The sequence below is a fragment of the Mustela nigripes genome, chromosome 1 (genome assembly GCF_022355385.1).
Source record: "Mustela nigripes isolate SB6536 chromosome 1, MUSNIG.SB6536, whole genome shotgun sequence".
Taxonomy (NCBI): domain Eukaryota; kingdom Metazoa; phylum Chordata; class Mammalia; order Carnivora; family Mustelidae; genus Mustela; species Mustela nigripes.
The window spans coordinates 181466622-181754979 of record NC_081557.1 but is presented as its reverse complement, the minus strand read 5'-3'; the positions used below and the strand labels follow the sequence as shown (position 1 = coordinate 181754979).

The window sequence follows — 288358 nt, the reverse complement described above, 5'->3', positions numbered from 1 at the left end:
GGCCATGTTGCCACAAAGGGTCAGCTGCCTGTCCCCAAGAGAAGGTCCAGCATGAGTAGGGCCACACCTTGCCACACCCCTTATTGGTGAGCTGTAGTGCTGAATTAATTCCTTCAACAGGAGTGATTTCTGTTGCATTTTGCAACACGTAATAGAACCTTCAAGTAAATGAGGGGTATTCCAATACTCTTGTGAAAAATTAAAAACAAAAGCTCCAGCTTCCTCTCTAGCCACAAAAGCTGAAAACAACTTCTCTTTTCCTTTGGATTTTGCATAATTTTACCACGAGTACTCCTGTGACATTTTTGGTTGACGTAACAGTATCTCAGGTACTCATTGACATATCTGGACTTCTCATTACTGGGCTGATTAATAAGAACATGTTTTAGGTAATTGACCTAACATGACTACAACCTTCCTATAGAAAGAAACAACAAGAGAAAAAGTTATATAAGCCCCCAGAAATTGAGAGAAAACTTTCATTTAAAATATTCTCCGTAGGGCACCTGGGTGGCTCCGTTGTCGGTTAAGTGTCTGCCTTTAGCTCAGGTCATGATTCCAGGGTCCTGGGATTGAGTCCCACGAGCAGGGAGCCCACTTCTCCCTCTCTCTCTCTGCCTGCTGCTCCCTCTGCTTGTGTTCTCTCTCTCTCTCTTTCTCTCTCTCTCTCTGTGTCAAATAAATGGATAAAATCTTTAAAAAAAAATTCTGCATAAGTTGAGCTGCATAAAAAGTCAATGATGATAAAGAATAATGTATTTCTACAGTGAGTCCTAAAGTCAAGGAAACGTTCACTTTTATAAGTGGAGAAAGTCTACAACAGCTTCTAAGTTCTTGAAGATCATCTTACTCTCCCAGATCTATGATGGACAGTTTAAGTGAAAGATTATTTTCCCATTAATCAGGGATCATGAGTATGTGCACTCACCAGAATCAGGGCAATGGAGAAGTCTGCGATCAGTACACTTCACCGAATTAAAGACTCCGTGTTTCCCCTCATGTGTTGCTGTTGATTGCTGGGAAAGCCAATATTTCCAGCCCATTTACTTCAAATTCATTCCACTCCAAGGTGTTATTTTGCATGGCCAGCACTCCCGTGTTACCCCTGGCACAGCTGTTGATTTCTCTGTAATTAAAATCCTTGTGGGGAGAGCAGAAAGCTGGCCTTCTACATCATTTTCTCATTAGTTTGGTTTTTCATTCCTCTTGGATCATTGTTTAGGCTTGTCACAGGGAAACTTTCATTAGGGTCTTTTGGCTGCAATGTTGTTTTAACAGAGCAAATGGAATTTAGAAACCCAAACAAATATCTCTTCATCATTTCCAATTGATAAAAGAAAGATGCTACTAAACAAAACAACCTTTAGGGGTGTTATTTCAGCTGTATTTCATACTCGATCTTCAAGTTTAGGTAGAGACTGTATTGTTTAAGAAGATTTTACAAATGTTAAGTCAAAATTCTAAGGGAGTCAGTTTTCTGGAAGGTATAAGATCTAAGTTCCAGAAACTCATGAATGTGGAAACTCCCTCTGTGCTGTTGACTTTCTTCTCTTCTCTTGGTTATGAGCATCAACCTTGATTTCAGACCAAAGATACAGTTACAAATTGCGGCTTTGGGGCATTGCATTTCTTATCATTTTTATTACTTTGGACCTCAGCCTTCTTTTTCCAAATTCAACTTCCCAGGGCATATTTGAATGCCTACTTAGGCATACATGCATTAATCTAGAAGATACTTATCTCTATATCTACCTCTAAATGTTCATCTGTTGTAGAAGCCCACTTCTAAATTGGCCAGATGTGTTATTGCTAGGTCAAACAGAACAGAGTAAAGATAGTTGCTTCCCATCATAATTCTGCTCTGGACTGACCTTTATCGCCAAGGCATTTAGGGAAGCCTGGTACCAGGCTTTCACACATAGCTAGATTATACCAAGGAGCCATAAATAAACTCAAGGTTGCTGACACCATTGCAGACATCAGGATCAAAAGAGAAAATTGCATTGAAACTCAACGTTAGCCTTCAGATTTTTTCTTTGTGCTGACGTTACTTCTGCTAAAGTTTCCTCTCACACTTCCTTTGCCTACTTATAAAGCAGAAAGGGGTCCCCAGAAAATACAGCTAGTAAAGTCTCAGAACACACTTGTATTTTGAAACTGTAAAAATCCAATGACTTCCCATTGCCTCTATCACAAAACGACTGTGGAAAATGAATCCTTTCGACAAAAGAAGACAAATTGTGTGTTAATAATAACCTATACATGGGGACGTGGCCAACCCTACCATTTAATGTACTATGCAAACATTACACTTTACCAAGGGCCACCTAAAAATGACTATTTGCAATAGGGGGTAAATGCCCCTCTTTGGGGTCTGCTTAATGTTATGACTTGAGCTTCTGGGATTGGTTTTTTTAACACGTGCCTGTTCTGAGAAGCTTATGCAATGGTCCTGCTGTTTCAGTCCTAACTTATTAAAAACATTCTGTGACCCTCCACATTTGCAATATAGATAATGTGGGTGCCTTGAAACAAGGGCTGTAAATCTCCAGTGTTATGAAACAGATGGGCTCAAATGATGAGAAATGGACAATATACCTCATCAACAATTCAGAAACAGAATGGAAACAATCTCACCCCTCCACACGGAGTAATTTCTAGCAAGTCATAAAACAACAGAGATAGAGACGACTATAGATAATTCATCCTGAAAGAGTTCTTCTCAGCTAATCCAGTGGAACCTCTTCAATGGAGAGGAGAAGGGAGTTGGGGGAAATCGGAGAGGGAGACAAACCATGAGAGACTGTGGACTCTGAGAAACAAACTGAGGGTTTTGGAGAGGAGGGAGGGTCAGAGGTTGGGTGAGCCTGGTGGTGGGTATTACGGAGGGAACGTATTGCATGGAGCACTGGGTGTGGTGCATAAACACTGAATTCTGGAACACTGAAATAATGTAAAATGAAATGAAAGAAAAAAAAAGTCAAAGAAATAGTCTCAGAGGGTTAAGCAGGTTGCCCACCGTCACACAGGAAGTTACAGTGGCTGTTCCTTGATTCCTACTCAAAGGCCTTTTTTTCACTACAATATTTCCTTTGTTTGGCTCCTCCATTCACCACACAGTTTAAAAATGAGTTAGTAGACTTTAACCTGATAGTCATCATTCATTTTCAGAAGGATGTTTAACCATTAAAACTCCATGCAAGAATAAACTTCAGGGTTAGGTAAGAAAAGTGATGGTCAGGAGTATCTACTATACTCCTCTCCGTGTTTCCTAACGAGCAATAACATCCAGCATTCAGAATACTCCCAGTGGAGCTTTACTATAGTAATAGCATTTACCAGTGTTCCACAAAAACATCAAAAGGTAAGATTGGCCTGTAAATCAGTTCCCCTCTTAGCCACACTTCAGCTGCATTCCATGCCTAACCAAAGTCTATTTTCTTTTGGCAAACAAGTCCTGACCAGCTCGTACTGCCCAGTATGCTGGGGAAACATCGTCAGTACTAACAACTGTGTGAGACTTAAGAGGTACCAGTTGTTTGCTTGCCTCTGGGTGGAACTAAAAGCGCTGCCTGTCGGAGCCCAAGGCAGCGCGGACCAGTAAATGCCTGCCCCGGCTGGTGCAGAACAGAGACAAACAGCCCCAAAATAAGGGTGGCCTCAGCGGGCAGTGGTGAGGAGGCTGCTGCTGGGTTTTGTCACATGGTAACTAATGCAGACACTTTAGACCCCTGTCCTAGCAGCCCTTTCGGAGCAGGAAGAGTCGGGGTAGGGAGGCGGGGGGGAGGGGGGACCCTCATAGGGTCTTCTGTGTGTCTCGGAGTCTGAACGCTGGTTTCGGACACCAGTGGGGAGCACCGCTGGAAGCTTTTGTTGTTGGCTTTGTTTGTTTTTCCTGTCTCTAAGATATAGATTTGGGGGATTTCAAGTAAGACCAGTGGGTGAAATTAGAATCTTAGCAATAACTCATGGCATGGGCTGCTTTAAAAATAAGTATAAAAAGCTTACACTACAAAAGATAGCCTCTTGTTTCCTTCTAAACGAAGCTATAAATCTAACCCGAAAGGAGAAGTTGAGCGGGAAATGTTTTATTGCTCTGCTCTCGAATTCCAGGGCCCGATTGTTGGAAGGGAACCGTGCAATGCTGGACAGTTATATACATGCACATATACATACATACATATGCCTAATACATCCTATCATAATTACAAAGTACAACATAAAACTAAAATCTGGGACCTGGCTGGTGGAGTCAGTTAGCAAATTATAAAACCTTTAGCAAATTAGGCAGAATTAGGAAATGCGTTTTAGCAGTGGTCAAAAAGCTGATGGCTTTCCTAGATAATAAAAACTTTGGCTAAAGATTCTTTCATGTTTCTAGTCTTAAGTAATAAAAGAGATCTTAGCTATTTTAAAATCCACTTTATTCATGCTGTATAACTAAAGATACAACTTTACATTCAGAAAGCTGTTCACACTACTAAGCAAGTCCAATAAAAAAGGATTTAAACATTGCCCTGTTTAGTACTTCCTGTAGACACATTTTGTCATAAAAATAATTTGACAGTATTTTTTTTTTGAAAGATTTTATTTATTTATTTGACAGACAGAGATCACAGTAGGCAGAGAGAGAGGAGGAAGCAGGCTCCCCGCTGAGCAGAGAGCCTGATGTGGAGCTCCATTCCAGGACTCTGATATCATGACCTGAGCCAAAGGTAGAGGCTTTAACCCACTGAACCACCCAGGTGCACTGAGCCACCCAGGTGCCCCGACAGTATTATTTTTAACTGGTGCAATTGTGGAAGGCACCACACTAGTCACACCTTACATATTGGTACAGTGATTTACATTTTAGAACCCTCACATACCCAGTATTCTATCCAGTCCTCACAGCAACCTTGTTAGGTTTTATCCCTATGTTTTAGTTGGGGATCCTGGGGCCCAGAGATGTTAAGTGACTTCCTGAGGGTCACACAGCTGCAAGTAGCAAAGCAAAGACTGTGCCAACAATTCTATCCTCAAATTGAGGTCTGCTTCTCTTTTAATTTGTAATAGAGTGCTATTGTCTTTAGATGTGAGCTCCACAGGGCAGGAAGTTTTGTCTCTTGCCAACATCCCAATTCTTAATGCCCAGATCAGAGCCTAGCCAGTAGGAATTCCCACCAGATTTTGTTGAATGGATTATTGATTACGTTATGATAAAATCAGTACATACTTGTCATGGACATTTTTGAAAACATAATAGGAGTTAAAAAAAAAAACAATATCCAACCATTCAAACATAAGTGCTGTTGCATTTCTGACAATTTTTTTTCATTCTCTGCACACATTTATTCAAATTTTAGGTGATTTTTTAAAAAATTAATTATTTATTTATTTTAAAAAGGAAGAAGAGAAGGAGAGATAATCACAAGCAGACTCTGCGCTGAACACAGAGCCTGACACTGGGCCTAATCTCAGAACCTTGAGATCACAACCTGAGCCAAAATCAACAGTCAAATACTTAACTGACTCCACCAGCCAGGTCCCAGATTTTAGTTTTATGTTGTACTTTGTAATTATGATAGGATGTATTAGGCATATGTATGTATGTATATGTGCATGTATATAACTGTTTTAGTTGTTCTATCATCTCTTCTGAGAAATTTCACTATTCTTAATTCATAGAGTTTAGCTGAGTTCATTTTTCTGTCAGAGCATTTAGTCTTTGAATGGTTCAATAATTATTTAGAAAAACAGCAATAACAATAGCTAATATTTATTCAGTGTTTACTGTGATCCAGGAATCCTAATACAACATGTATTAATAGTTTGCATGTATCATCTCACTTAGTCATATAAATTAGTGATTATTTTTATTCCATGTCTTAAAATGAGGAAACTGAAACAGAGAAATATAGAAGCTTCACAAATCACACAGCTGGTAAATGGGAGAGTCAGGATTTAAATTTGGGGAGTGTGCCTGCAGAGCCACTCTAGGCGATGTGGGAAGAGCCTGCCTGAGAGTAAACCCAAGAAGGAAGCCTGGGATGGACAGAGAAGTTGGCTCTGCCAGCATTTGTCTTCCCCACATCCAGCTATTTCTGAAGACATTGCTATTTCTAGATAGACTAGTTCATGAGGTATGAAATATTCAAGGGTATTTATGGCTTCATTATCTTAATAGCAAAAGACCAGAAACAGGCCAAATTTGGCCATCACTGGAAAAAAAAAAAGGAAAAACCAATCAGTCGACTGTATAATTTAGGAACCTTCTAGATCAGTTACCAAAAGGCATGTAGGACTTTTTAAGGTTAGGTGGACATTGTAGGCACAGAATGCTAAATTCTGCTGAGATCACTCAACATTTTCTGGGAAAACAAACACGATTACACCTTTTTTAAACTAAGGAAATTTCCCCAACAACCCCCAATCTCACATACGTATATTACATATATTACATAATTGTTACAAACTCTTCATTCTTTTTGCCATAAGTGTCCTGGGCAAGCATTGGGATATTGACTCAACTGCAAGTAAACAATCAGGAAGACATTGCTTATTTCGGTCTGTTGACCCATCTACTAGCAGAACTTGTGAATGTTTCAGCTGATTAGTTCTATTGTCTCCTCAAATATGATGACTCCCCGTAATGTGCCAGTAGTCAGTACTTCTCAGCTAGATACCTTACTAATATTCAAGGAAATATTGTTAGTTTCCCTTTTGAATCTCTCTATCCATAGCTATGGTCCCTGAAACCAGGAAAATCCCATGATGTTTTGACTTTTGCAGGATAACTTTTTTTTTTTGAAACTCTGTTAGATAATCCTGATTTAATTTTTATGGTATCTAAAAAATTTTTAAAAAGTGGAAAATGTTACACAGGTTATATTATCACAGATCAAACTTCACCATTAGAGTATGAGTTTCTACCAAAACTTCAGTCTGCCGAGTGGCTGAATGGATCACTCTCCTCTGAGATAGCCAAGTGACACAAGTTAAAGAGCAAATATTTATACCAATAGTAGGTAAGTGTATAGGATAGGCTGTGATGTAGGTAATGGTTCAGAATCAAAGAGGCTTCCTAAACTCTGCAGAAATAACTAAAATCATTGCACCCATACCCTTGAAAAAGAGAAAGTCTTGGAGAGATTCAAAGAGGTCATGCATTGCCAAAGGTAAGCCCCTGGTTCAGAAAAAAAGAAAAGAAAGAAACCTTGACAAAAATCAGAATATACAGGGGGAAAAAAAGGAAAAAAAAACATTGGCAAAAGTCAGAATATACACTGCTTAGAGGTCATTGTGGTGTTCACAAAACTGTTGTCTGATCATATAAAGTACTCTTCGTAGGTTTAGAAAAAATTGCTTCATTTTCTAAAGAGTATAGCCAAGGATGTTTCCATTATATGTCTTATTTGTCAGCAACAAAATCCCAGCAAGATGGGACATGGACAGGAATCACTGCTTCAAAGCTCTATTATATTCCTCCAGCCCTCTTCACCCCCACAAATGGGCAAAAAGTATCTTTTGGTCATCATTTTTTCTTCTCAGGATGCACTGAGGCTTTTTGGCACTGGAGAGGAAGTGGCAGTAAACAATCTGTTTGATATTTTTGTTTCTGATATGGGGAACTCCAACCCATCTTTCCAGGGAGAGGGCACACCTTTTACTGGGACTCTTATTTAATGAACTTTGCAAAACCTTGGCTTTTATTAACAAAAAATTCATCCTCAATCTTCAGGAAAAGTAGAATAAGTAAATAAAGTTCTAAAACTAAGATTAGCAAATGCTTTCAGGAATACTCAACTTCCCTTGGCCTAAGGCATTCCATTAGCTTTATTTTATTTATTTATATTTATGTATGTATGTATTTTAAGTAGGCTCCACAGCCAACCTGGGGCTTGTACTCATAACCCTGAGTTCAGGAGTCACATGTTCTACTGACTGAGACAGTCTAGGTGCCCCTCATTAACTCTAACAACAATGAAATAACTGCTTTCAGGATTCACCAGCTTTCACCTTATGCATTAGTAAGAGATCACCACAACAAAATTATTTCTAGGATTTCATCCAAATGAAACCATACAAGATACTCTCTTTAGTGTCAGGTTTCATTTGTTCAAGATCATGCTTTTGAGATCTATCTGTGTTGTTGCATGAATCGGTACATTGTTCCTTTGTGATTGCTGAGTAGTAACCCGTTATTGAATACGCTGCAAGTCTATTCGCCTCTTGATAGACATTTGGGTTGTTTCCAGTTTATGGCTATTATGAATAAAGCTGCTTTATGAATATTCATATTTAAGGTGTTTTGAGGACATGCTTCTTTTTCCCTTTCAGATAAAGACCTACAAAGAAAATTTCAAGATCATGGGGTAAGTGTATTATTTATAAGGAACTACCAAGAAGATTTCCCAAATGGTGCTATTATTTTATACATATACCTGCAATGTATAAGAAATCCAGTTGCTACCCTTATACATACTCACTGACAATTGGTATTGAGATTATTTATTATCTGTGAGCCTTTTGGTGGGTATGTAATGGTACCTCATTGGAACATCTTTCTTGTGCCAAGAGGCCATTTGGATATCACTTTTCTGAAGTTTCTGCATAAAAATCTGGTCTGTTTTGGAGAGCTTGGTTGTCTCAGTCAGTTAAGCATCTGACTCTTAATTTCAGCTCTGTCATGATTTCATGGTTGTGAGATCAGGCTTCGGGCTGGGCATGGAACCTGCTTAAGGTTCTTACTCTCCCTCTGCCTCTGCTACCCTCCTCCCCCAAAAGTCTGTTTTTATTGGATTGTTTATCTTCTCATATTATATTATAAAAAGACATTGCATTAAATATATATAGATAAAGACTTAAATATAAGACCTGAAATACAAAACTCCTAGAAGAAAACATAGGGGAAGAGCTTCAGGACTTTGAATTTGGCAACTGTCTCATGGCCATGACACCAAAAACATAGCCAACTAAAGCAAAAAGGGACTAACTTAAAAACTTACGTGCATCAAAGGAAACAATTGTAAGAATGAAATGTGAAAATACAGAATGTGAGGAAATATTTGCTCATCATATCAGATAAGGAGTTAATATCCAGAATATATCAGGACCTTCTACAATTCAACAACAATAAAATAATGTGATTTAAAAATGAACAAAGGACTAGACAAGCCTCCAGAGCAGATATATCAATGGTCAGCAAGCATATGGGAAGATGTTCAGCATCACTAATTATAAGGAAATGAAATTCAAAACCACAAGCAGATATCACTTCCCACACATCACGATGACCACAAGCAGAAAAGCAACAGAGCAAGTGTTGGTGAGGCTGCAGAGAAATCAGAAGCCAGGTACAACGGATGGGAAGGCACACTAGTGCACACGCATTTACTGCAGCATTAATCACAACAGCCAAGATGTGGAGGCAACTCAAAGGTCCACAGAGAGAAAAATAGATGAAAATAGATGAAAAACAGATGAAGAAAACATGCTATAGACATACGAGGGAAGACCGTGCAACCTTGAGAAACAAGGAAATCCTGTCACAAGCTACTAGGGGGACAAATCTTGAAACCATTATCCTAAGCAAAAGAAGCTGTCACAAAAGGACACATACTATATGAGTGCTCTCACACAAAGCATCTAAAGGAATTAGTCATATTAACAGAAAGTAGAAAAAGGGTTGCCAGAGCTGGGGGTGGGGCGGGACTGAGGGCTTACTGAGTATAAAGTTTCAGTTTTGCAAGATGAAAACATTCTAGAGATCTGTTGCACAACAATATGAATGTACTTAACACTACTGAATGTACACAAAAATGATCAAAACGGTAAATTTAATGTATTTTGTCATCTCAGTACAAAATTAAAAATAGAACAAGCAAAAACAGATGAAATTTTGTGCCCCACGTGAAAATATAATCACATTTTAATATAATCGCCAACCTCACAGGACATCCTGCTGGTCAGCTCTATTGATGATACTATTACAATAGGCCATCACAAGCAGGAAATAGCAGACATTCTAAACACCTTAGTAAAATAATTATGTACCCAAAAGATACATAACCTGGGAAAGTACAGTCTTTCTACCCCACCGATTTTTTTTTTCTGGAGTCTGAGACATAGCAGAGTATGATCTCTAGAATGAAAGCATGAAATATAAATTGTTGCACCTTGCCCTATCTCCACTACCACCAATAAGGAAAGACATAAAACTTGAAGGGCCTTTATAAAGAATTTAGGTTTTGAAAACGCATATATCACATTTGTGATGACTGTGTGTTTGCATATGTATACATACATGTGTGTATATATACATACACACATACATGCAAATATACATGTTTCTCTCTACCAGAGAAGTCATAAAGCTGCCAGCTTTAATTGGCCCTGGGCATGAGAAGTCTTTCCAGCTGGTTCAGTGTAAGCATTTTCAAAATCAATGGCTGCATACCATATGCTAGGAGGGATATTGTAAATAGAGCACATCTGGAGCAGCAATTACAGTTCGAGTCACCGCCTTATTAATTTCTTAGAAGTCCCCTTTTATTCTCCAAAACTAAAAACCAAGCTAAAAGGGAATTTGATAGGAAGCACCACCTCTACTTATTTCAAGTGTTTGAAGATGACACTAACATCTATAATCCTTCCAGAAAAGCGACACTGCGTTGGGTTAACAATCTGATGTGGAAGGATGGTTACAAATGCTTCCTCTTGGCATTTTCATTAGAATAGCCTTACGTCGTAAGCCAGTGTTATATTCTGCTAATTGCCAGTTATTCCTATTTAAAATCTACGTAAATAAAGGGAAGAGGAGCTGCCCAGTAGGCTGAGCTAGCCACTTGGTTTTGGCTCAGGTCATGATCTCTGGGTGGTGAGATCTAGCCCTGAGTCAGGCTCTGTACTCAGCGTGGAATCAACTTAATATTCTCTCCTTCTCTCTCCACCCCACCCTCCCCACCTTTTATCTCACTCTCTAAAATAAATAAATGAATCTTTAAAAAAAAATAAAATAAAGCCATTATGTCACTATGAGACAGTCTTAAGCCCTAATTCTTTGTATCACCTGAACTTCATGCACTGATTTCCAACCACCTGTGACTGGTAGAACACAGTGCTATTTAAGTGACAAGCCTTGGCATCAGAGTAAAGCCCAGCAATCTCTGAAAAAGTCTAGGTACACAGCAACTTCAGTAAATGGTCACAGGTCCCTTTAGTGATGTGCCGCATAAATATCTGCAAACCAAACTTTATTATCGGTGTGCCCTCTTCAGTGATGGGCCTCTGGAAATTGCATGAGAAATCATATCTATCTACTGTGATCATTCAAGTCACACTGTTGTGTTTGCTAGATGTTGGATATTCTAAAACCTTAGTTAGTTGCTTGCTTTTTTTTTTTTTTTCAGTTTGATGATGCCCCATTTATCCAGTAGCTATCACCAAAGTTCTCTAGAGGAAAGGTCAAAACCTTCTGATCACCGTTCTTACCCTCCCACCTACTTTGATAACCATACCTGTCTTTGCTCCAGTGATTGAGAGTGGCATTCAGCTATAAGCCCATTTCAATAGCAATATTTCCTACCTTCGTCTCTCAGGGAAAAGAGGCAAGTCACCTCTGTTCTTGACAAGCAATGTGCAGTCAAGCTTGGGCTCTGGGTGCTATGATTAATTTAAATCCCTGCAAATGTCTTCATTCCAATTCTCAGCTTCCCTCACTCCCAATCAACATTCCAAATTCCATATGAGAGACCAAGAAAACCTATGAATGAACTGCCCTTCAGTGAACTAAGAGTGTAAAACCCTGAAGTTTACAGTTCTTCCTTACATTTCTGTAGAATTTGGAAGAAACCATGTTGCCCTCACGTCCTTGTACTCCCCGCATAATAGCCCATCACAACAGCACCCAGCCTACCCAAGCCTTGCCTTCAAAAGCTTATAGGTGGCAGAGCTTTAAAAGATCTAGCACAGGGGTGCCTGGGTGGCTCAGTGGGTTGAGCCTCTGCCTTCAACTTGAGTCATGATCCCAGGGTCCTGGGATCGAGCCCCACATTGGGCTGTCTGCTCACTGGGGAGCCTGCTTCCTCCTCCTGCTTCCTGCCTCTCTGCCTACTTGTGATCTCTCTCTTTCTCTGTCAAATAAATAAATAAAATCTAAAAAAAAAGGGGGGGGGATCAAGCACCATACAGATCTGAGACCAAATGCATTCTCAGAAGGCAGTGATATCTCTTGATGATGGTCAAGAGGAGGCCTCTAGATGGGGAGAAGAGAGAAGGCAAAAGTCCTTCTGAATCAGATATGATGCAGGCTATCAGAAGAGGTATGATTACACAGATTAAAGAAAAAGTTTTTCACTCAAGCACAGTGATTTCCAACCCAGGGTTACTTGGGCAACATCAGGAGCCATTTTGGTTGTCACACTAGAAAACCTCCTGCAATGCACAGAACAATCCCACAAGAAAGAATTACCATGCCCCAAATGTCAATAGTTCCAAGGTTGAAAAACTCTGCTCAAGTTACAGAGAAGGAAGCTCTGAAGCTATGAATTTTAGAATGCTACCTTGGGTCACCTCTTCCTTCATTGGAACCTCCTACTAATGGCCTGGGAAAATCAAATAAATTCAAACATTTTTTGAAAGAAGCAGCACAGATCCTATGAATTATACTATAAAGGCAACTGAAGCAAAGAGGCTCAATTTTTTCCCATAGATAATGAAGATTCTCCTAAAAGTATTGTCACAAAACTGATGGACATTGTAACCCACTGTCCTACAGAAATTTTGAAAACTGATAGAAGACCACACAGAACATATATACCATAACTGAGGGAGGAGACAGACACATGAAGGCATTAGACTACAACTGAAGTGGACCTGGAGACTACAGGTGATTTAGAAAATGCAGGAACTCAAGAAACCACTAGAATGAAAACACAAAGTTTCTAAGACTTGATACTATATTTTTTACAAGAACAAAGAGGGTCGCTGAGGTGGCTCAGTTGGTAAAGTGTCCAACTCTTGATTTCAGCTCAGGTCATGATCTCAGGGTTGTGAAATTGAGCCCCATGGTGGGTTTTGCACTGGGCATGGAACCTACCCAAGATTCTCTCTCTACTTCTCCCTCTGCCCCTCTCCTTCCATTCTGTCTCTCCCCTCTCTCATTAATAAATAAATAAATAAATAAATAAGCAAAGAGTTCACATAGTGAAAAACATTTATTGACAGAGAAAGTAATACAAAACTAAGGGCACCTGGGTGGCTCAGTGGATTAAGCCTCTGCCCTCAGCTCAGGTCATGATCCCAGGGTCCTGGGGTCTAGCCCCTCATTGGGCTCTCTGCTCAGCAGGGAGCCTTCTTCCCCCTCTCTCTCTGCCTGCCTCTCTGCCCGCTTGTGATCTCTCTTTCTCTGTCACCTAAATAAACAAAATTTAACAAAAAAGACTAAGATGAGACATATAAGTATAAATGTTTATTCTCACTTTTTTTTTTAGTATTTAACAACTGATTTAGAAAAACTAAACAATATCAGCAAAGGTTAAAAAGGTAAATACAAATCAAAATAAATTAAGAGTTAAGATACTGTTATTTGAAGAAAGCTTTACAAGACTCTTGAAGGACACAAAGTAGATCTGAATAAGTGAAAAGACATGTGTTTTTGAGTAAGAAATTTTAATGGTATAAATATGTGATTTTTTCCTTTGGTTAATTTATAAAGTCAATGAAACCTCAATTAAGTTACAAATATTTGCAACCAAATAAGTTAATCCTGAAGTTATTCTGTAAGAATAAGTGAAAATATCTCAGAAAACTGAAAAATAAGTAAGTGTAACAAGAATGGACTAGACCTGTTAGTCATTTAAATGAAGTATAATGTCTTAATAAATAAAGTAACATGAGACTGGGGCCAAGATGGTGGAGGAGTGGCAGACTGAAATGATATCAGGTCCCAGAAGTTTAGCTAGATAGATATCAAACCATTCCAAACACCTACAAACTCAACAGGAGGTAGAAGAGAAGAAGAGCAGCAATTCCAGAAACAGAAAATCAATCACTTTCGGAGAAGGAACTCCGAAGTGAGCAAAGATAAACCAAGAGGGGAAAGAAAGTTTTTCTTTCTTTAAAATTTTGGGAGGTAGTCTCGTCTAAGAGACCAGAATACACCCAAAATCAAGTGGATGGCTCAGCTCTATTCATCAATCTAATACATATATTTTTTTAAATTTTATTTCTTTTTCCCCATTCTTCTACCCCTGTTTTGGGTCTCCTCTGAACTGGTTAGCACACATTGTTCTGGGGTCTTTGCACCCTTTAAGTATTTTATTCTTTCCTTCATATATTCTTATCTGGATAAAATGACAAAGCAGAAAAACTCACAAAAAAAAAAAAAAAGAACAAGAGGCAGTACCAATGGCGAGGGACCTAATCAATATGGACATTGATGTCAGAACTAGAGTTCAGAATGATGATTCTCAAGGTTCTAACTGGGCTTGGAAAAAGCATGGAAAATATGAGAGAATCCTTTTCTGGAGAAATAAAATCCCTTTCTAGAAAACCAAAAAAATGAAAATCTAACCACGTCAAAATAAAAAAAAGCTATTAATGAGGTTCAATAAAAAAATGGAGGCTCTTACTGATAGGATAAATGAGGTAAAAGAGAGAATTAGTGATATAGAAGACCAAATGATGGAGAATAAAGAAACTGAGCAAAAGAGAGACAAACAACTACTGGACCATGAGGGGAGAATTCGAGAGATAAGTGATACCATAAGACAAAACAATATTAGAATCATTGGGATTCCAGAAGAAGAAAAAAGAGAGAGAGGGGCAGAAGGTATACTGGAGTGAATTATAGTAGAGAATTTCCCTAATATGGCAAAGGGAACAAGCATCAAAATCCAGGAGGCCCAGAGAACCCCCCTCAAAATCAATAAAATATATCCACACCCCATCATCTAATAGTAATACTTACAAGTCTTAATGACAAAAAGAAAATCATGCAAGAAGCTTAGGATAGAAGTCTATAACATACAATGGTAGAAATATTAGATTGGCTGCAGACTTATCCACAGAGACCTGGAAGGCCAGAAAGAACTGGCCTGATATATTCAGAGCACTAAATGAGAAAAATATGCAGCCGTGAATACTATATCCAGCTAGGCTATCATTGAACATAGAAGGAGAGATAAAAAGCTTTCAGGACAAACAAAAACTGAGGGTTACTGGGGGGAGGGGTTATGGAGAGGGTGGTTGGGTTATGGTCATTGGGGAGGGTATGTGGTATGGTGAGTGCTGTGACATGTAAGCCTAACTATTCACAGATCTGTAACCCTGGGGCAAATAATGCATTATATGTTAATAAATGTAATTAACAATAAAATAAAATAATAAAGTAACATGACACTTGGGCAGGAACAGATGGACAGAACAATACTGCAAAGTAGAAAAACCCAAAATAGACTCAGATATGTACAGATGTTTAGGATGTGTCAAAGGACGTATCTTTAATTAATGGCATAAAGAGAGACATGGTTTGGAACAACTGGGTAACCATCTGAAAAAAAAAAAAAGCAAGATTTAATTTTCTTCATAGGATTCTATGGAATAAATTTCACATGGATTTTAAGCGTAAAATATGAAACTTGAAAGTATCCTATATAGTAAAAAATAGGAGAATTGGAGAGAACAGAGGAAAGGAGGGGAGGGGAGGGAAGAGGAGAGGAGAGACAGGAGAGAAAAGAGAGGAGTATGGTCACTTGCTTTTTACAGATATGGAAAGATTTCTAAGATATATTGTTAAGTGAAAAGAGTAAGATAAGGAACCGAGCACTAGTGTGCTACCTTTTGTACAGGAAAGAGGGAAAATAAGAATATATATGCACAACTACTAAAAGGATATATAGAACATATAAGTAACCAAAAATGATTAGCACTAGGGAATTATGTGAACTGAGAGCATGGAAGATAGACTTATCCACGTAAATCTTTTTATAGCATTCTGATTTTGAAACTTGTGAATATAGTATCTGTTCATAAAATAAATGAAAATTGTTAAAAGAATAGGGAAAACACTCATTGGTGTCATCTATAAAACACCAGGCTATACAAATCTTCCAAATTTACTCTAGATCCCAATTCATACAAAGAAGGAAAGAACTCATGGTCATTCTCTACAAATAGTCAGTGCTAGCCAGGAGGATTGTTTAAGTAATGTATATGCAAAGAAAACCAATATTTCAGGTGTCTGGGTGGCTCAGAGGGTTAAGCCTCTGCCTTTGGCTCAGGTCATGATCTCAGGGTCCTGGGATCAAGCCCCACATCAGGCTCTCTGCTAAGCGGGGAGCCTGCTTCTCCCTCTCTCTGCCTACTCATGTTTTCTGTCAAATAAATAAATAAAATCTTTCAAAAAAAAAAAAGAAAGAAAGAAAAAGAAATCCAATATTTCAAGAGAAAACAACCAAGTTGAATTTATTTTTTAAATACTTATTTATTTAGAAAGAGAACACAAGTGGGTGAGGGGCTGAGGGAGAGGGAGAGAGAGAATTTTAAGCAGACTCCATGCTTGCACTCCCAACAAGACGCTCAGTCTCACGACCCTGAGATTACCACCTGAGCTGAAATCAAGAGTCAGACACTTTGACCGACTGAGCCACCAAAGCAGCCCTCAAACTGAATTTTATAATTATGCCCTGAGGACCTGCTGTATGGAATTGTCTGTGGTGCATTGAAATAGAACTAAAGGTGTTCTCTTGGTGAGGAAGAAAATTTAATATACCGAAACATACATACCAAATCTCACCTCCCATAGAAAGGCAGCAAGGGGATTGAAGTATTATACCTACTGAACAGGAATAAAAATGGTAGGCAAATCAGTCCAAATCAACTTAGAGACAATCATAAGATAGTTTCATGATTAACTATGAAGGGAAGCTAGAGTCTATGGGTCACAGAAAACCCTGAGTTGGGAATCAGGCTTGAAGAGAAATTCACACTTAATCTACTTCACTCTTTTATATCTGAAGAATTTGTAAGTTAAATTTGACTGGAAAGAATGACTAATATTATCAATCTTAGAAGAGAAAGAGACCTCCAAAGAGGATGAGTCAGAAGGGCAGCCCCCCATCTAAGAAGGGTAGGAGACATAGACAAAGCTTTGTAAATGGGACACTTTATGTTTTACGTGCTGATTGCATGGACATCAGTCCCTAAGGTCTTCTGTTAACACCAGCTGCTTGATCACTTACTTTCTTCCCATGTAGTGTCCGGCTGGTTTCTATAGCAGCCTTGCTTCCCTTGTCTAGCAAAGAGTATATGACCCTGGGAAGTTGCCCCAATTTATCAAACCGTAAGCACAGAGCTATCTAAGTAAATCTTGAACCTTTCATGAACACCCTAAGAAGAAACTTGGCCTTCTGGGGCATACCCATTGTTTCTTCTCTAAGGAATGGGATAAAATATTAGCTGCAGCATTTTCAAAATGGTTTTATGTTCTTTATAAGTCAAAACAGCATCTTGTGTATCTCAGAAATTTGGATGCCATCAATGTATATGTGAAAATGTATCATTTTGCTGTGGGTATAGATGCCAGAGACATAATTTCCAAAGAGGGACCAGATTTCAGCATCAAGTAATTGGCTTTTGCTGAGATATGGTAGCTTCTTGGACACAATCTCACGTGAGAGGGCAGTAGAGAACCCAGGGATTAATACCATTAATGGTGAAATGATTTAAGATAACATTCCACCCTGATTTGGAAAGGGGATTGTGTACCTGTTTCACGTTTGTTTTAATTCTGATCTCCTCAAATGGACTTCCACAAAGGGGGACCTTCTGTTTTCCAGATCTTACAGCAAAGGAGATCTGGTGATCATCCTTCTTCTTCTCCTTCTTCTCCTTCTCCTCCTCCTCCTTCTACTAATAAAGATTGTTTAAAATAAACTATTTTGGCTGCAGTGCTAGGTCTGGCTGTGAAAGATTTTCAAAAACTGCAAATTAGCACCAATTTCCTAGCCCAAAGCCCAAAGGCATCTCACCTCTGAAAAACCTAAAAATTTATAGTCATTGCAGGGATGAGGCCCACTCAGCCTGGCACCATTGGGTTCTTCTATACTAGATCTGTTCTAGGTCCTTGGGAAGGTAATGTTCTTTCTGGGTGAGGAAGGGGATGAAACTTTATGTAGAGCCATCCAGAAGTAACTTTTCACAAAGGGCCATTCAAATGCCTATATATAATTAATTACATACATGTGTGAAGCAGGCCAAATGTGAGAGAAGAATGGTAACCATATGTATTTTAGAATGAGGAAGATAAGAAAGTGTTTCAGGCATGGACACAGCAATGTGATCAAAGATCCTGGGGTAGGAAAATCTTCAATTTAATGAAGGTGCTGAAAGAAGGCCAGTATGAGCTAGAGCAGGGATTGGCTAGGGAATGACTTTGCACTTTGACTGAAGAGTGAGCAATTGCAAAGGAGACTGTATGGCCTGGAAAGCCTAAAATATTTATTATCTGGCCCTTTAGAGAAAAAGCGTGCTGACTCTTGACATAGAGAATGGAGAGGCCATAGCTAGGACATGACTGGTGAACTAGAACCTGAATCTGAATTAAACTATTTGATTTTAGGCCATGGGAAGCCACTGATGTGTTTTAAACAGAGAGTACAATAACCAGGTAAATGTTTTCTTTTTCTTTTCTTTTCTTTTCTTTCTTTCTTTCTTTTTTTTTTTTTTTTTTTTTTTTCAGGTAAATATTTTCAAAAGAGCACACTGGCTCTTTTGGGAGAGGTAGACAGAGACAGAAATGGGAATGAGGAGACTGGCTAGGCAGCTTTTGTGGTAAGGCAGAGATGAGGGTACACTGGGCTGGGGTGGTATCAGTGGAATGTAGTCTAAGAATAACTAAAGGGGTGTCTGGGTGGCTCAGTCAGTCACACATCTGCCTTCAGCTCAGGTCATGATCTCAGGATCCTGGGATCAAACCCCATATCAGGTTCCCTGCTCAAGTGGAAGTCCACTTCTTCCTCTCTGTCTGCCCCTCCTCCCTCCACACCCCCTCCCATTTGTGCTTGCTCCTCTCTCTCAAAATAAATAAAATCTTGAGGAGGAAGAGGAGGAGGGGGAGGGGGAGGAGGAGGAACAACAACAACTAAGGGAACTCATACATACAGAGAACAAACTGGTGGGTGCCAGAGAGGAGGAGGATGGGACAACAGGTGGAATGGGTGAGGGGGATTAAAAGATACGAACTTCCAGTTACAAAATAAATGTTATGGAGATAAAAAGCACAGCACAGGGAATATAGTCAATAATATTGTAAAAGGTTGCATGGTGACAAATCATAACTACTCTTATCATGGTGAACATCTCATAATATATAGAAATGTCAATTCACTATGTTGTACACCTGAAAGTAATGTAACATCTTATGTTGACTATATTTCAAAATTTAAGAAGATGGGAGGGGCACCTGCCTGACTCAGTCGGAAGAGCATGCAACTCTTGATCTCATGGTTTTGAGTTCAATTCCCATTTTGAATGTAGAGATTACTTAAATAAATAAATAAACTTTAAAAAATAAAAGGTGGGAAGGAAAAAGTATTAAGGGGGTAGGATATCCAGAATTTAGGGATTTATTTGATGTGAGGATGGGGTTAGAAAGAGATATAAATTTTTTTTTCCTCTTCTCAGTTATCTTGCCTCAAGAATGTCAACTGAAATTAGGAAAAATGGAACTGCAGATCCTTGAGGTCTCGGTTCCAAATGTTCTACTTTTGAGGTGTTAGGTTTACACACTGCTAACTTTGTTAGTTCTGGTTATTATTATTATTTTGAACTTACAATTTAGGGTATGTTAAATATAATTATCAGTTTACAATTATACTCTTAGTCAAACATAAAATGAACATGTATCAAATATATTATTTAACTCATTAATAAATGAAGGACCAATAAAGAGTTGTTATTGGCTCAAAGGACATTTAAGAAATATCTATTTGAAATTTCACAAAGAAATGTTGGAAGAAAATTGCTACACTAGATACTCAACTGGTGATTATCTTACAGGGTAATTAATGTCTGTGGTTATCAGTTCCAGCAGACAGAAACTGTTTGTATCTCTAATGGACAAAAATCTGTAAATTCACCTTTGCTTCTACAGAGTTGTAATATACCCCAGACAATCAAACATATCAAGCCCAGTACTACAACAAAAGAACACTCAATAATCTCTTTTCAAGTCTCATATAACTTTTCTGTTATGTACATTATGTTGTTCATGGTGAAATAAATGGCATTGCTCCTTTCAACATAATTTAGATTCAGAATAATTCTACTTCTGCTCTGATTTCTGTCATATTCAGATCCAAGTAAAGGATAATCAAGACATCTTGACCATAAGAACAATAGCAGGTGAAAAGTGAGCTTTATGTAGAATGATGGTTAGAAGACTTCTTTCTGACTTTAAGTACAAGTTTTCCATTTCTGGGATCTTAAATCCAAGAGTCTAACTTCAAGTACATAAACTTGAATTTGTAGTAAGGAAAAAAAAAAAAAAAAAAAAAAAAACCAAAACCTTTATTTAAAAAAAAAAAAAAAAAAAAAAAAAAAAAAACACACCAAACCTCTTCTTAAAACTTAGAGCAAAATTAATGATAACTGATTGCAGCCAAAAACAAGATTTAAGGATATTTTCCTTACTTGTTTCATATGACCTTGGCTTGCCTCATTGGCAACTTCATAAATTGAACATGGCTGACTGTGAACCAAAAAACTGACCAGAGGTTTTTGAAGAGAAGATTATCAGGATTGCAGTTTCTAATACGTATATGGAAGCTTCCTGTTCTTCTCATCTAATACTTATGGAATGATTTTCCTTCATAGGACTAATTATGAAGCATATATAACTAAATGCTTTAGTACTCCTCCATATTTATTTTAATCCTGTATGTTTTCTCAAAGCAAATCTTTATGGACAGTAACTTGTATCATTATTCATCTCACTTGCCAGTGGGAAGTCTGAGCCATGAGAAGGAACCGTCATGCCTGTGATGTCCCACTAAACAATTTGGAGAAACTAAGAATGTGTTTTCCTGGGAAGTTGAAGGAATCAAATCATGAGGATTTAGAATTGGCCTGGAAATGTATTTTGAATGTCAAAAATAAAAATTCTTAGATGAATAATTTTATAGAGGAATTCTAAGAATCTTTGGCTTTTTAATAGGTGTTGTTCATGACTTATGAGGTGTTCTATTGTGAACTTGGATAAGGTAACTCCCAAAGGTGCTTTCATGCAATAAGGTGGGAAGGAGGCCATATCACTTGTAGGATCAGACTTGGGAAATGAAAATGGAATTGCTCCCAGGGCTAGGATTTGTCTGTCATTTAGTACTAAGTAAGCTCAAAGGCCCAATTCCCTTTCTATTCTTGGTAAAACTAATGCAAAAGGCAGGAGAAAATTAGCTGTGTCTTACTGAATTCAGACAGTTCTAGCAATAATCCAAATGGTCGTATGATTTCTTTAGCTTGTGGCATGCGTATCAGTTGCCTTCACAAGTTCATTCATTGGGTTATAGTCCTATGTCTTCCTCATTTTCCACTGGCCATTTAGGAAAACAAAATGGGGCTTTTTCACAAGTGCTTGGGAGACCAGGCAATTTGGAGCAATCCTATACTGACCAGGAGGATTCGTGCTGCTTTATATCTATCACAAAGGTAAAAAGTAGAGTTTTCAGTAAAAAGCATTTCCATTATCTAAAGCTAATTTAAATTCTTCATTCAAATGTAGAAGGTGCTGATTAAATAAATAAGACACCTTCAAAACAATTTGTTTTAAAATGCCATGGATTTTTTTCAAAGACTAGAGATACCTATGGAATTCAATTTCACATCTAAGGAGGAACTTCAAAAGCAACTTCACTTTCTTCAACAATATTCATACCACATATATGTAAATATTTCAGCATTAAGGCATGCATACTTTTAGACAACAGTCACACGTGTTAACTTGACTTCATTTTCCTGGATATATTTACTAGGGAAAGTTCTCTTTACTGTTCTGAGGGGTTAAGAGAATACATACTTGGATCTTTCCAAGTTTCCAAGATATACCACCTATTGTGATATAGTAAATTCCTACTTACTCCCATTTTCTTCATCTTAGACAGTTGTGAGGTCTTCTAAGAAGTGAATAGCAAATCTCAAAGAGAATGGAAACTTCCCTCAAAGGAGACAGAGGAATGACCAAATCTAACATGCTAAAATCTGCCTTGGAATTACTTTTTTCTACTTTGAGAAACCAGCAAAGATGATGATGATGATGATGATAAAATTAATAGTAGTAACAGCAACAGTGACTAAACTTAACCAGGTACAGTACTAAATACTAAGCATTACCTCATTTATTCTTAGCTGTCATCTCTCTGTGAGATCTGCCTACATAAAAGAACACTCAGGTAAGCACAAGTTATCAAACACAAAAACAAGTTATCAAAAACAAACAAACAAACAAACATGTTAGGGAGACTTACAGACATACTCCAAAGTGGTTCATTATGTTACAAAAAAATTTTTATGTCCTGTTTCATCATAATCATATAGGTTAATTTTACATTCTACTTCATAATATATATGCTTTTTTTTACTATTAAAGTAATACATTTTTAAAAGTTAACAATAGAAAATTTACATATGTAAGTATATATATAAATAGAAGATTTTTATATATATATATAACCTATAATCAATATTGCTTATTTGATATTTGAACCTCACTTTCTTTGAAGCAGTCTTGCTTCATGAAGTTAAATATCATCAGAGATTTTTTTTAATGATGTTACATCAGCTTAATAAGTTAGCCATTTTTGTTCAGACAACAGCAAATTAATTCACCTGATCCAAGATTTTTGTCCTTTTCTTCTACCCTTGAAGCTTTCCCCATTAGCTCAAAAACTTTTGATCAGTATTTTCCACAGCTGAATCAAGAGAGTAGCCCAAGGCTAACAAAGCAGCAAAGGATTTAAGGCCAGTTCTCCATCTTCTTCCAAGTACAGTTCTTCAGGTCATCTACTGTCTGAGTTCGTTTGGTTAATTCCTCTCTTAGGCCTTGCAAATAGAGTCATCCTGGACGCGAAATAATTTTGGTCATTCTGACATTCACCTTTTATTGCCCTCAATTTAGATGAGTGGAAGGAAAGTGAGACTGCAAGACAAAGGCTGTGCACATCCAATTTTAAAGTTCATTGTCTTCATTTATGTATTCACAAAAGTAAGTCTTCAGGTTCACGCCGCAGAGCCCAGGAAGGGAAAATATGTAGATGTGCTTGTACTAAAATTTCTTGGGAAGTCTCTAACATCAAAACAGTTTTTCTTCAAACCTTTCAATGAAAGTGACACTACAGAAGGATCTGGAATGTTCCATTGACTTCTAGTATCCCAGTGCATCGCTGCTGTGTCTTGAAGGTTCTAACATGCAAATTAAGAAGTCTTAGTCCAAATTCTGTTCAGAAAATTGTCAAAAACAGCTGCCAAGCCTGGGTCAGTTGGAAGGTAAGGATATGTAGTATTTAGCCTATGGCCATACCACCCTGAACGCACCCAATCTCGTCTGATCTCGAAAGCTAAGCATGGTCAAGCCTGGTTAGTACTCGGATGGGAGAATGTGTAGTATTTAAGAAAGGAAGGAAGGAAGGAAGGAAGGAAGGAAGGAAGGAAGGAAGGAAGAAAGAAAGAAAAAAAGAAAAGCAAAGAAAAGAAACAAAAGAAAAGAAAAGAAGAAGGTAAAGAAGGTACTTTAGGAGAATTCAATGGAATAAGAGCACTTACATTGTTGAACTATTTCTTCCTAGGACTTGGGACAAACTCAGCCACTTAACAAAGTGAGGACCTTAGAAATGGCCACCTTAAAGCCTTTCATCCTCTTGCAGCTGTTATGCTGTAGAGGACTATCAGAGGATCTTACACTATGTTGACTTGTTGTCATATGTGAACTTCCTGCCTTCAGAGACAGATCAGATAATAATTAGTGAGGTGACAGCCCCTGGAGTGCTTTGGAAAAAGTGATTCTAGTAAAGAAGAGTAGAAGGAAAGACAGAGTAGGGTGTCCTGTAAAAGACCCCTACATGATCAGTCAGGGTCAATGACCTCTCAGTCAGGTCACAGCAGAAGGAACCTATGTGAGATGAGAAACATTGCCATTCCATCAAGATGATTTTCCATTGTTTTGAAACATTCCTAGTCTTCTTGGTGGGTGAAAAATTTTCCCTGTTGTCATGGAAAGAGGGAGAAGAATGACCCAAGGGAAATAGAGGCAATGTGACTTTAAGCTGTGCTTGGTCCTTGATCAAGTTTGTGAGCAAAGCTAGAGCAGAATATAACTATTTCCCCAGTCTCTCCTTTCTCCTCACTCCTCCTCCCATTGACTGACAATTTTGAAGTCTGTGCTCCAAGCACATGGACCGGACATCCTGGTCAAAGGATTCATTACAACTAGTTTTGCTGGCATAATGCATCAGTCCCTGCCACTGTATGTTTGTTTTGTTACCTCTGTCTTTTGAACTTTATAAATAATGAATAAGACATGCACGAGATGGTTTAGAGGAAAATTGCAGAATAAATTTGTGTAGCCACAGGTTTTAAGGCACACCATCCCAGCTGAAGACGTATTCCATGCAGATCCAGAACAATGAAAAGCTGTCCTCAACCCTGTGCAACTGATAAGCTTCCTTTTCAGTTTCAATTCTTTTTAGAATTAACAACCACTGCAAGGTTGATATGGAGATATGTACTGTGTTTTCAAAGAATTTCATTTTGTCAGGATGCAGTAACTCTTACACTTCATCTATCATCAGGAGAAATCTGTCTTGGGGTCAATTTTGCATGATACTCTTCATCATGTATAGACAGGAATGCAAAGTTGTGAGGTAATTTTTTTTATATAGAGTACATCCTTGAAATATTTCTCCCAATGTACTGTTAGTTCTGAAAACACTCAGAATGTGTCCATTCTTCTGCCAGTAAGAATATTACCTCCCTGGCAATTACTGACTATAGTCTCTTAAGAGTTCTAGCTATCCTCTGTAGCTATCCATCAACATTCAAATATAATTTAATAAATGTTGTGTTGATTGAAATACTTAACACTTCACATCGAACATAGGTCAATTGGCAATTACCCATTAGGAAAGCTTTAGTTATAAGATCAACCCACTTCTCCGGGAAATTACCAGCATGGAATTTAAACTTCCATGTCCTGTTCAACAGCATTACAAAAACACTTATGAGTGTTAAAGCTCTTTCAAGAGCTCATAATTAATTTATTGTACAGTTATGCTGCTAAAAGTAGAGAGTTAATTGATAGACCAAAGTAGTCCCTACATCAGAACCTAATTTATAGAGTTTTGCAAAAGGACACTCCCTGCATAGGGGGAAATAAACCAAGGCTTCAAAGACACTGGAGCTACTTAATCACTTGGTTAACTCTCCTACACGGTGAATAACTTCTGTGACTTTCAAGATCGCATGAGCTCTTCTTGTGACTTTTATCCCCTTGCCTGCACCTGCACTTCTGTTGTGCTTGGATGACAGAGCGGACAGCTCTGATTCAAATCATCAAGAGCTCTGTGCAGTTTGGAGTTCTCTTGTTTTCTTTTCTACTCAGTTTTGTTTGGCCTCAGTGACCCAGATGTAAGGTAACACCAGATTTAACGTACTTTATTAAAATTCAGTTCAACTGAAAGAATAACCCTGCTAAGCTTGACTCCTACAGATGTATTAAGAATTTGAATAACCTCTGATCATTGCTCATCATCCTCAAAGTTATTGTATGGGAACTGTTCATTTTTAAAAATATTTTATTTATTTTTTTGACAAAGAGAGAGCACAGACAGAGGGAGAGGGAGAAGCAGGCTCCCCTGCTGAGCAGGGTCCCTGATGTGGGGCTCCATCCCAGGACCCTGGGATCATGACCTGAGCCGAAGGCAGATGCTTAACCCACTGAGCCACCCAGGCACGCCTATATGGGAACTATTAGAGCCTCTGTTAGAGCACTTGCTTTCAAATCTCATTCTAAAATACTATCCATCCATTTATCCCTCTATCCATCCATCATACATTGGTGAGGCATTGCTTCTGTTTAAGCCATGGTGTTAAGTGTTATGGGTTTTACTATAATGTGGAAGATAACCGAAGAGAGTATGAGTCTCAGTTCACAAACTCAAGTAAGCAAAATACAAAATTTTATTTCTTTATTTTCTTTAAAACCCTCATCCCGTCAAACTGGAAGATAATTCAGCTTCAGTCATTACTAGGTTCCCTGTGCAAAGGTCCTGGAGTTTTATAGATGCTCTGATATCTCAGAGAGGTCCTTTGGTTACAGCGGGTTATCTTTTCACACTGGTCACTGAGAAGACACTGACGGTTATGGCCTAAATAGACCCAAAAGGACTGCTCGTTCTGACGCTCCTATTCTACCCTTGGCCATGGACAGTCTAGTGGCTCAAAACTGACCTCTTTCAGCGTACCACGCACACATTGCTTTCAAGGGCTATGTCAGGGAGCAAGTGCTGTTCCCCCGTGCCCCATAGATCCCCATTTTCCTTCAGTCTAGAAGGATCACTTGCTCTACTCTCCACCTCTCCAAGACACTGTTTGTTGGCTTAGGCTTTAGGAAAGCGGAGCCACAAAAGGAAGCATGGAGTGGACATCTGTTTTTTTGCCTTATGACATCAATCACAGTCCCCAGGCAAGGAGAAATGCCAGAATCCCCAGAAATTTTCCTGACTTTTGTGCCGATGAGACCATCTTTGAAATAATCTCCAGAGTCAGGCAAATGTCCCACATTCAGCTGAACTGAACACAAGTTACCTGCTCTATGGCAAAAGAGATCAGGAATCAGCCTGATTGATTTAGAAATTAGGATTCACTGCTGGAATTTGAAGGTAAGCCCCTCCAAACTGAACATCTACTCCGTAGAGAAGTTGTGGAGGGTATCTTAATGTGTTTCATTACATGGTTTAACAAATTATTTTTATCCTCAAACTTCAGATTATTTTCTGGTGACTCTGTATATAGAACATTTAAATGTCAGTTTCAAATTTGGTAGTTATCCCAGGATACTGAATGAAGTGCAGGAGACAGCAGACCTAAAAATCAAACATCTGATTACCAACTGCTCCATTACTGACCATGCCCATTGCATTTATTCGCCATTCACTGGACACCCCACCGGTGCCATGTTCTGTGCTGGACAGAGAAAATAAAAAAATAAAATAAATAATCCCTGCCTTCAAAAAGCCCGAGGTTGTTTTCTTCTCACTGATGGCCTCATATTTAGCATACTGATTAAAAATATTCCCTACGTACCTCTCTCTGAGTCTCTTGCACTTGAAGCAAATAAAAATGTGAAAAGGGTAGTACAATTGAAGACTAGGAGGATATTTAAAAGCTTGCATAACATCCTTAACATAACTTCTGGCAAATGGATTTTCAAATCCCTTTATTCTCAGTGCTTAAAAGCACAGCATTGCAACAGTGCTGACCACTTATTAAAAGAATTCGAATGTCTGTTTCTCAGTCCTCATCTCTGATTCTTGTTAGGCATTTGGATCTTTGGACCACTTGGACTTTCTTGAAATTTTTCGTGCCTTGCCTTGGCTTCCAGTTCTCACCATCTGAATTTCTCCTTGTCATCATTCTTGGTCTTCTCTCCTCTTTACTGACACTTCCTCCCCACCGTTGCCAGCTCTGGTTCTGCCTCCCATCCTGGCTTTGTACCCTCTCATACCCGGAAACATATCTCCATCTTTCTGGAACCTCCCAAACTTGATGAGCTCAGCTAATTGCAGGGGTTCAACCATTATTTATTCACATAATTCCTAAATGAATATCACATTTCCTGTTCTTAGCCTATATTCCAGGTCCCTAGTTCCTGAGCACTGATGGGACATCTCTCCCGAATAGTTTCAGTATTGCCCGGACATCACCGCAGCCCGAGAGCTGACAACTACTCTTACCGTTTCATAATTTTGAATAGGTCATTCCACCTTCTAAGTCTCAGTATCCCTCCACTGCAGCCTGAGGAGGTTGGACCAGATGATCTCAAATGCTGCATGCAATTCCAAAGACATAATGCAAATTCATTTTTGAATCTCTATCTCAAATTGATCTCTACCTCAAAAAGCACATTTTTTTATCCCACTGTCTAGTTGCTGTCCATTTTACTTTTGAATTCTTTTCTGCCTTTCATATCAACTATCAACAACATTTTTCTCTCTTCAAAATGTGTCTTTCTTTTGACTCCTACTGTCCTCTCCTCTGCCACTTCAACTACGCTTTCATTTAGCCTTGTTTTTTTCCCCAAACTTCTTTAAGCCTTTCCTAAAACAATATTTTTTATAGATTTTACTTATTTATTTATTTGACAGAGAGAGAGAGAGAGAGCAAGAGTGAGGATGCACAAGCAGGAGGAGCAGCAGGCAGAGAGAGAGGGAGAAGCAGACTCCCAGCAGAGCAAGGAGCCTGATGCAGGACTGGATCCCAGGACCCCGGGATCATGACCTGAGCCGAAGGCAGATGCTTAACAACTGAACCACCCAAGAGCCCTTCCTAAAGCAGTATTTTTATCATGTCATTCCCTGTGCAAAAATCCTCAGTGCTTTTAGAGTCAATGTCCAGTTCCATAGATAAAAATAGTGTGTGCTTACCATTTACAAGAGATCTAAGCTCCAACTCTAAGCATTCTCTGCAAGTACAAAAATTCTTTTAAAATATTTTAAAGTGGATTTGTGGTTTACTTCATAATATTTCCACATAATAACCATGTATGACATAAGAATATTGTGTGTGGTGGTTGCTGCTGAAGGTGTCAAGTGTGTGGATTCTATAGAGAGACACACATTTAAATCCCACTCCACTTCTTACCAGCTGGGGGGCCTTGGACAGATGACAATCTCATTGCTTCTTGATTATCCCCATCTGCCAAATGGGGATAATAGCAATACCTATAATATAATCTTGTTCTGAGGATTAAGTAGTGAATGTAAGTGCTTGGTGTAGCTCCTGGCCCATGATGAACTGTCAGTTTTGTGTTTGAGCTCCACACTCAACAATTAGGATTAAATTCTGGTTCTGCTTCTTGCTAGCTCTGTGACTCTGTGCAAGTTTCTTCATCTTTCTGAATTCCCTCATCTGGAGGGAATGATAGTAGGACTGGCCTATAGATAAATAATCTGAGGTGGATTTACCATGAAACTAATGAAGCTTAAGCTTCAGAGCCTCTTATGTTCCCAGGTTCCTTCCAAAACCCTAATACTTTTTGCAGGGTACATAGGGGTTGGTGGGGAGGGTTGGTGGCTAGAAATCTACTTGTATGGTTATATGCTCTTATAAAATTTACAAAAATAAGATGTTGCATCCACACTTGGTTATGACTTGTGGTGCTTTCTACTTCAGCTTCACTTCCATCACAGTTCCCTTCTGGGTGGGTCAGGTTGGAGCCACCAATGGCATTTTGGGAATGTAGCCAAGGTAAAACTGAGTTGGGAATTCATTTAGTCTAGGTTTATGGGGATATTTTTGTTTGATTCACACAACTTCTTGTATAGTTAAGTTACTTCTAGTTAAGTTACTTCATGTAGACGTGATTTCTGGAAACACTGTTGACTCAACCTGTGGCATGACTAAACACTGTAGGGTCAGAGGTCATGGTCTGAGCATGCTCAACAGTGTCCAGTGCTGACGTGTGTGGATAATGGTGGAGAAACTAGATGCAAAATGCACAGAGCCAGGAACCGATGCTTACGTTTTGTTTCTGATGCCTATGGCATACTCAATGAAGTTCTAATATATCATTTTAGCTGTACGTTGGAAAGACACTTCAGAATATTTCAATAGAATAAGCAAAAAATTGTAGACTTTTGATTTTGTCATATCTTTTGTTGTCTTTAAATCTACTTATTAAGGAACTCAGTGAAAATTCTGTAAAAATTAATGAAATTCAAAGGGAAAGTATTAAGTTGAGTGATGAAATCAATGGAAATTATTTTGCTGTTAGAAGAAAATTATAATAAAAAACAGATTATTTCAAAGGCTGCAATTAAAAGGAAGAGACAAGGTTTGAAAACAACAATAAATAGGCTCTTGGATTGTTTGATAATCAGTTCATGAAGAGAAGTGAATCATTTCCATGCTAGAAAAAGATTTGTGTATTTTTTTTAAGATTTTATTTATTTATTTCAGAGAGAGAGAAAGAGAGAGCATGAGGAAGGGGGAGGGAGAGAGGGAGAAGCAGACTCCTCACCGAGCAGGGAGTCTGACACAGATCAATCCCAGGAACCCTGGGACCATGATGCTTGTGAAGGCAGTTGCTTAACCCACTGAGCCACCCAGGTGCCCCAATATTTGCATTTTTTCATGATTGCATGTTAAATAATGACAGTGACAGATATATATAAAACACTCATAACCACCGTGGCAACCAAAAATAGCAATTAAAAACTGACTATCAATTTAATGAGTGTGATCTCTCCCTGCATGCACACCCACCCCCACCACACGCATAGAATTTGAAATGCCCCAATGTCTTACAGTTTATTAAAAGAAAAAAAAATAGTAGGATCCTTTACTGAACTTGACAAAAATCTGGACTATTTCTGTAACTTTATCATTAATGATCTGTGAAGCTACAAAATGCTTTTGTAAACTGTTAGTAATAAAAATAAATCTTAAGTAGGGCTAAATTTAAATTAACTTCCTCTTCTCTATGGAAAATGATATCACTAAATCTTTATCATCGGAAATGCAATCAAAAGGAATACACCAAAAATGAGGCAACAAAGCTATTACAGAAGTGTGTCCAGCATATTATGTATTTCTCCCCTGGATTTTGGAATGGATTGTGGTTTCATTAGCTTTTCAAAATTTGTTTTGGGGTCTAATTTATATACTGCATAATGCACCTATCTGTTTCTCAGCTATTAAAAATTTATAATCTATTATGTATTTTTTTCATTCTAAGCAAATTTTCACTTTCATATTCAGTCTTGTGTCTTTTTATTCTTTTTCTTTCATGTATCACCAACCCCCACCCCTGCCAAAACACACACACAAACAACTGCCTAAGCTTGATATCCCACAAACCTGGATCCTCTTCTGGCATTTTTTGGAGGAGTGCCTGACAAAGAGGAAGTGCTCAGTCAGTGTTCACTGTGATTGCTGTCTCTCGTGTTTTTCCTTCTGAGCTTTGGGAGAAATCATACACTAAAGGATGGGGGCATTCAGGTTTGTGAGTGAAGTTTCACTTATCAAACTCAAATTCCTTTGCCCTATATTCAAAGCCTTCATCTCCTTGGTTCTAGACTATCTCTTATGAAAACATTTGCTATTGTCCTCAGGTTGTATCCTTGGTTCTATCATGATTATTTTGTGTTCATTAATGACACTTTGCTTTGCTTTAATTGAGGAAAAAATTAAGCTGACATGAAAATGTTGTGTATATACTGTATATTTTAGTGAAAAATCATTTTAAATCTCAACTCAAGCATACTTGTAACTGTGAAATGAAAGTAAATTTATGTACAGAAAACATACATCTACACACAATTATACTACTGGCTATCTCTGAGTTATATGTGGTTATTATTTTATTCTTTATATATTTCTGTAAATGCTGACTGTTCTATTATAAACATTTATTCAGAAAGACTTACTTAAAATGAAGTGAATGAAATAGATTTTATTCAGTTATTTTTAAAGGGAAGAAAGTGTCTTGAGTAAAATGTGCCTTTATTCAGACTTTTCAATAGGCCATTCTTATGAACGTGGTATTCTAATTGGAGCTTAAAGGCAGGAACCTGGCATTCCTGTGATCTACTCCCAGAAATGGTATTAACTTATTCAGTAGCCTTAAGCTCTTCACTTAACCTTTTAGTTTACCCCTTTATGAAGAGAGGATAATAGCCATTCTTGGCGAATTACAATGGCAAATTAGCTTAGGTTTGTAAAGAGTTTTAAAGACGAGTCTCTGTATTAAATTGCTTTGTAATTTTTGGAATTAGTCAAAGAAATAATGATGACGGTAATTAATTATCTTAAGTGTCTACGTTCCCATGGTAAAAGAAAACAGAAGTTTATAATAATGTATAGCGTAAAAGCTTGGGATGGAGGCAAAATGGCTTGCGGAATGAAAGCAGGCAGTCTGGACAATAAAAGTCAGGCGAAAGCATTAATGTGTGTCCTTTCTCCAGGACCCACAGAATTGGCTCTTTTTAAAATTTTATTTATTTATGTACCTTTGAGTCTGAGTGGTAATCAGGAAATCTGCGTCGAAAGACAAAATTCTTGGCAATATTATTTTGATATATGAATAGAATGGAGGGAAAAAAACTCTATAAATTTGAGAAATGAATTTAAAGAAAGCCTCTTCCATGTGAGGTAGAAAACTGAGAGCATAATGTCACTTTCCTAAGCTGCTTTCTGCTGATCAAAAATAAAATTCTTCAAAGCTTACTCAACCTAAACTTAACTTAGTGGGGGGTGATGATACTCCTGTAATTTCTGAGGTTTAAGAAATTAATGGACTAGATTGAAATACTGATTAAAGTCAAACGGTTTTGAAATAACTTATAGAGGCAAATGTTACCAATTTTTATCTTTATAAATCATTTGCTCATAACAATACGTTAGAGGAGAAAAAACATGTTTTTTTACAACATCGAAAGTGTAGGCAAAGAAAACAACATTACGGAATTGGGGAGGAGGAGGGGTAGCATTTTCCCTAAGGGTGGAAGGGCCTTCTTAAATACTGACAAAAGGCCTGTTTAATTGTTTAAGAAAGTAGATTATGTCTTTGATTTCTTTTGAGGAACACAAGTTTGAAATCAGTAGTGAACATGTGGTTTGTGTTGAGTTTATGTCAATGCGATTTGTTCCAGGTCTTATATCTCTAACTGTCCTGGTCCTATCAACACCAGACTGTGAAGGGAAAAAGGAGTCATGAGGCTAGATCTTTCAGAAGCAGAACGTAGTACAGGAGACATTATATGACCTTGCCCAATCCCCTGCAGTGAGACCACATCCTCGCCTTAATCCTTGTCCCTCCCACCAGTGTTGCAAGGGGAGGCCTCCCACCGCCCCCCACCCTCCCACTGGCCTGCCCTGTGCGAAGCTTTGCTGTGCAAGTACAAAAGCTGTCAAAGGCAATTTTTATAAAGTAAGGTGTCACCTTCCAGACCCGAATGCTAAGACCCAGCCAAAAACTGGCCCAGCCGTTTTCCATACTCTCAGCAGCACCCAAGGAAACTTGTCGCCTATTATAAAAGCTTAGTGGGGGTTGGTCTTCCAAGTTCTGGCTCTAAGTTTGTTCTTTTGAACATTATCTCAAACCTTCCAGGAGTTCCTTGCAGGTTTACAGTTTTCTGATTTTATTTGCTTTGCAGTTCTGACAAACATGAGTAAAAACCTAACTCAGCGCTGGTAAGTATTATTCATGGATTTGTTGAAGTCATTATTTACGTTGTTCTTTTAGGTGTCGGGAAAGAACAGTGTTTCAAAAGTCATGGACTTTTTGTTGTGTTGTGAAAGAAACACACATGTCCAAGGGTCTCTGCCCCTGTTTCAAGAATATGAATCAGATACTCCTTGTCTGATTTTCTGTCTGTAACGTCTCAATCACTAAAATAAAAGGAAAACGTAAGTATGGAAGAAAGGTTTGATTCTGAAATTTCTTATGGCTCCTGCCACTAAATGCTTTGTCTCTGGGGTAGATTTGTGGTGATTCAACAAAGAGTCATTATTATATAAGGAATATTAATAGTAGTAAAAGATTACATGTTGTAAGTTAAGATGTATATTTTAACAACCTAACATCTTCCACAGTTTGGCATTTACAGTAAAGATCTTCATCTGAGATTTTGATATTATCATTTTCAGAGTAATTTTTATTTGTTTTGCATAAACAAATAAATTTGAATAGCAATTTAAAATTGAAGTGAACTCTGGAAATGCTTCACAGTTTTCTTTCATCACTAATTTGCATTTACTAATAGACTCCCTAAGAATTGGTTGGGAAGTTAAGGAATTAGAATGATTCAGTTGCCCGAATAGAATTCAGCAAGAGAGGGCATCAAGAGCCCTTGGTTTTAACATGAACTTTCTCAGTTTACTTTTGAAGCAGGGGGGTTGGGTCTGACAACCCACGGGAGGGTCCCATAGGACCAGCTCAAGGGTCTTTGGCTTCTTGCAGGAAAGAAATCAAACATGAGCTGGAGAAAGTGAAAACAGAGTTTATTTAATAGCATGAGTGACAGACAGAATAGCAGGCAAAGTGCCTGGGAGACTCGGAAAGGAGAATGAGTCTCACCATCATTTGGGGCTAGGAGTGTATATTAGAAAGAGATCTAGGGTTTGTGTTCCTTCAGGAGTCCAGGGTAGGGTCCAATCACAAGTGAGTGTCCGGTGAACAGTGAATATTAATGCATAATTTACCCAAGGCAGGGATATTGATGAAAGCATCCGTTTTGTTTGAAGCTGAGTTTTGTTTGAGGCTAATGTCCTGGAATATGTTCAGAATCTGGCTCTTCTTAGGTGATAGCAGGTGTTTGAAGCCTAAAACAGAACTCAGAGAAGGATTAACTTTCTCACTCTCTTCTTGAAGTGGGAACACCGCTCCTTTGGCTTATTCAGGGGCAAACTATGGGACATGAGGAAATGGGGCCTAGCAGAAAAGCAATAGAGATGGAGCCCTTCTAAAATGAAGTCCTTTCGGCTTCCCCATCTCACTTTCCCTGGCTCGAAGATGCCATCTTGAGACTCTTCTCTGTACCTTATTAATTCCCATAATGTCATCGTCGCATATACATATAAATGCACTCCATTGACCATAGATCCTAAAAGGAGCAAGAAAGTTGAGATTCCAGAAGTTTTCATTTAATTCAGCTTCCAGAAACATCTTTTGAAGACAGACATTAAGTATTGTGCCTTACTGATCTGGAGCACACTTTTCAAAGTGTTGACCGCAAGTTTGGAGACCATATGCTTCTTCTAATTGTCTTCTGCAAAAGAGGGATCAGCATATACCCATCACACTTTCATCCACACCTAAGTCAAGCTGGACTTTCCAGGGGAAAATTACACATAGTTTTACATTTTTCATTTTGTTTCTTATTTACCTAGGTAGGGTATTAATGATTACCCATATCTCCGTTGAGCTCTAGCCAGTCACTCTCCTGTCCCCTTCCCTGTGTAACTTACAGTGGACAATGTAAGTAAAACAATGGGCCACTCATGATTAAAGTCCTTGAGATTTTTCTCAAGTAAATAATATAAATCACTTTTGAAAAGAGTACAATGCTGTCACAGTCATACATTCTTAGCTGAAATACAAATCTTGGCCATTGATTTGCCTTACCCAAGTGTTCCTTGGGTAACAGTATTTTAGGAAATAATAATAAATAGCATTTATCAACACTTAGTACACTTAGTACATACTAAGCTCTTCCTCTCTGTTTCATATTCGTCATCTCAAATGCTTTCTACCACAACCTCAATAAGTAAAACTTAGGTTAAACAGTTTAACATTCTACTTGAGAATCAGAGTTTACTATGAAGTAAAACAATAATATGGAAACTCCCAGCAATAACAAGATTTTAAGGCAAAATTTTGTATTTTATTACTATTTTGTACTTTATTAAATTGTAGATGTATGCGTATACCTTTAGAAGTGTTTAGATCATTCAGGTAGTGTTCTGGTTTAATTTTTTGTATCTGAAGAGCTTTTTCTAAGTAATCTAAAAGTTTCTTGCCTTCGTTAGGATTAATGAGAAAGTCCCTGTGGGAATTCAACCAGTGTTTTTCTATTAAGTGCTTCATAAATATTAGACTCTCTTGTTGCTGTTGTTTTGTTATTCATTCACAAACTTATTCAATAGTACTTAGGGAGGACTTTTATGTACCAAATACTGTTCTAAGCAGTAAGAGTACAACAGCAAGCAAAACAAACAAAAATTCCTGTCTGGCCATGAATAGTGAGAAAAAATTTTGTAAGATAGGACTAGGCTGGAACTGAGTTTTATAATAATAGCAACTTCTAAATAATGCTTATTGTTATTTCTTACTATTATATTCCTCTCCTGGGCATTGTGATAGTTACTGAGATGTCTGTAATTTTAGTCAATTTGACACTCCTTTTAAAATTTTTACTTTTTTAAAAAAAAATTCATTTGGCTATGGGTTCCTGGCTATGGGTTAAGCATCTGCCTTCTGCTCAGGCCATGATCCCAGGGTTCTAGGATCACCCCCTTGTCAGGCTCCCTGCTTGGCGGGAGTCTGCTTCTCCCTCTCCGACTCTCCCTACTTGTGCTCGCTCGCTCTCTCTCTCTCTCACTGTGTTTCTCTGTGTCAAATAAATAAATAAAATCTTTAAGATTTTATTTATTGTGCAGAGATCACAAATAGGAGAGAGGCAGGCAAAGGCGGGGTGGTGGCGGGGAGCAGGCTCCCTGCTGAGCAGAGAGCCCCATGTGGGGCTCCATCCCAGGACCCTGAGATCATGACCTGAGCCAAAGGCAGAGGCTTAACCCACTGAGCCACCCAGGTACCCCAATAAGTAAAATCTTTAAAAAATATATTCATTTGGCTATATTTATAGAGTGCCTCCTATGAGATAGCTATTCCTCTGAAAAGGTAACTAAGAGACATTTAGTACTGAAGTGCTAAAGTTTTGCATTCTCCATTCTTAAATACAAAAAAATCTTGCATAGACACACAAGTGAAATATTTAGTAAGGGGAAAGTATCCAAAATGTTAATACTAACAAGTAACCATCAAAGACAGAGATGGTGACAGCTTTTCACACTTGTCACCTATCGTGGGTGGGATAATAGCTTAGGTCAGGTATTTATCCATCCAGGAATTGTAAGGAGTTGAGCAGAACTCCTGGGGAATCTGTGGTGCTGCCTTCTTTTGGATCACTGAGCAATGCCTCTTGACCCCCATCCTTCTGTTCTTGAAGGAGTGAAGTTCAGAAAAGGCATCTTACAGATTTTGACAAAGACTCCGAGCCTAAATACCTTGATATCTCAGCAATTGTTTTGATATTAAAATAACTTGTGTGTAAGGAAGGGGATATGGTCTGATGAACTAAGGAAACTTCAAGGTTTGGACTGGCACAAAGAAATGGACAGATTGTTCCGGATGGATGGATTTAAATGAACAAGGACAAGAAGAAAAGAAGGAATACATACATGACCATAAGAAGATGGGTTTAAGAAAGACAAGAGAAGAAATGGCAAGTGGGTTGTTGAGAATCAATTATAGGAGGGCTATACCTTTTATCATATTAATGTATGAATCCTTCAAAGTATTAATATTTAATATTTATAATTACTGTTTGTAAGGGTTTAATTGAAGAAGGATGGATTGAGTACTCACCATTGATTGAATAAAAAGGTTCATATAACAGATGAATTCACTTTTGCAGTTAATTTTCTGCAAAATTCTTATACTCGACTATGGTGGAAGCTGTGCTCTCCTCAGGTTCTGGGAAGTTTATTGATATCACTGAGTATGAAAGCAATGTACAGTTCCAGAAGACCTGTGCTTCCTAGGGGAAGTAACCTAGAATGGTACACCATGATGTGAGCCTTAAGGAGTATCTTTGGGGTGAATGCTTAGACACACAGCCATTAAGTCCTGTATTTACTGAAATTGTTTCCTTTTGCCTGGAAGGAAAATGAGGAAGAATTTAGCTTTAAAATGATAATATCTTGTGTAAATCTAGTCTAAATGACCTAACCTAATGAGTAATTTATTTCTAAAAGAAGACCTTTTATATTTGCTCACTGTAAAATCAAATGTAACAAAAATTTAATCACTGCTTTTGTACATTACCAAGCAATATTTATTTTATTGAAGTAAATATAGAACAACACATATCTATAAACAGTTACTATAAACATATCTAGAAACAGTTACTCTCTGCAGTGTACCATTTCATCTAGGGGTGGGCAGTTTCTGTAGTTGAATAGTAAGAAAAAGTTGACTCTTGTGTTCTTCCGGAAGGGGAAGGTACAATTTTGTGTTTTACTACTTCTAGTAATAAGAAGAAAAGAAGTTTGAAGATGAGTAGAAGAGAAAGCGAGAAAAATTATGAGTAGATTTACATGTAATTAATAGAATTGGCAATCACATTTAAGTCCTCTCTTTACCAATGCAGAATGGAAATGAATTTTAAAACTGTTACGCATTATGTATTTTGCAAGGTTTTAATTAGCAAAGAAAATCAGCCTTAAACTTATCTTCAGCAAGTTAAGTGTATCATTAATTAACAACTTGAAAATAGATTTGGACAATGATCTTTAAAAGTCTAGTTGATACATCTCACGAATACTGAGATTTTTATAATTTAATATTAAAATAAAATACATTTGCTGGAAATACAGCAATTTGAAAAAAGCATATGTTTTGTTTTGTTTTATGATTTTATTTATTTATTTGACAGAGAGACAGAGAAAAAGCAACAAGCAGGGGGAGTGGCAGGCAAAGGGAGAAGCAGGCTTCCTGCTGAGCAGGGAGCCTGATGTGAGGCTTGATCTCAGGACCCTAGGATCAGGACCTGAGCAGAAGGCAGAGGCGTAACCGACTGAGCCTTCCAAATGCCGCAAAAGCCTATGCCTTTTTACATTTTTAGTTACTCCAAGTAATGGGTCACTTTTACACCATCTCAAAAGATCAATACATATTTAGATGTTTTATGAACATCTTTGAATCCAGGGAAAAATGATTTAATAAGGACAGCCTGAAGGAATACTGACATCTTGGCCAACCAGCGAGAGGATAGAGTTCTATCTAACTTGTGTGGAGTTTGACAAGAAAGCACCTCTTCGTTTTCTGTGGGAAAGTACAGAATGGGGGTGGGAGGTAGGTGGGGTGTGTGATGAGGGGCAGGATTCAAGGAAAGCGCAACCCTGAGTCACAGGTTAGACCATCGAGGTCTGGACCCATGCTAGTCCATATTTGTGGAACCCAGCAACCTCTCACTGGTCTTATCTAGTCTCTCTGGCACCTCAGAATTCCTGAGGAATTTTTAGAATTGGACTATTTGATTCAGAATGCAGATTCCGCCCCCCCTTAGGAAATACAGGCAAGCTGTGCAGGCTTCAGTAAGAGTTTCATGCCACTTCCTGAATTTGACATCAGAATGTGCCCGTGTTGTTACAAAGGTTGAGGGCTGTAGGAGCACTGGCAGACACCGGTATGAGTCTTGACTAGGTTTCTCTAGATTTAGAACTTAATGTGGATTTATTAAATCCGCCATCTCAGAGATAGGCTTGAATGATTTAGGAAGGAGATGAAAGACAGAAACCATAGTATTCTGACAATAAGTTTATTAAAAATCCATCAATGTTACATTTATTACATGAGAAATGTACTTTATATTTGGTTTAAACCCACTTTCCAATCTTCATCACCAGATTAGCTCCAAAAGATATTGCATTTTACAAATTCCAAGAGATTAAAAGGGGCCAATCAACTTGGAAAGAGAAATGCAATAACTTGACACTTGCTTTTCATAGAGGATCAGATTTTCAAAGGGATTTTGTTATTAAGTATCATGAGGGTTAGGCTTAATATCAGGATCCATATAACGAGCCCATGTTACATGCACATTATTATGGTCTGAAAGAGCCAATATGTTTTTGAAATGTTAATAGTTTTTCTCCTATTTATTGGTAGGGCCTGATAAATAGCCCCCAATGTGCTTTAAAATCTTTATTATATTGTTTTCATGACATTTTCTTGAGTCGAGAGATTACGTCCAACTGTCAATTATACTTAGGTGATAGAAGGCAAAGGTAGCAGAAAATTGTGGTACATTGTTATGTTAGCCCTACTGACTTAAATACAATGAGTAAAGAATATGAAATCAGGAAATAAAAACTTTCAGAGTCAGGTATCAATATTTAGAATTCAAAGGTATTTTAGAGATTCATGAGCCCAATTCCCTTGGTCTGCAACTGAAGAAATTGAGTTACAGAGAAAACTTTGTAGCTCCTAGAATGTGAATAAGACAGACTCCTTCCATAAGACCCCCATTCCTGGTCCTCTTCTCGCAATTGCTTGCTCTGCTTGGAGAGAAAGGACCTATAACCAAAGTCCAAAAAGCTGAAGGAAAAGAGACCACAGGGACGAGTGCGCCTGATGTTCAGATTACACAAACATCATTTCTTCTGAGACCATCAAGGAGGGTCTCAAAGAGGAGGTGAGGGATATATGTGTGCGTACCTGCCTGTAGTGTTGTCTGTGTTTTGTTTTAATTTTTAGGTTTGAAGGATAAACAAACTGGAAGGCAGGGCGGTGAATGGAGAAGTTGCAGTCAAAGCAAGTAGGCGCACCCTGGGTGTAGCATGAATTCAGTGGGTGTGTTTGGACAAGGTGAAGGATAAGTTTGATTGTTGGAATTCAAAAAAAAGTAGAACAAGGGCTCCTGTGGAGGTTTAGTAGCAAATAAAATTAGAAAGGTGGCAGAGGCCACGCAGCCAAGAGTCAGCATGGCGAAGGAAGGCCATTCTGTAGGGACAGTGACATTAGGCCTTGCTGGGTGAGGGAATTTGCTTTGATTCGGGGCCCAGGTGTCCCATCTGTCAGGATTCATTACTCTTCTCCCTGGCAGGAGGTCCTTGCCAATGGGTAATTCAGATCTGATTATAACAGCATCTGGAAACTACTATAATTTTCTTCCTGCTTTTGTTTCCTCAAACCTGGTCATTTGAGTAAATGCATGTGTGCTTTCTGTATATATGCACAATAGAGGGACCCCCAGTTGAAGCCCCAAACTATTACACATTTGTTCAAAAAGCAGCAGTCTATTCTAGCTGATCTCATGCTTCTTGGGCATTAGAATGCCATGAAAATCCCCACAAGAAAGTGAACCAAAGCCCTTAAGGCCATATGTATTTTGAGATAGAAGGTTTGTAACTTGCACTATTCTCAAGACGTAGAGTGTGTCTTGGGGGGGATTAAATCTATTTATCCCTGTACTTCTCTGAGGGGAAAAGTGTTAAAAGAAATTTTATATTGTGCAAATACTCATTAATTACCATTTTTATTACATATGTATTATGAATTCTTGCAATGTCAATGGACAAATTTGTATATTTAGTGTACTATTCTTGCAAACATTCCTTAAAAGCCATTTACATCATGTGCCAGTTACTGCAGAAAGATGGTACCTTATTTTTTCATTTGTATAGGTTGTCACAGGTGAAGTGTTAGTGACTTTATGATACCTTAAGTTGTTGTATAAGGCAAATGACTAATTCTTGAATCAAGGACAAAGCAAATTCAAGGTGATACAATAACACTTCATCTTTATAAGTAACACCACTATCCCGCTTCCTCCCTCTGACCCCAAATTGTTAAAGATTTTACAAATATCACCTTATGCTCATTCTTTTCAGACTATTATCCTTTTGTAAAAAAAAAATATACAGGTTGACTTAAACCATTTTTTTTTAAATCTTGCTACAGTAATTGCATTTGGACATACAGTTCTTAAGGTCAAGTATTTTTTTTAGACATATTATCACCATTGCTACTTGGGCACTGGCACATTATATTTTAAAGGTAGATTTTATTACTCTGTGGAATTAGGCACCTCTGTGCTTACATCTAATTCAACTTAAAATAGGTCACAAATAACTAAGAATCCATTTAGTCCCAAATGTTTATTTCTGAGTTACAGATGTTTTCTTTCTTCATTATTCTACATTAGGTGCATTAGATTCCTTTTTAACTTCATAAACGAAGTTAAATAAATAAATGTTTCCATTGGGAAAATTGGAGAAAAGAATTTCATCAGCTGCAAGCTTCATTGCATTGGTAAATTTATGTTTATTCTGTAGTAAAACAATAATGCATGGCCCTGGCCTGAATTCACAGCTAAAATTTAATCTGTTTAATTGGGTGAGTTCAGTCTGAGGTCCTTCTGTCCTTCATAAAACTGTACTCTGGCAGTTTACGATTCTAACAAACCTCGAAGAGTGAGTTACGGTTTGGTGCTCAAACTGGGAATATCCACAGGATTATTCGGAAAGTAATATCCCAATTGGGGGCACTTTATCTTTTTACAATGGGATATTTAATTTTACTGTGCCCAGAAATATTTGTCAAAGAGGCAAAAAAAAAAAAAAAAATTTTTTTTTTCAAAGACCTTTGGTTCTTTTCCCTCATTTTCTAAAGTAATTAGTGTAATAATGTTTTAGTTCCTTTGGGGAAAATAAAGTGTTTCAAAGCTGTCGAATGAGTTTTAAAAAGAAGTCAAGGCTGTATACAGGTTAATGAATCATGTGTGAATTTAGGGCTTGAGTTCTCTCCCAACCCCTTGGTCAAGTGTTTTTCAGATAGATTAAATATGGACTGTGAGCCCACAAATTAGGTGCACCCTTATGAAAAACTTTAGCACCATGTGTATGCTCCGTTGTCATTTAATGGAAAGAAAATTGGCATTTTTTTGAATACCGACTATAAACACAGTGCTCTGCATGTTATAAACATTAAATCATCCAATAGCCCTCATGCATATATCTCTATAGACTTTACATCTGTATCTATAGATATAGTAGTATCCCCTTTTAGTTAAAAAAGAAACTGATTTTCAGACATTATATAATTTTTCCACATGGACCTGGAAACTAAAGCATCATTTTTCAGTCTCCAAAGTGTATTCTCCTTTTAGCTTCATTTTTATTTTTGAAAATTAAGTATTTCAAAGATCAATTTTCTTTGTAAAAAACTAGAACACTGTGTTTAAAACTAAAATACCTTTAAAAACCACCTCTGATCCCAGTTTCCCCGACTCTGCTGAGACAAGCCATTTTATGCATTTGTAATGCGTGTTGTTAAGAACCTCAGTATCTTTTACTTACATATAAGTATCCGTAAAAATGTATAGCATAGCTTAGTATGTTGTTATTTTTATGTAAATAATACGGCATAAAAGTTATACAGGTTGCTTTTATTGCTGAAAATTATGTATTTGAGACCCACCCATCTTGAGACACACAGATCTAGCTGATTCACTGTAACTGCTCTGTGACTGTATCATATTTGAATTTATCATTGCAATTACAATGAATATTGTGACAACAGTCTTTTGCAACTCTCCCTGAACATATGGGCTAGTATTTCTGTAAGAGTGGGAACTTCCTTAGAAGTAGCATTGCTGAGTAACAGAGTATGCACATACTTAGGTTTAACACATACTACTCAATTTCTCCCCAAAGTGGATTTCACACTTTATCTTTGTACTGTGTGAGAGCACCCATTTCCCCACACCTTGCCAACTTTGGGGGCCTTGTTCAGCCTTTAGAGTTTTGCCTCACTGATGGGACTAAAAATATGATCTCACTGTGGCTTCAATTTGTCTTTCCCTGAGGACTATCGAAGTTCACCATCTTTTCAATGGCCATGTACATTTTCACTTGTATTTACTTTTTCATTTCTGCCCACTTTTCCTTTAGGTATTTGTCTTTTTCTGCCAGTATGTTGTGTTGCCTGTATTGCAAATGTTTTTCTGAGTCCACAGCCTTTGACTTTGAACATTATAATGGTTTCTTGAATGGTTCAGAAGTTTTACATTCTGATGTGCTCCATTGTTCCAGTGTTTTAAATTAAAAAAATATTCTTTCAGAAGTTTTCTCCACTTTAAAGTCATGGAGATAGTCTTCTATTTTTTCCTCTTGCAATGTTAATGTTTCCATTTTTATGCATAGTTATGTTAGATGATTAAAATCTATCCTGTCTCGCTGAGGGTTTCCAAGTAGTGTAAGGCTACATTGGAGACAGAGCTCTATGGAGAACAAAGTTACTAATTTCTCCAAGGTCAAGTTCAAAGGGATCCTTGGCAGAAGATTCCCAGTCTGACCCTAGATGCCAGTAAGGTTACCCTGCTTTGACAGTCTTTACCAATGAGAGAAACAAGGAATTTGGAAACAAAGGGTACTTGTTAGAAAGTGTTTCATATGCTTACAAGTCCACCATTCTGTTCTCATTCCTAAAGGTTGGGGATAATGAAAGGGATGTACATCTTTAGAAATGTAAGTGTGTGCTTAAACATAAAGATTAGAGCCAGATTTTTGTCTGAAGATTTCTGAAAAGGGGATAGCTATAGTAGTAACTCATCCTTGCTGGTCATGAGGGGACCAGAGTTAATCTGTATGAGTCCAAGGTTATATTCTAGAAAAGCCACACTAACACCCTATTTCCCTATAAGCCTTTGAGTATCTGGAAGAGGACTCCAGGCATTCCCTGTGACTTCACCTAGAAGAGCATGGAGAATAGCAAAGGGAAACTGAGGCCCTGGGACTGTCCAGCTGGTCCTTCAGCTGAGCTGTTGAGCATTACACCTGGGGATCTCTATTGGCATGTGAGAGCTGCAGGGCATAAAATTGCCCCTCAGTAGGGAGGGGTTTGTCTGCGATAGAGGTAACTCAGGTAAAGAAGAATTAGTCTTTGAAAAAACCAACCCCCAAACAGACAAATCAGAGTACAGACACATGGATGGAATTTCTGCTCTCTCCTCTCCTCATTTGCTATATGGAAAGAAGCTATTGTGAAAATTTAGAGTGAGGGTAGGGAGAAAAGAAGTGTATTCAACTAGAGAAAGAAAAGGGGAGAGTAAGGAAGATGATCACATCCATTGTTTACCTCCCTGATGTCCAAGATGCAAATCCAACGGCTAGGAAGTGGGGCTGTTGGGTTCAAATTCCAGTAGGCAGACTTCAACATTGACCTCTTCATGACTCTGCTAATGTTTCTTCTCAGGTATGGTATTTGCTCCTAATTTCTGGTTTATGTCCATTTTTAGATTCTGGACTTTTCTTTTGAATTCTAATTTGCCAATAATTTTCTTTTTAGAGATTAATAGATGGGACACCTGGGTGGCTTAGTCATTTAAGCAGCTGCTTTCAGTTCAGGTCATCATCCCAGGGTCCTGGGATCTAGCCCCACATGGGGTCCCTGCTCAGTGAGGAACCTGCTTCTCCCTCTGCCTCTGTTGCTCCCCCTGCTTGTGCTCTCTCTCTCTCTCTCTCTCTCCCCGACAGATAAATAAAATATTTTTTTTTAAGATTAATATATGTAAAACTATTTGAAAACTTCAGGCCAAGTGTTAAATTATTTTTCTGTTAACTTGATAATTTAGGGAATCAAAACAATAGGTTTTCTAATACTGAATCTGATCTAATACTGAATCACCCTTGCAGCCTATTTTAAATCTGGCATGTTTTTAGATATTTTCTTAGTACACTGTGGAATTTTATTTGCTAATGTATTAACATATCATGAAAGCCTTTTTAGTTCATGTTCAAAAGTGAAATAAAACTATTCTTTTCTTGTGGCATTATTTGTTCACTTTTTAATTCAGAGTATTATAGACTATAAGATTAGATGACTAGATTTAGACTTAGACTAAATTATGTATCTGTTCATGCAAATGAAGGATTGTGGGCTCCCTGATCTTAAATTTGTCTGGAGCCAGGTGCCTTTTGTAATTTATCTATTGAGCTTATGTTATTGTTGTTCTATTGGGTTTTCCATTATTTCCAGTTTAGGTGATTTATAGCTTCCCAGAAAAATGATCCAATCCATGTAGAGGATGTTCGAATTCGCTGGTGCAAGATTACTGATGGTAGTAACTACAATCTGGTAATTTTATAAAACTCTTTGAATCCCTAATGGTCCCTTTTATGGCCCAATTATTATTAGTTGCATCCTCACATCTTTCTTGATTATAATTGCCCTTAATTTGTCTTTTTTATTAGTTTTTTCAAATACCACTTTTTGTTTTAATCAATTTATTCATTCTTTTGTTGTTTTCTTTTTTATTAATTTATTGTTTTACTATAGTTGTATCTGTCCTTCCACTTCTTTGGACTTGTTTTGCTTTTTCCACCCCATTGTTTTTTGATTAAAAGATATAGTTCATTTATTTTTAATACTTCTTATTTTTTTTATATAGTCAAGGCTGTATATCTTTTCAGTTAAGTACCACTGTGTTTATACCCTGTGGGTTTTTGTTGTGTAGGGCTTTCTTTCTTGTTGGCAATTTCTAAATACTTGGTTATTACTCATTTTTAATTTTATTGTTCTATTCAGTATGTTTAGTCTTTGTGACATAATTTCAATTTTGTTTTTTTTTCTTAATTAGTATACATTCTAATCAACTTAGCTTGTGTGTCCTTGCAAGAGGGATTCTGGGAAGTTGTGCTGTAGAGGACTCTGCTTTGGATTTTACTTTTTGAGTCCAATCAGTGCCTTTATCTCATAGTTTTTTCTTCTTTTTAATAATTAAAAAAATTAATTGTGATAAAAACACGTAACATAAAGTTTACCATCTTAATTGTTTATAAATCTATAGTTCAGTAATGTTAAGAATATTTACATTATTGTACAACAAATCTGTTGAATTTTTTGGTTTTTGCAAAATGAAATCCTATACCTATTGAACAAAAACTCCCCATTTCTCCCTCCTCCTAGTCCCTGACAACTGTCTTCCATCTCTAGAATTCAATTATTTTAGTTAGGTCGTATGAGTAGAATCATATAGTATCAATCTTCCTGTGACTGGAGTATTTCATTTAACATAATGTCCTCAAGGTTCATCTATGTAGCAGTTGTCAGAATGCCTTTCCTTTTTAAGGCTGCATGGTATTCCATTTTATGTTTATACCACATTTTGTTTAAACATCATCTTTTGGACATCTGTGTTGCTTCCACATCTTACAGTTAATTTAAACCCATTTATATTGATGGTGATTATGTCTATGTTTTGACTTTTTCCTCTTATTTTGTGTTTTCTCCTTATTATTATTCTCTCCTTCTTTATTATTATTATTTTTTTACTTTATACTTCTTCAAAATATCCTGAAAATTTTAACACATTACTTAGCTTTTTCTCTGACAATATCTAGAGCCAATTAATCAAAATTAGGTCCAAACCTTAACATGCTGTCACTCACCTCTGCTTTCTTCTGCATTTTCCCCATGCCTATGTATACTTCTTATTTGCTGTGTCAACAATGTTGAGAATTATGGGTCTAGGTTGATATATTAACTGATTTTTGAAGTTTTATAGTCCAAAATGATGTAAATTTACTTATTTTTTGCTCATTACTATTAATTATATCATTGACTCCACTTATTTTCATTTCCCTTCTTGCTGGATCACATCTTTCAGAGTCTTTCAGTTTTGGAGGCAACCAATGTTGTGAATCCATCTGTATTTGAAAATGTTGTTATTTGCCTTTAGGTTTGAATGGCAACTTGGTTGGCTATACAATTCTAGGTTTGGTTCTCTTTTAATCTTTTCCTTCATTAGTTATATGTTTTAAGGTTTTGATCATTATTTTGCTGTGTGTGATATTAATAAGAGGACTCATGAGAATCTGATTCTTGTTCCTTCTTGAGCTTTGTATTCTGTTCCTTTTTTAGTATTATTTCTTCATTCACTTCCTTCTGAATTTAACTATGATTGATGGTTGCAGGTACTCAGAGGAGCCTTTTGATGTGAGATTCTGTGGCATTTACAAGATCATCCTGGTAGCTACTGACAAAATCAACTCTCTCAACTCAGCCGTATGCTTTTTCTAAGAGTCATATAAGGGTGGAGATCTTACAGATTTCATTTAAAAATTTTAGTTATCAGACAGGTACAATAATAAAAAATACTCACTAGTTTATAAATAAAGAATAATTAGATCCAAATTGTGTTTCAGGCAAATTAATTAAATTGAAATTACCTGCTCAGATGGCTAAAGCTTTTTACAGTATTTATGGAGACCTTGATTTTCCATTTATTTAGTTTCCAAATAGCCCTTTCCTCTTTTTCCCTTCCAATGTGAACCATCTCCCTAAAGTTTGCATTTCCTAGAGATGGTTCTCAAGTCCTAGAGAAGACAGTAGGGAATTTATTTCAAAGGCACAGAGAAAGGATGTCGTTTCCTCCAAAAAAGGAGTTTTGGGGCATATTAGCCCATTATCTGAGGTTTGGGTAATTACTATGTAAATTTTCCTTCTTTTTCTCACATGTTGGACAGTTCTATTTCCAGTGTCCCGTTCTTCTACAATATCTGCAGTCTGAATAATATCAAAGGACTGACTCACCCACTCAACTACATTTTCTTCAGTTTCCTTCTTTTATAAGGCCAAAGATTTCCAACTAAGATGGAAATCAAAAGATTCTTATTGTAGGGACCTATTTTATATTTTTATATTTTAGCAAGAAGCTTTCATTGAGGTTAAACAAAAAGCTTGTTGTTTAACCCTTAAACTGTCCCTGCTCCCCTTCCCCCTGGGGATTCACTTAAAAACAAGTCCCTGAAACAAGCCTCAGGTAACAAAGCCCAGATACAAGGGTGGGTCAGGCCAGGTGGAGACATCAATCAGTGGGGGGATGCATACTGTCTCCCTCTTTGGGAGCCTTTTGGGTGCCAATCCCAACCAAGGTGATAGGCTGGGTCAAATGTCTACTAGGGTAAATTGTAACTCAGTTGGTCACCTAGCATCACTGTGGAGTTTCAATCTCATTGGTCACCTGTGTGTGGCCACGCCCGACCGCATGGCCTTTACCCTTAAAAGCTAGACTGTGAAACAGAGAAGGGTCGCCCTCTCTTGTAAGAGGTGTGTCCCCGAACGTTTGGTTAGATTCTTGATGCTGGGCGTGAAACATATCTTTGCTTGACCTTCGCTTAGTATCAGTCTCGCTCCTTTAATCATGGACCTGTTATTGGGGCATAACACTTATGTTTTAGATTTAGAATTGCAAATTGCGTGTCTTTGAAATATTTCAATAAATCATTCCACAAGAACTTCAGACTGTTCTCTTTCCTTCAGTTTCATTTCCACTTGTAAGAGAAGCCCCCTTCCTACTTCCCCAAAAATTCCTATCAGGCTCTAGTTAGGCCAACTTCTAACCATAGAGCTTCTTATAAAAAATCCTTTCAAACATTTTATTATCAATAAATAGGGCCCCTGGGTGGCTCAATAGATCAAGCATCTGCCTTTGGCTCAGGATGTGATCTAGGGTCCTGGGATGGAGTCCCGTATCAGGCTCTCTGCTCAGCAGGGGGCCTGCTTCCCTCTCTCTGTGCCTGTCTCTCTGCCTACTTATGATTTCTGTCAAATAAATAAATAAAATCTTTTTAAAAAACAATAAATATTACTGATTAGCAAAGACCAACAATAAATATTCCTGATAGCACTGAACCCCTTTTGAAAGTTTTTTTTCCTTTTATCTTTTAAAACAGAACTCAAAATCAAAACCAATAATATTTTTTTTTAAGATTTTTTTTTTTTTTAATTTGTCAGAGAGAGAGTGAGCGAGAGCGAGCACAGGCAGACAGAGTGGAAGGCAGAGTCAGAGGGAGAAGCAGGCTCCCTGCAGAGCAAGGAGCCCGCTATGGGACTCGATCCCAGGACGCTGGGATCATGACCTGAGCCGAAGGCAGCTGCTTAACCAACTGAGCCACCCAGGTGTCCCAAAACCAATAATCTTTTTATGAATTAACCATGGATGCAAGAGGCCTTCCCAAAGAAGGTACAAAAGATGCAGTCCTCCCATGATCCAGTGCTACTCTCAAGGACAGCCAGAAGAAAGCAAAAAAAATTTCTGAGCTGGTAACAGTTGGGAGGACACAAACCTAGACAAACAGGAAACCAATAGCCATCCCTGGGAGAGAAAGGAGCAATAGCCACTGGTCACCCCAAAACCAAATTCAGAAGACTCACAATTCACAGAGCTAATTCTTACACATGTTTTTCTCCTGCTAATTAGAATTTGAAAAAGAAAATTCAAAATTAAATGTAACCTTTCTCTGGGGACAGCACCCTAAGACAGTGATCTCCAAGAGCTGACTTTGGTAAGAATTCTTATCCTTCAGGGACTTCTGCTCATTTCCCAGGATCGCATTGTTAAATTAGTTAAACAAGGAGATCATTAGACTTATGTGGCTCCAGTGCTGTGGTGGCCTCCATACAAACCAAACTCTAAGTCTGTAAATGCCTCAAGCTTATGAAGTCAAAACACCGAAGACAAGCAATCATGAATAGCCAAATGGGCTTTAAGCTATTGCCAATCAATGATTTCTTTACTTTGGATCCACCTTTTCTCCATAAAAAGTTTCTCTCCACCTCCCACCATTGAAGAGCTGCTCATTACTTCCCATTAGAGGCTGCCCAATTTGAATCGATTTTTGGCCAAATAATGTCTTAATAATTTTAGTATGTTTCAGTTTATTTTTAATACTATCTCAAGGCTTTGGAACAAGTGGGCTATACCCTTCCTTGTCACCAGAATTATAGTGGAGGAAAAATAATATTTTTCTGAGTTCTTGCTCTAGACTCCTCAGTAATAAAAGACAGGAAAGATTAATAAAAGAAAAATAAATAGAAGTTTATTAACATAGAAGTATCTCACATGTGCATGTGGCCCAAGCCACCGTCTTTTTATTTTTTAATTCTTTTTTATTTTTTCTATTTTTATTTTTTCCAAGCCACCATCTTAAATACCATCTTCAGCTTAAGACAGAATATGTTGAGGGAAGAGGGAAGAAGCCAGTTAAATGGGAGGTTAGCAGGAAAAGCACGTTAAAGAGTAAGGTTCCTTATATGGATTTTAGTCACTGCTTCTTCATAAATGAGCTTCCTGTGATTTAAAATTATCTTTGTCCTCCTGCACCTAAAAGGAGACATCTTACAAATGAAGATTTCCTTTATAAATGTCAATTTCCCTTGTAGAGAAGAACTTCTCTATTTTCAGATCTTCTTCTGGGTCTGCTGTTTCTCAAAAACTATCAGCTCTTAATAATCTTTTATGCCCAAAACATATATTTTGAGATTACTTATTCTGCTATTCCTCAATAGTAAGAAGTCAAAGGAGTCCATCAACTCTTGAGAAACTTTTGTTATAAAGAATTAGAGAAATGACACAAGAAAGGTAGAAAAACATGTGTAAAGCTTACGTATATTCTGTATACCCACCAGTTGTTGTTCATAGCCACGCAAGTTGCGCAAGACACAACCCCAAAGGGAGCCATTGTCACCGACTCTGCTCCAATCGAACCCCTTAGAGGCATGTCATGTATGATGTGGCTCCTCTTATGCTAGCACTACCTTTAAAGTGGGTGTGCCTGGGTGGGTGGTTCAGTTGGTTGGGCTTTGGCTCCTGTGGTGGTCCTGGAGTCCCAGGATTGAGCTCTGCATCCAGGCATCCAGCTCCCTGCTTGGTGGAGAGTCTGCTTCTCCCTCTCCCCTCTCATGCTCTCTCTCTCTTAAATAAATACATAAAAACCTTAAAGGAAAAATAAGTGGGATGCTAGACAAATAAGGATAGAAAATGTAAGACATGGTATCCCCCTTTGGAAAACTTAAAAAATTGGATTAGGTAGATATGAGAAAGAACCCCCCCCACACACACACACACCATACACACCTAACGATGTAAGATAGTGATTTTTAAATGCCAAATTGAAAATGAACAGACAGCAAAAACTATGGCTCTATAAAAGTAGGAGAGATCACTTCCAATCTGGGTGATCAGAGATGGTTTCATGGAGAAAATGAAACATAAATTGGACTGGGAAGGTTGGCTGAAGTTAAACAAGAAGTTTATAATGAAAGAACATTTCAGGCGATGGAAAAAAGGTAAGCACAGCATTGAGCTAGGGGTGATAAAATTTGAGGAAAGAGACAATAAGTGAAATTAATTGAATGAGGAGTCTAAAAGATTAATGGGAGTTCATGTTGGAAGGATGAGACAGAACAAGGCTGTGGACAACCTTTTGACTTCAGGATAAGGATTTTTGGAATATCCAGTTGGTATGTGGAACTATTCAAGTTATTGAAGAAAGAGAACGTCAAGATAATATTTAAGGAATATAGCAGTGATGTCTACAAGGCATTCAATCAAAGAGAGTAGCAAAATCAAATGTAGGGCTTTGAGGGTCTAAACTGTGGATAGTTCCAGCCCTATGGGAAGAGGCAAGACAAGAAAGAATGAAATGAATCTGAATCAAAAGCATGTGTTCATCAGGGAGTCAGTATTTCAAGTGCAGATGCTGGCAGAACTGCTTCCAGAGTAGGAAAATCAGTGATAAACATATTGAGGTCATGTCACTAAAGGTGTAAACCAAACAAGCAAGCAAACAAAAATAAAGCCAGTTTGTTTTGGTTATTTAGTTATTTTAGCTATGTACTGTTTGTCACTTTCTATTCTTCCAAGAACCAGTGTTTGACTCCTATGATTGCAACTAAATATCTTACATGGATCAAAAAGTTTCTTTCTTAATAAAGTCAGTACTTAGAAATTTTTCAGATTTTACATTGAAGCTAATTGTCATATGTAATATTATTGGGATAAGAAATATTTATTCTTTGAAAGAGGTGATGGTATGAATGAATTTCTTTTTAAAAGATTTTTAAAATTTATTTATTTGATAGACAGAGATCACAAGCAGGCAGAGAGACAAGCAGAGAGAGGGAGAAGCAGGCTCCCTGCCGAACAGAGAGCCTGATGTGGGGCTTGATCCCAGGACCCTGGGATCATGACCTGAGCCGAAGGCAGAGGCTTTATAATCCATTAAGCCACTCAGGTACCCCTGAATGAATATTTTTAAATGAATGAAAAAGCCCTCTTTATTCAGTGCGTTCTTTAAAATAAGTTAAAACTCTTCAAAGCTAGTTAAATTAACAATTTTCTTTTTCAAGTAGGCTCCACACCCAGCATAGAGCTCAATGCAGGACTTGAACACATGACCCTGAGATTGAGACCTGAGCTGAGATGGAGTCAGATACTTAAGCAACTGAGCCACCCAACAACTTATTAATTAAATTGCTGTATTATGCTATATTTTTAGTTAAATTTATTTAATTATATTATGCTATGTAGTTAATATAAAATTGCTATGTTTTAAATTAAATTTGTTGTATTATAGATTTTTAATGTCTTCCTTTTGGAAGTTCCACAGCTACTATATAACCATAAGCATAAGAAATATTGTACTTACCCTACAATCATTTTAAGTTTCCTGGGCCAAATTCTTCTTTCAGATGTACTTTTTATAACTCACCCTGAAGTGAGTGGAAATTTAGTTAGACTATCTGAGGGCAAAATTTGGAATCACATTTGCAAAGATATTGACTTTTCCTGATTCATGTTTTATTGAGAAATTGGACATTTAAATTGGCTAGGATTATCTGTAATAAAGTATTTGAACTTGATGCCTTTTAGACATATTGGGAAAAGAAGAAAAATAGTGTTTTACTGCAAGTTGCTACTTTTCAGATTTTGACTTTCATTTCCCATGAAAAAAAAAAATATAAAACTGGAGAATTAAACACCTCCATATTTTTCCCTACTGAGCTTGAAAGTTAGAAAGCATTGCAATTGCATGAGTAAAATATTTTTTATAGCATACAATAACACTGGAGCTGCAGGAGACTGTCAGGAAAAGGGAAAGGAAATAGAAGCGTGGAAGAGGAGCATACATGTGCAATATTGGACCCAGGAATCCAGATAAGTGAACCAAAGAGCTTTAAGATTAACTCATATTATTTCATCTCGTAGATGCTGGCAGAACTGCTTCCAGAGTAGTTCTCATTGTGCGATCATTACAAAAATCTCATATGGTTCCGGTTTTTTGGGTGTTGACCTTAATTATCTTGGCTAAATATTAGAGGGATGCAGTATACCCAGACAAAATCAGTCCCGTGTAGACAGAATTCTGCCAGGGACTGGCTTCTTGTGCCTTTGCCCACTCCGGGCACCAGACTTTTGAGGGCAAAGCACAGAGAGAAGTCATTCAGTTCTACCATTGATATTTAGTTAATTTGGGAGTAACTTTTTCAGTTCTTAATGAAAGATTTGTTTAAGATGATCATGATCATCCCTTTTATGGGAACAACCTGTAGTTTAGTCCTCACACCAATTTATAATTTGCTATGTGCACAGTTTACTACATGTACTCTCTGCATGTGTTGGGTGTCACTATTTGGGCTGTGTCTCTCCATTTCCCAACCTTGTGTGTAAAGAATCACTTCAGGCCTTGCAAATCCTCTTCTGTGTCTACCATATTTAATATGTCCCCACAATTGTTCTTCCAGGTTAAAAGGTCGTATCAAGTTGTACCTTCAGGAACCTTGATGCTGGGGTTCATATTCACTTATGCACTTCCTCAAACATTTTGTCCATAGATTATCAACTGTCATCAGATGATGTCTAGAAGAGGCTTTCTTTTCTCCCGTGAGCTCAGCAAGATGATTTGTGTGTTTGTGCAGGACCATAGCACTCTGTCTCTAAAGGGACTGCTTCATATCTCTGTTCCCTTCCTATTTGTAATATAGATGCTAGCATGACAGAAATACGATTAAGTCCTCCTTGTAAGAAATACTTCATTTTTTTTAAAAAAAAGAAAGAAATACTTAATTTCTCCACAAATTACACAGCCTCCAACTGGGCAAAAACACAGGTTGTATGGGACAACCTTCGAAATGCATTAAATAAGACTCCTTTTCTCTTCTTCCCATCCCAAAGTAGTAGTATTGGCTACTACATTATTTTCATGCGCTGCTGAGTTTTCAAAGTCCCATCGCTTCTACTGCTTATTCTTTGTGCTTGACACATCATGAGTTCTATAAACCCTTCTTGCCAGGAGTCTGTATTTTGAGTTAAAAATTGAAGACCTTCTACAAAGTTTTAAGTAAATGGGAAGTATAATCAAGGACTTCAAACTGATAAAATTAATTTCCTGTAACTTCTGGAAGGTTTATTTCCTCCCCTATTGGGAGACACAAGTGGTCTATGAGCCCAGAGAAGAACTGTTTCCTTCAAGTTCTCACTGGAAAATTTTAGTATCCTGCTTATCTCTATGGAAGTATCCTTGTCCTATAGTCAGCATCATGCAGACATTAAGGACACTCTTCTTGTCCTGGAAGGCTGATCGGGGGCTGCCACGTGCCATGGTGCAGATAATAGACTCACTTCTGGGTAATTAGAGCAAAGCCTAGAATGCTTGGTGAAAACACTAGAGTACAGCAATGAGACATAGTCCTAATCCAAGATAATAATAACAGTAACAATAATTTCTGTTGCTTTTGAACCTGTCGTGTGTCCAGGGTTCTGCAAACTTGGCAGTGTGATCCTCACTATAGTTGTAGAGTGACTACTAACCTTTCCTATGGTCTCATGTTAATATTTCTCAGCTCTGTGACTCAAACTCAAACTCTGATTCCCAGATCCTTACTGTTTTCATGACTCCCTACTACTCCAGCAGAGACTGGGAAGCACTCCTAACAGAAAGGAGTTCTCCATGGTAGAAACAAAGGAGGGAGACTATTTTGGCAGTTGTGTCTGGGGAAAAGACTTCCAGAAGCTATTTTTGTGGGTAGCCTATATAATTTACCACAGACTTTAATATGGTCTGTGGGATTTTTTTTTTTTTTAAACTCTTTTTGCTTCCTTCAGGCCTAAGATTTCTTATGGTGAAATTTTGCAGAAATATTCAGAACTGATGACTTGAAGAATCAGCATAATGCCATTTTTTTTTTTTTCCAAACTGCATAGTGACTTTCAATAAAGAGAGACTTATAATAACTGAATTCCTCAGGCGAAGAGAAGAGCAGGGCAAAGTCTGGCTGGATTATAATTCACAGAGGAAACATTGGACCCAATGGTATAAGAGGATGTGTTATTTTTGCCATATTATAGTTTTTTGGTATCTTCTCTCCAGAGAATATGTCTGTCACATAGCCAGAAGTCTTCCAATTTGGTTTTCCATATGTTGACAAGTTTCTTAAAACAATAGGTTTAAGTTACCTTCAGGGCAAGCAGTATTGGTAACTTTCAGAATAATATATTGTTTCTTATTTCTGTCATGTATACAACTTAAATACTTCTCAAATTAAGTTTGGATATAAAAGCTTAAGAGCTATAGACCCACTTTAGCACAGAAAATTTTGTTGGTGTTTTAGAAATAAGTGACATTAATATACTGTGGACTAATTACAAAGACTTTTTAAAACACAGGAAAATAATGTTAATGAACTCTACTGTCTTGAACTCACCTGTTGGGCTAAATAAAGAACAATATTCTTTGTCCACATGTAAAATATGTTAATATAGTCCTTGGTTACAATTAGAAACAACTGAAAATTTTTTTTTTTTAAGATTTGATTTATCTATCTGTCATAGAGAGAGAAGCAAGAGTGAGCACAGGCAGCCAGAGTGGCAGGCAGAGGCAGAGGGAGAAGCAGGCTCCCTGCCAAGCAAGGAGCCCAATGTGGGACTCGATCCCAGGACGGTGGGATCATGACCTGAGCCGAAGGCAGCCGCTTAACCAACTGAGCCACCCGGCATCCCTAAAGAAACTTTAATATTAGTGATAGCCAGTGTTACTTCGCTATGATTACACACTCAGCCAGAGAGGATGGAGTTAGATTACCTTTCTAATGATGAAATACTATGTGAAACTTCAAGCTGTTGAGCATGAGAAAGAAGCCGTAGAGAGGAGGCCAGATGGAGACCCCGATTCAGTGGGAATTACATCATTGGTTGTGTATGTGTCCCTTGTGATAGAGAGATCACCAAGATATTAGCACTCAACTGTGATGTTTATTTGAAATAACATTTTCTAAGGAAAAGGATGATTCATGCCTCTCTGTGATAAATAATTGGTAAGATATTACTACAATAATTATTGTTTCACTCTCTATATAGTTTCAGAGAGTTCATAGAAAATGATTACTTTAAGATTTCTCATGTCTCGTTTTGAATGGTATGCTATGAGGTGCCCCCTCGCAACAACCCACTGCCCCCTTCATAATACTTCAGCTCTGAAATCACCATGTTATTTCAATAAGGGAAAAGGGAAATCAGAACAAACTGTGAGGTTCTGACAAACATGGGAGCATTGGTATTGTTTTTTGGTAATTACTGATTCTTCTTAAAATTATCACTTCTGTGGATTAGAAATGTATGGATAAGCTAGGCTATGTTTTTAAATAGGCCAAGCCTCAAAATATGTATCAGGTTCAGGGAAACTTTCTTTAAAACCAGTCATTCTCTGCAGAAGAAATGTCCTTGGAGAATCACAGGACTTGATCTTCTCTTCAACACAGTTGATTGAACCCAACTGGAGCATCTGACAACAGAGTAAGTATTTTATGGACTTTGGCCAATCAGATTTTCTGCCCAGTTCTAAGGGAGGAGCTGGATGGGGCACTGGGGAGGTGGGGTGAGATGAAAGAGGGAAAGAGAGAGAGAGGTAAGTGGAGTGTTCCTTCTCTCCTAAAGCCTCATAGGAAGTGTAACTGGAAAGTGAACCCGACTGAATCAGCAGGAGGCAGAATCAAGGACATAGGAATCAGCCAGTCCTGGTTTTGAATTACCTCCAGCACTTCACGGATGTGTGAAATTGATTTATGATTGATCACTTCTCTGGGTTTCAGTTTCCTGGTGTGTAAAATGGGTCTAAGAAAATTTACTTTGCCAGACTGTTGACAGTAGGACTGTTAGGGCTTTAAAATAGTGGATACCAAGAACCTAGTCTCACTTCTGGCATATACTAAGCTCAATGCATGGAAACCATTATCCTTGGTTTCCTTGCCTTACTTTCCTTCTGCTTCCTTCTACCCTTCCACATGCCGCTCCATGAACAGCATTGACTTTTGAGGCTATGACCACTGATTTATCCTTTGGCTTACCTTTTTACAACATTACTCACTCTAGTCCCAATAGCTTCTAGGTTTTTCAGGGTTTTTGTTTTTTTTGTTGTTGTTTGTTGTTTGTTTCTTTTGTAAGCTCTACACCTATGTGGGGCTCAAACTCATGACCCTGAAATTAAGCATTGCATGCTGTACCGACTGAGCCAGCCAGATGCCCCTAGGTTTTTTCTGGTTAAAGGATTTTATGATGATGTTCTGGTACTGCATCCAAGTCTTTGCTATCATCACTTAAAACCAAGAGATTAAAGAAAATTAAATATGCAGACTTTTTCAAGTTTCAAGGTCATCTTTTCATGGTGCTGTTGCTATTGTAGAATCTAAGGATAAATGATTCTAGAGCAAGAATCCAACAACCACACTATAGATTTTATTTTCAGAATTATTTTTATTATTATTATTATTTTTGAGTCACACCAAGTAAATCTTTATTCTTTTCTTCTCAGGAAACTTGGCTTCATATTCGTTCACTACAAAATCCTTCTGACTCTAAAGAAACTAAAGACAAATAACCCTCAGTGATTTTTTTTTTTTTTCCTATCAGGCTTTTATTCTATGATGGTAGTTGGAAACGTCATTAATAACCAAGACACAATCAGAAGAATTCTGGTAAAATAATTAATTAATATGGAATCATCATTCAGGTCTTTCCTTGTAATAAAAAACAAAGCCTGCACCAGCACAGAAGTTTGAATTCAATAAGTAGAGTTTGCTTTAGGCATATCAATTAAAAGAATTTCCTCTAGAAGCAAATTTGAAAATAAGGAGAAATGTTTATAGAGTCATTTCTCTTGCATCAAAATAGTGCAAAATTTTCTGGAATAAGTAAATCAGGTGCATGGTAGTACTTTGATGTCAATATTTTGATTTTCTTACTTATTTTTTTTAAAGACTGGATTTAAACTCATGATATAAAGCAGACTTTTAATTTCCCGTTTTTCAAAGTTAATATTGAAAGGTCAACTTTCTAGCTTTTAAAGTTCTAAGAAGTGACTCATTGTACAACTACTGTCTTACAGGCTTCAAAATCAAATTTCCGGTCAGTATTATGCATTTTGATTTGGCAAACATGTATCCTTTTTTATGTGTTGTAATAGGGATTATTATTAAGAGCTTTTTATTACTGTTTTCCATCTTTTAGGCAGATCTTCTGAACATTCCCATCATATAGGTAAAAAGAACATTGTAGTCTTTGATGAAATCTACTGTTTGTGCCAGTTGTAACAAAACCCCTGACAGAGATTCATAAAAGATCTGGAAAGTTTCTCATTTTATTACTTTTAGACTTATCTTTACAAACTTTTTTTTAAAACTATTTATTAATAAAGATACGTACATTCAGAAAGATGAGCATTCTCAAGCTGACAACTTTGCTCCCCAGAAACATAACATGCAACAAAAAGGGAGATATGCCAAGGGAGATATGGTCATCAGTGAATGAGGGTTGTGTCAGACCAAAACCAGAAAACATTTCTTTTCTAATAATCAAAAGCTGTGGAAACTTCTGTGCCCAAACAGACATGGCAGAGCATTTGACTGAAAAGCCAGTGTGGCTTCAGGGCCAGAACTGAAAGGCTGTGTCTGACAAAGGACTGAGTGCTCTGGGGTAAACACCATGGTCACCCTCTGGATTGTGATCTGGTTCTATTTGCACTTAGGGGATCTGGTCTGGCTTGGGTATAGCACTGGCTTAAAGGACCCCAGGAAAACTGATTTAGTCCAGATTCTTTGGGGGCACTAGTGAAATTAAGGCATATCATTTAGTCAGTGGTTTGAAAACCTCAGATTAGCCTCAGAATTGACTTTTAATCAAGAAATATTTGCTGAACACCTATATTATGTAGATTTACATAGTACGTATTACATAGATGTTATGATTGAATGGAATTCCATTCAAATAAACTGTACTTATTACTTAGAAAATTGTATTTATTTATTTTAGAGACAGAGAGACACTGTGTGCATGCATGTGAGCAGGGGAGCAGCAAAGGGATAAGCAGACTCCACGCTGAGAATGGAGCCCAACAACAGGCTTGATTTCAAGACCATGAGATCACAAACTGAGCTGAAACTAAGAGTCTGATGCTTAACTGTTTGAGCCACCCAGGTGCCCCAAACTGTATTTATTGATTCATTTCTTCCCTATAGAAGGTTAAATAGTATTTTCAGTGATGGGTTAAAGCGATGGAAACTCCCAAGAATAATTAAGGCATCGTCTTGTCACACCTGACAAAGCTGCCCTTACATTTTCCAAAAAGAGAATAATTTATTCTATTCTTTGAAATCTCCAAATATTGTTATTATGTGATTTTAATAAAATTTTTCTACTTAAGAAACGAGGAGCTATTTTCATTCCAAGGCTTCTCTAAGTCAAGAAATAGAAATCATTTCCATGATGTGTGTGTGTTGCTGAAAGCAAGACAACAGGCTCAAAATGGAGTCACTTATGCTAAGCTCCATGTTACCAAACTGAGATTCAACTTAATTTCTTTTGGCTCTTGTTGAAATGTAAGTTTAAACCAGTCAATCAGAGTTGCCTGATGAGCACTAGACAGGTAATCTGCCAGATGGATACCTGCCATCCCCTAAAAGAAAGTAACCTTCAACAGCCAATCTGCTTTTTTGTCGAGTATAATTTCCTTGTTTCTGCTATTTTCTGCCCCAAAGTCTTTCATTTAGTGCAGCTCCTCAATGCTCTTTTCTCTTTGCCAGATTGAATGCTGCCCCATTCATGGATTGTTGAACGCAGCCAATAAAATCTTTAAAATTTATTTAGTTGAATTATATTTTTTAAGTATGGTCTTTAATGTTGTCAGAATTACTATTTTTTAATGGTTTATAAGGAACATCAAATGTTTATAGGACCATCAAATGAATTCCAAAAGACCTCAGAGTAGAAAATTATCAAGAATATCAGGAGACATGAATAGAAAGCTCCTAGCTTGTCTTAAAGGAGAAAACAGCCTTTTAAAATTTATTCTGAGCAGTACCAAACTTTATTAAAACGACTAAAACAAGACTTCTGTTGTTTCATTGCTGTGATAGAAGATTCTATTGTTCGGGCGTTCCCTCCCAACTCCCCCACCTCTCCTGCTTATGTCTGGTGATCTATGACAGGTCTGGTCATTTCCAAGCAAAAGAGAACTCAGAAATGGTGTTATCTTGGGAACTGTAAGATCTTTCCCTGGGTTACAGCACCATCCAAAACCTAGTTTCTGCTGGATTTAAATAATAAATTGTTCGCGACAAGTTTTGAATTAAAACGGATTAGTTGCAGACTGTGTACACCCCCTTTCACTGATTCCTATAAATTCAAATCCCTGAAACAAGCATTGTTAAACAAAAAAAAAACGCAGAACTTAGATGTGAGAAGCACCCAAAGTTCCGAAATCTCAGGGTTGGCTTTCAGTGGCGGGGCAATAAAAATACTTTCAGAGTCTGGAATTCCATAAGATTGTTTTGGAGGATGCCCCCAGCTATGTCATGGCCCATTTCGTTTTGCATCTAAAAAGAGTAAAATTCCCCGCCTAGGAATACTGCTGGTTTAGTGGGCCAAAACCCCAAGCGGGACTAGGGCGGGTTCGTAAGCTGCCGCGCGGAGCGCGGGGAGCAGGCGGGTCCTCTCCTCTCGCCGGCCTCTAGGTTTGAGGCTCCGAGGTCACTCCGCTCCCGGCACCGCGCCCGGCGCGGGTCCGAGCCGCCAACTTCGGGCCAATCAGAGCGCGGCGTCTCTGCGCCCGCAGCGCCCCGGCCCGCGCCCCCCGCGCCCCCGCGGCAGCAATGGCAGCAGCGGCCGCCGCGGCTCCGGGTTGAGCCAGACCCGGGACTAGGAGGGGCTGAGCCGCGGGGGATCCTGGAATCGCCGGGGAGGTGGGGATTCTGGGAGGAAAACTCCATTTCCTCCTTTCCCGCCGGCCTCTCCCCTCCACCCAGCACCCCAAATTTCGATGTGTCGCCGCCCGGGCGCAGGGAGCTGGTGCTGAGCAAGGCGGCGGCGGCCGCGGCGGGGAAAATGCTGGGCATGTACGTGCCGGACAGGTTCTCCCTGAAGTCCTCCCGGGTTCAGGACGGGATGGGGCTCTACACAGCCCGCAGAGTGAGAAAGGTGGGTGACCCGGTGGCAGCCTGCGCGCCCCTGCTCCTACCGCGCTCTGTGCGCCCCTGCTCCTACCGCGCTCTGTGCGCCTCCCGGGGTCGCCCTTCCGCCGGGCCGGGGGCTACGCGGGCGTCGCCCTTAGCCGGGGTTGGCCGGGGGTCCCGCGGGGAGGCCGGGGCTGGCGGGGCGGCCTTCGCCTGCCCGCGCCTCCCGAGCGGGCTGCGCCACGTAAGTGCCTGCGGGGCGCGCTCCGCTGCCGGCTGGTCCGGGGGCGGAACTGTCGCGGGCCGCCCTGCGGCAAGATGTCTTTCCTTTCCCCTGCAGGAAGTGAGTCCGGATGGAGCCTCCCTCTTCCTCGGTTCCGGGAGGGAGCTGCGTCTTTGCGTTGGCGGAGCCGCGTGGGCGGGTGTCTTCCTAGGCGTGCACGCAGCCCCGTCGCCGCTTTTCTTCCTTTAGGATGAGGAAATGTGGCCAGAAGCGCCTCGCTCTCCCTGTAGGGATTGGAGGCGGCGCCCGGAGCGCAGTTCTGCACAGGCCTTAGGATCTCATTCAGGCATGCAGAACTGCTTTCCCTCCTTTCAGAATGTGTTTTGTGGATTCTGGGAGGTGCCAACTAGACAATCTTAGACTCTCTAATCTTTTTTCTCTGCCATAGGATTTTCTCTTGCTAGATCGCTCCTTCCAGAAATTTAGCGGCAAATGAGCAAGGCAGGCACATTGCACTGTACATACGGAAAGGACCAGGAAATGTTGGATGTTGAAAGCAAAGGCCTAGGAGGAGAGATTGCTGGAAAATTCCAGACCTTTGGAGTTGATGAGACCTGTGTTACAGCTGCGTCACAGGATATGTAAAATTTGGAACCATGAAGGCAATGGTGAAATGCTCAGGGTAGTGAGAGCCACCGTTTATTGAGCAGATACTTTGGGCCAAGGTCAGTACTTGGAGCTTGACCTACATTAAGAAATGTCACCCCTGCAACTCCCTTGAGAACAGTAATCCTCCTGTAAGAGATGAAAAAACAGAAGTACTGCAAGGTTGAATATCCTGCCGAGTTAGTGAGTTAGGCTTCAAATCCATGGCTTCTGGTTCCAAAGCTCATGTTCTTTTCAGATCTATTTCTGCTGGGTACTCCCTCCTCGGGCCCTCCCCCGCCCTTTCCCGGCAACAGGGATTTTGAAAAATGGAAGTTTGGCGGCTAGAGCAGGCTTGTTTAGGAGAGGTATGCTAGCAAGAGGTTCACAATGCACTCAGAGACTCTAGGATGCCTTTCCTCTGTGTATAAATCTCCGTCCACCCCCTTACCTGAAGAGCAGAGGGAGGAAGATCGACAGGTGCTGCGGGACTATCTTGACAGCATGACTCACTCTAGGTTAAGAGTGGAAAAAGCAAACCCCGTATTTACCTTTTCAAATGGGAGTTTGGACGAATGCTCAAAGGTGAAAACAGGGAATAAACAATTTATCTGAATTTGAGGTAAACCTATGAATAGGTGTTTTGCCAAAGAAGTAAATGTCAAAGTCAACATTCCTTTAAAGTAGAAGTTGAAATTCTGCTACTCACAAAAGAGAAATCTTTTCTCACAGGATATGAAAACTCCCAGATGGGTTTTCTTGAAAGTCTCAGGTCTAAGTGTACTACTTAAAAAGCAAGCACAGTTCTTAAGCACAGTTCTTAATTTTTTTTATTGTTATTAATAGTTATAATTAAAAAGTTATACAGCTATTAGAATTATTACATAATCCCTAGTTTTGGTCTTATATTACTGTCAAGGTTTTTAGAAACAGCTGGCCAATGTACTTTCTTTTGATACGTTTATGAATTCAACTAATTTTTCCATGTACTTGTTTATTTGGAAGTTCTAAAATTATTTTAGGTATAGAATGAACTGCTTCCAAAATCACCCTATATTATTCTGTTTTATTATTGCAGTACTAAATAGACACTTATCTTTTCCTGGCTCTTGTAACTTCAACATATAGAACACATAGAGATTTTAATCCAGAATGCTTACTTATACTTAAGATGAATATGTAGATATTTGCATTGAATTCAGATGACACACTAGTAGTGACATAATTTAGTTATGATCACAGGATACTCAGTCATAAGGTTATTGATCATGGAGGTTCATTGATGCCAGAACGACTTGGGGTTAGGCTTTAGCTCCTTTGCCTTCCAAAGGCCAAGGTCCATGCTGAAGATGAGGAATAGATTTTACCTGAGTGTTCAGCCTGAAACTAAATGTACATGCATCCCTTACCTGTTTGCATGTAGTTTCTTGATTCTTAAATATTTTCCAAGTTACCTTTAATAGGCCTACTGGGATCAAGGGGGCTGAGAAGACAGTATTTCAGCAGTTAAAGACCTTACTTTAAAGTTTTCATATTTTCTATTCTAAATAATTTTGGAAAATATCATGTTATATATACACACACACACACACACACATTGGAATTACAAATTTTTGTCACACTTTAACACATAATCTCATATAACATTTCTGTTTTTTAAAAAATAATTGCAATGCAAATCATCTATTGATTTCAAATTCAGAGAATCTAATCCAGACTGGTACTGATCTTTCTAGATACTCCACTCCCACTATATTGATCAGGTCCATTTGAGATGTCCTTAACAACGGGACTCCTTAATTCTTTTTTTCATCCACGTCCTCCCCCTTTTTTTGCAGTGATTCCTAGAGTGGATTCCCTGCAGCAGAATCACCTAATGTCCTGGCTCCACCTCAGCCCTACTAGGTTTTTCTTTGGCCATTATCCTTTTTTTTTTGCAGGCCTGGTGCCTCTCTTGTGTTCTCTTTCTCTCTCTCTCTTTCTTCTTCTTCTTCTTTTTTTTTTTTTGGTAGAAAGTCTGCATAGTGACAATAAAGTGAAAAGGAAATGATCTCCTTTCCTTTTCTTGCCATTATAAAAATTAGAGGTTAGATGAGGAGAAGGTCCTTTGGTAGCGATTTCTGTGTAAGCCATGAACTGTCCTTGGAGAAAGAATGGATGAGACTGTTGGAAGGCCCTTGAGTAGAAGGACGCCTGAGTTTCTTCATGGTTGTATACATTGCGGTGCTAATGATGAGGATAGGGTGGACACTTGCCTGCCATGTGTCAGACCTGTTCTAAGTGTCTCCTATGTGTTATCTCATGAGCACAGTTTTTTTTTTTTTTATAATTTTTTTTAAAAGATTTTATTTATTTGTTTGACAGAGATTACAAGTAGACAGAGAGGCAGGCAGAGAGAGAGAGAGGAGGAAGCAGGCTCCCCGCTGAGCAGGGAGCCAGATGCTGGGCTCCATCCCAGGACCCTGGGACCAAGACCTGAGCCAAAGGCAGAGGCTTTAACCCACTGAGCCACCCAGGTGCCCCTCATGAGCACAGTTCTAATGCTTTAATGAAGATGTGGAATTTTAGATTATAAAGTACTATACAGATCAAAATTAATATTATTACTCAAAGGTAATACATTAAATATGCATACAAATAAATTAAGCAAATACCTTATGACATTACATTTTTTATATCATGACCATTATTTATTTCCCCTCATGGCTAATGAGATTAATCAGTGAGTGGTGGTGGTTGACATGCTTGGAACCCAAAATGTGGAAAGGTGAACCATCTGGTAGCTTCAAGCTCTCAAATTCTCTGGTTTTATGGAAAGGATTAAGGCAGGAAATACAGTACTGCCAGTCTTCCTTTCCTTTAGGTCTGTTGCAGGCAGCTGGTTTTTCTTCTCAGACTTAGCCCTTTAGCCATTCATATGTAGCAGGCACTCTGCTAGGCTCTGAGGGTACACAGGTGAGCAAGACAGACATGGTCGTCTTCTCCTTGTGCAGGGAGATAAGCAGTAAACAAGTAAAAAAGTACAAATTATCATGAAGATTATTGCGATAATTTTAGCCTGTTTCTCTGGATTGATTCTCCCAGACATTATATTAGGCAATGGAATTGCTCAATCAGAGTAGTTTTTAGTCTGGTCAAGGAGACAGTGAAGGAAATAGTTTCCATCCGATCTGGCGCTATGATAGTCAACCAAATGAGGCTTGAAACTCTGGGTAAGAGGTTCTGCAAAAGTTCAGAAGGACAGACCTACCCTGCCCTCCCCCCGCCTCCCCTTCCCCTGCCACTTCATCATTACAGTAAAGTGATCAGAAAATGCAGAGAGAATCAAAGAGGGCTTTATGGAGCGGTTGAATTTCTTGGAGTCAGTCAAATTATTATTGTTAAAATATCTGTATTACTGAGCATTTTAACTTCACACATCTGTTGCTGTGACTCCTCCAGTATTACCTGGGTGACACCAGACTAAGAGGTGGACCCATGATATACTGATTGCTGTGAGTCTGATCAGATTTTGTGCTCTTAATCCATTTGGATGCAGTTGAACAGTTTGTAGGTAGACTTGTTGGGAGTAAAACAGAAGTGGTGTGTTAAGGGCTAGTAACCCTTGTGACAGACTGTATTGCAGATGAAAGGAGTTGTTGAAACATTTCCACTGAAGTACCGTCTTGGAAACTGCAGCATCCTGAAAGGGTCGCACACAATCACCCCTTAGGAAGTCTGGGTTTTCTGTTCACTGTGTACTTGTATACGTTTTCTCATTTTATTGTACAGTGGTCTTCGAAGGTTTATTATTATCCCCATTTTGCAGATTAAATACTTGCTGGATCATTACTTTTTGTCAGAAAATTTGCATTTGTCTTTTAGGCTGACCTTTAAAAGTTTTTTTCCTTTCCAATTCATTCTTTACTAGCAGGCTTAAAGCCTTACCTGATTAGATGTGTAGTTATTTTCCCTTCTGTCTAGAAGTTCTTTAACTTGCCCAAGCTGAGCTGGGTTTGTATTTTTATTTTTTATTTATTTTTTATTTTTTAAATATTTTATTTATTTATTTGACAGAGATCACAAGTAGGCAGAGCGGCAGGCAGGGGTGGGGGGAGGGGAAGCAGGCCCCCTGCTGAGCAGAGAGCCCAGTGATGTGGGGCTTGATCCCCCAACCCTGGGATCACGACCTGAGCCGAAAGTAGAGGCCTTAACCCACTGAGCCACCCAGGTGCCCCTGGGTTTGTATTTTAAAAATAACCAAAGACTAGCAGGAACGCTGAAGCTGAAAAGGAAATAACTAAGTCTAAATGAAATAAAATTATGTCTCTCCCAGATTTTTGGTCCCCCAGTTCCAGAAGAAGCAGTAAAGAGCATTGCCGAGGCCTACTTCTACACCACCTGTAGTGAATTGGCCCCACTGGGGTAGTGCTATTCCTGGCCCCCTTCCCTCTCAGCCTTGTGCTTTATTGCCCAAGTGGCCCCTAAGAGGCATCCTGTGCCCATGAACCCTAGGGCAGTGTCCCACTCTACTTTGCCTTTCTCATGGACAAACGTAGGTTCCTAGTTCAAACTTTGTCCAGATGTCCTGGGATTTTATACACAGCTACTTGTCAGGGCAAAATTTATTAACAGTGCGGGTTATGAGTTTCTGTTACTACTGTGACAAATTATCACACACTTTGTGGCTTAAAGCAATACAAGTTTATTATCTTATGGTTCTGGAATATATAAATCTAAAATGAGTGGGCAGAGCTGATACCTCCTGGAGGCTCTAGAGTCTACCTCCTTGTCTTCTGCAGTTTTCCAGAGGCTGCCCACGTTCCTGTGCTCATTCCTTCACCCCATATCATTCTGACCTCTGGTTTTGTGGTCATATTTCCTTCTCTGACTCTGATGCTTCTTGCTTCTCTTATAAGGACCAAGTGGTTAGATCGGCAGACCCAGGTAATTCAGGGTAATCTCCCCATCTCAAGATGCCTAATGTAATTACATCTGCACAGTCTCTTTTTATCAGGTAAAGTACCATACAGATTCTGGGGATGAGGATGTAAACATTTTTGGTGAGCCATTTTTATCCAATCTGGGCTCCAAAGTATAATTGTTCCTTGCCTAGTTTATGTGGAACATTATATGATGGCTAGTGAATGGGTCCTTCCCCACATACTGGTCCTGATTGCAAATCTGCCACATTGATGAATATTCTGCTGCCTCTTTTCAGTATTGATTCTGGAGAAGATCTTTGGAATTGCCATTCTTGTAATAAAACCTGGATGAGTGGTTTTCTTATAAGGGGGAGGAAAAAGTATATTCATATTAGTAGAAAAGGAACTTCAGAAGTAATTAAATTTATCCATTCTTATTTTACAAATAATGACACCGGAGCCCAGAGAAGCTTTGCACGGAGGCTTGCAGCTAACAGCTTCCTCTCAAGCTCCTGTGCCTTCTGTAATGCCAACTCCCTCTCTTCCAAATGAAGGCAAACACCTTGCTTCTCTTTGAGGGATTTGCAGTAAAGACATTTAGTGAGGTCAAATCCCAAGTGAAAAATACCTGAAAAAAAGGTTCAAATCTGAGTTTATGAAAAGAAAATAAGCAGAAAAAAAAAAGTGCAAGTTGTGTAGAGTTAGAAAAACATATGGGAGAGAGGTACCAGAAAAACATATGGGAGAGAGGTACCCTGAAAAGAAAAATAAGTAAAAGCATAGGAAAAATCACCATGCATAAATGTTAATATAAAAAGACTGGATTTTGTGGAATAAAGTGTTTTGTTGATCAGCTTGGAAGGTGAATCTAGTGAAGAAACAATGGATCTTATTGCTAGGGCTAAAATTCTGCCAATGAACGTTTGCTTAGATTTCCTGGTGGCTGATGATAACTAATCTGGAAACATAATCAGTGGGAAAATCATCACCATTGATGCCTGCCATATGTGCTATCTCTTTTTTATGTTTGCACATTGACCCTCTAGGATAGTGACTCAGTGCAGCTTTGTATTCCCTGGTGTTATTATAGATTTTAAACTTTGTAACTAATCCACTTAAAATGTTTTTTTTTTTTCTCAGAAACTTCATATTTTGTTTTGTTGTATGTGATAATAATAGCAACTGTTAATTTTTTCAACAAATATTTATTGAGCATCTGAAGTTGTTAGGCATGGGCCTAGTTGCTAGTGACAGAAGGGAGAATGACTGACCCCACAGTCACTGAATGCGTCCCTTAGTTCATATGCAAGTCCTACAACAAGCCTGCAAAGTGGCCATTATTATCCTTGTTTTATAGTTGAGGGAATGGATTTTGAGAAAGGTTGTATCAATAATAAGTGCATTAATCAGAATTTGAACTCAGATCATTCCATATATCCTTCTCACTGAAAAAAAAAGTTTTTTTTCCCCTATACTGATAAACTTTGTCCATGCTCATAAAACACAATATGGACACACATCCACTTGTACACTTTCAAAAAATTACGTTTTTTACAAAATGAGGACATTTTTTGAGTTTTGAACAAAAATGAGAAAAGAGTAAACTAATTTCATCATGGAACATTTCCTGTCCAATAGTATCTTATGGGAGTCCCTTCAAATCATCTACTTTGGCTGTAATTTATTATTTTTAATGACTGAATATATTTTATGCTCACAATATGCCATAATTTCCATTTATGAAGATCGTATTTTATATAGTTAATTGTGATCAAAGTCTGTACTGGCCATTATGAGTACAGTAGTGGATAAAATAGAAATTATGGCTCTTGTGGAGCCTGCATTCTACTGAGAAGAGAAACTAAACAGTGAACATATTAGATGAATTTTATACTACGTTACAATGTGATAAGTGCTATGGAAAAAAGAAAAGGTAGGGCCAGGTATGGAAGACTTGGCAGAGTGCATGAATATGGGTTTGGGGATGTTAGTATGAATAGGTGGTCCAGTGAGTCCTCACTAAGCAAGGGAGGTTTGGTTAGTGACTTAGAGGATGGGAGAAAAGTAGACTTCTAGGGGAAGTGCATTCTAGGCAACAGCCAGAGCAAAGGCCTTGAGGTGGGATTTTGCTTGTTGACAAGGAGGCCAGTGAGGCCAATGAGGCTGGAAGGGAGTGAGCAGAGAGCACGTACTAGGGGGAGGTCAGAGAATTAGTGAAGGAAGGTATAATAAGCCACGTTTCTTTCTTTCAGCCATCATGACGATGTCAACTTTTCTTTGAGTGAAAACAGTGAGCCCCTGCAGACCTTTGAGCAGAGGAGTGACATGATCTGGCTTGAGTTTATCAGGAGTCCCTCTGACTGCTATGTTGAGAATAGCCGGCCACAGGGCAAGTGTGTACCTGCAAGACTTGCTAGGATTCTGCTGCAGTGATCTGGCTGAGAGAAGATGGTGGCTTAGACCAAGATAGTGCCTGTTCTGGGAGGGTAGTTTGAAGATAGCAGTGACAGAATATGCTGATGAGTGAGGGAGACAGAAAGGGCAAGATCGAAGATGAGTCTAAGAATTTTATTTTATTTCTTTTCAGCATAACAGAATTCATTGTGCTCCATGCAATACGTGCCCTCCCTAATACCAACCCCTTCCCACACCCCGCCCCTTCAAAACCCTCAGATTGTTTTTCAGAGTCCATAGTCTCTCATGGTTCACCTCCCCTTCCAATTTCCCTCAACTCCCTTCTCCTCTCCATCTCCCTATGTCCTCCATGTTATTTGTTATGCTCCGCAAATAAGTGAAACCATATGATACTTGACTTTCTCTCCTTGACGTATTTCACTCAGTATTATCCCTTCCAGTCCTGTCCACGTTGCTGCAAAAGTTGGGTATTCATCCTTTCTGATGGAGGCATTATACTCCATAGTGTATATGGACCACATCTTCCTTATCCATTCGTCTGTTGATGGGCATCTTGGTTCTTTCCACAGTTTGGCGACTGTGGCCATTGCTGCTATAAACATTGGAGTACAGATGGCCCTTCTTTTCACTACGTCTGTATCTTTGGGGTAAATACCCAGTAGTGCAATTGCAGGGTCATAGGGAAGCTCTATTTTTAATTTCTTGAGGAATCTCCACACTGTTCTTCAAAGTGGCTACACCAACTTGCATTCCCACCAACAGTGTATAAGGGTTCCCCTTTCTCTGCATCTTCTCCAAAACATTTTGTTTCCTGTCTTGCTAATTTTGGCCATTCTAACTGGTGTAAGGTGGTATCTCAATGTGGTTTTAATTTGAATCTCCCTGATGGCTAGTGATGATGAACATTTTTTCATGTGTCTGATAGCCATTTGTATGTCTTCATTGGAGAAGTGTCTGTTCATATCTTCTGCCCATTTTTTGATATGATTATCTGTTTTGTGTGTGTTGAGTTTGAGAAGTTCTTTATATATCCTGGAAATCAGCCTTTTGTCTGTACTGTCATTTGCAAATATCTTCTCCCATTCTGTGGGTTGCCTCTTTGTTTACTGCTTCCTTTGCTGTGCAGAAGATTTTGATCTTGATGAAGTCCCAAAAGTTCATTTTCGCTTTTGTTTCCTTTGCCTTTGGAGACATATCTTGAAAGAAGTTGCTGTGGCTGATATCGAAGAGGTTACTGCCTATGTTCTCCTCTAGGATTCTGATGGATTCCTGTCTCACGTTGAGTTCTTTTATCTATTTTGAGTTTATCTTTTTGTGTATGGTGTAAGAGAATGGTTGAGTTTCATTCTTCTACATAGAGCTGTCCAATTTTCCCAGCACCATTTATTGAAGAGACTGTCTTTTTTCCACTGTATATTTTTTCCTGCTTTGTTGAAGATTATTTGACCATAGCATTGAGGGTGCATATCTGGGCTCTCTACTCTGTTCCACTGGTCTATGTGTCTGTTTTTATGCCAGTACCATGCTGTCTTGGTGATTACAGCTTTGTAGTAAAGCTTGGAATCAGGTAACGTGATGCTGCCAGTTTTATTTTTGTTTTTCAACATTTCCTTAGCAACTCGGGGTCTCTTTTGATTCCATACAAATTTTAGGTTTATTTGCTCCAGCTCTTTGAAAAATGCTGGTGGAATTTTGATTGGAATGGCATTAAAAGTGTAGATTGCTCTACGCAGTATATAGACATTTTAACAATGTTTATTCTTCTGATCCAAGAGCATTGAATGGTCTTCCATCTTTTTTTGTCTTCTTCAATTTCTTTCATGAGTGTTCTGTAGTTCCTCGAGTACAGATCCTTTACCTCTTTGGTTAGGTTTATTCCCAGGTATCTTATGGTTTTTGGTGCTATAGTAAATGGAATCGATTCTCTCATTTCCCTTTCTGTATGTTCATTGTTAGTATATAAGAAAGCCACTGATTTTTGTACATTGACTTTGTATCCTGTCATGTTACTGAATTGCTGTATGAGTTCTAGTAGTTTGGGGGTGGAGTCTTTTGGGTTTTCCATAGAAGTATCCTGTCATTTGTGAAGAGAGAGAGTTTGACTTCTTCATTGCCAATTTGGATACCTTTTATTTCTCTTTGTTGTCTGTTTGCTGTTGCTAGGACTTCTAATACTATGTTGAACAAGAGTGGTGAGAGTGGGCATCCTTGTCGTGTTCCTGATCTCAACAGAAAGGCTGTGAGCTTTTTCCCATGGAGGATGATATTTGCTGTGGGTCTTTCATAGATAGATTTTATGAAGTTCAGGAATGTTCCCTCTATCCCTATACTTTGAAGCGTTTTAATCAGGAACGGATGCTGGATTTTGTCAAATGCTTTTTCTGCATCAATTGAGAGGACCATGTGGTTTTTCTCTCTTCTCTTATTGATCTGTTCTATCACAATGGTTGATTTGCGAATGTTGAACCATCCTTGTAACGCAGGGATGAATCCCATCTGGTCATGGTGGATAATCTTTTTAATGTGCTGTTGGATCCTGTTTGCTAGGATCTTGTTGAGAATCTTAGCATTCATATTCATCGGTGATATTGGTCTGAAATTCTCCTTTTTTGGTGTGGTGATCCCCTGGTTTGGGGATCAGGGTAATGCTGGCTTCATAAAAAGAGTCTGGAAGTTTTCCTTCTGCTTCAATTTTTTGAAACAGCTTCAGGAGAATGGGCCTTATTTCTTCTTTGAAAGTTTGGTAGAATTCCCCAGGGAATCCTTCAGGTCCTGGGATCTTGTGTTTTGGGAGGTTTTTGATCACTGCTTCAATCTCATTACTAGATATTGGTTATTGAGGTTGTCAGTTTCTTCCTTGTTCAATTTTGGGAGTTTATAGTTTTCCAGGAATGCATCCATTTCTTCTATATTGCTTAACTTATTTTCATATAACTGTTGATACTAACTTCTGGTGATTGTTTCTACTTCCTTGGTGTTAGATGTGATCTCTCCCTTTTCATTCATAATTTTATTAATTTGAGCTTTCTCTCTTTTCTTTTGGATTAGTGTGGCCAATCGTTTATCAATCTTATTCTTTGAAAAAACCGGCTTCTAGTTTCATTGATACGTTCTACTGTATCTCTGGTTTCTATCTCATTGATCTCTGCTCTAATCTTGATTATTTCTCTTATGTGTGGAGTTGGTTTAATTTGTTGTTGATTCTCCAGTTCTTTAAGGTGTAGAGACAGCTGGTGTATTCTGGCTTTTTCAATTTTTTTGAGGGAGGCTTGGATGACTATGTATTCCCCCCTTAGGACCGCCTTTGCAGTATCCACTTTGGACCAAAGTGACTTCATTCTCTTTGGTTTTCCTGAATTGTTTAAGTTCTTCTTTGATCTCCTGGTTGATCCAAGCATTCTTAAGCAAAGTGATCTTTAGTTTCCAGGTGTTTGAATTCCTTCTGAACTTTTCCTTGTGATTGAGCTCCAGTTTCAAAGCATTGTGATCTGAGAATATTCAGGGAATAATCTCAGTCTTTTGGTATGGGTTGAGTCCTGATTTTTGACCCAGTATGTGGTCTGTTCTGGAGAAGGTTCCATGTGTGCTTGAGAAGAATGAGTATTTTGTTGTTTTAGGGTGGAATGTTCTGTATATATCTATGAGGCCCATATGGTCCAATGTGTCATTCAATTCTCTTGTTTCTTTATTGATTTTCTGCTTGGATGATCTGTCTATTACTGAGAGAGGCATGTTAAGATCTACTATTAATGTATTCATATCAATATGACTCTTTGTCTTGATTAATAGTTTTCTTATATAATTGGCTGCTCCCATATTGGGGGCATACATATTTACAATCATTAGATCATCTTGGTGGATAGTCCCTTTAAGGATTATGTAGTGTCCTTCTGTATCTCTGATTACAGTCTTTAGTTTAAAATCTAATTTATCTGAGGGGCGCCTGGGTGGCTCAGTGGGTTAAGCCTCTGCCTTCAGCTCAGGTCATGATCCCAGAGTCCTGGGATTGAGCCCTGCATCGGGCTCTCTGCTCAGCGGGGAGCCTGCTTCCTTTTCTATCTCTCTCTCTCTCTCTTCCTACTTGTGATCTCTGTCTGTCAAATAAATAAATAAAATCTTTAAAAAAAAATCTAATTTATCTGATATTAGAATAGCTACCCTGGCCTTCTTTTGAGTCTCATTGGCATGAAAGATGCTCTCCATCCCTTCACTTTCAGTCTGGGTGTATCCTTAGGTTCAAAATGGGTCTCTTGTAGACAACATGTGGATGGGTCCTGTCGTTTTATCCAGTCTGCAACCCTGTGTCGTTTTATGGGCGCATTTAGGCTATTCACATTGAGAGTGATTATTGATAGATAAGTTTTTATTGACCTAGTGTTACCTTTGGAGTCTTTCTTTCTGTAGATTGTATCTATATTTCTGTTCAATGATATTCTTAGGATTTTTCCTCTTTTATGGACCCCCCCCCCCTTAATATTTCCTGCAGTGTCGGCTTGGTGGTAGCATACCCTTTTAAGCCTTGCCGGTCTTGGAAACTATCTCTCCATCTATTTTGAATGTCAGTCTTGCTGGATAAAGTATTCTTGGCTGAATGTTCTTCTCATGTAATGCCCTGAATATATCTCTCCAGCCCTTTCTGGCTTGCCAGGTTTCTGTGGACAGGTCTGATGTTATTCTGATGGGCTTTCCTCTGTATGTAAGGAGCTTCTTTGTCCTAGCTGCCTTCAGAAGGGCTTGTCTACAATTGTAATTCTTCATTCTTACTATTAGGTGTCTCGAGGACTTTTGAGAATCTATAATCTTGGGGGGAGACCGTTCTGCCTCTGGTACATGAACGTGGGTTCCATTCGTGAGATTGGGAAAATTTTCATGGAGAACTTGTTCTGCTATATCTTCTAGACTTCTTTCTTTCTCCTCCCTTTCAGGGATTCCAATAATTCTGACGTTGGAACGTTTCATGGCATCATTTATTTCCCTGATTCTGTTTTTGTGGATTCTAAGCTGTTTGTTCCAGGCTTCCTCCTGATCCTTTCTCTCTATCTGTTTGTTCTCCAGATCACTAATTCTATTTTCTGTCTCAGTTACCCTAGCTTTTAGAGAATTTAGACTAGTTTGGAACTCATTGAGAGCATTGTGAATATCATCCCTGGTGGCTTTCAGGTCTGCCCTAAACAATTCCGTTTGGTCATCCATGGCTTTCTCCAACCTAGCCATTGCCTGGATAATTGTTAGCCTGCATTCCCTTTCCGACATATTGTCTATGTCGATAGCCATTAGCTCTGTTGCAGAAGGCCTATCCTCTGTATTTTTCTTCTGTTGGCATTCCTCCTCTTAATCATTTTGTTGAGAGATGGCTGAACAGATGTAGCTGGGTGTATTGACCATGGTGCAGTCAAGGTGCACCCTGGAACGCTTCTGAGCAAACAGGAGTCCCCACCCAAACGAAAGAAAAAAGAAAGAAAGAAGTAAAGAAAAAGAAAAACAGAGAGAGAGAGAGAGAGGAAAAAAAAAAGAAAGATAAAAGAGAAGGCTCAGCCCAAATGGGCCCCAAAGTAAGATTTATGATGTATACAAACAAAAAAGACTGATAAAATTATATGACAAGAGGAATATATATATATATATACATATATATGTATATATATATATATATATGAGCAAAAAAAAAAAAAAAGAATCTGGTCAAAAAGAACCCTAAGTATAAGATTTATATACTATCAGGACAAACACAAATACACAGAAACACTGGCGGAAGAAAAAGGTGGGAGAGTGGTTATAAATTCTCACTGTGGGCGAGGAAGGTTATTTTGATTCTTCCTGGATGTATTTTGATATCTTTGTTGAAGGACTCAACTTTCCTAAGTTAAAGGAGGATTAAAAATTGCTTTTCCTATAGGGGTAGCATTGATTGGGGAAAGGGGATTATCTTGAAGTTTAACTCTATGTGAATATTAAAAAATAAAAATAAAAAAGAATAAACTAAACTGAACTAAAATTTAAAAAAAATTAAAAAATAGAAAAACAAAAGAAAAACATGGGTATATGTATTCAGATTAAAAGGTTATTATGGAATTTGATGTACTGGACATCTCACTGTGATGGTAAATAGGTTAAAAAATTATCTAGGGGTGCCTGGGTGGCTCAGTGGGTTGAGCCGCTGCCTTCGGCTCAGGTCATGATCTCGGGGTGCTGGGATCGAGTCCCGCATCGGGCTCTCTGCTCAGCGGGGAGCCTGCTTCCCTTCCTCTCTCTCTCTCTGCCTGCTTCTCTGCCTACTTGTGATCTCTGTCTGTCAAATAAATAAATAAATAAATAAAATAAATTATCTATATATATAAAAAAAATGAACCAGAATAGTGGGAAGGAATTAAAAATAAAAGTTGCATCTATGAAGTAGTGATGGTGGTTCTCTTGTCATCTCTTTTTTTTTTCTTCTTTTTTTTTCCTGGTTGGCTTTCTGGGGGAGGGGCCTGCCACAGGGGTTTTCAGGCAGTGTTCCCTGAGTTAAGTACTCCTGCTCTCCTCAAGGGGGTGGGCTCTGAGGAAACCAGTTTTTCAGGCTTTTGTTCTCTGAAGGTTTTTTTTTTTTTTAATTATATTTATTTATTTGACAGAGGAAGATCATAAGTAGGCAGAGAGGCAGGCAGAGAGAGAAAGAGAGATAGAGAGAGAGAGAAGCAGGCTCCCTGCTGAGCAAAGAGGCCGATGCGGGGCTTGATCCCAGGACCCCGAGATCATGACCTGAGCTGAAGGCAGGGGCTTAACCCAGTGAGCCACCCAGGTGCCCCTCTCTGGAGGTTTTTTTTTTTTGTTGTTGTTTAAAGATTTTATTTATTTATTTTACAGACAGAGATCACAAGTAGGCAGAGAGGTAGGCAGAGGGGGCACGGGGAAGCAGGCTCCCAGATGAGAAGAGAGCCCGATGTGGGGGCCCGATCCCAGGACCCCGGGATCATGACCTGAGCCGAAGGCAGAGGCTTTAACCCACTGAGCCACCCAGGTGCCCCCTCTCTGGAGGTTTTTATGTTTGTTTGTTCGTGTTTTTTTTTTTTTTTTCTCTCTTGCCTTGGCAGCTTTTGATGGTTTTTGGAGGTTTAGAGGAAAGCAAACTGCACCCTGACCTCCCTCTCAGAGAGAAGCATCAGTCTGTTGCCCTCTGGGTGCTGCAGAGCACATAAATTCCCCCTTGGTTGCTGGCAGAGCACATTCCGAGTCGTGGACCCTGGGGACACAGGAACTCCTGCTTGTACCCAAAACCACAACAGCGGTGGCTGTCTGGGCAGCTCCGGACTGCCAGAGAGGTTCCAAGCAGTGATCGCACACTGTGATTTTCCCTCTGGCCCGGGGCTGGGAGTGCCTGGTCTTTCTGGATCCGAGAGCGCTGGGCTGGTGCCTCTCTCAGGGGAGGGTGCACGGTGTGACTCGGACTCTGATAGCGTGGCTCAGAACTCGCGTGGGGACTGCAAAACGGCTGTGTTTCTGCTGGCTGGCGAGGCTCCCATACCCTCAAGGGAGCCGGACCCCAGGCGCTCTCAGACACGCCGGCGGCTCAGGGACTAAGACCTGGTTTCTCAGCCGCACTCTCTCTGGCTCAGTGCCAGGGGTGGCTGTCCTGAGTCCGGGGACTTAAACCCCTGTCCCTGTCCCTAACCTCCCCGGAACCGATTCCCACAATCCCCCCCCCCCCCCCCCCCCCCCCCCCACCCCCCCCCCCCCCCCCCCCCCCCCCGGGGCCAAATCCTTTGCTCTTTTTGAGTGCTTTCAACCAGACTCCAAGTTAATGCTGGTCCCCAGACGCAGGGCATTCTTGTATTGGGGTATTACTTTCCAATTGGTCGCCTCAGGTGGCTCCCTCCTCCTTTTGTTTATCTTCTGATATCAGTCCGATGTTCCCACTCCACTTTACCTGCCTACGGGTGTCTTCTGCCCACATACAGATCCAGAAGTGTATAATTCTGATCTCAGGCTGATTTCATGGGTGATCAGAGTTCTTTGGTAGGTAATCATCTCACTTTAGGGTACAGGTTGAACCGGTGCCTCCTCCTACTTCCCCGCCATCTTTAAGGATTTTAACTTGAGAAGTTGGAAGGGTTGGATTGTCTGTCAGCAGCTGAGACTGATCTAGATTGTGGGTGGAGCAGACTTGAAGAGGGTGGATCAGGAACTCAGATGAAGGCAAATGGATTTTAAGGTTTCTGTCATCAGTTGACTTTCAGAGCAATTAAAAAATAAGAGGAATTGTTTTCCTTACTTATCTATATATAAATTCTAACATTTCTGGAGCTCTTAACTATTTTGTTTTGAAATAAGTTTCTGTCTGGTATCATATTCTTTATGCCTGAGCCATATTCTTTGAACATTTCTAATATCACAGTTTGTTGGCAATTAATTTTCTGAGTTTTCAGTTGTCTGAAAAAGTATTTTCCTATGTTCCCAAGGTTGACAGTTTATTTTTTTCCCCGTTACATTATAGATGTTGCTTATTTGTTTTTGTTTGTGTGTTTGTTTTTGGCTTACATAGTGTTTGATTAGAATTCTGCTCTAAGTCTTACTTTGTACATAATGTCTTTTTTTTTCCCTCACTTTCAAGATTTTTCTAGTTTTCTTTGTATTTTAGAAGTTTAAATATGATGTGTCTGTGATTAAAAAAACTTTCTTAATATGTGGTTTGATGTCTTTTATCATTTATTGGCCTTTTGTATTATAGTTTAGGAATGATACTCTTTTTAAATTCTTGGGGGATATTTAACTTAAAATAGTTTTCAAATGACTGGCTTTTTTTTTTTTTTTAAGATTTATTTTTAAATAAATAAGAGGGAGAGGGAGAGAGAATCTTAAGCAGGCTATGCACTGAGCATTGAGATACACATGGTGCTCGATCCCACCACTCTGAGATCATGACCTGAGCTGAAACCAAGAGCTGGAGGTTTACCCACCTTTGTCACCCAGGTGCTCTAAAATTAATGGTATTTAAAAAATAGTCTTACTTTTATTTTTATTTTATTTTGTTTTATTTCAAGTTCTTACTTAAATTCTAGTTAGTGAACATGTGGTAAAATTGGTTTCAGGTGTAGAACTTGATAATTCATCACTTATATATAATACCCAGTGCTCTACACAAGTGCCCTCTGTAACAGCCATCACCCATTTAGGCTCTCTCCTGCCCATCTCCCCCCATTAACCCTCAGTTTTTTCTCCATAATTAAGAATCTCTTATGGTTTGATTCCCTCTATCTCTCTTTTCTTTTCCCTTCCCTTATGTACATCTGTTTTGCTTCTTAAATTCCACAGTAAGTGACATCATATAGTGTTTGTCTTTCTCTGACTTATTTCACTTACCATAGTGCCTTCTGCTTCCATCCATGCCGTTGCAAAATGGCAAGATTTCATTCTTTTTGGTGATGGAGTAATATTCTGCTGTGTATATATGTTTATACATATATGTATATATACACATATATATACCACATCTTCTTTATCTATTCATCAATTGATGGAAATTTGGGCTCTTTCCATAGTTTGGCTATTGTTAATAAGGGTGCTGTAAATATCAGGATGCATGTTCCCCTTGAATGTTGAAAACCCAAAAGACTCCACCTACTATTTTTATTACTTAATCTGTCCAGTTTTGAAAGAGAGATTTTAAAGTCTTCCACTTTAGTTCTTCATATGTATATAATATACGTATGTATTATATAGTAGATATGTATCTTTTTTGGTGAAAAGTTGGCTAATTTTTAAATTATTTTGATAAATATACATAGCTTAAAACTGGCCATTTTAACGATTTTTTTATTGAACTATAATTAACATACAATCTTTTATTGGTTTAAGGTATACAACAGATTGATTCAGCCACTCTGTACATTACTCAGTACACACCACAATAAGTGTTATCATGTCAATACATCATTATTACAATATTATTGACTGTATTACCCATGCTGTATTTTTTACCTTCATGACTTATTTTATAACTGAAAGTTTGCACATATTTAGTATTCTTATACTTCTGTTTTCTTACTCTTATATCTTCTTCATAAATAATGTTTTTTTGTTACTGTATAATAATTACTATATAATTCTGTTTACTGCATTCAGCAATTAACTTAATTCTTGTCTGAAAACGACACTGTTGCCTTTGTTTGTATCTCTATTCATTTAAATTCGCTTTTATCATTTTCTTTTATATTTTATAATTGTGTAGCTAGATTATATTTCATAATGCAGTATTACAGTCTCATTTAATAAGAGAATTTAACTCCTTCATATTTAGGTTAATGGCTGCAATAGTTGATTTCATTCTTGTCATCTTTATGTTCATTGCTTATTTTATATTGTTAACTTATAATTTTCCTTATTTTGCTGTCTGTTCAAGTCACTGTTCATTCTTTTTTCCCCTCTAATTACTTTGTTAGTTCTACTTTTTCTTTAGTGATTTACTTACTCTTTCCCTCTTTCACAGTCAGATGGATGATTTTTTTTTTGGTCTGATAGGTAGAGCTTAGATATTTTTCCCACAAAAACACACAATTTCTTCAAAGAGGTGTTCTGTTTCCCTCTCTCTTCCCTCTTCTTCTTCCCTCCCCTGCTACCACACATGGTGTGCAACTTTTGGGATGGTTTTGCCTTCTTGCTGTTCTTCCCAAACAATCCTTAGGTTCTCATGAAATGGTGTGTTACTTAATAAAATATCTTTGAAAAGTACATCCCTGTTGTTTCAGGAGTTGTTAGTTAACCCTACATAGTCTAAATACTCTCTTGTCATTTATTTGTATGCCTATGCCAGCTACTCATATATATTTTTTTCCTTGTCATTTTCTTTCCTTTGTTCTGGTTCATTTGTTTATTTGGAGACTTTTTGTGATTCTTTTTCTCATCATCATGTGGCTAATATTCTCTCTGAATCTGTGTATATCATCAAGTAGCTCTTCCTCCACCTGACTGTAAAGGATTTCCTGACTGGGTGAGTGATTTTCAGGTTAGTCTATTTCTCTTTCAGCTCATTCTCTAAAAATATTTAGTTGGAAAATCATTGTTTTTGTTTGTTTTCCCACTCTTAAAAGTGTGCGTGTGTGTGTGTGTGTGTTTGAATACTCTACTTGAATTTCTTTAAATTCCCTTCTTCTCTTGAGGTATTCTTTTTTTTTTTTTTTAAGTTTTTATTTATTTATTTGACAGAGATCACAAGTAGACAGAGGGGCGGGCAGAGAGAGAGGAGGAAGCAGGCTCCCTGCTGAGCAGAGAGCCCCATTTGGGTCTGGACCCCAGGACCCTGGGATCATGACAAGCTGAAGGCAGAGGCTTTAACCCACTGAGCCACCCAGGCGCCCCTTGAGGTATTCCTTTTAATTAAAGTATTCTGTCTCCTGAAGAAGTTCTATTTTACAGAGTGTGGTTCTCATTCTCCTCCCTGATCTTTCTCTCTCAGGCAGCTGGGCTTCTTTGTATAGGCAGTCTGCCTCGGTTGTTTTACTGAAGCCCAAGATCAGGTTTTAGAAAACCCTCTGTGGTGTCAGTCCTTCCTTATATGCAAAGGGGTCTGTATGACCATGAACCTGCTCTGGCAGACAGGCTGTCTGGTCTTCTTGTACTTTCCTGTACTGCAAGCCTAGAGAAGACTGGGCTGTGGCCCCCTCCCCCCATCTCTGGCTTTCCAAAATTTTCTCTGCATTCTCTAGTTTCCAGCCCTCAGTGCTGGCTCTTCTGCTGTTTTCCAGTTTATTACTTAGTCTACTGGAGAAAATGCCTCACACATGTTCTTTGCCGGAACCAAGACTTCACTTAGGTTCGGTTGACCAGACATGCTAGTAGCAGTTGTTTTGCTCAGGAGAAGCCAGTAGCTTAGGGTTGGAGTTAACAGGAAGGTGCTCTATGCAGGGCACCATATACCCAGGATCTTCCCTTCCTCACAATTCTCTGGCATTTCCCATTTCATTTTTATTTTATAAGGGACTCGTTTCATAAAGAATGATTCTGTTATGTCTTGGGCATTTCTTTTCCTTGACATTTGTTCTATCAGCTGAGAGTGATAGAGACAACTTAAGTAATCTAAACCTTGGGGTTATGTTCTCCCTATAACAAGAAGTTGGCATGTAGGCATTTACTGCTATCAGTTCATAATATGTTGGGGTGGAACTGTTTGCATTCTCTTGGCCTCCAGGTGGCTGCTTTAGCTTCAGCTATCGTGCTTTTATTCCAGGTGGGGAGAAAGAGGTAGGAGCCATGGCCCTAAGGTATCCTTGCCAGCTGACTTAGCTCTCCTGTTAAGAGCTTTTGTGGTAGTTCATATAATGATTTCTGCTTGCATGTTGTTAGCTCTCTTCCCTATTTAAGTGGAAGCGGGTAAATGTAGTTTTTCTACCTGTATACATTAGTACCTTCAACAAGGTCAGCATTCCCATACTAAGGATATAGTGAAGCGATTTGTCTCTGCCCCGATAGTCATAGTAGAGAAAAAAGATTGGATATTTTTCATACTGAACTTTTTAGAAACACACTTTGCTGAAGGGCTAATTGTACTGCAAGAGTAACACATGCATAGTAGTTTAACATTGAAATATAATTATGTTCCAAGTGGGACCCTAGACTTCTTCTGTGAAAAATTACCGTTATTTCACATATGAATGATTCAACTGCAATTGATTCACTTTAATATAATTTATTTCATTTATAGGTATATTTTTTTATTCACTGAGCCAGTTCAAAGTAAATTACAGACATTACGATAATTTTTTCCCTCAATATTTCTGTATGAGGACATTCTCCTAAATAGCCATAATATCATTTTAACATCCAACAAAAATAACAGTAATTTCCTAACGTCTTCTCATTCCAGCCCATATTCAAATTACTTTAGTTGCCTCCAAAATGTTTTTATAGCTGTTTGGTTTTTGAACCAAGATCAAATCAGGGACCACCGATTACATTTGGTTTTGGCCATCAGATCTCTTAACTGTCTCCCTTTTCCTCTTCCCCTTTTTAATAATAGTGGCTTTCTGAGGAGATCAGGCTAATTGTAGAGTATCTCAATCTGGATTTATCTGATTGTTTTCCCAGGACTTTATTTAATGTATTTCTCTCTCTTCTGTATTTCTTGAAATCTGGAAGTTAGGTATAGATTAATGTGTTGATGTGTTTCAATCAATTACTGTTTTGTTCTCTTTGATTCTCAGATTGTTTTATTTGGGACTGGGGAAGCTCTTTCTAATAGTATTTAAGAGTTAGAAGGAATCTTAAAAATCAGGTACTCTAAATCCCTACCTTTTATAGGTGAGGAAACCGAAGCTTAGAAGTTCCTGACATCCTGATGTGTCACAGCTGATTAGCTGTGCAGAGCAGGAATCAGGGTCCAGATCTCTAGAAGCCTCAGCGAGTGCTTTTCCCACTGTTCTGAAAGAGAGCTTTGCAGTAAATCTTGCTTTCAGCTTCTTACCAATATTAAACAAAATGAGAGAAAATGGCTCATGTATAATCATACACTTTTGTTTATTAAAAGTTATTGTCTAGTCCAGTGGGCGGCCTATTGGGTAGATCCATTAACTGCCTTGTTTAGAAACAGCAAAGAAGCACCATTGCAGGCTGGGAACTGGGCAGATCTGAGATGTGAGTTTACCTTGACCATTTTGCTGTCTACAGGTTGAATTTGTCTTGTGGTCATACTTTGATCTGCAGAGTTTTGACAACTTGGAATTCATTGCCGACTTAGAAAAGTAGTGATTTCGTGTACATGTTTGAGTTGTCAGTGTCTCCAAAATACTTGTAGATTCCTAGCAACATTGTGATACAGCAATATTTGGTTGCAGTGGTCCTGCCTTTCTAGCTTGCCTCCCAGTCCGTCCCTAATGCATCCTTTACATGTTTGTTGTTGGATGACAGATCCTGTGCTGCTCTCGGGCCTGACCTTGTAAGCATTTGAGATAGTGACCCCTTAGAGAGAGTGATCCCTTAACATAAAGAATCCTAGGAAAATTCTTGACAATGAAGGTAACATCAGTAATGTTAAAATCATACATGAACAGCAAGAAGACAGTACTACTGACAGTTTTCCTGCTGCTAATAGATTTTCAACAGCTTAGTCACAGAGAGTAAAACCAATCATGTCAGCCAAAAATTTTTGAATTTTCAAGAAGATATAGTTTGATATACTGGTTTTCTTCCTGTCATTGGTTGTAAACCTCACTTTTGGTGTTAGTTATGCTAATGCATATGTATATATAGTTTAATTATAATGAATCATATGAAAATTTTTCATTTTGTAGGTTGAAAATGTCAAATATTGGTAATTTCATATGGTTCAACTAAAAAAACATAATCACATATAGTTGGGGTGTGTACCCCAAATCTTCCTTTTACAGGTGGGTTACCCAAGCAGATTTGAAGCCCACTAAAGTAGAAGAGGCTTACTCTTAGGTTAGACTTCACATGGGTAATGGTAAGTGAATAAAGCAGAATATGCAGTAAAATTACAATTAGAAGAAAGTGCTGTTTGTATAGTAGAAACAAGGATGAACAAGGAGTTAGAAAAGGGGTGGATAGCATGGTAGGATCCTTAGGGAGATCTTCAGAGTGAGAGTGGGTCCAGTAAGTACAAAATTTTCCTCTAAAGTCAAATATAAATTGTTTTAATTATTTGTACTTTTTTCATACCGTAAGCACTAAGGATAATTAAGAGTTGGCTATTTACATTTTTGTAATCTTGGAGCTACAGGAACTCAAGTTTAGTTGATCAGATCATGCTAATATACTCACTGGCCTACTTAGAAATTTGCCTTCTCTTTGTATGTTTTTTTTTCTTTGTATGTTTTTATGTCATTGTTTCTCAAACTGTATAGCAAGCTATTAATGAGTTGTGAAGTTAACTTATTGGGTCAGAGCTGGTATTTTTGAAAAAGTGAAGTGAAAGTGCATAACATAACCAGAAGAGTAAGAGTAGTATTGTTTCAAAAAATTTATATTTTAGTTTTGTGTGTTTCAATGTGTTCATGTGACTATGCCAAGTTGCTATACAAAATGTATTTCTTAACTGTGGGTTGAAGAAAAAAGTTGAAAGCCATTTTATTCTAGTTTGGTATTTTGAGTTTAGGATAGAGTGCTTGTTCATTGTTAATAGTGAGGCTTTAAAATCAGAGTCCCGATTCTTATTTTGAATTTTCAGATCTGTAATTCTTTTAATAATCTTCCTAGAACGCAACCAAGCAGTCTTTTTAACTGATTCCAGTGCACTTATTTGGGTTCCCATCCCTCCTCTTCAGTCCTTTGAACACTGCTGACTTGATTTTTTTTTTTCCCTTCCCAATGTGTACTGCAGGGAGAAACTGACTGGCATGGGTAGATCAGTTGCATTAGAAAGTGTGTACTTAGATTATTATCTTCTGTAATGATTGATAAACACTAAATATGTGGTTAGGTGTAGTGAAAAGGTGAACTACCTGCATTAATACCAAATCCTCAAATTTATAACCAAAAACACACCTTATTTTTTGGTCTGTCTTCCATGTTGGCTATTTATTTATTTATTTAAAAGACTTTATTTATTTATTTGACAGAGAGAGATCACAAGTAGGCAGAGAGGCAGGCAGAGAGAGAGGAGAAAGCAGGCCCCCTGTAGAGCAGAGAGCCCAATGCGGGGCTCGATCCCAGGACCCTGGGATCATAACCTGAGCCGAAGGCAGAGGCTTTAACCCACTGAGCCACCCAGGCGCCCCCCAAATTGGCTTTAACAGCAATCCGTCAGTTTCGTCACTCAGTACAAGAGTCCATGTATCGAGTGACTACTATGAGCAAGGTAAGGATGGCCCATGTAGTTGTTAAAGGTTGTAGTTAATGGAAAGTAAGAAGAGAGGGGTGAGCTGCCTGGGGATTGGGTCATCCAATTATTGTGAGGGTTTTGAGTGGTGGTGTGGTGAAGCAGACAGTGCCTGAGCAGAATAAACCAGTGGTTCTAAGCTTTTCTCTGATCTTTGCTCGGTGGTTGATCTTATCAAGCAGGTTACTTAAACTGTTTGATTCTCCATGTCCTTCACTGTTAAATGGGGAAATTCCCACATAGTGTTATTTGGAGTGTGACCCATAGTAGTTCAAGTATTATGTATTAATTGTATTAAATGTATTAATTCCCTTCCCCTATTCTTTCATTTCTTTTCTTTTTTTTTTTTTAAGATTTTATTGATTGATTGAGAGAGCACTTGAGCCCACACAAGTGTGCCTATGTACGAGGTGGGGGTGCAAACATAGGGGGATAGAGAGAGGGAGAAAGAAGTGCAGAGCCTGACACAGGACCCTATCTCACGACCCAGGAGTGCAGAGCCTGACACAGGACCCTATCTCACGACCCAGAGAATGTGACCCGAGCCTAAATGGGGAGTCAGATGCTTAACGGACTGAGCAACATAGGCGCATCATTTCTTCAATTACTTACACAGCTTTTCTTAACTGCCATTAAATACTGATAAGGTCTCATGTTGAGGTGAAAAATGACTACTTTTAAAAGGAAAGCATCTTTGGGGCCATGGTAGCTGCTTGAGAATTGATGCCTAGTGCTTAGTCTTAGCATGAAGTGGTTAGTGAGGCAGGAAGAGTGGAAGAAGCAGAGCTGGCTTTCAGCCTCTGAAATTTGCTTGCTAAACTTTGTATCAATAACTCCATGTTACTATAAATAGCAGTCTTCTTGTTTCTTTGATGTGCTTGTGCCTGGGTTATATTAGGATTATAATCTTGATTTGAGGAATATTTGTAGCTATTTTTTATCCCTAAATTAAAGAATGTGTCTTCTGGGTGCTACCATTTTGATAGCTTCTCAGGACCTCTTGTCTTTAGTTGTAGAATGAAGGGCTGGGTTAGTTAGCTGTAATTCCTTTAAGCTTTAACATGTTACTATTTCCAGGAGTTGGGTTATCTGTTGTTCATTAAGTAATTTCTATTCCTGAAAGCATTGCTTTGGTTGGTGGTTGCTTTTCCCTCCAACAGTGTTTATCAAGTTCCCCGGAGATTTTTTTTTTTTTAAGATTATTTATTTATTTATTTGACACAGATCACAAGTAGGCAGAGAGGCAGGCAGAGAGAGAGCGAGAGAGAGGAGGAAGCAGGTTCCCTGCTAAACAGAGAGCCCGATGTGGGGCTTGATCCCAGGACCCTGGGATCATAACCTGAACCAAAGGCAGAAGCTTTAACCAACTGAGCCACCCAGGTGCCCCACCCTGGAGATTTAATTGGAGTTTTCTTTGTCTTAGGAAGGGAAGGGTTCCACTGAAGACTGGCACAGGCGGGCTTGGAGGTCTCTCAGGAAGGCACACGTGGCTCAGTGTTCTCTGCACACATTTTGCAGAAGGTGTGGCTGGACAAACCCAGCCCCACTCCGTGTCTCTACAAACTCTGCTTTGGTTGCCTTTGTTGAGAATACAATGTCTCTTGCCTTGGAACCCTCCTCACAAGCAACTGCAGGAGCCAGCCCCTGTGCTTCTCACCTGGGAACCTGTGAAAACGCTGCTCCCCATGCCCCACTCTGAGCGATTCTTATTCTAATAAGCCCAGGATTCTGAATTTGAAATAAGTGTCCATGTTGATTCTCTTGCCAGGTGGGCTCTAAAGCCTGCCTTTTGAGAACCTCTGGTTTCCAGTGTGCTGCCTTGGCTGTTGGAAAGATTGACAGGGGAATTTTAACTTTATTTATGAACAATCTTCCTCTGAGAATGGCAAGCCTACTTCTTTCTTGTTCATAATTGGGATGAATTTGTGATTTTTATGGAAACCAGGTGATTTTCTGCCTGGTGGGCTTGTCTCTCAAGTCAGACAAAACTCAGTGCTTGTCATTTTAAGACCACTTGCCAGAGGCCTTGTCATAATTTGAATGTTATACAATTTAACCCTTTTATGTTGGCTCCTGTATTGTGGATTCAGGCTCTTAAGCTAAAAACAGATTAAGTTGGATTTTAATATGTAAATATTTTGTGTTGTATAAATTAGGTAATACTTTAAATGTATCTCACTCATTGGGCATGCAGATTTGGAGGAAAAAAACAAGTTTATTTTAGTAACTTGATTATTGCACTAATCCCTTTTCAATGTAATCATCACTACTCAGGGTGAGAAGTTTGGACCCTTCGCTGGAGAGAAGAGAATGCCTGAAGACTTGGATGAAAATATGGATTACAGGTTGATGTGGGAGGTAAGGATGACCTTGTTATTTTAAAATTTAATGTTTTTCTTTATACTATTCAGTGCATTTACAAGGCTAAATTAATAGGTATTGATTCCAGTTGACTACTTAAATGCTGGAATGTTTCACTTTTAAGGGACCCGAGTAACTTTAAAGTTTAGCATTGAAAAAATACTGTTGAAATATCTTACTAGACAATTCTTCTAGAACTCTGAAGTTTACAGTTTATCATTGAAAAAGGAGTTTTCATGCATAAGGATGTTTGGATTATAAAATAAGCATGTTCTTGGACTGGATTAAGAATTTAATTTCTGTAAATGAAATTATACCTTTCCTTTAACTTTTATTTCCCAGTTGTAATTCTGATTTCTTAGAAACAGTTCTGAGCTCTGTGTTGGAATGAAAACACCACTATATTTCAAGAACTGTGATTTTGTGGATAGTCTTTTGCAATCTGAAATTTCCCTAATGCAGGGATCTGTATATGCAAATGTACATCTGTATAAGAATTTTCATCTTAGTTTATGCCAAGTATATTTGTTGCAGTTCTTTTCTAGTCATTAGAAAAAGAAGGGCCTGAGGGAGAGAAATAGAGAAGTAAAGGTATAGAGATTGTTGAAGCAAACACTTGGAAAAAACTAATTTCCAAGAACTGTATTTGGTGGGTTCCATGAGTAGGGTAGGGCTGAGAAGTAGGATCAGTAAATCAGAAAGGGATAGAATCAAGAGGTAGAGGCTTACACATAAAAAGTGAAATAAGTCAAGCAGAGAGTCAATTATCATATGGTTTCACTTACTTGTGGCGCATAAGGAATAACATGGAGGACTTTGGGAGATGGAGAGGAGAAGTGAGTTGGGGGAAATCTGAGGGGGAGACAAACCATGAGAGACTATGGAGTCTGAGAGAGGAATGGAGGGTTTTGGAGGGGAGAGGGAGAATGGGTGAGCCTGGTGGTGGGTATTAAGGAGGGAATGTATTGCATGGTTCACAGGGTGTAGTACATAAACAATGAATTTTGGAACACACACACACACAAATAAAATAAAATTAAAAAAAGTCTCTGAATGTGTATTTGTCACTTTGAGTCTGCAGAGCAACAGAACCAATAGGTTGGAGATATATAGATATAGATATAGGTTTTTTTTTCAAAGAATTGGCTCACACGATTTTTGGGGTAGCAAGTTGGAATCTATAGGGCAGGTTTTCAGGCTGGAAATTCAGATAGGAGTTGACTTTGCAGTCTTGAGGCAGGTCTCAGTTGACAATTAAGGCCTTTGATTGGATGAGGGCCCACCATATGCAGCATTGGTGGTAATCTCCTTTACTTACAGTCAACTGATTGTAGGTCTTAACCACATTTGCAGAAAACCTTTACAGCTACAATTAGTGTAATAGTTGATAAATAACTGGTTACTATAGCCTAGCCAGTTTGACTCAGAAAGCCATCGTAGTGTATTACCTGCAAACAAAATACATTTTTAATCATCATCCATATTGCTAAAACTGCTGGTGGTGGGGAACGGTGCTTGAGGAAGAGATTCTTGAAAGATTTCTACAGTGCGGGTGATGGAAAATGGAAATTCATACTATAGTCCTCACTAGAAGTGGAAAATGTTTTTGATTTGCCTGATTTAACAAGCTGTTTTAGTTGTTTATTTTATAAATATAAACATATTTTTGGCGTCTTTCACTATTTTTCTATAAGGTCTTAATTTTTTCAGTAAATTTTTTTTTTTATTGTGAAGGTTTTCAGAAATCAAATCTATGTGACAAAAAGATTGCCTAAATAAGTCATAAACATACCAATAGCAGTTATTTAAGAGGTTGTTAATGGCTTTTGAGGTTTGTTCTGAAAATTTTAGTGTGATGAGTTCATGTTTTGCACAGCTGGTTATGAATTGTGAAGCAGATAATGATTGTAATTTTTATTTTGAAAGAAATCCTTGCCTATAGAAAATGCAGGCAGGCTGTTTGTGAACTGGTCCGTAGCTGACAGTGCAGCAGCGGATCACCCTTCTCCTGGGCCGTTAATGATTTTACATTAGTACTTGTTTTCACACACCCCTACCCCTGTCCTCTCACTCTGCTGCCCAAAGAACTATTGATTTTATACATTGTAGGTTCAGGTAATGTTACATTCACTTAGTGATTGCTCGTCTCTGTTTTATTTTACTTGCTATTTAATGTCCGGATTTTGAATAAGTAATATTTGTACTTCTTATGCAACTCAGAAGAGTATTGATAAGAGTCTCCCCTGGTGAGCCTGTTCTTTTCACCTAAGACCTTTGATCCTTTTAACCCCTTAGTTCACATGGCCTTCTACTCCTTCCTCTAGTTCTTTCTCTTCCTAGTCTGGTTTTCAGTTTAGATAGTCAGCCAGTCTTTGCTCTGCTTCTGGCGGCTTTGGGGGTGGGGGGTGAGGGGGTGGGGAGCGGGTGGGTTTGGGGGCAGGACAAGGGAAAACCTCTCAGTAGTTTGCCTTCTGGGGGGAATATTTAAAAAACAATTAACATCTTTTGAATTCCTAGCCTTAATACTATTACTTTTAAGTTAACCGAATGAGTTGCTTCTCAGCCTTGATTTTTCAAGTGAAGTCCATTGTTGTTGTTTGGCTTTGGAGGTGCCAGACTCAGAAGGAGCAGAGAGAAAGGAGAATAACTGCTCCTTCTTCAGTTTTCCCTTCATGGAGCCATTTGAGTCTTTTCAGAGGGAAGTAGTGAGCTTACCCTCTCCGATGGGTGCTTTGGGACTGGTTATTTAAGTCATTTCTAATTTGGCAGATAGCTACAAAGTGAACCGCCTGGTGTTCTCAGACAGGTTGTCCTTCTCCAGCCAGTAGTTAATCTTGTCTAGTGTGGTTATGGGACATGAACCAGATCCTTAGGACAGTCTAGAAAATGGTGTCATGTGAAAGAGCATGTAGCATAGCCCTTTCTCAGTCTCTCTTTACACTTGGCTTATGGCCAGCAGTTCTGGTGGAGAAGGCCAGGAACCCTTAGGTGGCCATTTCATGCCAAAAAACTTGGAAGGCCCGGTTAGGAATGAGCCTACATGTGTATGCGAGCCCCTGTGGATATAAAGGGATCGAATGGGATCAGTTGATACTGTCTGCTGCAACCTCCTTCTCTTCCTCCAAAAGTACAGGTTGGAAATTTATTGATGCCCACTGCTTCAGAGAATTCACCAGCACCTCAGCCTCGTTCTGTGTTGGCCACCAGAATTTGAAATTCAGGTCTGAAGAGACTCAGTCTCATCTGTCCTTAAGGCTTGTTGGTAACCTCAGATTTTTGCTTTTCATTTAGAATTAAGTGCATTGATAGAAGATTTCTTTCTTTCTTGGGCCTGAGGGCAATCACAGAGCTTGAGGTTGGAAACCAGTGCCTGATAGTAAATACTTCCTTCCCTTGGATCATATAGTGGCACGAGCCCAGGTGTCTGTATTGCATTCTATTCTGTAGAAAGTCTTTTCGTCTACTTCTTTCCAGGTCATTTGGAGCTTGCAGTATATTTCCTTCCAGTCTGTACCTGCTCAAACTTGCTCTAAGACCAAAATCCATTCATGTATTGTGGCTAAAACTCAATCATCCTTTGTTTTGTAATCTCTAAGAGCTCTTTTTCTATAATACCTTCTTCAGTATTTCAAGGCATAGTGCAAATACTTCCTCTTTAGGCTCTGGGTTATTATGCTTCCTGCACATACATACCTTTAAATTTTGTAGAATACAATACAGATTGTACTTTTTCCTCACCTGCCTATTATTCAGGTATTCCAGAGTGGCTGCTGGTGAATCCAGTGTTTGCTTGAATCCTCCACAAACACCTACCTTCTGTTTTCAGTGGGTCTTCCTTTCCTTTTCCAAGGCATCCCTTTGTATTGCCTATAGGAAGTTTTTGTCTAGAAACTGGTTTGGTAAGTTCTCAAAACTCGGTGTCCTCCTGCTATTTCCGGTGGAGTCATTTGTTCCTATACTTTGCATCTATTGTGAGATCACAAAGGACTCAGTCCCATCCCCCTTCTCCTACTCATGCTGGGTGCATGTTCCTCTCAGTCTTTGAACATTTCAGCAGGTGTAGTTGGGTACTCAGTGGTGTGATCTGATGCAGGTTGAGCCAGAAAACGTGCTACAGTTTAGTACTACTGATGGGTAGTCATACAGAGGATGGGCGTCTGGACAAATTGGTCTTGCGGTTAGCTAGTTAAGAACTCAACATGCAGAATCCCAGAGAACCAGGTAAAACCTGGAGAGTCAAGTAAAATATCTAAATTCTGGGTGATGTTTTTATAGGAAAATATAAAATCTCTCTGACTTAGATACGGGTTGATTTCTTGCTATTAAGCCTTAGAAGAAACGTGTCTACAATTTGGTAGAAAAGTAATCTCTCTGCGTTAAGGAGACAAGCAACACAAGACTTAAACTTTGCTTTTTGAAAAGTCTGTGCTCCTACTCTTAAGGAGCTTGTGGTTTTGTAAGGATTCCAGAAGTAACACATTGTAGGGTGCATGTATGAGAGGAATCAGCTTTACTTGTATGATTGTGACTTAATGACATTTAAAAAATTTTACATTTGTTTACTTTTCTAAATCTATTGCCTTGAGGATTGATGAGGAAAACTACATTTTTTACATCTGGGCCTAGCGGAATTACCAGGGCTATTAGTCATTACATTCTGCTTGGTAGCTGTATATTACAAAATGCAAAATATCAAATAATTGTAGTTTTATTTATTTTATTTATTTATTTATTTATTTATTTATTTTTGTCAGTAGAAAAGGTTTTGTATCTCTGGGTAAATAACATGCTTTCAGCTAGGGAAATATGATGACAAGATTTGTGTTTATAAGAATTGTTAATGTCCTACAGTTAGAGTAAATTATTATTTCAAAATAAATGTATATACCAGGTGAACTGGGGCCCCTTCAGTGATTGCTCTTTAAATATGGTTTTTTTGGGGGAACTTCTTTCCCAACCCCCAGACCTTACACACTGGCGATGTGTCCTAATTAATAACCCTTCTGTTTCTCTTTGGTTCTAGCCAAGGAAGAATAGATAGGAGCCAGTTGAAGATTAAAATATCTACCTCATTACTGAGCATTGAGTAACTTCTAAGTTCTTGGCTCCAGAAGACCTGGATTGGAGAATATGACTGGAACCCATGGTCAGAGTGGGGACTTTGTATTCTGCTTCTTAAATCCTGGTCTTTGCAGGCAAGAGGGGCCTGCAGAGTAGGTTCTGAATATATTTGCCCTTCGACTGAGATGAGAAGTGTGGCCTGACTCCCAGGCTTTGTTTGTAGCAGAGTCAGAATGTGGGAGACCAGAGAGAGAGCCTGGATAGAGACAGACAGGTCTGCAGCCTGCTGTAGAAGGCACATCCTGAGACTGAGGGTAGGTCTCCTTACTACAGCAGGGAGTCAGACAGAGAGAGGAATGACCATCAGGGTCTCAACAGTCAAATGAAGGCAAGGAACCATGGAGAAACCCGAGAAAATATAGCTCCCAATTTCTCTCTCTTATAGAGGAGAAAGTAAGGAAACATGAAGAGAGGGGAGTAAGAGTTTTTGACTAAGAATATGTAAATGTAGAATTCGTTTTTTTCTTCTCTCATACTGAAAAACAATAAGGACATTTAGAATATTTACAGAGAAAAAATGGGCATTGTCTTTTTTTTTTTTTTTTTTTTTAAGATTTTATCTGTTTATTTGACAGACCACAAGTAGGCAGAGAGGCAAGCAGAGAGAGACATGGGGAAGCAGGCTCCCCGCCCAGCAGAGAGCCGGACTCGGGGCTTGATCCAGGTCCCTGGGATCATGACCTAAGCTGAAGACAGAGGCCTTAACCCACTGAGCCACCCAGGCGCCCTGGCATTGTCTTTACATGACAAAAGTAGTCATGATAAGTGAAGCATGATAGCGTAAGTAAGAATACCAGGGTCAGTCAATATTTAGCCTGATTTTACCCAGAGGATTCAGTAAAGCCCTTGTTCTCTTGGGACTTGTGTTTTAGTAGGGAAAGTTAGACATAAAACATCCTTAATATGTAATATGATATGAAGAAATGAAATGATATAAAGAAAATAGGGCAAGAAAATGCATGTCAGATAGGAACTTGAACACATCAATATTACTGCTGAGATCTATGAAGACAGATTCAATACAAAGGTGATTTGCATAATATCAGAGCTGTTGTAGCAGGGAATACCAGAATGTCTAAGGTTCTAGAGGGAAAATGTGGAGAGGTAAAATGACAACCTGCAGCCTCTTTTCACTTGGGATATTGGATTCTGGATTATAAACAAGAGTCTGAACATCTGATTTCAGCCCATGTAGAGCTGAGTTGTTTGAGCATAGATGAACAGGTAGAGATTAGAGCTCTAAAGGAACTAAAAACATTGCTGATTCCCCTTCAAGACATTTGCAGAATTATGAAACTGCACAGCAGAATGCTAAAGTTCAGTCACACACTTTCAAAAAGTGGAATGTATCGGTGCCTTGGTGGTTTAGTGGTAGAATTCTCGCCCTCCAAGAAGTGGAGTGTCCTGCAATTTCATGTTGCTGAGGAGGGGCTCTCTGCACAGCGCTTTCAGTTGGAAGCACTGCAGTTCTGTGTTGTAGGAATGTCCTTGACTGAGAATGGCTAAAGCCCGCCACACCTGCAACCCAGCCTCCAGTGAGCTCACTCCCTAATTAGTTTGTGATGAATGCTTTCTACTCTGCCTGGCAGAAGTCAGAGTAGACCTACTCTGGAGAAACATATTACCTGGATTCTCCAAAGTTTCTTAATATACAGCATCCAGCACTTAATTAAAAATGACTCAGTGCTAAGAGGGGTGCCTGGGTGGCTTAGGCACACGTGAGGCCAATCTGACTCTTGGTTTCAGCTCAGGTCATGACCTGAGGTCATGAGATTGAGCCCTGCGTTGGGCTCCAAGCTCAGCACAGTCTGCTTGAGATTCTCTCCCCCTCCCTTTGCCTCTCGCCCTGCTCTCTCTTTCTCTGTCTAAAATAAATAAATCTTTTAAAAAAATGACTTGATGCTAAGAGATAGGATCATATGACTAAATCTGAAAGAAAAGCTGGACCATGGAAACTGACTTAACACATTTCAGATATTGTATTCAGATATTGATTAAAATTAGCAAATGAGGCCTTCAAAATGATCATGACTGATATGTTCTAGCAAACGAAGGAAAGATGAAACAGATGAAATAACGAGATGGGGAATTTTGCCAAAAAAATTAAGATGTATAGATGTCAAGTGGACATTCTAAGAGAGAAAAAATATAATAACTGAAGCTGAGAACTCAGTAATTGAATTAGATATTAGATATGACAGAGCAAATGATAGGTTTAATGAGAAAAAAAAGTCAATAGAAAATAATGAAAAGGAAGCACAGGGACTAAAAATAAATACATGAGACAGTGAACATATCTAATATATCTGTAATGTTACGACTTTTTAGCATTTGAAGGGCAATAGGAAGAAAATGGGACAGAAGCAAATTTGATGAGATAACGGCTGAGAATTTTCTAGAACTCTTTAAAAACCTTATCTGAAGAAGCTCTGTTAGTCTTAAGCAGCATCAGAGAAAAAAAGCAAAAACTAAAAACAATCTACCCAGATGTATCTTAGTAAAACTGTTGAAAACTAAGACAATCTTAAAGGCAGCCAGGAAAAAAAAAAGAGAGAGAGAGACAGAGAACTTACCTTCGAAACACCAATAAATAAACCAAAAGGTGATTTTTTGACAGAAAAGATAGTATGATGATAAATATGATCAACAACTATATAATATCTTTAGGGTGATAGAAAATAGTTGCCAATCTAGAATTATATACCCAGCAAAAATATTAAAAAGTGAAGGCATAGTTATTTGAGCATCTTCAAATATAAACATCTCCCTATGTGACTGGTGTTTTGGATTTCTCTCACACCATTAGTCCTAACCTTAAGTCTTTACCCTCTCTTCAAATGAGCAACCCAAGACCACTTCCAACTCCTGGCCAGGGGAAAAATTTGCCACTCTAGACTCACTGAAGAGAGGGAAAAAACAATAGGAGGCATTTATATACACAGATGTGTAAATTGAAATAGACTTTATAAACAAACCAGTGAGAAAACTTTCAAAGTAAAACAAAAGTGTAACAAACTTTGCAGACAGTTAACAAGAGGCCATAACTGATTTCCCAAATCCCAAATTTTGGGGTAATGTGTGTCAACTGTGTGCAAATGACTACCTTGCTCAGGGAGAAGAAGAAAGAGATACTGAACTATTTCTGAAAACTGAAGTGACAGAATTTGAAGATTTTGAATCATAAATTTTTAAAAAAAATTTTGCTGAAAATCTTTACTTTAAAATACATTCATCTCAGTAAGAGTGGGGATCCATTTTCAGTGTTGACTGAAATCAAATGGGAATCTAGGAAGTACTTGATGAAATATTCATGTCAGATACAAAATAAAGTTTTTTTGAAGAGGTACAATGAAAAATCTCCAACTTTCTTCACCTTGTTCACCAGTGATTTGGATGCAGGAGCAGGTGAATTAGGAGACTTCATAAAAAGTGCTATTTGGTCAGATTAAAGGACAATTATTAAAGAACAGTTTAACTTCTTATATGGATGATAGAGGAAGGGAAGGAGAAGAAGCTGATTTTCATAATAATAAATAAAACTTGTAACATATTGATGATGAAGGGGATGAGGATAAAGGGAGAAGGAGGTGAAAATGGTGATGATGTGGAAGAACGAGAAATACTAAATAGGAAGACCGGAAGTGGGTTAACAGAATACTAATAGATTCCAGCCTTCCTTTTATTTCTCAAAATTTTATATTTTCTGAGAGCAAGTTACCACCTTCTGTATTTTTTGCTTTTGTGTTCGATTGCTTTGTTTTAATGATTTTTTTAAAATGTTTTTCTTCTCTTTATGATATGACTCTCTACTTATGGGAAACTATCTTGAGCAAAATATAACGGGAAAAAGTGTCTATCCATTTCTGATCCAAGTTACTTGTTATCCTTTTTTGTCTCAAAAATGTGAATGCATTGGTGTGGAAATAACATATCATGCGCTGTGGGAAAGAAGAAAATTTTCTCTGTTTGCTCTCCTGAAATCTAGAGAGTGTTCATCCTTGTGCTTAAAAATCCTTGACTTCTACTTTTCTCCAAAGGGCTAGGAGCATATTCTATGTCTCTATATAAATATGGACATTTGGCATTATCACCCTATATCCTATACCCTATATCCTATCCTATATAATGTATATACCTATACATTATCACTTTGCTAAATTAAAAAAAAAATCCAATGAAATGGAATTATAGTAAACAGGGAAAGGCTAATTTTGAGGTGTTCAAGTATTTAATGTTAAAAAAAGGGAGAGAGGATGGGCAACTGCAAATTTGAAAAGAAGTGGCATTAAGTGGGTATTTAGACAACATGACTTGTCTTTGGGCATGCCTAATTAAATTTATCATGGTACCTTTAAAATAAATTTTTTTCTAATGATGACGAGTTCTGCCACTTGATGAAGAATCATCCAAATTGTGTAAGATTTTTAGAATTGACATTTTCTGTTGTAAATTTCTTCCTGTTTATTTTTAAATTGTGTTTTTCTTTCATGGAAAAGGAAAGAAAATAGCTCTAAATCTTAAAAGTGTGTATAAATTTCTCTGTTAGAGTAAAACTAATGTATATTATAAAGGATTTGAAGTTTTTTCCTTCATAAATTTAAGACCTTCCAAATTTGATTTGCTTAATAAATAGTTTTGATTTCCAAATTTGATTTTCTTAATAAGTAGTTTTTGTCAAAAAATTAAAGGCAAATAAAGATGTATTCAGATAGGCAAAACCCAACTTAGCCACACCAAAGAAATCCTAGAAAATGAATTCTGATGGAAGCATAGAAATGCAGAATAGAGTAAATAGCAACAGAGGGTAAATATTTGGGTGAATAAATATAAATGTTGGTGATACTAAACAATTATAATATTTTAGGGGTTTAAAAATATGTACAGTTTATATAATGATAAGAAAAAAAATTGAAAGGCAAAGGGAAACAGAATTTAAGAGTTACAAAGTTCTGGCATCATCAAGTAGATTTAACTAAATTTTCTAAAATAATAGTAAAAGATTATTTAACTAAATTAAAGGAAAAAAATTGGATAATAAAAGAATTCTCTTAATGCAGAAATCAGGCAAGTAGTGAGAAAAAAGAAACAATTGGGTCATATAGAAAGTAAATACTAATATGGTAGCTATCAATCCAACTAGATCAATAATTATGTTAAATTTAAATGGACTAAATACTTCAATTAAGAGAATTAATAATGATTAATGGATTGAATGCAAAAACCAACGTGATATTCCTAATGGACAATTTTAAAATATAAAGACACAGAAAGCCTGAAAATAAAAACATGAAAAAAGATATATCATGCGTATGAAAAGAAATCAGATGTAACTTCACTAGTATTTGACAAGTAGACTTTAAGGAAGTGAACATTACTAGAAACGAAGAGGGTTAGTATACTAAAAGATATATATATATATATATATATATATATATGTATGTATATGTGTTATATGTATATAATATATATAACATATATATAATCAAATGGGAAAGCAAAAACTGAAAGAACTAGCAAAAGACATAGACAAACACAATCCTAATGGGAGACTTAAACATATCTGACTCAACTGCTAAGAGCATAAGCAAGAAGATAAAACTGGAAAGGCAAAGAAGTAATCTGGTCAATGTAATTAATAGACATGCCCTAACTGACATACATAGAATACTATCCTATGACAGTTGATCAAATGCCCATGGGATGTTTACCACAATTAACCATATACATAAAGCATAAGTCAGTAGACTTCAAAAGATGCAGTTTCATTAAAAATTCTAACAAGTTTTGTTGTTTGTTTGGTTGTTTTGATGGAAACCGTTTGTAAAATTGATGTGAAAATCCGAAGGGATATGAATTACCAAAGCAGCCTTGAAGTGAAAGATCAAAATTGGAGGACTTACACTATTAGATATCAAGACTTAATATAAAGGCATTCTAGTTTAATACTGTAGTGTTGGCACAAGGATAAGACAAGTAGACACTGTTTTTCACAAAGATGTTATCAATACGGTAGGGAAAGGATGGAATTTTCAATAACAGTGTGGGGTCAGAATGATATCCTTATGGAAAAAGAGTTATCCCCTAACTCATGTTTTATATGAAAAATCAATTTAATGTGATTATAAATGCGAACCTGTAAGGTAAAAACAATCAACCTTTGGAAGAAAATGTAGAAGAATGCCTTTATGATCTTAGGGTAGGTGGAGGTTTCTTAAATTAACAATAAACACTGTAAAGGGGAAAATGACACATTGGAGAGCAGTGAAATTAAGAACTCTTCATCAGAACATGTGGTAAAGAGAATGAAAAAGCAAATGACAAAGGGGGAGAAATTTATAATGCATATGCCTGAAAAAGAATTTGTATCCTGAATATATTAAGAACTACAATTTGATTTTAAAAAAATTAAAAATGGGCAAACACTTGAATAGGTACTTCACATAATAAGTTATCCAAATGGCCAATAAACATGAAGTGATGGTCAGCTTCATTAGCCATCTAGGAAATGCAATCTAAAAGCATAATGAGATGCCATGATATATTCACCAGAAGGACTAAAATTAAAAAGACAGATCATGTCAAATATTTGCAAGGATTATCTGAAGCTCATTTACAGTATTCTGGTTTATTTATTTTAAAGATTTTATTTATTTATTTGACAGACAGAGATCACAAGTAGGCAGAGAGGCAGGCAGAGAGAGGGGGAAGCAGGCTCCCTGCTGAGCAGAGAGCCCAATGTGGGACTTGATCCCAGGACCCTGGGATCATGACCTGAGCTGAAGGCAGAGGCCTTACCCACTGAACCACCCAGGCGCCCCAAGGTTCTGGGTTTTTTAAATCAATATGATCACTTTGGAAAACTAGTGGTATTACTAGAGCTGAATATGATACAATGTGGCAATTCTATTAAGTGTATTCCCAGTAGAAATATGTTCATATATTTACTAGAAGCCATGTACAGGAATTTTCCTGGCAGCATGATGAGAGGTTGTCCCAAACTGGAAATAACCCAAATGTCCACCTGTCAATAAATAGTCAAATGCAGTGTATTGTAAAGGTTTACTGTGCTTAAACAACATGGATGAGTCTCAAAAACATAACATTGTGTGAAAAAAGCTGGAGACAAAGAGTCTACATGATTTTGTTTATATAAATTTCAAAAAAAGGTAAGGCTAATCTATGAAATTATAAATCAAGATTGCTGTTACTTCATTGTGAGGATAGTGACTTCGGAGCAGGATCCGGAAGGTCTTCTGGGTGCTGTTTCTTGATCTGTCTGCTAGTTACGTTGGTGTGTTTCCTTTGAGAGATTCGTTTATCTATACACTTAACGTTTCTGCATTTTTTTGGTAATTATGTTACATTTCAACAAAAAGTTTACTTTAATAAATAGAACAGAACAGTGAGCTAAAATGCCCAGCACATGAATGTCTAGTTTCTCACTCTAGGAGGGCTGACGAGTTGTGAGGAGACCTAAACACTGAGAACACAGCTGTATGAATACCTAGATCAGCAGCCTGGGGGAGGAGCAGAGATGGCAATAAATTTGGGCTGTTTCAAGACCAGAAACAAAGCCAGCATGGCTAGTGGTTAGTGCATGAGGGGCCCCATGTAGGGCATCGGGTTTGAGAGGAAGGTATAGGTCAGATCACAAGTTTTATTCCAGTAGCTGAAGGACTGGACCAGGAGAATGATGTGGTCCTTTTCAGGCCCTTAGAGGAATACTGTGTCTGCTGGGTGGTGAACAGGCTCCAGGAGGGCGAGGCAAGAGTGGAGCAGGGACACTGGGTCTGTGACTGTGGTCCAGGAGTGATTTGCTGGCGGCAGGGACCTGGATCTTAGCAGTCGGGAGTTGGTGAGAGGTGATAGGCTTCTGGGATATGTTGTTGGAGGTAACTAACACTGATAAGGCTTGCTGATTGATTGTGTGTTGAAAGGGAAGAATTCAGAATGACTTTTGAGTGTTTTAGCCTGAACCATATGGATGGAAGGTGGTGACGGATGTGAGATCAGGCATGTGGAGAGTGAGAGTGAGGGCGTGGGGGATGGGGAGATTACTACATTGTAAACTTTGGAAGACCTGGCATTGTCTTATTAATCTGTACCCCTTTGGTCTTAGCACAGATCTAGGACATTAGTATTATTGAGTAAAAGTTAAAGTCATTTAAAAATATTGAATAAATCATTCACATTCCATAAATATTTTTTATTGAGGTATAATTGATATATAACTTTATACTAGGTTGAGGTGTATGGCATAATGATTTGATATTTTTATAGAATGCAAAATGATTACCACAATAATTTTGGCTAACATCGATATTCAGAAATATATTGAATTAATGTATACACAATTTTACCATTGGCAGTCTTAGAAAAGATGTAACTTAAAGGTTAAAAAAGAAGAAACTTCTTTATTTTTCTGGTCTTTTACTGTGTTGTAGATATTTTTATTTTGTACATATTTTTATTTTTTGTGAAGATGATGATTTGACCAAAATATGGTTTTTATTTTTTATTTTTTTTCAAAATATGGTTTTTAAAGGAGCTGATTGGTTGGATATTAAACTGGACTTTCTGTTTAGATGTTTTTTTCTTTCTTTGCAGTTATTTTGTGATTACAGCTGTTCTGATGTTTGGGAACTTGATTCAGCCCCAGCTTTCCAATGTGTTTCAGTTTTTGGAAAAAATGTTTTCAATCTTTTAAAATCTTTTATTTTTCTTTAATGTTTATAGAAGTCCTTTTAGGTGCTTGGAACAAAGAAGTCTCTTTACCAAATGTTTTTCTTTTGTGGACGATAACATTTTGTTTTAGGTTCCAAATGGAACCACTTAGTATAGACATTAGTAGGAGGATACCACCTAGGAAGCCTTGTAGAATGCTGGAATCCTAAAACAAATGTTATAGTGCATCCCTCCTGACACTAGTCCTCTAATAAGGGATAAAGCAAAGCAATTGAATGTTACATGTCTTTTGGAAATTCTACTTCTGGAAGTTTGTTTTGTGGTTGTCTTATTTTATTTTATTTTTTTTTAATTGTCAGAGAGAGAGCACAAGCAGGCAGAGTCGCAGGCAGAGGCAGAGAGAGAAAGTAGGCTCCCTGCTGGACAAGGAGCCCGATGCAGGACTCAATCCTAGGACCCTGGGATCATGACCTGAGCTGAAGGCAGCGGCTTAACTGACTGAGCCATCCAGGTGTCCCTTGTGGTTGTCTTTTGTCTGCCCTTCACAAGCTGATTCCTACCTGAGTTTCTCAAACAACTTATGGTCATTCAGCCAAACCTGAAGTATGATTAGAATAATATTTGGAATCTAGGCAGAGTAGTTTGGTTAAAAAAACAAAACAAAACAAAAACAACTCATTATCTGTATTGGAGTATTTTCACCGTATTTGTGATTCTGATCAACTTAGAGCACCAAATGGATACATTTGGCTGTAAACAACAGCAACTCCAACTTATTTGAATATAATGAAGGCATTTCCTCAAATAAGAGGAATTTCAATAATTAAACAGGCTTCGGGGATGGTTGATTAATTAGCTTACTGATGTTACCCAAGTTCTTTCTACCTCTTGGCTCTCTACTTTGCGGACCTTCATAGTGGCTTAATTCTCAAGCTGATGGCAGGTACCAAGCAGGTTTCAGACGAGATAGCGTCCATAAGAAGCAAGAACACCTTTTTTTTTTTTTAATTAATTTTTAATTTTTTATAAACATATATTTTTATCCTCAGGGGTACAGGTCTGTGAATCAAAAAAAAAAAAAAAAAAAAAAAGAAGCAAGAACACCTTTTCAAGAACCTGCTTCCTAACATGTCACATGCCCATTCTTGAATTGGCACAAATGCTCTTACCCAGTCAGATATAACCTGGAGGTTAGCTTTTTGATAGACTTTATAGGTGAGGGTGGATATTGGAACAAGTCTAGTGTTCTTTGAGGAAGGAGGGTGGATAGATTCTCTACTCCCCATGAGAGTGATGTTACTGGTTCACTCAACAACTCTGTCTCAATGCTTATTCTGTTCCAGATGATGGGTTTGGTGGGTTTACCAAGAGATACCAAAAATACCTGACAGAGAAGGTAGAACTCAATATCTGGTAAGGAGTGCAGTATGTGTATTTTCCATTATTTCTATATTCTCTAATTTTTTAAAAAAGATTTTATTTATTTATTTGAGAGAGAATGAGAAAGAGAGAGAGAGCAGAAGAGGGGGGAGGGTCAGAGGGAGAAGCAGACTCCCTGCTGAGCAGGGAACCTGATACGGGACTCTATCCTGGGATTTCAGGATCATGGCCTAGGCAGAAGGCAGTTTTCACCCAACTGACCCACCCAGGCACCCACCCTCTCTAAGTGTTTTGATTGGGGAGCATAGAAAGCATACTAATTTAAAGTCTTTGGTTATTAGGACTTTAGAGTCTTTGGTAATCAGGTTAAAAGTATAATTCTAGATTTTAGGGCAAGTATTTCAAGTAGAAAGTGTACAGGAAGGGAGGGATAGTGTAAATGAAGAGAAATGCATGTATCAACCAGATTATTATGTTTTCAAAACATTTATTATTCATTACACAAGTCACATGTGAATACATGATATAAAACATTAGAGCAATATACATGCAGTTAAAGTCCCACATTTTCTTTTTTGTGTCTTTTTTTGTGTCTTCTCTTATAAATCATTTTGTGTGCATTTCCATACATATGTAATAGTAGTAGGAATTACATGAATTTTTTATGTCTGTTTTATTTCAACATATGCAGCAGCGAATATTGGACATCTGAGATGTGATTACTGAGAAAGCCTTGTCTTCTTCACTAATAGTTTACATATAAAATGTTTACATATAAAATGTAGGAGGCAGGGACGCTTGGGTGGCTCGGTTGGTTGGGCGGCTGCCTTCGGCTCGGGTCATGGTCCCAGCGTCCTGGGATCGAGTCCCACATCGGGCTCCTTGCTCGGCAGGGAGCCTGCTTCTCCCTCTGCCTCTGCCTGCCACTCTGTCTGCCTGTGCTTGCTTTCTCCCCCTCTCTCTCTGATAAATAAATAAAGTCTTTAAAAGAAAAAAAAAATGTAGGAGGCATTTGTGAATGCTTTTATATAACAGCTTTATTGAGATATAATTCACATATCATAAAAGTCACCATTTAAAATATATAATCCGGTAGTTTAAAGTATGTTGATAGAATGTAGAGTCATCAGCACTATTTGATTTTAGAATATTTTCATCACCCCAAAAAGAAGCCGTGTACCTATTAACAATCATTTTTTAATATTTTTGTACCCATCAGTATCTTTTATAAAATTACATTTTAAAGAGCCTTATTTCTCTAAATAATTTACTGAACACTTTAAGTCCTTATAGTGAATGTTCCATCAACTTCTTAGGACTAGTTTCAGGGAAAATATTTCAGATCCTTAGAAAGATCTCTGAGCAATGAATATATGCATTTTTTGGAAGTAGAACCTGTAGCAGTCCTGGGGATTTTATTGGGACTTGTTAATATGTTTTGGTTTTTATTGCATAAGTAAAAATAAAGAAATTACATGAAATCAGTGGCAGTCACATTTCCTGTGTTTTTAGATTTCTGGCTGCATGATAGAAAAAGAAGGCATTTAGAAAAATAAGAGAAAATCAGTTTGAAGAAAGTACAGTGCTAGAGCATTAGAGTAACTGGTATTTGTTACCTCCTAACCCTGTAATAGTTAATAACTTTGTTTCTTTGTACTGAGAGCTAAAAGGATGAGGGCCAAGGGAGACAACCTGAGTATGTATAGACATTAAAAGATTTTAAAAGATCTTCTAAAATAACACTTTAATAATACATATTTTTATAATATATGTAAATGTAATATATATTTAATAATAAATATTCTAAAATAACACTTTAAAAGCACCTTATTTAGCCTTAATTGTACAGACCTCCACTGTCCAGTATGATAGTAACTGGCTATATGGATGGGGCTGTGAGCACTTGATATCTGGCTAGTATAACTGATAAACTGAATTTTTAATTTTATTTACTTTTAAATAATTAAAATTTAACTTAAAAAACTAAAGCAGTGTAAAATGCTTTTCAGTTAAGCAATGCTTTATTTTTTGGTAAGACTGCATTTTACTTTTTTGTTGCATCATGTGAGATATCATCGTACTGTGGGTGTGTGTCAGGCCTGTGCATTGTTTTTTAATATTTTATAGAAAGATAGTACCAATTTATTTGGTGTCAGCAGAATAATTCAAATGGTTTTCTGAAACTAAATCAAATGATTATATTTTACTCACCCATGCAACATTTTAATGTGTTTATTTTAATATCTTATGTAAACAGTATGAGTTGCAGTACTTTTTTGATTGGTAACTTTATGGAACTATTTGTTGTATGTTATGTGGTGTATGTATTTTATATGTATTTATAGACATTACAGTGGTTTAGTTACTATATCATTAGCTTTCTAGTGTAAAAATGTACAGAAAAATATTTAAGCATATGAAATACACAACTGATGCAAAATCGAGTAGAGATGTAGAAACTAGAACACGAAAAGATAGAACAAGAATGGGAGAACATATGCCACAAATTTTACAATAATGACAGTTTTATTTTCTGTGATTGAGTAAAAAAAGCTGTTTTCTTATTAAAAAAAGAAACAAAGATAGTGAGGATGACTATATGAAGAAGTTTTTTCAGCAAATACAGAGTGAATTTGATAAGTTTCTTCTCAATATTAGAAAAAGAACTTATGAAATTGGTTGCCAGAAATCAGATTTAAATGTATGATAAAAACATGTTTGATTTCAGCAGTTGGCAGAGTATAATTCTGGCCACCTTTATTCTCACTCTCAGGAAAAAGAAAAACATTTTCAGTTGGGGAGATTATAGGAGAAATTATTTCAGTTATCAGATTTTTTGGGAAAATTAAAAGGAAAAGCCTAGCAGTGAAAGCTCGAGGAATTGCCTGTAGAATACATGATCATTCTGACAATAAACATCAAATTGAGCCAAAGTTTGAAAAATTGCACATATTTTTCTTTGGTTTTAGATGAGTCATATGACATGAGGTACCACCCAGTTCATACTTCCACATAGTTTGTTTCAAAGAATTTCCAAATTTACAAAGAACTATCAATATGTGGCCTACCTAAATAAATGAACTTGGGGTATAGATTTTTAAAAAAATGTTTATGTTGTTAGTTTTTCATGGAGGATGGTACTTCAGGTATGATAGATCAAAATATCAAGATCTATGGAATTTTTTAAAAAGATGTTTCCCATATAACCTAATTCTACTATATGATACCTACTGAAAATACTTGCATTCAGTTTTCTGAAATAGAGTGTATGAAAAGTATTATGGATTCAGTTACTAAGTTCATTGATTTATGTGCAAATGATTTTAATCATTGCCAGTTTGGAATTATTAAAAACAATAGAGGACAATCAATTTAATGATTTTGTGCTCTTTGCCAGTACTCAGTTGTTGAGTTATGGAAGAGTTTTACAAAGATGACTGTACTTCTAACTCTTGAAAAAAGAAGAGTTGACATATACTCAATAATCAAAGACAAAGAATAATTTCATTGTGATTTACGTTTTCTCACCAATATCACACTGCATATAAGTGAGCTAAATTCGAAGCTCCAAGGAAAAGAAAAGCATTTTTATTACCTAACTGGTTGTTGAAATTGAAAATTTCAATACAGATCAATAACAGTGTCTTTATGTGTCTTAAAAATGGATAATTATATAGATCATTTTAATTATACTCTGTTAAGTAGAGTTTCTGTAAAAAAGTACAAGAACAATCTGATGAATGGTTTGTTAATAATGATAAATGTAGACTTTCCCATTTATATAATCTCTCTGAATTCAATTTAATGAATACTTTGTTGATATAAAAGAAAATTAATTTACATAACTTGGATAGATGTAGTTTTGAAACTGATATGCATTTTCTTCATAGTCAAATCAATTCTTATAAAAATGTTGAACCAGTTTTGTCAGTGTGGATGTGCACATATAATTTCATTATTGGGAAAATTTTAAGTATCTTTCAAACAATTTCATGAACTTTTTTAAATTATAAATTTTATGAAATCTAAATGGAGATTAAGTATTTCTGATTTAAAATATAGTATACAAATTGTTATGTGGTGTGCTGTAAGTGTAAAATACACCCAGATTCCAACGAGTTTCAATGAAAAATGTCTTATTAATGACTTTTATGTTGATTACATGTTGAAATAATATTGTGAAATTTTAGGTTAAATAATATATTATTGCAATTAATTTAATCTTATATTGTTATTCAATGTGACTACTATTAAAATTGTATATGTGGCTTATAGTATATGTCTGTTGGATAGTACTGGTGTAGATCATGTCAGGAGTAACCTGAGTTCCTCCTTGGGGCTTAGTTCAGGACAGAATTGGATAGCAGCAAAGGTCATATTCTTGAAGAAAATCTTACTATTTTAGTTTGTGTATCCTTTACTTTAGGATATACATTTGGTGCTTGATCTTAGCTTCAGCTTATTTCTTTTTCTTTGTGTGTGTGTATGTGTGTGTTTAAATAATAGACCTTACTTTTTAAGGAAGTTTTAGATTACAGTGAAATGGTCAGGAAAGTACAGAGAGTTCTTATGTAGTTTCCCTTGCCCTGCCACACACATAGTTTTATTATTCACATCTTGCATTAGTGTGGTTCATTTGTTACAGTTGATGAACGAATATTCATACATTATTATTGAGCTCTGTAGTTTAAATTTTATTTCTTTGCTTTTTACATTTAATAAGTGTTCTGAAAAAGATGTATATCTTTGTATTGTAGATTCTTTGTGTTTTGACAAATCTATACTGATGTGTCCACCATTACAGTGTCATATAGAATAGTGGCATTGCTCTAAAAATCCTCCATGTTCTGCTTATTCATCCCTCTCTTCCTTCACTCAGTCATAATAGTTTTGTTGTATCCAGAGTTTTGCTTTTTCCAGAATGTCATACAGTTGGAATAATATGGTAAGTAGCCTTTTCAGACTGGCTTCCTTCATTTGATAATGTGAATTTTAGGCTTCCTTCATTTCTTTCTGTGGCTTGATAGCTCATTTATTTTTATTACTGAATAGTATTCCATTGTATAAATGAGCCATAGTTTGTTTATCCATTTACCTCTCAAAGCAACTTCTTAGGTTGCTTCCAAATTTTTGCAATTATAAATAAAATTGCTATAAATATTTGTGTGCAGATTTTTGTGTGGACATAAATTTTTGACTCATTTGAGTAAACACCTGGTAGCATGATTCCTGATTGTATGATGAATATATTTAGTTTGTTTAAAAGCTTCCAAACTGTTTTCTAAAGTAGGTGTACCATTTTGCATTGCTGTCAGCAATGAGTGAGAGTTCCTGTTGCTCCACATCCTTCCAGCATTTGATATTGTCAGTGTTTTGGATTTTGGCCAATATGTAGTCCTATCTCATTGGTGTCTTAATTTTCAATTCCCTAATGACATATGATGTTGATTATTTTTTCATATGCTTATTTGCAAATTGTACATCTTAGGTAAGACATCCATTGAATCTTTTGCTCATTTTGTTTCTTATTGTTAAAGTTTTAAGAATTCTTTGTATCTTTTATATACCAGCAAAGAATTTCTCCCAATCCATAGTTTATTTTTTAATTTTCTTCACAGTATCTTTTCAGTGTGGGAGTTTTTAAAAAATTGTAATGAACTTTACTCAGAATTTCCTTTCATGGGTTGATACTTTTTGTATTGTATTTAAGAAAGCTATCACCAAACCCAAGGTCACTTAGGTTTTCTCCTATGTTATCTTCTAGGAGCTTTATAGTTTTGCTTTTATATTTAGCCTGTAATTCATTTCAAAAAATAATTTTTCTGGAAGGTGCAAAGTCTATGTCTATTTTTCTTGAGTGTATGTCCAGTTGTTCCAGCACCATTTGTTGAAAAGAGTATCATTCTTTTCCATTGAATTACTTTTGCTCCTTTTTTGATCAACTTATTTTTTTTAATGAAAAAATAAGGGTTTTTTGGGAAAGATTTTGACACAGAGAGAGCATGAGTGGTGGGGCAGAGCGAGAGAGACAAGTGGACTCCCCGCTAAGCAGGGAGCCTGACGCAGGGCTAGATCCCAGGACTCTGAGATCATAATCTGAGCTGAAAGCAGACACTTAACCGACTGAGCTACCCAGGTGCCCCACAGACTGCTTTTTAAATCAAGAAGTGACTTCAATGAATTTGTTTCATACAGAGTCATAGATACAGTAAAGTACAGAAATAAAGTTTTGTAGATGTTAGCTGTTCAAAAATCAAGTTACTTTTGCTGAAAAAAATTATACTACTCTCTATGGAATGTTTAGTTACCATTATGGGAATTATAAATAATAATAGTATAATATAATATGGCTTAATATAACATGATACAATAATATAAATATAATTATTGAAAATAGGTAATATTTATTTGAGATTTCAGATTTACCTGGGTGACTTCACTGACATCTGATCTGAAAGCAAAGTTGTCAGTTTTTTAAAAATATTTAAAGACTATTTCCTTATTTTATACTGTGTCTTGTCATGTGGCCAGAGATCCGTACATACCACATTTTATGATTTCTTGGGCATTAAACATGAAGTTTGTATAAAGATTAGGCCATTTTAATTGAAATAATTCAGACAGCCTGCAATTAACTTTGGTACCAGGAGTGGAAAAACAACTGAATTGCTAAATTGGAAAGTTATCCCAGGAACAGAATATGGTTATCACAGCAGCTGGCCGCATAAATGTCTGCTAAGCTAAACAAATGTTAACTTGATTAGTTTACTGGCAATTCCAACTTGAATGATGTGGCACATGAAAGAAGCCACGATCAGAAATATGGGTGTTTGGGGGAGAATACTGTTTGCTATTTGTAAAGGTCATGTGTGTTTCAAGAACAGAGTCTTCTGTTTATTTGGTGCTATAAAAATATAGGTGAACTCACCTCATGCTCTTTTATTTATTAAGCTTACGATTCTGAATTCTGATTCGTGGAACCTACCTTGTCTCAGTTAGGATTGGAGTCATTTCCAGCAAGCAAGTCTTTATGCTTCTTATAAAATATTTTTCATTTATAATAAATTATATGTGATACTTCTCAGATGAGGCTTTTCTGGATGAGTCTCAATGACACAACTCTTTTGAGTCTTAAAATGAATGCCGTGTAAGAGTTTGTTTTGTTTTTAAGGATTCCTGTGGATTTGGCTGATTCTATATGACATTATAAATTTCTCTCCAGTATTTTACTTAAGTTACATAAAACAGCATACATCCTAGTTCCTATAGCAATAGAGAATGAAGGTGGTTTTTATTTTTCTAAAATTTGACACGCATTCCTTTGTGTCCTGGGGATTCCGAAGACTTGTTATAAGTAGAATACTTGGATTCTTCATAAGATTTATCTCCACTAAATAAAGCTTATAAAATTTTAATTTTTTCCTGAAATATACATCAGACCTGGGATTTATTTCATGGTTGGTTTTTGTGTTTTGTTTTGTTTTGTTTTGTTTTGTTTTTCAACTTTTTTACTCTGTAGGGTCTTTATGTTTTTGGATCTTGTTTCTCTTTAGCTATTTGGCTATATAGTCAGGCCTGCTATAATGTGATATGTGTGTTCCCAGAATTCAGTGTGCTGTGCAAAAGTGCTTAGTAAAATCTATGAGATTTATGGGAAAAATGGGGTTAGGGACATGATGTGAAAAAATTCTCCAGTGACATATAAAATAAAATATAAGAATCTAGTAAAAACAGTAGTAGTTTTACACATATTAAATGGTTATGCAATATGTAAATACTATTATAAATATGTCATTTTGCTTTTAAAAAGACCTGAACTATGTTTGTGGAAGTATATGTCAGGAGGGTTGCAACTTGTGAGTTTTGAAGATGTGGTGGAGGGAGGATTATCTGAAATTGGATGGAAGGTTGTAAAACCCCAAATGGGTGGGTATGTCTTATAACACAGATGGTAAACTGAGGTAGGTGGTAGATATTTGAGGTGGATGTGTTTTGTGTATTTCTTTGCGGCTCAGTTCAACTAGGTGCAGTTTTCTTCATCCACTTAGTGTTTCTGGGAGACAAAATTTGCACAAGCAGTTGCAAAATTTGTGTTATGCTGAAATTTTTCTGTAGTCACACTGGAACCCAACTGATACTTTCTGAGCAAACATCATAGCAGAGTGAACTGTATACTCTTGAAATATTGATGGTTTTATAGCTTCATAAAAATGCTTTAGAAATAACTTTACTTAAATTACTTATCCAGTCCAACATGGTACCTACTGTTTAAACAGCTATTCCCTATAAAAAAGAAATACCTGGAAGCATTTTCTTGTTTAAGAAGTAGCTACCAAAATGCTCACCCATTTGTGCTTTGCTCCTTGTTTATTGCTTTTTACTAAATCTGCCACTAATTTCATTGCTTTGTCCACATTACACTTTCCTATTGCCCTTAGATTAATCATTTTCCAGCATATTTCCTTTGACATTTAACTCTGGCTCAGTCTTTCTGTTTGGCTAGTTTTCTCATAGACACTGTGGCGAGTCCCATTCTAACTTGGCCTGGCCCTGAGAAACCATGCTCAATCTTCTTAGTTGCTTGGCCTCCTGGGCACAAGTGAAACCTATGGCTTCAGGGTTGTCCCTGAGTTATTTGAAGTGTTGGGACTGACCGACACTGGTTGGGGAAGAAACCCCTGACCTATATTTCTAATTCTGTGTCTGGTGAAGGCAACCTGGCTGCCTTCTCTCCAGATCATCGTCAGCACAGCACTCCAGGAAGGTACCGTGGAGCAGCTGGAATTGGCATGCAAGCTGAAAGCTTTCCCTATCTTTGTTTCAATCTGTTTTCCGTGTTCGTGTGACATAGGCTTTGACTTCTAGGGTGGCCTGAGCCAGGGTCCTGGGTTGATTAATAGGGAGATGCAGAAGGTTTGGCCACATTCCTTCAGTCACCTGATTTGGCCACGCAGTCTCCTTCAGATATCCCCATCAGTTCTTCAGGGGGGTGCCTCTTGACGTCACCATAGGCAAAGAGCACTGTCCATCCACTGCCTGCTAGAAGAGAGCCCATCCACAGTCCCATGTTGTGACCTGCTGCCTGAGAGCAAGGCAGATGATTCTGCTGCCTGCCCCACAGGCCACACTTATGGCAGGAGCAGCCTTCTTCCTCTTCCTTACAAGACACTGCCATTGCCTCTCGTCTCAGGCCTAAGGCAGTAGGCCTGGAGGCTCTTTTGCTTCAGAAAGACATAGAAACCTATAGCCAGGGACTAGCTTTCTCAGATATACCTACAGATGCTTCAGTATTGGACAAGAATAAGGAAGACATTTTCGGAACAGTGTTAACTAATGGTGGTGTGATAAGAAATCTTGTCTTATTCCTGATTTTAATGTCAACCTTTATGTGTTTTACCATTAGGTACATTGGCTGTGATTTTAATTGGCTATTATTTTCATATTGAAATAATATCCTTTATTGTCAGGAAGGCGGTGACAACTGAGACCAGTCATATGGAGTTAACTCAGATGTTTCATTTTTAAAATCTTCTCTTGAGATTTTGAAGCAGACATCCTATTTTAAATTCTATATATTTATCTCTTTTTCATCTAACAAGTAAAGACAAAGAAAAGATAACATTTTACTACCTCCACTTCCTACTCCCACTTTCCAAGTTTTGTTGTTCTGGGATGAAAATCATTAGTATGGACTTCATATATTAATCTTCTGATTCAAATAATGGAATTTTTACTGTTGAATTTTTGAGTTCCTGATTTTGATTACTTGGTCAGTTGGGAAAATCTTCTTTAATGACAATAGCCCCCAAAATCTGGATAAACATTTTATAAAATGTAGATAATATCCCAAGATGCATGAGGAGCTAGTAAAAAAGCACCTGTTTAAATTAGATTCTCTCCGCAGTTCCAGAAAAAATAATATACTTGGTGCTGAAAGAAAAGCTGTTCTTGAAGAAACTGTTTATTATTTTTTGAGAAGTCATGGAGAATAGGGTGAAGAAGTCCCCACTGGGGAAAAGGTAAATTTTGGAAATGATCAAGTTCTTCAATTACAGAGTTTTGGAATGAAACGCCAGACACATTGCTTGGAAGTAGTTAAGTTAGGGAGGTGGCAAACACTAGAAACGGGTAGTGTATGATAGAGCTTGAGTTAGGTCAAATACTTAATGTTGAATGGTTATGTAAACCTAGAAGAGACTTGCAGATCTGAAACTCTGTACCCATTAAACAGCTCCTATATCCTCCTCTCCCCAGCCCCTGGTAACTGTCATTCTACTTTCTGTTTCTATGAGTTTGGTTACTTTAGATACCTCATGTAAGTGGAATCATACAGTGTTTGTCTTTCTGTGGCTGCCTTCTTTCAGTTTGCTTAATGTTTTCAAGATTCATCCATGTTGTAGCATGTGATGGGATTTCCTAACTTTTTAAAACAATTTTATTTCATTGTGCGTGTACACCCTATTTTGTTTATCCATTCATCTGTTGATGGACATTTGGGTTACTTCCACTTAGTTATTGTGAATTGTGCTGTTATGAACATGGACGTGCAAACCTTTTTTTTTTTTTTGAGATCCTGCTTTCTATTCTTTTGGGTATATACCTAGAAGTGAGTTTACTGAATCATACTACTGGATTTATTGTTATTATTATTTTTTTAGTCTTTTTAAGGAACCTCTATAGTATTTTCCACAGTGGTTGTGCCATTTTACCCACCAGTGTTGCACAAAGGTTCCAATTTTTCTGTTCTTGCCAAAACTTGTTAGTGTTTTATTTATTTATTTATTTATATTTATTTTTTAATTTTTTTTTAAAGATTTAATTTGTTTATTTAACAGAGAGAGATCACAAGTAGGGAGAGAGGCAGGCAGAGAGAGAGGGAGAAGCAGGCTTGCTGCTGAGCAGAGAGCCCAATGCGGAGCTCGATCCCAGGACCCCGAGATAGTGACCTGAGCTGAAGGCAGAGGCTTAACCACTGAGCCACCCAGGTGCCTTTGTTAGTGTTTTCTTTAGTAGTAGCCATCCAAGTGGGTATGAGAGATAGTGTTTTAAGATATATAGTTGATATTCAAAGGCTGTTAGTAAGTAGAATGATAGACCAAATGCTTATGTGATAAAGTATGGCTAAATGTAAAGTCAATTTTTGAAGTCTAAGATGGGGATACCAGACTTGATATTGACTCAGATGTGTTTTAAGGGTTTACTTGATTTATATGGACATTTTGGTTAGCAGTATTACTTAGCAGCTAGATCAAAAACCTACGCTGCAATAAAAGTAGTAGAGTGTTGAGATCAATGCAGAGAATAGTGCTTTTGTACTGTGCACTGGTCAGACTGTATCAGGAGTGTTGTGTCACGTTCTGCGTGTTAGCTGTGGATCCAGAAATTGGTAAATAGCTGACGTTCAACGAAGAGCAGCCATACACAGGGTTTGGAAACTGTGACCTTTCAGTCAGTTGAGAGAACTGGGGCTCTCATCATACCTGTCTTCTTGTGATTTAATATGTTGTCATGAGGAAGATGGTGATGGTTTAGCTTTCCTGTTGAGGACAGAGCTAAAAAACAAAACAAAACAATACAACACAACACATGTGGGACTGGAGGGAAGTATGTTTCTAATGAACATGAGATAAACTTTTCTGTCAGAGGAGTAGAGTTCCCCTTTGATGGAAGGGGAGGGAACTTAGGCCAGGAGGAGGTAGGAGGCAGCTGTGCAGGATAGTCCTCTGCTAGATAGAAACCCGGCAAGATGGAGCTGTACAAGAACTCTTTGTGCCTTCTCCTATAAGCAAAAGAGACTGAGAAGCTAGAAAAATACCAGTTCCAGCCACAAAAAGCCCGAAATCTAGTAGTGTCCGTTTTTGACTGCCCAGTCTGAACCCTGCCTAGAACTCTGAGCTAATAAATTTTTCCATTAGGAAGAGTCTGGACTGCCAAGAGTCTACTCTGGGTTGATGGTGAGCTACATACACTCTTTTTCCAAAGTGCATCCAAGTGCCCTACAGAGCCTAAGAACTGGCCCACCGCTAACCTCTCCATACTTGTCCTCAATATTTCCTGCTTCACATTTAACTCTTTCATTATACTTTTATAGTGCTTTAACCCCCTGCCACCTATCTGTGCCTTTGCTAATCGCTTTACTTGGACCTTGCGCTTTTTCCCCTTCGTTCCTGCCCCTTATTGCTGCCTAAGAGCCTCTCCTTACTGCTCTCTGAATACCTCAGGCTATGGTTCCTGACTTCACTGCACTTTGGAATATATGTCTCCACATGCTGGACTGTGGAATAATAGAAGGATATATGTATTTTTTTTTCAGTTTTAGTCAGAACATCCTATTGTTCTAGAAACCTCAGCCTTAATCTGGTTGAAATGTGTAGGCTGAATCTTTGAGTCTGAAGCTAGTTGAACCTCTCACCTCTTCTTTCTCCTCGTCTTGCTTCACTTTTTTCCCCTTTGCTCCTCTACCCACTGGTTGTTCACCCTCTCCACTTCTTCCTTCCTCTTTTGTCTTTCCTTCCTCCCTCCTCTTTGTTGTTAAAAAGTGTAGTCTCCTTACACGGTGTTCTCAGGCAGTTTGGCAGGCTTTTTCTGTTCTGTAATTCACACACCCCTTAACCATGCCTGTGTATTTCCAAGACCTCAGATGTGTAGATCCTGACAGAGATTCCAGATCACTTTTGTGTTGACATGAGAGGTTTATTTTTTTCAATATGGCAAATGAGGTTCAGACATACCTTGTTCAATTTCTACACATTTGTCTTTTTATTTACTTGTCTTTCTAGTTTTTTGTATTTGTGCCAGTCTCCTGATGCCAACCATCTGTTGATTTTTTAATATTATGGTGACACAGGCTCTGTTTGTATTCAGGATAGTTTACATTTTTGTGTTTGCCAAGACCTTTTGCTGTTACTATGTGGTAAATTAAACGTGAGAACAACAGGCAGGCTAGGAGTCTCTATTAGCAGCTTGATGGATTTGTATCTGAGTATATAAGATCTTGTGTGGTTACTCACTTTTTGGTCTGTTTTAGTTAACAAATTATGGCTCTAATTTATGTTTAATATAAAAAAGTAGACTTATTGAATTTTTCCTTAAGTTAGGTGAATCTACAAGTCAAGAATACTAGCTTTCATGTAACTTCTTTACATACAGTGGAGGCTCTCCAAACATTGTTGAAAGTTTGCATAAAATTCTACCTGAAGAATTCCATGTTTTCTTTTTATATAAAGAAGATTAATGTTCATGGACTAGAGTAAATTTCATCTAATTATTTGGCCTATAATTTCTTTACTGTATGACAAATGACTATTCTGAAAATGCTTTGTTCTTTGAAGAATTTTTAGGACAGCCTAGATAATGCTTTGATGTGCATATTTGTTACTTTTTAACTTTTGATTAAAAAAATCACATTTTTCCAAAATCTTCCCTTCGGTTACGCCCTAGAAATCAGTCGAAACACATATTCTTTTGTCCACATTTAAGATGGCTTTGTATTTTACGAATCTCATAGAAATTTTGAAACCCAAAAGAGGGCTATGTTGACATATCACCAGGATTTGGAAGTTGTCTCTAATTTGCATATTAATAAGTAGATTGCAGGGGACCGGGAGAGGAGTATGTTCTCATGTTTGGAAGAGACTGGATCTTAGTATTATGTCCTATTTTTTGTCTATGGACACTCCCTTCTAGATGAAAGGGAGTGTGGGAGTAGTCCTCCACAAAGAAAATCTGTTTTCTTAAGAGTTGTGGTGCTAAACAGTGCTATTTTAGGGTACCTATTATCCATACAATCATGTACAGATTTAGCATGTTCAGAATCTCTGTTCCCACATTTCTTTAATTCTGTGGCATTGCATTTTCCTTTGGTACCATTGCCAGAGCACCTGCCATCATTCTGATAAATTTATCATATCTCTCTAGAGAAAAAGGACTCTAATGGGTTGTCTAACCCCCCTTTTTTTTACCTCTAGGTTTGTAGACCTTTATCTGGAAATCTGAACTCCAAAAAGCTCTGCAAACCAAATTCCTAAAAACCAAATATAAAATAAGATATAAGATATATATCTTATTTAGCAGCAAAACCTAACTTGAACTCATGTAAGGCTCTTTGTAGCCTTTTGTTTTTATCCTATTTAGCATGACTGTTCATACATTTAGTGCAGAGACGTGAATGTGTCTGATTATGGGATGCTGCTCCACATTCTGTAGAAAATGTTATGTAAACAGTATATGCACTATATTATCTTTCTAAGATAAATTTAAAAAAATCAGCTGTCTGAAACATCTGGTTAAAGAACTGTGATGTTAGATAGGAATATTTCCAATTTTTGTGTAGGTAAAAGCTCAAGAGCTATAGGTATTTCTATAGGATAAAACCATTAAGGTAAGTATAGTAGGCTAACAATATTGAGTAAAGCAGTAGATTTTAGAGTCAGTAAGGGACTCTTTGTTACTGAAAATAAAATGTTATGTATATTCGTGAGATAAAACATGATATAAAACATGTTATGTATATTCGTGAGATAAAACATGACCCACATGTATAAGGAGTTCTGTTTGCGGGAGTTCATTGCTTCCGACGTTCTGATGTTGTTGCTGTCTTCCCCAGTGAACACATTTGGAAGGTGATGTCATGGGTCTAGTGAGCTGATCATTAGAGTTTAATATTAGAGCTTTTGTGTATGCATAGAATAAGTTTTTCTCACTTTGTGTTAACAGCTGCCAGTGAAGCGATATTTCTGGACAAAGAAGGTGTTGTTACCATTTTGTAATTTTAGGTGACTTACCTTTAAAGGTCGTTTGTTGCAAACTTAAAAACACTCCCTCAAGGAAAGCCCTAGATTTGTAAGCACAGGTTTAAAAACCTCAAACCAATATTATATAGTACCCTTTGAGCATCAATTTCCCCAACTTCTTCTCTTTATTGTGTTTTACATCTGTATTTTTAATGGTTTAGTATGTCTTTACAAGGTGTAAAAGTAATAGAAAAATATTTATGGTAAGTGGTTTCCTTATGTGTTAAATTCTTGATGCAAGTTTGATATCTGTTATACTAATGGAAGTATACTGGCAGCTGTATAATAAATATAAAAAAACATGATTGAAGGTTTAAGATTTGGGAAAAACTGATGAAATGGGAAATGTAGAAACTTTTTTTTTCAATTTAATAAGAGAAACTGGTTATCTCTGTAACCCAAGAATTAGTGTTGAAATTTATAAATAATATATTGTTGGTCCCTTCTCTATTCTTTTCCTCCCTTCCTTCATTTAATATAAGACTAAATCCCTTACATTAAACATTTATATTCTGCTTAAAGGCATTTGCATTATTTTTATGTAGCTATTATAATGTAGATTGTAAATCACCATTTATCATCTCATCTGAAGTGAAAAAAGCAAGACAGTGAGGATCTTCCTTGGTCAGACAGCTTCAAGGAGCTGGAATTTGGCCAGCCTCTTGAAGGGGCTTGGAAGCCGATCCCTACAGTCTTCCCCAAAACTCCAAGCAGAGAATCCAGCCATACCCACTGAGACTTCCAACCTACAGAACTATGAAATAAGAAATGAGTATTGTTTTAAGCTTTTCTGTTTGTGGTAATCTTGGTGCGGCAGTAGAGAACGAATCCCAAGGTTTGGTACCAGGAGTTGGGTATTAGTTTTCTGCTTTTGCCCCTAACAAATTACCATACCCTTAGTGGTTTAAGACAGCACCCTTTTTAAAGTTTTACTGTTCTGGAGGTGAGAAGTCTGCATTGAGTTCTCTGCTTAAGTGTCTTATGAAGGCATATCAAGGTGTTGCAAGGCTGGGCTCTCGTCTGGAGGTTTCAGTGATCAGTTTGCTTCAAGCTCATTCAGGTTCCTGACTGAATTCAGTTCCTTGGGGTTCTAGGACTGAGGTATTTGTTCTGTTGCTGGCTGCTGGTCAGAGGCAGCTTTCAATCCCTAGATCTCTTCAGGTTCCCTATCAGGCGGCCTTGGAAGATGGAAAATCCTTCTCATGTCAAATCCTTCTCACGCTTCCTGGCTCTCTGGCTTCTCTGCTTACCAGCCAGAGAAAATCTGAGGGTTTTAAATAGCTGTGTGACCAGTGAGGCTCCCCAGGAGTATTCTCCCTTTTATGAGATAGCATGATCATAGCAGTGATATCTCACTGCCCTCACAGGTTCCACCTCCACGCAAACTGGAAGGTGTTCTCAACGGTCATGAGGAGTGATTCTTAGAACTCTGCTTATCAGCTGGCAACTAGGGACCAAGGTTGTAAGGATATTGAGTTAGTATAACGTGATGGGCTCTGGAATCAAGCTCTCTCTGTTTGAACCTGAACGTCAATATTTAACGAGCTGTGAAAACTTAGATAAGTTATTCTGATCATGTCTCAGTTTCGTTATCTTTTAAATGTGGTTAATATGTCACACCTACCTCATGGGCTCGTTTTGAGAAATATATTGTATATTATGTGTAAAGGTGCTTATTAACCAAGTGTGCGACACATAATAAACACTCAATAACTGTTAGCTGTTATTACTATTATTATTTGTTCTTTAAAGCAGGATCCTTTTATGTTTCAGTTTTCAGAGAATGAATTTGACTAAATACAAAGCATATGTTCGGTAAAAGTAACATGATACTCATCCAAATGGGAGACTTTCATCATTATGGAATCTGACTCACGTGAGCATCTCAGATGGAAGCATGAATGCCATTCCCTGCTCCAGACAGGGGGATGTGTGCTTTTAGACAGCCTGGGACAGGGTGTGTGGGTGTGTGCTTGTGTTTGGGTCAGTCTCAGCCTATGGATAGTAGTGCCGGGTATCCCGGAGGAATTCCTGAGGGCACTCACCTGGGTCCATGCTACTTTTTGCCTAGCCTGTGGAGACATTTCCCCAGCTGGGGACAATGTTGTGGCTGGACTGGTCCTTACGGTTCTTATTATGACAAGATGAACCTCAGCAACAACCATCAGGGAACTTTGAAAAAATGTTTATTACTTGTGGGTCCTGGGGGTACATGGCATGCCTAGGACCACACAGTGAGGTCTTGGGAGAGAGAGATTGGGTATGAAAGCACATGGAAACTGGGGTTCTGCCTTTATTGGAGTTAAGGGTGGGGTGTCCTGGGTTTTGTGGGTTCATTCTTTATGAATTTAAAATATAAGAGTGGGGTGGGGAATAAAGCATGGGAAGGAAAAACAAGTGGTCAGAAGTTCAGTTATCTATGTCTACCAGAGCTCTCTAAAAATAGAACTTTATGAATGGGGCAGCCAGGCTCTTAAGCTGTGTGGTGGTCAGTGTCGTCATTCAAGATGGAGGTCTTTGAAGTAGATGTTGGAGCAGTCAAATCCTTTTTTTTTTTTTTAAAACTTATGAATGTGCCTTATTTTATCTTTAATGACAAACATCTATCATTCTTATAAAAACAGTATATCTCTTTATATAAGTATATCAATAATTTATAATTAATAAAGATATATTTAAAGTAAGTGAATAATTACTATTTTGTCTTAGATACAGAGTAAAAGTTAGGTTTTACTGAAGAGCTCATGATCCCTCATTCTCCCAGTTATGAAGCCTTCAACATAGTGTGATATTCACTCTTTCATATTATAGAACTACTACTAATGCTGCAGGAAATACCTATACAGTTAATACCCCTCCCTAATCTCCTGGCTGAGGTCCAGGAAGTATACTGGAGAGCACAGCCTTTTTTTTTTTTTTTTTCCTTTTAAATTTTGCTTTATTTATTTATTTATTTATTTTCCCCAGTGTTCCAAAATTCATTGTTTCTGCACCACACCCAGCGCTCCATGCAATACATGTCGGGGCAGCCAAATCTTAATGTCAGGTATTTACATTACAGTGAGAAAAACTAATTGTCAAGTGCTCACACTGGGTCTTCAGTGCAGTGGGAAGAAGGTAGAGTGGCTTGAGCTGAGAAGAGACAAGTCAGCTTGCGAAGGCCTTGTATATCACACCAAGGAGTTTGGACATTTGATGGGCAATGGGCAGCTTTGAAACAGGCACTGGTATGAGGAGATGTGTGAATTACAAAGAGCGCTGAAGGCAGGGTGAAGAAACTGAAGATAGATTTTGAATCAATTTGGAAGAATACTCAATTATGAAGATATGATAAGAAAAGTTTAGGAAGCTTTCCTGGAGGTGAGAAGGTTCAGACTAGGGAAGTTTGGATCCGGTGGTGGTCCTAGTGGATGCTCTTGGCCAGGAGATATGAGCATCTGAACCAGAAACAGGTCCAGGTGTAGTGTAAGATTTGAGTTCAAGGGTAGATGAGAATCCAGGGGATTGGTCTATGAGTAGGGTCTAAATTGATGTGTGGGGAGTATAATCCACCATTCTGGTTACGCACCCCAGAGAAGTGGGACCAATGGCATGTAGAGGACCAAGGAATTCCAGTTGGCAGGGCAGGACTGACCTTCCTCTTCTGGCCTGGGGCAAACCCAACAGTGCAGGGCTGCAACCCTGTCCAAAAAAAAAAAAAAAAGGTTGGATTTAGGAAAAGGAATCCAGTGACTAGAAGGACTACACAGGCTATAAAGCAGGCAGAGTAAGAGCCCAGTGATTTAGGGACTAGATTGATAATAAGAAATTGTGCCATGAGAATAATAAAAAATGTAATTTTAGGATTTTACGATAGAGAGTTGAAGCAGGGTTGAATGTCAGGGTTCAATCTGCAACAGCAAACTGAAAATTTCAGTGTCTGTCCATGTTCTTAAATAGTCCATGAACTGGCCTCAGAGGTGAGGGGAATTGGAGAGTGAGGGGCTCGGAGTAGAGTATCTAAGTAGAGTCGGAGGGCCCACCCAGGTGGCCCAGTTATAGGCCTGCATCTCTGGAAGGGACGACACTTCCTGAAAGATCCTCTGGAGTGACCAAGAGTCCTTTTCTGAAGGGCTTCCCTCCAGGGTGAGTTCTTAGTTCTATTGACTCTCTGGGCCTCTGGATATATAAGACCAGCTGCAAGAAAATCTGATCAACGGAAAACCCCCAGTTGTTTTGTTTTGTTTTAAAGTCAGAAAGCATCCTCTACTGCAATATTTGTGTCCATGGTTTGGATGGCATTCCTTGCCAGGTCTTTTGTTGCCAGAGCAGTTATGGGTGCCAGATGCAGCTTGGTCTGTAACGGAGATATCCCAATTCCAGTGATCCTGCCTCTTGGCAACATGAGACTTTTGGCAGAATTCTTGAAAGTGAGCTACAGTAAGACAGAAGCATGTACAACATAGATGTGTGGCTCCTTTTGAGCTAGTTCTTTTGTTTATGTTTGGATGATAGGAAGTAAGAGCCTTCGCTAGAAATTTTGAGTGAGGAAACTAAATGTTTCAGGAACAAGTAGACATCAGCTTCTTGGAGAAGACTTCTTTTTCTAAACACTCCTTAACTCAGGTGGCATGCTGCAAATCTCTCTTACTGGTACTGTTCTGTGTCATATAAAGACCTTCTGTGAATTATATGTGAGGGTCATAGTTTGCCACCTTTCCACTGTGTTATTATATGACTTAAAGATGGAGAGTTGCAAACTGTTGGCCAACAAACCTGATGGACTAGATGTGCCTATCTCTATGGTTTTGTCTGCTTTGGGAATCAAAGCTTCTAGAGGGTTAGTCTGTCAGATTTTCTCTTTCTATACTCTTTTTTTTGGATATTAGGTACCAACATTCAGGGCTTCCAAATCAATACTTAACCACTCATCTTTCATTCTCTCCTTAACTCTGGTTTTTAATTCCAAAAGGACATTTCTTTTCAGGTCTCTTTTTTGTATGTGAAAGTTACCAAGTTGGTTTACGGTTTCCTTCATGTAGACATTGGCTTTTCAGTTCTTGTTAGTATCCATGGGACTGATCACTCAGGCGTACAGTTTTGGAGTATTTGCAACTTTCCTTGGGTTCTACCTCACATCAATTTCGTAAGTATATTATACCCAGGTATTTATTTTGCAGTTACTCATTGCTTTTATTTTTATTTATTTATTTATTTACTATGATTATTTTTTAAATTTTTATTTATTTGACAGGGAGAGAGACAGCAAGAGAGGGAACACAAGCAGAGGGAGAGGGAGAAGCAGGCTCCCCGTTGAGCTGGGAGCCTGATGCGGGACTCAATCCCAGGATCCCTGAGCCTATTGATTCACATGAGAATCAATCATTGGGGGGCAGGGGAGAGGATTCAAGATGGCGGAGAAGTAGCAGGCTGAGATGACATCAGGTAGCAGGAGATCAGCTAGATAGCTTATCTAACCATTGCAAACACCTACAAATCCAACAGGATATTGAATAGAAGAAGAGCAACAATTCTAGAAACAGAAAATTGACCACTTTCTGAAAGGTAGGACCAGCGGAGAAATGAATCCAAAGCGACGGGAAGATAGACTGTAGGGAGAGAGACTGGCTCCCAGCAAGCAGCAGAACCACAGAGCACAAAATCTGGACTTTTAAAAGTCTGCTCTACTGAGGGATATCGCTCCAGAGGCTAAACCAGGGTGAAGTCCACGTGGGGTCAGCATGTCGCCAGGTCCCCTGGGGTCACAGAAGAATCGAGGGTGTCTGAGTGTTGCAGAGCTCATAGGTATTAGAGCGGGGAAGCCGGCTACACAGACAGAGCCAAGGAGTGAGCTCTCAGCTCGGGATTACCTTAAACCGGTCACAGCCAGAGCTCGGAGCGCAGCCAGAGGCCAGGGAGACGGGAGTGATTGAGCGCTTTTCACCGAGGGCGCACTGAGGAGTGGAGCCCCGAACTCTCGGCTCCTCCTGGCCAGAGGTTGGGAGGCTGCCATTTTCATTGCCGTCCTCTGGACTCTGGAAAGCGTTCAGGGAACAAAAGCTTCTGAAAGCGAACCTGAGCAGAATACTTAGACTGCCCGGTAAGGGCGGTGCAATTCTGCCTCTGGCAAAGACACTTGAGAATCACTACAACAGGCCCTTCCCCTAGAAGATCACAAGAAATCCAGCAAAGACCAAGTTCACTTACCAAGGAGAACAGCTGAATTCCAGAGGAGGAGAAAGCAAAGCATGGCTTTCTCCCCATAATTTTTTAGTCTGGCAGTTAATTTAATTTTTTATTTTATTTTATTTCTTTTTCTTCTGCTAAATTTTTTTTATTAACTTTTACCCTTTCCTCTTTTAACATTTTTTAACTAGTTTATCTTAACTATACCTTTCCTAAAAAAAAAAACAATCTTTTTGAACCTTCATTATTATAGTCATATTTTATCCTTCATTGTATTTAACTTTATTTTTTGTATACACATAGGGTTTTTTCTTCTAAAAAATTGGGGGTACAACTTCTTCTAATAGATCAAAATATACCCTAAATCTAGCTCTGGGCTTGTTCTAGCCTCCAGCCTGAGCAAATTCTCTCCACTTTCTTTTCCTTTATTCTCCCAACCAACTTACTTTATCAACTCCTTTTTTTAGGAATTAAAAAAAATTTTTTTTTCATCTTTATAGGCATATTCCATCCCTTCATTGTGTTTACTTTTATATATGTTTTTCATTCTTTAAAATGTTGGGAGGTAGTTTCTTCTAAGAGACCAAAATACTCCCCAAGATTAGGTGGGTGACCCTGTGCTAGTCACCAGTCACCGGTCACTGTGTGTGTGTGTGTGTATATTCTTTTTTATATTTTTCTTTATTTGTCTTCATTAAAATTTTTTTTTTTTCTGAACTTCTTTTTGCTCCCCTCCCCCACGATTTGGGGTCTCTTCTGATTTGGTTAAAGCACATTTTCCTGCAGTATTTGCCACCCTTTTAGTATTTTATTTGCTCCTTCATATATTCTTATCTGGACAAAATGACAAGGCAGAAAAACTCACGACAAAAAAAAAAAGAACAAGAGGCAGTACCAAAGGCTAGGACCTAATCAATACAGACATTGGTAATATGTCAGATCTAGAGTTCAGAATGACAATTCTCAAGGTTCTAGCTGGGCTCGAAAAAGGCATGGAAGATATTAGAGAAACGCTCTCTGGAGAGATAAAAGCCCTTTCTGTAGAAATAAAAGAACTAAAATCTAACCAAATTGAAATAAAAAAAGCTATTAATGAGGTGCAATAAAAAATGGAGGCTCTTACGGCTAGGATAAATGAGGCAGAAGAAAGAATTAGTGATATAGAGGACCAAATGATGGAGAATAAAGAAGATGAGCAAAAGAGAGACAAACAAATACTGGACCATGAGGGGAGAATTCGAGAGATAAATGACACCACAAGATGACACAACATTAGAATAATTGGGATTCCAGAAGAAGAAAAAAGAGAGAGGGGAGCAGAAGGTATATGGGAGGGAATTATTATAGAGAATTTCCCTAATATCCAAAGGGAACAAGCATCAAAATTTAGGAAGTACAGAGAAAATCAACAAGAATAGGTCATCTGTCATCTAATAGTAAAATTTACAAGTGTCAGTGACAAAGAATATCCTGAAAGCAGTCCAGGACAAGAGGTTTGTAACATACAATGGTAAAAATATTAGATTGGCAGGGGGCTTATCCACAGAGGCCTGGCAGGCCAGAAAGAACTGGCATGATATATTCAGAGTACTAAATGAGAGTACTAAATGAGAAAAACATACCGCCAAGAATACTATATCCAGCTAGGCTATCATTGGAAATAGAAGGAGAGAGAAAAAGCTTCCAGGACAAACAAAAACTGAAAGAATTTGCAAACACCAAACCAGCTGTATAGGAAATATTGAAAGGAGTACTCTAAGCAAAGAGAGACCCTAAAAGTAGTAGACCAGAAAGGAACAGAGACAATATACAGTAACAGTCACCCTACAGTCAATACAATGGCACTAAACTCATATTTCTCAATAGTTACTCAGAATGTTAATGGGGTAAATGCCCCAATCAAAAGACTCAGGGTATCAGAATGGATAAAAAACCAAAACCCATCAATATGCTGCCTACAAGAAACTCATTTTAGACTCGAAGACACCTCCAGATTTAAAGTGAGGGGGTGGAGAACAATGTACCATGCTAATGGACATCAGAAGAAAGCTGGGGTTGCAATCCTTATATCAGATCAATTAGATTTTAAGCCAAAGACTATAATAAGAGATGAGGAAGGACACGATATATCATACTCAAAAAGTCTGTCCAACAAGAAGCACTAACAATTTTAAATATCTATGCCCCTAAATGGGAGCAGCAAACTATATAAACCAATTAATAACAAAATCAAAGAAACACATCGACAATAATACAATAATAGTAGGGGACTTTAACACTCCTCTCATTGAAATGGACAGACCATCCAAGCAAAAGATCAACTAGGAAATAAAGGCCTTAAATGACACAATTGATCAGATGGACATCCCAGATATATTCAGAACATTCCATCCCAAAGCGACAGAATACACATTTTTCTCTAGTGCACATGGAACATTCTCCAGTAGTAGTAGACCAGATCACATCCTGGGTCATAAATGAGATCACAACCGGTATCAAAAGATTGGGATCATTCTGCATATTTTCAGACCACAATGCTCTGAACCTAGAACTCAGTCACAAGAGGAAATTTGGAAAGAACCCAAATACATGGAGACTAAAAAGCATCCTTCTAAAGAATGAATGGGTCAACCAGGAAATTAAAGAAGAACTGAAAAAATTCATGGAAACAAATGATAATGAAAACACAACGGTTCAAAATCTGTGGGACACAGCAAAGGCAGTCCTGAGAGGAAAATATATAGCGAAACAAGCCTTTCTCAAGAAACAAGAAAGGTCTCAAATATACAACCTAACCCTACACCTAAAGGAGCTGGAGAAAGAACAACAAAGAAAGCCTAAACCCAGCAGAAGAAGAGAAATCATAAAGATCAGAGCAGAAATAGATGAAATAGAAACCAAAAGAACAGTAGAACAAATCAATGAAACTAGGAGCTGGTTCTTTGAAAGAATTAATAAAATTGATAAACCCCTGGCCAGACTTATCAAAAAGAAAAGGGAAAGGACCCAAATAAATAAAATCATGAATGGAAGAGGAGAGATCACAACCAACACCAAAGAAATACAAACAATTATAAGAGCATACTATGAGCAACTCTACGCCAACAAATTTGACAATCTGGAAAAATGGCTTCCTAGAGACATATAAACTGCATTCCTTGAGACATATAAACTGCCAAAACTGAACCAGGAAGAAATAGAAAACCCGAACAGATCCATAACCAGTAAGGAGATTGAAACAGTCATCAAAAATCTCCAAACAAAAATCCAGGGCCAGACGGCTTCCCAGGGGAATTCTACCAAACATTTAAAGAAGAATTAATTCCTATTCTCCTGAAACTGTTCCAAAAAATAGAAATGGAAGGAAAATTTCTAAACTCATTTTACGAGGCCACGAAGGATCACCTTGATCCCAAAACCAGACAATGATCCTATCAAAAAAGGGAATTACAGTCCAATATCCTGGATGAACACAGATGCGAAAATTCTCATCAAAATACTAGCCAATAGGATCCAACAGTACATTAAAAGGATTATTCACCACAACCAAGTGGGATTTATTCCAGGGCTGCAAGGTTGATTCAACGTCCACAAATCTATCAATGTGATACAATCCATTAATAAAAGAAAGAACAAGAACCATCTGATACTCTCAATGAATGCTGAAAAAGCATTTGACAAAGTACAACATCCCTTTCTGATCAAAACTCTTCAAAGTGTAGGGATAGAGGGCACATACCTCAATATCATCAAAGTCATCTATGAAAAACCGACTGCAAATATCTTTCTCAATGGAGAAAAACTGAAAGCTTTTCTGTTAAGATCAGGAACACGGCAGCGATGTCCATTATCACCACTGCTATTCAACATAGCACTAGAAGTCCTAGTCTCACCAATCAGACAACAAAAAGAAATTAAAGGCATCCTAATCGGCAAAGAAGCAGTCAAACTATCACTCTTTGCAGATGATATGATACTTTATGTGGAAAACCCAAAAGATTCCACTTCTAATCTGCTAGAACTTGTACAGGAATTCAGTAAACTGTCAGGATATAAAATCAATGCACAGAAACCAGTTGCAGTTCTTTTCACCAACAAGACAGTCAAAAGAGAAATTAAGGAGTCAATCCCATTTACAATTGCACCCAAAACCGTAAGATACCTAGGAATAAACCTAACCAAAGAGGCAAAGAATTTGTACTCAGAAACCTATAAAGTACTCATGAAAGAAATTGAGGAAGACACAAAGAAATGGAAAAATGTTCCATGCTCCTGAATTGGAAGAATAAATATTGTCAAAATGTCTATGCTACCTAAAGCAATCTACACATTTAATGCAATCCCTATCAAAATCCCATCCATTTTTTTCAAAGAAATGGTACAAATAATCCTAAAATTTAAATGGAACCAGAAAAGACCTCGAATAGCCAAAGGAATATTGAAAAAGAGATCTAACGTTGGTGGCATCAGAATTCCGGACTTCAAGCTCTATTATAAAGCTGTCATCATCAAGACACTATGGTACTGGCACAAAAACAGACCCATAGATCAATGGAACAGAATAGAGAACCCAGAAATAGACCCTCAACTCTATGGTCAACTAATCTTTGACAAAGCAGGAAAAGAATGTCCAATGGAAAAAAGACAGCCTCTTCAACAAATGGTGTTGGGAAAATTGGACAGCTACATGCAGAAAAATGAAATTGGACCATTTCTTTACACCACGCATGAAAAAACAGTCAAAATGGATGAAGGACCTCAATGTGAGAAAGGAATCCATCAAAATCCTTGAGGAGAACACAGGCAACAACCTCTTCGACCTCAGCCGCAGCAACATCTTCCTAGGAACATCGCCAAAGGCAAGGGAAGCAAGGGCAAAAATGAACTATTGGGATTTCATCAAGATCAAAAGCTTTTGCACAGCAAAGGAAACAGTTAACAAAATCAAAAGACAACTGACAGAATGGGAGAAGATATTTGCAAACGACATATCAGATTAAGGGCTAGTATCCAAAATCTATAAAGAGTTTAGCAAGCTCAGCACCCAAAGAACAAATAATCCAATCAAGAAATGGGCAGAGGATATGAAGAGACATTTCTGTAAAGAGGATATCCAGGCCAAGAAACACATGAAAAAATGCTCCACATCACTTGGCATCAGGGAAATACAAATCAAAACCACAATGAGATACCACCTTACTCCAGTCAGAATGGCTAAAATTAACAAATCAGGAAACGACAGATGTTGGTGAGGACATGGAGAAAGGGGAACCCTCCTACACTGTTGGTGGGAATGCAAGCTGGTGCAACCACTCTGGAAAACAGCATGGAGTTTCCTCAAAAGTTGATAATAGAGCTACCCTATAACCCAGCAATTGCACTATGGGTATTTACCCTAAAGATACAAATGTAGTGATCCAAAGGGCACATGCACCCGAATGTTTATAGCAGCAATGTCCACAATAGCCAAACTATGGAAAGAGCCTAGATGCCTATCAATGGATGAATGGATAAAGAAGATGTGGTATATATATACAATAGAATACTATGCAGCCGTCAAAATAAATTGAATCTTGCCTTTTGCAAGGATGTGCCTTTTGCAAAACTATGGAAAGAACCTAGATGCCTATCAGTGGGTGAATGGATAAAGAAGATGTGGTATATATATACAATGGAATACTATGCAGCCATCAAAAGAAATGGAATCTTGCCTTTTGCAAGGAGAAAAGGCCCAGGAGTCTAGAGAAACCCATGTGTGGATTTCTTTATGCTCACTCCCTCCCATGAGGGATCACACAGAGCACTCTCTTCTCTCAGTAGAGAGAAGCCGCACATGTGGAACTAGGGGGTATTATGCTTAGCGAAATAACTCAATTGGAGTAAGACAACTATCATATGCTCTCCCTGATATGAGGAAGTGGAGATGCAACACAGGGTTTTGGGCAGTAGGAAAAGAAATGAAATAAGATGGGATCGGTAGGGAAACAAACCAGAAGTGACTCTTAATCTCACAGAACAAACTGAGGGTTGCTGGGGGGAGGGGGGTCAGGCGAGGGTGGCAGGGTTATGGACATTGGGGAGGGTATGTGCTATGGTGAGTGTTGTGAAGTGTGTAAACCTGGCAATTCACAGACCTGTACCCCTGGGGATAAAAATTCATTACATGTTTATTAAAAAAGAAAAACAAACAAAAAACCCTAATGTAGGGTGTCTAGAGGGCTTCCAGATTGCTGAACACACTGAGGTGCTGGGAAGAAGGTGTATCCGGAGGCACAGATGCTTTGTAACTCTTCTGCATACCTTTCCCTATGCATCTCTTCCAGCTGGCTGTTCCTGAGTTGTATCCTTTTGTAATAACTGGTTTCTAGTAAGTTAAAAAAAAATCAATTATTGGTTTAATTTTTTCTATAGTGAATCTTACCTTATTCAGGGCTTAGGTTCTGAAACCAGTTTTTAGGGCAAGAACCTCCTATAATTAAAATTATGGGCTGTGAAAAGGAACAGTCCTTACTACTCAAATTTGTTTTCTTTCTTTGATTTTTGATTTTATTTTTCTTCATTTCCTATTTTTTTTGGTTGAACAGATATAGTTTAATTTGTGTAAGTTAAATATGTGTGCGATGAAAGTGTTGATTTTGAAATGACTTTCTGCATCTTCTATTGACAAATTTGTTTCCATTCCTTCAGCAGCTGGCCTGAACTCATCTTGTGTGCAGGAGTGTGTGGGGGTGGAAGGGTGCAGGGCGTTGGGGGTCTCCGGGACCACTTCCACATTTGGAGATTTACTAGAAGCATTCATGGGATTCAACATACAGTTTTACTCTTGGCTAAAATTTATTGCAATTATCCAGGAAGGTTATATAGCCAGATCATAAGGAGAAAAGGCCCAGGAGTCTAGAGAAATCCATGTGTGGATTTCTTTATGCTCACTCCCTCCCATGAGGGATCACGCAGAGCACACTCTTCTCTCAGTAGAGAGAAGCCACACATGTGATATTTCTGTACAAGGAAGTCTGTTAGAAATTTAGTACCCACAATTTATATTGGGGACTTGTGGGTATTTTCTGCCTCACATGTTACAAAATCCCATATTTGGGGCACCTGGGTGGCTTAGTCATTAACATCTGCCTTCAGTTCAGGTCATGATCCTGGGGACCTGGTATCAATCTTGACATTGGGCTTCCTGCTCAGTGGGAAGCCCTCTTCTCCCTCTCCCACCATGCTCCATGCTTGTGTCAAACCTCCCCCACCCCCTCAAATAAATAAGTAAAAGCTTAAAAAAAAAATAAAAAGCTAAAAACAACCCAGATTTATAGAAGAAGAGCAGGTGTGGAGTGTAAACTAAATTGTTTACTCAGTGTAAGCACAGTGAGCCACCCTTGTCCACTAGTGTAGACTAGGGACACTCTGAGAACCCAAGTTCCCGCATGCCAGCCAAGGGCCAGTCTTAAAGGGTGATGGTCTTGGGCCTGCTAAGTTTATTCTTTTTGTACATCTACTTGATTGGAAGGTTTCTATAATGTACTCTGCTCTGCTCTGACATTGACTTTTCATGTTGGTCCATTCTTGGGACCTGGCAATGTATTTTGCTCTACACCCATGGGTACTAAATGATTTTGAAATGAATGAAGTTCATATATATATGCCACCTTATAATAATCAGTACACATTGCTTTGTGAGTTAAAGAAATATTTGTTTTCTCTTTCCTCATTAATACTGAAGATGTTGAGGAAAGAAACTGTCTTCTCTAGTTTAATTTCTGCCTTTCATAGTACATTTTAAAATAACTGACAAAAAATGTACAATAAATATTGTTTACTGATAAATGTCACTTTTTAGAATCTGTTCATCCCAGAATTATGAAAAGGGAAAGGATAAACTTTAGTAATGGGAAACATCATCGTAAATTCATTCTTACATAAAAACAACTCATTTGGCCTGTATTAAGTTATGTACATTTTAAAGATGTGTGAATGAAGAGAATATAATTAATTTAAATGGATTGGGTAAATTTAATTTTAATTGCCTGTAGAAAAAAACCATGTACTTTAGAAAAGAGTCTGAAAACCTGATGACTATAGCAGTGGAACTTGGGTTAGAAGATCAGGATCAAAGGAAAAGAAGATTTTTTTCTTTCATTTTTTTTCTCCCTCTGGACTCTGCTCTTTGTTATTCAGTGTTTCCATAACCTTTGCCTGGAAGTTCAGATACAAACCATCTTATGCTACCATCAAACTGTGATCTCTGAATTTTGGAAATTATCATTGTTCTTTATACAAACTTTCTAGTGATTTCATGTCTGATGATTAGAATTTTGCTATTCAAATTTGCTTATTTTTATTTGGCACATTTTGTTTACCCTTTTAATATGCCACAGAGAATGTTCTCCTGAAGCTGACTTCAAGGCTTTAAGTCTGTGTACGTTTTAGTTCGATATTAAACAATTGAGCAATACTGTAGTCTCATAAAACTAATTAGATTTGAAATTTTGTGAATTGTTTCCGATGGATCTGATGGATGTTACCAAACTGTCAGGAGACATATTGACTTTATTAATATGGTTTTCTAATTTGTCAGTGAAATAACACTTTAGTTATAGAGAAGTCATTTGCCTTATGATATTGAAAAAATTAAAAAGTAAACAAATAAGCCACTAAGTTGTCAAAATAGATGCCACAGTATTCACACACTAACCATTACATATCATTTACAGAAAACCCCTAAAGTAATCAGCTAATATCAGCTGAATTTACTTTATTCTTTTTTATTAAGATTTTATTCAGTTATTCATTTATTTATTTATTTATTTACAGAGTGTGTGGTGGAGGGAGCTGTGGGAGGCGAGGACAGATGGAGGGGCAGAGGGAGAGGGGGAGAGAGAGAACCCGAGGCAGGCTCCACGCCCAGGATGGAGTCCAGCATGGGGCTGGGTCTTAGAGCCCTGACATACTGCCCTGAGCCAAAATCAAGAGTCAGACACTCAACCAACTGAGCCACCCAGGTGCCTGTACCTTATTCTTTATGCATAAAGACTTTTCTATCCAAAATGTCGTTGAAATTGGAATATCTGAACATGTTTGTAAAACCATAGAAAGGGACCATTGCTACAATGTGCAGGCTGTCTCATAAATTCACGGTGGAAAAGATATGCACTTTTGACTGTATTTTCCAGTTTATATCACTTATTCCTTCTTTAAAAAAAAAAAAAAAAGCTCAATTTTCAAAGTAACTTTGAAAGGCAAGCCGTGACTCAAAAAAGGAGTGCCTTTAAAAGTTTTACATTAAGGGGCACCTGGGTGGCTCAGTAGTTAAGCGCCTGCTTTCGGCTTAGGTCATGGTCCCGGGGTCCTGAGATCGAGTCCCTGCTTGGCAGGGAGCCTGCTTATCCCACTCCTACTCCCCCTGTTTGTGCCCCCCCCTTTCTGTCAAATAAATAAATAAAATCTTTAAAAAAAAAAGTTTTACATTAAGTCTCTCATTACTCTCCTTAGATATTTTTGAACTTTAAAAGGAAATAAAGGTGGGGCGCCTGGGTGGCACAGTGGGTTAAAGCCTCTGCCTTCAGCTCAGGGCATGATGCCAGGGTGTTGGGATCGACTCCTGCATCAGGCTCTCTGCTCAACAGGGAGCCTGCTTCCTCCTCTCTCTATGCCTGCCTCTCTGCCTACTTGTGATCTCTCTCTGTCAAATAAATAAATAAAATCTTTAAAAAAAATAAATAAAAGGAAATAAAGGCAATGGCAGTTTTTACAAAAGACTTAATGTTTAAAAAAAATTAGCTGAGCTTTTAGTGAATAAAATACTTATCAAGACCATCCCCAAATAAAAAGTTTCCAATCCGGAATGTTCAGTTGCCTACTATAGATAGGATTTACTTACCTACATAAACTTGACCAAGGTGCTCAGTTAGACTTGTCTTTGTGTCTACTGTATCTTGAGAATGTGCTTGATACAGTTTAGTTGATTATAAAGGCAACTTTAGTTAAATGTAAGGTATGAAGCCAAAAAGCCTTTGTGATTTTAAGTTGCATCGGTAGATGTGATGCCCCATGATGGGTCATCTGGCTATTTGTATGCCATATTACGTCCTGTGTTAAGAGAGCTTTGGCAGATTCCTGTGCATCCACAGAGGACAGCCAGGATAGCGAAAGAGCCTCAGTCAGATCAGACAAGGGAAGTATTACCTGTCTTGCAGAAGAGAAAACAAAGAGAAGGAGGGACTCTGGTCTTCAGAAATTTGAAGGTCTGTAAGTGTAAGAGGAATTAAAACTACTGAAGAGGACCGGGTTGGAGTTGATGGCAGTTGGTCACAGAGCAACACGTGCCACTTCGGCTGATTCAGCTGAGGTGGTATCTGGATTTGTTCCCCCCTTCTAAAGGCACCTGCTCTTACTTCAGGGGTTGAGGCAGGGGTTTGTTTGAATATGTGTTTGGATCTGAATCGTGGTATTTAGGATGTCTTTCATGTTTATTCCTTGGAAGAAGTTAGGACTACAGAAAAATGGTTTGGATGTTTCTGGATGTGCCATTGGAAAGTGGCGTTTGTGTTGAGGGTGTCTGTGAGCCACCGTGAGCCTCCATTTCCTAGTACTTTGGGATTGTAGATATCTGCTGGTGTGCAGTGCTGTCCTGCATCTTGCTTCATTCGGTGCTCGCATGGTTTCTGTGAGGTCCTGGAGGAGGGACTGTCAACCCCATTTTGGAGCCCAGGACACTGTGGCTCAGCTCCGTGAGAGGAAACAACTCACCCGCAGTGATAGAGTCAGAACTTGTGGAACACCAGCATTTTCCCCACTCCAGAGTACTTCTCTGACGTTCCTTTCAGCTTGACATATTTAGGGCACTAATTATTTCTAATGAACAACAGACTTAATTTTTCACATGAATCCTTTTAAGTTATTTAACTTCCTGTGCATTATGTTCTGAATGCTGTTCAGTTAAAGAGACTGGGATCTGTAAAAATCTGTTTTTCTCTCTGTCTGCTTTTCCATCTGAAGATGGGGGAATCCATGTTTGGGGTGATTAGATGGTATGGGGGTTAGATATAAGCAGATACGCCTCAGTGATATGTGTGTGTTTGTGTGTGTCCGTGTGTGTCTATATATGTGTGAGTGTGTGTATAAGCCCAAAGCAAGCAAGAATTTTAAACAGAATCCTTCGAAAAATCAACAGAAAACAAAAACAAAAACAAAAAACCCATTCCCTTTGTTTAGGAACCCTAAATCACTAGTTTCCTAGGATAGTATTTGCTGATTTCTGAAAGTGGTAGCTTAAATCTGACAAAGTGGGGCACCTGGGTGGCTCAGTCAGTTAAGTTCTGCCTTCGGCTCAGGTCATGATCCCAGGGTCCTGGGATGGAGTTCCACATGCGGCTCCCTGCTCAGCGGTGAGTTTGCTTCTCCCTTCCCTCTGTGATCTCTGTGATTGCTCTTGCTCTCACTCTCTCTCAAATAAATACAGAAAAATCTTTTAAAAAATGACAATATTATACTGTCAGAATTGATTAGGTGAGCAAACTTGTTTTTTTGTGCTTCTGAAGATATCCTGAAACTGTTTAATTAGACACTGAAGGCAGGGCATCTGACCTAACCTCAGTTAAAAACAATCACAGAAGAAAATGCCTGTATTTTAAATATAAAAATATGATGACATTGTATACTCTAAAGATATCCGTACCTTAAATCTTAGTACTTAAAACTAGTTTTTTTGAAAAGTCTTGTTGAAAGATAGGAAGGGAAATATATTTTATTTAAGAGGTAAACCTATAACATGCTGGGACTTCTCATTAAGGACATTATTACTGTATATTTTGGAACTGACTGTACTTCACTCCATTACATTTTACCATATTTTAAATAAAATTCACTTAGTTACATTTGTCCATGTCTGGGGACAAATATGACTGATTAGCTTTGCCCTGATGTCCTATTATATAGTCAGTAAAAAATTCCCCAGGCATTCAGAATAATAGAGAAGGAGAATAGTAGAGTAAATAACACTGTGGATTTTTTCTTGTGAAAATTAATTATCCCTATCCATATAGTAAATAAGCTCGTCTGTCTATAGTTGATCCAATTTAACACAGAAAATATTTAAATTCAGGAGAAAATATTTGTACTGGTTACCTATTGCCATTTTTTTTTTCCTTTAATTTACAGGTTAGGGGGCGCTTGGGTGGCTCAGTGGGTTAAGCATCTGCCTTGGGCTCAGATCATGATCCCAGGGTCCTGGGGTGGAGACCCTCCTTGGGCTCCCTGCTCAGTGGGGAGCCTGCTTCTCTGTCTCCTTCTGCCCTCTGCCTCTCCTCCTGTTGTGTGCTCTCACTCACACTCTCTGCCAAATAAATAAATAAAATCTTAAAAAAAACAACAAGTTAGGATTTTTTCTTATTGAGTTGATTTTTGTTTGTTTTTGTTGTGATTTCGTCTGTTCTTTACTGGGTGGGAAGACAAAATCAAGTGTGACTTATGTTTAATACTACTAATCTCTGGTATAAAAAAAGGGAGAGAGCCATAGTAGCGTGTTCTCTTGGACACTTAAAAAGTGATGTCAGTAGCATTTAACAGAAACTAGAACCTGCCAAATTCCTACATAGTTGTAATTTACACTTACTATTTATTAAGTGGCAAATTCATCGACATATAAACAACTATGTGGAAGTATGAATGTTTTCATTTTTATATGAGGATTTCTTTTCCCTTCCCTTCCCTACCTTAGCTAATTTTTTTGTGTAGCTGGCTTATGAAGTCTGTGCAGATCAAACAGTGTTTGAGATTGAGATGGTTTTTACTTCAAGAGGAGAAAGTTTACTTCATTATAGGCCCCCAGGCATGCAGAAGATGATCCTCTTAGGACAGTAACCAATACACTTCATTTTCATGAAAATTCAAATGAAAGATGATGGTATTTGGAAGACCAGTTTCGACAGGAAAGAAAATACACTTTTGGCTCCAGAGCTTAGTTATATGTTAGAACATGATACTAAGGAATATCTTCTTCATTTGTTAGACTTTAAAAATGTTCAACTTATTACCTCAGCGTTCAGTATTAAATTAGAAATAGATAAATGGAGACTTTAATAGTAGCCATCTGTCTGGAGAGTTTTTACTTGATTTCTCTGGAGAGGAAGGATGGTTTAGATGATCTTTGAATGTCTCTTTTAGATATTTCATGAGGAGAATGCTGTGGTTAGTGTGGGAAGTTATAAGTCATGTGTGCAGATAATCTAAGAGTTTCAGTGAAGTGTTAAAGACTGGGGTAGGGAAATGAGGCCTTTGAAAGTTGGAGAAGACAGGTGGCTTGCAAAGATTGTGGAGGAACTTCTAAGTCATTTGGGTAAGGGTGTTCAGAATAAAATAAACAGGCAGTGGGTCTGTTAGTGACCAAAAAAATTATTTCAACTATGAATATGTAAGCAACTATAGTACGTGATAGTGTTGTTATGAGAATATAAGTAAAAGTGAATCAATATATAATTTGGATGTATTTAGGGACGCATGGGTGGCTTAGTCGGTTCAATGACTGCCTTCGGCTCAGGTCATGATCCCAGGGTCCTGGGATGGAGCCCCGCATCAGGCTCCCTGCTCAGTTGGGAGCCTGCTTCATCCTCTGCCTGCCACTCCCCCTGCTTGTGCTCTTTCTCTCTCTCTCTGAGAAAAAAATAAAATCTTAAAAAAAAAAAAAAACTTTGGATGTATTGAAAGTGACAGTTTTCATTGGGATTTTAATATGAAATTAAACTATACTTGTCTCTTAAGGTGTAATATGGTGTGAGAAGGTTATAGATAACCAGAGAGTGCTGGAAGCGTGCTGGGCCCATAACCAGAGAGTGCTTACTTACATCTAATGGACTGGAAATGAGTCACTAATACTGAATAATTGGACATAGTTGGAGCCAAAGGGCCTGGGAGAAAGCTGAAGTACACAAAGAACAAATAATGCCCCTGGTAAAATGTGCTTACTATAATTCATGGAGAAATCTTTGTTATATTTCACATCTTTGAAGAAAGAATTCCAAATGTCAAGCACATCTGATATATACTGTACTTCATACCAGGCGACAAATGTATGACTTAGAAGGACCATTGACTGTTTTGTGTAAGTAGTGCTATCCTCTCAAACTGAGATATGTCACTGACAGAGCCATTGGTGTTTCCCAACATAAAATTAGCTGGATTGTGTGGATTTCAACAGTAGTGGTGTTAAGGGTGAGAGAGAGTCTGTTGTGTGAATGGAGGTCTCAGTCCTTGGATTCCCCAGAAGATTTATGTGGGGATCTGCACTCCAGTAAAGACAGTCAGAAGGAAAGCAGCAAGCACAAAGCAGTTCAAAGCAGTTCGTTAAAGCAAACAGACACTCAAGGTGGGAGAGGGGACATATTCTGGGAGATGAAATCCCGCCCTGGGTTGTTTTGGGATTAGGTATTATTGGGTCTCTCTGGGTGGGGAGGAGCTCTGACTTACAGTGGGCTGGTCTTTAATGATTAAAGGCTGCTTCCAGTCATTTAGGAAACTCCTCCCACAGGTTGGGAGGGAGAGTTTGACCCTGTGAAGTTTGTGCCAGAACCTTCTTGGCAGCCTCCTCCTGGGAGTAAGGGTAGGTTGTACCCATAGTGAAAGTGAGTTAGGATGAGTCTAGGGGTTACCCTGGGGCAGAGGTGGAAGAAGAGAGGGCATGCTCTGCACTTTGGCTCTTGATCTGTCCGCCCCAAGGTCTTGGAAGCCACAAGGTCAGGACATTTGTATTCCCAGGCTTTTATTGTGTAGTTTATTTACCACCCCAGCTCCTGTCTCTATAATTCCCCTTTAGGGATTTGGGACTCTGCCTTGGGGTAGTCCTTTTACTGCTAGAGTCTAGCTTCTGCCTGACAGTTGGTTCTGAGATTTTTCTTTCAAGTATTTAATGCCTTTGCCATTCCTTCTTCTTAATTTAGCTGTCAGTATAAATAATTTTGTTATTGTCGCTGTGGAGGAACCAGGAAAGGAGACTTTATACTGAAATATTTAAAGTAATTTATTTACTCTGCTTAAAGAAAGTTGAGCTGATGTCCTCTTTGAGGAGAGGTTCAGAAGGTCCTTTTGATCTATCAGTGGGCAGTGAGGTAGTGGGCAGTGAGGGTTCCACTTCAAGGGGGAAGCAGGAACAGTACAATTTTCACTTGCCGCCCAAAGGAGATCTTCTCAACATGAGTTTTTTCATGAGAAATTACAAATTTCCATAGCTTCACCTAAACATGCGAGAGATAAATAGTAGGTGTTTATAGTCCTAAGTTCTTCTTTTCGCAATTATAATAACAAAAATTAAATTCCTCCTTCTTAGTGAGGTCTGGCATCTCATTATCGAGATCTTCAAATGATTATCGAGGATCGTTTGGCATTGAAAAAAACAGGAATTGTTTGAGAAACATGGCAGTGAATGTATAAGGTAGTAGGAACAGGCAAACTCCTTTTTCTGGACAATATATGCTAAAATCCTGATACACAAGTTTTTGTAATGTGCAGCAGATTTTTCAGTGTCTAAGTTTTTGGGGGATAATATGTTCTCTGTAGATGGCTTCCTAGTCTGTGCATCAGTATGTGACTGGGCCTGTGCAATCTGTCTGATCTCAATGCCGTGCGTGTTCTCCATGGCTCATTCTGTTCCACTCACAGAGCCTTTCTATTTGCCTTTTCTGTGCTGTTCCATCTGTCTGGGAGCACTTTCTCCAGCTCTCCACTGGCCGCTGGCAGTGCCTGCCTTCATTAACTCTTCTCAGTTTCCTCTGAGATCGTCGGGCTCGCTCACTCTGCTTCCTCTCTCTCTGCATTCATTGTCTTCACAACTCTTCTCTTTACCTGAAGTTATATTCTGTGCTTGTTTGTCCTTAAGTGCTGCGATGTTAAGCTTCAACTGTCTTGTTCACTGGAAGATTCCCAGTGCCCGAAGCTGGCCTGTGGTAGGAATCAGTAAATTATGTCCAGTGACTGCATGATTGGCCAAATGTGTCATGAAAATACATAACCTTAGTAGGCTGATTGTGCTATATGTTATCAAATAAGATTCTGGAAATGTAGAATTTGTTTATCCCCACCCCAAGTCTGCAGAGATGAATTTTTGTTCTTATATTTGCATTACTTGGTGTTAGAGATCTGGAGTGCTGATCACTCATTCCTTCTTTCCCCCTCCCCTGGATTCCAGTTGAATATAAACACAGAGTGATTTGGATGGATATTGACATATGCATTACTGAACTGAGCAGTGCCTGATAACCTACAGTACAGAGGCTTTGGAGAAGCTCCATTTGAAGCAACTTGGAATCAAGAATGTCCATTGGACTACCCGCTCCTTTCAAAGTTTCCTCCCTCTCTCCAACTGAATCTTGAGTGGGCCTGACCAGGAGGGTTTGTGGCATGAAACAAAAGGCAGTGGGCCGACTGTCTTCAGCAAGCCATGAGCAGGCCATGAAAAAGCAAAATGGAACCTGTTTTATTCATCAGCTAGTTAAAAATGTGAAAATGTGGCTCAGTGGAGTCTGCTTCCACTGGTTTCATTAGCAAGTTCTCATCATATGGAAATGATTCAGTAAACAGGTGGAGAGAGAAATTGAAAGGATTGCTCCAGCTCCATCCCCTCAACTGGGAACCAGCCTCTTCTGTGGAAAAAAGGGGACAGGTCGCAATTATGGTTATCCCCTGAGTGATTGCAGTTGCAACACGTATATTAAAATATACCTACAAACAAATAATTTTAACCAGAAAAGAGCTATCAACACAGGATGTTTCTGAGAGTTGCTTGCAATTGTGAGTCATCTAGACATCTGCCAAATAAAATAGGAGACTCTATTTGTACACATTTTTAAGGGGAAGACTGGATGTTAATCCAGCATCTATTCAACACCTGTCAGTAACAAAGGCATATGCTTATGAAAAAATATCATATCCTGCCCTTAATATGTTTAGTATGACCAATACTGACTTCAGGTACAAACTCAGCAACTTTTTATGTTTCAGGTTCGTGGGAGTAAGGGAGAAGTTCTATACATTTTGGATGCCACCAATCCACGACACTCCAACTGGCTTCGCTTTGTTCATGAGGCACCATCTCAGGAACAGAAGAACTTGGCTGCCATTCAAGTGAGCTTATTTGCTTATTTGTACTCTGCACTGTGAGGGGAATGAACTAATTTATAACTGCGTTCCCTGTTTTAAATTTATTCCCAATGACCTGCTTCAAATAACAGTAACTAACTCATAAAGCAGAGAAATCCCATCCATTCAGCTTATGCAGGAAAGGGGCATGTCTAGTTGTAAATTGACACCAGATCACTCTCTTTATGAGAATTCTTGAGGGAATGAATTATATGGTCTGATATTGTCCTTAGCAGATCTCATTTTCAAGTACTTTTAATTCATTCAGTGAACATTTATTGATAGTTTCTTTATTTGATGGTTTATTTGGCTCATAGTTCAATATTCTGTGTTATTTTTGGGAAAGGCTTCATGGAGAAAATTTACGTGGATATATCCTCATGAATGGATTTTGAGCGTTTTGAAGATAGTGTATTAGTCAGTTTTCCAAAGAAATAGAACCAGTAGGATATCTATATCTAGCTATTCTATCTATCTATCTATCTATCTATATCTATCTATCTATCTATCTACCTATAGAGAGATTTATTATAAGGAATTGGCTTATATGGTTACGGAGGAGGCTGGCCAAATCCAAACTCTGCAGAGCTAATGTCCCACTTTGAATCTAGAATCCACAGGCTGCTGTAGAACAAGGAAGAACCAATGTTCCACTTCACATGCTGTTGGGCTGGAAGAGCAGGTATTCCAGTGTGAAGGTCATCAAGCAGGAGAATTCTCTAATTTGTGGGGGGGTGAGAGGTAGGGGGGTGGTTTCAGCTGATTGGCTGAAGCTCACCCCCACTGTGCAGGGCAATTTGCTTTACTCAAGTCCATCTACTTAAATGTTAATTTCATGCCAAAACACCATCACAGAAACACTCAGAATGAAGTTTGAACAACTATCTTCGAATCCCATTGTCCAGTCGAGTTAACATGTAAAATTAACCATCCTAAGTAGGAACCATATTTTATTGAATTCTGTATCCCTGTATTCTAGTATAGTGCTTCATATAACATTGGGCTCTGATAGAAACTATATTTGAACTTAGGTGATTCCTCAGTAGAAATTAAGCCAAGAAGAGAAAAAGTTAAGACAGTACATTTTTAGAGGGGTCCTCTAATTAAAACTCTTTGATCAGATGATTGGTAGAAAAAGAAACATTGTATTTTGGGGGGGGGGGGGAATTGGCTGATCACATGGAAAACACAGCTTCTGGATCCTAAACTGCAAAAGAAGAAGCAAAACTATGGTTGGTAGAAGTAAGAGAGAAGGAAAAGAATAAGGTATTTCGTTAAGTATTTCCTTAAGTATTTACCATGAGTACCATTCTAGAAGCTTCATAAACATCATGTCATTTACTTAGATCAGAAAAACTCTAGGTTTGGGACGCCTGGGTGGCTCAGTTGGTTAAGCAGCTGCCTTCGGCTCAGGTCATGATCCCAGCGTCCTGGGATCGAGTCCCACATCGGGTTCCTTGCTCTGCAGGGAGCCTGCTTCTCCCTCTGACTCTGCCTTCCACTCTGTCTGCCTGTGCTTGCTCTCACTCTCTCTCTCTCTTACAAATAAATAAATAAAATCTTTAAAAAAAAAAAAAAGAAAAACTCTAGGTTTAATATTTGCTGAGGGTTATGCTGATTCCATTCAAGTGTAAAACCAACAGTCACAAGAGGGAAAATATGCAGAATTAGGTTTTAAAGTAACCAGAAAAGATGGTCATCTAGAATATTCCATTTTCTGATGTTACTAGCTAACCACATTTTTCTCAGTATAAATAAGTATTGGATGACTAATGTGATTACTGTCTTTTTTGGTCTGGATTAATGAGAGATGCCTCTTACCAACAGGCTAGGTTGGGCTGGAAAACAGGATCTTTCGGCAGTTAGAGATATTCAAGCCATTTTTTAGATGACCCATGACCTACGTTGATCTAACCACAGATTTCAATTGATTTTTTAAAATGTGTAAACATTTTTTTTTCAATTATTTTATAGTATATATTTTGTGGTTTCCTGATGCAGTCATCTCACAGCATCTCTAGTTAACTCATAATTTTAATTTATAGACTCAGTTTTAGTATTTCCTTGTGAATGTTATAGCTATCAGAAAGCCTACAGACCCATGAAATTTACTTTAGGCAAACCCATTGTTTTGTGTTCTTTCTTTATTACTATTTTAGAGACTGTTATTCTATTTAAACTAGATTCTTTTCTCCTTATGCTTAAATAATAACTTTAACCTTTGTTCAGATGCCTTTTGTTTGAGACATTTCTTCCTATTGGCTGTTATTTCTGTAGCATCGGTAACTCTCTCCATTTGCCCAGACTTCCAAGGTGTTGCCCTCTCAGCTTTGAATTTTGTGTCAGGCTCTTTCAGATAAGGCTTGTTGGAGAGTTACCTTCCAGTGTACATTTTGCTTGTCATGATCCCTTCAGGTAGTGGAATACTATGTCAGTAGGTATTTATCTCCATCTTCCCTTACCCACATTCATGACTCCACGCCCTGTTTATTTCATGATATGGGACCGCCCACATATCTCTCTTTTTGAGTAACCACAGTTGCTAAGACACACAATTTTCACATTCACTGGGGCCTTCAGTCCAGTGTTCTTGTGCTGTGCTTCTTTCCTTGAAAGAGAAGAGGAATCTGCAAAGGGATGACTGTTGCAACTTTGATATTCCCAGAAATTATTTGATTTAGAGGAGGTGAAGCAGGGTGGGATTGGAATAGGATTCATAAACTAACTAGAGGCTCTGTGAAGTTTCACCCTTGAATTTAATTAGAATCTGTTCAGAGGCCACTGGGGGAGTCTTTTAGTGCACACGTGATGACAGTGCCTTTAATTCCTTTTTACGTTGTTTTGGCCTTTCCTTAGAGGGGGTTGAGTGCACTGTAACCATGTTACTTGCCACAGAGCTCAGTGTGGATCTTCGTTAGCTCCCTTGGTGGAATGCCTGTTTTACTTGAACGGTAGCTGGAGTAGCAGAGTGTTCAGAGTTCAAAATCACATCTGAGCTAGGGGCAGAGGACATAATAGTTGGGTCACAAGGCTGACGGTGATGTCAGCCTTCTGATTCATTGGGTTAATCTCCTGTGGGTTACATTCCAGAAACATTGAGTTGGTAGGAGAAGATCATAATGTTTCCTGCATAACATTATGAATCATTTACATTCCAAATTGTATCTGAAATTTGGGGTATTCAGGAAATTTTTTATTTGAGCTGTATGTCCCAGGAGTGGAGTAAATGAGAAACATTTGTGGCTATGTGGCTTGCTTGGTGGAAAACGTCAATACTTGGTCCAATTTTTTTGGACAAGGGATTAAGAATTTGAGGTCTGTTTTGGCAGAGGATTGGAACTTCTTTTTGGAGACTTAGTTTACTTGTAGTTTTGCAATTTATTTGATTTTGGAAAATTTGCTTTGGAAATAATGATTTAAATGTATGAATTATTAAAGGCTTTTGTAAGCAACAAAATTCTTCCCACATGCACACATTTCAGAATCATTAGTTGAACTATATGTTCAGGCTTCTGAAAAGTATTTCCAACTGAACCAGAAAATTCTAAGTGTGAAAGAAGTGGCTTAAAATGAACCAAAGGAATTCTTAGGCTACATAAAAAAAAAAAATGGGTGACTCTTATTAAAAATTAATTTTGTTACACCAAAGGAAAAAAAGTAATAGTTAAAAAAATATTTGACCTACTGAGGGTTTTATAGGCTTTTATAAAAATTTCTTATCTTTTCATAGAAAATTATTTATTTAGGTACAGAATTATGTTATTCAAAGATGAGACTGTGAATTCTTGGGATATTTTATTTTAAAAGATTTTATTTATTTATTTGACAGGCAGAGATCACAGGTAGGCAGAGAGGCAAGCAAAGAGAGAAGGGGAAGCAGGCTTCCTGCTGAGCAGAGAGCCCGATGTGGGGCTCCATCCCAGGACTCTGGGATCACTCCCTGAGCTGAAGGCAGATGCTTTAACCCACTGAGCCACCCAGGGGCCCCAGTGGGATATTTTAGAGACGTATTTAGGACATATTTCCAGGCATCCCTTCCCTGGGACTTTTTTGCAGTATGTTATCAACATAAATGAATAGGTGGCTTGGTGTCATAAGAAAAAGGAGCATATGGAAAAACATTTGAGTTTTGGTACACCTCATGAGGGATGTCAGGTTGTGTGGATTGCCTAAATAAGTTAAGAGAGCACCACGTATTGAGCCAAACTTGTGATGTCAGCATAGCTTTTTCCCAATTCTGATGTCAGTTTAGTTTTCCCATTACCAGGAGAGCTATTTTATTACATACTATTTTCTCTCCTTCCTCTGCCTTGTTGCGAGGTCTTAGGCAGCCTATCCTGGAGTCTTCTGGTGACATGTGATATTTCAGAATGGTGGAGCTGGGAGATCAGATGTGGATTCCCTAAGAGAGAAGCAACTTGAATGTTATTAAAGCACAGACAAGACTTTCTCCGTTGTCATCGAAACAAGATCCACAGGCTTATTGAATGGTGATGCAGCACTCAAATCACAGTGGTACCAACCTAGCAACCAACCAAGCAACCAAAAAAAAAATTGAAAGGATTTTTCATTTATAAAAATTTTACTTTTTTAAAATTCAGTTTCTTCTCTATTTCTGTTTTTTTCCTATCAGATTTTTATGTAAATGGTATTTTTATAATATTTTCTAGAATTGGTTATAGAATATTAAGGTGCAACTGTCTAATGATTTCTTCAGTTACACCACAGAAATATCAGTTAAATAACTTGCAGATCTTTTAATGGATTATCTTATAGTAATGTATGTATTTGTCTCTTATTAGGTAAAAGTTTAAACTGAGCTACAATTACAAGCAGTTGGTCCTATGAAGTTTTTTTTTTTTTTAAAGATTTTATTTATTTATTTACAGAGAGAGAGAGAGAGAGAGACAGTGAGATCACAAGTAGGCAGAGAGGCAGGCAGAGAGAGAGGGGGAAGCAGGCTCCTCACCGAGCAAAGAGCCCGATGTGGGGCTTGATCCTAGGACCCTGAGATCATGACCTGAGCTGAAGGCAGAGGCTTAACCCACTGAGCCACCCAGGTGCCCCAGTCCTATGGGAATTTTAAGTACTATTCCTAATGTGGCCACATATTCTCATGAGAAGTATTGGAATTAATGTATTACTTGTCAACTTATTCTTTTAATTCAGTCTGTAGTTTATCGGCAGGCCAAATGAGTATTTATAGAAATATCCTTTTTAAGTTATGTGTAGTGATAATGTATCAGTTGATACTTGAAATGTATCAGTTAATCCTGAATAATGATGATGGCGATGGCAGCTAACTGAATACTTACTGTGTGCCAGTAAGTGGGTAGGTGTGTTATAACCTTAATACTTACCATGATCCTATGAGGGAGGTGCTATAACTGTTGCCTCCCTTTGCCAAATGAGGTTGTTGATTTTCAGAGTCTAAGTAACCAGCTGAGGCCACTGAGTAGCTGGGTAGGAATTGAAGCCAGGTGGTCTGTCTTCCCTGCCGGCCCTCTAAAACCACTGTGCTCTAATACCTTAGAGGAGATAATTTACAAAGGAGTAAATGCAGATTTCAAAAACCTGCCATGTTTCTCAACTTACTATTTGGATATTTTTGAAACTACTGAACATTTGCAGAACAGTTTAATTTAAAGATATACGTATTTTAGAGTTATTTACATCAGGTATTCCTTGATCTTAATGTTAAGTTCTCAAACTATCCTGAGTTTATTCAAAACCATTGCACCTTCTTTTCCTTTATACAGAGGTCACGCTTAGGCAGTGTCTGTCCTTGCCTCTTTTTCCATTTGTTTCCTTTTTCCTCAGCTGCTAGCTAACGCATTAAAAATGTGTTAAAGTTAGCATTTAGATCTCTTGAAATTAATGATAGGAAAATTTTAGGATCAGAGCATGTCAGTTTGGGTGTAGGGAAAAGTTTTGAGTAGGCGGGACTTCCTGAGCTTCTCAATCCAGAAACCATACAGGTGGTTTCTTCTGCTACCTCCACTCAAGACCAGTTCTGCTTCCTACTGTCCATGTCCCACCCAGCAGCAAAACAAACTGTGCTGTTGTCTTTTGACTATGAGGATTCTGTCAATCACTTTTATCAGAGCATGACTTTTGAGTTATTTTTTAGAATGATTTTTATCTAGCCTAAATCTTACCGGTATCTTTTTTGTGATTGTATTAGTTATCTATTGCTGCATAACGAAATCCTCTCCTCCAATTTTGACAGCTTTAAAACAGCCAATGTTCATTATTTCATACATTTTCTGAGGATCAGGAATTTGGGAGCAACTTTCCTGGGTGGTTCTGGAGTTTTAGCTAAGGACTGTTTTAATCAAGTGTCATCTGGGGCTGTTTGAAGCCTCTCAAGACTTGATTGGGGTGGGGATTCTACTTCCAAGATTACTCACATGGCTCTTTCCCATGTGAAGCTATCCTCATGACGTGGCAGTTGCTTCTCTGAGAGTGATGTGTGTTAGGTCCGTTATTAAATAAAACGAGACTGAGACAAAGTGAAAGTTATTTAAAGCTTTATTTTATGCCAAGTATTAGAAGTCAGACTGATTGGCCAGGGGAACAAGACTGAAACAAAGTTAAAGTTATGCAAAGGTTTCTTCTGTGCTAAGCATTAGAAGTCAGACTGACTGGCCAGCGCCGTCTCCAAAGAGAGCGACCAATCCCCGCTTACAGGCTTAAGAATTGACTATATCAAAGAGCGACCCCTTTCAGTCCCACAGACTAATTTTTATAGAGCAAAAGCTTGGCCAGACGTAGGTGGCCAATGAGATTGTAACATACACAGAAAGTTGCATGGTCATGTTAGGTCTTGCTCAGGTGGCCAATTGAATTACACTTTACCCTATAGTAGCTGTTTGAACTAACCTATTACTCTGGTTAGAATTGGTGCTCAACTTTGGCCCCTAAAAGGTGGAGTTTACATTCTTTGGTGGTTAAGGAGACAGTATGTGTACTTTCACTGATTGGATGTCTCCACCTGGCCTGACTCGTTCTTGTATTCTGGGCTCTGTTATCAGGAACTGGCCGACCTGGCCTTGTATTTTGGGCTCTGTTATTAGGAACTAGCCAACCATTTTTTACTAGTTTCCCAGACTTGCTTCTTAGTAAGTTTCTCTGGGGGCCAGGGCAGGGTCAGTTTAAGTTTTACTGCACAAACAACAAAATGGCTTTTAACCAAGATGGAGTCGCTCTGGCTCAATAGGTCCTTACAATGTGTGTGTGTGTGAGAGAGAGGCCATCTTTTATAACCTAATTTTGGAAATGACATACTGTACCATTACTGCCGTGGGATGCTGTTAGTCACATAGACACAGACCACAGTATAGTGGAGGGGTGTCAGTCCCAGGAGGTAGGGCATCATTGGGTGCCATCTTTAAGGCTGGCTCTGGCAATGGTCAGTGAGGGTAATTTGTTTTGTAGGAGGATGAGGAAGGCTAAAGTCAGTGGACAAAACAAGCACTTGATCTAGAATCAGAAGGAATGCCGAACTGAGCCTAGTTTGGATACTATTAAGAAAGGCAGTTTAAACAGTAGATTCCTGGCTCTGAGCCTTGTTGGCTCAGTTAGTTCACTTGATGCATTTGTTCAGCTGATGGCTCTCAAGCATCTGCTTCATGCCAGGGCCCATGCTGAACACTGAAATACTGTAGTTCATGAGGTGTCCTGTCACTGTCTCCATGGGGGTAAGAATAATCTTGAACTCCTCCTTTTTGTAGGGGGGAAAAAAATTTAGAGATTTATTTATTTATATATTTATTTGACAGGGAATGAGAGAGGAAAGAGAGAGAGATAGCAAGAGAGGGAACACTGTCAGGGGAAGTGGGGGAGGGAGAAGCAGGCTTCCCATTGAGCAAGAAGCCTGATGTGGGGCTTGATCCTGGGACCATGGTATCATGACCTGAGGGGAAGGCAGACACTCAATGACTGAGCCACCCAGGTGCTCCCCTTCTTGTGAATTAATGATCACTATACCTACCTCACTGGATTTTGTGGCGATTAAATTAAACGAGATAACATAAGTAAAACACCTGGACCTTGTGTGTGCCAATATAATTTAGCAAGTATTTTTATCACAGCTCTGTCACATTTATGGTTTTTGTCTCTATAGTTTTGTTTCTATATAGAACTGAGCAAAATCTGTTTTATTTAGTCTAAAATCTTCTAAGGGTAGCTAGTGTAAACACCAAGCATGTCGGAGACGTGCTAGCAAATAACCACTCAGGCAACAGCCTGCTGTGCACCATGACTAAATGCTGTTGGACCTGCCCCAGACCATGGCAGCAGCAGCCTGGTGCCCTGCCCCTCAGCTCCTCAGGTGTTGGATGCCCAGGAAACCATATGTCCTCTTAGGCCCCTTGAATACTGTTTACTGTGCCCTTTTACAGGCTGTGGTTCTGTGACCTGTCTCTCTTTGGAAAGATTGCTAGAGGAGTGCCCTGTGGGGATGGTGGCTTGTCTGTGCACAGACCTTTATTAGCAAGAGTGGTTTGGCAACCTCAAAGACAGGTTTGAGATCCTTATGATGATGCTAAGCCACTTTTCAGCATTTGTAGAGAAGTGGGTTTTGTGCAGGCCGATTGTTTCTTAGAGAACACATAGACTTGCTTTCTGCCTGCTCTCAGCTGTCTTTCAGAATGCAGAGTGCTGTGGGACGCCTGAGTGGCTCAGTCCTTAAAGTGTCTGCCTTCAGCTCTGGTCATGATCCTGGGGTCCTGGACTGGAGACCTGCATTGAGCTCCCTTCTCTGTGAGGAGCCTGCTTCTCCTTCTCCCTCTCCACCTGCAGCTCTACTTACTTGTGCTTTCTCCCTGTCAAATAAATAAATAAAGTCTTTAAAAAAAAATAGAATGCGGAATGCTGGTTGTGAGTAGGTAGGGTGTCTAGAAATCATTTCAGAGACTCCCATGCTTTCATAATTCCTAAGCCAGCAAAATCCACCTCTGTGACATCCGAAGAGAAGCTGTAGTGCTGGAGAATGTTCGTTTCCTGATTGATGTGGGACCTTTGTTAACAGGATTGGTCATTGTGAAAGTACAAAGTAGAATTTAAAATGGGAATTCTGTGAAATTATTCTTCTGGGAGGAAAAGTGCTGACTCTTCTATTTTATATTTAATTTAAATTTATTATTACTATTTTAAAGTTAAATTCTATTTAATATTTACTTTAAAATTTTTAAAATTTGAAACAAAATTATTTCAAATGTTCCCAATATCTCCAGAATAGAAATCCCAACTAAGTGATATAGTGGTGGGCTGACTTAGAGAAATGATTAACTTCTGTATGTGTTTCTGTCACTGGGCTGAGTTTCTCAAGAACAGTCCATTTCGGCTCTTTGTTCCCCCCACCCCGCCCACGTGAGCAGGGGTGTATCCAGTTGGGGCTCAGCGAGTGCCGGGTGACCTGGCCTCCTCTGCTCTCTGTCGCTTCTCTCTTGATGTGGGACACCTGGCTGAAGTTGCCTTGTCAATTTGGAAGAAAGCTATGTCTATTTCCTTTGAAATAACAGAAGGCAAATGCTTCCACTTGAACTCTGGTCTGTAATTTAGGGACGTGAGAGTATTTGGTCTGGCAAAGTGTTGCATTTTTACTCTGTGAGTGCAGGATATGCACAGTGTGTACACGGTTCAGTCTACTGTAAGTACTTTGTCTCTTAGCCAGATAACTGTGTGGCCAACAGCACCTTGTTGTTAAGTCCTAGATCTTTTTTATAGTTATTACCACCGATAATCAGAGCCTTAGATTGAAGATAATTCCATTGACTAAGAACCCAGAAGTCCAGCCTGGACTAACTTGGAAGCCTGGATATAGAATAGTGAAATGGCAAAGGTTCATGGGAAAGATGGTATTTGCTGTGAACTGGTAGTTTCTTTTGAATTACCTAATAAATAATAATGATGAAAGATTAGTATTTAAAAATTAATCAACATTGCATTAAATACACTGGGATTGTGCTATATCATTACAAGGTTTAAAAAGAGATATGGTAAAGACTAAAAAGAAGAAAGTTTAAAATTTTTTAGTTGCTAAAAATGTAGTGAAAAGAAGAGGCATTTGTATTAGATTCACTAAAGCAAATAACATGAATACCCCATTTATCAGAGGAGGAAATTAAAATAACACACACACACACACACACACACACACACATACACACACACACATCTAAGTCTTAAATCTAAAATTTAGACAACTAAAACCAAGCATACATACCACTCGTTTCCAGGCAAGATTTTTTTTGTGTATGAACATAAAGAAGAACATGGCTTTTTTTTTTTTACAAAAAAATGGAGATACATTTTATGATGAGTTTTACATTTTTTTAATGATTGGTATTAAAATAGTCAATAAACAAGCTGCAAAGTGAGGTTAATTTAATGCATAAACATAAAACACTAGAATTAGTGACAGTTCTTTATGAAGGGAAGTTGAGTTTTCTAGGGAAATTTTTATTCAAAGAAAAGTGTACGTCATTCAGTACATGAATTCTCATAAAAGGTTCAGCCACTACTTAGCAATACAAAAAATATATGAAGTTTCATGTTCCATCACTGGATTAATAAAATATTCAAAAGAAGGTGTAAAATTTGTCTTAGAATTTGTATGTCTTTCAATTCAATTCAACAAAGATTATAGTAAACAATAAAGTTATACTGTATTCAGATAAGTATGTTAAATTCTGAGAATTTGAGAAACCGGCTCACAAAACCTTAGGAAACATGTTTCTTAGAACCTAATCTAGTCATCCTTAATTGTGTCTTAGTCCTCTTGGGAAGTCTCACATGATTCCAAAAAGACTGCTTGAGGAAAGGGAAAAAGGAAGATTCATTACTGAGTTGTAGGCCACTCTTTGTGGTGCTTGATTGCATCGGGAAGGTGCAGAGTTGAATGAAAGAGGAGTTCTGAGTTTTGAGTTCTGGCCTTCCCTTTTCTGGAGTTTAACAAGAGTCTAGGAAGTAATTAAATATATCATCATCATGGCTGACTTATGTCAAAACTATACACACTTTTTATTATACTTAATTAAATGCATAATCAAATGACTAATGTTTCATTATTTCTTAAGTTGGTATTTAATGAACGTTTTATTGAATTCTTCTCAATGAACAGTGATTAAAGCACCATTTCCTGGTTTCTTTTCCTGTGGTTAAGTCAGTCCTTTGACATATGGCTACGCACAGTTAATGGTGGTTTACATATCCGTCTGTTCTATTAGTTTGTTTTCTTTCCTTCTTTCTTTTTTCCTCCCTCTGTCCCTCCCTCATTTTCCCCCTTCCTTCCTTCCTTCCTTCCTTCATCCCTCCCCCCTTCCCTTCTCCCCCACTTCCTTCCTTCCTTCCTTCATTCTTTCTTTCTTTCTTTCCATTCTATTAGTTTTTCAGGATGGAAAAAGGAACATGGTCATTCTTGCTGAGAGTTAACCTGACTCCTCTTCTAGCAATAGCGTGTAAACCAACGAGGCTTCTGAGAGCTTTCCCTATGTGACTCAACCCCATGTGCACATTTCTAGACTTTGGAATGCAGTGTGCTTGTAAATAGCTTTTCTGCTCTTGCCTCATTTTTTTTTCTTTATTAGATTTAAAATCATATTATTGGGCATTTTATGCTTGTATTAAACTTCTGTAAATATATTTTGCTTTGTTTCAATTCATGGTATGACCAATGCCATATTGTATATGAAGGTGATATATAATAGTCCCTGAAGATACTTCACATCTTGCCATTCAATAACACATATGATTTTTAACTTTTCCGACAACATCTAAAGGCCAGAGGAAACCCTATCATAATTTCAACCCCTAGAAAGTCAATCAATAACTAAAACCAAAACAAAATAAATAAAAACTGATTATCTGTACTTGTGAAATGAGATTTCAAATTGCTGTTTTGGTCCATTATAAAAATTTGTCATATTTTTGCATCAGCATTATCTCACTTAATTTCTTGACAGCCTCTCTCCCTGCAAAGGATTAGTATCCCCATTTTGCAGATGAAAAGGCTGAGCTCAAGTTTATCAAGCCTGGAAGTAGGGGAGCAGAGCTTTTCATCTGTTGTGAAGTACTCTCATCTCCTTGCCACTCATTTTCATTCTGTTTTTGCAGCTTATACTCCTTTTTACCCAGCTATTAAATGTCCCAGCTCTTTCCACTTGTTCCACACATGCATTTTCCCTTTTCCCTTTGCTACAGTCCTCTGTTTGTATCCTTCAAATCTGAGCTAAGTCATCATATTGCCAGGAAACCATCCTTGAACTCTGGTTGAGATCAGCTCTCTCCATTATTTACTCTAGAAGCACCATGTTCTCACTGTCTTTGGATTCATCAGGTTATTTTCCATTTCTTTGATTTCTTTTGTGGTTGATTAATGGCATACACTTAGTCTATAAGCTCTGAGGGTGAGTGCTGTGTGGGGTTTATTTCCCTGTGGTATACTTTGTCCCAGCATACCTCTTGGCACATACGGGCTCAATTCTTTTTTTTTTTTCCTCAAATAAGTTACTTATCTCTATTAGAAGTACTTCTATCTTTATTAAAATGAAAAGAAGTAGAATTAAAAACTATTGATATTGAAAGATTATTGCTCTGAAATTATCTGTAGGTTATTTAATGTTACATTTTTGTCTAGGTTGATGTTGATACATTTTCTTTGACTAGAAGTTATATCAAATGTACTTTAGTTTTTTATCATATAGATTGTATTGTAGCAATATAATAGACATCTTAAATTTCAAGTTTGATTGGATTCATCAGGGTTCCCCAGAATAACAGAATCAGTGGATATGTGTGTAAAGGGACTTATTGTAAGAATTGGCTCACATGATTATGGAGACTGACAAGTCCCAAGATCTGCAGGGTGAGCCAGCCAGCTAGATACCAAGGGGAGCTGATGTAATAGCCTGAGTCTGAAGGCCAAAGAAACAGGAGAACAGAGGCTATGGTTTAAATTGGAAGACTCTCAGGCTTGAGACACAACCCATGTTTCAGCTCAGGTCCAAAGGCAGGAGAGAGCTAATATCCCAGTTGGAGGAAGTCAGGCAGGAGGAATTGTCTTTTACTCAGGGGAAGGTCACTGTTTCGTTCCGTTGGACTTCAACTGATTGGATGAGGCCCACCCATGTTGGGGAGGGCAAGCTCCTGTTTTTAGTCAGTGAATTCTCATGTTAATCTCATCTGAAAATACTCTCACGGATATACCCAGAATAATGTTTGGCCAAATATCTGGACACCCTGTGTTCTAGTCAAGTTGATATATAAAATATACAGTCATATTGATTGGATGAACAAAATTTCTTCTAGATTTCTACTTTTCCACTTTTTTTTTTTTCCTGTCTCACTAGTGTGAGGTGGTTGCCTTATAATTTTCTTCAAATGTTGCAATTCACAGGGCACGTTCCATCTGTGCTTGACTTCTTGGTCACTCCACACATCAAAGCCACCTTTTCAGTGGACTTGTCTGCAACTTTTCTGCAATACCTAGGGTTATAGCTAGGTTTGTTGCTTGCCTTAACCTAAAGCACCCTTCGCAATGCTGTGACATTGCCAACATCGTTTTCCCTATGTTTTTTTTTTTAAAGATTTTATTTATTTATTTGACAGAGAGAGATCACAAGTAGACAGAGAGGCAGGCAGAGAGAGAGAGGGAGAAGCAGGCTTCCCACTGAGCAGAGAGCCCGACGTGGGGCTTGATCCCAGGACCAAAGGCAGAGCCAAAGGCAGAGGCTTAACCCACTGAGCCACCCAGGCGCCCCATCATTTTCCCTATTTTAATAGACCCATTCCCCCTCGATCTTATCTTGTCCAAAATTTACCCAGTTTACAGTGTTCAGAGTGAATTTTAAATGCTGTTGTGGAACTGCCTCTAAAAATTGCAGAGCTGCTGCTCTCTGTACAACTGTCTTGGGCCCTTTTTGCTTTGTGGTAATTTAACCAGTTTCTATTCCTTTTCCACCAGGAGCATGTAAAGTTCTACAGAGTAGTAACTGGCTTGGGCATTCTTGTGAGTGGGTATCTGCAGTCCTGTGTGCATTATGTGCAGCAATAGATGTGTTGAATGGACATTCAGCTTCTCTCCTAGGTTTTTGAGTTGACTTTTAGTATGTTGAGTGGAGTGTGCTTGGCCTGATTCTGGTTCTCTTTCCAGGAAGCACATCTGCTTGTCTAATCTGTTCTCTTATTTCCAGTTAGTTAAAACACTCTCAATTGTTGGCTAAATTTTGAATTCTTAAGAATTAATTGGGAAGGGGAAGTTGATCCCCCAACGCTTTTTGTAGCAACTTACACTTTCCTGAATGACACTCTTGCCTTTATGGTCTTATAAATTCAAAAGGAAAGGACAGTTATTTTTCTCTTACTTAGTTCAGTTCAGTGGATCCTTTGTGGATCGCCTCAATGAGCAAGGTGTTGAGTCAGGTACTGATATTTCTACGTAGGTGAATATGATGTAGGGCCTGCCCACAGGGAACCAGCGATCTTTGGGGGAAGGAGAGACCTGTGTTTAGCTAATTCTGATCCCATTTAGAATAACAAATATTTTGGGAATGATAATTTATATATAATTTGAGGTTATAATCTCTTCCCCCATAGAGCCTTTAGCTCGGTTAGGGGATAGAGCAAAATAAATACAGATCAGGATGGTAAACACTTTGACAGGGACAGCATAGATGGTTAGGGAGGCATGTGTGGGGAACTTTTGCCCAGACTTGGTTCTATGATAATTTGGTTGAAATTCTCTTTTCTGATATGATGTGGACCAATACTTGGTCAGGTAATAGAAAAAGTTTGTGCTAGTTAGGGATCATAGAATTAATATTTTAACCATTTTATTTTAAGTTTTATAAGTATACATTGATTCTTTAATTTTTTTTGATTTATGACCAAAGCCATCTTGATTCTGAGTATAGGTTTTCTCACTAGTGTTTGCTTTCATATTTTTTTTCATAACTACTCCTTAAAGTATTCAGTTTTGCTATTTTTAAAGTAGTATGAGTAAATCCTCTTTCTTGTAAAGCAACCTGAGTGCAGTCCAGAGTTATGATTTTCCCCCATCTTTTAGATTTGCTTTACCTTCTGTACCTTGACAGTTTTTTTTTGTTGTTGTTGTTTTGTTTTTACAGCCGTATGTTGAGTCTTTTCAAAATGCATAACTGATTTTCTTAGAAACAATTGCATTTTTCTTACTCATGTCTTTGGTTTATGTAACATTTAGTTAAGTTACTAATTAAATAACTTGTACAAGTGACATAAACCTGTGGGAACAAACACAACAGACTCTTGGGATGCAAGCACACAAGTCAAGTAGTGAGGGCAGAGGTGTGTGGGCAAAGCAGAGAGCAGGCTGCTCGCTGAGAAGACTTGGGGCATTGTTCGGCAGATTTGATGCGAGTGTTGGGTAAACCTGGGGATGTGTTAAGTGGAGGTTGGTTAAAAGAGACTCTGATGTAAAATAGAGCACATATACTATGCAAACACGATATGTTCTTTAATTGTTTGTGTATAAAATAGCCACTCGGTTCCCTGTAGCATAATCTTATTTTAAAGTGTCTTGGTCTATCAATATTGAGAACTTTTATCTAAATAAAATAGCTGAGTTACAGGTTTTTTTCTGTGAAGAACCTCCGTTTCCCAGGATCAAATTATGTGTTTTCTATGTAGCAAAATTTTCTTTTTATTCTTCTGGTCTTTTCTGTTCACTTTTTTCTCCATGATGTCAGATTTGTTCTGTAAGATGCTTCAAAGATAACTATCTTTGCTTGAGCCCCTCAGAGAAAGATAGCATATATGTTAGTGATTAGTGATTGTTGTTTTTTATTTATGGACTTAGTTTTTTGCCTAATATAGTATCTCATTCCTGGGAATCATATTAAACAGTTTCTTTGCTTTGTGGCTGATTATGAGCTGTGATTAGAAAAGAGACCATTTGAGCGGCTCCTGGGTGGCCCAGTAGGTCAAGCATCTGACACCTGATCAGCTCTGGTCATGATCTCGTGGGTCATGGGATCGAGCCCTGTGTAGGACTCTGCTCAGCGGGGAGTCTGTTTCCGCTCTTCTCCCTCTGCCTTTCCATGTGCTTGTTCTCTCTCTCTCTGAAATAAATAAATACATCTTTTAAAAAAAGAGGGGGGACCATTTCATTTATATTTGTTTAAAACTTCATTTTTATAGGACCTGATTAATGCACCATAAACATGAAATTAAATTACTTTACACAGTTCACTCTTTAAAATACACTTGTCATTTTCCTGCTGCATGTGATTTGCCTTGATTTCAAGACATGTTCTTCTTATTCACCAAGAAAATAATTTAAAAAGGTATTATTTTGTTGAAGTCATTGTATCAGTCAACTTTTGCCAAGAAGACTGCTCTAACACGTAACCTTGAAGTCCTTGTGGTTTATAGCAACAAAGATTTAGTTCTTGTCCACACAAGTGCAGGCTATTGGAGGCTGTGACTTTTTCCAGTGTTCAGTTCCACTTGGTTCTCGAGGAACAGCCCTTACCAGAGACATGCATTTTCCTGGAGGAAGGGAAAGAGCAGTCACCCAAACGTGATGACTCTCTTAAAGCTTTCTCTTGGACATGGCTCACCTTGCTTCCAGTCACGTTTCATGGGTCGATAGGAGTCACATGGTCAAGCCTGATCTAGTACCCACCTCCCACAGACACCACTGCAAGACTCTGAGCTACCTGGCTACTTGGTACAGTCCTCCTCCCGGGATGCAAGTGAATAAATAAGAATGCGATGGTCTATTACAGTTGGACCTTATTTTAAAGGTTTTTGGTTTTATTGTTACATGAGTATTAATATATTTTGTGAAATTTACTGTGGAAATGAATTTTTACTGATATTTTTCAGCTTTGTACATTGAGCTCTGCCGAAATGATACTGCTACACAAGTGGAGACTGAATTAGAGTTTTTGTAAAGAAGAATTAAGTGAGAGGAATAGGAATTCTTCCTATTTCATTACATTTTGTTTTCTCCACCTTCGTCACTTGTCTCCTGCTTCTATCGGTAACTGGGTTGGAGTCCAAACTTTTCTTTTCATCCACGCTGGTAGAGTTTCAATTTGTAACCTCTAGAATTTTGAAGTTGATTTCCTATTGTGTTGATTAGTCATTAGTCATTTTGGCTGGAGAATCTGAATTCTCACTACTTACTACCTTTTTAATACAATGAATTGTGTCTTCGCCAGTTTCACAATCATGATTTTTTCTTACATCATCCACATGTGCACAACCGTCTGCCAACAAGTAAACAGAAACCAAGTTAAGTCAGACAGGCGCAGCTGGAACACCGAATCACGCTTGGCCTCTTCTAGAGTTTTATTTATTTGCACACAGTGGGGATGACATTTCCTTGCAAAACAAGAGTCATTTACTTTTGCTGTTTTGAAATACAGAACTGAACTTCAAATGCATGGGTTCTCATGAAGTCTTTCCTAGTGGGGCATGGTACTTGAGAAGGGACAGTGGGCAAATTGTCAAAGAAAGCTGAGGTTTTTGAGATTTTGGGTATTGGAAAGAGATAGGAAATTTGAAAAGTAGGTACACCTGTATATCCAGCAGTAAATGATTTGTGATATTGATAGAATCAGAAAGAATTAGACTGGAAGACATTGTGAGTTTATTTGGTTCTAGCTACTGCCACAATACAGAAGCAGTCACTTTGAGAAAATCTTATTAATTGGTGGCTTTCATTATTCTGTGTAATTTCAGAGAAGCCCCCTGCCCCAGTCTTACAAGGTTGTGTACCCAGCTTTCCACTCTTAATTCCATACCAGCATTCCTCTTCACAGGGTGAAATCTGAGAGGAACAGCAATGATCACATCATTCTGTATGCATGTTTCTCTCTTTAGCTTTGTTAACTAGTGCTTCAAAAAGAAGTTATTTCACTTGTGATTGAATCTAGCTCTGGAAGGGATAAGATAATGAAGTCTACCTCCATCCTTTGGCAGATGAAGTAAAAGAGTTCCAAAGATGGCAAGAGACTCGCCCAAGGTGAAAGGGCCCAAGTGGGAAAGCCAAAGTCAGAAGAACCATCTTGACTCCTAATTAAGGGTTCTTACTTTGTATATGGCATATACGTGGCTATTTTAAGAGTATATTAATATCAGATCTACATAACAGGATGTAAGTTTTTCCTATGCATGCGATTGAGGCAACATAGTAAATAATAAGTGTCTGATCTTTTCCTAAAAAAGGAAATTATTTTGTGAGTCATTGAAAATTAAGCAGCAAAAAAAAAAAAAAAAAATTATGTGAAGACAAATTCCCTTTAGCCCTTAAATGCATTGGGTTATTTTGGGCTCCGTTAGGAAATATTTTATCCAGTAAAATTGAAATTGTAGCTGTAATGATTAACTAATTATATTTCACTCCTGACCTCATCATGCCAGTACTCACTTATCTAGTTCTAGACTGGCTCTAGAATTTACTAAGTGTGAGCTTTGCAATTCATTTATCATCTATGAGCCTCAACTTTCCCATTTGTAAAATGTGCTCTGGTTGGAGGAGTTCTTCTGGGAGATGGGCCCTGATGCTGACCATCTCTTAGGTGCCTACTGTCTATCACACTTCCTTTATATACTCCTTATTTTTTAATCTTTTAGGTAGGTGCTATTGATCCCATTTTGTAGATAAGGTAATGAAATGAAGTTAAGATAACTTTTCCTAAGGATACATTGCTAATAAGTCATGTGCTAGAATCCTAAGTTAGTTTATATGATTCCAAAGTAGAATCTCTTTGTCCAGTGTCCTAGGAAATTCACTTGACATTTTTATCTGTATCTTACAAGGTTACTGTGAAAATCTGATGAAATAAGGTAATTGAAATCTTTAGAAAACTGCAAAGTGCTTTACTGGTGTGAGGTATTATTTCTTTTATGTGTTCTTAGCCACTTACCAGAAATTAACAGTAAGATCTAAGGCATAAATAAATTGTATTTTTTTCTGCTTTATGGATGAGGCAGTTGAGGCCCATAGGGATAAGGAAGGATGCCTACATAGGCAGAAAGTGACAGAGTTGTGTCAGTTTGTAGTCTGATTCTAAAGCCCTAAAGCCTCCTCATGTTCCTCTCTGGATCTGAGTTTTTACTCTGGCATAGAGGCTGATTTCATCACCCTTGGGCTCATTCCTGCGATGGAACCTCCCAGCTGGTGTGCTAAGACACCCAGTGGGCTAAGAGTAGGTTACTAGTATGGAAAGAGATAATGACATTGATGATAGTATTTGTTTTTAGGACCATATCCATACAGTTACTCATTCAGACTACATGACAGTTGACTATAACAGTATTTATATGGCTGCCCTTCTCTACTTTATGAATTCAGAAATGGTTGTTTTGGTGCATTAGGATTTTGGTGGAGCACCTGCCTCAAGAGAATTCTCTGTAACAGCTCTACCACACGGCACCATCTCCAACTTTCCTGTTGAATCATCCTGGCCAGGTTACTACCTTTTTTCTGGATTTATTTATCTTCATTACCTAAGTTTGTTTAAAAAACTCTGACGATGAAGATATCCAGAAAATCTCTTGTGTGTGTGTAAGTTTGTCTCTAAATTTGAGTTCCATATATGATGTTACCAAAATGATGACTCTAATAAAATATAAGCCACCATTATTTTTTTTCAGTATCATTCAGAGAAACAGATCATGTCCTCCTGTACTTTACTTATCTGAGTGGATTGTCTCCGTTCAAAGGAAGAGCTTTGAAAGTAGTTTATGACCTAAAATATATATTTTTTTCAATTGGGGATGATGAACCACTCTTACTTTGCAGATTTGTTGAAGAACAGTAATTAACTTTTAAAATGGCTGCATTGGGGATGCTTGGGTGGCTCAGTCAGTTAAACGTCTGCCTTCAGCTCAGGTCATGATCCCAGGGTCCTGGGATTGAGCCCTGCATCGGGCTCTCTGCTTAGCGGGGAGCCTGGCTTCCCCTCTCCCTTTGCCCCTCCTCCAGGTTGTTCTCTCTCTCTCTCTCTCGTTCTTTCTCTATGTCTCAAATAAATAAATACAATCTTTAAAAAAATGGTTGAATTGGGTTATATTCTTGGGCACCTGAGTGAAGGACCATGTGAAAATATATTTACATCTACAGAGAATATACAGATTCAAAATAAAAATCTAAAGTTGGTGTTTTATTTTAGACCTTAAGAAGAATTGTTATTAAATAGAGTAACATCTGTGAATGCTTGAGGGAAAACTGTAACACCGAGGACTCATCTTCGACCCTTCTACTCTCATACTGCATGTATATTCTGTCAGGAAATAGCATCTGCTTTCTCTTCAGATCATACTTAATACTCTCACCATCTCCGTTATTTGTCTGCCATCATCCTTCCAAGTCACCACTATCTGCGACCTGGTTTATTTTAATAGCCTATCACCAAAGGCACATAAAAGAAAGTATCTGCAAACAGTTTACTAATAAGTGCTTTTCTTCCATAGACACAAGCCTTTTAGTATTCTTTTGTACTTTTCATTATTTGTAAAATGTTGAGCAACTGTTATGAGTACAGCTTACGCTGTGGGCGACACATGGTAATTCTTATTTGCTGCCTTGAGGAAATTATCTTTGGGAAGATAAGATCAACACATATTAGAATTTCCTGATCATATGAATTAAATGACGAAGCCCAGAGAAATAAATTATAAATGCCCAAAAACGTTAAAGCATTTCGTATAGAGAAAACCCCTGGAATCTACGTGCATTTAGTAGATTAGAGAAGGTTTCATGGAGAAGGACAGAAATGGTCTGTGCCTCAGACGATGCTAAGGAGTTGTAGCAGGGAGGCCAAGTGGGGTTTTTGCAATTGTACTAAGCAGGAATGAGGCCAGTGTTTTCTGAGAGGAAGTATGCCAGCTGGTCTAAAGAATAGGATGCGGTTTCGTTTGCAGGATAGTTGAAGAAGAGAGGACAAAGTGGGTTCAGATGATGGGAGTCTATTGGGTAAGACTTTGGAGCCATATTTGGAGATACGACTCATTCTATATGTTGAAAACCCTCAGTTGGAGATTGGGGGATGGACCCAGTCAATATTATTGGGAGGACATCTTAAGTAGAGTTCAGAATGTGGTTTTGGAGAATATGATGGTGTAGTTAGGGTGACCAACTGTCCTGGTTTGCCCAGTCCTTTTTCAGTTTTAACTGTGAAAGCCCCATGTCCTGGGAAACCCCTCAGTTGCAAGCAGAGCAGATGGCTGGTCACGTTAGGAACAGTTCAGACGGGTGACTGAGATCGAAGGTCCAAACCAGAGTGACGCATTAGTGTGTTAACAAGAGAACAGAGCGTGACAACCAGAAACCCAAAGTAATTCAGAGCTCTGGTAGGCAGTCAGTGGAATTGAATTATATTTTGGCTGAGAGCAATTTGGCCAAATGAAAGTTAGTCAAAAGCAGCATTGTCATAGCAACTTTATGTGGCACTTGGGCTGAAATAAATTTTGAAAAAAAGGACTCTTTTAACCACTGTCTTTCAAGTTATATATCATGATGGAACAACAATAATAATAATAATAATAGCAGAGCTGCCATTCATGAATGCTTATCATATGCCAAGCACCTTACCCAATTTTACAAATATTCTTTTAATTCTTATAACCAACCAGCCTGTGAGATAAGCATTGTTAATTTTCTTCATCTTGCAAATGAAGAAACTGGTGGTTTGAGACTTTGAACCTTGGCCAGCCCAAAGCCTGTGCTGTTTAGTCCCTATGAGGTACAATTCAGGGTATCAAGACCCGGGTCTGTTTATTATTTATTGTAACACCTGTTAATTCTAGAAATACTGTAACGTATGGACTAGCAGAAGATTCTGCAAAATACTTAAAATTATCCCTACTTAGAGATAAGCTCCATTAATATTTTTTTATATCTTTTTCTTTGTGGGGGCACATTGTATTTATGTGTGTATACACACACACACACACGTATGACATATATTTTTTTCCCTTCAAAATTACATTTGGTAAATTTTAAAACCAATTGCTAGGTATTTAATTTATTCCAACTTCTGTTGTTGGACATTTAGGCTACTATAGCTTTTTGATGCTACAAGCAGCTTGCAATACAAATAATTAGCTGAAAATGATACACAAAAATAAAGCAAAATGAAACAAAACTAAGAAACAAATTCAAAATAATGGGCAGTAATGCAGGAGATGGAAAACAATTGTAACACCACTCACTCTGTGTTGTATCCTGATTACCCACACAATGAAAACCACTGGCTGAGGAATATTTGCTTTTGGGGTCCCTGAGTGGCTCAATTCGTAAAGTGTGGGACTCTTGGTTTGGCTCACGTTGTAATCTCAGGTTGTGAGATTGGCTTCCCATCCTGTGGGGCTGTGAGCTCAGTGTAGATTCTGTTTGAAGGTTCTCTCCCCCTCTACTCCTGTTCCTCCCCCTACTTGTGCTCACACACACACTCTCTGTCTCCCTCTAAATTAAATAAGTTTTTTTTTTTTTTAAGGAATATTTGCTTTGGAACAGATCATCATGTTGAACAGCCTTCTTTCAGCCAAAGCATTTTTTAAAAGATTTTATTTATTTATTTGAGAGAGAGAGCATGAGCAGGGGGAGGAACAGAGGAGGAAGGAAAGGGACAAGCAGACTTTGCACTGAGTGTAAAGCCCTACCTGGGGGCTCAATCCCAGACCTCAGATTGTGACCTGAGTGGAAGCCAAGAGTCTGACGCTCAACCGACTGAGCCATCCTGGTGCCCCCAGCTCAAGCATTTTCAGCAAAATCACCAGGAACCCATAACAGGAACCATAAGCAGGACCCCAGACCCCAAGCAGAGTCCAGAAAGGTGCTAAACCCTAACATGTAAATGTAAGGAGTGATTTTCTTATGGAGGGATCTATGTTCAGGGGAATAAGCCACAAACCCAATGACCAGAAATGATGGCTATAAGAAGTAAATTTCAGGATCTGAATATTAGAATAGTCACCAAAGCTGAAACGCAAGGTCAGAGCCAGGATAATGACAACAGGGAGTTGATGCTGAGTCCCAGGACTTTGGGTCAACACCTTTTAAATCCTTCTTGCCAATGGACATGGAATTGGGCTTGGGGCGAGCCTACAGGTGAGGAATATGCCCTAAGAGCTCAAGAGAGCTCCAGTGATTAGGAATCTGGCAGGTTCTGGCAATGGAAACTTTTGAAGAAGGAGAACAATATTAATGAAGAGTTGTTTTGCAATTAAATTAGTGAGGTGTATGGAAGGAAGCCATCTAAGAGGATACTTCTTAAAATTATTATGGTAGCAAATGAAAGGAAGAGATTCTTGGACTGGGTAGTGGTAGGAATTATACATAGAAAGGTATCTATATTTCTATAAAATAAATAGATTGAATTAATACCTGTAATGATAATACCTGTAATGTAATACCTCTTTGTACCATATCTTGGTATACAGACAAGACATGTAGTTGGCCCTTGGTGGCTATAATGCTATTACTTTTATTGAATTGAGGTTTTAACTGGTATATTAATTTTTTAAAATTATGGAGTTCCTAAATAGGCATGCTGTGTCTTATGATTGCAGTTTAAGTGAATGTTACCATGTTTTAAAATTTAAAAACGTTGTCTTTTCTTGGTGCTATTCAGGCCATCATGAAATTGATGATTAATATTCTGGAGAGATGGTTCAATTAAATTTCTTGCCTGTTGATCAGATAAGCACTAAAATTTATGATTGTATTCTGAAATCTTCATTTGTTGCTTTGGGTAACTCTTGGCAAGTGGTTTCCAAACTCTGGAAATTGCCACTTCTGAGTTAATTTAAAAAGAGACCTCTCTTTTGTTGAGTGTCTCTATTGTTTTTCATTTATTTTTGTTGCACAAAGAGTAACAATTGTATAGAAGTTAATTGTGTTCTTAATTAGAAATAACTTTTTTATAGTTTCTGCAGGTTTGAAATTAAAAATCTTCCAAGGATGCGCTAAATATTATAGAAACATCTTTTAATTAACTGTAGCTGATGGTTAGATTTGTTCAATAACTCGAACTTTTGCATCAAACCTTTCTTGACCAGAAATGATGACTATGATCATCATTTCCATTTCCTGCATGGAATTTTCTAAGATACACTGTTTTAAAAATTACGAAGATTCTTTTCATTGTAAAAACCAAAACAAAAAAATGTAAAACAGTATTGAATATAGACTACTTTTCCTCCCAGCCTCTAAACGATAACCATGTAACAGTTTTATGCATATTTTTCCCGACTTTTCATGAGGGTTCTGCTTATGTAAAAATGCATACACACACACATACATGTCTTACACGTTCTTCTCCCTCTCCTCTTCCTTCTCTCATTCACCTTACCTCTTTTTCCTCCTCTTGTCTCTTCCTCCTTAACAAGAGTGGTGATAATGACAACAGAGGGAAGGCTTTGTTCTTTGTTCTCTCCGTTATTGAATTTCACTCTTTGGTGGAGCTTATTGTCCTTGTCCTTCAGTCCCCTTGCCTACCACCAAGGTTCAATAAATTCAGGCTATGCTTTGCTTCTCTTTATCCTCAGCAGCCAAACTAGGAGCCCTCCCAGAACAAATCCTCAACTATGTAAAAGACAGCAATTCTGGGTGTTTCTCCTGCGGACAGCGAGCTAAGCAGCCCCAGTTCTGGCCTCCCTGGTGATTGGCCGAAGGCCCAGAGGGGCTTTTTGTACCAGTTCATTCCAAGTGTGAAGTTTCTCTGGGGTTTCCTTGGGAAGTAGGTTCTTTGTAACATTTTTCTTGTGTCTGTTATGGGTTGAAATTTCTTCTGAGTAGTTATCTATCATTTCAACCCTGATTTCTAATCTTCTAGAATTTTGAAAAAAAAATTGATGTATTGATATTAGAATTTCCTTTCTTTTCTGCTTTCCTGTCATTTCAGTGGAATTTAGGTACACAGGATGATTTAGTCAATTCTTTGAACCTCTCAGGTGCCTCGTCTTTTTTCTGTTTCTGGTCTAGGTTTTTTGGAAATTCTTTTAGGGTTCATTTGCTGTTCCTCTGGCTTATATTATAAATTGTAATTTTTTTCCTTCCAGTTTTGGATTTAATATTAATCATAATTAGGTCATTGATAGCACTTTGTTCTCTAGGCGCAGAAATGATGCCATTACTTAACAGATTTCTTCTTACTGCATTTACGGACCTCCACAAGGTGTTACTGCATTAGGCAAATTAACAATGTGAAATTCACTTTTAGAAATATAAATAGACTTTCATTTGCTATATATAAATGTCACTATCAGTAATATATATTTGTATTTTATTTGCCAGGTGACTGAATGTTGTCAGTTTCCTTTTTCAGTATCTAAATCAGTTGGAGATATAAAAAACGGGCACATGGTACTCAATGTATCTTAAAATGATTTCTTCATTACTATTAGAAACAAATGAGTGGATCAACATTTTAAAAATTATTTGTCATACAACAGCATATTTTTTAATTTTGTCTCAGGAAGGAGAAAACATTTTCTATTTGGCAATTGAGGATATAGAAACAGATACAGAGCTGCTGATTGGCTACCTGGACAGTGACATGGAGGCTGATGAGGAAGAACAGCAAATTATGACAATGATCAAAGAAGGGGAAGTTAAAAATTCTAAAGGACAATCAACAGCTGGCAGAAAAGGTATTGCCTCTAACTGGTGATCTGAGAGAATGGAAGTTGTAGGAGAAATACGGTTTGAACTGTGGGTGAATTATAGTTGCATTATCGTAGGGTGTTGTCAAAATAGTTGTGGTTAGAACGACTCTCAGAGGATATCCGGCTGTAAGCCCATCTTTATTCCAGCAGGAGGAGAATGGCGGGCGTGGGTGATAGATGTACCCTATAGGACTGCTAAGGTCAGTGCCAGCTCCTGGCTCTCACTGCTCTCCCTGGTACATCTGGGGTGGCGAGCAATGAGGAATTTTGTACTCCAGCCCTGAATCTGCCACTAATCAGTCTTGTAACTGAGTAAGTCACTAACTCTTAGAGACGTTAACGTTCTCATCTGCACATGGGGAAGGGCAAGTGCAGAGGTGTCCAGAGGGCACTGCTAGATGGAACCTCTGGGATTATTTCTTGGCCTCCCTCTTGTTAGAGATCCTTGGAGAATCTGGAGCTTCTGGACATCTCTTTCTGTTCTGACTGTAGAAGCCTGCAGAACTGTTAGATAGCTTCAGCTGGGTAACCAGAAACTGTGTGTGGACTGTAGGTCTGACCTGCTTTGATCAGGCCTGCAATCCAAGGATGTCGCTTGTTTGCCATCTGCTGGGGAATAATCAATTATTATTGGAACTTGTTTCTGTTATGTTGTGTTTTACTCCTGCTGGGGTTTGAAAGAAATATGAATGATGTTATAGGTATTCACATTTTGTAATGGGCTGAAATTTACCAGAGGGTATTTTTCCATTTTGTTTAGCAAAGCCATTTCAGAAGTGACACTAGTTTCTTTAGTCACCATGGTCATAATGTCTTTCATATGAATTTCCTATTCGAACTGTATGTTACTGGCTGAGAAAGTATAAGGATTCCCAGCATTGCCAGCCTCTGCTTGTGTTTTTTTATTTTAGGTGGATTATTTAAGGGGAAGATGAGGACAGGCTTTCTGTTCTATCTTTCAAATATGCATTTTGCAGTTTTGCATTTCAGACTTTGGGTGACTATTTCTGATTATTCTGTGTTTTCTTTTTGAGGGGTATTTATTTATTTATGTGAATTACAATATTACTGACTATTCCCTCTGATGTACTCTTAGTATATACTTTTTTAATGTCACACCCCCGGGCACGTTATTATTATGTCCACTATTTTAGCTTAAAAATGAGTCTCCTGCTTATTTATTATCATCCTGATTTTTCTTCAGTTAACAAATACCAAATTCCATTACTTTTGTAAAAATAATCAACAGAAACTTAGAGACTTAAAAAGTATGAATCAGTTAATTACATTATTAATATTATTGCTATTTTTTTTTAGAAATTAGTTTTTATTAATAAAAGCAACTCTCCCAGTAAAAACCCAGAACATAGAACAACAAACCCATAACACAAAAGAAACAAATAATCTACTCAAATGTCAAACCATGGAGAGTTTAGTTAAATAATACGGTACACTATTTTTTTTAATTGAGAAAATGTTGAATGGAAAAAAAAGAGCAACAGACGAGATTGCATAAAAAGTATGATCATAAATGTAATTATCAGACTGTGTGGAAGATATGAATGGACAAAAGACAAATCAGACTTGAGAATTTATTAAGTGGTTTTCTCTTCCTTACAGGATTCTTGGTCATTTTTACTTTCTTCACATTTTCTAAATTTTCTAAATCTCATTTTATTTAATAAAATTTTAATATAAGAAAAAAATCTGTAATGTAAATAATGTACTTTGAGAAATTTGGGCGGATCTGTGACAGTCCATAGGGACTGACAAGCCAGAGACGCAGTGGAGCCTCACTATACCTACCATAATGAGTGCTGTTTTTATGACCTTGGTCTTTTTCACATGTATGTGAGATTCCCCTTGGTGATTCCACGTAGTTTGCCTTGGTTGGATTTTTTTCTCCTTGTGCACTCAGTGAACTCAAGATGACCTGTCTCATGGAAAGTTTTTGCTTTCTCATTCAACATTTGTAAAATCTCTTTAATGTGAAAAGTGAACATTATAGGGTAAATTAACAATTGATTTTGATTTTGATTTTGTATTAATTTGCTGGAACAAGAGAAAGGAATTAAATGATAATGTATTTCTCTCTATTAACACTTCCTATTATTTTTCATGGACAATATTTTTAATACTCATAGAGATAAGCATTTATTATTCTGATACTGTGAAACACAATTTTGATTTTAAAGTGAAACTAAAATTGAGCAATTCTTGGCTCTTAATTTTTGTCTTATAAATCTGTTTCCTTGTCAATGTGTAGATTGCCTTGGCCGTAAAGAGGACTATGCTTGTCCCCAGTGTGACTCGAGTTTTACCAGCGAGGAAATTCTTGCTGAGCATCTTCAGACATTGCACCAGAAACCTACCGAGGAGAAAGAATTTAAGTGCAAGAACTGTGGGAAGAAATTCCCAGTTAAGCAGGCTTTGCAAAGACAGTGCGTATAGCAAAGAATATCAAAATTATAAGCTAATACTTCTTTAACTATTCCATTTGATTTGTTTTACAGTTTTTAACTTGTGCATGTGCGTGTGTATGTGCATGCATGTGAGAAAGAGATAGGGAGGGAGGAAGATAGTAAACGTTCTATGTTGTCATTGTCATTAACTTATCTTAGTTTAGTATGTTGATTTTGAAACATTCTGACTATGAACTTCACCGAATGAGCATTGTTTATGCTAATAAGTCCTTGTCCATTTAATTTTTTGCCATTAAATATCAAGCTCATTGGCTTACTAAGCTGAAATTCAGTTATGCATAATTCAGTGCTCTGAGGTTACAGATCAAGTTTCAGTTGTCTACATTTGATCTTCTTAGAAATCAGTAAAAGAAAAGTTTAAGAAATGGAGAGAGTTCAGAGTATCAAGGAAATGGACATTTTGGAAAAGAAGCCCTGTTTATTTCATGACAACTTAAGGGGAACAATTTAAAGATGAATAGGTATAGGATATGACATTAAGATCCATTAAAAGATCCCACACATTGCTTTGCATCCTTTATTATTTTGACTTTATATTAATAGCATATTGTCTTTTTACTTAAATATTTTACACTCATTAAAAGTGAGAGGTAGATACATGTATTTTTATTTTAAGAATGTCACTTCGTATATGAGTAAGAAATCTGTAATAGAGATGTACTATTTCATTTTTTTATTCATTGAAGTAAAATTCTGAAGCGTGCTATATTTTATATTAAGATAATTTTCACATATTATATGCATCCATGTTACTTATGAAATTTGTGATGAAGAATTTCTGCTCAAAACTTAAAAGAAGTTTTATAATAGCAATAGATTAAACATTTGGAAATTCTGTTACAGGCTTTTGGGAAAAAAAAAAGCATGAGCTATATACTTTTTAGTGAATAGACTTTAAAACTGTAATCTGGGGGTACCTGGGTGGCTCAGTGGGTTAAAGCCTCTGCCTTTGGCTCAGGTCATGATCTCAGGGTCCTGGGGTCAAGCCCTGCATCGGCTCTCTTCTCAGTGGGGAGCCTAACTTCTCCTCCTCTTTCTCTCTGCCTGCCTCTCTGCCTACTTGTGTTCTCTGTCAAATAAATAAAATCTTAAAAAACAAAACAAAACAAACAAAACAAAACAAAAACAACAAAAAACCTGCAGTTCGGTCAGCTTTTATTGAATCTATACCATATATATTTTTGCTGAGCTGGTTCTTACAGTTAAATGAGGTACTGATCAAAATTTTACAGGGCAAAAGACAGAATGAAAACGGAGATCACAAATAGGACTTTGTTTAAAGTAGAGAGATTTTCTTAAGTTTTTGTCTTACATTTCCAGTTTTTATTTATTTATTTGTTTGTTTCTTTTTTTTTTTTTTTTCTGTCTTCCCTCAGTGTTCTTCAGTGCCCGGCGAGAAGCAGTCTGAAGGATTCTTCACGAAGCTTTCAGTGCTCCGTCTGCAGTTCTTCCTTCAGTTCAGCATCAAGGTTTTGTGTCTTGAGTTCTCAGATGGCTGTTACTTAATTGTGGGTCATTTTTAGCATGCATGTTTTCCATGCTTTGTTGTGACTTAGTATCACGAGGCTGCAGTGGGATTTTAAGTGTTTCCTTTTTACCTGCCCAGGTAGTGCGTGAGATGACCCAGAAACTCTGCTGGAGAGCTCGCGTTGCAAAAGCTTGGCCATGATGTAAGAATTAGTTAAGTATGGCCTCACCATCTCTTCTCCCTTTTCCTCTTGCCTGGTTGTCTTGCAGTTTTGAGCAGCATCAGGAGACCTGCCGGGGAGATGCCCGGTTTGTGTGCAAGGCCGACAGCTGTGGGAAGAGGCTGAAGAGCCGGGATGCTCTCCGAAGACACCAGGAAAATGTCCATGCTGGTGAGAAGTCCCTGCAGGGTCGTTCTTAAAGGGGCCCTTCTCTCCCTGGGCTGCAGTGATCTGTTTTTAATTCTTGCTCTCAAGGAGAGAGCTTGCTTTTCCATCGGACTCACACAGATGTGGAGCTCTGGCAGGGGACTTTTTTCTTTCACTGAACACTGTTTCTTGTTCAAGTTGATTTCGACAGTATTTGTCATTTTTCCTATATCTAAAGTAATCATAGCTGGAAACCTAAGCTAGAACCTACTGGAGCTTGGTAGGGGGGGTGTATTAAGAATCAATATTGTGACAATTTACAGGTGAAATACAAAATTTCTCTTTACAGAAACATATTTTAAAACTATTGCGTAATGCTCTCATGCCTTAATATTTTTACAGTAAAATTCCATTTTTTAAATTTATATTTCTTCTGTATTGGAGAAAATTACTGCATTTTGACATGGGAATTGAATGTATTTGAATTAATAAGGCAGATACTATTTGAATGCCTTCTAATGGGCAGCTAAACAATAAAACAAAGACAACAGTTGACTGTCACTTAGATTGTATCTGTTTAGCACATGGTAAATGTATTTTGGCTCAGGGACTAAATCTATGGTGCCGAGTTGAACAGATGGCTGTAATGTCAGAGTTAACTTTTCACTTCCTCGGTGTCTTTTCCTTAAAGGAGGCCGACCTTCGTGGAACTCCTCATATCCGCCTGTACTTACGCTTTTCTCATGTGTTTACATTTGCCCTTGGTTTCTGGAAATGTGTGGAAAGATGTCTTTCTGGATATGGGGAAAGTGGATTTCTCTTCTCCTATCTTGTTTATTCTCACATGTGTGAGAACAGGATAATCAGTACTCAGCCTCCATATCCTATGTTCATTGTCCAAAAAGTATCTCCTTTAATGTTAAAGTTACATAGAAGCAACTATGAGTGTGATTGCTGGCTCCCACTTGGCATCCCTGGGTGGGCCTCATACTATGTCTGAGCTCTATATGGCAGTTCTAAGCGGTAGAAAGGATGGCTTGCAAAATACAGCTTCAGGATGCTTTCAGTAGGACTTTACAGTGTTCTGACTTCTTTTTTTTCCTTTTGAAGAATATACGGGTGATTTAGGGAAGATGGCATTTTCCTGAATTCATTATACTTCGGCCTTTCCTGTGCTTACAAAAGGCAGGCATAACTTTTTGATAGACCTGTCTTCGTAGTTTTTTTTTTTTTTAAGCTGTTATGTTTAAAATGCTGTTCTTAATTTTCTCCATCCTTGTCTGCTATGTATTATAACAAATCTTTCATGTCATTTTTAAAGTTAACTTTGCTGAACTAAGTAAAAAACCAGATGCATACTGAAACTCTGGAAACTTGCATTCTTGTCATTGGGCATGTGGTCTTCAGGCTGTGCTATAAGCATAATTTCTTTGAGGCTTCTTGTAATTGGCCTTGAATATTATAATATTATTGATTCTGGAAATTCATGTTGACTTTGTAGGAAATAATTTATAAAAGAAATTATTTTTATATTTCTATGTTGTGGAAACATACAAAATATGGAATGTACTATTATTAATCAGGGGTTACTATATGTACCTTTTGTTGGGATCAATACATAACAGGTCTCTCATGCATAGCCCCTTTTTTGCTTCTCCCCTTTCTTCGGTGTGATACACAAACATTTGGAGGAAGAATATTCCACATTCAGAATAGCAAAGCAAAGCAGTGTTCACACACATGATTGTAGAACGCCTGGCAGAATACCTAACCCATATTGTACTGAAACTCACAGTACTTAGATGACTATGTATTCAGTACGGTTGTATTAATTTCTCATACATCTTCTACCATCATAAATAATGTGTTCCTGAATGTTTTTGAAAGTTGAATCTGAAACTCAAAAATCAGACTTACCTGAATATAGCAAAACTAAAATAGTATAAAGTGTAGTTACAGTTTGGTAGATGCTCTTGTCCTTCAACCTAGGGAAGCTGGTAGAGTGGTGAGGACCTTCAAGTTACCCAAGAGGAAACCGATGAAACATAGAAAGGCTGGACTTCCTTAACCCACTTCCATTATTTTCTTCTGTTTAGGTTCTGTGGATACTAAAACCAAGAGGTTTTGTATTTATGGGAGATAACATTTGTCTGTACTCTCAGGCAAATTGTCATAAGCTTTAAATTTTTTTTTTTTTTCTCAAAAGAACTGGGATTTTAGTCCTAGGATGAAGAATAGAAGACATGAGGAGGAAAGGTTGCAGGGTAGGGATGAGGTACGGTATACTGCCTATGATAGCTGGAGGGACAGTGGCAGGAAGATGAAAGTAAAGTAAGAGGTATGGTTGTGGATGTCTCACTTCTTTTTCTCTTCTCTCCCTCAGCCTCTGACCTACCTATATGGAAAGGATAGGATCTAGTATCAAGGGGCAGCTGGTTTGAGGGATAAGATAGAACAATAAAAGATTATGGATTGAAGGAGGGAAATGCCAGCTAGTAGGAGCTGGAAAAGAAGGAATATTCTTTCTCAGTCGACCTTCATGTATTCAGTCTATATGTACAGAGAATACTGATTTTGTTTGCGAGGATTTTCTCCCTCAGTAGCCAAATTACTTGTCATTCACTAAGAAAAATTTTCTTGGCTATAATATTCAGCATGCTAAAAATAGTGCTATTATTTTTGAAATAAGTAACTTGAAGAATAAGACCAAAATTCATATTTTTCTTTTTCTAAAAGTGTTTTTCTTTCATAAATATAGTCGGATGATAAAATCATTCTGTAAAACTTAAAAAAAATTTTTTTTTTTCCCCAAAATAATGGATAATGGGGGAGGAGATGGAGTTGCGGTTGAGGTGGGAATAGCCTCGGATTTGTCATTGCTGGGGCCAGGTGATGGATACATGGTAGTTCCTCATACTATTTTTTACTTTTTGTATATTTGAAATTCATTAATTACACATTAAAAAAACCCACTCCAGTTATTTGTGGTAGTGCAGATAGTACTATTATTACATCATATTTGAAAAAATGTTTTATTGAGTCTTCAATCCTATAACCACTGTGAAATTTGAAATATGAAATGAACTACTATAATCACTATGTAGGAAGACAAAATTGGGCTTGTTTTGATTTGTATATTAATATGAATGCCAGTATAATGTTTTATTGTACTTGATTTTATTTTCTGGTTCTTAATATTAATATGAGAAAGTATATATTCATAGATTTTGCAGGAATCTAGTTCTGGAAAGAATAATCTATGAATTCCATCTTAAGAAATCCATATGATTAAATGAAATATTCTGTTAAAATTTAAAGCAAGTAGCAAAATCAACTTATGAGTTAATAAATCCCATAAGTTTTTTTTTTTATAAACACATGTGATTAATTTCAAGTACAATTTTCCATGTAAGTGTGCTTTAAAAAATTTTACATTAGTTTATGGAAAGGTGAAAGACTATTTAATTTATGTAGAAAGTGGTATATCATGCTGAATATTTTTCAGATTTAAAAAGAAAGGGTTTAAAATGCAGTTTAATGGATGTAACTATAACACTGAAAGTTTTAAAATTCTAAGTTAAGATGAAATACCTGTTTAGAAATGATGTATCACCTAGAAACATTGTATCTGATGCTCCTTCTAATTTTCTCATTTAAATCATGACAGCATTTTATTTTCATTTTAGGAGATCCTAAGAAAAAGCTCATATGTTCAGTGTGCAATAAAAAGTGTTCTTCGGCATCAAGCCTGCAGGAACATAGAAAGGTCAGTAAGATAAAGATTAATGCTCATCAGAATATAAGATCTTTTAGTCATTTATAGTGTCTGCCATGAAAATTTTTAGTTGATTTTTTATACTTAAATAGAGACAGAGTTTTGTCATTAATTTATATACTAACATATTCTAAAATGCAAGGCCAATAATGCAGAAAAGTAAGCTCTTGCAAAAATAAATTTTGAGTTATCACTCAGAATTAGTAGAAATATTTCTCCAGTACAAAGTGTGACATCTAGTTGAGCCTGTCACTGCAACACCTCATCCTGGTTTCAAGCTTTGTCAGTTGCTGTTTGCTCAGGAAATACCATATAATTGATGAAAACATGTAGTTTTGTGCATTTATAATATGCACCGTAATAACACTTAGCTGTTTAAATGGATGCATATTATTGTTAAATCTGGCAAAACAAAAACAAGAGCTCCCTTGTTTTGAAGAACTAAAAATAATGTACAAGTATGTCAGAGGGTTGTTACTAGGAGTGAATGGTTATATTTGCAGAAAATAAGTTTAATACATTTTGTAATAAGCATAAAACTTACTAAGTTACTCTTTTTATGTGGAAATTTAACCGGAAAAATATACTGTAGTTATTAACCCTAACAACAGTAGCCCTCATTAATAGAATTTACAATAGAATAGAACTAAAGTAGAATTGCAATTTTTGTTTTTATTATAGCAAAGTCTAGAAAAATTCATACTATATCATATTGTCTTATATTGTAATAACAAAGAGAAATGATTTCTTTAATAATTTCACATATTGTTTTGTCAGAATATCTAAGAACATATAATATTTTCTTTTAGTGATTTAATATCGAAGAAGAGAAGAGATGGTACTAGTGAATATAAAATTTTACTTTTCTTGTGGTTTACAAAATCAATTTATCTTTTTATTTGTATATTGTTATATTCCAAAGTAATCTGACAGACATTAAAGTTCATATGATATTCAATCTGATAGCTCTAACCATGTGCCATGGATTAATCTACAAACATGTGAGATAGTTAGATGGAAAAGATGTATGTTATATGTTATATGTGGGTGATTGTGATCCTCAGGGAGAAATAATGGAACAAGCAGTGGACTGAGACTGAGGACAGTGGGTGTCATCTTCTTCTGTCCCTAACACTTCATGTACATGGGGTCTCTGTTCTCTCTTTTATTAAATGTGACTTGGAACTTTTTTTTTTTCTCTGAGTACCATGAAACTTTTTTTTCTTTTCACTTTCCAAATGGTTTTCTTATGGGATTGTTTAAAAATTATAGAACACTTGAAGAATTTGTACATAATTCTTGTGCACGAACCATGCTTATCTTCACTGTATCATTCTAGTTTTAGTACTTGTACTGCTCACTTCACTGGCATGACTTCTGAATAAGAACCTGGTCTGAGACAAAAAGATTAAATCCAATTGAATAGATATTTTCTTTTTTTTTTTTTTTAAATATATTTATTGTTGTTAAGGCAAGGAGCTTTTTTTTTTTTTTTTTTAAGATTTTATTCATTTACTTGACAGACAGAGATCACAAGTAGGCAGAGAGGCAGAGAGAGAGGAGGAAGCAGGCTACCTGCTGAGCAGAGAGCCCGATGTGGGGCTCGATCCCAGGACCCTGGGATCATGACCTGGGCCAAAGGCAGAGGCTTTAACCCACTGAGCCACCCAGGTGCCCCTGAATAGATATTTTTTAAATATCTTTGTACTTATACGTATTTCTGGTCTGTTTAAATCATAAGAAGTTGAAGTGTAAGATATTTTGCCAAATTAAAGATTTTTCCCAATAGAATGTTTCAGCAAAGTTGGTTGTAGGGTATATTTCTGAAAAATGTTCTACTTTCCATTTATTTTTTTCATAATATAAGAATCTTTTCCCCAAGGAATATTTTGGCAGATCTAAATACTACCTGGTGGTGGTAGTGTTGTGCCCAAATTTCGAGACCCCCCAAAGACGACCACCAGAGTCCAGAGTCAAAGCCAAACAGCAAGGGTCGTTTATTACGAGTTCAAACCTGGACCTCCGCACACTTGTTGCCAGTGACACTAAGAGGTCCTGAACTCAGGATCACAGCACTTTTTATACACTATTTTAGGGGAGGCAGGGATTTGGCATACATCATAGTATCTCGTAACAAATCACTACATACCACGGGAAAATCAAACAGCAACTCCATAATATGACTGGCGTGCTACAGAGCAGCAAAAGGGCTGGGAACAGATTCTTGGTTAGGTCAAAGGGCTGTCATTCTTCAAACTGCTTGGTTGGCACCGCTAGGGTATGTGTCACCTCAGGACTGGCCGGGGTCTCCCTGTCAAGCTACGGGGTGCCAGATGGTTATTATCTCCTGTACCCAAAGCTGGGTGGGGGGTCTGGGACCAGTCACTTTGTCATGTCCAGATCTGGGTGGGGGTTTCTCTGGCGCCAGATGGCTGTTATCTCTTGGCCCAGAGCCAGGTGGGGGTCCGGGAACGGCCACTCTGCTAGGTTTCATTCTGGGTGGGGGTTGTGTGGTTACAGAGTGCCTATAGAAAGTTTGCTGGTAATTTTCCATCTCCTCATGGGTTAGCAAGCGAAGGTACAGAAGCAGAAATAGTGGTTATGGTTATAATTTAGGCATCTCAGTAGAACACAGCACCCAAGTTATCTCTGCAAAATGCTATTAACTTACTAGGTGAATGTGGCACTTCATTCTAGCATGGCCCCTTTAACTTAGCCTTTCAGAATCCACAGGCAGCTTTTACTGACTACCATTTTTGACTCTTAACAGCAGCTATGTTGAATGTCTAATAGAGTTTGGTTGCAGTATTTTCCCTTGCCAGTAGAGGGTGCTTTATGAATATGCCAAATTACATCATAATCTAGACTGGTACCTTAATTTCTGTATACTATCCTGTGTTACAGTTAGACATATTATGATCCTTCTTGAAAATTATCTAACTAGGGACTTCAGATTGTAAATTATTACCCACCATATCAATTACTAAGCTGGAGATTTTGAAAATTGTGCTTTATTTAGCATTAGGCATAAATAAATAGTGTTATTACTTGTCGTTTTCACTTGAAATCTGATTGTTTTATTCAGCTTTTTGGGGATTTTTAAACATAGTTTCAACCTGAATTTTCCACTGTAAGTAAGATAGTTAATACAAAAATGCTTTCCTGTACAGTGAAAATTCTATTTTGTGATTGTGGAAAAATCAGTTCAATTGAACCTTTAAAAATACTTCATTTCAGGAGCCACTGGAGTTAAGAAGTGAACAAGTATGGGTACTATGCTGCAGTATTTTATTTAACAGTTAACATTTTATATATGGATGACTAATTTTAAAAATTTAGTTATTAATATGAATTTCATATTAAAATGAAAATAAATATATTTTCATTTATGTGTGGTTTAGAAGGCACATCATCTTTTTTAAGGGTATGTTGTTATTATAAAAGGCACATCTTACAGAAACAAAGAGTTTAAGCATAAGAATCTCTTCATACTGTCTTTAAATAGACATTACCCATAATATCATTGCTCCTTAAACATTGTTGTTCAACCAAAGCCATGGTGAGGGTCTTTGATGATTGAAGAGGCTGTCTTTAAAATGGTTCAGCCTGAAAGTTTTTTGTCTGTACTGCATAGTTCTTGCTTTCTGAGTACTTGTGCAGAGCCCACATTGTTTTCTGAGGAATCCTAGAACTCTCTGGACTCCATATATTCACTGACTGAGATGAGGTGGCACTGTATGTAAGTGGGGATGTAAGTTAGACTCCAGTGGAATGACATCGTTCTGCCTGTGCCTTGTTTATCTACCTTTTCTCTGCTCTTCCCAGATGAGGTAACTGACTAACCAAGAGTCAGGGCTGACAGAAGCAGGGGGTGGGTAGGCAGTCTCAGACCTGCCGTGTGATTGAGCACAGAATTAAGGTATAGACTGCAGACCTGGGATCTGTTAACTTTCCCCTAGCTTTTGTTTCCCTGCCTTATCCTTTTTTTTTTTTTTTTTTTTTTTTACTCTCTCTGTCTTGAGCTCTTCCATGGCCACTTAGATCATGGGATCCAGTCACTAGAATGCAACCCAAGCCTCCCCTCGTGACTCACCGCTGTGCCAGTTCATGGTCCTCTGCCTTGACTTCTCTGCAGGGGCCCTACTTATTCTACAGGGATAAGCATAGTACCCGGCTTTCTGCAGAAGAGGCTTTGCTTCTCTGGTGTTTAGTATTGTGAGCTCTACCTTTCCTGAGGTTGAAACAAAAGCACTATTTTTGAATCTTTGGCAAAACAAGTGATGCTTTTGTTCATTGGGGCGGTTGATATTTCTCATACAAGACTTCTGGCAATACATTCCTTTTAGAACTTTGTGCATTGATTTTGATCATAAACTGGGCTTCTACTTTTCATACTACCTATATGATTTCTCTGATGTAGTGTCTGGATGGGAAAGAGCTAAATTTAATATCCAATTATAATAATTATTTAGCTAGTTGTTTGCTAAGGTTATGCTCCTCCTCTTCTTACTCATTATGGTTTTTGAGCTTTTCTTCTTCTTCTTTTTTTAAAAGATTTTATTTATTTATTTGAGAGAGAGAGTGAGAGAGAACATGAGAGGGGAGAAGGTCAGAGGGAGAAGCAGACTCCCCGCAGAGCTGGGAGCCCTCTGTGGGACTCGATCCCGGGACTCCAGGATCATGACCTGAGCTGAAGGCAGTGGCCTAACCAACTGAGCCACCCAGGCACCCTGAGCTTTTCTTTTTATTGTGGCCTTCCTGTCATGTAAGAACCTCACTGTGAGCTAAATGTCTTTCAGAATCATGTATCTTCTTGCCTTTCATGGTAAATAATGTTTTGTTCTGTACTATATATATTTAAATATAAAATGGTTTGACTACTGTAAAGGGAGTCTTATTACCTATAGGTTTTCATATTTCCAAATCTAAATTTGTGCATAACAGAGAGGTAATGGATATTAGGTATAACTTTTTACAGAGTGTAGAAATGTAATATGCACTAAATGGGTCAGCTATTTAACATATTTAAATAGTGTGCTGCAATCTTGTATTTTATTTCCTTTTTTTAAACTTTTATTTATTTATTTGAGAGAAAGAGAGAGGGTGGGGAGGGAGAGGGAGAGGGAGAAACAGACTCCCGACTGAGCAGGGAGCCCAGTGCAAGGATAGATCCCAGGACGGATCAATGACCTGGGCTGAAGGCCAACACTTAACCAACTAAGCCATCCAGGTGCCTCTCCAATCTTGTATTTTCTTTTAATGATGTTTTTACTTGGTAACATGTTCATTGCATTTTTAGTTTATATAAGACACTGTGAACAAATTAGGGCTGAATTATAATACATTGATACTACGGTAACAGCTATCCACATGTTTATACTTTTGTTCTAATTTATTTGGCTTTGACAGTTGACTTAACTGTCCACTTAACCTTTTGCAGATTCATGAAGTATTTGATTGTCAAGAATGTATGAAGAAATTTATTTCAGCTAATCAGCTAAAACGTCACATGATCACTCACTCAGGTAAAATATATATTTTCCATTCAAAATGAAATCACTGTGAAAGATTCACTTTGTCATTTTCAGGAGCTCTGAGAGTAGTAATCAGGAAACCTGGCTCTTAGTGCTAGATTGGTCATTAACTAGTCAAGTGATTTTGAACAAGTTACTTAGCCTCTCTAGACCTGTTTATTTATAAAGCCAAGGTGGTTGGACTAAATGATACACAAAATCTTCAGAGTCACCATTTAATTTTTAATCTACTCCTGTTAGAACCTTAGATTCTGTTCTTTATCTGTGAAAAGGTATCCTACCATTCAAATTTGCTGTGAAGATTAAATGAGATCATCATGTATTGTGCTAGCGTAGTGTTTGATTTTTCGGAGGAATTCAGCAATTATGGTTTCTACCTTTCTACATACTTTTATATTCTAACTAAGGTACTGATAAATGTTAATGAGAAATTTATAAATGCATTTTGAGAATATGTTTTTAAAGCTACAGCTTCATTTTAAGCAAGTTTGAGTAATAGGTCTGTTAAACAGATTTTTCAAAAATTAGGTCTGAGAATAAATTTTGTTTTATGAAGTATCTTTCTGTGGTTTAGAATGTCTGTCATTGGAGGCTATTGAAGTCAGAATGTTTTTGAATATCCACTTTGCTTAGAGACAGATATAGATATTTTGACAAATGAAAATAGGAGATCAGACACCCGTGGTCTGTTCAGATATGCTTTGTTTGAAACAAACAGTGGTTTTTAAATCTGGTGATCAACATTACATGAACATGGCACAAATATGAATTTTATACAACAACCTAAGTGTGTTGTTTCTGCTGAGAATTGAAGCTGTGCCCATATGGGGTCCTCTTGTTTGAGTAGGAGGCAGGTCTGTCTTTTACTTTTATCACTGTCAGGCTACTCTTAACATTTGGAATTGTGACTTTGGTTTAAACTCACACCTACTAGTGGATTTTTCATCTGGAAGTAGGGTTTTTTCTTTGAATTCAAATTTTATCCTTAGATCTCAGCTGTTTTATGCATGTAGTTTACAATGTGAGTCTATAAGAGAACTAGCTCACATTTCTTTTGTGAATAGGCTCCTATATCTAACAGAAATGGATTGGTACGTAGATTTTTTTTCTCAGTTGTTTCAGTCATGTTTTGGTCGACCTTCCCTCAGAAGTAGTATAAGGTAAGGCTATTTCCCTTTTTATCCTTTACCTTTATATAGATATGAGATTTTCTCCGCTCATTTTTCACAGAAAAACGACCCTACAATTGTGAGATTTGTAATAAATCTTTCAAGAGACTCGATCAAGTGGGCGCCCACAAAGTAATACACAGTGAAGATAAGCCTTACAAATGCAAGCTTTGTGGAAAGGGATTTGCCCACAGAAATGTTTATAAGAATCACAAGAAGGTAAAACCTTATTAATATTATTTTTGCTGAGTTGCTGATTTGATTTCTAATCATTTATTTTTTAAAGGGTTTTTTTTGTATATCTGGACATGATGTACATGTGGAATAGTTAGAGGACGATGTTGCTTATACGTTGTACCTCCTCACTCATGCCATAACCCCACCCCGGCCTTGTTTCTGTCTTCCTCCTCCCGCTGAAACTGTTCGTAGAGCAAAGTGTCATCCAGTGTTTCCCAGTGTTGTATTAATTGCAAAGTCTTTTCTTCTTTTCCTTTTTTTTTCTCTAAAATTCTACACCCTTGTTCATGGTAGCTTTTTTGAAATTCTCTTCATCTTTGGTGTAGACTTGGCTAGGTGTTCTGTCAATTACTCTGGACCCTTTCGTGTCTCCTCCCTCAGGAGGTGGACTTCTTCTAGGTTCTCTGTGTCAGCTATATCCGTGACTTCTGCCATCGACTCTATTTCAGCAGATCCCAAATGATTTCTTTCTTTAACCCAGTCTTCAGACTCACATTTATTTTTCTTTATTTGATACATAACTGGATATCTTTTAACTTAATGAAATTAGCATGTCCCAGAATGACCTTTTCGTTCTTTATGCCGCTGATAACATCTCTTCTGGAGATTCTCCTTTCTGTTAATGAGAGAAGCATATACTTACTCCTGTCTGTTTCTTTAGTCTTAGACACTTTTTAAAATTAGAAGCCAGCTCTTTTTTAAAAATTGGTTTTATTTTTATCTATGTATGTATGTATTTATTTTTTTTTATATAGAGAAAGAAAGTGACCAGGGGAGGGTCAGATGGAGAGGGAGAGATAGAATCTTTTTTTTTTTTTTTTTTTGAGATTTTGTTTATTTATTTGACAGAGAGGTAGAGAGAGAGAGCACAAGTAAGCAGAGCAGCAGGCAGAGGGAGAGAGAGAAGCAGGCTCTCTGCTGAGGGCTGAGGACTCTGCTGAGGGGTCGATCCCAAGATCCTGAAATCATGACCTGAGCCAAAGACAGCTGTTTAACCAACTGAGCCACCCAGGTGGCCCAAGAAAGAGAATCTTAAGCAGGCTCTATTCCCAGTGCAGAGCTTGACTTGGGGCTTGACCTCATAACCCTGAGATTTGACCCAAGCCAAAATCAGGAGTTGGAAGCCCAACTGACTGAGCCACCCAGGCACCCTTAGAAGCCAATTTGTAAAGATTTTACCCTCTGCATTGGCTCATCACCCTCATGGTCATTCATTCCTTTGCCATCCTGTCATCCTGATTATTGCTCATCTTCATTACTTTAATACCCATGTAATTAGATTCTTACTACATGTCACTTTCCACTTATCCATCCTTGTAGATAAATTTTCCATAGCACAGCTCTATCACTCTTGTACTCTAATATTAGGAGTAGATTTCCAATGGCTATGTAAGTTATGGTACATGCATGTTACCCTGTCATTCAGAGTCCTCTACCCATGACCTTAGCTTATTTTCTAGATTTTTTTCTTTTCTCTGCAGTAATAATACCTAAGACAATTTGACATTTGCCTTCAGTCAGCATGACCTAACTTCCCCTTCTTCTTTTCTTTCAAGTTTTTATTTTATTTTCTTTTTAGCTAAACTCTTCACCCAAAGTAGGGATTGAACCCATAACCCTGCAGTTAAGAGTTACATGCTCTACCGACTGAGTCAGCCAGGTACCCTACCCCTTCCTCTTTTCTGATAAGACTCCAAGTTATGATCTCTGAGTTTCCTTAATTAATTTTTCTTTGCATTTCCTGCGCTTTACCTTTATTCTGGTTCTTATTTCAGAATGTATTAATCTTATCTTATCTACTCTGTGTTGATAATAAATAATGTTTTAGCTGAATTCAGAAAATTTGTCCAAAGACATTCAACATCTTAATGATATATATTAAGATGTATTTATGATGTGATAAAAAAATTGATTTTTAAAAAATGGTTTTATTGAGGTATAAATGGCATACAGTATTATTAGTTTAGTGTATACAAATAATGATTTAACATTTGTATATATTCTAAACTGATTACCACAGTAAGTCTAATTACCATTTGTCATCATATAAAGTGAATACAATATTATTGACTGTATTCCTTATACTGTACATATATCACCATCACTTACTCATGTTATAACTGGAAATTTGTGTCTCTTGATTCTCTTCACCCATACTACCCCTAAAACCCCCTCACCTTTTGGCAAGCACCACTCAGTTCTCTAACTATGAATCTGGATTTTGTTTTGTTCTATTTCTTAGTTCTTTCTTTCTTTCTTTCCTTCTTTCCTTCTTTTTTTTGGATTCCACTTATAAGTGAAATTATTAAGTATTTTGTCTTTCTCCGTTTGATTTATCTCATCTAACTTAATACTCTCAAGGTCTATCCATGTTGTCACAAATGACAAGATTTTATTCTTTTCTGTGGCTGAGTAATATTCCATTGTATAGACATGTACTGCATGTTCTTTATACATTCATCTATTGATGGATACTTAGGTTGTTTCCATATCTTGACTATTGTAAATAATCTTACAGTGAATGTAGGGGTACCTATATATTTTTTTAAATTAGCATTTTGTTTACTTTGGATAGATACCCATCTGTGGAATTGCTGGATCATAAGGTAGTTTGTAATTTTTTGAAGAAATTTAGTACTGTTTTCCATAGTGGTTGTACCAGCTTAAATTTCCACCAACAGTATGTGGGGTTTTTTTCCTACATTCTTTTCACCACTTGTTATTTCTTGTCATTCTGATGATAGCTATTCTGGCAGGTGTGAGGTAATATATCATGTGGCTTTGATTTGCATTTCCTTGATGATTAGTCATGTGATCATCTTTTCCTGTTGGACATCTGTATGTCTTCTTCGGAAAAATGTCTATCTGGATCCTTTTTCCATTTCTGGATCATTTTTCCAATTTTTAAAGGGATTTTTTTTGTTGTTATTGAGTTGCATATGTTCATAATGTATTTTGGATATTAACCTTTTATCAGATACATGATTTGCAAATATCTTCTCCCCTTCTGTTCATTTTGTTGGTGGTTTCCTTTGCTGTGCAGATGTTCTTTAATTTGATGTAGTTTTGTTTGTTTATTTTTGCTTTTGTTACCCTTGTCTTTGGAGCCAGATTTGAAAAACATGGCTAAGACTGATGTCAAGGAATTTACTGCTTATGTTTTCTTTTAGGAGTTTTATGGTTTCAGGTCTTACACTCAAGCTTTTAATCCATTTTAAATTGATTTTTGAATATTTGGTAGGATAGTGGTCTAGTTTCTTCCTTTTGCATGCGGTTGTCTAGTCTTCACAATACTGTTCATTGAAGAGACTAGTCTTTTTTCATTGCATATTCTTCCCTTCTCTCTTGAACATATACGCCTGGGTTTATTTCTGGGCTCTCCAGTCTCTTCCATTGATCTATGTGTCTATTTTTTGTTAATATCATACTGTTATGATTATAGCTTTGTAATATAGTTTGAAATTTGGGAATGTGATACCTCTGACTTTGTTCTTCTTGATCCAGATTGCTTTGGATATTTGAGGTCTTCTGTAGTTCCATACAAATTTTAGAATTATTGTTTCTACTTCAGTGAAAAATGTCATTGGGGTTTTGGTAGCGATTGCATTAAACCTATAGATTACTTTGGGTAATATGGACATTTTAACAGTATTAATTCTTCCAGTCCATGAGCATGACATATCTTTCCATTTATTTGTGTCTTCAGCTTTTTTCATCAATGTTTTACAGTTTTCAGAGTACAGGTCTTTCACTTCTGGTTAAATTTACTCCCAAGTATTTTGTTCTTTTTGATACGATTGTAAATAGGATTGTTTTCTTGATTTCTCTTCCGGATAGTTTCTTATTAGTGTATGAAAATGCAGTGGGTTTTTTGTGTGTTAATCTTGTATCTTGAAATTTGATTGAATTCATTTATTAGTTCTAACGGCTTTATTGTGAAATCTTTGGGTTTTTTTATATATAGCATCATGTCATTTGCAAATAGTGACAGATTTACTTCTTCCTTTCAATCTGGATGCCTTTTAGTTCTCTTTCTTACTAAATTTCTTTGGCTAGGACTTCGAGTATTAAGTTGAAAAAAGGAGAGAGAATAGACATCCTTATCTTGTTCCTGATTTTAAATGAAAACTTTGAGCTCTTCATCATGGAGTTTGGTGTCAGCTGTGGACTTGTTATATATAGCTCTATAATGTTGAGCTGCATTCCCTCAATACCCACTTTGTTGAAATTCTTATCATAAGTGAATGTTGAATTTTGTCAAATGCTTTTTCTTCATCTCTTTGGGATGGACGCACGATTTTTAACTTTAATTTTATTAATGTGGTTTATCATGTTGATTGATTTGTGAATATTGAAACCATCCTTGCATCTTTGGAATAAATCCACTTGATCATGGTATATGATCTTAATGTGTTGTTAACTTCTGTTTGCTAATATTGTGTTAAAGATTTCTGTGTCTTTTTTTTTTTCCTGGTATATTGGCTTATAATGTTGTGTTTTGTTTTGTTTTCATCTCCTCCACTTCCTCCTCATCTTCTTTTTCTGTGGTGTCATTGTCTAATTTGGGTATCAGGGTAATATTGTCTTTGTAAATTGGTTTGGAAACATTCCCTCCTAAACAATTTTCTTTTGGAAGAGTTTGAGAATGATAAGTATTAAATCTTCCTTGAATGTTTGGTTGAATTCACTGATGCCATCTTGTCCCGGACTCTTGTTTGCTGGGAAGTTTTGATTACTGATTCAGTCTTCTTAGTATAATTTGTCTATTTATTTTTTATTCATGATTTGGTCTTAAAAGTTTATTTCTGGGAATTTTTCTATTTCTTATAGATCATCCATTTTTTTTTGCATGTAATTTTTTGTAGTTTTATGATGATTTGTATTTCTGTGGTATCAGTTTCAACATCTCCTCTTTCTGAGTTTATTTATAAGAACCTTCTAGTTCACTGATTTCCATTCTGATCTTTGTAATTTCCTTTCTTCTACTAACTTTAGGTTTCATTTCTTCTTCTTCTTTTTTTTTTTTTCCTAATGGTTGGGAAAAATGTGTGATAATGATTTCGGTCTTTCCAAATTTTTTAAGATTGCTTTGTGACCTAACATATGATTTATCCTGAAGGATATTGCATATGCACCTGAGAAGAATGTCTCTGTATCTGCTTTTGGATGAAATGTTCTGTATTTATCTATTAAGTACATCTGGTATAATGTGTCATGTAAACCTATATTTCCTTATACAGTTTCTCTCTATATGATTTCTACTTTCTGTCTGGGTGATTTATCCATTGGTATAAATATGGTGTTAAAAAACACTACTGTTTTTTAATGTTCTTGATGTCACATTTCACATCTTTTATGTATCCCTTAACTATTGAGTTACTTTTATTACTTTTGTCTTTTAACCTTTATAATTGCTTTATAAATGATTAATTCACTGTTTTTACTATATATTTCCCTTTTTCAGTGAGATTTTTACTTTCATATGTTTTCTTATTACTACTTAGTGCCCTTACTTTTCAGGCTAAAGAAGTCCCTTTAACATTTCTTTTAGGTTTTGTTTAATGGTGTTTTGCTTATCTGGAAAATACTTTAGCTCTCCTTCTATTCCAAATAATAACCTTGCCAGGTAGACTATTCTTGGTTGGGAGTTTTTTCCTTTGCAACTTTGAATAATTTATGTCACTGTCTTCTGGCCTGCATAATTTCTGCTGAAAACTCTGCTTATAGCTATATGAAGTTTCCTTTGTACATAACACATAATTTTTCTTTTGCTATTTTTAAGATTCTCTCTTTGACTTTTGACATCTTAATTATAACGTGGGTTAGTGTGGATATCTCACTGGGCTTCCTGAACCTACATGTTTGTTTCCTTTCCCAGATTAGCAAAATTATCAGTCATTATTTCTTCTAAAAGTTTTATGTCACTTTCTTTTTATTCTCCTTCTAAGACCCCTATAATGTGGATGTTATTCTGCTTGATGATGTTCCATATGCTGCTTGAGCCATCTTTACTTTTTTAAATTCCTTTTTCTTTTTGCTGCTTTGAGGAGAGTTCTGTTGTTTTTGTCTTCTAGCTTGCTGATCCGTTCTTCCATTTCATCCAGTCTGCTGTTGAGCCCCTCAGTGTATTTTTCAGTTCAGTTATTATATTCTTCAGTTCTGTGACTTCTGTTTGGTACTTTCTTATATTTTCTATCTTGGCTTTGGTGTTTTCATCCATTCTTCTGAGTTCAGTGAACAGCTTTATGATCATTACTTTGTTTTCATATTTTCACTTCCAATTTTACTTGTTTTCTCTCTCTTTTTTAAATGGGTCTGACCAAAAGTTCATCAATTCTGTTAATTTTTTCAAGGAACCAGCTCCTGGTTTCATTCATCTCTTCTATTGTTTGTTCTCTATTGTATTCTCTATTTCATTTGTTTCTCCTTCAATCTTTTTATTTTCTTCCTTCTACGGGCATTGGCCTTTGTTTGTTCTTCTTTTTCTAGCTCCTTCAGGTGGAAGAAAAGTTTGTTTTTTAGGATTTTTCTTGCTTCTTGATTGTAGGCCTGTATTACTATAACTCTTGGGCCCAGAAGTATAATCCCCAGTCATGAGATTCCCACCAGCTCCAGACATTGGAGAGATGTACTTTTTGAGGGCCTTTTTTGCTCACTGGCTGTGGTGGGATTGCAGTTGAAGCTTGGGGGCTTGGAGTGCTTGTCCAGCTGGCTATGGCACTACTTGCTTATTGATTTTGGTTAACACATTTTAGCATGCTGTTAAGTAATATGTATATAGTATCTTTTAAAATAACTTGTTGCTTATTTTTCTCTTATACCAGTCCATTGGTGTTATAGTTATTTCAATATTTATTGAGACTTCAAAGCATCATTCTTTCTATTTTAAATCATTTAAAAGTTAGTGACATAATTTTAGCTTTAGCCTAAAAAGGAAAAAAAAAAAAGTTAGATTTACCAGAGAATAAAAAGAGTTGATTGATAGTGTCCCAAATTGTCTCTGCCTAATTTCTTGCTGACTGCCCTTAGGTTTAACTCAAGCATTAAATGATCAGGGGCAGGACCACATTCATTACTGCTGCTTTGGAATTGCATGACTATAAAAAATTATCTGGCTAGTTTCCTGCTCAGTTTCTGGAACTCTCTTGCTCCATTCTTTGATGAAACTGATCTACCCACATTTACGAGTTTTTCAGTTTGGCTTGTGTTATATGCCATATGGGAATTTGGCACAGGATTTTTGCACCATCTCACATACATTAAGCCATAAATCATATGAAAGTAATAATGATGTCTTGGGAAGGATAGAAACAATGATGCCTATAATTTCCAAAGTGGAAAGCACATTCAATCCTTCTGCTATAGACAAATGTAATTCTGACTGTATGATCCTAGCATGTATTTGGTATGGTTAAGTGAAAAAGTCTAAAATATGCTTCAAGAGTTATGTAGAAAAAGCAGATAAACTTTTTCTTCCATCATTATTCATTAATGGCCAGTTAGGAAACTGAAAAATAAGGATATGCAAGGAAATTAGGGGGGAAAAAAAAAAACATCTGAGTCTAACTGATCTCCATCATATAGCACAACCAAAGGTGGTTATTTTAAATAAAATAATTGTTCTTTTGGTTTCTTTGGTTATGTAACTTTTGTATTTTTATTATACTTACTTTATTCATTTTAGCGTCATTCTTCTCTTAACATTTGGATTTGCTTGAAAAGGAAATACTATCTTTCAGTGTGATTATGGCAATATCAAACTTTAAAGGGGTAATTTTTGTTTCTAAAACTTAATAACTTCTTCCATCATTTTGCCAATTGTATAGGCTCAGTAGGATAAAATTAGTTTTTCCTCTCCCTAATCCTTTTTGACAATTATTTGACCTGAATACTAATTGAATTTTTTGGATCTAGTTAAAATAATGATTGTTCATCTGGATCTAACTAGATCTATAAATCATAACTGGACAGTCACTTCAGAACTTGTAGTTCTAGTCAAGTACTCTTTACCCTCCATTTTGTTCCTTATCAAATTTATTGCAAAGCAAAATGAGAGAAGGTGTATAGTACTCCTCTCCTCCTGCTATAGGCGGGACCTCTAGATGGACTCAGTCATCCTGGATCATGAAGCTGGCACTACATGCTTGATGATGGAAATGAATACAGAGAGGTTTTGTCCTGATGAAGTCATAAACAAGCTTCAGGGGACAGAGGAATGTCTATTCAAATAAAAAGCCTTTTCTGACCCTTTACATAACCCTCCAGAGATGAACTTTAGAAGCCTGTGAGGAACTCTGGTCACACCCTTTCATGGAATAATTCCATTGGGCCTTTTATATTAATATCTCATTGGGATTTCCAAACTCTGGGCCATGACCACTTTGTGTTTTGAAATCAATTTACTGGGTCATGAATGGACATTAAAGAATAGAATAGAAGATATAAGAATAAGGGCAGTTTAATGAAATAATACATTCATTTCTGTATGTGTATGTATGCTGAATTTCAATATAAAAAGTATTTTTTTGGTCATGGTCTGTTTGACAGACATTGCAGATCAGATTTTGCCCATGTAAAATTTTATTAAGCCTTCTTTAAAGGAAAGCATAAGTCTCTCCATAAATGAATCATGGAGTAGATTCTAAAACTGTATAAAATATGGCATAAATTTTATATAATAAAAAAACTCTTTGAAAATCTCTAAGGAAGGTGTGATGTTGTAGACTGAAAGAATCACTCAGTAAGTCCATCACAGTCACTTTTTCCTTTGACTTTGTACCACATTTCTCCCCCACATTTCTCTCCCACATTTCTCCTCCTTGGTACCACTGCTATAGGTAAAGCCGTGGGTGGTTCATTCAAGGTGCTCAGTTGTACAAAATTATCTATTTTTGTTTTCTGGAAGCACATCAACAATGACGAGATGCTCACACTGAGAGAGGCATGCAGGAATTGAATCTGACAGAGAGAAACAGGAGATAGATGTTTGTCTGAAGCTTTTTTAGCTAATGGCAAATCACTTACCCTACTAAAGCAATTTTTTCTGCAGTGCATGATGAGATAGCACTGTATACTTTCTAACATAAGCACTTTATTTTCCAGATTAAACTATAAGTTTGAAGATAGGTACTGTACTTTAATTCATAGCACTTACTGGCCACATTGTGCTTTGAATGTGACATAAATAGTATGGATAAATAAAATCCATAAAAAGATCATAGCAAATAAATAAGATTTAATGTTCTTAGTAGTTGTTGTAATATACGAGATGTGATTTAAAACATACATATATTTGCAGTACATTTTGCCACATTTGCAGTGCTGTTTGTATACTCTTCTTCTTTCTTGATTTTAAGAGGGTATTAGTGGTCTGGTGATACACTGGGAAATCCTTGCTGTGTTCATTCTACACTAATTGAGTTTACACAGTCTGAGATGCCTAAGTACTAATCTTTCAACCTTTAATTTGAGCTGTTGTAATTTTGAGATAAATACTTGACTTGGTGTTTACTTACTGCCAAATCAGTGATTCCCCTTTATTCTTGGATGTTAATAGAGAAACTTCCGTCCCAGCTTTATTCTACTCCCTCCACTCTCCCCACCCCCAGATATTAACTTAAGAGTCACTGACTAGAGACCGTACCTCCTGGTGTTTGCCAGAACCAAATCATTGCTCATTGCCCTTCAGAGCTTCCTTCATCTGTGCTCCTCTGGGAACAGGGCCTCAACTCCTAAACCTCTGGCCTCCGAGTCTTGTCTCTGCCTTGAAGCTTCAGACTAATGCTTACCTCCTGAGCTCACCTTAAGTGGGATATCAGCTTTATTCTCTGCTGTGCTTTTTACAGCCTAGCCCAGCCCAGTCCAGGATTTTGAACTTCTCACTTAACTTGCCTAATCAAGTGTACATCCCTAACCCTCTTAAAACCTCAAAGCTGGAAATATTGAAAAAGAGGAAGATGACATTTTTTGGATTATTTTATTTTATTTTATTTTTAAGATTTTATTCATTTATTTGATAGAGAGAGACACTGCAAGAGAGGGAATACAAGCAGGGGGAGTGGGAGAAGAAGAAGCAGGTTCCCCACTTAGCAGGGAGCCTGATGCAGGGCTCCATCCCAGGACCCCAGGATCATGACCTGATCTGAAGGCAGCCAAAGGCAGTTGCTTAATGACTGAGCCACCTAGGCACCCCTTTTTTGCTATTTTTTCAATTTGGTTAACATTTTTTTTCCTTTTTTTTGTAGTAGATATATTAAGAAAATAAAATATCAAAACCACACATGAATGCATGGGTACTTAGTTATGCAACTTAGGTCATGATCCCTAACAGCACCTACCTTCCCTGGTCACCCACAATTCTAGTTCACTCCCCTGTGTATACTTTTTGGGGTTTTCTTAAATATATTAAATCTGTACACATTGTGTCTACAAATTGATAATTATGACCACATTTACTACTATATCCGAAGGCCGGTGGTCCTCATAATTAGAGGTTATTTTGTACAGAGTAAAATGTAATTGTTATCCTCAGTATAATGCCTTTGACATATTTTCTCACTGTTTATAATGGATTAGAGTGTGGAAGATTAGAAATGAGAAGGTGAGAGCTGTGTTTGGGTAGCAGAATTGGAAAGATAGTCTAGGAACAGGGAAAACCAACTACTGGAAACAGATTCCACAGTGTTAGATAAGACGTGAATTTTTCAAGTGCAATGCATACCAGCCATCTCCTTCATCTCCTTAGTCAGATCTTCAGTAACTTACACATGTCACACTGTTTTTGTATAAGAGAACATTCTTCTAGATAGAGCTTGGAGAAAAGCACAAGGTTTTAGCTGCCCATCTGGGAGATAAGTATATTTAAATGTAAGTGGTATTAGGACATAGATGTCATCTGGAACTTCTTTGCCTTAACATGACTTGGAGAGTTTTTCAGGTAGATCCATATAAAGCTACTCATTTTTTGTTAACTATTACTATTTTGAGCAGTACTTCAGTGAACATTCTTTTACATGAAACTTTATATGTATATCAAGAGCATTAGTGCAAATAGATCTTAGTTATGAAATATATGAATAGTAATAGCTTTCTTTAAAGTTTTTCTTTAATAGAATAGTAAGTTTTGCTCCTGCCCAACTACCTTCTGAAAAAGCTCTTCCTCTTAGCAGTAATTTAAATGCCCCTTTAGCTGTATAGTCAACGTTTGATTTGGTCACGTTTTTTTTTCAGTCTGAGAATGGAACAGTGATATTTCATTGCATTTAAGCAATGGTTAGTGAAGTTGTATTCTTTTTATAATTTTATGTTCCATTCACATTGCTTTTTAGAAATGCTTATAGGTTTCTCTTCATCCACTTTTTTATTGGACCCGTTTGGCTGTTTTCTCATTGGTTTCTAGGAGCTCTATAGGTATGAATGTTAATGCTTTGCTATTTTTGTTTCTAATATTTGTCTCCATATATCAACTTGCATCATTTGAATAAAGAAGTTTTACATTTTTATGTTTTGAAGTATGACACAGGTTAATGGGTTTTATGGCTTCTGAGTATAGACAGCTTCTGAGTTTTAGGTTTTACTCAGAAAACTTTCTTATTCCAACACTACACAAGCATTTATCGATGCCTTTAAAAGTTATATTAGTTTTCTTTTTATTACTGTTTTAATCCACGAAGAAATTGTTTTTAGGTATGGAATGAGATCCTGATTTATTTTATTTATTATTTTCAAAGATTTATTTATTTGAGAGAGAGAGAGAGAGAGCCAGCCAGGGGAGAGGCAGAGAGAGAGAAAGAGAGAGAATAAAGAATAAATCAAGCTTCTGCTCAGCACAGAGCCTGATGTGGGGCTTGATTTCACACCTCTGAGATCATGGCCTGAGCTGAAATCAAGAGTCAGCTGCCCAAGCAACTGAGCCACCCAGGCACCCCTGAGATCCTGATTTATAACCACTGCTCTCATATTATTCTCTAATGAATTTTTAAATGATATCAAAATTTTGATTGTAGGTAATATAAATTTGGAAGCTAAGTTAAATGCAAAGCCGTATATTTTTGAAAAATGGATACTCCTCTCATATAACAATTTGTACCACAAATCAAAACCACAATAAAATACCATTTCAAACCTATCAGAATGGCTAGTATAAAAAAGACAAAACACATGTTGGTGAAGATGTGGAGAAAAGGGACCCCTTGGGCACTGTTGATGGAAGTGTGAATTGGTGCAACCACTATGGAAAACAGTATAGGAGCTCTCAAAAATTATTAAAAATGGAAATACCGTATGATCCAGTAATTTCACTACTATTTACTGAATGATTACAAAAACACTAATTCAAAAAGATGTATGTGCCCCTCTTATTTACAGAAGCCAAGATATTGAAGCAAACCAAGGGTACATCGATAGATGAATGGATAAATTAGATGTGGTATATGCACAATGGAATATTATTCAGCCATAAAAAAGAATGAGATCTTGCCATTTGTGACAACATGAGTAGACCTAGAGGGTATTATGCTAAGTGAAATAAGTCAGGCAGAGAAAGACAAATACCATATGATCTCACTTATATGTGGAATGTGAAAAACAAGACAAATGAACAAAAAATTTGTATTATACCAGCAAATGTCATAAATCTGAATCAATGAAAACTAAAAATGTGCAAATAAGGACTGTATGTTATAATTAAAATATGCTGAAGTACACTATTTTCAGTAGAGAATAGACTTTGAACCTAATATCCCATCTTGGATGTTTTATATTTAAAATTAGAAACTGAGTCTAAACTGTAATTTTTTTAAATTTAGTTTATATCTGTATTAGGTTGAAAAATAGATTAGTTTTTATGAAGGTTTCATGGAGAATATGTCCTCTGGTGATGTGACACTTAGATAATTGGATGGAACACACAAACACACAAACATATCACACACACACACACACACACACATTTTAGCATCTGTCTGTTTATCTATCTATCTTGTCTGGCCAACTATTTGAATCCTATTTTTATTTATTTATTTTTTTATTTAATTTTTATTTTTTATAAACATATATTTTTATCCCCAGGGGTACAGGTCTGTGAATCACCAGGTTTACACACTTCACAGCACTCACCAAAGCACATACCCTCCCCAATGTCCATAATCCCTATTTTTTAAATAATTATTTTTATTAACATATAATGTATTATTTGCCCCAGGGATCCAGGTTTGTGAATTGTCAGGCTTACACACTTTGCAGCACCCACCATATCACCTAGCAAGAGCACTACTGGGTATTTATCTTGAAGATACAAATGTAGGAATCTGAAGGGGCATGTGCTCCTGAATGTTTATACCAGCAATGTCCACAATAGCCAAACTATGGAAAGAGCCTAGATGTCCATCAACAGATGAATGGATAAAGAAGATGTGTAGGAGATACATACAATGGAATACTATGCAGCCATCAAAAGAAAGGAAATCTTGCCATTTGCAGCGACGTGGATGGAACTAGAGGGTATTATGCTGAGTGAAATAGGTCAATCAGAGAAAGACGATTATCATATGACCTCCCTTGATATGAAGAATTTGAGAGGCAGAGTTGGGTGTTAGGGGGGTAGGGAAGGAAAAAATGAAACAAGATGGGATCAGGAGGGAGACAACCATAAGAGACCCTTAATCTCAGGGAGGGGTATGTGGAGAGAATCCTATTTTTATCTTATTGTTAGTTTTTATCCTATTTTTACTATTATTTTCCTATTACATGTTAATGAAAACTTTCTTACCCAACAACTGGTATTAATTTTTAGAGAGTATAATTTTATATAAGATTAGAATCCTATGAAATCCAAAATCCATATTTGTTTGTTTGTTTGTACTTTAGGTATCTGCACTTGTTTATTTTTGGATGGCACATAAAGTTCATGGCAGAATTACTGGTTTATTTAGCCATCTTGCACAGCAAACGAGCTACCCACTAAAGGAGCTGGTATAATTGCTGTGAGTTGTTCCATATGAGTTATAAAAATTAGAATGCCTACTTCTATTCAGAAAGTTCTGCTTTACAATTCCTGTGGTGTGCCCGACAGCCATATTTTCATGAATGAAGCTGCAGGTGTCTGGTTATTACAAACGTTTGTGAAGGGATATGGTTGCTGTTTCCATATATTCAAAGAGCTTCCTTGTGGGAAAGAGAGTAAACTTGTTCTGTATGGCTCTGGGCTACCTGTAATAAATAGTGGCCATTGCAGAGGCAGAACTTTTAAATTAATGGTCAAGTCAGCTAGCCTGAAGGGTCATGTATTTGAAGCAGTATTTGTTAGAAATGTCCTTGGTTAGAAATATGAGATGCCATGTTTTAGCAGTGTTGTAGCGGGGAGAACTCCCTGAGTGGTAGTCTGAGTTGCTGTCCTCCAAGGAAGACTTTTACAAGTCTGTGATTATTCCTTCTTTTAGCAAATTCCCTTTGTCCTGATCAGGGTATAAACTTGAGGCTTTAGTAGTTGGCTCCATGGAGTTATGGCTTTGTACTAATGGAATTATGGCTTTTCAAGCAGAGGAAAGGTTGGACTTGGTCATGAAAGGCTATACTTCTGTAAGAGCATAACCTCCGTTTTATAATCTTAACTTATCTGTGTGAAATGAGCTACCTTTTCCTGCGCTGAGCTGCTTTTTTTGATATCTCTCTAGTTTCCATTCATTTTTGCGAGGACGAGGCCCTTTAAGGAAGCCAGTTATAAAGCTGACAGTAAAAATTTAATCCACGGACCTTGTAAACAGCCAGATGACACACATTTTATGCAGCTTTAGGTTTATTATGTGACCCAGTGGGATCGTAATATGCTTATGATACGCAGACTTGAGACTTCAATAACAAAACTCTTTTTTTTTTTTTTTTTTTAATTTTTTACTTTTTATAAACATATATTTTTATCCCCAGGGGTACAGGTCTGTGAATCACCAGGTTTACACACTTCACAGCACTCACCAAATCACATACCCTCCCCAATGTCCATAATCCCACCCCCTTCTCCCAAACCCCCTCCCCCCGGCAACCCTCAGTTTGTTGTGAGATTAAGAGTCACTTAGTTCTGACACATGTATCTCAGGAATATTTTATACAAATTTATTTTATCTCTGTTATTTCCCCTGAATTTTAAGATAGTTTCTTGCTTTGTACATGACCCAAAGAAGAAATAGCATTACCAATAATACTGTTATACAGAGCAATATATATTGGTGATAGTCCAGTTATAATTTTTAATTGTGAATGGGCCCAAAGAGAATTTTATTCTGTTCTCATGAAATTAATATTTGGTTTATACAGCTAGAAATGTGCTAATTTGGTGATGATTGTATAAAAATTATGTTGAAAACCTGAAGCATTCTTGAGACATTTTATTAGGTGTTATAAATAGTAGAACACATTTTCTTATGTGTTTTCTACATCTGCAACAACAATCAGATTTGGTGCGTAAAAAGATGTATGATATGATACATAATAAGATATATGTACAGTTCATGGGCAAGTTCATTTGTTATGTCATCAGTGACTTGGCATGTAAGTGGGGGAAGGATAATGTAATTAGTAAGTCAGTGAAAAGTTTGGCACCCTTTAGTGATGAAAAATGGAAGCATAAGCAGCCTTTAAAAAGTTGAATTTTATCTGGTGCTCGTAAAGAATATTATGCTGAGATTTTGACAGGTCATGCCATCACAACTCTGTTGGTGGTATTGGCATCTTTGACAAAAATATTTATTCACCTGGCTGTGAACTGACGGCTTAACTATGTAAAATAGCTCTTGACTTCAGGCCATATCTAGATGTTGTGGCTTCGGTTTGGTTAACAGAGGTGTGAGCATTCATGCTATCCCAAGTTATTTCATCATCAAACTGCTAAATCATAGCCACACGTCGTATTGGCCTAGATTTGGAAAAAGGGAAAGAATTGGTTAGGGCGGAATATCATACTTTTGGAAGACTAAAGCAACCCTTTGTTCCAATATGGATGCTCTAAAGACAAAAGCTTCTTTCTTTTTGTAATAATATTATCTACCCTTTGTAGAAAACTAAATATCAAAGAAAGGTATAAAGAAGAAAACAGAGGCTCCATCAAATACCACTCTCTGCTTTACTATGAAAACCCTCCTCAGTGTTTCGTAGGACATCTTCCCACACCCCATCCTACATGTTTGTATGTTTGTGGCCTGTGGTATTCTACCTATAATAGTTTGCATTGTTCTTTTGACACTCAAAATATGTTCTAGTGGGTTTTCCATATCAAAATAAATATACAGTAGCCACTCAAATTTAGTTAACCAGGTTTATATCTGTCAGTAAGCATTTAGCTGTTTTTTTCTCTTTTTAAGTTTTTGTTTATGTAAATAATTGCCAGATCTATGTCTGCCAAGGGAGTTGGTTAGTCAAAGACTGGGCCTGTTTGTCATTTTGGGTCAATAGAGCCACACTGCCACTCAGAAAATGTATGTTCCTGGTAACAAGAGATGAGATTGCTCGACCTTTCCCTTTTGTCAACAATGAGTAATAACCATTCTCCTTACCTCTGCCAATCTGATATACCACAGAGAGTTGTTTTTTTTTTTTTTTTTAACTTTCATTCTCTCATTATATTTATGGGTTTAAATACTGAAACTATATAATTTTTTTAAAGATTTTATTTATTTGACACAGAGAGAGATCATAAGTAGGCAGGCATAGAGAGGAGGAAGCAGGCTCCCTGCTGAGCAGAGAGCCCGATGTGGGGCTTGATCCCAGGACCCTGGGATCATGACCTGAGCCAAAGGCAGAGGCTTAACCCACTGAGCCAGCCAGGTGCCCTAAAACTATATAGTCTGACATCTCCAAATGTTCTACACTATGATGCAGACTTGAAATGGTCCATTGTCTACTAGCCATCTTTGACTAGTCATTTGAACCCACCCCAAACTGAGCCCCTTATCTTTCAGCAAACCTGCTTCTTGCTTGCTCTTCTGGTGGCTGATCCATCCTACCATCGCTCTGGTCACAATTTTAGATCTTCTTTCCTGTGCCTCATGCTTCAGATTCAAGTCTCTCCACAAAAACCTGTTAGCTTTCAGCATATATCTGGAAATCTACCACTTCTTTGTACATTGGTAGCTACCACTCTGATGGAGGACTTGATTATCTCTTGTTTGGTTTCTTGCTGTTGCTTCTCTGGGTTCTCCGCTTTCCCGTGTCCCCCTCTCTCCTGTTCTCAGCACATCCACCTTAGCATCCTATGAAATGCCATCGGTTCAAGACTCATTTGAGATTTTTTTATCTCTTCCAGTAAAAAACAAAATTCCTGCAGTGCCTGACCAGATCTTACACGATTTGCTTTTCCTTCTTTTCCCATTTTTTTACAGTGTCATCTCCCCACTTTTGTGCTTCTTCCTCTCACTCCACCACACTGGCGTCTGTGGTGTTTCCTGCCCAGAGGCCTCAGAGGGAGACATGCCCTTGTTCCCTCACTTCCATCAGTTCTTCTCTTGAGTCACCTTCTCAGTTAGAATTTCTGCTTAAATTGCTACCCCTTTCTTTGAAACTTTTGCTATCCCCTTTCCCTTCTTTATTTTTCTCTATAGCATGTACTTCATGTTTTATGGTTTGTTCATTGTCTTTTTCTCCTTGCCAGTGGGAGAGCTCCGTGATAGCTAGGACTTAGTCCTCTGTTTTTACTGCTGTCTCTCCCGTGTGTAAAACAGGACTGACATATAAGGGCATGAGGTGCATAGCATGGCCTGGGCACAAAATAAGTAATGGAGATTGCAAGAGTGCTACTTGGAGGAATCTTTTTGCCTTTTTTTTTTTTTTGAGTTTTCATCTTTTCCTGTAAATGTGCCATAACTCTTTATATTAGCAGCTTAAAATTTTTATTTCATATTGCAAATATTCTTTGCCACCAAACATTTTTGCCTTATAATTTTAAATTTAATGCCTTCTCTCATCTACATATTTGAGCTTCTGCCGTGCTTAGAAAGCCTTTTCCTGCTCAAAATGTATTTAACAATTCACTCATATTTTCTTCTAGTATATTGAGGATTTGTTCTTCACATTTGGAAAAAAAAAAGCTGAATCGAAATGGGACTTATTGAAAGGGGTGAATGAATAATAGATCTAGTTTAAATTTTTCCTAAATATCTATACAGTTGCCTCAAAACAATTTACCAAACTGTCCACTGTTGTTCTTTCAATTTGAAATGCCGTGTTTTGCTATATTAAGTGTCCATATATTTTATGTAGTGAATGAAACTTACTCTTTGTTTTATTTTTTCCCAGTTATCATGTTCATTTATAAGGCTAAATAACACACTTGAGTATGTGTAATTTTTCCCAAGTTTTAAATATTTGCTCCCCTCATCCTTTCTCTATATTTTTTACAACTGAAAACAGACATGGTAATCCCTTTTCACCAACATTATGTTAATAGGTAATATGTACATCTTGAATATTACAATGTACATTAAACTAAGAAAATTTTTAAATCTTTATGCTGTGAATAAAGTGCTTTATTTATTCCCTTTATTTTTATGCCACATGTATCATAAAAACTAATGAATTATATGATGTGCTTTATTATATCATAAGAGAATATAGTTCAATTTTTGGTTTTTAGATTTTATCTTGCCATCCATGGTAGAAATAAGATTTTATATACTGGCTTGTGCCAAACAGGTTAATACTGATGTGTGATTAAAAAAACAGGAGAAGTGAATAAGCATACTCTTTTGTTGTTTGCTTTGTTTTCATTCCTAGTTTTCTGTTGTTTATTGTTTCTCAGTGTATTTCTGTTTGTTCTGTGTTTAAAGGTACTTGCTGCGTCTACGTTGTTTGATCTCTGGCAAGTTATTGAAACTCTTTGAGTTACTAGTAATAGTATACTGTCCATCAAATTAATGTTAGAATTAAGTGAAAAAATTCATGTAAAGTGTTGAGTGTAGCAGTGACACAAAATAAATACTTAATGAATGTTACTTGATTTAAGTATGAGTAAATGTTCTAGTTTAATTTAGGGGGAAAATGGTATCTAGGACTAAAAATTATTGAACTTATTCAGTGATGTTGAGGGGAGAAGGTGGAAACTGTCTCCTTTTACCGGTTTCCTTTGATTATTTTGAAAGTGTTGTACTACCATAGTGAAAGCCTGTCCAGTAAGAATGAAGGTTTAGTCTTCAGAGAAATTATAAATCATTTTACTCTGTAGTATAAATCCTGAGAAATTTGGATATATTCAGATTAGCATTTTGAGATTAGAGGAACAATTTCCTTTATTATTTATCAAATATATAATTAATGTGAGAATTTAAAAATAGAGTTGTTTTTCTCCTGTGAACATAGTGTATTTGTGTTTACGGTTTTATGGTAAAAGAACGTCACCAGAAGAAACAAGATATTGTCTACCTTCCCCTTCCTCTCCCGCATCATGAATACAAGTTCCAATTATTGTCATGACTAGATGATTCTAGACCCTCCTGACTCAGTTTCTTTCATCTGCAGACGCATTCTGAAGAAAGACCATTCCAATGTGAGGAATGTAAAGCTTTGTTCCGAACCCCATTTTCTTTGCAGAGACACCTGCTCATACATAACAGTAAGTCACAATACAAGCAGTTGAGGGCAAATTGAATTATCTCAAACTGCGTTCTTATAACTCTTGAGAATGTTGGCGTCATAAAAGTGGACCTGTATATAGTTACATGATCTGCTTTTGAACGTAAAAAGGGCTGGTAATTCTGCCTTTCTCCTTTTCTTCCTTTATTCTTGCTTTATTTTCCCACATAAAGATAAATTGTCTTATGAGACATTTTATTTTATATCTTTTCTTTCTTTTATATCTTTTCTTTATATCTTTTCTTTCCACTATTTAAGGTTTGTATATAAAATCTTATCTTATGTTCAGTAAAGTATCTTTGAAATTTGTCTGAAATAGACATTTTTGTTCCCTTTTAAGAATAATGGTTAAAATATGCAGATGTCTGTCATGATTTTATTAGCTCACAGACTTTTCAAGGTGGAAAGGATCAGAGTGCACATCTAATTTAACCTGTTAATGTGAGGGGAGTAGAGAAAATGCAGACCCAGAGAAACATGGTGACATATGCAGGGTTCTAGCTCTGGAGACAGCATCCAGATTCAGTCAGGTGCTTTCTCTTCTTACTATATGCTGCCTCTGACTTCTTAACTTCTTTTGGCAGGAGCACTTCTTTTTCTTTTGGGAGAAGTTATACACATACATACCATGCAAAGAGCTATTTTTAGAATACAACACCTTATACCCACATTGCTGAAAGGACACTTTATATTATGTTATTTCAGAGAAAATGCTATTGCTAAGCTGAGTTTTAAAGTGAGTTCTGTGTTCAGATATAGAAATAACCAGACATTTGTTACATTACTGTATCTAAAAGTAAAGAAAAATGGCATAATGTAGGCGATATTTGTATTATTTGCTTTTGAGTTTTTTAATCTGTGGAACATCTTCTGAAACAAAGTTAATACTGCTGATTAAATTTTTAATATTTCTGAGGAAAGTAAAACAATTAATCAGTTATGACAACAGTACAGATAAGACAGTATCTTGGAAGAAATTTTCTCTGGTCAAGTAGAAGTGTCTACAGTTCAAAATGCCAAAGATAATAAAGTTTTTTAATTTAACTTAATTTAATTTAATTTTTTCATCAGTGTTCCAAAATGCATTGTTTATGCACCACACCCAGTGCTCCATGTAATCTGTGCCCTCCTTAATACCCACCACCAGGCTCACCCAACCCCCCACTCCCTTCCTTCCCAAACCTTCAGTTTGTTTCTCAGAGTCCACAGTCTCTCATGGTTTGTCTCCCCTGCTCGGATTTCTCTCAACTCACTTCTCTTCTCCATCTCCCAATGTCCTCTGTGTTATTCCATATGCTTCACAAGTAAGTGAAACCATATGATAATGGACTCTCTCTGCTTGACTTATTTCACTCAGCATAGTAAAGTTTTTGAAAATACTAAGTGTTAAGATCATGACTAAATGCCTCTTTTCCTACAGAAAAGATAATATTTAGGTCCGTGCAACTCTGCATTTGACCTTACAGCTCTGGAGAATTGGTCAACACAACTTTCTCTTTCTTTATTAAGGACAGCCATGCATTTAAGAAATAAAATTTAGGGTGTCTGGGTGGCTCAGTTGATTAAGCTGCTGCCTTTGGCCCAGGTCATGATCCCAGGGTCCTGGGATCAAGTCCTACATTGGGGCTTCTTGCTCAGCAGGGAGCCTGCTTCACCCTCTCTTCCCACTCGTGCTCTCCCTTGCTATCTCTGTCTCTCTCTCTCAAATAAATGAATAAATCTTTTAAAAAAAAAGAAAAGAAAAGAAAATTTGCCCTGTAACAGCAGTAATTTCCATCCCATCACACTCTCATTTGATTAAGAAAAAAAATCATTATGGGATGAATGGATTTTTGAGTAGGAATTGGGGTGAGTGAAACTCATTCATACTATTAAGACTTCTGTGGCCAAATTTGGCCTGTGTGCTCAGGAAATTTTTGTTTGGATGATGAAAATTAGTTTCAATAACAACAAGGAGTTTTTATTATAAGGAACCTACTAATTTTGATTTCTGCTGATTGGTTCCCATACACTTGAGGCAGAGGATTGAAGCAGCGGTGTGGACTGTGTTGGCACATTCTGTATTTAATATAATGTTGGTCAGCATATTAATCATAGGCTTTATGAAGCTGCACTGACATTTGGCTGGAAAGTCAGCTTTGTAGTTGACTGAGCAAGTGGGTTATTGAAGGTAAAATTAAACATCAGATAAGGCAAATGAGCTAAAAGGATGGGAAAAACCAGAAGGAGACAGGGTAAGACAAAATATTAGATGTTATCTTACACAGTATGAAAATGAAAGCCTATTTAACTTCAAAACATGCAGGCTGTTTTAGAAACTTATATCAGCATTCTGGCTCAAAATATGAAGAATAACGTCATAATTATTTTGGAAATTATTGCTATTTTCTAACAGATGGAAAACCAAAAGGCAGGTTACTAGCTTGCTTCTTGGTTTTAAGATAGGAAAGATCCTATCTTTAATCCTATGTTTATTTCTTTAAGGCAAAGAAATCTGATAACATCAGATAAAATCTCTTCAGAGTTAAAAAGTTCTGATAAGCTTAAAACAAAGAAATCTGGAATTAAAATTTGAAAGAAGAAAGGTAAGGACTACCCTTGGTACAGCTTGATGAGGTCTTTGTATAGGAATCAATATTTTGATTTATGTGATAGTTTAATGGAAATGCTTTAATAGGAGAAGTCTTGGAGAACTACTGTTTTGTTTTGTTTTTTATTTACTTAATTGTAAACATTTACTCATTTATTTTGAGAGGAGGACAGGGAGAGGCAGAAGGAGAAGGAGAGGGAGGGAATCCTAAGCAGACACCCCACTGAGCACAGAGCTCTAAGACACAGGACTGGACCCAGTGACCTTGAGATCATGACCTGAGCTGAAACCAAGAGTCTGAAGCTTAACCTACTAGGCCATGCAGGCCACCCTTGTTTTTGTTTTTTAGTTGTTCCTGAGTTGCTTTGCTTTATTTATGATCTTATGTCATTGCTCATTTCTTTTACTATTACTGGTTATATATTTTATACCAATGAGGTATTTAAATCTAAAATGATATATAAAGACAAATTAGATTATAGTGACAGTACCCAGCAACAAAAATGCACAAAGGCAACATATAAACATAGCTTTGAGAATCTACACAATTCTTGCACGGTTTGGATGTAACTTTGTTCCAAGCATCAGATTCCATTAGGACTCTCCAATATTTTAAGTTAAAGAGCCATAATTCTGTTTGAAAAGCATCATTTGTCTTTTTCTTTTCTTTCTTTTTCACCTCTTTTTGTCCTTCCTTCCTTAAATTTGGTATGAAGAAATAGTAAGATCTTCACATTTCTAAGTCTGTACTGGTTATAATGGAGGGAAATAGGAAGAGTTTGGTCGAAATTGAGGTAATCTATTTCAATGTAGAAAGTTATCTTTTGTCTCATAGTGAATATAATATATAAATCTGTACTAATATAATTGTTAAAAGGGGAAGATATATTCAAATACTAGTCTGTGTTTCTTACATAATCATGTACTTCCATGCATATGTAAGTTTAAAAAATACCATACCATACATCCCGAAACAGAGTTTGTGGAGTTGCTTTCCCTGTGGGCGGAGGCTATAAAATGAGAACAAGGTGAATATCCTCACAGGTATCCAGGGGCTCTAGGGTAGAAAAGGATAGTTGCCCCAATCCAGCTGCCTTTCCGAGAGGCGACCCCCCAACCTGTCTGATGAGAGCCTGGAAGGTAATTAAATTAATTAGCAGACCAAGGACCATGTTAGGGAGCCTCTAGTCCAAATTCCTGAGATAGTGCTGAGGAAGGAAGGGGTGTTGTAGCCCTCTCCTGTCTTAGCAGGGGTCTGGCTCTGACCCATTTTGTGTGCCTGTGGGGGCTTCCCTCCCCACCTCGCTACCCATGACCCTATTCTGCCCTGTCCCTTAAAGGCCATAAGGGCTGTGGTAGGAGTGAGGGGAATTTAGGAGGGGCCCCAAAGGCCACTTACTCTGCTTGACAGAAGCCTTTTGTCACCATGAGAATCTACTTCAACCCTGAGCCCCTGCCCGAGAAAGACCTACTACTTCTAAAGAAAGTTCATGGTTCCTTTAGAAAGTTAGCTAATTGAGTCTCCACCTTTTCCAGTTAAAGAGTCTGAGAGTATAAGAGGGTTCAAGCACTTCCTGCTGGTCACACAATGAATGAGCAAATGTGGAATTGAAAGATGTGAAACATTACCTTTTCTGGCTATGATAAATTGTTAGTAATAAGACTAAATTTTTGGAGAAAAGAACACTTTATCTGGTACCCATGAGGGGGAGATATCATCATTCGGCTCTTGCATCTGATCTTTCTCTTATTTCATGTTTTCATTTCTAAGGTGAGAGGACTTTCAAGTGCCATCACTGTGATGCTACCTTTAAAAGGAAGGATACCTTAAATGTGCACGTCCAGGTGGTCCATGAAAGACACAAGAAATACAGATGTGAGCTCTGTAATAAGGCGTTCGTTACACCTTCAGTGCTTAGAAGTCATAAGAAAGTAAGTAGAAGCCTTCTATGAGTTTGAATGAATTACACACTTCAACAATATGGGCATGCATGCTAGTTATAATGTGATAATCAATTTTATATTAATTAATCAACATATTTCCTCCAAATGACAAGGGATGCATGGTTTATATGAGCTCTTCAGAAAATGTCTGTTCTCTTTACTTTTTCAGAAGAGGTATATCATTCGGATGAAGGTGAACCTATATTGAGGTGTGAATTCTTCACCACAGCACTGAGCTATGGTGATAGATGGGTCGTACAAAGTATTTGATGAGTGAAAGCTTGTCAGTTTTTGTATGTTTTTGAATTAATGTAGGTTTTTACTTAAAAAATGATCAGTGCCTTAATTTTATTTTTCAGAGCTGATTCAGGTGTTTATTGACAAGTTACTGGATTGAGCTCTTTTCTAGGATTGGAACTGTTCTTCATCTTGTATCTCTAGGCCTAGGGAAGTTATGGTACAGAAGAGGGACCTGATAAGTATTTGCTTAACTCAAATAAAATGAGGTTCTTACAGTGATTTGGAGGTTATCTTTTTCATGTTATGCTAATTAAGCAAGTCAAGAGGTTATATTTATTTGGTTTGTAAGTACATTTTAAGGGTATTTTCAAAAATAGCAATGTTCATATGTAACAAACACCATTATAGATTTTAATGTTGACTTTAGAAATGACTATGAAGTGTCATAGATACGGCTGTTTAGTGTGCACTGCTAAGTGAATATGAGCAAGTGACTCGTATTTCAGTGTGAATTTTATTTTGGTACCTGTCTTTAGTGTGGCTGTGTCAAAGGACTGAATTGTTCATTACCTGTTTCTTTAATGTTCAGTAATAATATTGTCTCTTCTTTTCAAATTTCTGGAGAGGATAGTCTTTCACCTTTCTTTGCTTGAATTATTTTTTTTGTATGAATTTAATAAATTTGTGTCTTGTTGAATCAACCTGGGAAAAAATAGTGAGTTTTCAAGAGAGATAATAGTTGTTTGTCCACAATCACAGATTGTCGTGGCAGAGCATTGTTTGTGTTTGTCTCATACATTTACCAATATTGTCATAGTGATCTGTTTCCATGCTTTCTTATCTATATTTAAGATATTTTAGTGTTATACCTTAAGTGTCTTTTAAAACCAGTTAACCAAATTCCATACCTAATAATAAGATATATTTTTGAATTAAACCAAAGAAGCATTTTAGTTCTTTTCACTATTGTTGACTGAATGTTGTTTGGTTTGAAACTTGTACCAGGTCATGTAAGTGAGCAATGAAATACTTATGTAGCAGCAAAAGAAATTCTGTGGATTTTATAAAGATACAATAAATAAATTGGTAGTTGCCTCTTTGGAATAATCCAATGTTTTAATAATAGATATACACAATTTCTAAGCAACCGTACACTAGTCAAGAAAGAATTGATGTATCTTGCCCCTTCTCTCAGGGAATGAGAAGAATATATAGGTCTGCTCTATGTTAAAATGCTATACCATTTCCTTTAAAATGAGCCATAATGGGAACCATGGGAGTAACGGCTCTTACTATAAAGAATGTATAACTGTTTTGTATAAGAACTTAGAGTGAAAATGGAAAGTTAAGTGCCTGCCAAGTGGAGAATCAAGGAGATGTCTGTTGTAGCCAGTGTCATTGGCTAGCATCGCAGTTCTGAAATTTGAATATAATGTAAATCATTTTCAATGGAAAAATATTTAAAAGGACACTGATGTTGACTAAGGTATTTAGTTTATAACTGTTTTAAAAACCACAAATACAATAGTGTCTATCCAGATGCATATTATAATTCAAATGTGGAAATTTCCAAATTAAATACCAATAAGGCTATGAAACTAATTATATTAAAGTTAGCAATTAATATGGAGAATGTTTTGCTACATTGGTGGTTTTCTGAGATGAGACTGCCCTACTCCTTTCACTCTATCCTTGCCAGTGTGTCCCTTCTGGGAACATATTTAAAAAAAAGAAAAACAAAAAAACTTTCCCATTCTTTTTACATTAGCCCATGGCAATGCCAGTAATTTGCACAAACCTAATGCAAACACAGGCCTAGAAACTCTGTGTTGTGGTAGTAACCCAGTTGATCTGCTGTGTGCTTTCATTAATGTGTAGGTCATCATTGAAATTAAAAAAAAATTTAAAAAGTGTCACTGACAGTGTGCAGATATCTGAAGTAATTTCCCTCTTCTCCCTTCTTTTCCCCTTCTCCTAAGTTTGAAAAACAATGTGACTTGAAAAGTAGCTCTGACCTCTCATTTATTGGAATGACCTGTTTTGGATGCTGGTAGAATAAGGTATCCTGATGAGATTGCGAGACAAGTTTAAAAAGCTCCATCTGTCTCCTTTTTTTGGGAGAGCTTGCTCTTTTCTTTAAACTCTCTAACATTCTGTCAAAATTCACTTTTGATGATACATATTCACCTTTCCTTGTGTGGTTGTTTTATGCTGAGATTAAAGGTATGTTGAGGGCAAGGATGTTCTTTCAAATTGACTGCTCAATTAACACCTGCTGATTTTCAAGATCAAGTCAGATTTATATTTCTTTCTGCTTTGTCATAAAATCAATCCAGTCAGGCAAGCGTAATGCAAATAACAGATTACTTTATTGAGATTAATTCTGTCCTCAAGAGCTAAATACACACAAAGAATGTGAAAAATGCTTCTAAGGAAGTGTTTCTTGGCAGCAGTCAAGGGCAGCTGTAACCCCATTTTGATTATGTGGTTTTGCCAGCATATACTGGTTTTGTATAACTTAATTGTTTTTACTTGGGGGCTCCATAAAGGCTTAAAAAGTAAACTGCAGAATTATTTTCAAATTAGCACTAATGCATGAGTCTAAGGTTTTGGGTTTTTTTTTTGTTTTTTTTTTTTCTGAACCAGTGGGAATACTCATGATAAATTGTTTAAAATCTCATTGTGATACTAAATCATTTTAATGAAACATAATCCTGGAAAAAAAGGATTTACCATTGTCAGAGGCACTTAATCATTTTTACCTAATTCTTTATATTTATCCTCGACCCTTTTTATTCCTTTCCATTTAGACACATACAGGAGAAAAGGAGAAAATCTGCCCATATTGTGGCCAGAAATTTGCCAGCAGTGGTACACTGAGAGTTCATATCCGTAGCCACACAGGTATGTAGATTGTATTTGGTGATAAAAACAACTTAAATCACATTCTTTTAAAACCAGAAATATAGTCTTAGCTGTTTTCTCTTCCTTCAAATTTTATAGAATCCCGTCCCTTACTGGAGAAAAATTTTAAATAAGTTTACTTTCTCAGTTAAGTTAAATATCTGAAATGGAAATAATTTGGCTAATGTCTGGTTGTGATATAATTGTGATTTACTGTATATTCTGTTCTAATAGAGGAATAGGGAATAGCAGTTTGACTTTTTATAGAAGGCTAAGGGCCTCCTCTCAAAATTCCTTCCTTTAACTGACATCAAATGTGGCTTTTTTAAATTTAGAAAGTTCTTGGAATATTGCCTGGACGCTGTAGGATTTTATTGGATATGAGGGTGATGCAACCATGATGTCCAGTATGCCATGGATTATTTCCTAAAGGGATCCTCCCTTGATTTCTTCTGACATTTTGTGCAATTTCTCCCATGAAAGAGGGCTGTGCCCTAGTGAAGCCTGAATAAACAACTAAATATTCTTTTTAAAAATTTTAACTGAAGTATAGTTGACATAGAATATTTGTTTCAGGTATACAACATAGTGATCTGGTAATTATATGCATTATAAAAAGCTCACCATGGTAAGTCTAGGATAAGTCTAACATACCATCTGTCACTGTACAAAGTTATTACAGTATTATTGACTATATTCTCACGCTGTACTTTTTATCCCTGTGATTTATTTTGTGACTGAAGTTTGTTCCCTTATCTTCTTCACCTATTTCACCCATCCCCCACTACCTTCCTCTCTGGCAATCACTAGTTAGTTATCTATGAGTCTGTTTGACTTTTTGTTGTTGGTGGCGGTATTTGGGTTTTTTTTGTTTGTTGGTTTTTCAGATTCCACATATAAGTGAAATTGTAGGGTATTTGTCTTTTAGTTACTTAGCTTAATATCCTCTAGGTCCATCCATACTCTTGTAAATGGCAAGATATCATTCCTTTTTATAGTTAGGTCATATTCCATCGTGTATATATACCACATTTCTCTTATCCATTTATCTGTCAATAGATATTTACATTGTGTTGCCTCCATATCTTGGCCCTTGTAAGTAATGCTGCAGTAAACATAGAGGTGCATACATCTTTTTGAATTTGTGTTTTCGTTTTCTTTGGGTTAATACCCAGAAGTGCAATTACTGGATCATATGGTTCTTCCATTTTAAGTTTTTTTGAGGACCCTCCAAACTGTTTTCCAGAATAGCTGTATCAATTTACATTCCTACCAATAAGTATACGAGGGTTCCCCGTTCTCTACAGTCTCACCACCACTTGTTATTTCTAGTCTTTTTGATACTAGGTATTCTGACAGATGTGAGATATCTCATTGTGGTTTCGATTTGCGTTTTCCTGACAATGAGTAATGTTGAGCATCTTTTCATGTGTCTGTTGGCCATCTGGATGTCTTCTTTGGAAAAATGCCTGTTTATGTCTTCTGCAAATTTTTTAATTGGATTATTTGTTGTTTTGGTCTTGAGTTGTATGAGTTCTTAGCATATTTTGGATACTAATCCCGAATTGGATATGTCATTAGCAAATATATTTAAACAATTAAATATTCTTGACAGAACCTTGTCTGGATTTTGTCTATCATGTAGACAAAAAAACTTGAAAAAATACTCTAAATATTGATAGCCAGATTATTTTACCTGAATCTTAATGGTTTTCAATAGCTGGACTGTACATGATAAAATGTAACTGGATTACATTGCTGAAGCTTCCTATTCAAGAGGGAGAGTATTTGACTTTATCACTGTACTCCCAGAACCTCAGGCAGTAGAAGTCTAGCATAGTAACTATTTTGTGGGTGAGGAAATGTTAGCTTACTTAGGCCAAAGAATCAATAGTACAGTTATTACACATAGGCAGAGGAAAGGACAGCAGTGGAACATGATTTCTTATTCTGGAAATTTTTTGGCTAAAGCTAAAAGACATAACATCAAAGCAGTATTTGTAATCTTAGCGTGGCCTCTTCAATACTTTTAAATGAAACCTATAACCTAGAACATATCAAACATTATACAGGATGAATGTAGAATAATGGATATCCTAATGAGATAAGGGAGGTCTTCTTGCTTAGAAGTATCCAGGGAAAGTGAAGTTTTGAGGACCAAAACAGAAGCAGAGAAAAACAAAAAGAAAAGAGAGAAGCAAATGGAAAAGAGTGGTAGAGAGCCATGTTGAGGGCCGATGGACTTAAAATCATGCCAGAGACTTGGCACCATGTCCTGATTGTATAGAAGAAACAAGTGATTGATATAATTTCTTATATTATTGTTCTCTCCTTTTCTTAGGTTTTTCCTTCTTACAGGATATCATCCTGAGAATATTATGTTCAATATCTTTCCTTTTCCTTTCTTTCAAGTTTATCAAGATCCTAAATCATTAAATATACTGAAACTTTAATAATTTATAAACATAATCTTGATTGACTGTTGATAAGAAGCTAATTTACTATCGTGTTGTCTGGCATAAATAATCACGGGATTTTTAAAAAATGTATTACCCTGAAAAATGCATTTTTGTTGGAAAAAATGCATTTAGGTGTCTGTGTTCCTGATTAACCAGAACTTTTTGGTTAATAAATGTTGAAAGAAGGACTTGGTTGGAAAAATTATTTTTAGTGGTGTTTTAAATTCTGAACTATGTGTTTCTCACCAACTTCTTTCTTAAAATTAAACTGTAATATTCTCCAGGATAACCTCTTAAAAGTTTAATTTACCTTGTCACATCAAAAGTAGTCCTTGGCTTTTTATCTTCCTTATTAGGCATAAACCCATAGTATGTCTGATTTCTAAGTCCATAAGAAGATCATAGGCAATAAAATTTGTTTAAAAAAAAGAACAGTCTCCTGTTCCTTGAAGAGCTGTTGATAACAGTGGGGAAAAAAATGGAAATAGAGCTTACAAATTCAACATTGAGAAGACTGGTTAAATAAATTACGGTATATCTATAAATTAGAATATACTGTAAGCAATAAGAGCAATATGATATACTAGTACATCATGTATTAGTTACCATGAAAAGAAATATAAGTTACAAAAACAAAATGGTATATTTTTGTAAGGATAATATATTTATATATAAAGGCCTTAGAGGTTAAATGCTAAATCATTAACTGGTTATTTCTTCTTATTATCAATATGGACAACTTGAATTTTCTTGAAGATTTTCTGTGTCTTCACATAATAAGTTTCTTGTCTAATAAGATATTTAAAATATATTAACATTATGATTATACAGGTACCTGCTATTATTAGATTTATGCTAAATTATTTAGATCTGGGATGTCTGAGTGGCTCAGTTGTTAAGCGTCTGCCTTTGGCTCAGGTCATGATCCCAGGATCCTGGGATTGAGGCTCACCTGGGCTCCCTGCTCAGTGGGGAGTCTGCTTCTCCCTCTCCCTTTCCTGCTCCCCCTGCCTGTGCTCTCCTGCTTTCTCTGTGTCAAATAAATAAATAAGATCTTAAAAAGTAAATAAGAATAAATAAGAAAAAATAAATTATTTAGATATGACATGTTTCTGCGTCTGATTCTCAAATGAAGCAGCAAAAAAAGTGCAAAAATATATTTTAAAAAGGGACAAATGAGAGTGAGGAAGCAAATATGGTGACATTAAACCCAAGTGAGGATATATATGGCTTATTGTACTATTTTTCCAATTTTTCTGCCTGTTTAAAAATTTTCGTAATTAAAAGTGGGAGTGTTCTATTCCAGTAAGAACAAATGAGTGTATGCATATGCCAGCCAAGTGCTGCTAAGAACTGTTTCCTGAACATCCAGCTTCACAGCTTACATCTTGTTCGAATGTCCCTCAAAGCCTAGTTCTTTCAACAGGAAGACTTCTATTTTTTAAATATAAACAGACTTTCTATTGTTCTGTTTCATCACTTAGAGTCATGTCACTCAGAAAACTCAGATTCTTCTGAAGAAGCAGAACTTCATTACGGCATGCTTAGTCATCTCAAAAAGAGAATTCCATGAAATTTGCTATTGGCGTAGAGTCTTTAGAAGTTTTTTTTTTTTAAATACATTGTAAAGTATATCTGTTTTTTACAGAAGAAGGCTTAAAGAGTTGGTAAGGCTTACCCAGTCACGCTGTTATCTGACTATAAATCTCGTGGTTTACCCTGGCTTTCTACAAAATGAGTGTCCCTTACCTATCACGAGACTCATCAGTTATTAATTCCTCTTCCATTTGACATTCCAGGCTCACTTATTAGGCTTCTTTCACTTTTCCCAAGTCTACAAGTAAATGTAACTTTCTCCATGATATGTCACGTGACCATCCCTCACTCCCACCACGTTAGGTGGGTATGCTCTGTCTTGTACTTCTCTCAACACAGCACACTTCCAAGTGCTCATACTTCTTCAGTCATTCGTAAGTTCTCTGCCCATATCTGATAACTCGTTTACTATGCCTGGCATGGAGAAAGAAACTAGCAAATGCTTCTTGAATAAATGAAAGAAACTACAAACAATTATTGTACCTGTGGGGTGGTGGAAAGAATGCTGGCTTCATAGGGAGAAGTCCTGGATTTTAATCTAAATTTAATTGACCATAAAATCATTTTTTCATAAATTAACTATACAATCATAGAATTCACTTTGAGAAATGTTACAATCAAAGACATTTCTCAAAGTGAATTCTATGATTGTATAGTTAATTTATGAAAAAATGATTTGCTCTCCTTTCTGTTCTTTACCCCATTGCTTTATCATGCTATCGGTTGTAAACAGTTGTATAATAAATAACAGTTAATGTCATGGTTAACTAATAGTTAAGATTTAGCTCACCAATATATGTAAAATTACCATGCTTAAATGAAGGAATAAAGAACAATATTTGGCCAACCACCTCTAAAAACTTACCATGATTCTTTTTAACTTGGACTTGCCTAGTTTTTAAAATTCTTATTAGAAAAAAGGTAGAGGAAATTGGTCCTGACAAATACCCTATCCATTTTGTTTGACAAGGTCCACTATACAGGAACTGGAATAATTACAAACAATTGTGTAGGATATTATAGTCTCTTGCTCTCCATAGCCTCTCATCTAGTAGAGATTTGGGGATTCCATTGCTTACTATATATAAACATCTCTTTTCAGTTATGATATCATACTTACTTTGCATATCTGCTCCATGACTGGATTCTGAGCTGAAGGGCAGGGCAGATCAGTCTCGGGCTTTTAATCAAGTTTATTGAAGGAGAGACGCTCTTTCAAATATCTGAGTTAATCCTTCACAGTAAGTGTGATAGGTTTCTAAGATCATTCTCATTTTCTAGTTAAGGAAGATGAGATTCAGAGAAGTAAATGACCTATTGAGTCAAGGTAGTAAGACCCAAATCTTTTGACTATTTTATTTTATTCTGTTTTATTTTATACTTGTATTATCTCTTCTTTTTTGCTAAACAGCCACTACACAGTTGTTATAATTACAAGAATTACACACATTCTTTAAGTCTCCAGTATAAAAGACCAATGGAATTCTAAAAGTCACATATTTTAGTAGTATGAAAATTTTATCTTTTAGAGTGAAATGGAAGGGGTATGTGTGTGTGTGTGTGTGTGTGTGTGTATTTTGCATTCACGTGTTCATTTTCTCCTGAGTCACCTTTATAGGGGGCAATAACATACAGAGAAAATGATAATTAAATTTAATTCCAGATTTTTTAGATTTGCCTTATTTTTAGAATATATTTATCTATAAATGGATATAAATATATTTAATATTATTTATTTACATATATAAAAATATATATAATTACATATTATGTGTATAATTATAATAATATAGATATAAACATCTATATATTTTAGAGTTTTAGGTTCACGGTGAAATGAGGGGAAGATCCAGAGATAGTCCCACCTACTCCCTTCCTCCACATGTATACCCTCTTCTGTTATCAACATCCCCAAAGTGATATGTGTTATAATTGATGAACCCACATTGACACATTTTAGTCACCCAAAGTCTATAGCTTACATTATGGTTCACTCTTGATGTACATTCTGTGGGTTTGGACAAATGTGTAATGTGTCTTCATCAATATGATATCATACAGAGTACTTCACTGCCCTAAAAATCCTCTGTGCTTTGCCTATTTATCCCCCACCCTCAATGCCTGGCAGCCACTGATCATTTTACTGTCTCCATAGATTTGTTTTCCAGAAAACCATTTGATGTTTATATAGTTTGACATTTTTCAGAAAGTCATCTAGTTGGACGGATTACTTTTTTTTTTTTTTTTAATTTCTAGGAAATGATTATGGGTAGTTGGGATTTTTAGTGAGTGGATGTACATTGAATACAGTGCAATGTGATAGGATTTTTATAGAGATAATATTCTTTTTATGATTTTCCCATTATGTTGAAGGTGCCAATTTCATTTTGTTTTTGTAGTATTCAAAGTGTCCAACAATATTTTGGGAAGGTAATTCTCTCTTTTGTATAACATCAAATAACATTACATTTTATGAAGAGAAAACAGGTCTCCTGTCTGTGTTTCTTCCTTCCAGTTTGCCAATTGGTATCTTTTATCATTTCCTATTTAGTATAGTGATGGTATTGCTTTGTGGAGGATTAAAGGCAGTTTCCTTCATATGAATTTTCTCAGAACAGGTCTTATTTTATTGGTTCCTGACTAATGGCCATTCTATAAGACAGTGAGAACATAGCTATTGGCTTACTGCTGTTAGTTCTGGGAGGAGTCTTAGTATTGATATCTCTATTGTAATTTTTTGTTAAGAGTGCTTTAAAAAAATTTTTTAAAACTTCTCCAATTCACATTTTGATTGGTTTTATCCTTTACTACCTTAAGTAATCAACCAGTTGTATCCTCACTTCACCTTCTTTCCCTCCTTTTCTCTCTCCTTCCAATTACCTCCATTTTGTACTGCTATGGTGAAGTCTGGCAAAACTTTGCGGGGTTTTTTTCCATTAACTTTGAAAATGTTATCTCTTACAAACCCTGTATTTACCTTCTGAAGTCCATTCATTCTTCATGATTAGATGATTAGAATAAGAACATGCACTGCAAGTGTGCTCAAGGCTTTTCTCTAAAAGCGTTTGCTTTTATAGATTATTAAAATACAGTACTCTTCACTTTTAAAATAGAAAAGAATTTCATAAATTTCTAGTTCATGTCTCTTCATTGAACCCACAAAATGTAGTGATTTGCTAAGGTTATACTACTTGTATATTGTTCCTTTAGAGCTAAACTAAGGCTTCAACTTTGTTCAATGTACACTTTCCTAATATTTTTAGTTCCATTCTGATTTTTACTGTTACTCTTGAACTTACTGTAGAATTATATACATTCTTTCCATAATTTTTGATGATAGTATCTTACTGATATAGCAATCAGTTGAGGTTACTAATCTTGACTTGGAACCCTGAGATCTGTAGTTTGTTATTTAATTCCACTTATGGAGAAACTTTCCCACTACAAAGTCAGCTATCTCCACTTCTCGGTATTTAATACCTAGTTTATATCCGAAGTGTGGATCCTGGAGTCATAAGCTAGGCTTTCAAATTCCATTTTACTCATTTCCTCCCTGTGTGAGCTTTATAGTAAATTGCTTAACCTTTCAAAGCTTAGTTTCCTCATCTAAAGAACAGGGGTAAGAACAGATCCAGTGGGGATGCCTGGGTGGCTCACTTGGTTAAGCATTTGCCTTCTGCTCAGGTTGTGATCCCATGGTCTTAGGATAGAGCCCCACATAGGACTCCCTGCTTAGCAGAGTCAGCTTTGCTCTTTCCTTCTGCCTGCTGTTTCCCCTTGCTTGTACTTTCTCAGTGTCAAATAAATAAATAAAAATCTTGAAAAAGGAAAAAAAAAAAAAAGAAAAAGAGTCCCAGCATCATGGCATTGCTTTGGGGAACAAATGAAAAGTCTATGTCAAGAAACCTTGCCAGTGCCTAGCACAGTATGTGCATGTGATATGTGAGCTGTTGCTGCCACGGCTGCTGTTTGCTTTGTCTTCCTTATTCCTGCCCATATTTAACCACAGGTATGCAACCTCCCTTGATATATGGTCTGACCTTCTGTTCCCAGTGTCATCATCATCATCTTTTTATAACCTTTAGCAGCAGAATATAGATCATCTGTAGAACATAGAGGAGGGTTTGCTGTCAGACATGGCTGGTTTGGGGTGACTGAGGATGCATGTAGTGTGTTTTGCTGTTGCTATCATTGAAGGTGAAATGTTTAGGTCTGTGCCTGGCAGGCAGCTCTGTAATTTATCATCCGATTTCCTCTGCTACAGTGACAGGGATGGCACTCTGTGGGTCAGCCGAAATAGTAGGTTTATAGCTTCTTAGGGTCATTGAGAGCTGGGGTTAATTCTGCAAGGGAATCCATGCACTGTGACATAAATTCCATCAGTTGTTCATAAATTATGAAAGAAATTCTAGGAACTGCTTTTGGGGTTTTAAAGCTCTGGGCCAGAAGGTTAATTACTTGCCTACAGTTCCAACCAACTTTTCGTGTTAATAGATACCGGCTGTGTTGGCCCTTCTGTTCTAGGCTTGCTTGCACACTATTGTTTGGCTATAGTAATAAATCATTGTCTTAAGAAATAGTTATTTTTTTTTTAGTAAATATGTGTGATCAGCTTAGAAATAAAGAATAAGTATAGTATAATTTGGTTATACTTGGATTTTAGCCATTGTTTTTCTAATTCTTTTTCTAAAGGAATTTATTCATTCTTCTTAGAATATTTGTTCAAAATTATAAAAATGGTAGCTATAATTATAAACAACAATAAGACAATATGACAATTATTAATAAATAAAAATAGACAATTACCAAAGTCATTGTGAACACAAATGAAAATTTAATGCATGTTTATCACATTTTTATAAGATAACTTGCCTGTATTGAGAGGAAGCTTATTTTGCTATATTTATTTTCTAAATGGTTAATTACTAACATTAGGTCATATTGAATGGTCTCTTACCTGCGGATAAACTAAGAATTCACAGAAGAGTTGAGTGTAGAATCTTCACAGAGTGTAGAATCTGATGATAGTCTCAGCATCACACTTTCAGAGCCTTACATTTTCCCTAAGAAGTCATTTGTAAAGTCTTGAACTACATGATTTTTGTTCTTCATGTTATTTTTACATTTCAGATAATTTTTGAACACTGATCACATCAGTGTGAATGTAGTGTTTCTTTCCTATTCTTTTTTCTCTTTCTGTACTTTGCTCCCCTGGTTGATTTGGGAGGTTAGTGACAAGTGCATATAACAACTTAAAAGAGAGAGAGGGAAAATATCCGTTTTGATTTTCATTGACAGTATTATAATTTACTTTTAAGTATTTTTTTCAAAAATATCCAAGACCCTAGTTTCTAATGCAAAAGCTATAATGGTTATGTCAGGGTTTGTCAGAGGGTGGATAGAGGCACAGAGGGAAGAGTGAGGGAGTGACATTGGTCTTAGAATGTAGTATTATGAACCAAATGAAGTAGTGAAATAAAGACTCTAAAAAGAGGGATCATTTAGAATATATTAGTGTTGGAATAGCACTAAATTCATATCTTTCAAAAGTTTCCCTGAAGGTAAATGAGTTAAATGTTCCAACAAAAGACTCAGGGTATCAGATTGTATAAAAAGACAAGACCCATCGATATGCTGTCCACAAGAGACTCATTTTAGACCCAAAGACACCTCCCAATTGAAAGTGAGGGGTGGAAAACAATTTACCATGCTGATGGGCATCAAAAGAAAGCTGGGGTGGCAATCCTTATATCAGACAACTAGATTTTAAACCAAAGATTATAATAAGAGATGAGGAAGAACACTATATCATACTTAAAGGGTCTATCCAACAAGAAGATCTAACAATTGGAAATATGTATGCCTCTAACATGGGAGCAGCCAATTATATAAACAAATGAATAACAATATCAAAGAAACACATTAACAGTAATACAGTAATAGTAGATGACTTTAACCCCCATCACTTAAATGGACAGATCATCTAAGCAAAATATCGACAAGGAAGTAAAGGCTTTAAATGACACACTGGACTAGATAGATATCAAGACATATTCATAACATTCCATCAAAAAGCCACAGAAGACACATTCTTCTATATTGCACATGGAATATACTCCAGAAGAGATCACATCCTGGGTTGCAAATGAGGTCTCAACCAGTACCAAAAGATTGGGATCATTCGCTGCATGTTTTTGGACCACAGTGCTTTGAAACTAGAACTCAGTCACAAGTAGAAAGTTGGAAAGAACTCAAATATGTGGAGGCTAAGGAGCATCCTACTAAAGAATGAATGGGTCAACCAGGAAATTAAAGAATTAATAAAATACATGGAAACAAATGAAAATGAAAACACAACTGTTCAAAATCCTTGGAATGCAGCTAAGGCGATCCTAAGAGGAAAGTACATAGCAATACAAACCTTTCTCAAGAAACAAGAAATACAAACCTTTCTCAAGAAACAAGTCTCAAATACACAACCCAACCATTCACTAAAGGAGCTAGAGAAAGAACAGCAAAGAAAGCCTAAACCCAGCAGGAGAAGAGAAATCATAAAGATCAAAGCAGAAATCAAAGAGCTATAAACCAAAAGAACAGTAGAACAGATCAATAAAAATAGGAGGTGGTTCTTTGAAAGAATTAATAAGATTGATAAACCCCTGGCTGGACTGACAAAAAACAAAAGAGAATGTACGCAAATTAATAAAATCATGACTGAAAGAGGAGAGATCACAACCAACACGAAAGAAATACAAACAATTATAAGAACATATTTTGAGCTACTCTATACCAGTAAATTCGATAATATGGAAGAAATGAATGCATTCCTAGGCACATTAAACTGCCAAAAATGAACCAGGAAGAAATGGAAGACCCATAAGCAGTAACGAAATTGAAGCAGTCATCAAAAATCTCCCAACAGACCAGAGCCCAGGGCCAGACGGCTTCCCAGGGGAATTCTACCAAACATTTAAAGAATTTATACCTAGTCTTTTGAAACTGTTCCAAAAAATAGAAATGGATGGAAAACTTTCAAAATCGTTTCATGAGGCCAGCATTATCTTGATCCCCAAACTAGACAAAGACCCCTTCAAAAAGGAGAATTACAGACCAATATCCCTGGTGAACATGGATGCAAAAATTATCACCAAAATACTAGCCAGTAGGATCCAACAGTACATTACAAGGATTATCCACCAAAACCAAGTGGGATTTATTCATGGGCTGCAAGGTTGGTTCAACATCTGCAAATCAATCAATGTGATACAATACATTAATAAAAGAAAGAATAAGAACCATATGATACTCTCAATATATGCAGAAAAAGGCATTTGACAAAGTACAGCATCCTTTCTTGATCAAAATTCTCCACAGTGTAGAGATATAGGGTATATACATCAATATCATTAAAGCCATCTGTGAAAAAAACCACAGTGAATATCATACTTAATGGAGAAAAACTGAGAGCTTTCCCCCCAAGGTCAGGAACACAACAGAGATGTCCACGATCTCCACTGCTATTCAACATAATATTAGAAGTCCTAGCCTCAGCAATCAGACAGTAAAAAGAAATAAAAAGCATCCGAATCAGCAAAGAAAGAAGTCAAACTCTCACTCTTTGCAGATGATATGATACTTTATGTGGAAAACTAGAAAGACTTCACCCCAAAACTGTTAGAACTCATACAGGAATTCAGTAAAGTGTCAGGACCTAAAATCAATGCACGGAAATCAGTTGCATTTCTATACACCAACAGCAAGACAGAAGAAAGAGAAATTAAGGAGTTGATCCCATTTACATTGCACCCAGAACCATAAGATACCTAGGAATAAACCTAACCAAAGAGGCTAAGAATCTATACTCAGAAAACTATAGAATACACCTGAAAGAAATTGAGGAAGACACAAAGAAATGGAAAAATGTTCCATGCTCATGGATTGGAAAAAAAAATATTGTGAAGATGTCTATGCTACCTAAAGCAATCTACACATTTAATGCAATTCCTATCAAAATACCATCAACTTTCTTCAAAGAAATGGAACAAATAATCCTAAAATTTGTGTGGAACTAGAAAAGACCCCAAATAGCTACGGGAACATTGAAAAAGAAAGCCAAAGCTAGTGGCATCGCAATTCTGGATTTCAAACTCCATTACAAAGCTGTCATCATCAAGACAGTATGGTACTGGCACAAAAACAGACACATAGATCAATGGAACAGAATAGAGGGCCCAGACATAGACCCTCAACTCTGTGGTCATCTAATCTTCGACAAATCAGTAAAGAATGTCCAATGGTAAAAAGACAATCTCTCCAACAAATGGTGTTGGGGAAATTGGACAGCCACATGCAGAAAAATGAAATTGGACCATTTACTTACACCACACACAAAAATGGATTAAAGACCTCAATGTGAGAAAGGAATCCATCAAAATCCTTGAGGAAAACACAGAAAACACCTCTTTGACTTAAGCTGCAGCAACTTCTTCCTAGGAACATCGCCAAAGACAAGGGAAGCAAGAGCAAAAATGAACAATTGGGACTTCATCAATATCAAAAGCTTTTGCGCAGCAAAGGAAACAGTTAACAAAACCAAAAGACAACTGACAGAATGGGAGAAGATATTTGCAAATGACATATCAGATAAAGGGCTAGTATCCAAAATCTATAAAGAATTTATCAAACTCAACACCCAAAGAACAAATAATCTAATCAAGAAATGGGCAGAAGACATGAACAGACATTTCTGCAAAGAAGATACCAAACTTTCCTCTTGTGATTGAGTTCTAGTTTCAGAGCATTGTGGTCTGAAAATATTCAGGGAATGATCCCAATATTCTGGTACCAGTTGAGACCTGATTTGTGACCCAGGATGTGATCTCTTCTGTAGAATGTTCCATGTGCACTAGAGAAGAATGTGTATTTTTTGGCTTTGGGATTGAATGTTCTGAATATATCTGTGATGTCCATCTGGTCCAGTGTGTCATTTAAGGCCTTTATTTCCTTGTTGATCTTTTGCTTGGATGATCTGTCCATTTCAGTGAGGGGGCTGTTAAAGTCCCCTACTATTATTGTATTACTGTTGATGTGTTTCTTTGATATTGTTATTCATTTGTTTATATAATTGGCTGCTCCCTTGTTAGGGGCATAGATATTTCCAATTGTTAGATCTTCTTGTTGGATTGATCCTTTAAGTATGATATTGTGTCCTTCCTCATCTCTTATTATAGGCTTTGGCTTAAAATCTAATTTATCTGATATAAAGATTGCGACCCCAGCTTGCTTTTGATGTCTATATGCATGGTAAATTGTTTTCCATCCCCTCACTTTCAATTAGGATGTGTCTTTGGGTCTAAAATGAGTTTCTTGTAGACAGCATATCAATGGGTCTTGTTTTTATATCCATTTTGATACCCTGTGTCTTTTTTTTTTTTTAAGATTTTATTTATCTATTTGACACACACAGAGAGATCACAAGTAGGCAGAGAGACAGGCAGAGAGAAGTGGGGAAACAGGCTCCCCGCTGAGCAGAGAGCCTGACACGGGGCTCCATCCCAGGACCCTGAGACCATGACCTGAGCCGAAGGCAGAGGCTTAACACTCTGAGCCACCCAGGTGCCCCTACCCTGTGTCTTTTTATTGGGGCATTTAGCCCATTTGCATTCAGGGTAACTATTGAAAGATGTGAATTTATTTCCATTGTATTGCCTATAAGGTGATTGTTACTGTATATTGTCACTCTTCCTTTCTGGTTTATTGCTTTTAGTCTCTCTCTTTGCTTAGAGGAACATTTTCAATATTTCCTGTATGTGTTGGTTTGGTGTTTGAAAATTCCTTTAATTTTTGTTTGTCCTGGAAGCTTTTTATCTCTCCTTCTATTTTCAAAGAAAACCTAGGGGGATATAGTATTCTTGACTGCATATTTTTCTCATTTAATGCTCTGAATATATCATGCCAGTTCTTTCTGGCCTGCCAGGTCTCTGTGGATAAGTCCGCTGCCAATCTAATATTTCTACCATTGTATGTTATGGACTTGTCCCAAGCTGCTTTCAGGATTTTCTCTTTGTCACTAAAAATTGTAAGTTTTACTTTTAGATGACGGGGTGTGAATGTATTTTTATTGATTTTGAGGGGGGTTCTCTTGCCTCCTGGATTTTGATGCTTGTTCCCTTTGTCATATTTGGGAAATTCTGTACTATAATTTGCTCCAATATACCTTCTGCCCCCCTCTCTCTTTCTTCTTCTGGAATCCTAATTATTCTAATATTGTTTCATCTTATGGTATCACTTATCTCTCAAATTCTCCCCTTGTGATCCAGTACTTGTTTGTCTCTCTTTTGCTTAGCTTCTTTTTTCTCCATCATTTGGTCTTCTATATCACTAATTCTTCTGTCTCATTTATCCTAGCAGTAAGAGCCTCCATTTTTTATTGTGCCTCATTAATAGCTTTTTTTATTTCAACTTGGTTAGATTTTAGTACTTTTGTTTCTCCAGAAAGGGCTTTTATTTCTCCAGAAAGGGATTCTCTCATATCTTCCATGCCTTTTTCGAGCCCAGTCAGCATCTTGATAATCATCATTGTGAACTCTAGTTCTGATGTATTACCAATGTCCATATTGATTAGGTCCTTAGCCATTGGTACTGCCTCTTGTTCTTTCTTTTTGTGGTGAGTTTTTCTGCCTTGTCATTTCATCCAGAGAGGAATATATGAATGAGAGAATAAAATACTAAAAGGCTGACAAAGACCCCAGAAAAATGTATGTTAACCAAATCTGAAGAGACCCCAAAACTGGGGAGAGAAGAAAGTGGGAAAAATAATAATGAAAAAATTAAAAATATTTATAAAATATGTATGGATATATTTTAGACTGTTGGGTAGAACAGAGCTGCCCACTTGATTTTGAGTGTATTCTGTTCTCTTAGAAGAAAGTATCTCCCCAAATTTTAAAGAACAAAAAACACATATATACAACAATAAGGGTAAACACAATGAAGGGATGGAATACGATTGTAAAGATAAAAATTAAAGAAAGATTCTAAGAAAGAATTGATAAGTTGGCTGGAAAAAGAAAAAAAGAAGAAAGAAAAAGGAAAAAAAAAGGAGAGAATGTGATCAGGCTGAAGACTAGAACAAAGCCATGTGCTAGATTTACGGTATATTTTGATGTATTAGAAGAAATTGTATCCCTAAATTTTAAAGAAAAAGAAGTATATGTATATCAAAAATAAGGTTAAACACAATAAAGGGATAAACTATGTGTATAATAATGAAAATTTAAAAAGTTTTTTTTTTAAGGTATTGTTAAGATAAACTATTTAAAAAAAAACATTGAAAGAGGAAAGAGGAAAAGTTAAAAAAATAGAATAAGAAAAAAATAAAATTAAAAATATTTAACTTTGCAAGACTAAAGGGGAAAAAGCTGTGAATTCTGTATGTGGTTTTCCCCAGCTCTGGCATTCCACAGTTTTCATTAATCGGTGAACTTGGTCTTGGCTGGATGTTCTTGCTGATCTTCTGGTTGAGGGCCCTGTTGCAGTGATTCTCAAATGTCTTCGCCTGAGGCAGAATTGCACTCCCCTTGCTCAGGGCCAGGCTAAGTAATCTGAGTGGGTTCACTCTCAGAGCTTTTGTTCCCTGAACACTTTCCATTCAGCTTTGGAGAATGGGAATGAAGATGGTGGCCTCCCAGTCTCTGGCCTGGAAGAGCCAAAAGCTCAGGACCCCAGTCCTCAGTGCACCCTCAGAAAAAGCAGTCAATCCCTCCGGTCTCACTGGTCTCCTGCGCACTCTGTTCTCACCCAGCCTGTGACCGAGTATTTCTGTCTCTGGCACACTGCCCCATTTGGAGTCTCCAAACCCAGCAGATTCCTGCCTTGTGCTCCTGTGCTGCTCCTCCTGGAGGAGGAAGGAGGAGTCTCTCCAGATCTGCCACTTTTGGGGTTCTCTGCTTGAAGTGCAGTGGCCCACTGTGCCTTCGATCATAGTTTAAGGTAACCCCAAGCTGAGAGCTTTCTCCTTGGCTCCTTCTCTGTAGTCAGCTTCCCCTCTCTGATACCTGGGAATTCTGGCACACTCAGACACCCCTGGTCTTTCTGTTACCTCATGGGTCCTGAGACAACACTGTCCCCACCAGGGCTCTACCCCAGCTTAGCCTCTGGGGCGATGTCCCTCAATGGAGCAGACTTCTAAAAGTTCTGATTTTGTGCTCTGCTTCTCCACCGCTTGCTGGGAGCTGCCCCCTCTGCCAACGGTCTATCTTCCAGTTGTTTCAGATTCACTTCTTCGCATATCTCACCTTTCAGAAAGTGGTCTATTTTCTGTTTCTAGAATTGCTGCTCTTCTTCTCTTATATCTCCTGTTGAGTTTGTAGGTGTTTGGAATGGCTTGATAACTATCTAGCTGAACTGCTAGGACCTTGATTTTATTTCAGTCTGCTAGTCCTCTGCCATTTTGTCCCCCCCCCCTTTTTTTTAAACTGAGTTCCTAAAAAATGGAAGTGGCCCAGTTTCATGAACTGTATCTCAGCAGCTTTATCTATTAATCCATTACTACCTAATATTATATAGCTACCTCTGTTAAATTTGGAATACCAACATTGTCCTTTAGTTTAGGAAAAGTACAAGAGTTTCCTCTGATACTAGCTTCCTCTTGCCATTGCTACCATTTTCTCCCCTGAGACCAACTTTTCTGTGTGTTGTTTTCCCACGACTCCAAAGTGTGCATCAGGGCTGGAGAAGGTTTTATTCCTTTTCTAGTTTGGAGGTAAGGAGAGTTCAGGGCTTCCTGCTGCTCAAAGTTATATACTCTTGATTGTTCCTTGCCTGCACTGTTAACAGAAAGCCCCTCCAAATGCAGCTTCTGAGAGAACTTCACCCCAGGATCACTGTTCCCAAACTATGCTCATAAATATGGGGCTAAATAAAACTTCTGGTAGAAATTCCTAAACACGGGGAACTGCTGGGTGAAAGGATTAGTTTTCCCACTGAAGTCTGACTGCCTACCAACAAAACCAAATCAGTAATTACCTTCCCTTTCTCTCCTTACCTACATTACAGTGTCCCTGTACACAGTATTAGGGAGAACTCATGTAGGAGTTTTTCTTTCTTTGTCAGAACATTAAAAACTTTGCTAGTGTATGGATCGTTCAGATGTTTCTCCTGTTTGTGAAGCAGTCCCCTTTGCTTCTGTTGGTGTGCTCATGAAGGACTTTGTGAAGATGGTGTGCTTCCTCAGACAAATCACATGTGATGGGTATCATTTATACACCTGGTCAACTGAAGCCTTGAGTCAGGAGTCTTTGACTTTCTTTTCCTAGCTAATTATATATTTCTTTTTTTTTTTTTAAGATTTTATTTATTTATTTGACAGAGAGAGGTGAGATCACAAGTAGGCAGAGAGGCAGGCAGAGAGAAGGGGAAGCAGGCTCATCGCCTAGCAGAGAGCCCGATGCGGGGCTCGATCCCAGGACCCTAAGACCATGACCTGAGCCGAAAGGCAGAGGCTTAACCCACTGAGCCACCCAGGCGCCCCTAATTATATATTTCTAATTATTCTTTAACTCGTGTCCTTTTTTATTCTGTGTCATGTATTCTATTTTGTTTACATCTATAAAACTCAGTTTTTATTTTACCTTCAACCCATAAATAGTTATGGCTCTTTATTTGAGCTTCTTTTCAGAAGTGAGGGGTGGATACTGTTAACTGTAAGATTCTTAAGGAAAATACTGCATCTTTTACTTTACTTTTTTTTTTTTTGTAAAAAAAAAACCTCATAGAACCTTGCATTAAAAAAAAAAAAGACTTGATTTGTTTTGATTCAGGTGGCAAAAGTATTTTGAGAAGTAAAGATCTCCGCATTTAGTAAATTTTACTCTTTAAACTTTTAAAAATAGAGTATCTCTGTAAATACTCAAGAAGAAAATGTTAAGTTCAGACTTTGTTTTTCTTTCAAAGACAGTGTCCTTGGACTTAATTTCTTCAGATCAAGTGAGATTTTTGCAGGGTTTGATTAATAGGAGAATTCTAAGAGTTACAGTGTGAGGTTCAGTGAGGTGAGTGGGGTTTCATGGCTCTTTTTGCTACAGAAGGAAAAAAGAAGTATTTCAAATGATATAAAAGTGCCAAGAAGAACTTGAGCTACTCCCATCTGTCAGGGTAGCATTTCACTTCTCTCTGTGGTGTAGTTTTAGTTTATTAGATGCTCCATAAATTGAGGGGATTGGAATGGTGGAATTGGAATGGTGAAATTGGAAAAGTGATTGGTTGATGCTTGCCCCATTACATTTTTATTTCATTTTTATTTAGAATAAGTCACTTTGATATCTTGTAACAATTTCCTTAGTCCACAAAAGCAAAACAAGCCAGTCTCATGATATTGTGGAAGACAAATTTAACGTTGTAAAGAATTCCTATATAAAGCTTGTATTTTGAAGTTCAACAACATGGAGCCGTCTTACTTTTCATGAAACACACACTTTCAAGGTGAAAATTGCCCTCTCCAAAATTGATTTTTGTTGGAAAACTCAATGTAAAAAGTAAAACTCTGGCTCCAAAATATTTAAATATTATTTAATTAATTATTTAAACATTATTTAATTTGGAGTCATTGAAAGTGAGAGTTTAATTTTATTCCATCTTAAATTATGTTTTCTGTAGTATATATCTTTTTTTCTTTTTAGAAAACTATGAGAGCTTTCTGAAATCTTACAGGTTTTAAACATGTGTTGACAAAATAAAAGTTAAAATTATTTAACTGTTTTCTGAAAATAATCCATTTTATTTTAGTCAAAATCTCTTAAAATGTTTACATTACATATCGAAGCTTTTCTGCTTATACAAAGTCTTTCAAAGCATAGGGCTCGTTGGCATTACACTTCTCTTTTAAAATTGTGGTAAAATAAGCAGAACATAAAATTTATCATTTTAACCATTAGTCATTTTAACACTTTTTAATTTTCAAGGTTGATCATGGTCATTATTGCTAAATGTGTTGTATTCAATATGTTTAGTAGCTTGAAACAAAATTTGATCTCTGATCCCCTTTATAGAGTGGTCAAGTTTATTTCTTAAATCAAATCCAGGTGCTAATTTAAGAATATCAAGGTTTGCAAGATTTTGTTTTATTAATTTCATATAACATAAACATAGATCTTAAGAAAAAATTTGGGTGAAGATGTTGAATGTTGAATTAGTTTGGAGCAATAGATGGGTAGTCAATGATGCTTGGCTTTAAGATCCTTTTCTCATGGAGATGAATGCTAATGTGTACTCCCTTCATGCATTTTAAGATTCTGTTTCAAAATTAATATGTTAGTCCCTTGGTGAAGGTTAGAGTGCTTTCTGATGTCTTTAATTGAAATTATATTTCATAAAACAATGCTACCATCAATAAATCATTGTTCTAATGGCATATATTAAACTAGAATCTGCTTTTTCCAATTGTTTTTAGTTATATTTGCCACCAGATGGTTGTTGTTGTAGTGCATTTTCTTCTACAAAGACTCAAGTTGGGTAACTTGTTTTAGGGCCAGCCTGGACTCTATAAGTGTTCCATGTGGCATTCTGGTGTCCCCTCTCATTATCACTAGCTGCATCTAGAAGGCCATCTCCAGTTGTCTGGAGCTCTTTTCTGGACATTTTTCACACTCCTCCCCACACATTTCAAATACTTTTAAGCTACTCCCATCTCAGATATGCCAGCAGTGAGAATTTGGATGCGCTTATTTCAAGCCCAGTAAGCTTAAATAATTCTAATTCAAATATGAAGAGTTAAAAAAAAAAAAAAGTGTGCTTCAGTCATATGAAGTTAACATCAAGGATTGGCATTGGTATTCACTTACTGTTTTTGCCTTTCACAACAACCTTAGCTCAGTCCTTAGGCCCACTCCCTTAGAGGTCTTCCTTAAACCAATCTCCTTGTTTTATTTTCTTCATGTAGTTTATCAGTATCTGAAAATCTTGGGGTTTTTCTCTACTTTTTCTTGTCTTTCTCACTACACTAGCAAAATCGAAAACGCAGTGACTTTGTGGTCTATTTGCAGCTGCATTCCCAAAGCCCAGGACAGTAATGAGAAGAGGATATGTGCTCAAAAAATATTTAATACATGACTAAAGTAGCTTCATGGAGTATCCACTCTGGGGTATCTTTGGAAATCAACTTAAAATTAACCTTCTACAATCGCCATCAGTGCTTCTGTTTGTTCCTTGGTATGTTTGAAGAAAACACGAGTGGATTTTAATGCTTGGTGTCAGAATGTAATTTAAAGAAAAAAGCAATTGCAAAGAACTCATCTATTTTCCTTAGTTAAGTGAAAAATATTTTGCCATTATGTATACATCAGTATTATTTGTGCTACTATGGTCATTAAATTTGACTATTGGTAGTTAAATCTCATAGATATTTGCCAGTATTGTATTTACCTTCTAAATATTGAAGGTGTCTACCTATATATAGTTCTCAATACACAGCTTTATATTGTGTTAGTATTTGCATTCACTTGGGACCTGCTTTGAGACAACACACATTCCTGACCTGCCCCCTATTTTTTCTTGAAGAGCTTTGATAAGTAAAATGATGCTTGAATTTACCAGCCAGAAAGATCTGGTTAATGTTAACTGCTATTACAAGAAGCCGAGTTTTTGTCAAAAACTTTAGAAAGGCTAATCTAATTTATGCAAAATACTAGCCATTTTTTAATTTATGTAATGGCATAAGAGTTAAGGGTTAAAACTCTGATTTTTTTAATTTATGTAATGACATAAGAGTTAAGGGTTAAAACTCTGATTCCACCACTTTATAGCTATGTCATCCTGAGCAAAGTACTTATCCCTTCAGTGGCTTACTTTCTTCATTTGTAACTAGGAATAGAATACCTAGATCATAAGGTTGCAAGAATTAAAATTGCTAATGCACATTAGGCATTCTGAACAGAACAGAGGTTCTATATGTTTCAGCTATTATTTCCATTTAGATTGTTTTTTAGCTATAATTTTTAGCTAATTCCTAGATTAATTAATATTCAGGTTAGTCAAAATTTGAACATTTTAATTAGCCTGAGCAAAATGAAGACAATATCTAAATCTATCAGAGATATTAAAAAAATAGTAGTTTTTAGGGGCACCTGGGTGGCTCAGTCAGTTAAACATCTGACTCTTGGTTTCAGCTCAGGTCATGATCTTAGGGTCATGAGATCAAGCCCATGTCAGGCTCCTTGCTTAGCAGGGAGGCTGCTTCCTCTCCCTCTGCCCCTCCTGTCACTCACATACACAAACACTCTCCCCATCTCTTAAATAAATAAATAAATGAAATCTTTAAAAAAAATAGTAGTTCCTTGGATTTGCTTCATATTGTACGTCAGAACCTATATACTGGGGGTGTTCAAGTAAGAAAGAAAGATTTATATTCTCAGGGTTAACTCAAATTGAAGATTGGTCACTGTTTGCTCCAGAATAATTTTATGTGTAGACAAAAGTGTTTCCCAGAGATTATTCATCACAGTAATTTGAAATAATGAAGGAAGTTATCATATGCATAATGTGAAAAAAAAGTAAGAATAACAGCTCCTTTTAGTATAGGAAAATTAGGCGAATGACTTTATTAGTTATTAGCATGTTGACTTACACAGGTAACCTGCAGCTTCAGATTCTGTGGGACCGAGAATCTGTCCTCAGAGTCTTAAGGGCAGGATTCCTGCAAAGGTGCTCCAACCAAATGGGTAAAGAATGTAGCAGTTTCATGTACAGTATGGGCTGATTTTTAAACCACACACTCTAGATTTCAAGTGCATTTTGTTTATCAAAGCCATTTACCCAGGGACATCCTTTAAAACTGGAGTTCTGTTCTGGGAGAGTAGAATGAATGAGTAAAGTTGGACTTCCTCAAGTTTCCCAAACATACCAGCTCAGTGTCACTGGATCTCAGAGTTGGAGTAGGGATGGGACAGAAGTTCAGTCCTCTAGAGGTACCAGTTTCCCTCTGGGTAGTTTGCATAGGCCTCATGGGCAGCAGAGAGGTAGACATACCTTTCTGAAAATAATAATAGCTAACATCGTGAATCGGGTGACTGTATTAGTTTGCTACAACTGCTGTCACAACGTACCACAAACTGAGTAGCTAAACAATGGTTTGTCGTCTCAGGATTCAGAGGACTTGAAGTCAGAGATCAAGCTGTGGGCAGGGTCACACTTCCTCTGAAGGCACTAGGGAAGAATCTGTGTAGGGCCTGGCTTCTGGTAGTTTTTTGCCTTGTGGCAGCATCGCTGTGCTCTTTACATGACATCCTCTGTGTGTGTCCGTCTTCGCATGGTCCTCTTCCTATAAGGATGCCAATCAGATGAGAGTAGGGAACTCCATTACTCAAATACCATTTCCAGGGACACATTTTGAAGGGAGAAGGTTAGGATTTCAACATATGAATGGAAGGACATAGTTCAAACCATAATAGTTAACTGGGTATTTTTATTGTCCTAATTGGGACACTGGTGAAAGTGAATGGAGTACTGTTAATCATTTTTCTGGGATAACCAGCATAACCTGACTGCCTTAGGCAAACCTGAATATATGGTCACTGTCCCTATGAGATAGATACAATTTATCCCATTTTTCAGAGGTTCAGTGAGGTTGAATAACTTCCCCAGAGTTATAACTAGAAAGAGGACAAGTATTATTCAAATTCAGGACAATCAGATTCTAAAAAAAGGAGAAAATCTATGCTTCTAACAAAAGTTAACGTTTTCATGTCTATAGAGAAAATTTCTATATTATGACACTAGGTAAAGTAGGGAATGGATTTGTTATGCTCCATTCTCTAAAATTTCTTAACTATATCTCTTTCCTTGCTTAATCATTTTAGCTATTATGAAAGAAAATAATAACCTGCTATAAGGCTTAATTAACATAAAATTCACCTGATGACTATGAGTCTTTGATTTTTGTTTGCTGGCTATTCTATTGGTATTTGGAGAGCAAGAAAACACCTAAAGCTTTACAGAGAGAATAGCCATGAATATTAGATTATATTAGGCTTGCTAGAAAATTTTTTGAAATGACTTTTTGTAGTGTAAACCACTTTACTGTTTTTAGCATGCTTTATTTGTAACCTAGATTTGATTTGTTGATTGACTTATTAAATAAACATTTAGTATTCTTCATTATCACTAGAATAAAACAAACTTTGAAAATGTAAAAGACTACTTTGCTCTTCATACTTTATGAAGAAGGAAGTAAAAAAAAACTATTTGAAATTCTGTGATTCAGGAGTTACCACCATCAGCATTAGCATTTAGCTGTATGTTTCAGTTCTTTCTTTGTGAGGGGGGTATGCATGGTAAAGGTTAGATGGTCAAGAATTCAATAAATGAGAGTTGTTGCTACTACTTCTACTGTCAATGCTGTTGCTACTGCTGTTAATATTATTTTCATTTTTATCACATCCTCAAGGAGAATTCTAGAAATATCAGAGAAAGGCAGTCAGTGTGACTTAGAGACTGCAATGTAGAGGACAGTGAGTAAAAAGAAGTTGGAGGGCTAAGTGTCTTATTTGGTAATTGGGTGAGTGTGGTATAACTAATCAGGGCAGGATATGCAGGATATCCAGGATCAGAAGTTGAAGACATGAATTCAGAATGCTGTATTTCAGCTGTTTATGGAATATCCAAATGAAGATACCTGGTTGACATATGGCTGTCTCAAGACTGGGTCTCAACAGAGAGGTCTGAAATTAAGATAAATATATATTATCAACTCAGTGTTAGAATAAGATTATACTTTCAATTTTTTTCAAATAAGCTGGACTCTACACACCTTATTCTTCTGACAATGAAGAAACACCTTCCTAGGGTGGTGATTATAATAAGGTCAAAATTTCCAGTTCTACTGACCTAGTATAAATGTTGATTTTTATATCATGAAGAAGTTGGCAAATCTAGATAGTTCTTTAAGGAGTCCTGTATCTATACTGCCATTGTAACTTTATTTGTTTATTGGTTTATTTATTTCCATTTTGGGTAGTTGTCATCATTTTACAGTGCCCAGTTCAAGGGGAGAGTCCTGGGTGCTCCCTCTCAGGGAGAGTCTGGGAAAATGCAGCTGTGCTGGGGCCTCTGTATAGTTGCTCCCCCGTGATGTTACTGCTGAAAACACACAGTTCATATAGCAAGGCTCCTCAAGAATGGCACTGTCATCTTATGAAGCAGTGTCAAGGACAAGGGAGAGGTCCAGGAAGACTGCAATGAAAAGTGACCATTGGAGCAACAAGGAGTTCATTGTTGACCTGATAGGGGAGTTAGCTGGAGTAATGTGAGTGATACCCAGATTGAACAAGAATAAGGACCAAATGGGACCCGAAGGAATAAAGGACTAACACCTGCTGCTTGTGAAAAGCCCTGTCCTGGAGGGAAAGGAAAGGCATACAGGAAGTTTTACGTCTTTGATTGCAGCGTCCAGCGTCCTGCAGTGTTAAGTGCATTGCTAAATGAGAGAATAAAGAATAAGTAGTGACTTGAGTTACTGTTCTTCCTAAATAATTAGGCTTTGACTAGAGGGTAACTTCAGATTCCTCCTAGAGACTAAATTTTGTCACATTTTTGCTGTTTCATAATAGAATTTTTTTAATGTGATGTGTATGTTTACTTGTTTTAAAAAAAATGGTATGGCTCTTTTCTAAATAATGATCTCTAGATGCAAGAGACTCAGCTACATTAGCAGATACAGATCAATTATTAAACTGCCAGTGGTTCTGTTTAACCTGCATCAGTATGTGAAATTCTTTTGAAACTCATCACCCCAACTGAGAGAGAATATGAAGTCTTTGTTTTTAAAACAAAGAATCAGTGAACCAATTAAAGACCCCTGAAGTGAGTAGTACTGTGACAGAATGAATGGATTAATGTAAAATCCTTTTAAGAGATTCTAAAAATCAGGAGATTTAATTTGGGCTCAAGTATTGAAAGGAATATGCCAGGGCACCTGGCTGGCTCAGTTGGTTTTGCATCTGTCTTCTGCTCAGGTCATGATCTCAGTGTCCTGGAATCAAGCCCAGTGTCAGACTCCCTGCTCAGCAGGGGAGTCTGCTTCTCCCTCTGCCTCTCCTCTGCCCTTGCTTTTGTGCTCTCTCAATCACTCCCTCTCTCAAATAAATAAAGTCTTTTAAAAAAATAAATAAAAATAAATAAAAGGAATACGCAGGAAGCCTGCTCCTGGCCAATATTGAAACACACTCTGGGCTCAGTCCCTCTCTGCGGCTCAGTCTCTCTCCACAGGAGGGGAAGGCATGGTCCATTACGCCGAAGCCCCCATGGTGTGTCAGCCCAGGTGTGCAGGGAGCCTCTTTTTGGCAGTGCCAAGAGTGTATGTGGTGATGAGGCTACAAGTTGAGGGAGTGATGGCAGTGCTTGCTTTGCTGGTTTACTTTTTTCTGACTTGAAGACTTCCTTTGCAGGTGAGCGTCCCTATCAGTGCCCTTACTGTGAAAAAGGATTCAGTAAAAATGATGGACTGAAGATGCATATTCGGACTCACACCAGGGTAAGATGATTTTCTGTCTCATTAATATTTATTATAAAACTATACTTAGTTTTTTTGAGAAGACATTTAACTTGCAAAAGTAAAAATGATATATCTAAAATTATATGTTTGTATTTATGATGGACATTTGGGGATCAATTCTAAAAAAAGACAAAATAATGAAATAAGCAAAAGTCCAAACTCCAAATGGGTCCCCATTGTTTGGATTAGGAATAAGTGCTTAGGAGTAACAGGAATTATAAATGGCAAACTGCAAATAGATCGCAGCGTTTTAAGATGGAAAAGTATAAAAGATGCTGCCTCACAGAGCGTTTGCCAGTAATAGGAACATTCTTGAATAGAGGCGTCTGTAAGCACGTGACCACTCTTTAATACCCATGAGCAAATACATTTGCAAGAAAGATGTTGAAAATAATGTAAGTTCTTGGAAGAGGCAGAAAACAGGAAAGGACAACTCACTGCTTCACAGCGTGCTGCCTGGTATTGCCTTCCATTCTTTTCCGAGGGTGCCCTGTGTTCTTTAGCTTGTCAACACCTCTCAGTGCACTGTTGTCATTCTGTTACATACGGCTTTCCCAAACTCAAGCATGTGCCTCCCCGGCTACGTAAAAACCTGGGAGCGGCTTACCCTCCATCCAGCTACATTTCTTAACTCACTATTCTGTTCAGGGCACAGTGAGATACTTCATATGAACTTTCCACTTGGAAATTTGATGTTTTGAATAGTTCTTGATTTTGCTTTACCCTTCTTTTCACTGCATTATCTTCCACCCCATTCCTTCTCAGTCTGGCCTTTTAAAGGTGCTTATTGTCTGTACATAAATGACATGTTTTCCAGCTTTGAAGAGACTTGCTTCATCCCCTAAGAGCAATTCTAATTTCAGCCTTTCCCGGATTTCACTTTTTACCTTAGCTATAAAATAAAAACGTTAGAGAAAACACATAATAATAATGGACTTTCCAGTATAATAATATTCTGGCCTTCCACTTCAGTTCTGTAGGCCATAAAAGATACCCCCAGAGGTCTTGTGAAGAAAATCACTCTTTTTGTCTTTCTGGTGGAGGACAGAGGCAGCTTCTCTATTCATTAAACCAAATCCATAGCAGGTTTCTCCTTCTGGTTTATAACATCATATTTATATTATATGAATATTAGTAATTGGAATACTTACTGAATATAAAATTACTTCATAAACAATAAAGGATTAGACAAGTATGACTGCTTATAATGATATGACTTAAATATTTATTTCACCTTGAACATTATTAAAGAGATTTAAATTACTTTTAGTTCAGCTTGGGAAGTTATCTTATGTGTGCAGTTTTCATAGTGGTGTTAATAAGATGTTTTAAAGATGCCAGCGCACAAACTAAGGGACCCTGGTTCTTCTCAGCCAAACTAGTGATAGTAACCAATATCTGGGTTTGATGGGGTACATAACTATATTATCGCACATGATTACTGATGATAGGATTCTACGACAGAAGAAAATCACTGCAGGAAAAAATTACCTTTTGGGTCCTCTCAAGAGAGTGTGATATTTCCAATTCAGTTAATTAGTTTTTTACTTTGTTTTAATATAAAGTTTATTAATGAGGCCAATACAAATAGTTATAAATACAAGACCACTAATCCCATGCTAGATACTTGTCTGGATCCTCATATTCATTTAAGAAGCCTCCCAAAATTTAGATCTCATAACAACCTGTTAATAAATTTAAAAATTCTTTGAGGCCTCTATAGGGTAGATATTATTATGATCCCTCTTTTAAAAAGTGAGAAACTGGGGCACAAGTCAGTAAGGAGCCCAACTGACATGGGAACCCCCAAGCAGATCAGCTGGAGAGTCAACCCCCTTACCTAGTACATATGTTTGCCTTTCATTTACTTAAATATTTTGACTCTACTGACTGGTATATTTTCTTGTGTATTTTTAAACTAAACAAACTACAGTAACGACCCCAAATTTAAAAGCCTCATGTTCGTTTGAATATTTGAGCATTGACTCAGGATCCTGAAACTGCCTGGAGGTGTCCAGGTGCAGGTGGTACCTCTTAACAGCTCTCGAGCACTAAAGAAAACAAATCCCAACCTTTGATTAAGGGAACACCTGACAGGGCCTCAACTAGAAGCACCCAGATTTTAGACAGAATCCCATACAATTAGTGGAGCACTCCAGAGGAACAGGGTAAGTAGATCTGAGCCTTTCAGGTTTTGCCTCAAACTCTTCCTTAATTCTTTTTCATGCATTATTTGTATATTATCACAGACAGCTTTAGTTTTGAAATTACATTTCCTAAACATTGAATGGATACAGATATTCTTCGCATATTAGTGCAGCTTTCCAAAAACTGATTTCAACTGATACAATCTAATTAATATCAAGATCCAAGAGACTTTTTAAAAAAGTTCTAGAGGAACAATCTATGCAAATTCATACTTTTCCCAATAGTACTTGGGTTTTATAGGACCGAATATAAAAATGATATTATGACATTTGGACCGTAACACAGATCAGTTTCAGTTTTGTATTCACATTACATTTAGTATTTAAATAGTTCTAATTCTGGGATTTTTTGTCCTATTTCAAAAGATCATTTTAATTCCGCTACAAGAACAGCAACAAAAACTGTACTATTGAGCAAGTTACATCTCTGAGAAGTTTTGGTTAATCTGCACAAGATGCCATGCCATGACTTCATCCTCAGATTCACATTCTGTGGTTACTGCACGGATGCCTTAGCGAGAGCACACAAATGCTTTTACTCCAGTTATCGTTTAAGTGGTCCAGTAAGGGCTGCAAGTGTGGGAGACAATTTAACTAGAATCCACATTTTACTAAAAGGCTAAATAGTCATTGGTCTTTTATGGAGAGCATAAGTCCTTTTATCCATTTCTTCCAATGTAGTATATATTCTCCATATTTTTGGTTTTTAATACTATGTTGGGCTGGATGTATTTTTCTTTGTATCCATCCTGCTTGTATCTACAGTTTGTTATTAATAGCTGTGTTTTGGAAAACTCTCTTCATGTTTTAAATATTACTTCTTTGGTCCCTTTCTTTCCTTCTTCTTCTTCTTAGATTTTGAGTACATGTGTTAGATCGTTTGATGTTATTCCATAGCTCTTGATAGTTCTCTTCTGGTTGCTTTTTGCTTTGTTTTGTTTTGTTTTGTTGCTTTTTGATTTTTAAACATGGTTTTCTTCTTCTTGTGTGTCATATAATTTCAGTTTCACTGCATCTTTCCTCTGTTGTTACCAGTCTGCCTGTTGAAGGAATTCGTCTTCGATACCATGTTTTTCATTTCTAATATTCCCATTTGGCTTTTAAAAAATTACTTCCACATTGCTGTTAAAATTACCCATTTGTTTGTGCATGTTGTCCACCTTTTCGTTGGATTCTTTAACGCATTAATTATAGTTGTTTTAAATTGTCTGAGAGTTTCACCCTCTGGGCCATCCTTTGATCTTGTTGTGTTATCTGTTCTGCCTGTTGATAATGGGTTTGGGTGAGTTGCTTTTTGTATGTCACACAAAATTTTTATTCAGTGCCTAATTACTGTGTGTAAAAGAATAGTAGATACCAAGCTAAATATTATTTATACCTAAAAATAGGTATACCTTTCTTTCTTCCAGGCCATTAATGTAAGGGGTTGAGCCAGTCTAGTCAATAGTTGAATGAGCTTTGGGTTTTATTGTTGCTATAGGTACTGTGGGCTTTAAGCTTCTCTCGTGGTGGGCTGCAATTTTGACATTCTTACTGGGAAGTCTGGATGTTCAGGGGTTTTCTACAGTAATTCTCCTCTACCAAACAGATGCTGTATGCCTTTGCCACAGTAGAGGTTTCTCTCTCTGTGTCATTGTCCCTTTACTAATTGCAGTCTGCTAGTATATGTTACTCAGCATGAGATGTGAGTGGGACAGAAGGCTCTCTTGGTTCTCTTGCTCAAGCAATAGAGTGAGGCAGGTGCGATGTACCTAAGCCTCTGAAATGGAACTTTCTCAGCATTCCTGCCCTTGGCCAGTGGTGGGCAAATTCTGCCTCTGCCTTTGTTCAGGTCTGGAGCTGTGGTGTCCCAGGCACAAGCTACATATGGCTATTGGAAATATAATTGTAATTAATTGTAAATACATGGAATTGGAATTTAATCAAAATTAAGGCTGATTCATAGAATGCATAACTTGTGGCTCCTGTATCAGGCAGCACGGTTTTAAAACATTTCTGTCATCACAGAAGAGTCTATAGCACAGGTCTGAAAGGGCAGGTGGCTGAACTTGGCCTTGTGTCAGTGGAGAGTTTTAGGCATATCTGAGGTTGCTGCTCCTCTTCTGGCAATGGTAGACCTCTTCTCCACATCAGTGTGTATCTCCGGCAAAAGCAGGTCCAAGAGTGCCTCCCCTTTGAGTTCCTGCAGGGTGCAGGGTGTGGGCAAGTTTCTGTTCTTCCCCAGAGGCAAAGCCCTTCACCTGGGACCAGCGTGTACAAGAGGCTCCTGCCTCACCCCCAGTCACTGATGGCCTTTGCCTCCTGATGGAGATAAGAAGTCTTGGCAGAGACTGAAGTTGCTCATTTCCTGAGTCAGAAGGGTCTGTGGCCTTGTGCTTATACCCTGGCAGCGGCCAGTCACCACCTCATGGCCACACAGTGACCAGAACACAGATGAGTGCCTTTTGGTGGGCCTGTTTCACCCTGAAACCATGTCAGGCCCTGCAGCCTGCATCATGACGGGGCTCTCCAGTCCTCCCAGCCTGCCTCTCATCTTTCTTACCAGCACCTGGTGGAGCCAAGGGAAAAGAAGCTATGGATGGTGTGGACTTCCAGTTTTCTTGGGTCCCCCCCCCCACCCCCATTCTGATCTGAACCATCCCGATAGCCCACCGTGGACGTTTAAGAATCCTTTAAAGTTTTACTTGTTTTCTTCCTATCCACTGACTGAGCTAACAGCTGCCTCATCCTTGGTGCTGTGACCAAGGGGAAAGAGTTCTCGCGTTCTTTCTCTGTGGCCTTCAGTTCACCTTCTTGTCTGGGGACTCAAAAAACATCCCTTGACCTTAGGTTCAAAACAATGATGTAGATTATCCAATGGGGTTTTTTTGTTTATTTGTTTTGTGTTTTGTGGTTTTTTTTTTTTTTCTTTTTAGGGTAAAAGTGATGTTCTTTGTGTTTTTTTTTTTTTCTTCACATTTTCAAAGCAGTAATTTATCTTAGCTGTCTAGGTTTGTTGGGATAACTTCTTGTACTTAAAGTCTCTAGATTAATTTTCTGCTTGGAAAGCAGATGGAAGCAGAGTCTCATACTCCATGACCAGTTAACACCTCCATTTAGTAAGGGAAGCATCCCCGTTTATAGGCCCATGTGGTTTAGGCCATTGTGTTAGGTTTGGACAAAGGGATTCTGTTTCCCAGAATGTGGCGAGGTCAGTCTGCCTTAGGGCAGGGCTTGGCAGGCCTCCCACGGGGCAATGGATTATGAGCCATTTCTCATCTCTGTCTAGGTTCTCTCCTATCTAACTTTGTTCCTTCCCATTCATGGGCTGGTTTCTTTGCTTGGGTGTTGAAGGAGACAGCTTTTTGTGGGGAGGAAGACTTCTTTTGCATGTGGGTGGGAAGGATTCTTTAGTTTGGACACTGTGGCTTCAAACCAAGCCTTTTTAGTGAAACAACCTCAGAAGGCAGTGTTAATTTCCCCAGGGATTTTAAGCCTGGAGGTGCTCTAGGCACTCTGGCCAACCCTCCCCTCCTTATCTCTGTAGTCCTTTTGTCTAAAAGGTCTTCTTGATCACCCTAAATTATATCTGAGGTAGATATCTTTATGTGTAATGTCTCAAGTCCCAAATTAGTATATTACACTTAGGAACAAAATCATCTGGAAATTATGGACCTTAGGTTTTTATTGCCTTGGACACATTGAGCCAAAACACTCTCACTGAAGTGTGGCACATTGCTCATAAATATCCATTTTGTAAACATTAGGTTCAAAAGGAATTGTTTTTGTAATTATTTACTACAGAAGGCTTCACATCTTACTTAATCACTTTTGAATTTCAACATGGAAAGCACCTGGACCAATTAGAAAGTTATTTCAGAGAGTCTGCCTTTTGAACACCACATAGAAACCTAATTAACTTACATAAGCTTCAAGATCACAGCTGTCTGTCCAGCCTTGTTTGTGGGAATAGCCAGATTAGTTCTTACAAATAGGAAAACGCAAGTAATTGCCAGTGGTTAACAGTAACAGCAAGTCTTTTATGTCGTTTTATATTTTGTTAATTTTCCTTCATGAAACGTCCTGTCCCTGATCCTCAGGTAGTTCAGGTTTTGGGTGGGTTAAACAAACATGTGCACTTGGCACTTTTTTCCGACACCATGCAGTGAGACCCTGGGCCCTGAGACCAGACCAAAGTGGGACGTCTCAGAGTCCCTGGGCATCAGGCACTGCTGAATTTATCTGGAGGCTGTAGGGTGATATGCCAATGAGGCAATTTGGAAACTCTACAAAAATATCCAACCAGAGCACTCATAAGCCACACCATGTGGATGTAATGTAAGCATGACGTTGAAGGAAAGAGAAGCGTTCATTCATTGTGGGTGTCAATGCTAGAGGAGGAATGAGAAGTGAACACTGAGAGGAAGAAGAGGCAAGAATTTTCCCAGCTACAGGAACATTATATAGGATTTTTGTAGCCTTGGTGGAGAACAAAAAGAGGTCTTTTAAGGGTAAAAATCAGCTTACAATCTTCATGAACGCATGATGAGGCATTCCTTAAAAACCTAGAGGCATGGGGTGCCTGGGTGGCTCAGTGGGTTAAAGCCTCTGCCTTCGGCTCAGGTCATGATCTCAGGGTCCTGGGATCGAGCCCCGCATCGGGCTCTCTGCTCATCGGGGAGCCTGCTTCCTCCTCTCTCTCTCTGCCTGCCTCTCTGCCTACTTGTGATCTCTGTCAAATAAATAAATAAAAATCTTAAAACAAAACAAAACAAAACAAAAAAAAACCTAGAGGCAAACGAAGAAGCAAGCCTGTTGAATCAGGAAGGGGTGGGTGAATTCATTCCAGGAAATGCTAGAGAGAGAAAGGGTGGTATGTGAGTTGAGCTTTGAGGAATAGGGAGGAGGGCATGCTAGGCAGATGTAACCATGGGGAGAAAGAGAGGTAGTAGCTCCAGATCCGGTAGGGTGGCCTCTCCACCGTGACTGAGTGTGAGGATACATGTCAGAGTCCGGCTGCAGTTGCGACAGGCTGGGACTGAGGAGCTTGGATGGATCCTGGAAGCGAGTTGTTTTGTGTGATGTGTTTTATTTTGAGTAGAGGGATGACACGATTCTCTCTCTTTTAGAAAGACTGCAGAGAAGGTGTCTTCAAGTGTGAATGAAAGGAGCCATCCTAGAGGCAGGGAGACCCAGTCAGGAGGCCGGAGGGCGCCAGCTGTGCTAGACAGGGAGCCCACACCAGGTGGCCATTGGACCTGAAAGTAGGAACATACGAGAGACACCTTTGAAATAGTATCGAAAAATATTTGAAAAAATATTGACAAAGTATTAAAATAGTATTGAAAAGTACATATAGACATGTACTGTGTATAGGAGGTGAAGAATAGGGAGGAGTCCCAGATGAATCTGAAATGCTTGGAAGGGGCACGTCAGGATATGGTGATGTTGCATGTAGAGAAGGAAGAGTAGCTAGTAGATTTAGAAATTTAGATTTAGAGTGTTTTTATATCTAGAAAAGAGGAAGATGTTAAAAACAAATTTAATAACCTTTTAAAAGTTTATTATGACTTGAGAAAAAACATTGAAATGTGTTTCTATTTTGGATTTTTCTAAATTTCACCAGCTTTTGTGCTTGTGGGGACAAAAGGGTATGGCTCGTTGCCACTCTTCTTGAAAACATCTTTAATGTGGTTTTGGAATTAATAAATCTTTGGTTGCTTCCACACATATTTCTTGGGGAATTTTAGAGGCCTTACAAATGTATCATTTAAGATAAATGGCTTTGAGATACTGTTGTATTTTATTTGGCTCAGAAAATGCACCTGCATGAAATTGAACATTCTTATTCTATCGCAGTAAGCTGCCTTTCCCTTTGTAAAAGGGAAATCAGACCATGTGAAAAATAACTCCCCTTTCAGGGACTGACAGCATCATTTTCTCTTTCTTTTTCCCTTTTTCTTTTCTGTGAAAATTCTTTTTGATGGTCATCGACCCACTTGGCAGAGCACCTCTTTTTTTAATTCTCTGGGCAACTATGCTCATGAGCTAGTCAGCTCTCTTAAAATCCCCAGCAAAGAAACATTTCGGTTCCCTGGTTAGGGATACTTTTCTGGCACATCAATTGATGTTCCCAATTTTAAATAGGACTTCTGGTCTAGGCATTCTAGAATGTGATGATTGGTTCCCTGAATTTCTGTAGGCTTTGATAGTAAGAGATGAAAACTTAAATTGCATTTCATACTTTTGACAAATTTATTCAGTAAGTAAATTATCCTATAGGAAAACGGACAAAAGTCTTTTGTGAGTTTTAAATTCTTTTTATTGTATTTAGGGTTACAAGAGTAGAGTCATATTGATGTGAGGGACTGAACTGGTTGCAGGCATCAAATGTGATTTTTATGCAGAGGTTTTTTTATTTTTATTTTTATTATTTTTTATTTTTTTAAAGATTTTATTTATTTATCAGAGAAAGAGAGGGGGAGAGAGCGAGCACAGGCAGACAGAATGGCAGGCAGAGACAGAGGGAGAAGCAGGCTCCCTGCTGAGCAAGGAGCCCGATGTGGGACTCGATCCCAGGACGCTGAGATCATGACCTGAGCCGAAGGCAGCTGCTTAACCAACTGAGCCACCCAGGCGTCCCTGTTTTTTGTTTTTTTTAATGGTACTTACATTATCATTTAGTATTTCTTTACTTAACTTGATACTTTGGAAACAAATGAACAAGCCTAGAACCCTTCGCCTGAAACATAATGTATGTTAGTGTGGTGATGGTGTCTTCAAGATGGTTGCCATCACTCTTCCCTTCTTGCATGCGCATGCTACTCTTTATGTCCCCACAGGTAGAGTCTAACTTCCCTCCCTTTGAATGTGGGCTGGCCTCAGTGACTTGCTTGACCAATACTAGAATGCAGCGGAGATAATATTCTAGGAGTTCAGAGCATCCATCCTGAGAAAGTCTGTAACTTTTGCCTTTGTCTCTTGGAACTATGCTGTGAAGACCACAAGTCCTGTGGTGACATCACAGATAGGCATTCCACACAGCAGCCAACAAGAACTGCCAGGCATGTGAGGAAGTGATTTTGGACACCTTGTCTAATTGAAACTTCAAATGACTTTAGCTGCAGCCAACTGACTGCAATTATTAGAGAGACTGAGAACTGATGTCTCTGTAACAGTCAGCTCTCAAAACCATGTCCGCCCACAGTCAGTCCACAAACCCAGTCCACAAAACCATGAAAATAACTACTTACTTTATGTCACTAGGTTGGGGGGAGGCTGTTACACATCAGTAGGTAACTGGAACAAGTGCTAAATGTTGCACAATGCTGAGTAAGTACAATCTTAATTGTATAATATGCTTCTGCCTTTTAAAGTGGTTGACATTTCTGGACAAAGTGCTAAGGTAAGCACATACAAGCATGTTCCTAAGCATAAGTTAGCTGTTGGATTGTAATATCATCATTTAGCAACGTTTAGCAATGTTTTGCAATTGGGGAAATACAATTTTTAAAATATAGTTTAAAGAATAGTACTAACAGTTGTCTAAAAGGTATATGGTGCTCTGAAAAGGACTCTAGAGATCAAGAAACGTGTGACCACTAAGGCTTTCCTGATTCTTATGTACTACTTCAGTACTTTGCATTCAAAGTCTGATGGCAAAACTGCTTCCGCAATATATAAATTTATACAAGTGAGCTTATTAAGACCTTTCCTTTAAATAGTAGGCCCTATAATATGTGTGATATTGGGATGGCTAAAGTGCATAGGCTCGTCACCATCATAAATTTTCTTTGCAATGCTTTTGAGAAAGTGACATGATGACTGTAGAGTGTGAAACTGGGTTACCTGGCAGTGTTATGATTGGGAATGCTAATCTGTTTGGGCATCTCAGATGTAAATCAGAGTAATTCTTGCCTTTGGGGCTGGTGGTCTGGCAAACACAGTTACGGGTAGTGCTCCAATGTAGTGATCATGAATAAACAGTTGGAACATCTTCTGTTTGGGACTTTTTTCCTGATGAGGACACTTTCTGACCGAAGCTGTTTAAAGTACACAAACCACACACACACACACACACACAAAAACCTCTCAGTTTTTTTAGTTTAACAACTTACTGTTATAGTTTGTTTATATGTTTCTCTTGTTTAGATCTTGACTTCCATGAAGACAGAAATCTTCCCAGTCCTTTTTCCTTAACATCTCTGTGCCAGACTCCTAGTGGTTATCAGGCTTTTGAATGAATGAAGTAAACTTATATCAGAAGTAAACTATATTAATTTACCAACAAATCTATAGCTAACTAAGATATATGAATTCACTCATTCATTTATTTAGCAAACATTTGTTGAAGGACTACAGGGTGCTACAGACTGAGAATACAGCAATAGACAATTCAACCATTATCCCTACCCTCAGTGTTTGGAGCCCGTCTGTGATAGGAAGTATAATTCTTGCTTAATTAGCCATTTCTCCTCATACTCAAAAGGTTCAAGAAGACAAGAGCATGTGTATTTAGCAGACATTTGTGATAGTGCCCACTGTGTGCCAGAAACTGTTGTGTCACAAGCCCTGCCTTGTGTCCATCAGGAAAAATAAGCAATAAGGACATTATTTTAAGTCATAAACAATAACAGGTGTACAAGTGATGGAGGAGGAAAGTACCAGGTCCCAAGTCTATAACCAGCACCAAGCCTCGTTCTGACATCTGGATGCCTTTATCATGGCCCTCTCCTGTGCCTTGTTGGACCTTCTTTGTTGTATTGTTGTCTGTTGTTACACCTGCGCCTCTGCCTTTCCCTAGGTTACAGTGAGCGGGAGGCAGTCTTTTCTGTACAGGTGGCAATGGATGACTAGTCACCTGTTGCTCAGTGCTTTGCATACCATGTGGATGTACACTGGGCCAGATTTTCCCTGATTGCCCTCTTGGGCTATTCTTAAATGGCTCTAAAGACTTTGTCCTTAGAGTTCTGTTTGCTGAAGAGGGAAGCTGAAAGTCTGGGGTCCTCCAATGGAACCACGCTACTCCATTTGTCTGCCCTGACTCACCTGGCAGACAAAGCTCACGTGGGCCGTGTGTCTCAGGCTGCAGTGTAGACCATATACAGTCCTTCGAGCTTCAGCCTCATCTCCCGAGGGTCATTGTTCCTTTAAGACAGCATTTGGATGGAGATCAATGAGAACAGTGTTACTAGGGAGTAACATGAAAACCCATCTCATTCGCAGAAAAGAAAGTAGGTAATTTGCAAGGTTTAGTACTTTGTTAGTAATGAGAAATCATTTTACAAATAAAATATATCACTGTGCCAAGGAATTGAGGTTGTGACCATCGATCTAAAGGTTGTCTCTCTGAGATCCCAGGATTTAGGAGAACTTATTTCTTCTGCCCGTGTTTGTTATATATACTGTGTGCCAGAGTTATGCTTGGTGCGAGGGGTACATGGTTCAATCTATAATACAAGGTGCCTGAGACTGTCAGGTAATTTTATGTGATTTTTTTATGTGATGGATCATGACATAATAATAATAATAATAATAATAATAATAATAATAAAGGAGGCTTCCAGAGTGAATAGAGGGAATGGATGATGAGACCATGGAGAAGCCCTGGGAGCTCTGTGGTCTTAGAATGTTGGCTCTGGGGGCGCCTGGGTGGCTCAGTGGGTTAAAGCCTCTGCCTTCGGCTTAGGTCATGATCCCAGGGTCCCGGGATCCAGCCCCGCATTGGGCTCTCTGCTCAGCAGGGAGCCTGCTTACCTTCCTCTCTCTCTGCCTGCCTCTCTGCCTACTTGTGATCTCTGTCTGTAAAATAAATAAATAAAATCTTTTAAAAATATAAATAAATAAAGAATGTTGGCTCTATTAGATTCTGTTAGATTCTGCTCAATACTTTGTTTCTGATTATTGGCGAGTACCGGCCCCACTCGGATTATCAAATTACTTTATTCTTAAATCTTAGAGATCTCTTTGTTCTCTGATTCAGTGATCCCGTGGACTCACTTCAGCTTGCCAATACGCTTTGATTATTCTGCACAGGGAGTTTTGGGTAGAGATAAGGGAGTGTTTTAGGAAAATACTCCCAGGCTAACCATTCCTAGAGAAACAGCAAATCCTTTTCTAGTGGCTTTTTCCTAGGATCCATGTGGTCTCCCTTCTTTTTCCCACTGCTTTAGAGCAAGGAACAAAACAACTGTGCCTAAAATCAAAAGGCCTCATTCCCTATCCTTCCAGACCTGATGGGAGAGCTCTTCTTAACATCTTAAGTGAACAACTCTTTCCTGTCCCAGCAGGGTACACAAAGACAGATCTAAATGCCTTTTTTTTCCCCCCAATCTGTCACATAACCTTCAGTCTGGGACTATTCCCACAGCTGAGACGAAATTTTAATTGAGGTAATGATGAAGCTTTGAGCTTGTGAATAATGTAAAATTTAGATAGATTTTCATTTGAAGGGATTATTTATGGAATATTTGGTTAACTGATTGACATTAGTGTTATCCTGAATGATGGAAATAAAATCAGATCCCTGTGTGTAAGTTGCAAATACTTGTGATGACATGTGGTTTATTTTGATTATCTCACATAAAGCCTTAAAAATCAAAAATGAAAAGAATTCATCATACAGGTTTCTGTGATAGTTTCATTTTAACTTTGCTTAACAAAGATTCAAATATTAGTTGCATATATAGAGGACTCCTGATTAAAGAAACGTCCTTTGGCGAATGTGGTAGATTTCTGATTGCAACTCTTTAAGATTTAGGAGAGCCTATGTTTAGTCTTAGTTGGCCAACTGAATGTTGTTGAGCCAGCTTCTGTGTTATGTACTGTGTATTCAAGGAAGGGTTAAGAAAAAGTCCTAGCCCTGAAGGATTCTGGACATAGCATCTGAAGGAGATGACCAGCTAGAGCAAGGCAGGGCCTGTGATAGAGTGTCCCCAGGGTACAGAAGAGGGGCACCTACCTCACTCTGGACAAGAGTGCAGGCCAAGAAAGGTGTCAGGAAAAACATGGAAATTTAGTCTGGGAGTAGAAAGCTCATTCCTGAAATCTCCATGGATTGAAAAGAAAATGACTGAGCAGCAGAACATTTTCCAAAAGGAAACCGAGGAAGAGCAGCCAAAGTAGCTGAAGGAGAACCAGGAGAAGAGATGGCATTAAAGCCAAGGGAGAAAAGTAGTAGCCATATGTGCGGTCATCCTCTTGGAATTCTATCATCTCCGGAAGCCTATTACAGGTTCTGGAAAGCCCAGCAGTAAAGATACCTTTTGTGGTTTGTTTAACCAGCATTTGCCAAGATGATTTAAGCAGAGTGAGTGAGAGAATGAATGTGTGTGGGGGGAATGTATGTATGTTCTACTGTATCTCACTGGGGCTAGTGTTCGGTAAAACACAATTTGAGAAATGCTGGTCTAACCCATCCCATGTATGGCTGCCACAGTCATATTTACAAAGGTCTGATTTGATGACGTGTCTCAGTTACCAAAGAAAACACAACAGACAGAAGCAACCCGAAAGGATCTCTCACTACTTTCAGGCTGGTCCACAGGGTAGCCCAGGGTGCCCTGTGCCCCACTGGTCATATACCTGCAGCTCCCCAGTCCAGCCCTCCTTCCCTCTGAGCATGTGTGTGCACGCGCGTGCACACACACACACACACACACACACACTCACCCTGAACTTTGGCTGGTCTGGACCAGGCGTCTTTATCCCGAGGTTCACAATGTTTTCTGCTTCAGTGTTTCTTGACAGTACAGATAGAATAATCCTTGTTCCCTGGCCTCTTTGTTCCTCATCCTCTCCCCTTCTCTTACTTCTGTCTGTGGAGATCTTAGCTTCTTAAAGCTCCTGGTCAGAAACCACTTTCTATCCAGCCTTCTCTACTACCTCTGCCATGGACATACTTTAGTGATACATTATATTACATTTGTTCCTTTTTTTTTTTTTTTTCCAGTTTTAGAGCCTAGTTTTCCTTTTCTTTCTTTTTTCTTTAGAGCTTATTTCATTTAATCATTCAACAATATAATTTTATGTCTTGTAACTTTATAGCTAACCTAGTATTTATATATCTTTTCTGTAAAAATGGGCTTTCTAAATAGGTCTTCATTAGTGGTGAAGGGACACACTTTCTAAGATTTGTTCTCAGCCACCAAGAGTTTTCTGTATACCTGGAGGGGAAACAGACTCTCACATTATTAAATGGATCTTCTTCCAAAGAGAGGATCCATGTGTAAGAGGAATGTTGGAATGTACAAAATATAGCAGCTCACTTTGCCTGAGGGAGACCAGATAGAGTTCACTGAAGAAGTCTGAATTGGGTCAAAAACAGGAGTATGAGCTTTCTTGGGAAAGAAGCAGAACTGGGGGGTAGGGCATGCCAAATCAACAGAGCGCTGTGTGCAAAGTCATGAAGTTGTGCTTTGTGAGTTGTTGAGAAGCCCAGTGGGGGACCCCGCAGTGTGTGTTGAAGAGAACTGAGCATAAGGTGGGAGACTAGGCAAGTTCCCCAAGACCATGAGGAGATTTCTGTGCTGAGACAGGAAAATACGATTGATTCCATAGCCAGTAATGAGTCAACACAGGTTTTTTTTCCCCCAGTGAGGAAATGAAGGAAGAAGAGAAGCAAGCATCCTAGAGGTTTTCTGCTTACAAATTCAAAACTGTGAAATAAAGACAAGTGTTTCCTCCAGTTAACTCTATCCCTTAAACTAACATGTTGTTCATCTTTTGTATCAAATTTTTTTTATACAAAAACTATTTTTCATATTAAGACTAACAAAATGTAACTCAATTGCTAAAACTGTAGTTACTACTATTTCTACTGTGAGAACAAAACATAGGACACAACTGTCTCTTCATTCCCCATGGTGCCCTCAGTGGAAACCTGGCGTATAATCTTGGGGTTGCTCTCTCCAGTTGAACTGGTTTCTATAACATCTGGGGCAGAGTGGTGTCAGAGAAAAACTTTATCCTCCTGGCTTGGGCAGCCCCTTTGCAATAATAATGTCATTATTTCAGAGAAATCTACTCAGTTCCTTTGTGTACGTGCTGTATCAACAAAGAGTATATGTATGGCAGTTTGCAGATTTAGCTAAAAGAAAACTCTATAAATATTTAGCATTTCTGCTAAATGATGATTGCTGCCTTGCTACCACTATATTATCTTTAGACTTTAATAATATACTTCAGGATTTAAAGGAGAGTACATGCTGTGTGATGTGTATAAAGAGAATTTTTCTTTGTTTTTGAGATAGGCAATATACAATTAATTTTTAAAAGAAATGGGGCCATTATTCTTAGAAAAGTAACACATTTTCTATTCTAGTTTCTCTCTGAAACAGAATTTTATATTCATCTTGCACTCTATTCAGGGACTTTAATTACTAAAGTATCATAGGAATCTTGAAATAAAGGACTATTTATATGAAGGTTCCATTAATGGATTTCAAGAACAATGCTATATCGAGGTTCATACATAATTTCCTTTCTTCATAAAATCACCCCAGGTATATCTTCATAATTTTTGTGCCTTTTTCAATTTTGAATTACATTATTTATGTGTGTATTTTAATAATACATAGAAAAAAGCAGGTTAGTAATATGTAAAATACCCTATTGAATTCTTATTATGAGCCAAACATGACATTAAGCAAAATCCCGTGACACGGTATAAAATCTCATGTTCCAAAGAGGAAAGTAAGGTTTAAAGAGATTAAGTAACTTGTCCAGTCATATGACTAGTGGACAGCACAAAGATTAGAAATTAGATGCCTTTATCACTAAAAATCTTTATTCTCTCTCTCTCTCTCTCTCTCTCTATATATATATATATATATAAAAATAGATAGTTATCAAGATGTTCTAAAGGATTAACTGCCAAGTTGTATGAACCCATCTTTTACAAATACTCCAAGAAAGCTGGTGCTGAGTTCTCCTTCAGTTCAAAAACAACTTGTTGCTGCTAAGTACCTTTTAAGTCCACTGCTGTCCTTTCCTCCTTCCGCATTGCAGAGTCCCCAGGGTTCATGGTGTGAGGATGTTCCAAGAGGACTCTCACAAGGACACTCCTCATCAAAAATTATTCCACAGTACCAGTATGACCTCTACAGGCATTTTCTTTTCACTTGCATATTTTAAGCTGTTTTCAGTAAAAAAAAATTCTTAATCCTTTAAAAGCCATCAGGGAGGGATGTTTCATGCCCCTTGTAATCCATCTTAATAAGTGCAGTTTCAACGTAGGAAGATTTACTCCTCACATTTTACTTAAATTCCTCATTTGTAGTTGCTCTGCATCATTGGAGATTAAAACAGCATTTTCAATGTAAGAACCTTTCAGATCTTTGAGGGTCGATTTTCGGCATAATATTTTAGACTATTTTAGATATATTCCTCCAGGAAAATACATCTAGGCCAGAAATGACTCCCAGTAGGACATATGGTAAGTTGATATGAAGGCCAGTGGTCAGGTTGAGTGAATTATGGTTTTGAGGGATGTATTGGGCCTCTCAGCCATGCTGCCTTCATCTTAAGGAGGTTGTGAATATTTTTTTAAAGCCTTGATTTCAGTAATTCTAGGTATTTAGGGTGAGATTTATTCTTAAATTCATGATGGAAGGAAAGGGCCTTTAGGATAGAGGTCATTTATTCTGGTTATAGTTTAAATTATAGTTATATCCATAACTTTAATATATCTATAACTTTAATCTAGTTATATCCATGACATAACCTTATTCTCCATAAAAGAGGTGTTATTCTTTGATTTCTTTATTTTTCACTATAATCTATGAAGCAGTTAGTGGTTCCCAGAATATATCATTACAGCCTGAACCAAACCATATTTATATTGAAGTAAAAATCTGCTTTCCCTGAGAAACATTAAACCTCTGGCTATCTCTTTCTTGTCTTTATGCTTCAGATTAAATCCTTATCCTCTCTATCAGTTGTGATTCAGTAGAGTGAAAATCTCCTTCTGGGGTGTGAGAGTCATAGCTGGTAGACAGGCTTCAGCCACGCTGCTCCTGAAGAATATTTAAGTGTGCTGCTTGACAAATCCCATTTTCCATCAGTCCTAATCTCAACTTCAGTTCTCAATTTTAAATTATCTTTTTTGGGGGCCATAGATTTGGGTATCTTCTAGTGAAATGATATTTGTTGTGTATTTTTTCTATGTAGTTAGTTTACTCATTTTAGGAAATCTATAATGCAGATATTATCCTTTCTTGTGACTTCAGTTCTTTCCAGAGAGTATTTAAGTATGAATATTAAAAAGTTAATGCCATGGGGGAGCCTGGATAGCTCAGTTGGTTAGGCATCCAACTCTCATTTTGGGCCCAGGTCATGATCTCAGCTGAGGATCGTGAGATGGAGCCCCAGTGTCGGGCTTCACACTGGGCTCCGCACTGTGCTTGGAGCCTGCTTAAGATTCTCTCCCTCTCCGTCTGCCCCATCACCCCTGCAGGTACCAACTCTCTCTTAAAAAAAAAAGTTACAGGACACCTGCACCCCAATGTTAATTATAGCAGCAGTGTCCACAATAGCTAAACTATGGAAAGAGCTCAGATGCCCATTGACAGAGGAATACATAAAAAAGATGTGGTATATATGTATATGCAATGGAATACTACTCAGCCATCAAAAAGATGAATTCTTGCCGTTTACAATGACAGGAATGAAACTAGAGGGTATTATGCTAAGCAGAGTAAGTTAGTCAGAAAAAGACAATTATATAATTTCACTCCTATGTGGGATTTAAGAAACAAGACAAATGATCATAGGGGAAGAGAGGAAAAATAAAACAAGATGAAATCAGAGAGGGAGACAAACCATAAGAGACTCTTAATCTTAGGAAACAAACCAAAGGTTGCTGAAGGGGAGGGGCTGGAGGGATGGGGTAACCGAGCAATGGACATTAAGGAGGGCATGTGATATAGTGAGCACTGGGCATTACGTAAGACTGATGAATCATTGACCTCTACCTCTGGAACTAATAATACATTCTATGTTAATTAACTGGATTTAAATTAAAAATAATATTAAAATAGTAAAACAAATCAGCCAACTAGTTAACAAACAAACAAACAAAAATAATACCGTGATTCTAAGGTCACACAAGGCAGAATATGCAGGTGGGCTGGGTATTGTTTGCTGGAAAAGTAAAAGATAGGAGTTTCTACAAAAGAAGGACTATAGCAAGTTCTATGATGTCATGTGCTTATAAAACAAAACCAGAATTCACTTAAAGAATAAGTGAATTGGTCTTTTTCTTTTTATGAATGTTTGGAAACCCCTAGTGTAAGTGTTCTCTGAAATCATCGTTGCATGGAGTCAGAATATATATTCTGATTCTTTTACATATAATAAATATATATCAAATAAATATATAAATACATATATAATGTTTATAATTTTCTAAATATATGAAGACAAATATAGACTTTTAATAATTTTACAAATATACAAATAAAATACAAGTATATATATATTTTTCATCTTAGTTCCCTATATGATTATATGTTCAAGATTATAAATAGAAATAATAGGAACCAAAATCGAGAGTAATTTTTCAATGAATTTTTGTTGTGAAATGTTATTTGTACTTTTTTATTATTTTTAATATTTATCTGCATTTGAAAGACCTATCAAACAGAGGTATTGTTTTTTCTAAAGTTTTTCCTTTGCTTTGTAAAACTCTGCTTTACAGTGATTATGATGGTGCTCATTGTTTGTGGTCTTGTTGCCAGATTGTAACAGATGCATGGGACAGATTACTGATTTGAGATTGGGTGTTCTGGAAATCGTGAGGCAGGTCAAGAGATTTTGGAGTCTGGTAATCAGACCTGCAGCCCTTCTCTCCAGGGTTAGTGGTTGAGCTAGGCTAAAGTTGGGAGTGATAGAAGCCACTCATCCAAGGACTGATTGTTATCATGCCAGAAAATGGATGGTCTGAGGTTATTCAGTGGTACTTTCAGAGTGGAAAGTACCTTCCGCCTTACCAAACAGTGTCACATGCTTGAAAACCTCCTTGAGATTGATGACTACCTTGAGGTTGAGTCTTGAGGCTCCCTGACTGCCTCGCCGCCCAGCCTTAAAGCCCTAAAGCCTGGACTTCCTCCAGGTCTCAAACATCCCAGAGCATTCATGCCAGACGCAGGTGGATCCCAGTGCCAAAACTCAGCACATCAGTGAGGACAATTCTAGAGGTTTTCCTAGGAGTAGCCTCAAGATGCATTACATTGAATTAATTTGAATTAATTCTATTGAACTCAAAACTTGTCATTATCTGTCCATCGTATTTATATGTATCGATCTCTGCATGACTATACGTATATACAGACACCTTTGTTACTTATGTATGTGGCTGCTGTTTCAGCTCCTCCTACTCAAGGAGTGAACATACTTGGTTTACTCTCCAGTACAAATTAAAAGCAACGTTTTGCTGGAATGTGACGTGCATGACTGCTTTAGATCTATTATATATATTTGGCTTTGTAGAGGTAACAGAAGTGAAGGAACAAAAATTAACATGTGTTTTTAGACATGTAAGTAGCATACCAAGTCATTGCCAAAGAAATGACATTCCATCGACAGCACAGTCTTTAACATGCGGGACAGTTTATCACCAAGTAATATATGACTCAATGGCTAAATTTTGAATTTTCAAAATATTAAATTCTGTTTATATTTCCCCGTTGGCAGGACATGAATTAGTTCTTCAACATGTCTCCTATTAAGAGCTGTTGCCAGAGCTGTGGCTGCCTCATGCTCAATGGCTGTTCCTTTTCATGCAGTCCTGAGTCTGGAGCCCCAGAGGCCTGGCCTCCTGCCCATCCCCACCCTCATTTTTGTGTCTTCAGATGACCAGTGTATGTTCTTTGACCCCTCTTTGGGGAGAGGTCTTTGGAGATCAGTTCTGTACTTAATCTGAGAGGAAATTCATGCACTCCCTGACCTCTCTCTGGAGATTTGGGCCTCTTTGTGGCTCAGTTCCTTTGTGCACATAATAAAAATCATGGTATTTGAATCTTCCACCAAATGTATTATTTACATTGATTTGATTTAGAGGATATCTGGCTACCAGTAGAAAAACGAATGCCACTGCAAGGATAAAAAGAGAGAACAAATTTCTAAGAGATTGTTCTGGCAATTCTTTTCTTAAATGCTAGCATCTTCTGAGGGGACTGGTGTATGTAAACCAAGGATCAGTTACAAAGAATGAAAACATTAAACAAGATCATCTCAGTGTGCAAAGGAATGGGTCAGAATTGAGATCTGCAATTCTATTAGGCTTTCTGTGCCTTGCAATTTAGTAAAAACAAGGAAATTGCCTCAATTCAAAGTCTTTTCTTTTACCTAATATGGGCTGAGAGAGAATGTGTTGGATGATTTCTGACTAACTCTGACAGCTCATAAGTAGCTCTCTCTGTCAAAATGTTCTTTCTTTAAACAAAACAACAAAATGAAACCCACCTTTGGGGGGAGGGCATTTTGGTTGGCCCAAGCAAAAACTTGGCACTTCACCCTGAAATACTGGTCTCCTTACTCCTCAGCCATCCTTTGTTCTTCATCCTCCAGCATCTTAACTTATGGCAGCTGGGATGAAAAGCCACTCTTCTCATCGGGGACAGTCAGTGCTTTTCCTGAGTAGCTGAGTTCATCCTGCCAATGAGGTGACAGACTTTGACTATTGTACCTGGAGTGAGAGAGCAGGAGAGAGATCAAGGAGGAGCATAGGCAGGCCTTGTGTTACAGAATCTTTCTGTTTAGGGTACTGTCCTATCAAGTGACAGCAGAGCACATCTGTTGGGGTGATTCCTAAAGTCCCTCGATGGTATGTAAATGGGCCATTACAACTGGCCATTATTCCTAAATGCAGGCAGTGGTGGTGTTTAATGTAGAAACCGACTTGGCATCATCTTGCACTCTGCCACACAGAGGAGATTCCTCAGGTGTGGGGCTATAGGGCTGAACCCCAGCTCGTCCTGGGTAAATGGGGACAGTTGGTCATACTAGTCAGAGTTCTTAAAATAAGCTAACGAGAAGTCTCTTCTCAAGGAACATACCAAACCCCAAACAATCAGAAGCTGGTGAGTGAGGTCACCATTATCTTAAAAAAAAAAAAAAAAGAGAGAGACAAAATCAGATTTGTTACTGGTTACTGTTGATGATGGTAGGTCATTTTGTTTTGGGGGTAAGAATGGTATTTTGCAAAAGGTAGGAAGTATCTATCAGCCTGTAGAGTCTGTGTAGTACCACCAGAGATTACAAAAACTTTTCACAAGATACTGAAAATTTGTAAATGTGACTGAGTAGATTTGACTGAGCTCAAATTTACCTGCAGAACAAAACCATTCAGGTGAAAAGGGGAAAGAGTGAAGATGCTAATTTTATGAGTAAAAATAATGTTCTGTGGTTGCCTTTGGGTTAGAAATGTTTATGATATTTAAATTTGGGAAACAAAAATATTCCCATTTATTATAGTAATCCTGTTCTCTCTCCCATCTTCCTTCCTTCCTTTCCACCTTCCTCCCTTCTCTCCTACCTGTCTTTCCTCTCCGTCTTCTCTCCTTCCTGTCTCCTTGCTCTCTCTTTCCTCTCCTTCCCTCCTTCTTCTTTCTCTCCTCTCTTTCCCCCTTTCTTTCCCTCTCTCTCTCTTCCTAACCTTATAGACGGACTGACTTTTTGTCAAAACAGTGTATGACTTGAGCACGTTCAAATCTAGCAAGATCTTTGCCAGGACAGCCTTGGAATCCTCACCTGTGCAAACAGACACTGTTTTTTTTCAACATTTTTGAGGTTTGAAGGGGTGGGTTTATGCTACCAGCTCTCTGCCATCTGTGGAGTGTGTTGATTCAGAGATGTAATTTATATTGATGATAGGATTTCCTCTGACTTCTGCCTGTGCCTTGGTGGTTGTGTTCCACCTGTTGACATGAACTTGGCTGATATGAATGCTCTGTTGGCCGTGGCCGAATTAGTTGCATGTGTGATAGCACCTTTCTGCTGTGTTCTTATTACTTTCAAAGTTGTGTAATGGGAGAAGTATGTTATTCCTTTAGAATTAGATATCCCTTTTCTAGGGCTTTGCATTTACATAATTCCTTTCTCCTGTAGACCTCTGAATAAAGTTTGTAGTTTTGTCCAAAGATGGATTACACTTGCCACCATCACATAAGTCAGAAAGCAATCTTGTTATTTTTGGAAGTAGGCAAGTTGAATTAAATCTCTTCTCTGTGGACGAATAGGATCTGCTTCTTAAATCTGAGAGTCTGTGACTATATTGTGTTCTCATTTCACATTTTTCTTTGTAGCCCGTACCACTGTATTATGGCCCCTTAATTGACAGGGATATTTGGTATTTGCTGCATATTATATTTCAAATTGTGTAGCCACAAAAATTGAAGGTTGGTGGACAAGTAAACCTCGACTCCATCTACTGCCTCTGTCCTTTTTGCAAATCTGTTAGAGTCTTCTTGAGAATAAGGATCGTGTCTCAAAGCTTGTGTCCCCCACAGTACCTGACACAGTGTCTGGCTCAGTACACAACAGAGACTTTTGCTGATGAATTTACCCTCAATTACACCACCATCTAATCATGGGGGTTATTCTGATTGCTGTCAGATCACTTGTAAATAGAGCTAGAAACATTTAAATTAATGGGTAGGTAAGTTTAAACTACTAGTCTAAATATAGAAAAGGATTTTTTTAAGGAAGTAATTAATGTTTTTTTCCCTAAGTTTGCTTTTGGTGGTGCATTATTGTGTCTTGAGACCAAATTTTTCAGAAATATCCCATAGGTAAATGAAACAACCTAGAACAATCCTCCCAGCCAAAAAAATAAAAAATAAAAAATTGAAGCTGTTTTAAAGTTCTAAGACTTACTTTGATTTTCATTAGCAAATTTTTAGGATACAACAAACAAAAATGTTGAAGACAATACGTAACGAACTAATAAGGCAGTCACATTAGCGTCCTATGTTCTCACAGCTATAACAGCTTGTCTTGTCATGACTGACTTCTTTTCTTTTTCTTTAAGATTTTATTTATTTATTTGAGAGAGAGGGAACATGAGCAGGGTGAGGGGCAGAGGGAGAAGCAGACTCCCCACTGAGCAGGGAACTTCATTCCTGGCTCCATCCTGATACGGGGACTCCTGGATCATGACCTGAGCCAAAGACAGATGCTTAACTGACTGAGCCACCTTGGAACCACTGATTCGCTTCATTTCTGATTGTTATATGAAACTCAGTATTTTTGTACACTATATGTATATTTATCAAAACATATAGATATAAATACAGATGCACATGCACATTTATCTTTTCCATACATCCTTTATATTTTTATATTTATTTCCCTTCTACTCCCATCTACTTCTTTCCCTAATATATTCTCATATTTTTGTTATAATTTGCATTTATATTTCAGAGTTTCATTTATAATTTTGTAAGATCATGAGAATAACTTTTTCCTTATTATAAAATTTTTGTGTTCATATGATTAGTCTTCTTTTGTAAGATTTTTGAGAAAAAAATCTAAATAGTTATTATGCAGGGAAAGGAGTCTCTTCCCTTTAGATAATTTAAATAACAACACTCTTTCACTTAACCAGCATTCCTTTTCTTTCAAGGACTACAAAGAACATCCTTTACAATGCCCAAACCTCACATTGTTGTCAGACTTCTTACCAGCACATATATTTTCAGCTCCTTTCTAACTTTTTTCATGTGTATCAGAAAAGTGCTGCTGTCCAAAAGAACACTCACTCCCATCTTTAGAGCTGAGGCTCTTAAACTAGGTTGTAAATGGTTATTTTTAATAGCCAGCCACTGATTTTGAGTTTTTGATTTACTGTTGTAGCATTGTACTTCAGTCTGAGCAAGAAGTTTCGGTGTCACTAGCATAGGGCTGTTAGAATATGGCACAATGATGAGGAAGAAAGGGATGGTAGAATACTTTCATTCCTAAGCAACCAAAAGCCCCACTGAAAAGGTCTTAGATGATAAAAAGATTTTGTAAGTCACATAACAAGAATTCAGAGTCAGGGCCGCCTCCTGAGTTGGCGAAGACGGTGGCTCCACAAGGTCTTCAGTGGCTCAGGTTCCTGTCATCTCCTGCCGTCATTGGCCAGCTCCTCTCCTGCTATCTCGTGGATGCAGCAGCCCATGCTTCACATCCGTACCTGGTCAGCTTCAAGAGGCCAAAGAGCCTCTTTCAGAATCCCCCATCAACTTACTTCCTCTGCTCAGGAACCACAGTGGCGTGACCTGCTCCGATCTAAACCCATCCCATCACTGAAAAGGAAATGGAATTGCCGTCACTATCTTAGCCCAGCTGTTCCAAACGTGCGTCCGCACTAGAGTCACCTCTGATCCTCTAAAAATGCCAAAGCTCAGGCCACACCTCAGAGCAATGAAATCACACTCTGCTGGGGGGTGGGTCCCAGGGATCAACATTTTTGGAAGCTCCCACATAATTCCACGTGCAGGCAGCTCAGCCTTATCAAGATTCTCTCTCCTGGTTGGGCTCAGGAGCCTCCTCTTCCGCAGTGCTTGACCTGGAGGAAGGGGTTCGATGGGGAGGAAGCCGCAAGACAAAGGCACTACAGACATTGGTGCTGAAGTAAGCATGCTGTAATTTGAGTTTTGCCCTCCCTACCCGAATATGTAACCTTGGTCATATTTTAAAACTAATACTCCTTCATCTGCAAGTGAGAATAACTGTGCCAAATGTGTGGCATTGCTTAACAGTTTAATGGAAAAAAAGATGCTTCAAGTTCCTAGCACTTTACCAGCCAACATGAAATAGACATTCTATTAACATACACAGTAGTGCCTTGGTAGGAGAGAACCATAGGAAGAGGAGGGGAACAGAATTATTGTTGCTGCTGTTGTATTTATTCATAGCAGTACCATTATTACTTGAGAGGATGGTGGATCTAATTGGAAGTTCTCACTTCTGGTTGCCCATTAGAAGCACCTCAGGAGCTTTGAAAAAGGCCCCAGATGAGCCAAGTCAGGCTTTCTGAGACTGGAGCCCAGGCATCAGTGTTTTTAAAAAGATTCCCTGGGTGATTGAGGTGTGCAGGCAACCACAGTCCACAGGCCAGAGACTGGGAGAATACAAGGGAGAAATGTAGTTAGGTCCATTTGCCTCATAATTCCAGATGACCAGTCCAAGTCACCAGTGCAGCCCTAGGAAAATAAGGTTTCTGAGCTGGTTTATGCTTCTTTGCTTGCTTGATGCCAGACAAGCTCTTCTGTCACCTCCGTGCAAGTGATAGGACTTGTTCTAGCCATTTAACGTATATACATTATTCATTAGGCCTCAAGAGTGGGTTAAAAAGGGACTGAGTGCCGTCTTGTTTCTATTTAAAGTTTGTATACAACACTTTAATATAAGAATTATATTCTATTTACTGTGCTTATTTTTAGTTTTCATTATGTGAATCGTGCAGTCATTTTCCTAGTTTATAGGAAGTGTGTTTTCCATTAGCTCCAATGCAAAACCAATTATGGATGTGTTATGTAGAAACCTGCTTTAAATATTCCCCTAGCTTTCTGTAGGCTTCCCGAAGAGTTACAGTTTCTAGGTGCATTGTTTACTAGGCCATGGGTATGTTTTGTCATATGTTGAAAGATCACACTAGCTATAAAAATAAGATGGTGAATAAAAAGCCACGAAAGCTATAAACATCTGTAAAAGAAGTTCTCTAGGCAAGGCTGCTCGTTAGAGGGAAACTCGGGGCATTTTGATTGTGTGCAGCTGGTGGCACATGAACTTCCAGGAACGGGGCCATTAAGGGGAGCTGTTAGATATATGGCAGCCGCCCTGTGGGCCATAGATCTGTCCCCTCAGCTGTGTGTAATAGCAGCCCGTGGGGCTGCTCTCATGAAGCTTCCCCTGATTCCACCTGCGGCTCTGTCGTGAACTGGATGTTTTATGGAATAGGGTAGTCCTCTTTTGGTCACAAAACCAGTCTTACCAAGAGAATTAGCTGGCTCCTAGTAAAGTGGAAAAATCTATAAATATCAGCATGGGCTTCACAGTTTCTGCCACCCTGAAGAGCAGGTGTCCAGGCTGACCTCTGGTCCATGTCAGGGCCACCGCAGGATGCTTGCTGCCTGGAGCTCTCATTTATTTTTCTTGGAGGACCTTTTGTGTGTAATACCATGTAAGGTATGATGCTGAGCCAACTAGACAAGAGCACAAGAGACCCCCTCCTCTGGACAGGAATCTGAGTGAAGAGCACGGGTGTGCAGGTCTCAGGGGAGAGGAGGTGGGTGTCAGGAATCTACTTGTGAGAATGTGTATCTGTGGCTGGCAGTGGGACCGGGCCTTGGAGCACTGGTCTTCTCTGAGCAGGCATTTCTGAGTGTTTCTGACTTCTGAGATGATTAAATGTTTACAGGATCCATCTTTGTGATACCAGAAACAGTTTCCCACCCCCCCCCCCACACACACAAGATCTTTGAAGCAGAGGGAGAACGATGATGTTTTAAGTTTTAGAATAAAATGAAAACAACTTTGTAGTTTCCTTTAACTTTTTGTAAGGAAATATTTAAACCCACAGAAACAGAGTAGGAGAGAGAATCAACATGGAGCCTAACTCAGATACAACAAACATTTTTTTTTCCATTTATAACCTCTCCACTACCCCAACCATAAGATTTAGAATTTGTATATATAATACTAAAATGACATTTAATCCAAGATTTAGATGTAATTCTCTTGGTAGTTATCTTTTGTATAAGTTGTATGATATAATTTGTTCACTTAGAAGACGATACAACTGAATCATGGGGATCTGTGATCAGACATTTTTGGTCTAGACCCATGCTAGCCAACATGGGGCTTAAAGACTGGTACCGACACACAAACTCTTTGTTTCTGGCCCATGGTGAGATAGGTCTAGAAATTGTGAGGAAGTACCGAGGACTTTTGTAACAGTTTGGCATTGTTGTACATCCACGTGTATGGTCTTTTTTTAGTAATTCAATTTCATCCTACTTTGCCACAGTATCAGTCAGCAACACACTGAGAGAAATACAATCTTTCACTGCAAATAATTCAGAAAGTACTCTTCTGTATGGCACTTCTGTGATTTTGCCTTTGAGAGGACATTTGACAACATCTGGAGATATTTTGAGTTGGCACCATTGGAGAATAAATTTGGAGGGGAGAGGTATGTGCTACTGACATCTAGTGGGTACATAGGACAGCTCCCTAACACAAAGCATTATTGTACCCTAAGTATCAGTGGTACTGAGGTTGAGAAATCCTGCTCTAGACCACTGTGGAGGGCTTAGGCTGTCTGTGCCTTGCCTAAGGAAGGTTTGGCAAATGGGTCTTACCAGGCTGACAAGAGTCTGAGGCTGTTTGTAAGTGACCTGCCCTTACATGAGAGTCTCTACATTCTGCTTTGGAAATTAGCAAGACCTTTTGCAGATGGAAGAGTTTGACGGTTAAATGATTTTGTCCCAAATGTTATAAAAATATGATGCTTTTACATTTAGTCACAAGTTGTCCATTTCACCTCTTCCAGGGTTTGTAATGTGCCCAACAGAAGAAAGTCAGCCACTGCTGCAGCAGCTGAGAAAATGGGGAACTAGAGATTTATTAAATTTTTGTTTATTTAGAAATTTCATATTTAAGAAATTTACGCCAAATCCCTGTGTTATGAGGTTTTTAAGATTTTCTTTTAAATTTAGAAACAAGAAATAATCATCTGACAGAAGACATCATTTTTCTGAACTCTGATAGGGGAAATATTAATAGCTAGAAATATTTAGTCTAGAAAAGATAATCAAATGAAGTTAATTTGGAACAAAAGATAACTTTTATATCCAAATATACTTATGTGTATGTGTTGTGTGTGAGAGAGAGACAGAGACTTATTTTCACATCTGATTCCTCTTCAGTGAGTTTCTTCTCTCAGATTGTATTTGATGTTCAGGTTGCTCACGCGTGGAAGTTATTTCATCAACAGCATGGACACTCTGGCCTTAGTATAGCTTTGAGTAAGACAAATAGAGGAAAGGTTTGTCCATCAAGTATATCCACATACTGTATAACAACCAAGAAGCCACTGTTTCGCTCATAGGTTGAACCCTGTCATAAGCCAACTGTGTTTATGTATGGTCAAAATACCACAGGTTCTGCCTGTCCTTATCATCCTCACTCGTTGGCCTGTTTTAATTGCTTACTAATTCTTATTTCTCAATTATCAGAGTCAGGCCACCAGGGTCATGAAAGAACACTTTTTAACCATCGTTCTATGACTTCCTTACACCATTTACCTGACCTTTGACTACAAGGGGAAAAGCTCACTTGTTATATTTTCTGTTTCTATTTGATTGGGCCTAACATAAAACAATCAAGGTAATTGTCACAATGCCTACCTATGGCATGCAGATAATCTACCCATGATCCATCCTTATCTTTGTTAGTCTGTAGTGGGGGGCATGCTTCTTTATCTCCTGGCAAGCAATCCTTAGCTAAACTAAGAGGAAGACTGATAAATTACTATTTTAAAGAACTTCAACATTCAGATCCCTCCAAGATTTCTTAAAAATGTGACTTTGTTTCTAAAATGGTTCTGAGATTTATTAATTCAGTTCATGTTGGGAAAAAAAGATAACATTTGAAGTTATTTTTTTATATGGATGGTCATTAGCAATACAAAAATAGGACTTATTATTAGCTACATAACAAGGTACAAGGTGTAGAGCTCTATAAATCTTACCTTCTGAATGAATTCTGCCAAATGCTGTTTGATTAAAGAGAACTGATTAGACTACTGATTAATTCTGCTTTTGACAGATTACACAGTTTAACTGACAAATAGATTGCCTCCGTTTAGTAATGATTCCCCAGTTATGATGACAAAGGACAAGCTATTTGTCAGTTAAACTGTGTAATCATTCAGAAACAGAACTAATCAAGGACCTAATCATTTTGTCTCCAGTTAAATCCAGCTAATGAGTTAAAATATGTAATTTATACTACATATTCCCCTCAGAAACAGTGTTACAATTTCCGTGATATTTTATTGAATCAGATTTTGTGCCCATATTAAAGATTTTTGTAATGGAGGGAGAGATGGAGGAAGAGAACTAGTGGAGTTAGGAGAGGGTTAATGTTAAATGCTGCTAGTGTATGGGTTCTTCGTGGGGGAGGAGCGACAGGGCCTTTGGAAGTCCATTGGTATCCGAACTTGCTTAAACACTTCAGCCACACCAGCCTGTAGACTGTCGAACAGTGTGTACTTGGGAAGGTGGCAGATACCTCAGCCTTACCTCTGCTGCCTAACCTGACTATAAGAACTCAAAGATTTCTTAAGTTTTCTGTGTCACATGGTCTCTTGCTGCATCCACCACTATGTAGCTGTCTAGTCCCTGTCATCCTCAGTGAACCTTATAGTAAGGCAGACAGCGAAGATTAGAGACTGAAGTTCTCTTCCTTCCTTGCACACAAGCGTGGATTCTTCTAGACTGAGAAGTTAGGGGTAGGAATATTTAGGAATGCCCTAGAGGTGACATCGATTTTTTTCACAATTCCCAGAGAAAAAGAGAGGAAGAACAGATTTAGGTGTCTTTGTACCACTCAGCTTACTCTCTGTGCCCAACTGCATTTACCGTAGGAGAGGCGGTATTTCTTTCATATGGCAGACTAGGAATAATTGGGAAGAAATTAATAAAGAAGGGGGATGAGGGTTTTGTTTTGCTTCTCTTTTTCTGAAAAATAAAATGCACTTTTTTTTTCTTCCTCTTTCTGTTCATTTGGTTTTCTTAAATTTGAGATGAGTGACCTGTGATCCTCCGGCTCTGCCTTTGGTATATATGCTGGTTACTGGGTCAGGAATTCCCTCACACTTGCTTTGGTACCATTCTCTGTAAATTGGAATCTTTTCAGGAATGCCTGAGTGGCTCAGTTGGTTAAGTGTCTGACTCTTAATTTCAGTTCAGGTCATGATGTCAGGTTCGTGGGACTGAGCCCTGCATCAGGTTCAAATGCTCAGCACAGAGTCTGCTTGTGATTCTCTCTCCCTCTGCCCCTCCTCCCACTTGCTCTCACACACTTGCAGGCACACATGCTCTCTATCTCTCTAAATAAATAAGTAAAATCTTTAAAAAAAAAGAAAAGAAAAGAAAAGGAATGTTTTCAAGGGTGAGCATTAAAGTTCTTTCCAAGAAGCGGTACATGGCATTCTAGCCAAATCTGTCAGGGAATTATAACTTTCTTTGCACTATCTTCAGGAAAACTACAGATTGTTTAAGACTTGAGGATAAAAGAGATGGACAGACATATGAAAGGCAATCATGGGTTCTTCCTACTATACTTGCTATGGCCTAAGGACTTAGAGAACCTTTCTTTCTAGACTGACGTATAAGTGTGATTACAAAGTCCTTTGTGAGTTAATAATCTTAGGACAAAATCCCAGGGAATCTTTGGCTTCAAATGGTTACTGGTAGAAAAGAGTGAATCCAGGCAGACCCAGAACTACTCCATCAAATGGGTCCCTTTTCCAACTATAATTCTCATTTTTTTTAAATTGGAGGAACCTAACATTTTAAATTTCAACTCCACCTCCCTGCCAACACACACATAGAAACACGTGATTGTTCTTTTATAGGTGAAAATGAATAATAAGTGAAGGTAATATAATTTCAGTGGCATTTGTAAATAAAGTGTATTAAAATAATCAACAGTGATTATTTGACAAAGACCAATTTGAAAAATACTAATGTATGAGGGGGTGAGTGTGTGTGTGTGTGTGTAAAGTGTTACTTATTCAATCCGAGCCAATGCGTAATAACACATTTGAGTTTTTGAAAACTTGTGATAACTGCAAAACCCTTGTCTTGCCAGAATCTCCATATGCTGGCTCAGAACCTTTTTCAGCACCCATGGGGCACTGTAGGGTGCTTACCCACACAGTACCTGCTAAGAGGAAATTTAGGAATGAATGAGAAGAATGTTCTTAATCAGTGATGCTCAGACCTTGTTTTTCACTGCCTTTTTCTCCTGGAAACTTTACGTCACTCTCTTAGGATGTTATCCTGATAATTGGTCCTGTCTTGGGTTGTTTCCTGACAGATACTTACCTGTCATTGCAGTTGCCACAGTGATGTGCCTCTTCTTTACTACAAGATCTTGTCCTGTGGGTAAATTGTGGGTAGGGAGAAGACCTTTCCTTTTTTTTCTTTTCATATACATCATATTGATTTATCTTTATATGTTTTTAAAATATAAGTTTAAGTAAAATGTTTGGATATAATACAAGCCCCAGGAACTCCAGGAAGTTTCTGATTTAAATACTTACAGTTACATTTTCAAGTTTTTCTTAAACAAAAACAAAAAACCCTGGGCAATATTTGAAGAAATAATAGGCACCAAAAACTTTGCAATATGTGAAAAGAGATTGTGTTGATTTAGACTAGATGAAAAAAGCAGTAAACATATTTTTTGGACTGCCAAGAAAATGCAGTTTTTCTGTTAACTTTGAACAGTCGTTTGAAATATAGAGGCCCTATACAAAACACCTATCCTTGCTGGATAATATTAAAGCAAATAACAAATATCTGAACTTGTGTGTGTAGTGGGGAAGCAGCAGTAAACCCCAGGATCCAACAAAGCAAACTGCAGCTATATGCCAGAGTGATAAGGTGAGTTGAGAATGAGAACACCTTCGGGGTGTTTGCCAGTATTTGTAAACTCAAGTTTCTGTTTTTAATGGTGATGGAAAAGGAAGCAAGCTCTGGGCTTAGGTTATAGGGCGAAGATGGAACCACATCCCACCACAGTGTTGGGACCTAGGAAAATGATACTCGAAATGAAATCAGGAACTGGAAATAATCTACCTTGGCAAATGGAGGTGCTTTGTACATTTAATTATCTCAGAGTAATTGCTGGCTAGAGAAAGAGTTCTCCTTAGAGTTTGTAACCACAGTCTTTCCCTTAAGTGTGTTTAGAGTTCAGACTTAAAATGCTTCCCTGACCAGAAAACCCTAAGGCAAGAAATAAACTTAAAATGGTCTTTGATTGATAGCATCCCAGAATGCCTGGCAGAAGCAAACACAAATGCTCTCTGGAGGGACTTACCCTCAACCTAGGGGTCACAGAATTTTAACAGATAAAGACCACCAGACATGAGCCCATGATTCCAAATTCCAAAAACACCCGAGGAAACAAGAGCCGTGAGCAGGAGACAGGAGAAACCACAAATAGCAGAATTAAATTTCCAAAAGACTTAAGATAATAATTTATCAGATGAGGCAAATTATACAAATGTCTAGAATATTTTGAAATAGACATAAGCAAACATGAGTAAAAAATAAGATTTTGTCAAAAATTAAGCATAATTGAAAAGAATCAAATAATTTACAAAAGTTTAAAATATAATATAAATTAAAAACTCAGATGAAACTATTAATAAGTTATTCATACCTGAAGATAATTGATCAACTAAATCTAAGGAAATTACATATGGCACAATACAAAGAGATGAAATGGTTAAGGGACATGAAAAATAGAGTCTGTTATTCATCTAATTGGATTTCTGACTTTCATTTAATAGAAAATGAGAAATAAAGTCATTTTCGATCCAATAAAAACAGAATTTACCATCATCAGATCCTCTCAAAGTCAGATAAGAACGGATGAGAAGTGAAGAAGTTGTTAAGCATATATAAATCTAAACCACATTGATATGTAAAGTAATAATGATTCTGTATCGGGGTTAAAAATCAAGACACAAATAAAATACTGCTACATGTAACATGTAAGACAGTAGCATTCTTCAGGACTTGTTATTCAGTAGGATAAATTTTAAATTGTGTTAAATGTATATGGTAGAATTGTTAAGGATAACCACTAAGAGAAATAGTGCACGTAACTTCTCTGATAATACAGGGGGGAAAATCATCAATCTAAAACATGTAAGAAAATATAGGGGAATCCTGAGATTAAGAGTCTTTTATGGTTTATCTCCCTCTCTGATTTTGTCTTGTTTCGTTTTTCCCTCCTTTTCCCTATGATCCTCTGTCTTGTTTCTCAAATTCCTGATATCCGTGAGATCATGTGATAATTGTCTTTTCTCTTATTGACTGATTTCACTTACCATAATGTCCTCTAATTCCATCTGCATCATTGCAAATGGCAAGATTTCATTTTTTGATGAAAAATCAAAAATATATATATATAAATATCAAAAATATATTATATATAAATATATACATATATATATATATATATATCTCATTCTCACATCTTCTTAAACTTACCCCTAAAATCTGATGACAGTGTTATCCTGAAGGTTTCATTCCCGGGAATGCCTCTGAGATAGTGAACAATTTGCACCGTCTAGTTTAGGGGTCGCAAACTCTCTTGGTCCATGACGCCCTTAGTATCTCAGTGAAATTTTGTGGCCCACCAAACCAGAAGAAAACCTAAGAGTTCAGTTGTTTTAGTAGTTAGATCATGTCAACCATTGAGAACCCAGCCTTGCAAAGGTATGATGTAATTAAAAGAAATGTGCTACAGTCTCATACTGGAACTGTGAACTGCCATGAGCAAGTAGTTCGGTTTGTCCAGCAGAGGTGGAGCAGTGCTGTTCCTCACAAGCATTTAAAATAACTCATGATACCCCTCTGGATTTGCTGTGGCACCCTACAGAACTAGATAAAATACCACCCCACTGCCAGCTTACCTTAGTAGGGAAGGCTCTAAGTTCACTCAGATTCATGGTGATCTCTTTCCATTGACTGCAGGAGAAGCCATACAAGTGCTCAGAGTGCAGCAAAGCCTTCAGCCAGAAGCGAGGCCTGGATGAGCACAAGAGGACGCACACTGGAGAAAAGCCTTTTCAGTGTGACGTGAGTTTGGTTTCTCTTTTCTTTCCCCAGTGTCCTCCAGGAACAGATGTGCTAGAAGAGTACGTGTGTGTGTGTGTGTGTGTCTGCACATGATGTGTGTATGTATGAGTGTGTGTGTGTGTGTGTGTGTATGTTTTGCAGGCTGGTCTTTCTGTTGAGATCTTGCGCTGCTGGTATGTTTTGATTGTATGATCCATGTAACCACTATGGGGTCGTTTTGTTCATCCTAGTCTGCTGGCAGCAAATAAACTCCGATTTTCTTTAAGGCATGCTTGCATTCTTTTTTAATGCAATTGAGTTGTTCTTTCAAGATAGAAGTGTGTGATGATTCAAGGCAGCTTTCATGTGTCTACCCAGAGCTTTGATAGGTTCATGATACTTAAATCAGAGATTCAACTTGTTATAGATACTATTTATTTCATTACAGCCTAACCATCAATTTCTAAAACATGAACAAACTCCTTTGTTTCAATAATATTGCTAATTGTTTAGATTTTCTGCTAATGACATTTGAATTGAAGTGAAATTATAAACACAGTTGTTTACACAATTTATGAAAGGAAAAATACTACCACCGTCAGTAAAATGAATCTGAGTGTTGTTAACTAATTAAGGGAAAATATTGGTTTCTCAATAAACAGTGTCACAATTCTGTATAAGATTGACAACCAACAGAAGATTGACAAAGGCTTTAGGGAAAACACTTGGATGCTTTTTTTGCTAACACAAAAATAGCAAGAAAGCATTAATGTACCTCAGTAGAAGAAGGAACATTAAAGTTGTAGTGTGTGAAATTGCACAGTAGAGAATTCTCTTTAAATGTGGAGGGAAACTCAAGGACTTGGTCCCATTGGCATATCCCAACAGATCAAGTATGGTGTAAGCAGTCCACATGAATGGAAACTCACAAACGCAAGATGTTTTCCTTGTCCATCCATGAAACTTTGGTGGTAAGGTTAAGGCAACAATGTTACTCCCGTTGGGCCTACTCATAAAAATAGCTCTATGAACAGTGAACTTCTTTAAGGCAAGAAGTACTTGCAAAGAAGGAAATGTACACATGTAGCTCTATCCTGAACCAGATGTACAGCCCCAACTTTATAATTTCAATTGGTTTAATTCATTAGTGCTTTTATTGGAAACATTTTCATATAGGCAAAACCTGTTTAGATTACTTAATTCTACAGCTATACAAATAACTGATGGGGCATAGAAATTAAATATTAACGATATACAGACACCTTCCTACCATCACATTCAACTCAACTTTCATTTTATGTTCAATATTTTTGTCAACTACTTCCTAAGGTAAATGGGACCATGATGTTACTAAAAACAAAACAAAACAAAACAAAAAAACTGTAATGTTACAAGCATTATTTTTTTCAATTTACTTCTATCTCATCTATTTCTATCCTTTTTTCAAAAGTCTCTGGTTCTTATTTGTGGCTCAAACTGGTCCACCGAATAGAGATTGAGGGCCTCCAGAACCTCCCTGAAATGCAGCCTGCTCAGTAGAGGCTGTCTTTGTTCCAAAAGCTTACCCTCTTAACCTACTCATTTTGGATAGAAGTCATCCTTTCTCACCCATTCCCCGTCTTTCTTTTTCCTAATTAACACTCAAATCTATTACTTCCTCTTAGTTTCCAGTCCCACTAGCAGTGCATAGCCTGCACCCTCCCTGTGTTCTCCACCCAGCCAACGTAATGTTTTTAAATTGAGATAAAATTCACATAACATAAAATCAGTAACTTTAAAGTGAACAACTCATTGGTATTGAGTACATTGACAATGTTGTGCCACCATCACCCCTATCTCGTGCCCAGGCATCAATGTCCCCAAATAAAATTCCCTAGCCACTAAGGAGATATTCCCTGCTCTCCACAGACCCTGACAAATACCAATCTTCTTTCATTTCAATAGATGACCTCTTATGGATATTTCATGTAAGTGAATCATATAGGATGTGACCTTGGTGACTGACTTCTTTTACTTAACATAATGTTTTCAGGGTTTATCTACTTTGTAGCTTGTAACAGTACATCACTCCCTGAATGATATTCCATTGTATGTATATACCACAATTTGTTTATTCATAATTGATGCACATTTGGGTTGCTTCTCCCTTTTGGCTGTTGTGAATTGCTCTGAGACGAACATGTGCCTACAGGTATTTAAGTACCTGTTTTAAATCCTCTGGGCCATATACCTAGGAGTAGAACTGCTGTGTCAAAAGGTGATTCTGTTCGATTTTTCAAGGAACTTCTGTATTGTTTTTCATAGTAGCTACGCCATTTTATATTCCCATTAGCAATGCCTGAGAATACCAGTTTTTCCACGTCTTTGTCAACGCTTGTAATTTTCTGTTTTTTTAAATTATAGTCTCCTTAGGGCATGTGAAGTGATATCTCATTGTGGCTTTGATTTAAAGTTCCTAAAGGATTAATAATATTGAGCATCTTTCTATATACTTGTTTGCTGGCATTTGTATCTTCTCTGGAGAAAGATCTATTCAAGTCTTCCCATTTTAAAATTTTGTTACTTGTCTTTTTGTTGCTGAGTGTAAGTGTTCTTTGCATTTCTAGATACGTTATCTTTCACTTTTTTAATAATATCCTTTGATGCACAAAACTTTTCAATGTTGGGGGTGCCTAGCTGGCTCAGTTGGTAGAGCGTGCAGCTCTTTATCTGGCGGGTTTTTTGTTTTTTTTTTTAAAGATTTTATTCATTATTTGACACAGAGAGAGATCACAAGTAGACAGAGAGGCAGGCAGAGGGGGGGGGGGGAAGCAGGCCCCCCGCAGAGCAGAGAGCCCAATGTGGGGCTCGATCCCAGGACTCTGGGATCATGACCCGAGCCAAAGGCAGAGGCCCAACCCACTGAGCCACTCAGGTGCTCCTATCTGGCGGTTTTAAGTTTGAGCCCTACATTGGATGCAGAGATCACTTTAAAAAAAAATAAAATCTTAAAAAAAATTTTTTCAATGTTGAAATCCAATTTATTTGGTTTTTTGGTTTTTTTTTCCTTTTTCTCAACATGCTTTTGGTGACAGATCTAAGACTTGTCAATTTCAAGGTCATGAAGAGTTACTCTCCCGTTTCTTTCTAAGTTTGATAGTTTAACTCTTACATTTAGGTTTTTGATCTGTTTGCTTTTTGAATGTAGTGTGAAGTAGGGGTCCATTCTTTTGCATTAGCTTCTAGTTTTTTATCATTCAATGTGATGTTGGCTGTGAATTTTTTATAAATGCCCTTTACCGTGTTGAAGAAGCTTCCGTCTTTCCTAGTTTTCAATATTTTTATCAAGACAGGATGTTGGATTTTGTCAAAGGCTTTCCTTCATCAACGGAGATGATAATTTTTTTAATCTTTTGTATTATTAAAGCATGTATTACGTTGTTTGATTTTCTTATGTTGATCAACTGTTGCAGTCTAGATAAGTCTGTTTGGTCATGACTTTGAATATGGCCTGTTAGAGTTTTTGGTTTTTGGTTTTTTGTTTGTTTGAAGATTTTGCATCTATATTCAAAAGGGAAATTGGCCTATAGTTTTTTTTTCTTGTAATATTTTTGCCTGGCTGTGGTATTAAGGTAATGCTGGCCTCACAGAATAATTAAATTAGGAAGTATTCCCTCTTCTTTGTTATTTGGGAGAATTTGAGGGGATTATTGTTAATCCATCTTTATATTTTTGGTGGAATTTATCTGTGAAACTCTCTGGTTCTAGACTTTTCTTTTGGGAAGTTTTTTTCTTGTTGGGTGGGTTGGTTGTTTTTTTGTTTGTTTGTTTGCTTGTTTATTTGTTTTTTTATACAATCTTTTTACTTGTTACTGGTCTCTGGAGTTTTTCTGTTTCTGGAATCAGTTTTGATTATTTGTGTTCTTCTAGGAACTTGTTCATTTCATCTAACTTGTTGGCATACAGTTCATAGTATTCTCTTAAAATCCTTTTTATGTCCCAGTGTGATTGTCTCAAAGTAAACCTAATCATGCGCTTTTTTGTGACAGTGTCTCACAACCCATAGGGTAAAATCCACCTTCTTACTTGACTGAAAATTTATTCTGGTTTTTGTCAATTCTTATTGATGAGGGAGCAGGAGGCTGACTGAAGACAAAGCAAAAGCTGGCACCTTGCACCTCCCCCTCGGTAAATGTGTAGCATCCCTCAGGCACCTCTGACCGCCATAAGAAACAAATAGATCACAATCCTGCAAGACAGGAGTCTCCCTTGGTTTACAAATGTCCTAGAGATCTACAAACAAAGAAGTTACCTTATCAATAGCACAATTTCCAGAGGCAAATATCTCAGTTCCTCAAGCCCTTAGGTCTCCCTCCCCACCATAAACAAAACTGAAGGAGGCTGAGGTAGAAGGAAATGTAAATATAGTTAAATCTCTTCTAAACCTAAATCACACTAACAATGACGCTTGATAGCAGGATTGTGACATCCCACCAAAAATCTCCCAACTATCTTGATGTTAATGACTAGCCTAGACAACATTGATCAAGCCTCCTAGGCCTCCTATATCCTGGCACCTTGTAGGCCCTCTTTAGCATATGAAAACTCCATTGAAACCTTCGTTCCCCTCACCTTCCCCCAACCGCAGGGTACATAACCTGCCATCCCTCACAACCTGGGGCAGCTGCATCTCCGCCTGCCCATGGGTCCTGTCCCCCTGCTTTAATAAACCACCTTTTTGCACCAGAGACATCTTAAGAATTTTTTCAGAGCCATCGGCTCCGAACCTCACCCCACCGAACCTGACCTAGGTTCTGGGACTTCATCATTATTACTAAAATTTTAATAATCTCTTATCTGTCAGTAGTCTGCATTTTATTTGTATGAACTCTGAGTCTTCTGAAGCAGTGACGCTTTTCTGCATCTCTGTCCTTTGTCCCATGTGGTATCATGCACCACTTCCTCCTCCTGGAAAGTCCTCTTTAGTTTTTGTTCACACTTCCTGATTAGGATTTACAAACACACACAAAAAACACAAACATGTAGGAAATTTGAGTAGCATTTGAGCAAAACTGTAAAGAAAAAAGCTGATTTATGTTGACCTCAGTTCTTTATAATATTTCTCAAATGCCTCTTCACTCATCAACACTAGCCCCTTAGATGCCAGGTCATGGTATCTAAGGGGCTTAGATTCCATGTCGTGCAGCAACCCCAATGTGCCACAGGTATTGAGCTTCTAATATCTTTGCTACTATCCCTAGGGTGAGGACTTCCAAATCTCTCTTTCTCCTGCCTGGGTTTCCCTTCTGAACTCTAGGCAGATACTTTGAAGCTGCCTGGAAGACATCTCTCCTATATTTCAGACTGAAATCAGTATCTCCCCAGCCTTCTCAGCTACTCAACATGTTCTCTTTACCTGTACATCTTTCTGAGGGTCCCACCATCTCCATTTAACCCAAACCAAAGCTCTGAGGCTTGTGCCAGACATTTTTTCCCTAAGCTGTGACCAATAGCATCATCTAGTTGAGCTTCTATTGTGAGAAAGACACAGTGATCTAGTTTATATATACTCTTACTGATCTGCCCTCTACCCCAGAAGTACCCAGGTGTTATTTCCACCTCTGCGAAACAAATGAGGCTCACTGAAGTTGAGTGACCTACCTCTTCCCTACCACTTATAACTGACCAAGTCAGGATTCTAGGGTCCAAACTTAACTAGCTCTCACATTCATTCCCGGCAACTCCTGACAATCTTTCCTTCTGTATATTTTTCAAACTTATTATCTTCTTTAAATTTTCATTGCCACTTTCACTCCTCTTTTTCTCACCTCTGACCTCCAATCCACTAGCAAATCCGATTGGCTGTACATTTAAAATAAGTTGAGAATCGGAACACTTTTGACATCTCCCCAGCTACATCTTAGTCTCCTACAGTAATGCAGTTGTTCCTTAATTTATCTGTCTTTGATCTTTGCTCCTCCCAGTCTGTCCTAAGCTTGCCACACAGAGTGATCTTTCTAGAACCTGATTCACATTTTATATATTTTAGATATAGATTGCATATGTATTATATTTCACTCCTTTGCTCAAACCCTCCAATGACTGTCCTTCCCATTTAGAGTGAAAACCGAAGTTCTACCACGGTCTGAAAGTCCCTACAGACCTGCACCCCCACCTTTCTGCCCCTACCCCTCTGACTTCACCACCACCATCCACCTCACTCTGGCCACATCACTTCCTTGCTGTTTTTCAGACACACTAAGTATATTTCAATGAAGTGGGCCCCTTTCTTTCTTTCTTTCTTTCTGGCTCCTTCCCTGGACTGGGATACCCTTCTTGGGTGCCTTTATAACCTTCTCCTGTACTTATTTCAATTCTCTGCTAAAATTCTTCTCTTCCTAATTTCCATTACTTTCTTAACCCTTACACCATATTCTTCTTTGCCTTCATGACACTTACATCTACCTGAAATATTATATGTTTGTTGGTTTAATTTTTTATCATCTATTATGTAAGTTCTATGACAAAAGAGCTTTTTTCTTTCTTGTTCATTGTCATGTCCCCACGCCTAGAACATTGCCTGGCATATAAAGAAACGTTTAGTGAATATTTTTAAAAGCATGAATCAATGAAACAGTAAGTGCTATCTTAGTTGATATCCAAGTAATTTCTGGCTTAGAGTAGAATCATAGTACTGGCCGTGCTAACTCCAGTGTCATACTCTGAGCTTAGTACTAAATGATATTTTCGTTTTAGTCTCCATTCAGAATCCTTTAATGAATCCCCACAACTTGGAGAAGATCTTTCCAGTGTCTTATTATGATTACCAGGATCTCCAGAGTTTGGCTCCAGCCTTCAACTCTAACTTCTTTTTCAGGTTTTTTCTCTTACTTATTTATGTCAATGTGTTGCTCCAATAATCTATTTCTTCAGCCTTAGTGTAGTGTTTTCACCTCTGCACCTAGGTCTTGCTTCTTATACCCCTGTACTTTTGCATGTTCTCTTCCTTCTCCCTGGGATATCATTCCCTACCTTATAACATGACAACATCCATACATCCAGGAAGACTTGATTATCCTCTCTTCTGTTCCTTCTCCTAGTGATATGTTCATGGCATCAAAAAATATTCTCTTTAAGACTATGGATTCCACAGGGCAGGACAGAGTACTCTCTGTCATTCTGTTTCTAACTGAAGTGGCAGGGAACATTTATATTATTGATAAACATTAACTGAAGATGTTTGTATAGAATTCTAATATTATCTCTCAAGGTACTTTGATAAATGTGTTGTTTCACTTCATTTTAAAACAAAATCAGTTTATTGCCAGTCTAGAGAAAGAAAAACATTTTCCTATTCTTTGACAGGTGAATTAATACTAATTTGGAGTAGGTGGATGGGTTGGCTAAGAACTTAAAGTGGAAATAAAGAAAAGGAAGCATTCCTGTTGCACTATTTGAATTCTTTCATGCTTTCCCATAATTTTAAAATGACCATGAATGTCCTTGCATTTGATTTATACAGAACATCAGTTTGAACTCTCTTAGTTCATGAAAACATAGCTTTTAATGTGTAGGAAGTCACTTTCACAACTGTGATATCAGCTACTCTCTGCTGATACTTAATCCTCTACCTGGCCCTCATTCAAAAACCCATTGGGTTGTTCTCATCACAGCTCCTATGTGGAGCTTCTAGGATTCCTTAATTCAGAGCCATTATCAATGACTTCAGGATCTTGCTCAACTTCCTTTCCATTTCTTCAGCTTGCTGCTATTGCAATTTTCCTATGGTGACCATGTAAGTGAACTTGACTTATATCCCTCACAATACACTGGTGGGCTGAACTGAGAACCTCCTTTATTTTTTCAAAGAGGTTTTTATTTTTTAAAAATGGTGTCAGCCAGGCAAATGGAAAAAGTACAGTCAGCTCACATATCTTTGTTTGAAGTTCGAGCCTTTAATAATAGTCTGTCCTTGGGGTTGTAAAAACTCTGAACCCAGACTGCGTGGGTTTAAATCCTGGCAACCACTTCCTAGTTCTGTGACCTTGGGTAACCAGCTTGAGACACTGAAGTGACTGTGTCAGTTTCCTTCTGTAAAATGAGGTTCATAGTACTAATATCTGCCTAAAAGGGTGAGGTGAGGCTATCACAATTTAGTGTTTATAAATTGCAAAGAGTGGTTCCTGGCACATAATGAAAGCTGATGTTAGCCCTTCAACCTAGTCCCTGTGCCAAACATTGAACTGAGACAGTGAACTAGACACTATGTCCCCTCTGCTCACAGAACTCACATTTCTGTGGGGTATAGACATTGAACAAATAAACCTGAATAAATACCTAATTGCATTCTGTGATAAAGACTGAGAAAAATTTTAAAAAGGAGAAGGCGGGCGCCTGGGTGGCTCAGTGGGTTAAAGCCTTTGCCTTTGGCTCAGGTCATGATCTCAGGGTACTGAGATCGAGCCCCATATCGGGCCCTCTGCTCGGCAGGGAGCCTGCTTCCTCTTCTCTCTCTGCCTGCCTCTCTGCCTACTTGTGATCTGTCTGTCAAATAAATAAATAAAATCTTCTAAAAATAAATAAATAAACAAACAAACAAATAAATAAATAAAAAGAAGGGTGAGGCATAAAAGAATATTTAAGGAAGAATTCTCTGAGAAAGTAACTCTAAGTAACCTAAAAGATGAGAAGGAGTCAGCCACAGGGAAGAGAACATCCAGGCTCAGGAACAGTTTATATCATGGCCTGTAGGAAGGAACTGAGTCTGGGTATTAGGTAAGAAGGCATGTGGAGCTGGAGCATCGTGAGAAAGAAGGGATGCAAGTGAAGTTGCAGAGCAAATTGATGTGCCTTTTCACCATGGTAAGGAATTTATTTTGAATCTACTTTCAGTGGGAAGCCAGTGAGGAATTTTGTATCTATTGTTCATTAATTGTTCATTACATGGGGCTTAGAGAAGGAACCAGGGAAATAGAAAATAGAGGATACATTATAATTCTGTGTTATTTATGATAACAAATTTTGATTATACTTGTAAGGCTGTTTGAAAACTTAGAGTTTCTTTTACTTGAAAATAATCTCTATAGTTACCTTCTTCGATCTCTGGAATTATTCCACAGCCTTTGATGTACTTACATTGCTCATAAGACTTTTACCTATCTATCTAACATCTTGTCTACCTTTCTTTTTTTAAGTCAACAAATATTTATGCAATGACTACTCTTACCCTAATGTTTCTTAGACCAGTAAGGAAGCGATTAAAAAAAAAAAAATCAGTAATAAGTAATTACATTCAGGGTAAGTGTTAAAAGGGAAAAGTAAAAACTACTATGAAAGCAATTAACAGAGGACTTCTGGCAGACAGATCATATAGGCTTCCCTGAGGAATCAGTAAGAGGAAGCTGCCTCAGGAGAAGTGAGAAAGTACTGATGCAGGAAGACCTTACATCTTCTGTGGTAATTTAATATTTTTATTGGAATGTTAATGTCTGTTAGGCCAGGTGTCAATGTGGCAGAGCTTATATGAAGTAAACATGTTAGATGACTTAGTTAAATGAGTGTATGTAATAAGAAATCAAGAATTAGAGTTGTGGGTTAAAAAACTTCCAGTTAGGGTGCTTAAAACAATGTTAACCTTTTACTTCATAAATGGGACTAAATCGAAGGGATCACTGGTAAGACATGTCTTGTGCTATTTACATCATATGGAGCGATGCCCTCTGGGCCATTAGCCTTTTTGTTTAACATGTTTAATATGAAATCGTCAATACACTCCAAGAAGAAAAACATTGTTCCTAAGGAGTTATATTTCTAGACATATTTAAATACAGTAGCAGAGGGGTATAAAGGACACACACATTAAATGCAAACAGCTTTTGGGAACTATAATTAATTTTCTTTACCCTTTAGTTGGGATGTTAAATTCCATTTATTTCAAGCAATTTTTGTTTTTGTGCCCATCAGTACATACTTGATAATAGGACGATGCATAATGTACATTGTATAAATGATAAATTGGCATATCTTCAGGTTTTTCAGCATAATATGATTGGTATCTTTGGGTCTTTTCTAGGTTTGTGACTTGGCTTTTAGCCTAAAGAAAATGCTGATCCGACACAAGATGACTCACAATCCCAATCGTCCACTGGCAGAATGCCAGTTTTGTCATAAGAAGTTTACAAGGAATGACTACCTCAAAGTGCACATGGACAATATCCACGGTGAAGTTGACAGCTAATGGTAGCTGTAAAGGAATTAAACCATTTAGAAGGGCTCCTAATATGAAACCCAGATTTCTGTCACCTGATTAGCATAGCAGAAGTAGCTTAAAGTAATTCACTGGTCTCATAGTTCTTATTTGCCTACCTTTAGAGTTTGTAGATGCTTATGAAAAAAAGAAAGAAAAGGGAAAGAAAGGAAGAAAGAAATAAAGAACGAATATCCTACTTCTGCCAAAAAATGGTACAAGTTTGTAGTCTTGCAAAATACTACTTGTGCTCTATTTTATAAAATGGAAAAGGGAGTCGTGGCTTTCATTCTGGGCCACCTCTCTGTAATGAACACATTTAACACACTTTTTATTGGGCCTTTTTATTTTATTGTCATCTTTGTGTATGCACGTGCTGGTTATTACAACTGGCTACTACTGATTTAGCCAGAAAGAAATTAATATACCAAAATATTTCATTGCAGATGAGGATAAGGTCAAGAGTTTTTAAAGCATCAAGCATGATAACATGATAAAACTTGCTATTTTGTGAAACAGACCAAAAGTTGATCTTATTTATAGCTCCCTACAATAGTTCAGTTTAAAATAAAGAGATATTTAAGAACTAAAGCATCTATTGAATTATTTTCATTTTAGACTATTCTAACATTATTTCCTCTAATTATTTAGATACAGACATTCATGGTCTGTAGTACTTTCATAAGATCTGTACAAGACCGTACATTTAAATATATATCAAACTGATCCTCCTGAGTTTATACCAGTTATCTTTAGAAATTTACAATATACAAATCTATGTAACTAAAAATTGAAACAAAGTAGGTACTCAGTATTTGTTGACTGACAGTGTCAGCCCATAGTGGCATTACAGTATTAGTTATGATGAACCTAGCCCTTTACCTTCTCATTCAGAACATGTTGGTGTGGATATAATAGAGTCCCCAGAGCATTAACATTCTGTTTTGCAAAAGACATTTTCCAGAATCTTGGCAGTATGTGATTCTGAAACACTCTTGAATTACCCACAGTTGTCCTATATAATTAGGAATCCAGAATAAAAAATACAGATCTGGCAACTGTTATGGTTGAAATTATCACTGATGCATAAGGGAAATTGAAGCAAGAAGCTTAATCTCTTCCTTTAGGTTATATTTCAATAACATACTTGAAAGCAATATACAATGAGCAACTTGTTTTGAGAGAAGGTTTGATAAAATGTAATAGTGATGTCAAAATAGCATGAAGGGATACAAAAACCAGAAGAAAATAAAAATGAAGTCCAAATCATGAATTTTTCTACTTAATACTCAGTCAAAAATACGAAGTATAGTTTTAAGGGAATTGGTTCTAATGTTTTAAGGCTAGGTTATTTGAAGACACATTTCTTTGAAGTCAGGAATTTTGTTTTAGAATTATATTTTTGCTCGATTCAGTTTTAAAGAAAAACATAAAGATTCAGTATAGAGATTTAAACTCTAAAAATACTAAATTTGAAATTCAAGGGAGAAAACTTTTAAAAAATATAAATCTCAGATTATAATTTAGAAGATATCTAAGTATGGTTGTATGAAGCATTTTTTATCTGAAAATTATAGACTATATTTTATAAAAATAGATTTTGGTCTTGTTTCTCACTATGTCATTTGTTTCAACAGTATATTTTTAGATCTAAGATGTTTTCAATTTAACATGACAGTGTGCTTAATATCATTTGAATATAAAAGGACAGCTGTAAAATTGGGTAGTGTGTATTATTTAAGCACATTCCTTCCTTTGGATGCTACCTCCTGTGTATGGGAAGCTTCATATCCCGATTATGTGATGAATGTGAAACTTGAAAAGAAGCCAAATCCAATTTTGTATAGTCTCAATGACTCAAAATTGACAGATCTGTTGTAATTGGAAATTACCCTTGAAACCATGTTGTCACCATGTTGCTGAATAAAACTGATGAGGAAGAGGTACTGGGCCTTATCAGACTAAGGTTCATAGTCAAGTAAACTTGAGAAAATGATGTGGAAAGACCTACTTGTCCAGAGTCTTTTCTTTTCAAAGCCCTGAAACCAAAACAAGTCCTTAGAAGACTGTCTGCTGTTACCTTTATCCAAAAGATGATTATTTATAAGCATTTCAGATATATTAGTATTCACATCCTGCAACTTTTAAATCACTCAGCAATTTCAAAAAAATGAGAACTGATTTTTTTTTTTTTTTAAGGCTTGATTGAGAATTAAGAATATAAATAGTCACAGAGGAGAAGTCCTATTGGCAAATTAGAATACAGATACCCACTTGGAAGTGTCTTTTTTTGCTTTTCTGCTATAAAAGACTATGGCTCAAGTACTTTCTTTTTGCAGGCCAAAGTCTCAGGTACCCATGAAGTCAGGGCTACATAATTTTAAGAGGTATTCAATAATATGGGTAGGTTCAGATATCCTCTTATACTCATTGCCTTTGGGTATTAAAATTCAAGATATTTACGTATCTTGAATTCCTTCTTGTTTCACAATCACTAGCTTATATTATTTTCCATCTTGGGTTGTTGTTGTTGTTGTTGTTGTTGTTGTTTTGGGCTAGGTGGGAGACTTTATTGATTAATTATGATCAAAAGAAAAGTATTCATTGGTGATTCATTCTTAGGGTTATACAGGATAGTTAAAATGCTACTTTTAAGAAACATGTTTCTTATATCATGGGTTTATGTGCATCTGCAGAGGATCACTTCTATTCAATGCTTTACAATGCGAGTACATTACTTTGCTCTAATTCTTCTGACCTATTCCAGCCTATGACCCAACTCATTGGGTATATGTGAATATAGATCACAGGTCTTATAAATCTTACTTTGTTTATAAAATTCAGTGTGCTTTTGTGTCTCCCAAAGCTGGAAAGGAAGAAAGGAAAGAGGTTAGGTATTGGAAATATTCACTTTTTTCCTTCACAAATCTAAACATTGCTTATGAAAACTTATCTTATGGTTGTGAGTATACAGAGATGGTGGGTGGGAGGAAATGTGCCTCTTTAAAACTATAGATTTTATCATTAATATTGAGGTATATGTGCATGTATATAAATGTAGCATTGTAAATATAGCAGAACTTTAATAGCATTTTTATTTTTCTATAAATCTATAATAAATCACTACCACAGTTGGTATTAGCATTGTATTTTACTATAAAACTAACTAGCACAGTTTTATAGTAAAATCCAAATGAATATTTTAAATTTGTTTTTAATGAAAGGAGGAAATATAGTTGCTCTTACTCCCAGGCCTTTATAGTTTACTTCTAACCATTTCTAAATCTAGAAAGTATCTCTAAATTTACACTAGGTTGGTCTCAGGGCAATAAGAAAAAACAACTTCCTTAAATCTCATCTCATTGTTGGTGTACATAAACAGCAGGTGAAAAGGAACATCACTAAAAACAAAGGAAACTTAGGAAACTTGATTTATAGAACCAACTCTGAGCAAAAATGTCCTGAAGTTCACAAATATAATGTAAGGGTGATAAAAGTTATAGCTAATGTTTTAGGTATTCCTTTTTTCAAAAGTGGTGTTTCATTCTCTTGGTGTTGCCGCAGTCTTGTGAGTCTTCCCTGATACAAAAAATCATCATCATCATCTTCATCCTTCTTATCACCATATGTCTCCAAGGAGTGGATTTGGAGATGATGCATTCATTTAAATTTGTTTTATCAAGAGTCAGTGAAGGCAGTAGTTCTTTGGAGCGGACTCTCACAGCTTTGACTACCTTGTGCTCAAAACTGTGTTATTACCCCAGGTTGTTAATTTGTTGTGTGACAAAATAGAAAACTAACTCTGGAGCCCTCAGCTTAAGCCATGTCAGAATATTCTAAATTCTTAGGCTCATGAAATAGTACAGAGTGCAACAGCTCGCTATCTTAGACTAATGGTGTTGCTAATCCAATGTCCAAGTTTATTTTCTTTCTTTAAAAAAATGCTTAACACAGTACTATAAAATAAATGTTTATATTTGTTACAAAACAGTATCCCTAAATATTTGATGGCATTTACTAATCCTGTAAACATGTAGGCAATTAGAATAAGATTTTATTCCTTGGGCCCATGCCACCTTGGCATATTACATAACAGAGGGAAACTGAGATTTTGAGTAATGTTGATAATTTATATGCTGAAAATGGAGAAAGGATGTGGGACCACTGAAACTTGATTATCTAAATTAAAGTAAAAGAGTTCATATGAAATATCACTGTTTCTGACAAGAAGCGCTATTAACTTACTAGGTAGGAATTAATTCCACTTAGAAAGTACACACACACAAAAATCCATTTGCCTTTACAAAATAGTATAAAAATGAAAAGAATCCCAGCTCGCAGGAGACACTTGAAACATTACATTACTTCATTTTTAAATTTTGTCTTTTTGGATAATATCAAGTAATGCTCTTTTCTTTAAAGTTAATTTTGTCTGACATCTTTTGCATGATGTTTGACTGGTATACCCCCCCCCATTTCTTCTACTGAAAACTGTTCTGTTTGTATATGTAAATTGTAGGTGTGTTTCTAATAAACAACCTATGGTAAGATTTCACATTTTTATCCGGTCTGACAATGCTGTGCGATGATGAATTTCCCCTGCCTTTCCCATAGTCCCATGTAGCCTCCATTCGGATGCCCAACATATGAAATTCATCATCACCAATGTGTAAATCTGATAGAAGCCTGACATTGTAGACATAAACCTAGACCCTCCTTTGTGTGGTTCTCACTGACCCAAGATAGCTACTGATGCACAGCTTAAAGCAAAAGAGATTCCTTAAAAGATACTCCAGAGGCTTTGATAGCTTGGATGCAGGTATAACTGCTGAAGTCTGAACAAATACTCCACCCTTACTGGGTTTCAGTTGTTGAAACAATGTATTCTCTGTTCATTCTTTAATATTTGATAAAGCAACCCATAAAAAAGGGAAGTGCATTGGCTTCCAAGTCTATATATATAAATATATATATTTTTTCCTTTCTAAGGTAAATATTAGCAAGCATCTGAAAAGCTGAAATTGCCTTTGATGAAAAGAGGGCCTGAAATTAACTTCTATGAAATCAAAGCAAAATATGTATTTCCTATGCTAAGTAGGAATATAAAAGTGTAGAGATGGGGAGATACCACATTTAATTGATTCTAAAACTCTCATTTAAATTGGCAGACTGGTGAGTCTTCTGTGGAATGCTTCATATAGTAAAAAAGACTTCTAAAAAATTAAATGTTGTGGAAGTTAACCAGTCACAACTTTCGACAGCCTTCAGTCTAGTTTTATTATTGAAATCTAAGAAATCCTCTCCTGACCTCACATTTTTGCTGAGTTTTATCACTTAGTGAAAGAACTAACCGTTTGCAGCTCATCTTCTGCCTGGCAAATAGAGCACATGGCATTCTCCAGGACTAGAACTAAAATAGAGCAGTGTCAAGTACAACAAGCTAAGTGCACCCTTCAGCCCTTCCTGCTCTTTTCACATGGAATTCATTTCTTACGCTGTTCAGCTTCTGCATAACTTCAGTGTACTCTCCAGTTTCACCTTCAACGTGGCTTTGAGAGTGACAAGTTGGTATTGTTCCTGGACTCAAATTAGGATATTTAGAATATTAAGTTGTATCCTTTCTGCTCGGACTCTAAGATATGAAATTGGGGCAGATGAATTTAGTTGATTAGGATATTATTAAAATAATTTGTGAGTTGAGCCAGTTGACTTTATACTGATAAAAACTATTTCATACCCCTGGTCATGATGATTGAATAAAGGGGATGGAGCTTATGGCCTACTAGAGATCCTGAGAGAGAGGGTGGCACAAAGTCATGGGGATTAAAAGAGAAATTCAAAGTGCATGTCCTATAGACAGGAGTATAATGCTCTTCTAAAACTGGATATATTGGAGTTAAAATTTCAGGTAAGAGTATTACAATATAGGATTCAGATGTCTTTCCTAAAGCATATGTGTTATACAGCATAGAGTAAACCCCCATCTCCTGACTTCTTTTTCTCTCTTCTTTTACTGGAGATCAATCACACCACACTCACACAACACCAAATCTGAGTCTGAATTTGATATATGTTAATTTCCTTAACAGTGAAATGGATTTAATAGGATCTACTTGTTGGCTTTCCTGTAAGAAATAAATCAGAAAATGTATTCTGCATTATGAGGTCTCTTCCCACATTGACTCAGCCCTTGCTTGGCCTATCACATACTTTGGTTAATGGGACATATACAAACATAATCAAAAAGCTATGTCTTACTTTTTGGGAATGTTGCCAACCTCTATCATGTAAAGAAAGGCAGGTCAGCATCTTTAAGGTGAGAGAACATCCAAAGAACGAGACCTAGCCATTCTATCCAAGCCAGCTCTTAGTCAACATTGTTGCACACAGTCACAAGAGGAAGCATAGGCAAGACTAGTAGAAGAACCTCTCACACAACCTATTGAGTCGTGAGAGATAACTACTGTTTGAAATTATTAAGTTTTAAGGTGGGTTGTTGAAACAGATAACACATTCAATAATCAGTATTTATTCGCATGAAGATAGTTTTTACTTTAAGAAAAAACCTATAATACATGGCATAGGCTTTAAGACTAGTCAGTGGATGTATAGGCTGGAAAAAGTGACAAGCTGCTGGCAGAAGCTGGAGGAATGGCAGAAAAATTGTAATGGATTCTGAAAAAATGTTGGGGAAACCGCTCTTGGAACTTTGAAAAACAATGATCTGGGTTTTTTTTGTTTTTTCATCATAAAACAATTCATGACTATCCCTGTAGTAAAATGGGAGTTAGAAATTTATACCTAATGAACTTGTGGATCTAGCTTGAGGAGATTTCCAACAGGATGATGAAACTGCAGTTGACTTCTTTGTGTGGTAAGATATGAAAAGGGATGAAGTAAGAAACTTAAGATAAGTTGGCAAACAAGATTGAGAAGAAATATCTATTCAAGTCTTACTGGGTTGAGGAAAATAGAAAGGAAAATTTCTAATCTCTCCAGACATGGCCTTTTTCTTTAGCCAACAGATTCTCAAAGTAAGAAACAGCCTTAGGGAGAAAATCAAATCAGAAATGTTGTCTATAAAAGCCTTCATTACAAACTCAGAAAGATTGAAGGTGGTGCCTGCTAGGCCCCAATTCTACTAGACAAAAAATATTTTTAGGCATGTTAAGGGTGTTGTTCCATGGCACTTTGTCATTCCATGCAAAGTACAGAAACATATGTCTGAAAAAGAATTATTGATGTGGCATTGGGGACATGGAGTAAGTTTCAGTTAGATTCATAGAATACCCAAAGAGCATCAGCTTGGATTAAAAGGGACCGAGTTAGTTCAAAATGAAAAAGCATCTGGACACCAATGTTCTATAGGAAGGAAGCAGACTGGAAAAACTATTTACTTATTCAAAAAATTTCAAACACAGGCCATTTCCTATGGAAAAGGAAAGACCTCCCTCAGGATAGAACCAAGGAGGAGAACGATTGATGAGAACCACAACTACAGACCAGACCTGGAATCTAATCAAGAAAAGTGCCTAGGCCCTGAATGGAAGTTCTGACAGCCTGTGTCCAGCTGGATTTCAGAATTTTCAAGGACTTGCTGTGTGCCTCTTATTCCAAATTTGTCATCTATAAATATAGACAGTTTTATTTTCTTGTAAGACTATTCAAGTTATCTATTTCATCTTGGGTGAGTTTTAGTAGTTTGTAGGTTTTGAATAATTGGTCAATGAGACAATTTTTTATAAATTGTCGAATTTATGTGCATAGTTGTTGAGAGAATTCTTTTGTGATTGAGGTGGCAATATCTTCTTCATTACTAATATTGATAATTAGTTTATTTTTTCTTCTTTTTTTTGGTCAGTCTTACTTAGGGGGTTATCAGTCATATTGATTTTTATTTTTTTTTAAGAACCAACTTTTTTTTTTTTTTTTTTAATTTTGATTTTCTCTATTCTCTTTCATTGACTTCTGCTTTTACCCTTGTTTTCCTTTGGCTTGCTCTGGAATAACTACTCTTTTTTATTTTTTTTCATAGTTGCTTCTGGTAGAACCTTAAATGACTGATCAGAGACTTTTTTTTTTTTCTTAAAAAAGCATTTAATGCTGTAAATTTCCCTCTGCATTCCATAAATTTTGATACATTACATTTTTATTCAGCTCAAAGTATTTACTAATTTTCCTTGAGATTTCCTTTTTGGCCCATGGGTTATTTAGAAGTATATTGATTAATATCCAAGTACTTAAGACTTCCTGTTACCTTTCCCTTGTTGATTTCTTATTTAATTCCATTATAGCCAGGAAAATACTTTGTATGATTTCAGTGTTAACAAATTTGTAATTTTTTTTTTTTATGATCTAAGGTATGATATGTCTTGAAAAATATTCCATGTACACTTTAAAAAATGTATCCTATTGTTGGGTAGAGTCAGTTCGATAGAGTTGAGAGTTAGATTCTTTTGTTAATGGTGTTAATTCTTTCATAGCCTTGCTGATTTTTTTGGTGCTAGTTCTATTTATTACTCTCTATTATAAGAGAGGAATGTTGATGTCTCCAGTTGTGGATTTGTCTGTTTCTTCTTTCAGTTCTCTCAGTTTTTACTTTATTTATTTTACATTCTATTAATTGGGTGCATACTCATTTAGGAATGTTATGGGGTTTTGGGTGAATTGACCTTTTTATTCTTATGTAATTCTTCTTTATCCCTTAGAACTATAAAACAAGATTTTTTAAAATTTTATCTATTTATTTATTTATTTAAGTCTCCAATTTACAGCAGATTGTCAAACTTCTCAGCCTCTATAACTGATGAGTCAATATCTTGTAATAAATCTCTTACTAAGTAAAGAGAGGGAGAGAGAATAGGAGAATGAAGTTTCCTCTTGATTCTGTTTCTCTGGAGAACCCCAATTTGTACAATATTCTCTTTATTTGCTGAGCATTACTGTTCTTCCATTGTTTTCAAGGTGTTCACCATTGCTTGCTGTAAGATTATTCCAACATCTGTGTCATGTTCACATTCCATCAGTTCATTTTCTTTTCCCATGTATGTTGAGATTTTCCTGGTTATTTGTTTT

The 288358-nt window shown here is 37.5% G+C and overlaps 1 protein-coding gene and 1 non-coding gene across 2 annotated transcripts; one reads left to right on the top strand and one right to left on the bottom strand.

Moving 5' to 3' along the window:
* The first annotated feature begins 61295 nt into the window (after positions 1-61295).
* PRDM5 (PR/SET domain 5) lies at positions 61296-281278 on the top strand. The gene is made up of 16 exons (XM_059377917.1): positions 61296-61841; positions 88086-88169; positions 141305-141427; positions 166912-167086; positions 169368-169542; positions 170961-171053; positions 171322-171443; positions 175106-175185; positions 180635-180719; positions 181959-182116; positions 201635-201728; positions 206110-206270; positions 209333-209426; positions 234919-235004; positions 268975-269079; positions 279110-281278. The coding sequence occupies exons 1-16, from the start codon at positions 61749-61751 to the stop codon at positions 279272-279274; spliced, it is 1893 nt and encodes a 630-aa protein (XP_059233900.1). The 5' UTR covers positions 61296-61748; the 3' UTR covers positions 279275-281278.
* Positions 176457-176560, bottom strand: LOC132009477 (U6 spliceosomal RNA). Its single transcript, XR_009401950.1, has one exon. It is a non-coding gene; the product is annotated as a U6 spliceosomal RNA (small nuclear RNA).
* Positions 281279-288358: the final 7080 nt, after the last annotated feature.

Coding starts and splice junctions, on each gene's coding strand:
- PRDM5 (XM_059377917.1), top strand. CDS start 61,749: ATGCTGGGCATGTACGTGCCGGACAGGTTCTCCCTGAAGTCCTCCCGG. Junction 171,054..171,321: donor TCCTTCAGTTCAGCATCAAG/GTTTTGTGTCTT, acceptor GTTGTCTTGCAG/TTTTGAGCAGCATCAGGAGA. Junction 182,117..201,634: donor TTTATAAGAATCACAAGAAG/GTAAAACCTTAT, acceptor TTTCATCTGCAG/ACGCATTCTGAAGAAAGACC.